Source organism: Eumetopias jubatus, unplaced genomic scaffold (assembly GCF_037043125.1).
Source record: "Eumetopias jubatus isolate StellerSeaLion01/CBP00866 unplaced genomic scaffold, mEumJub1_p1.0 scaffold_14, whole genome shotgun sequence".
Classification (NCBI taxonomy): domain Eukaryota; kingdom Metazoa; phylum Chordata; class Mammalia; order Carnivora; family Otariidae; genus Eumetopias; species Eumetopias jubatus.
Window position 1 is genome coordinate 93,431,236 of NW_028274820.1, and position 259,568 is coordinate 93,690,803.

General features: G+C 43.5%; 3 protein-coding genes across 5 annotated transcripts; all 3 read right to left on the reverse strand.

Moving 5' to 3' along the window:
* Positions 1–21,693: 21,693 nt before the first annotated feature.
* On the reverse strand, positions 21,694–164,166 carry KIAA1549 (KIAA1549 ortholog). The gene is made up of 24 exons (XM_028106217.2): positions 164,047–164,166; positions 163,201–163,277; positions 156,005–156,108; positions 152,995–153,824; positions 107,503–107,581; positions 98,993–101,701; positions 94,836–94,924; positions 93,632–93,809; positions 92,787–92,917; positions 91,041–91,224; positions 89,754–89,813; positions 88,173–88,321; positions 80,720–80,897; positions 77,338–77,522; positions 69,116–69,318; positions 67,338–67,453; positions 61,796–62,001; positions 59,950–60,173; positions 58,832–58,985; positions 53,042–53,359; positions 42,635–42,681; positions 36,736–36,893; positions 24,692–24,837; positions 21,694–22,724 (listed from the first exon to the last, which is right to left on the reverse strand). The coding sequence occupies exons 1-24, from the start codon at positions 164,164–164,166 to the stop codon at positions 22,470–22,472; spliced, it is 6,900 nt and encodes a 2,299-aa protein (XP_027962018.2). The 3' UTR covers positions 21,694–22,469.
* Positions 164,167–169,557: 5,391 nt separating this feature from the next.
* ZC3HAV1L (ZC3HAV1 like) lies at positions 169,558–181,222 on the reverse strand. Of its 2 annotated transcripts, none has more exons than XM_088018460.1 (4): positions 180,858–181,222; positions 179,736–179,871; positions 175,355–175,613; positions 169,558–173,334 (listed from the first exon to the last, which is right to left on the reverse strand). In XM_088018460.1, exons 1-4 carry the CDS (start codon positions 181,220–181,222, stop codon positions 173,207–173,209), a joined length of 888 nt encoding a protein of 295 aa, XP_087874586.1. In that variant the 3' UTR covers positions 169,558–173,206. The 2 variants fall into 2 exon arrangements, with proteins under 2 accessions (XP_087874586.1, XP_027962255.1); XM_028106454.2 differs by having other exon boundaries at positions 169,558–173,343.
* A 5,181-nt stretch (positions 181,223–186,403) lies between these two features.
* On the reverse strand, positions 186,404–243,044 carry ZC3HAV1 (zinc finger CCCH-type containing, antiviral 1). 2 transcript variants are annotated; one of them, XM_028106394.2, is made up of 14 exons: positions 242,859–243,044; positions 242,352–242,693; positions 223,932–224,067; positions 221,557–221,809; positions 216,726–217,847; positions 216,189–216,287; positions 213,598–213,721; positions 210,967–211,141; positions 205,526–205,646; positions 201,827–201,929; positions 199,945–200,026; positions 199,190–199,320; positions 198,675–198,808; positions 186,404–190,567 (listed from the first exon to the last, which is right to left on the reverse strand). In XM_028106394.2, exons 2-14 carry the CDS (start codon positions 242,657–242,659, stop codon positions 190,302–190,304), a joined length of 3,054 nt encoding a protein of 1,017 aa, XP_027962195.1. In that variant the 5' UTR covers positions 242,660–242,693; positions 242,859–243,044; the 3' UTR covers positions 186,404–190,301. The 2 variants fall into 2 exon arrangements, with proteins under 2 accessions (XP_027962195.1, XP_087874587.1); XM_088018461.1 differs by having other exon boundaries at positions 242,352–243,044.
* Positions 243,045–259,568: the final 16,524 nt, after the last annotated feature.

A 259,568-nucleotide genomic window follows, 5' to 3' on the forward strand; every position in this document is an offset into this window, starting at 1 on the left:
GGTTTCCACAATATGTGATAGTTGAACTCCTTAGAGATGGAAAGAGTCAGTAAGGACCCCCTGGGATTTAACATCTGCAAGCGTTTTTGAAATAAAACAGTGTGACATCCTGGTGAGAACACTACCTCCGAAAAGCAATAGAGAGAAGGGAAAAGAAGACTGATTGCTGGCCAATGTGAACGGAAACAAGTCACTTCACCTTGGGGAGTGTCAGTTTCCTAAGTACAGAATGTAGGAATTGGACACAGCCGTGGTTACAAACTGGGATGCCAAAGCCTGGAGGGCTAGCTGGGGTGCTGCATGGAAGGGGAAGGCATGAGGCCGGTCCTTGGAACCACAGCGCGTGGCTCTTACCTTCTATATGCCAGACCTCCACAGTAAGATTTCATTTGCTCCTTCATTATTATTATTTAGAGAGAGAGCGCGAGCAGGGTGGGGGAGGGGCAGAGGGCGAGAGAATCTCAAGTGGACTCCCCCTGAGCGTGGGGCCCAACGTGGGGCTCAATTTCACAATCCTGAGATCATGACCTGAGCTGAAATCAAGAGTCGGACGCTTAACCAACTGAGCCAACCAGGCGCCCCTCATTTGCTGCTTTAGAAGCAGAAAGCCAGAACATCCCCTCAGGTCTGGGCAACGTGAAGTTTCTTAGACTACATGGAAGTGAATAATGTGTAGTTACTACCACTGCCACATTCAAATTTAGGCGTGTTGTGAATCGTCTTCCTTTCCTCTGTACAAGAGGACGAACAGACCAAATCCAAATCGCTGCTCTTTTCTTTGAGACTAGACAGAAAGACAACTTACATAATTTGGTGGTTATACTTTCCAGATGCTTCATCTCAGATCTTCCCTCAGCACGGGATCTCTTTACTCTATCAAAGCAAAGATTTGTCAATAAATTAAAAAGGAAAACCTGAAGGGGAAAACCAAGTATCACCTTCCAGGGATCTAAGAACCCCCTGGTATAAAGCAGCAGGACCTAACAGTAGATGTGCTTTTCATTTAAGATGTTTGCTTTTATTCTTTTTTTTAAGATTTTATTTATTTATTTGACAGAGAGAGACACAGCAAGAGAGGGAACACAAGCAGGCGGAGTGGGGGAGGGAGAAGCAGGCTCCCCGCTGAGCAGGGAGCCCGATGCGGGGCTCAATCCCAGGACCCTGGGATCATGACCTGAGCCAAAGGCAGATGCCCAATGACTGAGCCACCCAGGTGCCCTAAGATTTTTGCTTTTAGTAGATGATGTTGCCCCCAGCACTGTCACAGGCTGTGTGACACAGAATCTACACTGCTTGGGACATCTCTGTACCAAAGTGTCCTGCATAAAAATAGAATATTAAACATTAAGGTTTGGCACAATTATCTGACTTTAAAATCTATTCCTTTTTATATACGCATGACACCCAAGGACAAATAAATCAAATATATAATTTTTTAGTAAAAATAAAATGTTAGGGGCGCCTGGGTGGCTCAGTGGGTTAAGCATCTGCTTTCAGCTCAGGTCACGATCCCAGGGTCCTGGGATCGAGCCCCGCATCGGGATCCTTGCTCTGCGGGGAACCTGCTTCTCCCTCTGCCCCTCCCCCTGCCTGTGCTCCCTCCCTCTCTCTCTGTCAAATAAATAAATAAAATCTTTAAAAAAAAATAAAATAAAATAAAATGTTATACCATGCAAGATTCATCAACAACAAGTCTTAGGCTAGCTTTTCCATAAAAATATATGTAAATACACTTTTAAACTTACAGAAATCATAATCTAGAAATGTTTTTGATGAAGAGCAACTCTCTCTGAACCCTGGCATCTATTTTAAGATCATATAAACATAATGTGGTGTGACTGCATTGGTCTTCTTTGGCATGTGGTAGGAGTGCCTTGTAGACAATCTCTATCTGGTGTCTCCTTCCAGCCTTACCTGGTCTAGCGCATCCTTCACCTTCCCTTCCAGAATAATCTTTCTAATACCTAAATAAGTGATCAAGGCACTCTCCTGCCTGAAATCCTCATGTGACTCCCCACAGCTGACAGAGTAAAATCCATACTCTTAGGATGACCCATCAGGTCTTCTGTGATTGGATCTCCAGATATTTCTCTAGCTTAACGTTTGCATATCCTTCATGCAAACCCAGTTCTGAATGATTTTAGTTCCCAAACATGCCAGGTCTTTTCTATCCTCCCTGTCTTTGTTCTTGCTGTTCACACGGCCTGGAACATATTCTTCCCAAGAGGCAGATTGCTCATGAGCCAAGGGCAGCTTACAGTTCAGGTCACCTTACTTGCAGGCTCCCCCACTGTAGGCCCATTACCTAATTTTGTATTTCTAATTCTATATATATTTCCTTAAGAGGGCCTTTTAATTGTATGCATGTGAGGTCCCACAAGCCTGAACCCTGCTCTTCTGCTCCCCCTTCCCTCTTCTGACTGGACTCATTTAGTTTACTGGGAGTGTTCTTTCCAGTCCAGCTGTCCCTTGTCCCTGGATGGACACGGACACACACACAGACACACACACAGACACACACAGACACACACACACACACACACACACACACACACACACACACACACACACACACCACCTCCAAGGCCTGTGTTCACCTTCAGGGCAGCACTGTGGCAAAGTGCTTGACCAAACTCTAGCCAGGCTCCTCTTGATCCCTCATCTCAACTAGGCCTCAACCCTGGCCTATAAAAACTACAGAATCTCAACACAAATGATTTTGTCTACCTTTCCCCCCACACATTCAAAGACTTAAACAAATACTATTATAGCTTCTAACAACTCAAGACCACATCCCTAGGATGACCCTATACCCCCCGCCACCCTCCTTAAAGTGCTTGTCTGAGAAAGTTCAAGGCTGACAAAAAAAATCGACTATTTGTTCTAACCAATGCCTGACAGTAGGCATCTGACCACCTTTTCTTAGAGCATTTACTCAAAGGGACTTATATATCTGTTTCTATACGTATCTAGCTATATATCTATCCATCTATATATCTGTTACAACCAGGATCTGAAAGCTATTCCTTTAAAATGTAATCACCAGGAAGGACAGGGCCTCTGTCTCCCAGTCTCTGGAAGGACAGGGTCTTAACTTTGATGACTGACAACTGCTGGACCCACCTGGCCTAATCATTAGCGTTTACACTGACCAACATTTTGCATTTCTCACTTCCCTGACACTACCGAGCTCCAGCTCACCCCACTCCTTACTCCCTCATTCCCCTGTCACACGCCCCCCAGTCACCTCTGTACAAATCGAAGTTGAGTTCACGCTAGACCCTCTGCCCTGCTGTAATAGTCCAGTACAATATTAAAACCTGTCCTTAACCACTTTGGTGTCCAGCTTTTTTTTTTTTAATCTTTGACAACTGAGCATGTTGGACTATAATATCTACCTGCTTGTCTTTCTCAGTAGTCTCTCTGAAGGCAGGGACTGTGTCTTTAACCTCGGATTCCTTCCACCTACCCAAGGCCTAGATGTGCAGCACAAACTCAGTAAACATTTGATGAATTCGTGATTCAGATGAGACCCAAGAACGTGGCCTGTGCAAACCACCACAACAAAGAGGTAGAGCTACGGAGACAGAGGAGGCGGCTCTTGAGAAAACCTGGCATCTCAAGATTGGGAAAAAATTTAATTATTGTTTCCATGAGTTTATAATAAACACATATTTAAGTCATTTGTGGAAATGAGTAATGGGCAGATCTACCCACCAAGTTAATTCTGTGATGAGAGACAACCGGACAAGGGCCAGGCCATATATAAAAATAGAACTTTGACCCACAATCTGCAGGCAACCAGTCCAAGAAGCCCACCCGCTACCTGTCTAGGAAGGTAGTCTAGGAAGTCAACTAGCCTAGGAAGTCCACTAGTACTCTAGGAAGTCAACTAGCCTAGGAAGTCCACCAGCACTCTAGGAAGTCAACTAGCCTAGGAAGTCCACTAGTACTCTTGGAAGTCAACTAGTCTAGGAAGTCCACTAGCACTCTAGGAAGTCAACTAGCCTAGGAAGTCCACTAGTACTCTTGGAAGTCAACTAGTCTAGGAAGTCCACTAGCACTCTAGGAAGTCAACTAGTCTAGAAAGTCAAACTACTACCTGTAGCACCCGTCAGGAAGGCAAACCACCTCCATAGCACCCAGCCAAGATTTGGTTAATAACAGACAGCTTCAGTTAATTAATTAATTCTCACCCCTGCTTCCAACTCCGGACCATCCAGGGAAAGGGAAATGTGTACCCTTAACCAATCACACAGGATGCCCCACTCCCAGTCTGCCCACCTACAGCTGGCCCATGCCAACAGCCTACAGTCGGCACACGGAAGATCTGGAGCCTTCCCCTTTTTCGCTATGAAACTCTCCCACTTCCTTGCCTGCCTCTTAGTGACTCCCAGGTGTAGGTGATGGTGCCTGACTCCCTTGCTAGAGCAGGCTCTGAATGAATAGCTTTGGCTTCTCATTTGGGTGGTCCTTGTTTATTCCCATGGTCACTATTTGTTGAACTCTTTGCTGAAACTCTTGTCCTGTTCTTTGTACCCTGAGGGAGATCTTTTTATCTGGGAAGTTCCTGTTACCCCATCAAATGAAGGAAACTACCAAGAGGGAGTATTATGGGCTGAACTCTATCCCCCGCAAATGCTTATCCCCCAGGACCTCAGAATGTGATCTTATTCAGAAGTAGGGTCGTTGCTGGGATAATTACTTAAGATGAGGTCACACTAGAATAGGGTGGGCCTCTAATCTAGTCTGTTTTTATATAAAGGGGATATTTGGACACAGACCTGCCCACAGGGAGAACAGCATGTGCTGAAGACAGAGATCAGGGTGACACATCTACAAGCCAAGGGATCCTAAAGATCACTAGCAGCCCACCAGACATGAGGGGAGAGGTCTCTCTCTTTTTTTTTAAGATTTTATTTATTTACTTGAGAGAGAGAGAATGAGAGAGAGAGAGCACGAGAGGGAAGAGGGTCAGAGGGAGAAGCAGACTCCCCGCCGAGCAGGGAGCCCGATGTGGGACTCGATCCCGGGACTCCAGGACCATGACCTGAGCCGAAGGCAGTCGCTTAACCAACTGAGCCACCCAGGCGCCCCCCATGAGGGGAGAGGTCTGGGATGGATTCTCCCCCTCAGCCCTCAGAAAGAGCCAGTCCTGCTGACATGTTGATCTCGGACTTCTAGCCTCTGAACAGTGAGACACTGTATCTCTATCCCTCTATCAGTCTTAGTCACCCAGCTTGTGGTACTTTGTTGCAGCAACCCTAGGTCTAACCCTAACTAATACAGAGCATGCCTGAGTTGTTGAAAAGAGCAGTTTCAACTGGAAACAATGTGCAGCCTTGTGTTCAAGTGCTTGCAATATATAGACCAGAGATATGTAAGCAACTAGATAAATAGGCAGGATGCAGGCGCTAGGGAGCTCCAAGCCATGGGAGTGTGCCGTGACTCACACTCTACCACAGGATGCCCAGGCAGCCTGTCTGCCCCTCCCTGCGCCCCACCATGGATCTCCTCTCCCGCACCACATACGACCTGCCCAAGAACAGGTCAAGAGGGTGGAGACTCTCCTTGGGAGATGCTACTTTAGGTGATGGATGCCGGCCTGGGGTCACACACCTCCTCTGCACCTGGCAAGGTCACGATTCCATCCAGATCTACCTATGTGAGAGCTGGGAGCAAGAGCGGGTGGGCCTTCTAGGGTAGCTCAGGTTGTTCATATGCACCCACTCAGTTTTTCTTGAGGGATGGGCACCTTTTATAATTTACGTAGAGAGTCCTAAGATCCACCAAAACTTAAGAGGGGGGGTAAATGACACATAAGATGTAACACTTGGCTTCAATTACAGACTTGTCTGGTACAAATTCCCCAAACTTTGTATTGTTATAAGTGATATATTAAGTACAGAGAATACTTAATTATACTTTGAAGATACTCGGATCAACTATTCTTTTGAAAACTGATTTACACGCTACCAAGCCACGAAAAGACATGGTGGAAACCTAAATGTATATGACTACGTGAAAGAATATTACTCCATGAAAGAAGCTCCATACCGTATGATTCCAACCATATGACATTCTGGAAAAGGCAAAACTATGGAGACAGTGAACAGACCAGTGGGGAGAAAAGGATGAATGGGAGGAATCTATTTTTTGAAAAACCAATATACAAGGATCTGGGAGAATCTCATTGCTCCAGAGAAAGGTGATAATTTATGCATCAAGTTAAATACACTTGCAAATCGTCAACATAAGACTACTAATGGACGGACGCCTTCTGTATCTTATGCACTAGCAACAAACTTTAATGCCTAAATTAGCTCACCAAGTCCATTCTTAGGATCACTGAATAGATTAAAATTCTAAGTACCCATTTATTCTTAAGAGAAGTGTACTAACTTATTTATGGATTTTGGGCAAATGTATGCTATATTCCCAGTGTTAGCCCCAGCCTTCCGCCACATGAAGTTTTATTCATTCATAGCCTATACCTTCCTCCACTTCTCTGCCTGTCTGTCAGGGGATGTAGTTCCTATTCTATCGTCACCAGCCACTGCAAGGTGCCATTCATTTTACTCTTCAGTCACTTTTATCCCCCCAGTGCTCTGTCTCCAGCTCCCGTTCCGTAAGGCAACCACACACGTCCCCCTCTGTGCTCTTATAAAACGTGAACAATTAGTTGTTTTGGTTTTACATAAACTGGATTTCATCTTGCCTCTTTGCTCACACAATAGTAATGTTTTTCAAATCTATTTACCTCAATGTCCCTATGTCCAGAGCCTCTAGCTACCACACAGGATTCTGTGTAAGCCGTCATGGTTCACTTCTCCCTTCACTGGGAGATGCACTCCTAGCTTGGCTCAAGCCCCATTTCCACATCGCACCACCATGAAAATCCTCACCTGCTCCCTTTATGGGCCCATGAATGTACTTCCTTGGGAAATCTTGCCAGCTGCAGTAATGCTAGGTCACAGGAGAAATCTATTCTTAATTTAAGTAGTATGGGAGAACTTGCTTTTTAAATTGGCATATAGATATTTCATTCAATTGTCCCAGAAATTGAAATTGACTTTTTATTATTTCTTTCTATCTGCCTGTTCAGGATAGACATCAATCATGCCCATGCCTTACCCAAAAATAACATGCACGGCATTCCCACTATTAGATACTGAATTCAATGTATTGAATTCAATTTTATTTTCAATCTGAAGACAGAATTGCTATTGATTTGTATTAGAGTTAGCATTTTTCTTTTTATGTGAGATTTTTAAAGGTTGGCTGTACACATAATTCTAAAAATAAAATTTGTGGTTCTGTTACCAGATTCCTGGCTCCATTGCAGCCTTTTCAGATATGCCAGGATCATGCCAGATTTGGGGAAATGGGAAGGAACTGTTTTGTTCAAAAGAGCAATTTGGCAATTGACTTTTTGGGAACTATGAGTGAGACCAGTGTGTTTTTGCCAGAAATGAAGGAAAATGTACATACTACTGGTCAGTTCTATAAGTCTGCCCTAGCAATGAGAACAAACAATAGAGCAGATCATGAGGCTGAATAATACTCAGGTTTTGTGCTAAGATGGTGAGAAAAACTTTCAGACATCATGACCTATGAGGCTTATACAGAGGATATTTTGGTCCACTGTTATTCTTTTTTTTAAAGATTTTTTTATTTATACACTTGAGAGAGAGAGCACGAGAGCACAAGCCGGGGTAGGGTCAGAGGGAGAGGGAGAAGCAGACTCCACACTGAGCAGGGAGCCAGACATGGGACTGATCCCAGGACCCCAGGATCATGACCTGAACTGAAGGCAGATGCTTAACCGACTGAGCCACCCAGGTGCCCTTATCCATTGTTATTCTATAAAATGCTAGAATGTCAATGCTGGGGAGCCAGGTGTTTTTGTAATTTAAAAAAAAATTACTTTTAGTATTTTTTTAAAAGATTTTATCTACTTATTTGACAGAGAGAGAGAGAGCACAAGCAGGCAGAGTGGCAGGCAGATGGAGAGGGAGAAACAGGCTCTCCGCTGAGCAGGGAGCTGGATGTGGGGCTCGATCCCAGGACCCCAGGATCATGACCTGAGCCGAAGGCAGCCGCTTAATGGATTGAGCCACCCAGGCGCCCCTACTTTTAGTATTTTAAAGTAATTTTCACAGTGCACCTGGCTGGCTCAGTCAAAAGAGCATGCGACTCTCAATCTCGGGGTCATGAGTTCGAGCCCTACATTGGGTGTAGAGATGACCTAAAATAAATAAACTTTAAAAAAATAAAATAATTTCCACAGACTTGATACACCATTGCAAGAGTTAAATTCTTCAGAAGACAATGAACCTCCCATAGTGTCTCAGTATCTCTAATTTGCTTTCAGAGATGGCAGCTTTCCAAGCCATCCTGGATAAAGCCACACGGAAGGCAGCCAGCTCAACAGGAGCAAACAAACCTCTCACCTCCAGCTTCCCAAAGGTAATTCCCTTTGAAGAACCCTACTAAGGTGGGGAGTGGGAGGGGCTGACAAGGAGCCAGGTAGACAAAATCTACCTGGAAGGAATTTGCATGTAAGGCAAATCAGATCTCCATGATGGTCTAAGGGTGACAACATTAATTTTTTTTTTTTTTTTTACCCAGAGATGTTTAACTTAGAATTTAATGTGACTTACATGAATTATCTTTATGTGCATCTCTGGGTTTCAATGAAACCCAAGGAGATAATGTAAGTTGGCCAAAGTCACGTCAGTCTAAGCAGCTCAGTGTGCATTAAAAAAAAAAAAAAAAAAAAAAAAAAATCCAATCCTCTCCAGGTCTAGAATTCTTTAAACCCTCATCACCAAGACTGCCTTGGATACTGGACGATACAGTGAGTCACAAAATCAGAGTTAGAAGGGACCTTAAAGGACAATGGTTTCCATTTCTCTCCTCCTCCCCTCTCCCTCCCTCCCTTTCTCCCTTCCTACCTCCTCTCTCTCCTCCCCCCCCACCTCTTTCACACACACTCACACTCAAACACACACACACACTTAACCACACTTTAAGAAGGATGTATTCTTGCTCAGTGACTTCCAGTAAATGATGTTCCTCACACTATAAGAGAAACCCTACTAAAATAAAAAAAAATTAAAAAATCCATATGTAATGAAAATGTTCATAATTTATGACCTATTGCCGATAATTTGCCTATTTAAAAAATAATTCAAAGGAAAACAAAGGTAGAAAATAGTCTGGAAAATAGTTGTTTCTAAGAATTTGCTATTCTAGATAACGTAACATATTAGAAAAAGACCACTAACAAAAAACAGGGCTAAGGTAAGATAATATTACTATGGGGTATTAGAGAGGTGTAAAATGATAACCATAAGAACTATGTGGAAACTTTTTTGTTGGTCAAATTATAAAACATTAAAAATATAAATATAGGGGCACCTGGGTGGCTCAGTCGGTTAGACATCTGCCTTCAGCTCAGGTCATGATCCCGGGATCCTGGGATCGAGCCTTGCATTGGGCTCCCTGCTTGGCATGGAGTCTGCTTCCCCCTCTCTCTCCTCCTGCTCATTCTCTCTCTCCCTGTCAAATAAATAAATAAAATCTTAAAAAATATATATATATATAGTTCTATCTTCTCAATGCTGGTAAGAGAACATGTATTCTCAAAGTGGACACTGGGGATATAAATTGGCCCAGGAATTCTGAAAAATAATATAGAAGTACCTTTAACTCTACTCAGACCATTCATCTCAGTAATTTCCCTTCTAGGAATTTATTCTAAGAAGTAATCTGAAAATCAGACCACTTATACACAAAGGTATTTAGCCCGCCATCATTTATAATAGCAAAACATTAGAAACAACTGAACATTAACATTAGGGAGATGGATAAATTATGGTAGATCCATAGAAGGAATATTATGCAGAAAAAATATCTAGCCCATTCCACCATGGGAGGATACAATGAGAAGTCTGCAACCTGGAAGACAGAGGTCCCTCACCCTACCAAGCTGACACCCTGATCTCCAACTTCCACCTCCAGAACTAATTATGTGCTTCATATTTAGCCAAGAATGAGGAATAAATCAGCAATTCCTTTGCTGAAATGTTAAAAGAAATGGAGGTGCCAACCACAAAATTTTTAAAAGAAACAAGTGTAATCAAGTTGCCAAAGGAAAAAATGTTTTTAGTAAAGAAATGAACTCGGATACATGGAAGCTATAAGATAGACAAATAATAAATTACACAAGAATCTGGAAAAAATATGTCTAAATAGACATAAAATGATGGACAAAAATGAATCTTTAATGACACAGGAGAATGTTTATGACCATGCTAAAGAAGGAAAACAGGATAGAACATTGTGTATATAATATGTCTCTCTACTAGGTACAAGAAAAGGCATAGGAAAAAGCCTGGAAGGAATTTCACTGAAATGTTGAGGGCTGTCTGAGTAAATTGCATAGTAAACTTAAACAACATGATGAGGGAATGTGTATGTCTGGGTGGCACATTTGTATATGTATTTAATTGTGAATTGGATATACCACGTCTTCCAAGTTTTAGTCCAACATGTAAAGAGCTTGGAACTCTGCTATAAGGTCCTTACACTACCTGTGAAGCAGTACAGTGTTATTTACAAATAGACTTGGATTAGTTCTAAATGTATATTGCTAAGTCTAAGGCAACTGCTTAAAAAAGTAAAAATTGATATGCCAAGAGAGGAGAGAAATGGAATGATATAAAATGCTAACAAAACTAGAGGAGGCAGAAAAAGAGTGGAAGATGAAAAAACAAAACAAAAACCAAAAACAAAGAACAAGGTCTATAGATGAAAATAGTTAAAAATAGACCAATAATCACTTTCAATGTGAATGGTCTAAATAGACCAAATAAAAGACAGAGACTATAAGAATGGATTAAAAAAAAAACAAGACCCACCTATATGTTGTCCACAAGAAACCCACTTTAAATATAAAGACAGATAAAAAGTAAAGGGATAGAGAAAGATATGCCATGCTAACATCAATCAAAAGAAAGCTGGAGTAGCTATATTAATTTCAGAGCAGACTTCAGAGCAAGAAAATTTATCAGAGATAAAGAGAAGCACTACAAAATGATAAAGGAGCAAATTTTCCAAGAAGACATAACAATCCTTAATGTGTACACTCTTAACAATAGAGCAACAAAATATGAGGCAAATACTGATAGAACCATAAGGAGAAACAGATGAATCCACTATTACAGTTGGAGACTTCAACACCCCTCTACCCATAACTGACAGACCCCAAAGGCAGAAAATCAGGATGGACACAGTACCATCAATCAACTGGATTTAATTGACATTTATAGACTACTCCATCCAACAACAGCAGACAACTCATTCCTCTCAAACCCACATGTAATATTCACCAAAATAGACCACATTCTGGACCATAAACACACCTTAAAAATTTTAACAGAATAAATACCACAATGTCACTCAGTCATTATGTTACCCTAAATAACAGACACTATTAATCTGAATGTATCTTATTAGCCATTGAAAATAAACCAGAGTTCATCTTTTTTTTTTTAAAGATTTTATTTATTTATTTGACAGAGAGAGGCACAGCGAGAGCAGGAACACAAGCAGGGGGAGTGGGAGAGGGAGAAGCAGGCCTCCCGCAGAGCAGGGAGCCCGATGTGGGGCTCGATCCCAGGAGCCCGGGATCATGACCTGAGCCAAAGGCAGACACTTAACGAATGAGCCACCCAGGCGCCCCGCCAGAGTTCATCTTTAAGCAAGCACAAAATTAGACAATTTATCATGAAATAAATTTTTTTTTGCCACCTACTAAAAAAAAAAAAAAAAATCCCTGAGCTTATATATCAAAACAGGGACACCTGGGTGGCTCGGTGTGTTAAGCATCTGCCTTAGGCTCAGGTCATGATCCCAGGGTCCTGGGACTGAGCCCTATGTCGGGCTCCCTGCTCAGAGGGGAATCTGCTTCTCCCTCTGCCCCTCTGCACCCCCTCCCCTCACTCATATTCTGTCTCTCACTCTCTCTCAAATAAATAAAATGTTAAAAAAAGTAAATCAAAAGAAATGATAACATACTTACTTGGATTTTTTTTTCAGAATCAAAAATTCAATGACCTAAATCTGTGCTATGCTCTGTTTTCCCTCCTTTACACAATGGAATAATATTCCTGCTCTTCTGAAGGCTAATTTCACCATTATGTTCTTAATCCCAGCACCTCTCACTTTCTCCTCTGTTTTCTGCATTATCAGTAACAATCTCCCCCACTCCATGGATCAACCCCATCAGCATACAACACATTCAGTGCTGGTCATTTTAAGGTTTCCAATTAGTAAATAAAAATACAGACACCTAGGTAAATCTGAATGTCAGATAAACAACAAATAATATTTTAGTAAAATAATATTTTAGTCCCATGCAATATTTAGGACATACCTAAACTAAAAAAAAAGTATTCCTTGTTTATCTGAAATTCAGCTTAATTGGTTTCCCTGCATTTTATTTGGCAACACTTTGTCATTTACCCTACATCCCTACCTTCCAGTTACCACCCCATTCCTCTTTGTCCCTTCTCGGCCAAGTATCTGAATTGTCTAAATTCACTGTTCTCTCCATTCCCATCTCCTAGTCCTCCTTGAGCCTCCTTCCAAGCTAGCTTCTTTCTCCAGCACTCCACAAAAACTGCTCCTGTCAAGGTCCCCAACACCCCCATGTTGTGCATCTGTTACCCCCCACTTGGAGCACGGGATTTGTCTATCTTATCCCCCCATGTATTACAAATTCCTGGTGCTTACAATAGTATCTAGCACAAAGCTGGCACTCAACAAATATTTGTGGATGCATTCATACATCAGTAGTATTACCATACAATCTAGTCAGTTTTCAGCGAATGTATTTGCTGTTCCATGAGATTCTCAACACTGGAATTAAGATTGTTTGCTCTTATGCACAAGTGATATACCATGTTCTAACCGTACACGCATACTTGTAAACCATTAAACGTTATTCATAGTTATTTTCCCAAGACATATTAAACAATATTCTACCCTGCACCCTACCTAATGAAGTTGGGGATGGAGTGTTTCTCCATTGTACTGATTCCGGGGAGAGCCTGAGCTGGTTTTGTTCAGTCCCATCCATAGCACCGTCTCTCCTCCAGGTGTCCAGATGCTCATCTTCCACCTTACCAGCTTTCATGAAAGTCTTAGAAAAGGACTGGGTGAGCTGGAAGACCTCAGGGCCCAGACATGCCCGCCCTTCTGCTGGAGGCCATGTGATGGACAAGCTCAGTGCCATGGGAGATAGGTTCTCACCAGAGGTCAATGGGAAGGACTTCCACAGAATGGCTTTTCTGTGTGGACCTACTAATTGTTAAGTTCTTGCTTTTAACTGGGCCAAGACCTACTTCCTACAAAATATTAGTTCTGTCTTCCAGAACACCATAAAGCAAGTCAATCCCTGTTCTCATGACACCACTTCTGATATTTGAAGACAGCTATGCTTCCTACAAAGCCTTCACTGTTCACGATAACACCTAATTTCTTCATTTATTCCTCAAACAACATGGATTCCAATCTTGCCATTCTGGCTCCTCTTCTCCCCGTCTTTCCATCCAATTCATAAGCATTCCTTTCAAAATATGGCACTTATATTCTTAAGTAACCAGTAAGGGAGATGGAAATTCTTATATCCCCTCACTGGAGCAATATATTTCTATTTATAGTGTCTAAGTCTGGATTGATCTTTCAAATATGCCCAGCACTCCTAACATGCCTGTTAACATCCTCAAATCTTTTCCTGTAAAGTGCTGTTAGACCATATTCCCTTTATGCTAGATGCATATTAAAGATTTTTTAATCCTAGAAGTAGGACTTTAAACTTAGTAGGAATAAATTAAATTTTGATTTTTTTTTGGCCTGTGTTATAGCCTGTTAATATCATTTTGACTTTAAAAAAAAGATTTATTTATTTTAGAGAGAGAGAGAGCTGATGTTTATGCCTAGTTAGCCAGCTAAGGAGAGCCCCACCGTCAAGGAAAAGACACTGAGGCATACACTTTTCACAAGGGTCCCTCAAAAGCAGTTTGTATACTGAAGCCTTGAAGTTACCTACTATTAAGGCCAAGGGCCAGAAACACAATATTACTCTCTGGACAGGAATAATGCTTTCTATATATCCATGAAGTCCTCTATCTCAGCTACAAACACCAGGGAGGACGCCCCTGCAAAATTCCACGGGATGGGTCAGGGGGTCTGTTGGGCAGCACCCCCCACTGGCGTGCAGACTTAGGCAGAAAAGGTTGAGCCTCTCAAGGTCATGGTGCCATTTTCCTCCAGCAGTTAGAAAACCCCCTGCTGAAGGTGCTCTCTCACATCTCCCCCTCCTTCTTTCCAGATGACCTCCAGCACCACCGCTAATCCTTCTGCCTTCTTCCCAGCCCTCCTTCTGCCCTTGTGTGTTTTGGAATCCAAATCAATAGCTTATTGTAAAATCAATTAGAAAGCAAAGCATTCTCATCAATCTCACCAAACAAGATTAAGTTGGCTGAGATTTTTTTTTAAGACCAAAATTCACTAAAATTTTGATGGCAGGATTTTTGATGGTGGAGTTGTTTTTATTTTCTTCTTTCTTGCAAATCTGCACTTTGACCAGGAAAGATAGAACAAAAAAATGTTAGGGTTAACGGGCTACATATAGTAACAGGATATTCTGATTTAAATTTGGTTAATTATGTCTTTTTTTACTTCTTTACTCCTAATTTGTGTATAAAATTTGTCTCACAAGGAATCCAGAAATAACAGTATTGGGGAAATCTAAGACAGCAATCTGAAAACATACTGGCTCTTGGCCTTCGAACCCAGGCAGTGAGCAACTCCCGTCCCTCACAGCTTTAGAAGGACCTAAGCGGGGGAAGAGTTACTTCGGGATTCTGCTAAAAGTAGGACGTCCTTGCTACTCTTCAAAAGGAGCCATGGTGCCCGACTACTGTTGGGAAAAAAGACCAACATTCATTTATACTGAAATGCAGCAACTCCATTTCAGCTTTTAAGCCACTCTCTCTCTCTCTCTCTCTCTTTTAACTCTCTGTACTGTTTCCTTTAGAACAATCTCAGAATTTTAAGATGCTGAATGAAAGAAACCACTGATCTCATCACATCACAGAATCAAAACCCAAGTACCTACACTAATGCATATTTCAAGTTCAAGACACTGATACAAACATCCATGACCCAGCCATTCTAAGACATTTACAGTAAGTTTTCCAGATATATTCTGTCTTACGCTTCTGTAATGCTATCCTTTGGTATGAGTACAACAAAAAATAGTTTAACGACACAAATGTGGGTTACCTGGACTTGTGGCTGTAATTTTGCAAGTCCTTAACACCAAAGAAATCAAGCATACACCAGTCTCATTTATTCCGCAGAGGGCTATAGCAAGGAATGTTCAGGAAATCCTTAAAGGAAAAAAGTTACTAAACACGTAGTGCATGGTCCAAGAACAATAAAAACATCTCATTAATTTGATTATCTATTCAGACACCCGACCAAAGGCTCTCTCTTTGTATTGTTACTATTTCCTCTTTTCTTTTTACCGTAAGCTGCACTTGGCAGATGCAATGTGGAAGGCGAGACAGAGGGAAAAGAAATGCCAATTATGGTTTAAATTCATATTCATGTCAACTCAGTGTTCAGGCTCCGGGCGTGGGACCAGCCTGACCTTTCTTCTGTGACAGCTACTTCCAGTAACTCCTTGTTCTTCTATGGTTTTGAACCTATTTACCTGCAGAACATAGAAAACCTCTTAGGGGAACAAGTTGTGGCAGTTAGTCTATTGTATTTTGCTTGTTCTTTTTCATCTAAAGCTATGTTTATTAAAACATGAGGACGTATTAATTAAAACTGCCAGCTATGTCGAAAATAATGGAGTATCTGGCCATTGTGTGTGCACAGGTTTTAAAATTCCTTTATTTTTCCTTCAAGGAGTAGTATTTGATTTTGTCATTTAAGACATACTTTCTTTAAGGTCTCTTTCATAGCGGTCTATTTTATTTTTCTGATTTTTAGGTCCAAACTCTCCTTTTGGTGGATCCTATGACTTCTTCATGGAAGTGTATTTTCTGCCAAGACTTGCCAGTTGTCTTAAGCTCTGAGAAGCATGGTAAGTGCCTGGGTGTTGGTTGCCCATAGCAGGCTCACATTAGCTTCTGCCCGGGGTCTGGCAGCCTCATCTGTGCCAAACTCATTTTGGAAATTTTTACATCATTTTAGATTTAGAGAAAAACTGTAAACGTAGAGTGTTTCTGCATGTCCCCTGAGAGAAGTCTTAGTAATCACAGTAAAGTTAGCAAAACCAATAAATTAACCTTTGCACAATATGGCTAACTACCCTATGAACTTTATTTGGGTTTCACCACTTTTTCCTCTAATGTCATCTGTTATTGTTCTTGTTGTTCCAGGATCTTATCCATGTTTCCACATTTCATGTCATTGTTATGCTCCACCGCACTTTGTTCCTTTTGCTTTTCTCAGTTTCAAGGCATTATGGTCTTGGGTTTCATAAACAACTCCAGGTTTACCCTATTACCTTTCAAGGTTGTACAGACTTTGATCTTTTCCTTTATCCTTCTAGACTGTAGAGTCCTAATCTTTTAATTCCAAGATGAATCTGCTCTTAGTGGGAGCATCAATCTGATCAGTGGGTAGCAGAAAAGCAAAACACGTGGGCAGAAGGGGGTGGCACCAGCCAAGGGAGGAGTGAACAGTTCTGCAAACTGCACAAGTGGACTAGACTTGTTTCAACTTAACTCCTTAGAAAATGAAGGTCCTAGGTGTTCTCACCAGGGACACAACCACCATTTCCTTCTACCATCACACTTCACAAATGAGAAAATCATATTACAAAGGAAATGAACAGAAAAGATCATCTGACACCAATTCATAGCATTTATTGACATTTCCATTTAAAATGCTAGGAAAGCAGTATAAATTGTAAACATGGAAACCAAACACTTGCATAAATTATTTCAAAAACTCTACAGCACATTAGAAAACAGGGCAGCTAATTGAAGGGTAGAAACATAACCGACAAATAGAAGGGAGAGTTCGATCACTAAATCATATACCCACGCTGAAATTCAAGTGCCCGTTTGAGACCAGCAAACCATGATTGTCAAGTTCAAGTTGCAGTATTGATGCCACGAGTGGCTTCAATTTACTCTGCATATTTTCGTACATTATCACTCACAGTCCAGGAATGAGAGTGCAGGAAGAGTCAGAAGAACATGGACCTTGACAAAGTAGGAGGAGACAAGTGGGCATCCCAGAGCAGCTCTGCTGAGCCACCTCTCCTGTGAGGGTAATGAGCCCAATCTCCATGCTCCCTCGAAGATGCTCTGGAGGAGGGCCAAGCTGAGTTTTTACCCCCTTTTCCGAAATGAGCCCTCTGGTGTTTAGAGCCAGTGCATTAATCAGTGGAGCCTCCTTCTTTCCCCACATGAACAAGCGGAACAGTACAGGGGGTCTGTCTTAAATTTGGCCCTGTACTATTCCTAACTTGCACACTTAGGGAGTCAAGTCATGAAACAGGGGCATGAGACCCTTCACAATGCTCCAGAATGTCCAGAAAGGTTTTGGTGGAATCAGGGACCGAGTGACTTAAATCACTTCAATTTTTATCTCTGTCCCTTCCACCATTCACTCTTTCATTAAATGTGAAGTGGCCCCACAGCAGAAAAACCTGGAAGAAGGAAAAGCAAGGATCCTGTATAACTACCCTGTGGGAAACTAATTTGGACTAGACCACTTCAGATTAAGACATTCATTCCTTCTCTCACTTGCTCGCTGGTTCCTAACTTTGTTTCATGTTTCCAAAGGCATTTAATATTCTTTTCCTAAATTTCAATGCTGCTGTGTGTTCTTAAGATAAATTCTCAAACGTAGTGTTAACACACACAAGCATGGAATTAGGATCGTACCGTGAGGTTTCAGTTTTCAAGTCTTTTTAATACTAAAGAGAGGAGTCCTAAACACTCAAAGTTACCTCCAAGAATATCAAAAGAAACCTAAAATATACACACTCCTTATTCATTAGGTAGTAAGTGTGAGCCTATTACATTTTATGAGTATGTTACAGCAGCTGCTCCTAGAAACCCCTCTCACCTGTTATAAGAATATCCATTAATACGTTGGATTAAATGTAAAAACAGAGTTCAAGTTACCATTCCATAAAAATGTGTTTTGTGATCAAATGGTCAGTGTGCAGGTCCAGAAGTGGACTCCCTTATGCTCCCATCAGGGACAAATGTGGATAAGCAGGCTCTGGAGACTGGCTTTGGAGGTAGAAATGGAATGGCTAAAGCTCACCTTGAGCTGATGTTAGTATGGTTGTTAAGACTGGAGGCCCCCTTCTCACCTGCCCAGAACCCTAACAAGTTTTCCTTTCAACTAGCAAATTCATTCATGTCTAAGAATCTAGTGTGAAAGGGAAAGAGAAGTTTATTTAATGATTAACATGTGAATTACTGCAAATGCAAATTGGTGTCCGAGTGACTGGTTCGGCCACTGGAGCACTAAGGGCAATGCAGTACACAATTAAATGGGAGGCTCATAAAGCACACAATTACCTGTTTCGGCCCAAAGCCTTCAGGTGCACCTTCACCTGTGCTTTGCATCACAGGCCTCATGCCCTGAAAAATCCGGTTGGCAAAACCTGCTTAGTCTGCTGCTCAAAAGCCATGTCCCACCCAAATCAAAACATATTCTGAAATTAAATTAAAAGTAGAACGTCCTTGCTACTCTTCAAAATTTGGAGAAAATTGTATAGGCAGCTATAAAGAACTGGAATATATTTACTTATAACCTACTATGCTCCACAAAGGATTTAATGTGTTTGAATGGCTGACCACTGAGAGCTGCCCTAAGCAGTAAACCTTGGTGGAATTCTTACAATATTTTCATACTTTACAGTTGGTCCTCCAGCAGTTCTTGGTACTCTTCTCTTCCCTCCTCCAAACTGGATCTCTTGCTGCACAGACCTTCTTCGCAGACCCAGCCATTTTCTTGCTGTATTGCAAACACATCCTCACAGCCCCATTTCCTCCTCTTGTTTTATTAAAACTCCCTAAATGGTGCAGTTAGGGATCCTAACCCCATATTGCAGCAGGTCAAGTTCATTTTCGAGGACAGCTTCGCCCACTTTCTCCGTCCTTCCCCAGGCCCACTCCCAGCTCTTCCCTTGCCATCTCACCAGCTCCCTCATCTTCATTTAAGTAGCTTCTGAGGTGGGCTTCTCCCCAGGATCCCATGGTTTCCAAATGTACAACTTCCTTTCTCCTGAGTACCCAATGTACTTGTGTATTTTCAGTGAATCTTACTGATGTTCACACCACATTATGTATCTGTATCTGTATCTTCCATCTTTTATACCCAGCTATGTTATCTGACTTAGATTCTAAGATCTAAAAGAACTCATGTTGACTTTTCTGGTGCTAGAAATGGCAAAAATTCAGGTGCAGAAAGCTGTTTGATACAAACGCTGTTTTAAAGTTAAGGATGAAGGATGTGAATTTCAAGCAAATTGGGAAAGAGGAAGAGGAGTCACATGGAGCCCTTGGTTTTGCTCTGGTTACCTCCATGTGAAGTCATCCACTGGTAGATAATAGCATGTCAGACTGTCCAATCCCAGTACAATCATACAGATAATGTTTTACACTTCACCAAGCTTTGTGCACCCTCCTCAAGTGTTTACGCACAAGATCATAGCTGAATCTTGAAACAAGAAATTCTGGGAGGTGGACAGAAGAGGTCTGTCGTCATTTGGCTGATGGGGAGAAAGAGGCTCAGGAAGGCACCTGACACAGCAAGCTGGTGACAACGTAGATTCTGAAAATGATCTCCAACCCTCTCTGAAATTCTGACTCAACTTTATGGCTTGCATTATTACCACCAGAACTTTTAAACTAGGAAAAGAGAATAGATACAAAATTTACCTTTTCATTTTAGAGTACTTCAGTTAATGGAACTTCAAAGCCACACAAGATCAACATGAGGACCTTTCTTTTCAGTAGATCATGTTAACTGAGTATCCAAAGACCCACCTGGGTGTGGTGCTCCCCACGACAGTTAGTCTGTCCTGAGTTTGGTGACAGGCAAAACTGCTGCAGGTGTTTAGAGAAAACAAGTGCAGAGTGTGCTTTACAATCAACACAAGAATGCTGGTGATCCCATGAGCCTGCCCCCACCACACCACACAACACCGGTTATCCTATGTTATCTTTGGTCATGACATCAGTTGAAAAGTCTATCAATTCTAAGCATAACAATACAGGTAGAATCCTTTTACGCTAGTCTGAAAGGCATCAAATTACAACAGCAGCCCTCTGGAAAACAGACACCCGTCTCTGGAATGTACAGAGGAGGTAACCATTCTTAGTACACTGTGTGCAAACATGACACTGAGCAGAATGGGAGGAGGGCGTCTATGTTTATTCCATTTGCTGTCACACGATCTGAATTCACTATAAGGTGTCTGTAATAAAATTCTGCTCGGATATCTCAAATTCTTAACATAGTCAGGAAACCTGGTATTTTTGAGTGACATGCAAAGATAATCCTCCATTCTGGGGAGAGTCTGGTATTAAACGAAGACTGAGAGGTAAAAAATCATGCCCAGAAAGGGGTCTTACCTCCCACACTCCTTGGAGCCCGTGAGGCCTGCCTGATAAGGGATTTCCATTCCTTTAACATCCACGAGAGACTTATTCCCCTGCACCCCTCCTCTTTCAGAGAGCACAGATGAAAAAAAAGGCTACATTCAACTTCCCAGAAGCAACATTTCCTGTATCATAAGACTGTCTGACAGGCTTCATTGAGGAAGTGCTAAAACATGATTCTGGCCCCCAGTGATTACACTTTGGAAACCTATTTTAGCTGTTTCAGGGTTCTTAAAATTTGATACAGATTTTGATTCATCAGAGCCCCAAATTTTCTCTGTTTATCCATTGTTAATTAAAAGTATTAGTGGATCTAATAAAAAAAGGATTCATAATGGAAATCCATTATCTGTTTTTCTTCTGAGCTTTACTCAGGTATCAGAAAACAGAATGGCCCTTGTTATTATATCCCTTAGTCTAATTTGGGAAGTAGGGAAATGTTTACTTCAGGAGTGAATCTTAAGACAGATGACACCCTCTGTCAGGTCCCAAGAACCTTGTAAGATGGTTTTAACAGTCACTCAGTGGTCATGCACAATAAAATCAGAAACCAGGAGCAACTCTCTCCTTTCCCTTGTGGTCCTCAAAGCTCTTTACATTTCTTGATTTATTACTGAGAGGCTGGAGTGAACTCCGTTTCATTTCCAGGTCTTGAACACAGAGAATGTGATTACTAGAAACGTACTTGTGAATAACAATTTGTTGGTCCTGGTAGTTTTTATAAATAATTTTTGATCATGTAAGATTTCTCATTCAAACATAATTTGTGAGCAACTCATCAGCCAAGTGCAAGGATTAGTTATGACCTCCTGAAAGCCTCCTTTTGTAGGTCTGACCTTAATGATGGCATGCACTGAAATGGGATGCTGTTGGTAGTTGCATGCGCCCAATTAATAAACAGCAAATACAATTAAGAATGTAAATCTAAACTTTGATATGTATTTTGAATAACCAAATAAATATTAAACTCCCCCCTCACCCCATTGGGGAGGTGTTTTTTTTTTCTTTATAGAACAAAATGAAATCTTCAACATATCCTTCCATTGAAAAAGCCAAAGTTGCATTTCACAGACATAAAGGTGAAGGGGCCCTCGGAGCTGTAGCACCAGAAGTAGAAGGAAAAATGCAGATGATGGCTTCTTTTGGAATCATCAGGCTCTACAATCTATCATTTGGTTTCTCACTAGTAGCTTTTTTTATTCCCAAACAGTCTTAGTATTTTTGTTGTTAATATGACTATTAAAATAAGTTCCTATGGAGAAAAAGAGGGAAATCAAGCTGTTAATAAAATGTCTTCAAATCTCTTTTCTCAGAAAACAAAGCAGCAAGTTCACCATACAAACCAGTCTGAATCATATCTTCCCACGGAAAAGCTGGATTCCGTTAATCCCTATACCATCTCTACATTTCCATCTTTTACCTTTAAAAAGGAGACTAATTTAGTGATTTGTTGTTGTTCTTGTTGTTAGCTTAGGTTTGTGGTTTGCCTTCATGAAGTGCTGCTGGCTTTTGGCCAAAAGTACGTAAATTTTGACTGAAACCCAAGTGGTCAAAAAATTGCCAACTTATTAAAAGCATCATGAGCTGTCATGTGACTTATGGCATCCTCTAAAATTGCAACTTGCTCCTTTACACGGGCACCTAGCCCAGGAGATGCACGTTCTCTCACAAACACCCATTTAGTTGATTTCCATTTAGTCTTGCTTCCACGGGAAGCAGATACTTGGCAAATCTGCAAGGCGAGGCCGATCAGCTGTGGAAGTTCTGCACGGCGGTCTGTTTCTGGGAGAGCCGGAGCAGCTCCTCGCGGATCGCTTTGATGAGTGAAGCTGAAGAGTGGCCGGGCTGGAGGTCTTCTGTGGAGCTGGTGGTGTAAGTCAGCCCCGCACCCTGCAGCCCCCTGTGAGGGAGGTTCCCGGGAGGAGCGGAGGGCTCCCTACCTGAAGTCCTTGGCACCTGGAACAGTGGTGAAGAAGAATATTCTTGATGTCCAAGCATGTGCGTCTGAAAAAACACAGCAAACGTTACTGTACTTCCCACGTAAGAACAGGAGGGAAAATCCAATTCAAACTGGTGGTGGGCACGCTCCCAGGACTTCTGCCCACCTCCCACCGAACATGGCCCTCCAAGAAGGCCCCCAGGATGGAATATAGAAACTGTGGAGAGGACTGCTGGAGGGAGAGCAATACAACAAAGAAACCCCTGAACTTAACAGGTGCCTGATATATATTTGCTTAAAGGCAGACAGAAAGAATGATGAGGTCAGCCAAGTCTCTGTGCCCCTGTGTGTGGAAGGAAGTGGCCCACTGGGAGAACAGGAAGGGACCTGGAGAGCTGGGGTGCCCTGTGGAGGTGAAAGGTCAAATGAAGGTCTCTGACAGCTGGAAGAGATGAGCAAGTACCTGCAGAGAGACTGACAAGAACTGCCTTTGCTCTGGGACTCGAGGCCTGGGAGGGTGTGCGTGCGACACAGAACATGAACAATGTCACAAAATCATTGTCCACTTTATTTATCTGTGTATCTATTGACTGTTCTGCAGAGCCTTTTCTTTAAAAAGTTATCTGCACTAGGACACACAACAGTTTTGCTTATATTTGCATAATATAAGTAAATTGGGCATTCATTTGACCAGAATTATTGTACTTTTCAGTGATATTTTTCAGTGAAAAAATCTCTCTTTCGATATATACAAGAGTACTAAATCTGTGGTTTCACTTATGCTAAAAAGTAAGCCTCACAGTAAACATGGCATTCAAGCCCTCGAATATTCCTACATGTCACGTTTCCAAATAGTGATAAAGAGGCAGTGTAAGTAAACACTGGATTTGATAGGAAAACCCGAAATACCTTATGAAAATAAGTTGGGCACAATGAAGTCAGAAAAAGGTCAGCAAATGTAAAGCAGATACCTGAAATTCTAAGTATAACAATGTATCTATTAGAGGAAAATTATATTCTAAAATTAATTTTCTTTCACTGAGTAATAGAAGCCTCCGGTCATGAAAATAATTCAGTGTATTTGCTGGAAAACATGCAAATGCATGTAAAATTCTTGAGAAAAACAAAGAAAAGCATTTGTGGGAATTACCTGTGCCCATATTGATTTCATTCCTATAAAGGAGTTATCAAAGTGATGAGAAGCCTCTAAGAGAAACTCTGTGCCTTGGAAACCTAAACTGTGAGCTTATGGCAGAAGCATCTCGTGGGGGGTCATAAGAGAAATGATGTGGATAAACCCACAACAAAGCATAAATGGTGAGCAAGTAGGTATGTAAGATCATGCATATTTACACAATGACGCCAAAGATCAGGTCCAGATTTTAGTCACCTACAGGTTCAAATTCATTACTTGAAAGTCAAAATCACTGAGCCAGAAAGTACAACTGTGGTTGCCTGGAGCTGGAGGGGAGGGCAAATGGCACTTAGTGTTTAATGAGCACAGACTTTCCATTTTACAAGATGAAAAATACTATCGGATGGATTGTGGGGATGGTTGCATAATGTCACGAATGTATTTAAAACCACTGAACTGGTTTGAACTAAATTTGCCATCTCAAAAATAGTTAAGATGGCAAATTTTATATTATGTGTGTTTTACCACAATATAAAAAAATTGGAAAAATTTTAAAGGTAGCTCTTACTTACAGGTCTCTGTCCAGATTTTCTGTAATGAGTATCGCTTTTATTATTTTGTAAAGGTTATTTTCAAAAATTCACTACTTTAAGCCTGAAATCTGCCTCAGGAAAAATTATATAGTTTCTACAAGTTCAGTGCAATTACTCTCCCACTCTGGGTGGGTGGGAATTTACTACCCAGAAACTGCAAGCAAAAATACACTCACAGAGAAAAGGGAGAGAGGTTAAAACTTTTACTTACATAGGTTTTAAAAAGGGATCCCCAAAGCAGAAGCAGTTAAATTAACTGATTATGTCTGAATTTTCAGTGATGACCCAAACACAAGATACTCACAGCCTCTCTTCGGCCACCTTCATCCTCCCCATATGAAGGCCAACCTGGTCCCCCATATTGGCTGCCTCTGCTTGGTGGGATTTCCACTGGCTGGGCTCCAATTCTGCTTGCGATTCCCACCTGCGTCAGGTGCTGAATCTGGGAGCCTGAAGGAACACAGTGGGGCAGCCTGGTCAACACTTGCAGGGAAGTGAGGCTGCCCAGCAAGACACTCTGGTTCTTTTTTTTTAAAGATTTATTTATTTGAGGGACACCTGGGTGGCTCAGTTTGTTAAGCGTCTGCCTTCAGCTCAGGTCTTGGGATCAAGTCCCGCATCAGGTTCCTTGCTCAGCAGGAAGCCTGCTTCTCCCTCTGCCTGCCGCTCCCCCTGCTTGTGCTTTCTCTCTCTCTCTCTGACAAATAAATAAAATCTTAAAAAAAAAAAAAAGATTTATTTGAGAGAGAAAGAGAGAGAGAGGAAAGGCAGAAGGAGAGGGAGAGAGAGAATCTCCAGCAGACTCCCCGCTAAGCTTGGAGCCCGACACAGGGCTCAATCTCATGACCCTGACATCAAGACCTGAGCCGAAACCAAGAGTTGAACACTTAAGAGACTGCACCACCCAGGCAACCAAGACACTTCGGTTCTGACCACAGCTTTCTCTTAGGGAAAAGGGATACAAGCACTGTTCAAACACAGCACCAATTCTATCTCCAGAGAATGACATTTCATACGGAAAACAGACCATGAGCTTCTTGGTTCATGGGCTTTTACTTCTGTTTAATACAGTGACTAACAGTGATGTTCTTATTTTCCTAGCTAGATATCAAAGGACAGTGTATAAAGGCTATAATAAAGGGCCCTTCTATTCATTTCTGTAGAGGTTACAAATAAGGATAATCTTCCTTACTCAGAGAAAAGGGAGTGAAAAGTTTTGGAGCCATAAAGAAGCTGAAACCTAGCTCCTTCTTGCTCGTGGCTTTGAGATTCACAAGGAGAGAAAATACAATATGTATATTTTCTTAAAAGGCAGGGTGCATATTTCTTTGATTTCAGAATGTTTAAGTACATTTATTTTCACCATACTTATATTTTCCCCATAACTTAGCTATGTCATAATTAAAATTTTAAAGCCAACCCCCCCCCCACCCAGCCTCCTCAGTGAGGTGTACTGATGGCTAAAGCCAGGAGACTCTCTAGAGCTCATGCTCCACACTTAGACACGCTACAGCCTCAGGTAGCTATGAAGGCCAGGCTGTAAACGACGTATTTTCTCCTCCATCAACTTTTGGTATATGGATATATCCCTATTTCATAGATTAAGGGAGAAAAAAAGTGGTCTTTAAGCACTGTGAAATAAAATACTTGTCTCCAAAAGCTCCTAGGATCATCAAATTCATCCGTGTTGTGCAGACTGGTCCTACAAGGTTCAGAGATTTCATGGAGGTGGGGGGGTGGCCCTCTCCATCTTCCAGTCCTCTCCTACTCAACTTGTCAAATTAACAGCCTCCATTAGCCAAATACATCAATAAAAGGGGGGGATGCCACAGTTTTATTTGGTTATCTAATAACTAAAGTTCAGAAAAAACCTGCCAGGCTCTTATCAGAGCAATGTACCCTACAGAAACTCTTGCCAGTTACTGAAGTTTTATAATAGTTATTAAAATTATTAGGCCTATCAGTACTGTTTGCCCAATACACACTGAGCAAATCCTGCAAAGAACAAAAAATGCAGTACACTGTTCCCCAGAATTTACCAAAGTGCAGAAAAGTGCATAGACAGAAAAGCATACCTTTGTGTTAAAACTACAGTGGTAGTTGAAATCATAATTCAGACAAAATTCTGTACCTTGCTTTGTTAACTTAATGATACAGCACAGGCTTTCCCCATGATTCAAGTGGGGCATCACATGCAGGAAAACTGTGTTTGCATTCCAGCCCTGCCACTGTGACCTTGGGCAGCTGGCTACCACTCCCACTGAGCCTGGATGCCTCAATTCTCAAATGGGGATAAAAAATCCACTTCATGATGTTATTTCAAGAATTGAAAGAGATAAAATAGGTCAAGTACCATAAAAGTAAGAGGCAATTGGGAAATCTTAAACCCTCTTTTTCTGACTCTTTCTGAGCTCTTCATTTTAAATAGCTACACAACTGGGGACTTCCAGGGAAGATGGTGAAGTAGAACCTTAAGCCACTTCATCCCACAGATACACCTAGAGAACACCCACATCAGTGTAAATCATCCAGAAAATGACCTGAAGACTGGCAGAACAGACTCTCCACAGCTAAACATAGAGAAGATGCCACATCAGAAAGGTAGGTAGGGCAGAGATGCGTTCAGAAACCAAACCCAACCCTCCAGACTGTCCTCAGGAAGGAGAGTCACTGCAAGCACAGAGAAGGGAGAGGAGAAGGCCCCACCTCAGGCACCCCAGGCACAGGGGGACTGCACTGGGAAGACAATCCCCGTATCATTTGACTTTGAAAACCAGAGGGGCTTAACTTCACGAATTCTTATAATCAGTGGGGTTTAACACCTAGAACGTTAAAAATGAATAGGCTCAACTCTGGAAGGCAGAGGGCAAGAGGAAACTGAGTCCCCACCTTTAAAGAGACAGAGCAAAAACAGCCCCACTTAGATACAACACAGAAGCAGCAGTTTGAAAAATGCTTGGGGTATAGAGATGCCACTTCCATGCCCAGCACCCCTGGCCTACATATATAAGTGACACCCTCAGGAACCAGCACAGCACAAATACTCTCCACCTGGCTCCCTAACAGTGCACCCTACCCCCACACACTTCTGTGGACCCACCCCCTCCAACCTGCCCTTAGCCCCTCTCCAAAGAAGCTCCAGGTTCCTCCTAGGGCAGAACTGAGAAGCTCTGCTAACACCAGGCACCCTGTTCCTGTATCCTCCTGCAGACACACCCCCTCCAACCCCGCCTTGGCAGGAATCCATACAAAGAGGTACCACAAGCGTGGCAGTATGCAAGCAGCCCTGACGGGGATCTGCACCACTCAAAAAGTGATTCCTGCCCTGGGGTGAGAGGATGATAACCACACACACTAGTCCAACTGGGACCCCAGCAGTGGGCTGGGGGCAGGCATCTGGTGTGACTGCAAGCCCCGTCAACCAAGGAAAGCTTCTCAGGGGACAACATGGGGAAAATGCCCTCCAGTTCAGTGCTACTGTATCTCTGGCAAACACCTGGTCTGACCCAAAACAAGCCCAATGTGGCCCCAGACTGGCCCACTAACAACAAGGGACCAAACCCTGCCCATAACAGCCAAAGAGCCATCACAGACAACTGGACTGAAGGCAAAAGTGGCACCGCCACAATTGTAGGGTGCACCCTCACATAGGAGGTGCTTAGGAGATACCCCTCAAGCACCAGGTTCTGATGAACAGAGGACATCACACTGCAGGGCACTACAGGACCTCTTCTTCATAAGACCACTACTTTCAAGAGCAGGAGATGTAGCTGACTTTCCTAACGCATAGAAATAGACACAGAGAGTTAGACAAAATGAGGAGACAGAGGAATATGTCCCAAATGAAAGAGAGGTAATAACAGGAAGAGAGCTAAATGAAACAGATAAGTAATATGCCAGATAAAGAATTTAAAGTAATAATCATAAAGATACTCACTGGACTTGAGAAATAAGTGGAAGATCCCAGTGAGACCGTCAACAAAGAGAAAACAAAGAACCAACCAGAGATGAAAAACTCAGTCACTAAAATTTCGGGAGGACAGAGTAATGGAAAGCAATCAAGCTGAACAGGGGAGAGAAAAAAAGAATAATAAAAAATGAGAATAGATTAAGGGAACTTAGCAACACCATCAAGTACAACAACATTTGCATTATAAGGATCCCAGAAGAAGACAGAGAAAAGGGGGCAGCAAAATTTATTTGAAGAAATAATAGCTGAAAACTTCCCAAATCTGGGGAAGGAAAAAGAAATCCAGATCTTGGAGGCACAGAAAGCCCCCAACAAAACCAACCCAAGGAGGTCCACAACAAAACACATAGTAATTAAAATGACAAAAAAAAAAAAAATAGTGATAAACAGAGAGCTTCAAAAAGAGCAAGAGAAAAGAAAACAGTTACATACAAGGGAAGCCTCATACAGCTATCAGTGGATTTTTCAGCAGAAACTTTGCAGGCCAGAAGGGTGTGGCATGATATATTCAAAGAGCTGAAAGAAAAAAACCTGTAACCAAGAATACTCTATCCATCAAGGCTATCATTCACAATACAAAGAGAGATAAAGAGTCTCCCAGACAAACAAAAGTTAAAGGAATTCATCACCACTAAACTAGCCCTACAAGAAATGGGGACTCTTTGAGTGGAAACAAGAGATCATAAGCAAGAATATGAAAAGGAGGAAGTAGGAAGCACAAAAGCAATACAAATTAAATGTATCTATAAAATCAGTCAAGGGATTCACAAAATAAAAGGATGTAAAGTATGACACCATTTACCTAAAACATGAGAGGGTGAGGAGCAAAAATGTAGTGCTTTTAGAATGGGTTCAAACTTAAGTTACCATCAATTTAAAACAGAATGCAAGGGGCGCCTGGGTGGCTCAGTCGTTAAGCGTCTGCCTTTGGCAGACAGGGTCCTGGGATCAAGTCCCGCATTGGGCTCCCTGCTCCATGGGAAGCCTGCTTCCCTTCTCCACTCCCCCTGCTTGTGTTCCCTCTCTCGCTGTGTCTCTCTCTGTCAAATAAATAAAGTCTTAAAAAATAAATAAAATAAAATAAAATAGACTGCAATATGCATAAGATGTTATATATAAACCTAGTGGTAATCACAAGAAAAAAACAGTAATAGATCTGAAAAAAATGAAGAGAAAGGAATTCAAGTATATCACTGAATTAAGCCAGCAAACCACGAGATAAGAGAGCAAGAGGGGGGAATAGAGAAGAACTACAAAAACAACCATAAAACAAGAGACAAAATGACAATAAGTACATACCTATCAATAATTATTTTGAATATAAATGGACTAAACACACCAATCAAAAGACACAGGGTAGATGACAGAATGTGGATAAAAAAAAAAAACAAGAATATGCTGCCTACAAGAGACTCATTTCAGACCTAAGACCCATGCAGATTCAAAGTGTAAAATGTGTAAAAATGAAAAAATATCACGCAAATGGAAGTGAAAAGAAAGCCGGGATAGCACTACTTGTATCAGACAAAATAGACTTTAAAACAAAGACTATAATAAAAGACAAAGAAGGACACTACACAGTCATAAGGGAAACAATCCAAAATGAAGATATGACAATTATAAATATTTATGCAACCAATATAAGAGCACCCAATACAGAAAGCAGCTATTAATAACAAATATACACAAAGTATCAAGAGCAATGCAATAATAGTAGGGAACTTAAACACCCCACTGACTTCAATGGATAGATCCAAACAGAACATCAACAAACACACAGTAGCTTTGAATGACACACTGAACCACTTGTATCTAACAGATTCAGAACATTCCATCCTAAAACAGAACACACATTCTTTTCAAGTGCACATGGAACATTCTCCAGAATAGATCATATGTTAGGCCACAAAACAAGTCTCAACAAATTAAAAAAGACTGAAGTCATACCATGCATCTTTTCTGACCACAACACTATGAAACTAGAAGTCAACCACAAGAAAAAAATATGGAAAGATCACAAATACATGGAGGTTAAATACCATGCTGCTAAACAATGAATGGGCTGACCAAGAAATCAAAGAGGGAATCAAAAAACACAGAGACAAATGAAACAAATAAAAACAATAGTCCAAATCTTTGGAATGCAGCAAAAGCTGATCTAAGAGGGAAGTTTATTGCAATACAGGCCTACCTCAAGAAGCAAGATAAATTTCACACAACTTAACCTTACACCTAAAGGAGCTAAACCAGGAAAAGGGTTCCTTTTTTCCTGGTTCACCTAAAACCAGTAAAAGGAAGAAAATAAAAAAGATTAGAGCACAAATAAATGAAGTAGAAACAAAAAAAACCAATATAACAGATCAATAGAAACTAGGAGCTGGTTTTTTGAAACAGTCAACAAAAGTGATAAACCTTTAGCCAGACTCATTAAAAAAAAAAAAAAGACCAAACAAAATCAGAAATGAAAGAGGAGAAATAACAACCAACACCACAGAAATGCAAAGGATTATAAGAGAATATTATGAAAAATTATATGCCAACAAATTGGACAATCTAGAAGAAATGGATAAATTCTTAGAAACATATAACCTCTCAAAAGTGAATCAGGAAGAAAAAGAAAATTTGAACAGACCAATCACCAATGATAAAATTGAATCAGTAATCAAAAAAGTCCCAACAAACAGAAATCCAGACCAGATGGCTTCACCATTTTTTTTTTTAAGATTTATTCATTTATTTGAGAGAGTTGGGTGGAGAGGAGGAAAGGCAGAGGGAGAATCTCAAGCAGACTTCCTGCTGAGCATGGAGCCCAAAATGGGGCTCAATCCCATGGCCCTGAGATCATGATCTGAGCCAAAATCAAGAGTCAGACACTTAACCGACTGAGCCACCCAGGCATCCCAAATTCTACCAAACATTTAAAAAGGAGTTAATACCTATTCTGCTCAAACTACTCCAAAAAACAGAAGAGGAAGGAAACCTTCCAAATTTATTATATGAGGCTAGCATTACTCTGATAAAGACATCACACACACACAAAAAAGAACCACAGGCCAATATCTCTAATGAACATAAATGCAAAAATCCTCAACAAAATACGAAAAAACCAAATCCAACAATACATTTAAAAAATCATTCACCACGATCAAGTGGATTTATTCCTAGGATGCAAGGATAATTCAATATTCCCAAATCAATCAAGGTGATACATCACATCAACAAGAGAAAAGAACAATACGATCATTTCAATAGAAGCAGAAAAAGCATTTGACAAAGTACAACATCTATTCATAAGAACCCTCAAAAAACTACGTTTAGAAGGAACATACTTCAACATAATAAAGGCCATATATGAAAAACCCACAGCTAACATCATACTCAACGGTGAAAAACAGAGATTTTCCCCTAAGATCAGGAGGAACAAGATAAGGAAGTCCAATCACCACTTTTATTCAACATAGTACTGGAAGTCCTAGCCACAGCAATTATACAACAAAAAGAAATAAAAGGCATTCAGATTGGTAAGGAAGAAGTAAAACTTTCACTATTTGCAGAGATATGATACTATATATAGAAAACCCAAAAGACTCCACCAAAAAACTACTAGAACTGATAAATGAATCAGTAAGGTCACAGGATACAAAATCAATATACAGAAACCTGCTGCATTTCTATATACTAATATTGAAGTATCAGAAAGAGAAATTAAGAAAACAATCCCATTTACAATTGCACCAAAAATAATAAAATACCTAGAAATAAACTTAACCAAAGAGGTCAATGTCCTGTATTCTGAAAACCATAAAAAACTGATGGAAGAAACTGAAGATGACACAAACAAATGAAAGATATTCCATGCTCATGGACTGGGAGAATATTGCTAAAATGTCCATACTACCCAAAGCATTCTATATATTTAATGCAATCCCTATCAAAACACCAACAGCATTTTTCACAGACTAGAACAAATAATCCTAAAATTTGTATGGAACCACAAAAGACCCTAAATAGCCAAAGCAATCTTGGAAAAGAAGAACAAAACTGGAGATATCACAATCCCAGATTTCAAGATTTACTACAGAACTGTAGCAATCAAAACAGTGTGGTACTGGCACAAAGAGACACATAGATCCCTGGTACAAAACAGAGAGCCAGGAAATAAATCCACAATTATATGGTCAACTAATCTTTAACAAAGGAAGCAAGGACATGCAATGAGAAAAAAAAGTCTCTTCGGCAAATGGTGTTGGGAAAACTGGACAGCAGCATGCAAAAGAATGAAAGTGGACCACTTTCTTATACCACACACAAAAATAAAACTGAGAATAGATTAAACACCTAAGCGTGAGATCTGAAACCATAAAAATCCTAGAAGAAAGCACAGGCAGTAACTTCTCTGACATCATTCATAACAGCATTTTTCTAGATATGTCTCCTGAGGCAAGGGCAACAAAAGCAAAAATAAACTACTGGGACTACATCAAAATAAGAAAGCTTTTGCACAGCAAAGGAGGGTGTTATATGCAACTAATGAATCACTGAACACTATATCAAAAACTAATGAGGTACTATATGCTGGCTAACTGAACTAAATAAATAAATAAATAAAACAAAAAAACCAAAACAAAAAGGCAACCTATGAAATGGGGAAAAATATTTGCAAGTGACATATCCAATAAATATATAAAGAACTGATACAACTCAATACCAAAAACAAAAAGAAAACACAAATAATCCATTTAAAAATGGGCAGAAGACGTGAATAGACACTTCTCCAAAGAAGATATCCAGATGGCCAACAGACACAAGCAAATATGCTCAACATCACTCATCATCAGAAAAATGCAAATCAAAACTACAATGAGATATCACCTCACACCTGTCAGAATGGCTAAAGTCAAAAAAACAAGAAGCGGGGCGCCTGGGTGGCTCAGTTGGTTAAGCAACTGCCTTCTGCTCAGGTCATGATCCCAGGGTCCTGGGATTGAGTCCCACATCGGGCTTCTTGCTCAGCGGGGAGCCTGCTTCTCCCTCTGCTTGTGCTCTCTCTCTGTCAAATAAATAAATAAAATCCTTAAAAAAAACAAGCAGCAACAGGTGTTGGCGAGGAGGCAGAGCAAAAAGGAACCCTCATGCACTATTGCTTGGAAAGCAAACTGCTGCAGCCACTCTGGAAAACAGTAGGGAGTTTCCTCGAAAAATTAAAAATAGAACTACCCTACAATCCAGTAATTTCACTAGTGGCATTTACTCAAAGAAATGAAAACACTAATGCAAAAAGATATATGCACCTCTATGTTTATAGCAGCATTATTTACAATAGCCAAATTATGAAAGCAACCCAAGTATCCATCCATAGATGAATGGATAAAGAAGAGGTGGTGTGTGTGTACAATGGAATATTACTCAGCCATAAAAAAGAGTGAAATCTTGCCATTTGCAATGACGTGGATAGAGCTAGAGGGTATAATGCTAAGTGAAATAAGTCAGTCAGAGGAAGACAAATATCATATAATTTAACTCATGTGGAATTTAAGAAACAAAACACATGAACAAAGAAAAAAAGAGACAAACAAAATAACCAATTCTTAACTACAGAGAACAAACAGATGGTTAGCAGAGAAGGGAGGTAGGGGGATGGGTGAAATAGGTGAAGGAGATTAAGAGTTACACTTATCATGATAAGCACTGAGTAATGTATAGAAATACTGCATCACTTTATTGTATGCCTGAAACTAATATAACACTATATATTAAGTATACTGGAATTAAAAAAAAAAACAAAATGAAATTAAGTAATTAATAATAAATAAACAGATGCATAATTTACTCACTGATTCCCTTATTACTAGGCGTTTAGAAGGCTCACAATTGTTCGCTATTATGAATAATGCTCTAATAAATATCTTTGCACTCGTAGGTTTTTCCCAGTATTTGGATTTCTTTGGGGAGGAGAATCCTAGATTCTCAAAAGTGGAATCCAAAAAATAAAAAAATAAAAATAAAAGTGGAATCCCAAATCCAAAGCTCAGTAAGTCATTCCCAACTGCTTTCCAAATGTTTAGTGATTTATGCCACCACTTAAAATATAATAATTGTAGCTGACGTTCATTGAAAGTTTACAACATGCCAGGCACTATTTTGAGCCCTTCACATTCTGTTATCTTCTGCAATCCTCAAAACAACCACAGGAGGTAAGTACTAACACATTATGCCCACAGTACAGAGCAAGAAACTGGATACTAATGTTGTCACGTGCTACATTACTATGAAAAGATATAAGACAGAAATGGTGTCTCGCCATGGTTTTAATGTACATTTCTTTAGTAGTTTTCAAAACTGGGCATTTTTCATATTTTTACTTTCATGTGATACACACCCCACACAAATATTCCTTCTGTGAATTCATTCTTCCTGTCCTTTGCCCATTCATGCTCTGAAGTCCGCCCACTTATCAATTTATATGAATCATCCTCTAATAAAAATACCTCATGGACATATCTATCTGCTGAATACTTCCCTAGATACTATTTTCCTTTTGCTTTTACTAATTTTTAGATATAGACATATTTGATCATTTTACAGAGAGGTAACTCTTCCAGTATATCTTAATATTTTCTATTACAAATTTTTACACAACTTAATCTCTTATTAGAAATTATTAGAAAATAACATCCTCTTCAAATGTTATATATGTATCATTTCTCTATTCTCCTAGATTAAGAATGAGTATGTCTGAATTTTGTTTGGGATATTTAATACACAACAACGTTCAAATAAGCAATAATTAGCAGGAGAAACAAAACTCGCTGTAAGCACAACATGTGTAAAATATATGAAATCCTGTAGGATATCCAGATATATTATTTGTTTTGTTGACTGACAACGCAACATACAAGAACTTCCAAAGAAACCATAATGGGTAATTATCCACCAATTATTACAAGTTTCGAATTGGCTTAAACTAGTTCCTTGATGACATTATATATTTTTAAAGATTTTATTTATTTATTTGAGAGAGAGAGAATGAGAGAGAGAGAGAAAGTATGAGAGGGGGAAGGGTCAGAGGGAGAGGCAGACTCCCTGCCAAGCAGGGAGTCTGATGCGGGACTCGATCCTGGGACCTCAGGATCATGACCTGAGCAGAAGGCAGTAGCTTAACCAACTGAGCCACCCAGGCACCATCTTGATGACATTAGAAAGGTAGGTATCATCCAAAATTTAGAAACTGTAAAAAAAAAAAAAATAAGCTATTTAACATGTAATGGCTCCTCTTACTAAAGCTTCCAACAGGAAGGTGAAGAAATGAAAATAAAAAAGGAAAATAAAAGAGTGACTTTGAGCCCTTGGAATAAACATAGTTAGGTGGGTATGATGAACTTTAAGGATTTTTCAGAGTATGCTGAGCTGTACAAAAAAAAAGAAAGCTTAAATCTTAAACTCCATAGATGCTTTAGGAACAATGAACAACATCCCCAAATACAGCGTTCATTGTATCAACTATTGATGAGATGGAGTTCCATGACACGAAACAGCAATTTTTAATTCTGGGGTTCAAGCCTGGATCTCAGGTAAACTGCTGGGGCAGACCAGCCAAGTGCCATGTAGGAATCTCAGCTCAGGCATGTTGGGCCCTGCTTGTCACCTATGAGCAGCATCCGTCGTCACAAGGGCCAAATGAAACAAAAATCTCCCTCAGGTCACTGGCCAGCAACGTCCAAAGTTGCTTATCACAAGCTGGAAAAATGCCTTCCTTAAAACAAACACTTGTTTTTGTTTTTGTTTTTTAAAGATTGAATATTGGGGGGTTTTTTTAAGATTTTTTTTTATTATTTATTTATTTGGCAGAGAGAGAGACACCGAGAGAGGGAACACAAGCAGGGGGAGTGGGAGAGGGAGAAGCAGGCCTCCCGCGGAGCAGGGAGCCCGATGTGGGGCTCGATCCCAGGACCCCGGGATCATGACCTGAGCCGAAGGCAGACACTTAACGACTGAGCCACCCAGGCGCCCCAAACACTTGTTTTTAATGCCATACCAAGTGCTCAGCAATAGCTCTTTCAGTTTACCGTAAGAATTCGGAAACGTCTTCCCTGGAAGAGTTGTGCTGTGAACTCCACGTGAAGGGACAGCTTCTGAGACAAAGACTCAGGAACAAATCAGAGGGCGACAGTCCTGGGATCTCAGCCACCCTCTCTTCCCACCTCCCCTGCCTACTACACCTCCACCAGGAACCAGGGGAACGCCACTCAGACCAGTTGTGCAGGTCACCGAATACTGGGACACCAAAGCGCTGGGAAGTCTGAAATGTCCTCTTCCAGAATGTAGCCAAAAGCAAGGGCTGTCTAGCTCAGAAATGCAAGCTAAACAGCCACGTGTACCTGTGGTGCCCCCGACAGGCCGTGGCCGGGCCACCGATGGCATGTCCTCCGAGTAGATCCCTCGGGCAGTGACCGGGGCTTCAGCCGATGCCTGTGGCTGCTGGAGCTCTGGGGGCACCAGCTCCGAAGCCTGCAGCAAACCGGGGCCAAAACCTGGTCTGAAGGCAAAGCAAGCCCAAGCATCAGGACCACACTTTTCCCTGGCTCTGGAATTTTATTAGTTCCACTTTCAGCCCTACAGAAAAATAAGACCTCTTTGTCTATTGGTCTATACATCTCCTCTCCTAGAACTCGAGCTCCCTAAGGGCAGAGGTGTTTTCTGTTTGCTCACTGGCATATCTCCAGCACTAAGAATGGTGCTTGGAGTATAGCTGATGCTTGATAAATCTCTGCCAGATGAGTTAAGAAGAAACGCCTTAGTTTACAGACTACATGAAGGTGCAGGTAGAATTCCAGGGCCTGTGCACCTCCAGCATCGGACTGAAGTGGTGGTTCCCAACCTCGGCTGCCGGTGAGCATCTTTTAAAAACCCCGATGTCCATGCTGCACCCCAGACCTATGAAAACAGGATCTCTAGAGGTGGGACCCAGATATGGCAGTTCAGAGTTCCACTGATGATCCTGATACTCATCAAGGCTGAAAATCAGTGCTCTAAAGCGAAGGTTCTCAAACCTTTTGGTCTCAGGACGCCTTTACACTCATAAATTACTGAGGACTCCTGAGAACTTCTGTGTATGTGGATTATATCTATAGATATTTCTTGCATGCAGAATTAAAACGAAAACATTTTTAAATACCTATGTTTAAAATTAATTTAAAAATAATATTAAGCATCTTACCTGTTAACATTTTCTCATGAAATCAACTATATTATCTAACCCCTCCCTCCCCAAAAAGTAGTGAGAAGAGTTTTACATTTTTTCAAATTTCCTTAATAGAAGACATCTGGATTCTCATATACCTTGTATTCAATCAGTTGCTGTTCAGTTATTTTAAGAAGAAAATCTGAACTCACATAAATGTATAGTTGGATAAGGAAGACTTTAATTGCCTTTTCAGATGATACTCAAATAATATTTCAGAAAAATATTCTTCTTTGTACATACACCAAAACTCAGCAAAGTTTCCTTAAGGGTTAGTGGCAATATGGAATCTGAAACAGTATCAATTAACTTTATATACTCTGTTACAGAAATCCCACTAGTTTATTTTATACTTTGAATGGACCCATGCATGATTTTATGACATAAGTCATTTGGAAAATATGAGTTTACTGAGTTTTGCAGACTTTTTAGATATTGATACATTTCATTTGGTAGTATCAAAAAAAATCACATTATTAATATCACCATTGAGCTCATCAGAAAAGTCTTTTAAGTACTAGGAAGTTGTGAAGCACCCAGTGGCAGACAAAATTCAAATTTTCACTTGAAAGCTCAGTTTTATCAGTGGCAAGAAATCCTGTCAGTTATTTTTCTGGAATCCTGTCAGTTATTTTTCTGGAAGTGACAGGCTCACTTCCTTTATTTTCAAGACAATGTCTGCCAAGGAATCCAAGTCTGAATAACGATGTCTGCCAATTGATCACTCAAAGAGAAAACATAGCAGCAGTACAGATCAGTTCTCAACACAAACAACTGAACAGGAGCTTTTTCTTCAAAATTCCATACTCCACAAAGCGCTTTATATGTACTTCCTCTTTTGTCCTACAGATGATTAAAGACTCAAGGGTTTACTTTTAATGAAATTAATAATTTGTACTACTTCACTGAGGACATGCTAACATAACTAACAAACTGGCATTTTTAAAAATCTGATTGCATCGTGGTGAAGAATATGAGGACTACCCAGGCCATCTGGTGCCTCTGCCTTGTTTCATGCTAAGGTTCCAGCAGTTTCATCCACCACTGCTTCTGCCCCTCAGTGTAGGCATCAGCCCCCCCAAAAAAAGTCAAATAATGCTTTAGTATTATTACGAAATAGTTTTGACTTCATAGACACCCCTCCCCAAAAGGGTCTCAAGGACCCTCTCTCTAGGGGTCTGAGAATTCCACCTTGAGAAACACTCTTCTAAAGAAACTCAAGAATAACAGTTCTTTGCAAATGACAACCAGGAATTAACAAATCAAATTAGTTTGACGAGAACATAGACTGACTTGCCCCTATTCTGTTGTCTTATTTCTGGAGCACAACTCGTAAATTGAAACCCAGGCTATTTATATTGCTCTCTTTAGATAATTGTTACTGTTTTAGATTGACCTCACAGAGAGATGTCTGATATCTCTGACCTTACAGATCTGAGAGCGTAACATAAGGCATGCTCCTCCTTCAACATCTGTATATTGGAGTTCACCTAATTAAATCATAATCTCTTGACCATCCACCCAACAACTAGCTCTTGCCCTTTACTTACTTCTACTTTTACCCAATTACCCTCCTCCTGGCTACATGTGTGTCCTTTTTATCCTCAATTTGTGTGTTCACAGTACAGTGTGATCCAAATCGCCCAGAATCCTTTAACTTGAGTAACCACAAAATTGGTCATCCAAACCAGAACACTTTTGAGAGTCAAAGTTATTAATAATTACACTAGAAAACAGGTGTGAACTGAACTGGGCAAACCAGATCAGATGCCCACCGCCCCCCCAATCATTAACTTCTGCCCCAGATCACCTAATCTTCACGCGCTCTCTTTACCTTTGTTGCTTTTGGACGATGAAGCAGTGCCTGGGTTGGAGGGAGGGGGGTTGGGGAAAAATAAAACAAGCCCCTCTGAAAATGAGGGCAAAGAGAAAAACAGAAAAAATGAGGAAGCAGATAACATTCCTACTTCTGTGTGACTTGTGGTCATTGAAAAGATAGTTGAGTATGATTTCTGAGATTAACTCTGGCAATTCCTTCTTTGTAATAAATCATTTGCTTATGGACTCTCTATTCTGTTCCTCTGGTCTATTTGTCTAGCTTTACAGTGATACCACACTGTCTTCATTACCTTACAGTAATTTACAACCTTTGGAATAGTCCTCACACACTATTCTTTTTCTCAAAGTGTCTTGAATATTGTTGGGCCTTTGCATTTCCATATAAGTTTTAAAATCAGCTTGTCAGTTTCCACATATTTTTTTAAAGACCACAAACTACCAGGATTTTGAAAGGGATCACAATGCATCTGTAGATCACTTACGGGAGGACCGATATTTTAAATATACTGAGTTGCCCAATCCATGAACACTTTCTTTAGAGGACTTGACTATCTAGTGAGATTAAATCTGAGACGCTTTACATTTTTAATGCTATTTTGTACAGTATATTTTGTCTGTTGTTCATAAACAGAAATAAAACAGATTTTTGTATGCTGATCTTATATCCAGCTATTTTGTAATTTATCTATCTTGCTAAATTCTCTTAGTTCTAACTTATGTGTTGACATTTGAGGATTTTCTACTTAAAAAATATATCATTTGAGAATAATAACAGTATTATTTCTTTCCTTGAATTCCTTAATATTTTTGTTTCTTTTTTTTTTTTTTTTTTTTTGCTTCACTACACCATCTAGACCCCCAGGACAATGCCGAATAGAGGTAATGGAAGCAGCTATCTTTGTCTTGTCTTGCTCCTATTCTCAAAAGGAGAGCTTTTAACATTTCAAAGTTAATTCATATTTGCTGAGATAACTGTTATCAGATTAGACAAGTTCACTTCTATTCTTTGTTTGCTAAGATCTTTACCATGAATGGATGTTGAATTTTATCAAATGCTGTATTTAGTGAAATGAGATTTCCCTCATTTATTCTCCTCAAAGTAGTGAATTGGATTGCTTGATTTTTCAAAATGTTAAATTACCCTTGTATTGTTGGAATAAACCCAGGTTGGCTGTGATATGATATCCTCTCGAATACAATGCTGGGTATGTTTGCTAATATTTAGTTTCAAGTTTCTGCATCTATGTTCATGAGTATAACGCATGAACCCTTAATGTTTTCTTTCCTGCAATTTCCCTGTCCTTGTCATTCTTGATATCAAGGATATGCAGTCTTGGGGCACCTGGATGACTCAGTCAGTTAAGTGTCTGCCTTTGGCTCAGGTCCTGATCCCAGCACCCTGGGATCAAGCCTTGCATCAGGCTCTCTGCTCAGCAGGAAGCCTGCTTCTTCCTCTGCCTCTGCCTGCCCCTCCCCCTGCTTGTGCTCTGTCTCTCTCTCTCTCTCTCTCTGTCTTTGTGAGAAAAAAAAAAAAGGTTATGCAGTCTCAAAGAATGAGGTGGGGAGCATTCTGTTTTTATATTCTTTAGATAAATTTGTAGAACACTGGCACGTTTTTTTCCTTTGGTGTTTTTGGCAGAATTCACCATTGAAGCCCAAAGTTTTCTTTGTGGGGAGAATTTTAAGAATGATTTCAATTTTTTTAATAGTTATATGACAATTCAGGTTTTCTCTTTCTAGGAATTCTTCCATCCATCTTATTTTAAAAAAAAAAAATCAATTTAATTTATTTCTTGATAAACTACCCCCAACATGGGGCTCAAATTCACAACCCCGAGATCAAGGGTCACATGCTCACTGACTGAGCCAGCCTGGTATCCCAGAATTTTTCCATTTAAATTTTTTTTTTAAGATTTTATTTATTTACTTGAGAGAGAGAGAGAACTCGAGAGAGAGCATGAGAGAGTGAGCACAAGCAGGGGGTAGGGGTAGAGGGAGAAACAGACTCCCTGACGAGGGACCCTGGGATCATGACCTGAGCCAAAGGCAGACGCTTAACTGAGCCACTTTCCATTTTAAATTTCACAAAAATGTGTTCATAAAATCTCCTTAGTATCTGTAAAATCTTTTAAAAATCAGCCTTTTAAAAATCTGTCAAAATCTTTTTTGTTTCTGAAAGATCTGGATTAATGTGTCCTTTTACATTCTTCTTATTGATAACGATACACAGCTTACTTGATCAAGCTCTCCAGGGATTGATCACTTTTATTAGCTTTTTTCAAAGAACCAACTTCTAGCTTTGTCAATCTTCTCTATTATGCTACTTGTTTTTCTATTTCATTACTTTCTTTTTATTTATTTTATTTCTTTTTAAGATTTTATCTATTTGAGAAAGAGTGAGCGAGCGAGAGAGAGAGAGAGAGAGAGAGAGAGCACAAACAGGGGTAGAGGGAGAGGGAGAAGCAGACTCCCCTGCTGAGCAGAGAGCCCAACACGAGGTTCCATCCCAGGACCCTGGGATCATGACCTGAGCCAAAGGCAGACACTGAACTGACTGAGCCACCCAGGTGCCCCTATTTCATTAATTTCTATTATTTTTATCATTTCCTTCCTTCTACTTCCCTTAGGTTTAATTAGATGTTTTTTTTTAAACATTGAGATGGATGCTTAGATCACTGGTTTTCAGCCATTTTTCTTTTCAAATATATTTTGATTCATCTAAGGCATCAAAGTCCTCCCTAAGCATGCCTTGAGGTGTTATCCCATAACTTTCACTATGTTGAATTTTCAAGACTCCGAGCTCCATGAGTCTGTCCAAAGTTTTGCTCAGCTTCTCAGTCACCTCCTCTGGAATTAGCAGGTGCCCCTGGGAGAAAGTTTGCCCAAGAGGCAGGGCTCATCTCTCTGGATTTCCTGGATCTTGGCCCCATACCACTTCACTGTCCTATTAGCTATCTGGGTTTGGTTTTGTTTTATTTTTACATCTTGTCTAGCTTTTCCAATTGCCCTCAGCAAATTATCTAGTCTGTCATTACTGGAAGCAGACCTTAAATTCCACCTTTTTTCTCCTCTTCAGATTAGCCCAAGACAACACACATCATCTGCTCTAAATATTAGCTCAAAGAAGTGAGTTTACAAAATTTTTAAAAACAGCCTAGGTGAGGAAGTTCTAATGCATTTTCTCTTGAAAACTTTACCTTGGCAATGGGCCTGATGGGGGAGTCATTCCATAGTCTTCATATCTCTGGAAGAAAACCAAAAGAAGATAAAGATTAACATTCCACATTTATTAGAAAGTGACAACAGCAAACTTACAAATTTAGGCTTGCAAGATTAACTTTAAAGAGAATTATTTTCTCATAAAACAGTTGGCATGCCATTTAAGCATTCTGCCATTCAATAATGCCAGAAGTTTCAGCTTGGGGAACTGGGCTACTGGGCTTTAAAAAAACAGACAACTCATTTCCAGACCTTTCTTTCTTTTATAAAAAATATGAGTGACAGACAATCTTCCAGCATCTGTTCTTCCCTACAGGCTCATTCTCTACAAATCTGTATCTTCTGCTAAAAAGGTAGGCCTTCGTGGCCACACTTAGTACAAATGACTCTACCAACATGGGCCAAGATGGTCACCAGAGCCACTGGGTTTCCAGCAGCAATTCAAATATACTCACAAAACTAAAGTATGTGAGCACTGTACTGTGTTAATAGAACATTGTGAAAAGAGAACCAGAAATTAGAGAGACACTTAAAGATGAAGTTAGCACATTCAGTTTCTGAAAGTTTTCTGGTTCTAAGGAGGCCCAGCCATACTCCTGCCCTTATGTTCCATCCAGTGCCCCACAGCTTTCAATCAACTCTTTTTACTTGAGCTAATCTCAGCTACCCACGTGTTCTTTGGCTAGAACAATATCAATATGGCATCAGATTTAAAGAAATGTGTATCTATGTTGTGTTCCTCATGAAATCAACACATCCCGACCCTAACATTCATGGGACTCCTACTTCAACACTTCTTTCAACAGCTGTGAATCGCTATTTGGGAGTCAGATACCTCAACAGAGTGGTTACTCTGGACAGAGTCCATCCAACTGCAGTCAGCTTGAACCAACTGGTTGTCCAGGATCCAGAGCTCCCAGTGAAGTTACTAAGTCAGCCTTGCTTCTGGACCTGCTCTCATATTAGACATTTTTAAGCTGTCATTTAATGAATTAGTATTTTGTGGTAAGCGCTATGAGCACTAACTCTGGCCCCAGTAACAGCAACAAAGGCCTCACTACTCTATTTTATAGATGAAATCAACTCACAAGGAAGTTAAGTAATTTCCTCCTAATAAGTCTTTCTGACTCAAAAGACCAGCTTTTAACCACCATTGCACTGCATTGCCCATGGTTCCCAAACCAGATTTCCCCCTTGAATGAATTTCTACTTTATGAAGAAAAGGAGAGGCTTTGGAATCAAACAGACTAACCAAGCTACTCAACTTCCCTGGGCCTATTTCCTGATGCCAAGAAGGATAGAATGAACCCTATACCTCATACAGTTTGAAGGGATTATTACATGTGAAACTGTACTCAAATTACTTTACCTTCTGGCCCTCTCTGCTTCCATCCCCTTGGCAGAGGGAGGGAGAGGAAAACCTTGTAGAGTTCCCCAGCTGAGGTCAAACAGCCAAAGGGGATTATGGAAGAAGGGAAGAACAGAAGGAAAAGGAGTTTCAATTCCTTTTCAAATAATTAAAGGGAAATCTGAGACCAGATAAAGATTATTCACAGTGGCCCCTGTGTTTTTCAGCAGTCTGAATTTTTTAAACATACTCATGTGCAAAATAAAACAAAACAAAAAAAGATCAAAGTTTACATAACAGGATTTCAGGAAGTCCAGTAAGTGATAAACTAATAGAAAAACAGTGAAAACCAGCTGTTCACTCTACCTGTTTTGTTATTGTGGTATAAGGCATTTTAACTCTGTTGTAATCAGAAAAAGGAAGTGATTTTTCCAGATAATGCATGCGCCAATGAAAAAGATTAAAAAAAATCATAGACATAATGACAGGTGTTTACTTTAAGTGGGTCACATCTATTAAAACTTTGGGCAACACAATAGAATTTTAAAGTTTCAACCAGCGATGTCAAATAAAAATCCCATTTTAATGCATCCCTTCCTTCTATTCAGTATAAAACAGGTCAACAGAGCAAGAAAGCCATGTTAAATGGTTGGTGGAGTCTGGGATGGGTCTGCTTGTAAAATGTCCTGGTTCAGACAATCACACTTGGTACTTAGAAGACTGCTCCAGGGAGGTTAACTTTACTCAGGAAAGCAGAAATACCACCTATCAAGTGGCCTTCTCACCAATGCATAACTAACATCCTTACACTGGCAAAAAAAAAAAAAAAAAAAAAAAGACTAAAAAATGTCATTAGTTGGTAAATAAAGGTTCATGTGGTAACTGAGGACATCCTGAAATCTACATTATTGTAGCTTTTACGGTAGTCAGAAGAAGGGAATAAAGGATGATCAGGTTCCTCCTGGCAACAAACAGTAATTTATGACCAATTTATAAACATGATAAAATTATACTAGATATGCACAGATATAGCCAGTGATTCTGGTTTTCCACTAGATTAAACTGCTATCATCATAAAAACATGTAAGGGTAACATCAAAGGTCCATGATGAGAAAATCACTCAGTTAAGAGTATTTATAAAAATCTTGCTATGGATTTGAATTCTTGGTTAAGATGCTGGATTTAAGGCATTATCATGGAATTGTTCATCTCCAAAGCCTATGAACAATGAACAAATAATCAGTCAAAAATTATTGCTAAAATTCACCAGCAGAAACCAAACAAGCAAAGAAAGGAACAGATTCATGCCATAAACTGAGAAAACTAGCAGCCAAGGAACAAAAAAAGGACTATGGTTACATAATGGTAAAGTAATAAGAATAGCAATTCCTTTTTTAAAGTTCAAAGATGAGACGATAAAAGAACAGAATGAATGGAAATGGGAGACCACAGAATTGAAATAATTTGGGACCTAATTATTGGTGGAAATGATTTGAGGACTGAAACAATGCCATTATGACTCTAAGAAATCAACTAGCAGGGAAAAGAACAGATATGGCTCCAAATCAAATCAATGCCATAGAGAAAAGGCCCATGATAATCATAAAGAAGGCAGAGAAACCAGGACAATGTAGCTAAAGCCATTAGAGAATAAAAGCATAGGTATAGGAAACAAAGATGAGCCAACCTGAAGATAATTGGTATCTTCGACTCCAATAAAGAGAATAGAGTAAGAAAATTATTTCAGATATAAAAGCAAGTTTCCCTTAAGTGAATGAAAGAGCTGAATCTGAAGATGAAATGGACACTGGCTATTCACGGGGGGAAATTATTCAGAAAAACTGGCTGAGCGCCCAGAATTAGTTACGCTTCCTAGCAGGTAGGGTACATACATCCCTTACCAGGAAAGGGGGAATTAAGATGGCCACAGATTTCTTCACAGAACAATTCAGAAAGCATTAGGAACAGAGAGAAGTGACATATAGATGCCAGCAGCGAACAAGGTCTTGTCAGAAAGTGACAGAACTCTTCCTTTGCAAAACTCAAGATTAAGTCAAGCAGCTCCTGTAGGGTTCCCTCTGGGTGCTGAGTCCACCTGTCCTCCATAGGATGTATCTACTGTGTCAGCCTCTCCGCTCCCCAGCCTGCTCAACACCAATAAATGGCATTTTACATGTCAGCCACCACCCTCATATCCTACATTTAAGACTGGAGGCAGAGGGACAATCAGGAAGCTCTTGCAATGGTGGCGAGATATGAGGGTGGCTCCAACCCACGTAATGCAGAGGATTTGAGAGGAAGAATCTACAAAGCTGCAGCATGCTGAATTGACCCCAACTCCCTGTCCTTGCCCTTCAGTGTAGTCTACCATTTCAACTGCACCCTCTAATCTGTACATTTCTTGCCCCTTGTCCTTTCATCACATTTGCCTGAGAAAGCCCTACTCCCGGATCAATCCAACTGCCCGTTTTCTCCTTGTCTCCACCTGGGTACCCAACTGCTGACCAACAAAACTACAGAACTTTAATTTGTGCCACTATAATTTTGCGACAGTCATTCTCATCAGGGGCTTCAATGCCACTAAGTAATTATTCTTATGTCCCTAAAGGGTTTTCTTTCATTCTCTACAATAAGTATGCACAATCTCTGCTCTCCCTCAAATCTCTTGCCCTGCCACTCTTCACTCATTCTCAATAAATGACTCTGCTTTCTCCACTGTGAAAAATAGAAGCCACAACGAGATGGAAGGCCTCTCAACTTCCTGGCACCCGCTACAAACATGATTGTATCTGTACCCAACTCCTCCCTCCTCCTGCTATTAAATTGGAAGAAATACATCCCCTCATTTCTAAAGATAATGGACCCCCCTTCCTGTATCATCGAACTCTCCCCCTAGACTGGCTCGGTGCCATCAGCAATTAAACACACTGAGGCCATGAAGATTTTTATTCTCTGAAATCCATTCACTGCATCATGCTAGTTGGGGCCACCAACATCACTCACCAAGATTACTATGACAACTTCCTAAATGTCTCCCCACTTCTGGTCTTGCACTCTAACAAACAATTCTCCAGTCTAAAACGAGAGCAATCTGTCAAAAAGGCACACTGAATTATGTCTTTAGACTGCTCAAAATTCTTCAGTGTCTGGCCATTACCGTCAGGATGAGGGCTAGGCTCTACCCCTATCAGCTTCCTGCCTTTTCTCTCCTGCCTCATGTCTCACCACTTTTACTTCTCACTCTGTATTAGTCGCCCAGAACTAATTTCACTGTTAAGAACATTTTGGAGCAAAAATTTTAACAGCCTTATTTCATTATAATTGACACACAATTAACTGCACATATTCAAATATACAAACTGTTAAGTTTTGGCAAATGTTGGTACCCACACACCACGCTCATAAACCAGACAATGAACATATCCATCACCACCCAAGTTTCCTGGTGCCCCTCTGTAATCCCTCTGTCCCATACCCTTTCCCAAATTCACCCCATCCCTTGGCAACCACTGATCTGCTTTCTGTCACTATAGATTAGTTTGCATTTTCTAGAATTACATACAAATGGAATCATACAATATGCACTTTTTTTTGGTTGGGGGGATGGCTTCTTTCCCTCAGCATAACTATTCTGAGACCCAACCATGTTGTCATATGTATAAATAATTCATTCCTTTTTATTACTGAGTAGTATCCCACTGTATAAATTCAGTACCATTTTTGTTTATCTATTTGCCTGTTGATGTGCATCTGGGTTGCTTCCAATCTGAATCTATTACAAATAAAGCTGTCATAATGTACAAGTCTTTGTCTGGACATATGCTTTCATTTCTCCTCAGTAAATATTTCAGAATAGAATGACTGGGTCATAAAGAAGGCATAGGTTTAATTTTTTATGATATTGTCAAACTGTTTTTCAATAGGTTGTGCTATTTTACATTCTTATCAACAGTTTATAAAAGTTCCAGTTGTTCATGTTCTAATAGGTATATAGGGGTATCTCATGATTTATTGCACTTCACTAAGGACTAATAATGAGATTGAAGATCTCTCCATCTGGTGATTCTTCATATTTGTCTGCTTATTATCTGTATTTCTTCTTTGGTGACATTTGTGTTCAAATTCTTTCTTTTTTTTTTTAATCAGAGAGAGAGAGAGAGCACAAGCAGAGGGGATGGCAGGCAGAGGGAGAAGCAGGCTCCCCGCTGAGCAAGGAGCCCGATGTAGGACTCCATCCCAGGACCTTAGGATCATGACCTGAGCTGAAGACAGCCACTTAACTGGCTGAACCACCCAGACATCCCCCTTTCCCATTTTTTATGGGATTGTTTGATAATACGAATCTTGTTCAATTTATTGAGATTAGCTTTATGGCCCAGAATATGATCTATCTTGATAAATATTCCATGTACTCTTTTTTAAAGCCAATTTTTAAGTTTTAATTCCAGTATGGTTAACATAAAGTGTTATATTAGTTTCAGGTGTACAGTATAGTGATTCAACAATTCTATACATTACTCAGTGCTCATAAGTGTACTCTTTAATCCCCATCACCCATGTACTCTTGAAAGAATGTACATTCTGCTCTTCTTGGATAAAGCACTTTATAAATGTCAATTAGTTCAAGCTGAAAATCAGTATTAATTCAAGACTTGTTCAAGTTTTCTCTACCTTAATGATTTTCTATATACTCATTCTTTCAATTATTGAAAGTGTTGAAGTCTCTGCCTATAACTGTGGCTTTGTTTATTTCTGCATGCAGTTCTATCAGTTTTTACTTCACATATTTTGATACTCTGTCATACACACATAAACATTTAGGATTTTATGTCTTCTTGATGACCTGACCAATATAGTATTATGAAATGATCCTCTGTGTAATATTCTTTACTATGAGATCATTTGGGCTAACATTAATAAAGCCACTCCAGTTTCTTGTGATTAGTGTTAACACGGTTTATCTATCTCCACACTTTTTTTTTCTTTCTCCATACTTTTAACCCATTTGTGGATTTATATTTAATGTAAGTGTCTTGTGGGCAACAGATAATTGGATCTTGAGTTTTATTCCACTGATAATCTCTGCCCTATAATAGGAATATTTAGACCATTCATATTTAATGTGATTATTGATAGGGCTGAATTTAAATCTACCATCTTGGTGTCTGTTTTCCATTTGTCCCATCTGTTCTTTGTTCCCCTTTTCCTCTTTTTCTGCCTTCTTTTGGACTGCATACTTTTTTTTAAGATTTTATTTATTTATTTATTTATTTATTTATTTATTGGTGGGGGAGAGACGGAGAGCAAGCACGCAAGCTGGGGGAGGGCCAGATGGAGAGTGAGGGAGACAATCTCAAGCAGACTCTGCACTGAGCACAGAGCCCAACACCAGACTCAATCTCACGACCCTGAGATCATGACCTAAGCCAAAATCTAGAGTCAGATGCTTAACTGACTGAGTCATCATCCATGGGCCCCAAGACTAAGTATTTTTTATAATTTCATTTTTACTCTTTTGTTGGCTATTAACTATTACTCTGGAAGTTTTTTCATGGTTGCTATAGTTTATATTCTATATTTTTCACTCATCACAATCTACCTTCAAGTGCTATTATTTCACTTCATGTATGGTATACGAACATCAAAAGAGTGTACTTCTATTTCTCCTCTCTTGCCCTTTGTGCTATTGTGTTTTCATACATTTTACTTCTATATATGTTATAAACCCCATAATACACTGTCATCTTTTTGCCTTAGTAGCCAATTATCTTTTTTTAAAAATTGAAATAAAGAAAAAGTTTTTTTAAACTTTTTAAACTATATTTACATTTCTAGTGTTTTTCACTCATTTATGTAGATCCAGATCTTTATCTGGCATCATTTTACTTCTCCCCAAAGAATTTCCCATAACATTTCTTGTAATGAAAGTCTGCCAGTGATACATTCTTTCAGCTGTTGTGTGTCTAAAAAGTTTTGAAAGTTATTTTCAGCAAATAGAGAATTGACAGTTTTTTCCTTCAGTTCTTTAAAGGATTGTTTCACTGTCTTCTGGACAATGAGAATTTTGCTGTCATCCTCACCTCTGTTCCACTGCATTACAATGTGTAATTGTAATTTTCTCTGGATGATTTCAAAATCTTTATCAATTATTTTGAGCCATTTGATTATTTTTTTTGGTATAATTGTCTTCATGTTTCTTGTGCATAGGGGGTCATCAAACCTTGTGGATCTGAAGATTTATAGTTTCCATCAAATTTGAAAAACTTTTGGCCATTATTTCTTTAATTATTTTTTCTAACTCTCCCTCCCTCCTTCTGGGAACTCCAATTACATGTATATTTAGTCCACTTGAGGTTGTCCCCAGCTCACTAATGCTCTATTCATTTTGTTAGTCTACTTACTCTCTTTGTTTCATGTTGGATAGTTTTTATTACTATGTATTCAAACTTACCAATCTTTTCTTCTTCAATATCTAATCTGTCACTAATCCCATAAGTATATATTTTATCTCAGACATTATAGTTTTCATCTCTACATTAATTTGTATCCTTTAACGTCCTCAATGCCTCTAATTAATACATTCAATCTTTTCTCTAGCTTCTTGAACATATGGAACTTCATTATAACTATTTTTTTTTTTAATCCTTGTCTACTAGTTCTGTGTCATTTTCCTGTCTCTGCTTATCCGGTTAGTTTTGGTTGGATTTCAGACATTATTAATTTTACTTTGTTGGATGCTATATATTTTTGTTTTTTTATAAATATTCTTGAGCTTTGTTCGGGTTCACATATTGTTTTTATGCTATTAGGTAGAGCTAGGGAAGCTTTAATCTGTGGCTCATTTTGCCCCACCAGTGAAGCAAATCAATGCTCCTTCTGAGTAATCTAACTGGTGCTCCATGAATTATGCAGCTTTCTACTCTGGAAGGAAATGAACTGTAATAATCAGCTTGGGCTGTCATAACAAAATACCACAGAGTGTGTGGCTTCAACAACAGAAATTTATTTTCTTGCAGTTCTGTAGGCCAGAAAGTCCAAGACCAAGGTTCCGGCAGGGTTTTGTTTATGGTGAGAGCTCTCTTTCTGCCTTCTAGACAGCCAAACTTCTTAGTGTATCCTCAGATGGCAGAGAAAGGGTGCCAGTTCTATCAGATCAGGATTCCAAACTTATGACCTCATTTAACCTTAGTCACCTCCTTAAAGACCCTAGCTCCAATATAGCCACACGGGGTTTAGACTTCAACATTTGGATTTGGGGGATACACAATTCATTCTACAGTAGGAACTTATTTCCACACCTGTGTGAGCTCTGAGGACTGTTCCCTCTAATCTTTTTAGGTGGTTCTTTCCCCAGTCTTAGGTAGTTTCCTCATACCCTTAAACTGGTCAGTACTCAGGTGAAGAGTCTCTGCAGATCTCTAGAATTCTCTGCTTTCTTGTACTCTCTGTTGTGAAATCTACCTATCTTTTGCCCTCCAGTCTCCAATTCTGTCTTTCTCAACTCAGAATACTGCGCTCTGCCTGAGGTCTTCCTCCCTGCACCACAGCTAGAAACTCTCTCAAGATAGTAAACTGGGACATGTAAAGAGCTCAACTCATTTCTCAATGATCCCTCTCCTTTGCTGCCTAATGCCCAGGATTGTGAAAACCCATATATTTGTATGTGTGTATGTATATATATATATATTTTTTCCCCCTTCTTGTTACTTTAGTTGTTTCTGGAAGGAAGGTAATCCAACCTTGTTCCTCCATCTTGTCCAGAAGAAGTTTGTACTGGGCACTTTTAATTCTGTCTCTGCCATGTTTTTCTACCGCAACCATTAATTAACCTTCAGACTTCCACCTAGATGCCATTTTATCTACAAAATCCTTCTAAACACCTCACAGCTCAGGTAGGTGCTCCCTAGCTGTACTTTCCCCCTGCCAAGGCACCCACCACACAGTTTTAAAATTACTGCTTCAATTGTCCACATACCCCCTTGCCATAATGCAGAAGTTGGAGTTGTGCAGTGCACACACAGCAGGTACTCCATAAATCTACCTGGATTAATAAACAAATGAAAGAAACTTAAAGTGAAGAGACAGCAGCTGAAGCCACATTCACTGTATCAAAGAATTTGTTGTATATCATCCATTTCCTTAAAGATTATAAACTACCAGTTATAAATATGAAGTATTTAATATTTATAGTTATAACATTAAAAACTGTTAGGTAGAGATGGATGGTATTTTCCCCACATGGTAGCAGTTATTAAAGGAAACAATCTATTACTAACCACATACTTTGAAAATTCAAACCAATTTCAGAGATAAAGATTCCTTTAACATGTGTTCACTACCACCCAATTTCACCTTAATGTGTGTAACAAAATCAGAGGACCCAGTATAAACACTCCTTGAGAAACCGGGTCTAATTAACTTCCCTCCAGCATCAAATGTTTTAGTCCAATCATCCAATCTGGAATTAGCAAAAAAATATTTAATGTTACATCCTTCAGTTTTACTTCTTCCCCCATATTTTGAGAAGGCACATTTGAAAGGACTGATGGAATATGAAAAAAATAAAGGATAATAAAGGAAGATGAAATCCTGAAATGTTAAGTCCTAAGATGGAAACTTGATATTTGAAATGGTTGTCCTTGCCTGCCTGTGGGCTAGCTGCCTATAATCCTGGAGCCTCGAGAACCGCTCCAGTCCCAGGTGGCCTTCTAAGCCCAATGATTTGGTACATTCTAAACTGTACCTTTTGTAAAGACATCAATGAGAATATGCTTTGACAGTTGCCCCACCTCCATTTCACGACACTGAAGGGAACCCAGGAAGAGACTCCCATAAAATACCAGAGTTGCATAAAAGGATGCTTCCAACATTAAGAATTAACTCAGGAGAAAATGATGAAAACTGAGGTCTCTCGGCCAAGCTTTAATTCTGATCAAATGAATTCAGTATTATTGTAGTGATTCTGAAATTGAGGAAGTCAGGCAACAAAATTCCAACATCTGGCCCATGAGAGAATTCTAGAAGGCCAGTACTTACGTTACACGGGTTGTTGGCCGTCTGAGCAGAGCTGTAGAAGGATCCCCATTGGGTCGCTCGCCTCTCATCCCGGGAAGGGGTGCTGTTCACAGGCAGGACGGCTGGGACCCCAGGGCCTGCGACCGCAGCACTGGCAGGCTGGCTGCTGGGGGCCACGAGAGCAAAAGCATCATCCAGGAGGGAGTGCATGGTCTGGCGCGCCTCCTCGATTGACGGTTGGGGTGGGATGTACTGGGAGGCTGGGAAGGGCAGGCCTGGATACCTCCCCAGCTCAGCAGAGGATGGGGTCTGCACATCGGCCGGGAGATCGGGATCGGACTACAGCAAGGCAAACAGCAAAGGGAACAAGGATCAGATGTGAGCTTCTATGGTGACTCGAAAACAAAACTACAGGGCCAAAATGCAGTTTAACAATTTTCACTGACATTGAGGAAAAAGTTTACCGTAAGAATTTTTTAAATAACAGCTATGGGATGGCAGTGGCAGAGGGAGCTTGAATTAGGATGAAAGAAAAATGTGAAAATAGTCAACAATCATTTGGCCAGCAAAACTCAACCAGTTATCTGAAATGCATTTCAATACCTGCAAGTATGTATTTTTATTAAATACCCCTAAGGAGCCAAAAACTGTCTCAGAGTCTTATATACTAAAATACCGAGTCAACTTTCCACAGATACCAAAAACTAAAGCAGTCTATTGACTCTAGGAAGAAAAAGTCACCCTACACACCCCCCAGAAGAGATCAAAGTCACCGCCACAGTGCACCTATGTGTATACAAACAACTTTAATACTTACTATAACAACTGATTATATTGGTAAATAGAGAGTGCTTATTCAGAAACCACGTCTTTCAAATGGCGCTACCTCTGAATAACATGAGTCACCCAGAAAGGTTTAAATTATATTCTATACCTACTGTCGAAGAGACAGGGATATAAGTAACAATTAAGGTTTCTTAAAAATCTTATTTCCTGATACTGCTTTATGAGCAAAATGCTGTCGTAATATACACAAGAGACAAAAGAGGAAACCGATGTAGGAGGAGGCCCTCCTGGTGTCAGTGGCGCCGGAAGCGCGTCATCACTGTTACTGCCAGTGACGCCCTGAAGAGAAGCGGCTCTGCACGAGGGGCTGGTGATCCTGTGCCCTCCATGAGGAAGGGTGGGCGCCTTGTATCCAGAATGCTTTGCTCGTCCAACTGGCCCAGTTTAGCTCAGCGGCTTGGATCACCCGACTTAAGGGGCCAAAGGAGACATTCCTGTCTGTATTGATGTTTGGATCAATGACTCTTTTACAAAGAAAAGTCTCTGTTCCACAGATACCTCCTTACTCTCAGACAACTGTCTAAAATGCTTCCGCATGGGGCGCCTGGGTGGCTCAGTCGGTTAAGCGGCTGCCTTCAGCTTGGGTCATGATCCCGGGGTCCTGGGATGGAGCCCCACATTGGGCTCCCTGCTTGGTGGGAAGGCTGCTTCTCCTTCTCCCTCTGTCTGCTGCTCCCCCTGCTTATGCTCTCTCTTTCTCTGTCAAATAAATAAAATCTTTAAAAAAAATAAAAAATAAAATAATACAGTGCTTCCTCATGATTAGGTCCTGTCCAACAGATGATCATTATTATTCACGCCAGCATTGAACACTGAAGGGCAGCAGCTGTTTAACCCCAGACAGACAGAAAACCACACTACGGCCTGGCATGCCGCACATGGCCCGCAGACCTGTTTCGCTTGGCCTGTGCAGTCTGAAAAGAGCCAGTATTTCTTAAAACCTGAAAATTTTATACTAAAGCTCAGATTTCTGGATTCTCTCGGCAGACTCTGAAGCTGTGGCATCACCAGGCCCTGACTCCTCCACAGAAACCACGGCCCTTGAGCCATGACCACCCTCCTGAGGTGGGGCTGGCGCCCTTCCCCTCCCAGCAGCAAGTGGGTGGCCTCGCTGCCACGGACAGGACACCCTGGTCCCGGAAGTCTCTTTCCTTAAAACTGGGCTATCGCAGGAAAGGTTCTACTAAATGACATCTGTCACCTAGGGATTCTAAGCAAGGATTTGGAGCCCCAAAGGGCTCTTGGATCTGTGACAGAGCCCTGGAAGAACTCTGTGGCCCTTTCCCTGTGAGGTGGATAAAAGGTCGGTGCACAGGCCCTTCTCCCGTTCTTGGGTTTTCCTGGGGAGTAGAGAGGGAAGACTGAAGCCAGGAGTGTGTCACCAACCTAACAGTCCACAGTAGAGCAAAAGGAAAAGTGTCTCTGTAAATACATCCCACTGGTAAGTGAAAGGGTCTCTCCAAAGACAGAAGCGATGCTCCTGGTGGTTCCAGTAAATGGCTAGGTAGCTGTTCTTCAAAAAAAAAAAAAACAAAAAAGAAAGCAAGAAAGCAACAACCGGCCCAAAATGGAGTCATTGCCCCCAGAGAGCAAAGCAAGACTTGACCGCACTTTCAGCCTCTCCCAAGAATGTGACCTTTAACCGGTCAATCTGGAAATTCCTGATCAGCACGAGTGAGGTAATCTGCACAACAGACCCCCTCCCCCCTTTCCCCAAAGAAAGGTGACCTTGCCTGAAACAATCCACTCTTTGTTAGAAAACTTCCTTTTCTGCCCCCCCTTCGGTCTATAAAAACTTTCCATTTTGTACCACCCCTCGGAGCTCCTTTCTACTTGCTGGGTGGGATGCTGCCTGATTCATGAACTCCTGAAGAAAGCCAATGAGATCTTTAAATTTACTCAGCTGAATTTTGTTTTAGAACACTGCACGGCAAGGAAGCGAGCGTGCGGCCACATAAAAAACTGCAGGCCCGAACTGAGATTCCAATGGTTTTAACTTTTACAGCAAGAAATACACTGTGAAGCTGTGAAGACGGGACTCATGAATCCTGCCAAGAAGGCAAAGAGCTACGGAGCCATGACATCATAGCTTCCAGTTCTTTCTACCTCTAACAGGCTCCTCGTTTGGGAGGCTCCACTACCAGCACCTTGCAGGCCAAGAAGAGGTCTTGTTCATTCTTCTATATCCCAACACCTGCACAGTGTTTCACAGATAGGTGGTACTGAATAATAAATGGGTAACAGTGGTCTATGGACGTTAAGATTTATCCAGAATCCCCGTTGGAATTTGAATTCCGCTCTCTTGAGTCTCAGTCTGATAGCTTCATTATTGGTCAATTTGTTTCCTTTGTAAAGATATGCATCCACCTATCATTCCTGAGAAATACATAGGAAGTTTTTGTTTTGTTTTTTTTACCTTCAGTCATCAGAGAGGATGTATGATCAGATACCCTGACTGGCCGAGGACAGTCTCAGCTTATGCCTGCTGTCCCAATATAATCATTAATAGAACCTTCTATCACGCTCCCAGGTGTCAGGTTTGGATGATAAATTAGATCAGGGGTATACAAACTTTTTCCGAAAAGGGCCAAATGGCAAATATCGTAGGCTCTGAGTCATACAGTCTCTGTTGCTCTGTTATGGAAGTCTACCACTCAGCGAGAACAGCCAGAGAGAACACGCAGATGAACGAGCATGACAGTGTTCCAATAAAACGTCACAGAAACTGGCCGCTAGCCGGATTTGGCCTGAGGGCCACAGTGTGCTGAGGCCTGAATTATAATGGTAACCCCTAGCTGCCAAGAAATACAGGAATATTTCTTTTGCCCTAGGAGAACAGAGCTCATAAGGAGAAAATATTTTGAGGGTGAAGTGTAAAATTCAAGAAAAAACATGTATGTGTAGTAAAATCTTCAAAATGAAATACTACCTAAGAAAAAGTGAGTTCCCCAAAAAGGCATTATCTTTGAGAGCATGTGTTTTAGAATTTTTATAGAAAGTAAAAAGTCCATCTGAGAAAAATTTCATTTTAGGGAATCTCTGAGAAATGAAGCCAGCTGACTGAGGTGGTGCTCTCCAGGGCAGGGTTTATTTCCACCAGCTTTCGGAGGAACCTCTGCACTTGCTGCTGAGAAAAAAAAGCAAGAAGCGAAAAGACGATCCAGGCCCCCCCTGAAGGCGGCCTGATTTTGGATTACTGATGAAGACAAATGGAGAGATCAAGGGGAAGACACAAGACCCAATGGCATCAGATGACAGAACTAAGGGGTTCTTCAGAAAAAAAAAAAGAGGGGACAGAATTGAAATAGCACTGGTGCAGATTTTCTTTGAGGGAATGAGCCCTGGCTGGCTAGGGAAGTAAGGGGGTTGGGGGGAAGGAATGCCCCCTTCTTCTAGTCATTGGTTTCACACATCAGGCCTGCAAGTCCCGGGAGGAGACAAAAGCCAAACAAGTGAACATCCTGGGGAGCTAAGGGGACAGTCCTCCCAGATGAAGCCAAACACCACAGACGCCCAGACAACCACCTGTCCAAAGCACAACAGCAGTACAAGAGCTCCATCTGCTGTAAGAACTGCCGGGACCAGCTCCCCTATCTTAGGAACTCAAGTCACAGCCTTCCAAAACAGCCCGAGTCAGGAGCAAAGCAGCTGAGTCTGTACAACCCTGCACCCCTCTGGGACTGCACCAATCCTCATAAACAGGCGCGGCCAGTCTTTAGGACACTAGAAATACAGGAAGTTGCCAAGGAAAAGTCTGGTTCTTTCAGATGACCACGATTCAATGATATTTAGCCCCAATGTCAGTGTGGTGTTTGGCAGATTTGTATAATCAGGTTTCACATCTTTCAGGGTTAGTTATTTGTGTAATTAGGAGACAATGGCTAAGGGTACACAAGCTCTATCCAAAGTGATCACGTACATCACAAACCCCTTCTCCAAGGATGTGGGTTTGTTTTGTTTTGTTTTGTTTTTCCTCTTGCTAATTTCTCTCTAAACAAGGATGCCTCTGGGCTCCCTGCTCAGCAGGGAGTGGGCTTCTCCCTCTGACCCTCCCCCCTCTCATGCTGTCTCTCTCTCATTCTCTCTCTCAAATAAATAAAATCTTAAAAAAAAAAAAATTTTAAACAAGAATGCCTCTGTGTATCTCTGGAAGGAGGAAGGGGTCTTGTGCCATGAGCCAGGCCTGCCCCAGCACAAGGCTACCGGTGTCCACTGTGTGTCTGGCACTGCTAGAGTCAGCCACATCTGGAGCTCCCTCTCTGTCTGGGGGTGTCTCGCAGACCCGTGGGGAGGCGGGCCCTTTCTTCCCTACTCAATGGGGTCTGTGTATGTGTGCCTTAAAGCCATCAATATCTGCCTTGAGCACTTCAAGCAGTTCAGAGTGGGCCCCTTTCCATTTGAAAACAAAAACACCCAATTCTGTATTTTTTAATTTCCATTAAGCTTTTTCTTCCATTAAAATTATACACGTACACACACACACACACACACACACACACACACACACACACAAAATACCTTCTTAGCACTCCAGGAACAGAAGGGAGAGACAAAACCCTAAATATCCTTCCTATTACCAAGAAACCCAAACAACTCTCTGACCAGGGGAAGACAAAAAAAAAAAAAAAAAGAAAAGAAAAAGAAAACAAACTTCTGTTTCCCAGTTAACCTCAAGGAGGACCCATCCCGAAGCATACGACAGCAGGACTTGCACACAGAAAGGACCGACACAAGAGTTACATTTCCAGGGGCTCACTCAGCAGCCTGCTGGTCTCTGTGACTTACGTCTCCCCTCAAAGGAGCAGCCCACCGGCCCCCTCCCCCCACGCCTCACGGCCCAGCTGGCCCTGGAGTGTCAGTCATCTGGCAACACGACAGCGCAGGGCCTTGGCCACCACTGTTCACTCTCCTTCCCCTAAGAGCCACCCCACCCTGACCCCAGAAGCGAGAAGCAGCATTACGTACTGGGCAACCAATGTAGGCGGAGTTGTGGACACCGGGGGGCCTTTTGTAAGTGCCATCGCTGTCTGTGGTGATGAGTCTGTCCTTCTCAGCATCTCCGGGGCAGCCATTGACCTGGTGTTTCCGGCGTGGTTTGGGAGATCGCTTTATCCTGGAGCTTCCGGGGTGGGGTGGGGGTGGGGTGGGAAGAGGTTATCTTCATAGGAAATAAACCTTCCTGCCAGTAGCTTATCAACTAAACACTAAGTATTTTCTGAGCATCTGGGATGTGCTGGCCACTGTGGTAAACACCCCACAGGATACAAACAATGTGTAAGACACAGACTCTGCTACAAGAAAGCCACAGTCTACCTGAGCATATTAAGTGCATGGAACAACAGGGAATCATGTAAGGTAATAAAATACCATGACTTTTTTTCAGACATTCAGAAAAGGGTAAGGTCAGTGTGACCTACTGATACCGTGGCTGGCTATAGGGCCTGAACTGGGTCTTAAAAAGCAAGTACGATCTGCAGAGGAGGAGGGATATGGGGAGAGGGTGTGAGGTGCAGGCACCAGCATCCTGAGGGCCAGAAACAGGAAGCAGACGAATGTGGGTGGGGGGCGGAATGAGGGGACCAGCTAACGGGGAGACACTGTCTACACTGCCGGGCGGTGGAAAGCAGACAGAATGGAGAGGCAGGGCCCCGCCTGTTACCGGAGCGCAGGTTCCACATGGCAGGTAACCAAAGCCATTACAGGTCTTGAACAGAGCAAGACACAAATGAGAGCAGTGATGAGAGAAAACGCATGCGCCTTAGGACAGGGGTCCGGAAGACCAAGAGACCAAGACTCTGAGGGCAGCTGTGGGAAAAGAAATGGACCTGCCCACCCAGAGGAGGGGAAGGTACTGGGAGTGAGAGTGGGAGGGGGGGAGACGGAGGAGGGAAACCAGGGGGGAACCATCTGAGAAAGAAAGGGCGACTGCCATTTTCAACTAGCTGAATTCGAGGAGGCAGAGTAAACCCAGGCATAAGGGGCAAGAGGAGAGGCAGGGTGGTGAATGAGAGCAGCCGGAGCAGGAGCACAGCCGTGGGCGCCCCCACAGGCAAACCTCGGGGAGCCCTGCTCGGGACGCGCACCTCTTCCTGGGCTCTATGAACACCGAGGGCACGCTGGCCGTGGGGTCCAGGATCTTGTCGATCTGCATCTGCGCCCTGCGGTACACACGGTGCCGCTCACGCGTGTCGCCCGAGGACAGGTCGTCCACCACCGGAAACTCGTAGTGCCCGCGGCGCTTGGCGCGGAGCCGGATCTTGTTCCGATGGTGCTCGATCTCGGACTTGTGCCGCAGCGCCGTCTGGATCTGCACGGCCGAGGGAAGACAAGGGAGATACATGGAATGTTCCCGAAGGGGCCCCCCCTGTGGAGAGAGCATCTTGGGAAGGCGTTTCCTTTCCCCCAGATGGCCCTCACAGGCTCCCGGGAGGCCCCAAAGGGGGAGACATGGACAGCCACACACACACACGGGGACAGAGAACCTGCCATCAGCTACGGGCGGGGTCCCGTAGCCCACGTATGCATCAAATACTACATTTTAAAAAGAGAGTAAAAGAAAAACAGAGATGTACGCTAGCAAGCTGTGGGGCCACAGGCCTGGTGAGCATACTCCCTTCTTTCCTTCCGGCACACGGAGAATCCACTTTAGGGTGCTTACGCATGGTAAGCACGGAGGCACATGCAACTCGAGATGCAGGAGACAGGTCTAGGTTAGGCCGGGGGCTGTGCAGGGCTGGCGCTCCCCAGCAAAGGTGAGCAGAGGCAGTGCACACCATCCTAAACCCACAGTGCACATTCTTAGCAAAAGAAGGAAAGACCGTTAAGAACTCTTGATAGGACTTCTGTAAGATGATCTACTTTAAGGATCACCTTTAAAGCGGGTAGGGGGTTGCAACTATACCAATTTCCTACTACTTCACCCTGGCAGAACTCACAACAGTAGCAGGTGTTTCTTAGAGGCAGGAAATGGACAGACATGGAGCTGCCTTATGTGCAATCCTAAATGGCCTTTGGGCCACTCATTGTCCGGCCCAGGTCAAATCTCTCAAGGTCAAGTTAACAGTGACTTGGACTGGCCTTCTAGTTACCAAAATCTCAGGAGAGAAGTGGATCTAACTCACTCTTCCAGGATTCACTGGAGTCAGATTTTACTAGGTGTTACTAGATCCTTAGGGCCAGAGTAGATCTATCAGGGATCACAAAGTCTACAGTGGTCCTAAGATCACCCCAGGTTCAAAGGTTCATTAGGAAAACTCATAGGACTCAGCAGTTAGTCCCATTTATTATAGCAAAAGGATGCAAATCAAAATAAGCAAAGAGAAATGGCATGTGGGGTGAAGTCCGGAGGAAACCAGGAGCAAGCTTACAGGAGGCCTTCCCCAGGGGAGCCACACAGAACAATGTTGCTTCCTTCCTCCAGCAATGAGTTGTGATGACACATGTGAAATGTCCACCAAGGAAGCCCATTGGAGATGCAATGCCCAGGATTCGTCCTGGGGGCTGGTAAAACAGGCTCCCTCTGCAGAGCATGTGCCAAAATTCCAGAGTGCCAGAAGGAAAAGAGATGTTCAGATAAGTCATACTGTTTGCATAAACAATCTGGGCACAGTGAGCCACTCTGTTCTGGGAATAATGGGAATGTTTCTGAAACGTAAGTTCCCAAACATCAGCCAAGGGCCATCGCAGGACTTCTGAAGGATAGGAGGCTCGGGTTTGCTATGTTAACTCTCTGCATGTCTGCCGTACACCTAACGGTGTCCTTGAACGGCACTGGATCTAAACAAAAACTCAGCTTGATATTTAAAATGACGAATACTTGTCAGCAGCTCCTACCTTTAGCAATTTCCACCTGTTTTTAAGCAGTGACCAAATCAGAATATGATTTTTTTTTTTTTTTAATAAATGGACTTCTTAAAAAAGAGCAAATACCTCCTTGTTAATTTTGTTGCTTTCTGCCACCCGGTCAGCCAGTACGGGGTGCTGAACCGGAGGGGCAGGGATGGGCTGCATGGCGATCAGCTGTATCTTACTGGGAACCCGCCTGCTGGCCTCCGAGGACCGGGACAGCCTGTCCACATGCTCAAAGATGGAGGCTGACGAGTGCTGCTCGTTCCCCGAACTGGGCGGCGGTGGCCCTGGAGCAGAAGGAGAAGCAAAAGCATAAATAAATAAAGCCATCCTGAAGAAACAGCAAATAATCAATCGTCATGCTACTTGGTGCCCAAACTTGCCCTGTTTTGTCTAAAGGCGTTTCAAAGTCTTCAGGAGGGGAAGGGAAAGCGCAAGCGCTGCGCAGTGAGTCACTAAGCGGCTTGCAGAATGTTTAAGTTAACACTGACAGCAGCTGGGAACTTCCGCTCTCATTTGGAGAGATATAAACGTAGTCACCGAGGCAGTTATACTGGGGAAAAGACAGAAGATGAGGGGAGTGTGGACATGCAGACACTGAACACGTCTGGCCTTTCAGTTCTGATGCACGAAGAAAACCAAGGTGAAGAGCCTCGAGGAGAAAAAGCTGCTGTCTGCGGGGCATTCATTCCAACTTGAAAAAAAGAAGAGTAGTACCCTTAAAAATGGCTGTGGGGGGGGGGGCTGGGTGGCTCAGTTGGTTAAGCATTTGCCTTCGGCTCGGGTCATGATCTCAGGTCCTGGGGTTGAGTCCCATGTTGGGCTCCTGCTCTCCCGCTCTCTCTCAAATAAATAAATAAAATCCTTTTTAAAAAATGGTCAAGAGGGGAAACTGTATGGCATGTATATTTTACTACCTGGAACATGTCAGAAAAGTAATCAGAACTTCAAAAAAGAAAACAGAGATTGGATCTTGGTGTAATGGGTGATTTTCTCCAATTTCCTGCATTTTCTCTAGTGAGGATGTTCTTTAACGAGTATGACTTTTACGGTAGAAATAATCCCAATAAACTTTACTTTTATAAAGGCAAAGAGCGAGAGATGCAGAAGGGCTAAAGAGATGGAAAGAGCTCAACAGAGCTACTGGGAAGCACTCCCTCTGATAAGCCACAGCCACTCTCTGAACCCTCCGGACGCTGCTTTTCTTTTTACTTTAAAGATTTTATTTATTTATTGGAGAGAGCAAGAGAGAGACAGAGAGAGCACAAGTAGGGGGGAGAGGGAGAAGCAGACTCTCCGCTGAGCAGGGAGCCCGATGCGGGGCTTGATCCCAGGACCCTGGGACCATGACCTGAGCCGAAGGCAGACGCTTAACCGAGCACCCTGGACACTGCTTTAAAATAAATGGCCAAGAGGCCATGAGAAGGAGTGAGAGCATGTGGAATCTGTTTTCAAACAAAAGCCTGAGGTTGATTCAAGCGCAAGTGAAAAATATAGAGGTTTCTCCTTGATGTAAAACAAGAGAGAGGGGCGCCTGGGTGGCTCAGTAGGTTAAGCGTCTGCCTTCTGATCAGGTCGCAATCCTGGGGTCCTGGGATCAAGCCCCGCATCGGGCTCCCTGTTCAGCGGGGAGCCTGCTTCCCCCTCTCCCACTCCCCCTGCTTGTGTTCCCTCTCTCGCTGTGTCTCTCTCTGTCAAATAAATAAATAAAATCTTTAAAAAAATAAATAAAATAAAATAGAATTGAGCAAAACAGTAAAAAATAGTAACAGCTATTTTACATAAGGAATGGATGCACACCAGTGGTATGGAAGTCTTTGTACTTCCTCTCAATGTGAATTATATTCATTCGTTACCCCACACGATTAGAAATGATTTATGGCACTGTGAATGAATGACGACTCCCTTAGTGAGGAGTTATAGTTGTCTCGATTCAGGCTATTCTGGGGCTTTCTTTCCCTGCCCTGGGCCCGGAGGGAGCCTATTTGTGCAACACAAGCACAGCCGGGCACCACCATTCATCCAGGGGCAGCTACTCAAATTACAGGCTCGATGCCTAAAAGGAGGTAATTAGCTTCTCCAGATAGGCTAGCCTGGCTAACCCAGACTTACCATGTAGCAGCAAATGTCACAAAGGGGGGCCCATTAAGCTACTGATACTTAAAGGTGAGACCGCTTTCCTCCAGGAGGGGTGAAAAGACCAGGACACACAGACGACAAAGGAAGAATGCAACCCCCGCCGCCCCGCAGTGCTATCTGCCTGCCTGGGTACCTGGGAGCTGCAGGCCTGTGCCTGGCTCCTGTCTGTGCCCCTTCCAGCCCCCAGCCATGGTCATGGCTCGTCCCTCTATAATTCACCCCTGCAACCAGAGACACACGAGAAGCCCAGAAAATCCTCGAGCTTCCACACTGCTCAGAACCCAGCCTTTCTAATATATACATATATATATTTTTTTATTAAAAATACATATTTTATAACTGGGTTATTTTTATTGTTTGCTATGTACTGCATAATTTATTTTTTTAAAAAAACAGCCTGGACAACAATAACCAATGGAAAGTACAACTTGATACATAGAGATTAATCTGTGTGAATCTGCCTTAAGGTAAATTAGAGACTTTGGATTAAAACCCATTTCTATTCAAATATTACAAAACCAAAAAAAAATTGTAATTATAGAAATTAGAGTACGGCATAACGTCCACAAAGCAGAATGACAGAGGGAAGGGCAATGTGCACTGCTAAAATGCTAAAGCAATGGAACACTTCTCAAGAAATACGAACTTCATTATCTATAGGTGAATACAGTCAAAGTGCATTATCCCTAAGGCCCGTGGCCCCCATTAATATCTGGTGAGGCAGGGATCCCATTTCTCTCTCCCTCTTCATCCTGTTCCAGCGCCTCCCCCACCACAGGCCCTGAGCACCCATTTGCTGAATGCAGGACTAAACAACCAGTCACCTCAGCTAAGTTCGTAAAATGTTACTTCAAAGAGGCCTCTGGGGATCTGCTGTAATACAAAGAATTCTAATTTATGACCTCAAATCATTTCATAAATAAGCACTCCACAATTATTTGAAAAACCCTGATGTGACAGGTAGTCAACACAGTTGCCCTGCAATCTCTGAAACTATTACTTTGCTTTGCCAACTTTTTTTTAAGATTTCTTTCTTTGATAGAGAGAGTGTGCAAGCAAGCAGGAGGAAGGGCAGAGGGAGAGGGTACTCAGGCAGACTCCCCACTGAGCACAGAGCCCTAGATAGTGCTTAATCCCAGGACCCTGAGATCCTGAGCTGAGCCAAAACCAGGAGTCGGACGCTCAGCGGACTGAGCCACCCAGGCGCCCCTTCTTTGCAAACTCTTCAGCACATGCCAAGCTAGATGTCAGCTTAGTTCCAACTAAGAATTCCATTCTAGAATTCGGAGTTTGTGGAATTCTCATTAATGAAGTTCCAACTACTTAAAAATCACACCCTTGCACAACGTGTTTCGCAGTCCTTACCTACTGGGGGGGGGGGGAATTCCTGATGACAGAAGGAAAGGGGACGCGACATTATGCAAGGACACCACAGTGGTGGCACAGGAACAGTCTGAAGGCCGCTGCCTTCACTCGAGGAAGGTGCGTCACCCCCCTATCTCGTCTCACTCTTGACAGCTCTGCTAAAGGGAACCCTTGGTAATGACACGACTTATTCTAAAACCGTGATAACCGTGAACACAGTGACATCTGAGTCAATAACCTCATAAGGGTCCGTCCATGGGCGGTCATATATGCATGATGCTCTAGCCGCCTTCCAAAAACAGTCAGCTGGGAAGGGAGTAAAGCACAACCTCTAATAGACCAAAACCAAAACAATGCTCTTTTCTCAGCTATATTGCCATGTGGGTCCTGGAAATGTCAGATGACCTGTGACATCCATCGAAAGCCTCGCCAAGGAGGCAGAGGGGACCCGGCGGCCATGCCACCTGCTGTGATGAGAGGCAACACTGGCCCCAGGGCAACACGGAGGAGGGGTTAGAAACTCACAGTCTTTTCTACAGGGTATTTAATTAAGTTCTATGCAAGCAATAAAATGCCTTCATGGAAGCTTTACAGAAATAAATAAAATCTTCCAAGTGAATTGATATTTATAGTGAGAAAATCATCTTTCTAAAACATGAAAATAATGTGCAGACTGTGGTGTCTCTCCAAATCATAATAGCAGCAGCTAAGCTTCTAGAACTCACAAAAACATCTAACGCACTTGCCTCCTTCCACAGGCAACTCAGTCCTACACCTCACATGCTCACTACCTGGATTTTGAATATACAATGATAGTGACTTTTGATTTGTGTTAGCCATGCAGAATATACTAAAACTGTCAGGAGTTAAATGTGGGAACTAAAAGCGAGATTTTCTCAGATAAGCAATTAACAGAAACAGAGAAACTCCAGAACTGATTTTTTTTTCCCCCCTCAAATACTTCCTTCCTGGAATCAAAATTAGATTTTAGTCCTGTCTATCTGAAACAGAGCACCTGTTACCATGGTGCTAAATAACTTCTAAGATTCTGTGAAACTGGATCCAAAGAAAAAACTCTTCCCTTATTCTAAGGGGGTTTTCTTTAACATCAAAAAGGAGCTGGAAGGAATTTCAGAAATGAGCTAGGTTAGTCCCACAGAAGCCCCAAAGGCTGAGGGACTCGCAAGATCACACGCATGACGGTGACAGATCAGGCCCTCTGGCTTCCAGCTAGAATCTGTACATTTACAGAATACGATTCACTCTGTACTGCATTTCAAACAAAGAAATTTGTGAAGACAAATGTTTAAGTATAAAAATTACTATTAAAAATAATATCCTGAGGTATCCCACTTTTCTTTGCATTACTGAAACAGTCCCGAGGTATAAATAACACTCCAGCAAATACAAGAGCTGCACTCGCACATTTATTTACGAAATTTGTTAAACTAAAACCAAACTACCTCGCCATCCCAGCAAAAAATGCTCCTAAGGCTAGTTAGACCTGTGGGCTTAGTTTGATAACAGAGCACGAGCTCCACGGTAAAGTCCTTCGAGATGGACATGAAGTTCATTTCAGACCTGGCCTAAAAACCCACAGACGATAGATATAAATGTGCTACCCCATTCGGCCTCACTGAACTCCCTGCGGGAAGAAGGATCTAAAAACAGAACCAAACAGAATGCGTTTGGACCCATGATAAATAAATGACTTCCTGGCAGTGACAGCTGGGAAAAATCCAGAATTGGATCCTAAGAAGGTCACTAAATTCTGGAGGTAGTTTTTGAGACTCTGGTTTTAGTTTGGGTTCTCCTGTTCTTCGGAGAGGAAAACCATTAGGACTCTAAACTAGAACAGAACATGGCTATTAACCTCCAAACATACTTGAGTGAACCCCTAACCTCCAGCACGGTCTCCCGCCTCAACAAAGACACTAGGACGACATTAGACAGTGACAGTCGATGCTGAGAAATTCACCATACGGAGGATGAGTATTCCACTGCAGTTTTTTTTTTTTTTTTTTTTTTAGTGTCTAGCATTTGAAGTAGCATAAAACCTTATCCTATTGGAATCTCATCATTACTACGTTGAACGTGGAGAATGAGAAGAGTCACAGACCGCTCTGTGGGGCTCTGTGGGACTGGCCATCATTCACTGCTCCCGGCGTCTTGTCTCCCACGTCCCTCTCACTGGACTCCTCACTTACGGTAGAGTCAGCATCCGAGGGAGAAACTCTGCAGTCACAGAACAAATGCAAACATTAGGAAAAAGAAAGAAAGGGCCTGGGGGGGGGGGTGGGAGGTGGGGAGAGGTCACATTAATTTAGATGTGGAAGTCAGGCTTCCAGGCAAAACAGATAGGAACGAGACAGTTTCCAAAAATCATCTTCAAGGAAAACGTTGCTAGCACATGGTCCCCTCTTGAAGACAGTATCACATGGCTTCTCTGGCTCAGCAGGCTGCATTCCAAGGAATGCCAGGAAGCTAAGGGCCAGACTGGAGGATGGTAACCCACAGTTACCAGGGCCCTGGATTGGTAGTCTGGGTCTGGCATAGATTGTATCAGAAGATCTGGGGTTCCGGCCTGGTTCCCGGTCAACAGGGACTGCAGAATCCCTGGGAACCCAGGGTGGTCCTATCGTCACCCCCACAGAACCCCAGAGCTCTGGGAGAAGCCTATACTTACAACACAAAAGCAACGATCACCCCTGAGCTGTGAATCTATCAAAAGCAAGGGTGACACAAAACCAGGTTGCAGGAGGCTAATGAAAGTCCTTAACCTGTTAGCACCCCTTCTCTTGGTGCCCCTGAGGGATGCTAAAGCCCTACATTAACCATGCAGACCACTGAAATGTTGCATCTAAATGTTTAGGATGAGACGACCAAGGGAAGAGGAAAAAAAAAAAAAACTTGGCAAAATTATACTAACATATTCAACAGTCTTTAATGTGATTTGATTTATTCTTAGCCTGCAAGATGATTAAGCAAATAACATCTCTCGACATAATTCATTTTCTTTTGTAGAGATCATGGTGTAACATCCATTAAATTGTTAAAACTAGGCCAGAACCCCCCGGGGTAGAAACTCTGACAGCGTTTCAAATGTTGGTATGATCACACATTTCTTCCCTCTTCACAGGAAATCAAGATTTGGAGTTCAAAGCTCAAAGGCAGGCTAATAATTTGAGGCTTCCATACCCTAGTGTGATTGTGCTGAGATCTAAAGGCAGCTGCATAAAACCTGATTCTGAACTTCCACCCAGCTACAGCCCTTCTCCTAGGATCAGAGGGTGAGGGGGAACTTCCAGGTGGCGTGTTAACACGAAGCCCTCAGCCCGCTTCCCTTTGATAGGAGGAATGGAAAGACACTGGGGATGGGGAGCTGGGCAGGGAGGAGGCAATGCCGAGTCCATGGAAACATGCTAATGAGGGTGACAGCACAGCCGGCCAGAGGGAAAGCAAGCCAAGAATAAAGGATGTGATGAAAGTCACCCGCAGACGAAGCAAGGAAGGCAAAGCCAGCCACTGGTAATAGCAGCAAAGGCAAAGGCAGTACAGGCTGAGTGTGTATTATGTGCCATGCACTTTTTAGACATTACTTCTGATATCATCTACAGAGGGCCCAGAACGATCACCCCAGAGTATACCCGCTCGAGCTAGGCAAGATCTAATCAGGTCTCGGGGGTGGGACCACCAAAGCATCTGGCCGCCTCTGGTGGTCCACTGGAGTGGATCGAGAGCCCTGTGGTTCGTGGACTTTGGCAAGCTGTTGCCAGTCTCCCAGGCTGCACACCCAGGGAATACTCACCACCAGCTCTTCTGATACTGGAAACTGACAAAACTGAGAAGGGAAACATGCTCCGTGATAGGGAACAATACAGAAAGCCTGATAAGAACCTTCCTCTGTGACGGAGGTTCTTGGAAGGGATCTTTGCCTTGGGGCTCGGCACATCTCCGTTTTCAGAGGGCGTGGTGTGGTCCTTCACCGGTCCAGGTCCCGGCAGTGGTGCTGGCTCATGAATAATCAAGATGTCGTCTTTATTGTGCTGACCCAGATGCTGCTTAGCAAAATCAAAGCCCTTCACACTAGGGATCTGCAACTAAAACACACACACACACACACACAAGCGGAGACAGTCAATCTGAAAGCTGAGGACAGTAAAAAGGGATTGTGAGAGCTGGCAAGATTGCTGAGTGCTGACTTTGACCCAAGATCATGCCTGCCATCCCATCATTCTAATTCAACAAGCATCTCTAAAATGTCGACTGTGTGCACAGTGCCATTCACACCTAGAGTCTGCAGAAAAGACAGATACTTGCGAAAGATTAAAGAAGAGTACGGGATCAAACAGCTAGACCTTAGTACAAAAGACATCACAAGACGATACCTGCCTGACCCACCATCACGGTAGCATGATCACGCGGTTCCAGAGACAGTGGCACGAGCGAGAGATTCTTTATAGAGAAATGAAGACTTGAGTCAGGATTCACGGGACAGGCAGAACTTGGAAATGAAAAGGGGCAGGTACACAGAGGATGTTCTAGATCAAGTCAGGCACCAGAGAGCAGTTGAGGGCTTGGAAGACACCCCATCAGCTGACCTAGAAGGGTCAGAATGTGGGGAGGGAGAGAAGGCTGGCCAACACCAAATGCCAGTTTCTAGAGCAGAAAACCACTAAATATTTCTGAAGAGGAAGATTTCTAAAATCCAAGCAGACAGGACACACAGGGCTGTCGGACACACATGCCAACAATACCCATGCAAAAAATGACAAAAGCCTGAGCCCTAAACCCTAGCAAAGGAATGAATAGTTCTAGAGACTGGGCTGAAGGATCTGGAAGCCAAAAATAGACACAAGAGGCAGAGGAGGGAAAGGGAAAGCAGCCAATGATGACTTGAATGACTTATAGGCCGGCATCCTGAACAGGGGAAGGGACATTTATCATGAAAGAATGGTAACCTGAGGAGATAAAAAGACAGGTTTCACTTTAGACATGCTTAGTTTGAGATGGCAGGAAAAGCTCCAAAGGAGAGTAGCCCCGTGTAGCTAGACACGGAGGACAATAGCTTGGGGGAAATTTCAGGCTGGAGACAGGACTTTGAGAGAATCTATACAGAAGATGACAGGTAGGGGACCTGAGATTTTTTTTCTCAGATTTTTCAAGATGAAAACAGAGTCTGTGGATAAAATGTTGGGGAACATCTAATAGTTTGGGGCTCAAAGGAGGAAAAGGAGGCAAGGAAAAAATAGATGACTTCAAAAAAAAGAATTTGTAAAGTTCAATGTAATAGAAGGCAAGGGGATACAGAATTTCTAGAAAGGAGTGGCCAAGAGAAGTACTGGGGGCACAAGGAGGAAGGAGAAAGGGGTCTTCAAAAAAGCCCACCTCTCACACTGGGGGACGCAGAAGTCCTACCTGAGATACACGGTAGCAACACCAAACCCACAACCCAGACCCCTGTCACCACGGAGTCCAGACCTCAACTTCTAGCTTCCTGTGCTAACACAGGAAATGTGCTCCAAGTACAGAGAACTGTAGGCAATAAAGGTGAGGCACCATTTGTGGGGACCCTAAAAGTGTAGGGGGGGTAATCATGAATCATTAATTTGAGCTTGCAGAGTATAGGAAACTAAACTGCATTTCAATAATTGTCCCAAGGGCCTCCTTGGCATGAAGGCCACATGCACAACCAAAGCCCTTATCCCCACTGTATTCCACCCCTAGAGAGAGTCCATCTGTCAAAGACAAAGGCCAAACCAACCTAAGGAGCTATTTTAGACAATGTGTTATGTAGAAGCAAAAGGTTTTGCCATATCTGTGTTAATTTTATGCCAAATGAGTGACAATACCAATGGTTTCCATTCGTGATCTCAAAGGTCTTTTTTAGCACTGCAAGTCTACAGTCAGTGAAGACAAGGGAAGGAGTCTGCAATAATGACTTCTGCCAGCAGAGGGGGACAAAACTTACTCTAAATGTAGTTTACAAAGATGTTGCTTGGAAACAAAAGATAAAGACCTGGTGGGCTGTATTTTCTAAATTAATGATGTCATGTGACAAGAGCAAGCTACTCCACAGAGTCCTTGGCTCAGGAACACTCCTTCACGAATATGAACCCAAACCTGCCCCTCTCTGGTTCCCCCGGCCCTCCAACCACTCAGGATACTCTTTATCTGCTCATCCACAAGACTGTGATCTTCAGCAGGGCTCCCTGAATCCCTGGGGGTGTACGTTTTCCCAGGGGCATGCAGCCATTTTAAGACCGTCTAAGTTCAGATGGATAAGCTCTGTGTATGCTCTTCACTACCAGTGATTTTCCTGAGAGTGTGCCTGTAGTCTGGCCATTGGGCTGGTTCCCATTTCCCGCCTCCCATTATAAGGGTCCCTCTCCTGCTTTACAGAAGAGAGGTGCCCCTCTTACCCACATAGGAGCTTTACCCAGCCGCACCTCATGGTAGCTCTTTAACAAGCTACCTCTAAATGAAAAAAATCACAGAGATAATCAATAGTCACTGAGTCAACACCATCAACACCATTTAATAAATCTTGGTAAAACCTTTTTTAGTGTATTTCCCAGCAAGAAACTAAATGCCTCCAACGACCAAGAGACAATCACTTTTGCAAAGCAGATGATCTGCTTTACCAAAATTGAAGGAAGAGCATAGATTGCCTCTTCCAAGTAGAGGTCTCCAAGTGAATAAGGGAAAAATACAAACAGCTCTACCTCTGTGGTGCATTCAGTGTACCCCCGGTCTAGGAGTTAATACTACTGGTCTACCCTGACAAACTCTCAGGTTCGTGCAAGAAACAAGCGTATGTATACGTCAAAATGCTTCATTATTATTGCTGTTGGATGATTAAACATCAAGCAGTTAATATAAATGCCTAAGCATTCTCAGCCATCAGATAAAAGCTATGAAGTTAGATATGAAATTTTATAATTCAGCAACAGGGTGTGACACATGGTAGACCGTCCGTAAATATTTGATGACTAAATCAATTTTAAAAAGTAAATTGAAGCTCCAAACTTGCTGGATCTTGTGGGGAGCCATGAAAAAGGGTATATGTCATCAATAAAATATAAGTCCATAAAAGCCCTGTGGGCTTACTGTTGATTCCTACTAACATTTTCAAATATCTCCATTAGATCCTTGCACTTCTCACTGGCAGGGTGAGTCACCACCTTCTACAACAATGGAAATTTGGCAACTACTCTGTGCTTCTGCACAAAACAAAAGCTATCTTAGAACACACACAGAAGGAAGAAATTAGAGGAAACCTTGCCCACTTATGGAATTAGCTCTTTTGTTTCATCCCTACTTTCGAGAATTTTTTTTCTAGTTTTTCCATTTCTTAAAAAAAAAAAAAATCTAAAGTTAAGTCTGGCTGTATTGTGTCTCCGGCTTCCACATGCAGAATAAGCTTCAATCAGTATTTTATAGAAGAAGAGCCACAATTAATTAGTGCCTTCAATATTTCCATTAGGACCCCTTATTTCTGAGGAGAGACAGCTCTTTTGTTCCTTCTCTCTTTAATATGTCACAGAGGGGACAGGCCCCATTGTCCGTGCCCCACTAGAATAACGTCGCCGACAAGTCAGAGCAGGCGGGTAAAGCAGGTCAGCCAAAGAACAGGAGAGATGCCTGATGAATTTTAAAACATATGAGCCGTAAATATAATACAACCCCGGGCAGAACAAGATGGAGTGAATCTCTAGAACTCCAGTTAGCCTAAACCCCTGGGAAGGAGCAGTTAAGATAAAAATAGAAATCAAAGAGCAAACCCCAAAGGTGCCTGGGTAAAAATCTGCCATCTCAAAGAGAGCAGATTGTCTACCCATTTCTTATTTGGTGCATGAGATCTATGAAAAGTCTCCGTAGTCGCCGTGCTGTTTCCATTCAGAAGATGAAGAAAAGGCAAAGTTCCTGCTGTGTCTGCTGCAGCCCTGGGGCCCCCGGTCACCCTGTGGTCTTGGAGATAGAAGAGCAGAACTCCAAGACTCTCCCGCCCCTGGGGGCCACAGCAGATCACGGGTGAACTGAACTCTCCACATATTAGGTGCCACGGGGTCCTTGCAGAGACTCAAAGAGCAACCACAGGGGACAAGATGAATTTGGCTGAGATGGGACAAACACCCATGGAGCCTCTCTCTCTCCGATCAGCTGTCCACACAGCCTCCCAAAGTGGTCATTCCAGAGATAAGTATGTTCAAGCTGCTGTCCCTGCTGAAAATCCTTCCATGGCTCCCCACTACCTACAGCACCATTGCCGACCCCTGATATGTCCTACAACTCCTCCCAGCCTGGCTCTTGCCTACTGTCACCTCACAGTTATTGCTGTGCCCTTCCAGACAACTTTTGCTCCATCATTCCTGACATACAGGTCATTCCCTCCACCTGGGCCCACCTCACCTGGCTTCATCTCCTCCACCTCTGAGCTTCAGCCCCAGCATCGCCTTTTTTTTTTTAAAGATTTGATTGATTTATTTATTTATTTATTTATTTATTTATTTATTTATTTGACAGAGAGAGAGAATGCACAAGCAGGGGAAGCAGCAGCAGAGGGAGAGGGAGAAGCAGGCTTCCAGCTGAGCGGGGAGCCCGATGTGGGGCTCGATCCCAGGACTCCAGGATCATGATCTGAGCTGAAGGCAGACGCCCAACAACTGAGGCACCCAGGAGCCCCCCAGCATCGCCTCTTTCCAGAAGGCAGACGCAGCCCACCACCCAACGGGGTGGCTGCCCCTTCTCCCTGCTTCCAGGACAGCCCAGACAGACTCAACACTGCTGTGTGTCAGTGTCGGGTCCCTAGTCCTTCTCCCTTACCGAATCCCTCGAAACAGGGACTGCATGCTATCTGGGCTTACAACCTGGCCTGGCCCTGCTTGGGCTCAGAGCAAACACTCAGTATTTGGTGAGTGGATAAGCAGTGACTAAGGCATCTCCATGTGGCTGCCCGCAGTACCCACCAGTCAGGAACCACAGTCCCACGCCAACCAACCACAGGGAGTGGACTGCCCCCATCGGAAGGAACAAGTTTTCACGGGACCAGCAGCATCTAGCCAATGCCATTCATCTCTTTACACAGAACCTCAACAGGGTGAGGTGGGTCCAAGCTGCGGTTTTTCTAATACCAGTAAACAGTGATGACTTTAAAGAGACTACAGATAAAGGAAAGATACGGGTTAGATCTGTTTTTTAATGATTGGAAATAAAAAGGACCCTCTCTCAAAATGTAGACAGAATGGCCTCTCCCTCTTATCATATGTCAAAACTAATCCACTCTCAGACAATCTGAAGAGGTTTCCTGCTCGTTACAAGGGGTAGGGGGTGTGGATTTTTTTTGGTGGGCACATGTATTGTTTCCAGATGTTTGTAGCTCTGGGATTACAGAGCTCAAGGATCTGGGAGAGTAGCAGCGAGGCAGCATCAGGGGGCAGAGCAAGCAGAACAGAGAGAGAGAGACAACAGAGAGTCACACAAGAAGGAAAAAGAACTTTCGCAGTCCCAGGGGAAACTAGCATCTTTTCAAATTGTCCCAAGGGATGGGCTAGATAGAGGCCCTTCACCACGGCCAGGTAAATCTTAGAAGAAACTCTTGTGAAGTAGAGATACTTGTTTCTAAACTAAACAGAGATCATCCTTTTTCTATTATAAACACATGACAAGATCTATACGGTAGGTTCCTGTGCCAGCAAACCAAAGACCACCCTTGTGAAATGTCACAGAGGTCAGTCCCCCCTACCCAGGTCAGAAGACGCCGACTCCCTCAGGGACTCCTCCACACAGAAGACCTTCCGACAGACATGTTGTAAAGATGAACGCACAAATCCTCCAGCACATGCAAAGCAAGAGCAACCCCAAGGGCTGGAAGTTCTGTTTGAAACTCTGTCCATCTGATTTACAGCAACATCTGGGGCACGAAGATATTTCAGAAGTAAAAGTGAGAGAAAGAGAAGACTTGGGGAGTATCCTGTTTTGTACTCAAGGGATGCTGTCCTCTGACAGTTGAATGAAGTAACAGATGACAGATGGGCTTCCACAGGGAGTATTTATGTTAGGGAACCTGGAACATGAAAGACCTGAATACATAACCATCTACACTGGGTAAATCTCTCTGCAACAATACTCTTTCACCAGAACAAAAACATTTCCAAACTTATTGTTGATCTTATTACAATGAAATTCACGCTATGAATGATTTAGTACCTCCAGCACTTTTTCCAGGGTTTTCCATGGCATTATCTAGTCTAACAACAAAACAATCTTAGCACACTCTGTAAATAATAAATGAAGATAGGTAATAAATATAATGTTAATGTATAAAATGCTTCCAATACTCTTGATAACCATCAGCTTGCAATTTAGTCATGATTTTGCATTTTTAGTTCATTCATAAGAAAAAGAATACTCTTCATTTACTTTTACGGAAGTACAATAAGTGAAGAATACCTACTTTTTCATTCAGCAGGTGTAGGTTTGTAATGCGCAGAACTTTTTAAACCCAGACAGAATAAATTTAAAAGGTTAACAGGCAACCCTTTATTTCTTATTCTTCTGCCTCATCCTTGCTTTTTCTTATCACAGTTCTAGAGTCAAGGGAATCCTCTAAATGTGTGAGACCCACAGAGGGTACACATTCACACACACAGTCAACAGATTACCGCTTTTCATCCCCTTGGTAACGGCTCACTGCCTGGGGTGCTAGATGTGTGCAGCCACTGCATTCTTCTTCAGTGCTTGGCATGTTTCTGCTCACACCAGATCAACCAAAACTCGATACTTACCAAGAGTCAATGTCTTTGCTCTGAAACTGGTATGTGACAATTAAGTATTGCAGAAATCATTGAAACATAAAAGTGAGAATTGCTATTATTATAAAAACTAAATGGGGGGGCGCCTGGGTGGCTCAGCTGGTTAAGTGTCTGCCTTCGGCTCAGGTCATGATCCCAGGGTCCTGGGATCGAGCCCCGCATCGGGTTCCCTGCTCAGGGGGAAGCCTGCTTCTCCCTCTCACACTCCCCCTGCTTGTGTTCCCTCTCTTGCGGTCTCTCTCTCTCTGTCAAATAAATAAAATCTTTAAAAACTAAATGGGATGCTTTGGTATGGCATGAAAAAGATGTTTAAAAACACACTGCTGTCAAGTTAGGTATAGGTGAATTAGCTCTGAAAGATTACAGAGTTGGGGAGGGTATCAAAAAAAAAAAACAAAAAAAACAAAAAACCCTAGAGCACTTTACACTCAGGTTGCTTGCTCTTCTCTAAAGAAACCCAAACTGGAAACTGCAGCTGATGCATTATAGGTGTTGTTTCTTTTTTAATTTTTTTAATCTTTATTTTTATTTTTGAGAGGGAGAGAGAGGATCACAAGCAGCCTCCATAGAGTGCCCGATGTGGGACTCAGTCTCATGGCCCTGAGATCATGACCTGAGCCTAAATCAAGTTGGACGCTTAACTGACTGAGCCACCCAGGTGCCCCTAGGTGTATTGTTTCTTACAAGAAACACCAAACAGAATCCTCTCAGTAAACCAACAGTCCAAAAAATAAAATATAAAAGAAAAAAGACTCAGGGTACATCAAAAGATTGGTGAATACAGACCCACTCATATATTTAAATTAAAATATTTAAGGCATCTAAGTATCATTTTTTTAATGATTAAATGATCTTGACCAAGGTGGACAGTGGGTTTCCCATATGGTGGATGGAAACTAAAGGAGCCGTCCAGTGCGACTGTGTATGAAAGAAACAGACACACAGATCTGAGAAAACCTCCCTTGGCTCCCATTCTTTGAAAATATCCAGGGTTAAAACAGATGAGAATTCATACAAAAATGGATATGATCTTTGAACTAATCATTTCATAAATAAAATCACAGTAGAACTCGGTGCTCATAACACTGCTAAGCCTTGATACAGCTTCATCTTCTTGGCGTATAATTAACACTACATAAGAATCATGGTTCCAGTAGCAAACGTGAGGCAAAGAGATACCACCATTAAAGCCAAAAAAAATGTCCCTATCAGCTTTCTGTCCCATCTTTCAGTATCAAGAGCCTGAACTCAGCCCACCCCAGCCATATGACTGCCCGTGTGAAGGCTGGGGGGTTACACCTTTACCTTCTGACGCTGCTGGATGTTGGCCACCGTGTCAGGTTGGAAGTCCAACTTGTCCGTGCGGCAGAGTTTCCAGTAGAGGATGATGACAATCACCATCACCACCAGCACTGGAATGACCACACCGACAATGACCCAGAGGTTGCTGCTCTGGGACTCGGGGGACGGCCTCTTCACTCTGTCCAAGGCTGCAGACAAAGAAGACAGGTCATTCACGAATTCCTCTGCACTCACTTACTTGACAGCCCTTCTGTGCAGAGAACGTGGCTTCTTCGATGAGAAACCTGGAAAGTCCTTGTCATTTCAGGTCAAGTCAAGCAGTTAAGACTCTGTGATCTCCTGATGGCCAGAAACGTGATGCAGTAAACAAACACAACACAGTATACCACATCCTCAATGCCCAAGGGACCATGGTGACATACTGACATGCCTAAAGGAACATGGCTCATCCAATGGCAGAGCTATGTTAATTCCAGGTCTCCTGACTTCCCGTGTATTCTACTAGTTCTACCCTAATCTCCCTGCCGAAACGCTTCCATACTAAAAATCAGAAATCCCAATAAACGGTCTACAAACACTGTCTTCATTTCTTCACCTGTGTCTCTCTCTAAACTCCTGAAACAAGATTTAAGGTACCAGATGTCAATTTTAAAATTACATGACATCCAACTTACTTGCTCAGAATCTGCCATTCCCCACCCTCCTGACCACCCAGACCACTGCTGCAGCCTCCCATCTTCCGTGACCTTGGATGAATATACTTCAAGCACTGTGCCTTCCTTTCCTTCACCAGCTCCTTTCCCTAACCTTCCCTCCTGGTCCTGAGCCCTCATCTTCTTCATTCTGTACTCATCCTCTCAAAGGACGCAGCTCCTCTTAAAGCTCAGGTTCCAATTACCAGGTGCCCCAGACCAAAATGTCCCCCTCCCCTCTGCCCAACCTTCTCATCTGTTATCATCACTTCATAAAAACTGCTAAGAAGGTGAGTTTCCTCCTTGTCTAAGTTCTTTTGTTCTGGGTGCCTTTGCCTTGCAAACGGTACCTTACCATTTTTTTTTTTAAGATTTTATTTATTTATTTGAGAGGGAGAGAGACAGCGAGAGAGGGAACACAGGCTTCCCGCTGAGCAGGGAGCCCGATGCGGGGCTCCATCCCAGGACCCTGGGATCCTGACCTGAGCCGAAGGCAGACGCTCAATGACTGAGCCACCCAGGCGCCCCGGTACCTTACTATTTTAAAAAGCATTTTGTAACATAAATGTGTCATCTTGATATACTGTGCTACTTTACTCATTAATATGGTCATGACTCTAAGTCTTATCTTTTCAAACACAGTTCCGTCTCCACGGGCAGAGGGCTAAGTTTTATGCTCTTTTCATATTCCATAATGGTTAGCACATGCAATGGGATCAAAATGTTTCTGCTCAAAGATGTAACAACAAAAAAGATTCTTGGTGCTAGTTTTAAGTGAGGGTTCAGGCCTCTGAGAGTGACAAGGGAGGGGAGCAAGCACTCTAAAGCATGAGCATTATGAAAGAAGCACAAATTACAGAGCAGAGACTATGGAGGAAATGGAAAAAGGGACAAAGTATTAATCTTTAAATTTGGCCTGAATAGAGTCTATATACGGAGCTCATTTTGCATAACAACTGACAATACAGGAGTGACAGAATCAAACCGAGGAGCTGGGACAACTGGATGCTCTTCTTAGTTCTAACCTAGTAACACCCTGGGAGAGGCACAGATGCATCAAATGAGGCCCGGCTGCCAGGGTCTAGAGCTGCCTGGGGCCTGAGCCTGATGCTGGCTGAGGCTTCCAATCCCACGATCCTTATCCTGTGGTTTTTAGCAGGAAGCTGAGGAAACAGGTGCAAAGAACAGAGGGAAGGAGCTTGAAAGGTTCCCATACTCTATAGCAACTAATATTTCAAAGGTGAAGTGCTTAGCTGGAGTGGGGCACCTCTCCTACAATCAGAAATGTCCTCGATGAAGATATATAAGTAAGTGCTTTGTTATTCTTTTTTTCCTCACTGCTTTGAAACAGAACGTACTAATATGCAATTGTATCTCAAATACATAAACCACCAATGGATTATTTGCTTAAACTCGCCCCATCATCATCTATGAATTAGACAAAGTGTGCCCATGAGCCCTGGTCCTGCTTAGTTTCCAGGGACAAGTACAGATGTCACAAAGAATCTTCTGTTACCGAGGATAACCGGGAAGCTGTCATTTTGTAAAGGTGCCTTTGCAGCCCATGTGTTCTCTATAAAGAACTTTTCAATATTCCCCGAGGCTCCATTCCTTCTAAACACTTACTTATCCATTTACTGTTGGGAGCAAATATCACCAAGCTCCTACAAGGATTGCTCTCTGGCTCATAAGCAAAAGCATCCACATTAAAATAGCAGTCTGATTCATAAAGGAAAACATTTAGAGGAAAACACTCTTCTGTGCCTCTCCTTTTTCTTAATTTTAAATACCCAAAATCTGGGAGTTGAAAAATCAGGCACTGGGAGCAACCGCTGCCGAGGGCAGGAGCCAAGTATCTTCCAACAATAATACAGAAATATCAAAATACCTCTTTTTAAATTGTGAAGTACTGCGAAGATGGGGAGGGAGAGAAACAGCACTGAAAAGGGTAAGGATCAAGGACTTCTTTGTGTTAAAAAACTCAGCAGGAAGCCAATAAATGCAGAGGGCACCTCCCAGCTTCCTGTGTGACTAACTGTCCCCACCAACGTTCAAAATATGACAGACAAGGCTTTGGAATAAATACAGAGAAAACAAGTTATTTTACCTAGACAAAATTTTTAAAACAAGAAATAGTACAGGAGTAGGGGAAAAAATATTACAGTTAACTTAAGCTACTAGAACTCAACACTGGGGATACAAAATGCTGGGTGGGAAAACAGTAGTGCGGGCTACAACTACAAGCCGCTGAAATAAAGGACTTGGCAAGTGAATTTTAACAACGGACATTTTGGGGCGCCTGGGTGACTGAGTCGATTAAGCGTCTGCCTTCGGCTCAGGTCATGATCTCAGGGTCCCGGGATGGAGTCCCGCGTTGGGCTTCCTGCTCGAGTGGGGAGCCTGCTTCTCCCTCTGCCTCCGCCCCTCCCCCCTGCTCCTGCTCTCTCGCTCGCTCTCTCTCAAATAAATAAATGAATAAAATCTTTTAAAAAACAAACAAAAAACAACTGATGTTTTATACGAGTGCCACGTAATAAATAATAAGGATTTAAGACATAAATCTACTCTGTGCCCATAAGAATGCTTTAAATTCAGATTTCATTGTCAAAAAAAGAAAAAAACAAAACAAAAAACTGGCTTTTGACCCCAGCACAGCACGGACAGTACTCAGGGTCTACGCCTCACACACTTACGTTGGGCAACAGCGCCTTGAATTCGGTAACCCAAGATAATGGCTGCTCTCTGGATATCTATCTTGTTAATCAGATCTGAAGACTTGACTGCACTGAGTCTTTCTCCATCTTGATCCTCCACAAAGTAGATGAGCTGCACAGGATTGTCATCTCCCTCTAGCCTTGACACGTTTACCATCTGAAAGATAACAGAAACCATTAGCATTTTCGAAGCTCCTATTTCCAAATGCCCTTGCTCAGGGCACTCTATCTTGACTGTTATTCAGGATTCATTCCGATCCTCATAATGAGTTCGTGACACGATTCTGGATGCCAGAATCCCCACGATGCTCTCTCAATGGTAAGAGGGACAATGAAAGTTACTCTTGTACGGAATAACAAATGTGCCTCATCTTGCTCCAAGTCTTCCCTGAGACAAATGGGCAAGTAGGATACAGAGAACACAGGGTTGCCAAGTCCAGGCAGTCTAGAATTGCGACCAACCAGCTCCAGCACATCACGGGAGAATGCTGCTGTCCTCCCAACATGAATCATTAATGTTAGGTAGATCCCTGGTCCTCAGAAACGATTGTAGGTTCTATCCAATCTCGTCTTGAATCTTATCAGCATTTCCTCTTTTTTTAGGGCACTAGTGCCATTTTGGTTCAATGGGGGACTAGCCCAAGTATTGCAGGATATTTAGCAGCATCACCATCCTCCACTCACTAGATGCCAGGACCAACAGCCATGTCCTCCCTCAGCAGTTGTGACAACCAAAAATGTCACCAGACATTGCCAAATGTACCCGGGTAGGGGAGGGAGGACACAAAATCAACACCACTTGAGAATCACTGCTCTCAGGATGACAAATCTCATAAATTCTTTAATACCCCACTCTCAACAATAGATAGATCACATAGACAGAGAATCAGTAAGGAAACAGCAGATTTGAGCAACACTATGGACTAACGGATCCTAACAGACATTTACAGAACATTCCATCCAGTATCAATAGAATACACATTCTTCCCAAGCACACGTGGAACATTTTCTAGGATACACCATATATTGGGCCACAAAACAGTCTCAACAAATTCAAGAAGACAGAAATTATATCAAGTATCTCTTCTGACCACAATGGTATGAAACTACAATCATAGGAGAAAAGCTGGAAATTTCACAAATACACGGAAATTAAACAGCACACTCCTGCAAACACCAATAAACCAAAGAAGAAACCAAAAGGGAAATTTAAAAAATATCAAGACAAATAAAAACAGAAAATAAATGCATACATCAAGAAAAAAGAAAGATCTTGGGGCGCCTGGGTGGCTCAGTCATTAAGTGTCTGCCTTAGGCTCGGGTCATGACCCCAGGGTCCTGGGATCCTGGGATGGAGCCCCACATCGGGCTCCCTGCTCAGTGGGAAGCCTGCTTCTCCCTCTCCCACTCCCCCTGCTTGTGTTCCCTCTCTCGCTATCTCTCTCTGTGTCAAATAAATAAATAAAATCTTAAAAAAAAAAAAAAAGAAAGATCTCAAATAAAAAACTTCGGCGTCTGGGTGACTCAGTCAGTTAAGCATCCAAATCTTGATTTCGGCTCAGGTCGTGATCTCAGGGTTATGGGATCAAGCCCCGCATCAGGCTCCACACTCAATAGTGAGTCTGCTTGAGATTCTCTCTCTCCCTCTCCCTCTGCCCCATCTCCTCTAGTGCGCTCACATGCTCTCTCTCTGAAATAAATAAATAAATCTTTTTTAAAAAACTAACTTTACAACCCAAGGAACTAGGAAAAAAAAAAGAAAAACCTAAGCCCAAAGTTAGCAGAAGGGAGAAAATAACAAAGATTAGAGCAGAAATAAATAAAATAGAGAATAGGAAAAATTAACAAAACTAAGAGTTGGTTCTTTGAAAAGATAAAAAAAATTGACAAATCGTCAGCTAGACTAACAAAGAAAAGAGGACTCAAATGAAAGTTATAAATGAAAGAGGAGACACCACAACAGATAATAAAAATACAAAGGATCATAAAAGAATACTGAATAATTATACCCCAACAAATTGGATAACCTAGAAGCAATGGATAAATTCCTGAAAACACACAACCTACTGAGACTGAATCATGAAGAAACAGAAAATGTGAACAGACCAATAAGAATTAATAAGATTGAATCAGTAATCAAAAACTTCCCAACAAAAAAAGCCCAGGACCAGATGGTTTCACTGATGAGTTCTACCAAACATTCAAAGAATTAATACTAATCCTTCTCAAAAATTTCCAAAACAGTAAAGAGAAGGGAACATTCCCAAACTCATTTTATGAGACCAACATAACCATGATACCAAAGTCCACTAAGGACACTACAAAAAAAAATAGTACAGGCCAATATCTCTGATGAATTAGATGCAAATATTCCCAAGAAAATACTAGCAAACCAAATGCAACAGTACATTAAAAAGATCATGGTACGTGATGTACATGTATGCAACATGGGGCTCCTGGGTGGCTCAGTTGGTTAAGCATCTGCTTTCAGCTCAGGTCATGATCCCAGGGTCCTGGGATCGAGCCCCACGTCGGCCTCCCTGCTCAGCAGTGAGTCTATTTCTCCCTCTCCCTCTGCCCCTCTGCCTGCTTGTGCTCTCTCTCTCTCGCTCGCTCTCAAATACATAAATAAAATCTTTTTTAAAAAGTCCATACTATCTAAAGCCACCTACAGATACCATCTATAGCCCTCTGTAGCCATCAAAATTCCAATGGCATTTTAAAAATAGAAAAAACAATCCTAATATTCATATGGAACCACAGAAGACCCTGGTAATGAAGGAGCCAAGAATACTCAATGGGGAAAAGATAGTCTCTTCAATAAATGGTGTTGGGAAAACTGTATATTCACAACCAAAAGAATGAAACTGGGTCCCTACCTTATATCACTCACAAAAAATAATTCCAATGGGAAGAGTTAAATGTAAGACCTGAAACCATAAAACTTCTAAAAGAAAACATAAGGGAGAGGCTCCTTGACATTGGTCTTGGCAATGATTTTCTGGATATAACACTCAAAGTACAAGCAACAAAGGAAAAATAAACAAGTGGACTATATCAAACTTAAAAGCTTCTGTGCAGCAACAGACTCAACAAAATGAAAGGGTAACCTATGGAATGAGAGAAAATAGGCACAAATCATATATCTGATAAGGAGTTAATATCCAAAATATATAAGGAACTCCTATAACTCAATACCAAAAAAAAAAAAAAAAACCAAACTCTGATTTAAAAATGAGCATGAGATCTGAATAGACATTTTTCCAAAAAGATACACAAATGGCCAACAGGTATATGAAAAGGTCAACATCACTAATCATCAGAGAAACGTAAATCAAAGCCACAATGAGGTATCACCTCACACCTGTTAGAATGGCCAGCATCAAAAGACAAGAGATGGGTGGGGGTAAGATGGAGAAATCGGGACCCTTGTGCATGGCTGGTGGGAATGTAAATTGGTGCAGGCATTGTGGAAAACAGGATGGACGTTCCTCAAAAAATTCAAAATGGAACTACCATGTGATCCAGGAATCCCACTTCTGGGTATATACCCAAAGGAAATGAAATCCACTATCTTGCAAAGATATCTGCATACCGCCCCCCCACCCTGTTCACTGCAGCACTATTTACAATAGCCAAGACATGGAAGCAACCTAAGTGTCCATCCATAGATGAATGGATAAAGAAGAAGATGTGATGTGATACAGACACACACACACACACACACACACACACACACACACTTCTAAAAAAGCCAAACTCATAAAAATAGAGTAGATGGTAGTTGCCAGGGACAGGAGGTGGGAGAAATGGGTGATGGTGGTCAAAGGGTATGAACTTCCAGCTGTAAGATGAGTAAGTTCCAGGGGTCTAATGTACAGCATAGTGACCGCAGTTAACAATACCGTGTTATATACTTGAGAGGAGCTGAGTGTAGATCTTAAAAATTCTCACCACATCCGAAAAAAAAAGAGTAACGGATGTGTTAACTAATGTTATTGTGGCGATCACTTTGCAATATATACACATATCAAATCATCACATTGTATACTTTAAACCTATATGGTGTCATATGTCAATTATCTTACAATCAAGCTAGAAAGTTGTGCATAAATTCACAATCACCTAGGTCAAATAGTACTTTGATTTGTCCCAGAATTGATCTCCCTCTGGTGTTCTAGGTAGCCCTTTCACGTTAGGACTTCAGAATCTGGTACACTTGCTGTATCACAGTTTTACATAAATACATGTTTCTATTTTGTTGCTGCTTCTCTAATAATATGCAACAATTTTACTGCCACTTGAGACTCCAGCAAAATGCAGGACTAATGTTTTGGGGCAATATCAACAATGAGTCCAAGCCCTCTATTTTGTACAAGCAATTTGAATTTTTGGTCTCTACATTTGCCATTGGCAAAATGCAGCTGCTAATTTTCTAGCCACGTGTACAGAATTGTAATCCTGCCCTGTGTTCCAGACACGGCTGAGGGACCCCTCCTTCATCACTGGAAACTTCTGGCAAATCAACAATTTCATGATTTCACTGTGAATGCCTTCTTCAAGATTATTTATAAAGATCTCTAACAAACAGGTCCAAACTCTCATCCCTGGAGAATCTGTTCTTTAAACCTCCCCATCCTGACAAGGGCTCATCTATCCTGCCCTTTGTTTGCTATTTCTAGGCTAATTCCCTGACCACTTCTATTCCCTAACCACCTACTCTCTCTCCAAACTGGGCTGTAATGATTAATTTTTTATTAGCCCTTAGAATGGAATACTATCAAAGGACTATGTGAATATTTATTACACTGAAAAGTTCTGATACATTTTAGAAATGGTTTTGCCTTGCAGAAACCAGGTTCCCATATATTTGGGTATATAATTAAAGATTATACAAACTTGTCCAATCTGAAAGCAACAGTCAGTGAAACCTAATTCTAGCATCCTTTCTAGATGACTTCTCATCAGATTCATAGCTGGAATCCATACAACCATAGTAGGATGGAGTCATCATTTTGAAATGGCAACATTTTCAATTTCATTTTTAAAATTATTTTCTGATTAAAATCACATGTTAACTGTACAAATTACATGCTCATTGGAGAAATTTTGAAACACACAAAATATACAAAAAATAAAATGAAAATCACCTGAAGTTCAATCAACCAAAGAAAATTATTATAAACATTTTGGCATATTTCCATTATTTTTTTCATAAGTTTCATATTAATATTTGGATGACAGTGCATACATTCTTTGGTAACCTCTGTTCACTATATCACTCACTCACTCCCTCATTTATTTGTTTGTTTGTTTATTGAGAGAGAGTGTGTGAGTGGGGGAGAGGGGCAAGGAAGGGCAGGGGGAGAGGGAGAGAGAATCTTAAGCAGGCTCCATACCTAGCACAGAGCCTAACCTCACAACCCTGAGATCATGACCTGAGCTAAAATCAAGAGTCGGATGCTTAACTGACTAAGCCACCCAGGTACTCCTCAATAATTTTTTTTATTATTATGTTATGTTAATCACCATACATTACATCATTAGTTTTTGATGTAGTGTTCCATGATTCATTGTTTGTGCATAACACCCAGTGCTCCATGCAGAATGTGCCCTCTTTAATACCCATCACCAGGCTAACCCATCCCCCCACCCCCCTCCCCTCTAGAACCCTCAGTTTGTTTCTCAGAGTCCATCGTCTCTCATGGTTCATCTCCCCCTCCGATTTCCCCCCCTTCATTCTTCCCCTCCTGCTATCTTCTTCTTTTTTTTTTTTCTTAACATATATTGCATTATTTGTTTCAGAGGTACAGATCTGTGATTCAACAGTCTTGCACAACTCACAGCGCTCACCATAGCACATAGCCTCCCCAATGTCTATCACCCAGCCAGCCCATCCCTCCCACTCCAGCAAATTTTTTTTAAAATGACAATGGCTACATAACACTCCAACATATAAAGATTCACTATAATGTATTTACTCATTCTCCAACTGCTGGACATTAGGTTGCTGTGATGCTTTCACTTTTACAGATTATATTTTGATGAAGAGTCCTGCACTGTTGCACATGAATCCTTGTCTACATCTCCACACTGGGTCACTCTAAGGGGGAAGAGATGTGGGGCGCGGTCCCTATGCAATCCATCAGATGGCAGCGCTGGCTGGGGCGGCTTCGTTCACGCCCACAGATCTCACATTCCTACCTGAGGGAGTTTGCACAACTAACGTAGCCCTTCATTAGGTAGTTTTATGGGGCTCTATAACTGTTTTACGTGCATAAATTAACCTCCACAAAAACCTTGAGCTCCACGAAGCCAGGACTGCTAAATAAGGCGAGGCTTTTACAAGTCATTTTAATTTCTTCCTTGTTTCATGCTTATTTAATGTTACTCTCAATTTTTTATTAGTTTTTTTAAAATTTCTCTATAGTCAACTGAAGCTGGCAAAGGAACTACTCTGGGAGAGGGAATCAAGAGCAATGCTTATGGGGAAAACTCGGTAAGAGGATCACAGGACAACGCCACCAGCTCAAGACAAACTCGCACCGCCCCCACCCGGGTCAGCTGTGCATCTTTCTCTCTGATGCCTCCAAACCACCCACCTCTCTGTCCCTGCACTTCCTTTCACCCCACTTTCCTGTCTCTGTGATGCCATAGCTCTAAATATCCCGTTTTCCTAGCTCTAGAAGTCAGCAGTCAATAAAGGAAAAAATCCAAAATAACAGAATTCACATCGAGATGGGAATAAATTACAGCCTGAACCTCCAACTCTCTGCGAGCATGTGCATTTTTAATGGATCACTTTTGGATTCAAATGAATCTGTCGTTTGTAACCTTCCTGCTAGTTTACAAAATGGACTGTAGGGTGACAGATGGTAACTAGACTTCTTGCGGTAGTCACTTTGAGGTGTATGCAAATATCAAATCATTACCTGAAACTAATACAATACATATCAATTTTACCTCAGTTAAAACAACAACAACAACAAAAGTGGAGACAATCAGGTAACACGATTGGGTTGGCAGGAGGCAGGGAGGATGAAGTGCTAGAAGGGAGGACACAAAATTCTTCCCTCTCCGATCCCTTACGGTCTATTCCACTAGATGATTTATAACTATGATGCTATTAATAATACTTACCGCTGCATAAAACTGACTACAGTTTTGGTAATTAAAAAACTACTCCAAAAAATAAGGTCATGTTGATGGCATGGCAACCCAGGAACACAATTCTCTTGCCATGCTCCCCAAAGGTCTATCCATCTAGACTCTAGTCGAACTGAAATGCTACCACGCTCATTTGCTACCTGATAGAGTCGTCAGTCCAAATTTAGAATTTTCTCATGGCATTTTCCATTTGCATGAAAATACCGTGTGTTTTTAGACAAATCTCTTCCCCTCCTCCCCTGCTCCCCCGGCCATCTTAGAGTACCTGCACCACGCTGTTCCCCGCAGCGATGGTGGCCCTTCTCCACATCCGCCTCCGGGTGGACACCTCACTGAGCAGCTGGGCCAGCTTGCGCTCCATCTCAGCCTGAAACACTTCATTCTGGAGCTGCTTCTCGACAACGCCCAGGAGAACTGCATTTACAAAATGAAACACACGCAGCCCCCAAAACAAGTTAGCAGTGGATAAAAAATGAGTGCGTGTAGAAGACAAAATCAATGTAGGATTCCTATAAAGTGCCCATCCCTAAGGAGGAGACATTAAGAGGAGGAAAAAGTGAACATGAATGGGGTCATGGGGAGCCAGGAAGTGCTGCTCAGGGGTCTTATTTACAGTTCCAAGCTCTGTTACACAGACTGGTGGCCGGAAGTCCCAGGAACTCAGCAGCATAGAAGCTTTGGAACTAAGAACTCCCACACAAGAGCAAATATTTTATCCATCCTTATTTTAAAACTTCTGGAAATGCTCTGAGTTCTTATCTTATCTAGACTCAAGACTTAGATGCATAAACTGACCGGAGATAAGGGTGCCTTTTTTTTTTTTTTTAAGATTTTATTTATTCATTTGACAGAGAGAGAGAGCGAGAGCAGGAACACAAGCAGGGGGAGTGGGAGAGGGAGAAGCAGGCTTCCCACTGAGCAGGGAGCCCGATGTAGGGCTCGATCCCAGGACCCTGGCATCATGATCTGAACCAAAGGCAGACGCTTAACAACGGAGCCACCCAGGCGCCCCAAGACTGCCTGTCTTAAAACATCTGTGGTAAACAAGATTATCAAACAGGTAATGGGCTTGTTAGCATATCCTCAGAGAAAAACCCCTGAGCTTTTCAGCCAGAACTGGCCCAAATCTGCTGAGACAGGACCATGGACAAGTCTCTGAAGTGCTATGAAAATGATCTGGAAAATGGGGCCACTATACCATGCAAAGAGGTGGAGCCTTTACACGGGGTAGTGTATGTGAAGCAAGGAGAACCTGCAGGGTCTGAGAAGCCACAAATGGTGATCATCACCACGGCACACATCCTCCCCACGACCACTTACTTACCCAGCCACTCACACGCTGGGCACACAGTGGGTGTGTCACTATCTCTTATTCTTTGAGTACCCAGTTAGAAAGCCTTTATCTGCAATGCCATAGCTATAAATATCTGACCCAGGCCCACAAGACTTTTTTTAAAAAACCTTATTTGCTCACCGAGCTACCTTATTCATCCTCATAAAACCAAACAAATAAGGCTTTTTAGAAAACAAAAGAGAGAGAGAGAGATCCTTGCTTTGGAACTCCATCCTGTTCTGGATCAGAAGACTGTCAATTCTTCTCAGACCTTCCCCTGGACTTGATGCATGAATTTTAAAGAAAGCCAATCCTTTTTGTGCCATAACGCAGTGGGACACATTCCCACAGCTGAATCTAAATTCCCTTCTCATTCATTCTTTGCCAAGAATTTAAGGGACATGATGCCCTGAATTTAGGACTCAGAAACAAGAAAGTCAGCATCATGCTCGATACACCTGCACAGACTTTTTATTCCTACAGTTCCCAAAACATTATGTAAGTCAGACATACCTGTTCTCACCCAGGAGGACTTCAGCAGCTGAGATAAGTTCAGCTGCGGGTACTGGAAGGCTATAAAAAAGGAAAGGAGGGAAATCCGTAAAAACACGTTCGCACCCATCAGGAAGGTAAAGTCTAGGGAGTACCCGTTAAGTCACAGCACTTTGCCTTTCCTATACCTTTAGCACAAAATGTGTTAGAACAAAATGCCAGACTGGCGTGAAGGCGCGGACACTGCGCAGCTTCTGAGCACAAGAGTCTCCCCGAGAAAGGCAGAAAAAAAGAAGTAAAAGCCTGGCTCGAGTGACATGAGTGACACAGGGGGACACTGCGTCACATAGAGCCCGGCTGCCCACCCGCCTGCAAGTTCCCCCTTGAAATCTCATTGTTCCAGAGCAATGAGATTTCACACTGTGCTCCCTGGGGCCCTAGGGTTTCCCAGCAATGACTCCGGGTAAAGTGATCCTATGTCCTGGCTTGCCTGGGACAGTCCCGGGGTACCCCTGCTTCCAGCATACTTACTATTCTACCCATGCCCGCACTGCACAGAAAGAACAGGTGCTATGTGTAAAGAACAATTTTTACCCCTGCCTACTTTGATATCTGACAAGTTATCCTTTTTCATCTAATTAACCGCACACTAAAACACATAAAAGTCATTAGACCATTTGGCTGTTCCATTTTTGAAAAAGAATTTGATGTTTTTTTGGCCTGATTTCAACCCTGGGATCTACTGTTTTTTGAAGTAAATGTTTTCCCCACCCCCACCCCGCTCCGTTTGCACCGTGATTCTAATTGCTTCAGCCGGGAAGAAAGGTTTTGTTTGTTTTCATTTATTATCCTTTTTTTTAGTTTTATGCGTACATGCAGTAAAATTTACTCTTTCTGGTGTACAGCTTTATGGCTTTTGACAAATGCACAAAGTTGCATAACCACCACCACATTAAAGATACAGAACAGGTTCATCAGCCCCCAGAAATTGCCTTCTGCTACTCTTCTGCAGTCTAGCCTTCCTCCCACCCATCTCCCCGGCAACCACAGGCCTGTTCTCTGTGCCTCTGGTTTTACCTTTTCCAGAACTGGGGTAGGCTTTACCAGTGCCCTTTACTCTCACAGGACAATAATAAAACAAGGCCAGTGGGTGAGGAGGGCTCTGGAGGCCCACCCTGAATTGACTCTGAGATGCTCTGATTTTATCTGATTTATACTCCGGACTTCAGCCAAATATTTCAAAAGAGGCCCAAGCAATGAAAATACTTGCGGCCACTTTCCCAGCCTTTGCGAGAGAGCCGTACTCACGTTCGGCGATCTGGAGCACGGGGTACCCCAGGTAGAAACTGAACTCCACCACACTCAAGTTCCTGAGCAGCTGGCTCACTTCTGTCCCATTCAAAAACCCCTGCACGCCTCTGACCGCAAAGACGATATTCACCGGGCCCCGCCGAGGAGCGGGCCTTGAAGCACCCATGGTGATATTCAAGATCTAAAAACAAGGAAGGTGGGATAAGCTTCCAAAATAAAGCAAAATACCGAGCTAAAAGCTGACGATTTCCCTCTCACAATTTCTCTCACTGATTTTTTTTTTTTTTTTGCCAAAAGGAGGTAACGTTTTTCAAAGGAACGAACTAGCTCCACAACCTGGTTCCCGTTTGCAATACTTAAAATTCTCAGTTTACTGAAAATGTTTTTCCCATGAAGTGATGAACCGAACACATGCATTTATAGTCCCTCCGTGCCCCTCCCACCCCAAATCCCACTGAAATAACAATAAGCTGAACAAAGGGGAGTAAATCTACAACAGCTCTGAGAATGGAAGAAAATCAGAGATTCTGTCAAATTCCTGGAAGATGGAGAGAGGATGGGATCATAATGATATAAACCAGAACTGAGGGAACTGAGACCCCAATCATACACAGGCCCAGAGCGCAGGGGCAGTGAGCCGGTTCCCCCAGGGCCCCAGGAGAACTCTGCAGGAATGGACACCAGAGGAGGCCGTGAACAGCAATCAGTACAATTAATCAAAGCCTGTATACCAAAGAGCTGAGCTGATTCTCCCTCTTCTTCCCTTCTAACTGCCACAGGCAGGCCAACACAGAAGTGCTGGCGCAGCCACATCTGCACCCTGACCCGCCCAAAGAACTGCTCCCTAAGGAAAAGGAGCTCCCCGTCAGAGCAGGCTAACAGACTGTGTGGGTTTGGCCCCTAAGGAGGATAGAGACTTCTACCCACCAGAGCACACAAGAGACAGAGAAGGAAAGAAAACGAAAGAAAGGGCAGATCTGCTGTGAAAAGTACACTGAAGCACTCCATCCCCAGAAATGCTCATCCTACACTGGGGCAGGGGTCCCAGGCTGTCCCGCCATCCTCAACCTCTGCCTGGGACCCAGTGCTCCAGGGAATCGTCCCATCGGGAGACAGGGCGGATGTAGACACAGACACCACAGCTGAATGGGCAAGCTGCCAAAATTAACAACCTGCTTCTTCACTCCTAACAGCATGGTATTATAAGAAAACATAAGAATTATGAAACGTGGCTCCAAGTGTACAAAAACTTAATATAAATTCTAGAAAGAGAGAACAAAGGATACAGAGAAAAAATATCAAATAAATATAATAACATCGGAGGTTTCCATACAATACACACAAAGCCTGTTCATTCCTGAGTGGCTAGATTCTGTTTTTAGAGTCAAGCACTGCATTTCATGATACCTCATGACATGAAACACCCGTGTACTGAGGCACTCCCCCACTGGGTATTTAGGTTGACACCGTTCCTTCTTAGAACATTCTTGTGTTTCCGGCATACGCTCATCTCTGTCCAGCTCCCCACATCTGAGCTCCGTGCTCATACTACTGCTCCAGAATCTTCAAATACGCCTAGCCTATTCACACTACGTGAACTCGGTGCCCCGGAAAGAGATCGACCTCGATTCATGTGAACTGAACTTCTTCCATGAGAGTTAATTGTGGCCTCAACAAAACATGTGAAACGAGTTCCTCTTTAAAGGACAAAGCACCTTGTTCTGCATTCAGTGCTATTCTCACCTGCACGGTGAAGTTATGCGTCCCCTGGTGGTGTTTTCTCACTTCAGAAAGAGCTATCATCAGGCCTTTCTCAATGCGCTGGGTGAAGTTACAGAAACTGGTATCCACGCTCTGAGGCACGAACTGAAGAACTAGAAAGACAGCAATCACAGGCCCATGAACCAGCACTGGTTTAGGACTGAGGAGTGAGGAGGCGAAAAATACTATTTAACTCAAAAAAAGCCTCCATAGCATGGGATTAGGTACTGAGAGGTAGTATTTAGCGGTCTCCTAGCAGGGAAACGGAGAAAGCCAACGCTGCCCCAAATGAATACATACAACGTGAAGGTGACTTGTATCATTTTAAAAAATGGAAAAAGATAACAATGAGAGCATCAAAAGATGCAAGTGACTGAAACATTTCAAGTATGAAACGTGAAAACACTCTCAACTCCTCAAAAAACACTGTGGGGGACAGATGGAACAATGGGAAAATGTCAACAATTTTTCAACTGTGGATATGTGTGTGGGAGTGTATTCAATAATCTTCATCTCTTAGAGGTATGAGCTGAAATACTTATGGGTGATGTGACATGATGCTTTATCAAAATAATGTGGGAGGAGGGCATGCAGGTGTCACAAGACAGACTAGGAGGTGAAAACTGTGAAGCCATACGATGAGTACACGGGGGCTCATTCAACTATTCTGTGCCCTCTTGTATATGCTGGAAGTCTTCTGTAATTCTAAAGGCTTTTTTAAATTTAAATGATTGTTTAAAATCCTCCCCCAATTTTTTAACAACACAAAAAATAAAATGAAATTTTATTTACAAATCAATCAAAACAACTATGCTCAGTTTTCTCACCCGTGTGAACTTGGAACCTGGACTCCGGCACAAGGAAGGAAGGTTTCACAGCCAGGATTAAAGGAGTTTGGTCACGTACAAGTTTACTGTTTATAAGTACATTAATGACTGATATTGCTGTGTAAACGAAAGGCCCCGATGTTACCAGGAAAGTGAAGTCAGCGAATAGTTCGTAAACCTATGAAAATTTAAAAAAAACACAAAAGACGGTAATTATCAAATTTGAGAGGACTGTAACTCAAAATTAAAGGAAGCTGCATGAGGTAGAAAAACAGCAGAGCAAGTGAGGTAAAAAATAAACAGGTAGCTTTAAATGAAGGGGGAGGGCTGCATAGACAATCAAAATTTTATTTTAGTTATCCCTTTTACAGATCTGCCAACCGTCTCAAAAACAGCATAAAATTACAAGAGCAAAAGCAGCGAGAAAGAACAGCCGATAACACGAACTGAATAATGAGTTACGGAGAATTCAAAGTCGTCGTATTTAATCCACATGTGAAGGAACACTTATTCTGTTGAGCAGGGCTGTCCAAAAGAAGTTCATGAGCCACATAGGCAGTTTTAAAATTTCTAGTAGCCACATTAAAAAAAGTAAAAAGAAACAGGTGAAATTAATTTTATTTAACCCAATACATCTGAAATATATCATTTCAACATGTGGTCAATGTAAAAAATTACTAGTGAGATAGTTTACATTTCTTTTTTCACTCGGCCTTTGAAATCCTGTGTCAGTTTTGCACTTACAGCACGTCTCAATTCAGACAAGCCCCGTTTCACATGCTCAGTAGCCACATGTGGCTCTGTTCAGGATGGTGCAGGTATAAAGCGTAGCTTTCTGACCTCATCAGGGGAGAGGAGGTAGGAGCACAGGGTCCACTGTGTATGGAAATCTATCTCTATCCCACTGAGCGTACAGAAATATGCATATGCGCTCACTCTAAAATCTAATTAAAATTCTAATCCAAGTCCTTTTACGTAAATCAAGGGAATCATCATGTCATCATCCCCAACTCTGGTCTTAGAGCCTTTTTGTTCCAATTCTGCCAACACATCCCTCCAGTGGACTACACCTGGCCTCAGGTGGGATCAGGGCTTCCCTGACGAAGCAGGTGTTCGCCAAGAGGAGGAGGGAGGAGAGGAGAGAGAGAGCGTTCTAGAACCATGACATGCCTTCAGCCTGAGCTCCCACGCCACGGGGACCCACCTTGAGCTCCACCGCCCGGTTGAAGTGAATCCTCAACACCTCTTTGATGGACGTGATGATGTACTCCTGCACGGCTCTTCTGGCCAGCACTACAAACCAAAGCCAACCACCAAACGCAGTTTAGTTTCATTATGAATAATGTGGGCATCACATTTCTGGTCCCCAAGGCAGAACCTGTGCTCTGCCAAACTGTGACAGCCGCTGCCAAAATCATTTTGTAAAAATCAGGCCCAGACTACGAAAGAACAGGGGAACGGCAGTGGATCTGGACATTCCTAGGTGTTCTGTCTCTTGCCTATGCCCCTAATGGTAAAACACGAAGTTTTAAAACTCTCAGCAGTAATATTTTAGAAGACCTTAAGATGTTACTCAGCAAAACGAGATGACATCTTCCCCTGTAAAATGAGGTCTCCTACCTCAATTTTTCAATGCAGTGAGGGAAGGGTTTTCACCACTAATAACGGGGCGGAAAAGATTTTCACGATCCCCATGTATTAAAATTTTATGTAGGAAGTAAAATATTTCTTATAACAAAGTCTAGCTATATTTAACTCTCCTTCCACATCTAAGAAATTCTATTTTAAAATGTGTACTAAGAGAGCCTCTTTCTCAGTATTTAGTAAACATGTCCTGCTGCTCCCCTTTCTTTTCCCTATTATTTTTTCTTTCCTCTTCCATTAACTTCTCATAATGCAGAATCTAAATACGTTTCAATTATTCGGTTTTCTGCTTCCTATTCTTAATTTTTAAAACTGGAGACAGGGAACACCGGGGTGGCCCAGTGGGTTAAGCATCTGCCTTCGGCTCAGGTCATGATCCCTGGGTCCTGGGATCGAGTCCCGCATCGGGCTCCCTGCTCAGCGGAGAGTCTGCTTCTCCCTCTGCCTGCTGCGCCCCCTGCTTGTGTGCGCTCGCACTCTCCCCACCCCCGACAAATAAATAAAACCTTGTAAAAATAAAAATAAAAAAAAATTAGAGACAGAATCGCTCTGTATCTTTCATTCTTTTTTAAAAAGACAAATGTTTAAGTTACATTCAGTTGTTTTCTCTACTGATCGGTGACCTTTACTATCGTACACATGGGAAAGGGCTTTTTCAGTTCATAAGACCATTAGAACAAATGCAGACACCCTGACGGTGTCTGCTGACACACCAATGGCCAACTTGGCCTGGACTACAACCGACTCCAAGAGGACCAGACTATAGCATGGGTTTTAAAGGGAAGGACAAAAATGAGTGGGAAGGAAAAGGGAAAAGGAGGAAGGAACAGAGGGACAGAGAAATAGAGGGAGGGAGAGAGGAAAGACCGGAGGGAGGGAAGGAAAGATCTCAAAAGCTAAACTTGGGGAATGGAGAGACAGAACGGAAAATCAGAGACAGAAAAACCCAAAAGACCAAAGGAAGAAGTACACGTCGTAAGGAGCCCCATCTAAAGGATGAGCCATCCAAGTATTACTCTGAATAGTCTGCACGACCCGCCATGAAAACCGACACCTTCTCTAGTTAATCTGAGCAAGATCTAAACTATAATGTCAGGATATGAGCACAAGGGTCTTTGGGGAAAAAGGATCACTGACAACAAATATCTGTTTCTCCAAATATCTAGTTTGGGCCAAGAGAGGCGAAAGAGCCCTGCTGAGAAGGCCGGGGTCAGGCAGGTCCTGGGTAGGAAGCACAGCCTCACTCCCTAGAGGACACACATGGTGAAGTGTTCTCCCAAGAGTCCACCACAGATCAATGGCGGGCTCTCACTTCTATGACACAGCTCCATAAGAAGAATCCTTTCAGAGGACAAGTAATCACCCCAACCCTCTCTCTCTGATAATGACTAAGACTAAAAGAAACCAAGGCCAAATCCAAATGAAGATTCTAAATGAGGTGATCCTTCCTAGGGCTCAAAGATTACCACTGAGAGCAAAAGACAGCATTCCTGTCCACTTAAAAATACAATGTAACAATAGGGATACTTATGCACAACTCCCCATACTTACTACAACTGCTGAAGTGTACATTTACAGTGAGTGAATTCTACCCCAAAAGCTACTGCAAATACTCGGATCCCTAAGAAAGAACACCAAATTCCTTAAATGTATATCCTCTATGACAGTTAATCCAGGCTATATATATCTGATATTCTTAGAGATCTTCTAAAATGGTTTCTAATTATTTGTAGAAAAGTTTGAAACGACACATTACCCCTACAAGTATCATAAATGTCACGAAATCCAAGAAATAAAGAAGCTTTCAGTAGTTCTTTTATTTTTTAAAGTTTTTTTTTAATTTATTTATTTGACAGAGAGAGAGAGAGAGAGTGAGAGCAGGAACACAAGCAGGGGGAGTGGGAGAGGGAGAAGCAGGCTTCCCGCCGAGCAGGGAGCCTGATGCGGGGCTCGATCCCAGGACCCTGGGATCATGACCTGAGCGGAAGGCAGAGGCTTAACAACTGAGCCACCCAGGCACCCCTCAGTAGTTCTTTTAATAAGCTTCTTGTAACTGACCACTTTGTGGTTACTATGTAGTAATGGTGTAGAAAAGGAAGAAAAGTATCATGTCTACAAGAAACTCTTCTCTCTCCTCTGGACTACTGTTTTCCCACAGATGAAAGTTCACCACTAGTCCCAACCTCATCTCCTAGCATAATTACCTCCTCCTCCCATTAGTCTAATTACCAGCCGAGCTGAATGTTGTTGGGCTGTCTGACCTCTCCACCTGTGTTCACACCTTCCACCAGAAGGACACTTCCCTTCATCTCTGACGACAGCCCTCTTGAGTGCGCACCTCCAATTCACATCCTTCCAAACCCATTCCTCATCATCCCAAAAGTCACTCTTGTAGAACTCTGCTTCAACCATTCTTATCACAACTTCCAAGAAAACACGGCTTGTGTCTACCCTACTAGAATCTAAGCTCCTTGAAGATCCATGGTCAGATCCATGGTCAGATCCATGCCATTCATGTAGATAACCCTCAAATCTTCTAAAGGCATAATTATTTGTCAAATGAATTAATAAATGGTTCCTTATTTAGGGGAGGGAGGGAGTTAAGACAGCAAAGGCTTCAGCTTCTCCCCACCACCTCAGAGGGTGGTGGCACCACCGTGACAAGCAGAGGATGCATGGCCTATGTCACAGCATGATCTCCTTCTCCTTCCTCACCTTACAGTTTCCCTGTTCTTCTTCCTTCTCCACTCCACTCCATTCCTCCTCTACCTCTATCAACTTCTTTCCCCTTTCTTCATTTCTATCCTCCATTCCCACCAAAATCAACAACACACAGAGCCAGGCTGCACATCAATATTATATTGTATTTAAGTATATTAACAGGTCGCAAGACTTAACACGCAGCCTGTCATTCCTGATGAAGAACAAGCTGGAGAACGCAACCAAGCAGGCCATAGTCACTGGACATGTACAGACATGATGTCAAATGTGCTCTGATTTCATGAGACTAAAGCAGCTGGGCAGATACAAGGGAAGCTGCTGCTTGTCAGCCAGTCACTCGGGCTGTGGTCCAGGGTGGAGATCAAAGTTTATAACTGAGATCAGACATTTAGCTGCTCCCTGTCTCTTTCTCGGATTCTCAGGATCTAAGTGACATTTACAGGAACATGTAGGAGCAAAGTGCTCCCTCCTTTCAAGGAAAAGAATAAGAAATTGTAGCGGTTGCCCTTACACATTTGTGCAACTATCTGCTGGAGCTAAACACAAAGGTTTTTGTTTTAATCGTGCCATCTACACATCCACCAGGTTATGAGTTCCAAAGGCAAAGATCCTAGCAAACGCTCCTAAGCCTCCATCTAAATCTTTTATTTCTCTTAGTGCTACTACTAACGTGTAGCATTTTGTGGGTGTTTCTTATGTGCCAAGCACTGGGTTAAGTACTTTATGTGCAATGATGCATTTAAATCTTTACAATAACCCAACAACGTAGGTGCCACAGTTATCCTTGTTTGACAATTGAGGAAACCGAGAGGTAAAGAGACTAACTGTCCAGAGAACTCACAGGAGAAAGGTGAAGGAGTGAGGGTTACCACCCAGGGGCTCCCTGGGACCCAAGCCCCTGCTCTTTCCCAAGATGCTGTATGTCACAGAGGCATTTCATACAAGCACCTTAGAAAGATCACCCCAACCAAGAGGTGACTTGAAGTGGGGCCTTACCGGTTGTGATCAAATAGGCATCCGGAACCGTAATATCACACACATATGGCGGCTTGGTGGTGACCAGTGCCGGAGTATCAACGGTTGCTTCAGAAGTGGAGGTGGGCACGGGATGAAGGGATGGCGGGGGTCGCCCCGAACTGCTCTCAGGGGGATTCTGACTCACAGTTCTGCTGCTCGGGGTGCCGTCAACAGTATGATCGGGGGCAGCACTGGTGTTGGGTGAGTTGGGTTCCATGGAGGTGTTCATTGGTAAATCTGTGGGTGTGAATGATGGGCCCACAAATATTGGCTCTGTAGGAAGAGGTGAGGGGACCACCTCAGAAACAAATGAGGATGCTGACGACAGGTACGCATCAGTGACCAGCAGTGTGGTGCTGGCAATGACTTTGGAGAAAGAGGGTAAGACAGGTGAGTGGTCATCCGTAGCACTGACTTCGTCACTGGAAGGTGTTGGAGTTGGAGTGGGAAAGAGAGAAGATTCTGCTAAAATGGGTGTCGTATGAAAAGCAGTCAAAGGTGACGGGAAGTGAGTCCCAAGAGTCAAAATGTCAAGGGTGGGCTCAGACCTGGAGGGCACCAGGGTGGTGACCGCAGATTCATGGGCAATGAGTGACAACTCAAAATAGGAGGTAGTTTCAGTGAGGGCTGAGGTAAAATGAGCTTCGGGACCTGTCGGGGAAACTGTTGCTGCTTCAGAGAACTTGACAGAATCAGAAGGGAGGCTTGAGAGGCGCGACATTTCAGAGTAGCCAGGAAGAAACGTGAACGTCCTTAAAAGAAGGTCTGAACTCGGCTGGGGCTGAGAAAATTCAGAGTTTGTGGAAGCAGGAACGGAAAGCGGGGCGGACGGCGCACGGAGAGAGTCCGACAACGCGAGGGTCTCGACCACGGCAGAGGACGCCGGAGAAACGAAAGCGGCCGCGGCACTCGCCATCCCCAAAGTCGGAGAGGCAAGTCCTTCTGAAGATGAAGGGACCAGGCTGCTGAACTCCAGCGGTGGAGTTGGGAGAAAACCGGCTGCGGACTCCAAAGCCCGTCCAGTTTCATGCGCCGAAAAGCCGCCAGGCTCCGGGTCAGGGACCGGCGCAGGCTCCCCGGACGGGCCCGGGGCGGAAGCCGGAGAAGGCCGTGGGTCCCCGCGCGCGGGCGCGGGGCGGCTCTGGTCCGCTGTGCGCGGGACAGACGAGTCGGGGAGCACGCTGCTGATGACCCAGGGGAACCCCGCTGTCCCGCCGCCGGCGGGCGGTCCCGGCGTTTCGGGGACAGAGGAGGAGCCCAAAGGAGCAGCATCGGGCGACACGGGCGCAGAGAGATGGCCGCGGGAAGGAGGCACCGGGGTGGTCCCGACACTGCTCGCACCCGCCTCGGCTGAAACCCCACCGCTCGTTCCTGAGCCGCGCACGGAGGGAGAAGAGAGTGGAACCACCGGCCGGGAGGGGAAACGTGTATTGAATTCCTGCGGCTCTTCTTCGAATTCTGGGAAGTCCGCCACTCTGCGGCTGGACGGAGAGACGCCGCGGGCTTCCGGTGTGGTCACCGACAGGGTCTCGGCGCCGTCCCCCGAGCCCACGTCCTCCCTCCCCGGGAGGCTGGCTGACGCGACGAGCCGAGGCGACGCCACGCGGCAGGACACGCACCCCGTGTAGGGTCTGAGTGACGACAGCGGGCTCAGGACGCGAGCGTCGTCCTCGAGGTCTGGGACGACCCCTGCGTCGCCCGGCAGCTCCGACGTCTCACCGGAGCTGCCGGGAAGAAAGGGGTTAGAAGAAACATCAGCTGATGGAGGAGAAAAGGACAAGGAGGCAGAAGAAGATGAGAACAAAGCCGAATTTGGGCTGCCGCGGCTACAAGCAAAGACTATCTGCGCCAGAGCTGCGGCAGGCTCCGTTCTAGAAAGGATGGTTCCTTCTAGACTGCGACTCACAGCCGTGGTCTCCTCTGGATATCTGTCCGTGGCCGTGGCCGTGACCGTGGCCAGAACATCCTCTGGAGGCGGTGGGACCTCTGCCCAGGAGGGAAAAGGCTGCTGAGTCAGGCCACTGCCTACGAGTGGAGGCTCTGCAGACAGAGAGCTGGAGAGAAGGGTTTCTGCTTCCTCCGTGCCTGAAGCCACGATCTCCGGCAAAGTCCTGCTCGCCGAGTGCCCGTAAGCGTCCGTAGGATAAAGCACCAAGTTCCTACTAGGTGTTGGAAGCATGCCCTCGGATGTGGGAAAAGCTGACCGAAAAGCACTGAAATGACTGGGGGATTCGGTATACGTTGTTGGTTGTTGCATTGTGTTCTGCCAGGCTGATGTCATCTGTTGGTCTTGAAAAGAAATCATGGGTGAGGATGGAGTCAGCGCCGGCGGGCTGACCGGGAGATACCGAATCGGAGAAACCGGGCGGGAAGTTGTCCAGGGAGCTTCTGGCAAAAAGTTATCCATTTCATCGTCCTCTCTGACCACCGCATTGCTCATCATCGACACATAATTTGCCACCAAGATGCTGTGATCTGCTATACTTTGGGTCATTGTTCCTTGGTTAAAAAAGATTGTATCAAAAATAGTGGCGGATGGAGATGATATGACGTGGAGAGAACTGCTTTGCTGGGACCCTGGGGCAGTTTCTGTTAAGGCCACATGTGCAGTGCTGTGCACGGTGCTTTTCTTCATCATGAGCTCCACGGAGGATAAAGAGAGGTTTTGCTGTTCCAGAAAGAGCTCATCTACAAGGGAAGTAAAAGCTGGGTTAGTTGCAAGGCAATGAAAGTCATATTGCCGACACTTCGTTTCAGAATCTCCACTCACTGTGAATATGCACAACACAAAACACACAGAATTAAACAGCTAATTGGGAGCCAGCAATTGCCAGAATTACATTCAGCAAATATTCATAACTGTGAGCTCTACCTCAATTTAATTAAGCTTGTGTGTAAGCAGACATTGACATTTTTTTTCTCTGACTTGCAAATGACACCACAGAATACTGGAAATGGAGGAGGTCCTAGGAGGTTGTCTAGTCCATTCTGTCTCATTTATCACACAAGAAAGAGAGTTCAGAGAAGGTAACTACATCAATTACATGATCACCCAGACAGAGGTGAAGCTGGAATCTCAATATCAGCCTGTCTTGATTCCCAAGCCCACGTTCCTTCTCTTCCACAAGAGCCAGCTCTCAAGAGGAATGAACATGACAAGTCTGACAGCATCACTCACTACCCAGGTAAGAGTTCAAAAGATCCTAATTTAGGCTGCCCACACTGAGGCCCCTGACTACCTCCAGGCTCAGTTCTCATCATTCCCTGCTCCACTCTCACGGCTTCCTAACTACCTGCAGTTCCCAAATCCAAATTCCCTCTGGCTTAGCACCTCTGCACATTCTTCTCCCTCTGCCTGGGATGCCCTTCCCTGGCTCTCCACTTGAATCACTCCTGCTGGTCCTGCAGATTCCACATAGACACCACCTCCCTCCTCAGTACTCTAAAGTTGAGTCCGTGCCTCTCCTGAGGCTTCTACCTGTCGTATCCCTTATCATGCCTCACTGAAGTGAACTGTCCACTCATCACACTGTGACCCTCTTGAGGACAAGGACTGTTGATCTGTTTTCCCAGTGCCTAGTCCAGTGAATGACACATAGTGAGAGCTCAATGAGTATCTGTTAAATGAATGAATAAATAAAGGAGTGAATGGTGAGGACCGAGTTCTGATATGTGCCAAAAGCATCCTATCATCCTCTCAAAACTTTCCTATTCTTTATCCTTGTCACAGCCGTCATTATCATGGAAGTGGCTGAGGTATCTCCACCTATCATTCAAATACAGTGTATACAGAGGCAGGATATGTAATGGCCTAAACCCCTAATGAAGACCCAGAGCACAGGGTACTGTCCACTGCAGCAGAGGCTGGGGACTGAGCAACTATTATGACCCATAATAATACCCTCCTCTTGCTTATCCAAACAGTCCATCAGAACATGAGTGTGTGAAATACTATAGAGATCAACTTGAATTCACTCTTTTTGCTTTTTTTTAAAGTAAATTATTTCTGTTCTATTCCTGGCAACATGACAGACTGGAGATCTTGAAGTCTTCCCACATCATAACACTTAATTATGCTTAATAACTGTTCAAAAACATCCTTTTACATGACTGGGTGAGCCTGCAAGACAAAAAGGGACATGTGCTGAACACAGGAGCAAAGAAGGAGATGGACTAGGAAGGTCATCAAGCACTACAGTCATTGGATAGAGGGACATTGGACCAGATAGCCTAATGGTTAGGCCACAGGGGAATAAGGGACAAGTGTTGGGTCTGAACAGGTAAAGAACCAACTGAAGACCATCTCCAAAAAAAATGTGGACCTGAGAAGGGCCATAGTCTCAGGGAAAGAGTAAATCAGGAAGAAAAATACCCATCTCTCAGAGAACAGTGAGAAAAAGTGTCTGTCTCAACTTTGACTTTGTGCAGATATTTTATAAAAAGCGTTCCCAACTTTGGAATCTATACTACTTGTGTGGTCCTAAAAACTGTATGTTTAGAATCATAATTTAAAGTGGACCAGGTCTCCAGTGTCTATCAGAGGTTAACATAAATCTTCTCCAGAAGAACACACTCGAAAACCAGGCATCAAAGTAGTCCTGCAGCGAGAGGTCCAATAAATATGAGTGCAAAATTAAAAATTACAAAACACACAAGGAAGTAAGGTACTATGAAAAAAGTCAAGAGAAGCCCACACAAATAGTATCAGATTTGTAAAGACTTTAAGATTTTATTTATTAATTTGAGAGAGAGAGCATGAGTGGGGGGCAGGGAGAGGGAGAAGCAGACTCCCCTGCTGAGCAGGGAGCCTGATGCAGGACTCGATCCCAGCACCCTGAGACCATGACCTGAGCCAAAGGCAGACACTTAACCGACTGAGCCACCCAGGCACCCCAAGACTTTAGATATTGGAATGTGAGCTACATTTTTTAAAGTGTGTTTAATCCACTTAAAATAATAAAGAGGAGACTGAAAACATGAGTAAGGAGCAAGAGACTATACAAAAATGGCCAGAAAGACTTGAAAAAGAATTAAAAGAATATTTAGAAATGAAAAAATAAAAGGGTGCCTAGTGGCTCAGTTGGAGAAGCATGCAACTCTTAATCTCAGGGTCGTGAGTTTGAGTCCCACATTGGGTGTAGAGATTACTTAAAGTTTAAAACTTATATTATTTTTTAAAGATTTTATTTATTTGACAGAGAAAGTGAAAAAGCACAAGCAGGGGGAGCAGCAGAGGGAGAAGCAGGCTCCCAGCTGAGCAGGGAGCCCGATTCGGGGCTCAATCCCAGGACACTGGGATCATGACCTGAGCCGAAGGCAGACACTTAACCGACTGAGCCATCCAGGTGCCCCTAAATTCAAAAACTTTAAAAATATATATGAGTTAAAATTTTGAAACTCAATATGCAATACATAGTACAATAAATAGCAATTTAGACATAGCTAAAGAGAGATTTAGTGAACTGGAAGATAGATCTGAAAATTACACAGAATGGAATACAGAGAAACAGAAAGATGAAAAATATTAAAAAGAGAAGTTAAGAAGTATAGAAGATACAGGGTGCCTGGGTGACTTGGTCAGTTAAGTATCCAACCCTTGATCTCAGCTCAGGTCTTGATCTCAGGATCATGAGTTCAAGCCCCGCACTGGGCTCTGCACTGGGCATGGAGCCTACTTAAAAAAACAAGGCGGGGAGGGCGCCTGAGTGGCTCAGTCGGTTAAGCGGCTGCCTTCAGCTCAGGTCATGATCCCAGGGTCCTGGGATCAAGCCCCACATCAGGCTCCTTGCTCAGCAGGGAGCCTGCTTCTCCCTCTGCCTGCCTGCCGCTCCCCCTGCTCGTGCTCTCTCTCTCTCTCTGTCAAATAAATTTTTTAAAAAAAAGTATGGAAGATAGAATGAGATAGTCCAACATACATTTGATACAAGTTTTTAAAAGAAATAATAGAGGGAGCTGGGTAAGACAATATTCAAAGAAAGAGTGCTAAAAATTATCCAAAATTAGTAAGAGACATAAATCCTTCAATTCAGGAAGACAAAGAAATCGCAAGCCACATCCAGGGTCACCTGGATGGCTCAGTCAGTTAAGTGTCCGACTCTTGATTTCAGCTCAGGTCATGATCTTAGGATTGTGAGATCGAGCCCTGTGTTGGGCTCCACAGTGGGTGTGGAGCCTGCTTGGGATTCTCTCTCCCTCTCCCTGTGCCCCTCCCCTAAATAAATACATACATACATACATACATACATACTCATATCTACACACATGATGATACTACAGAACACCAAAGACAGAGAGAAACTGTAAATGAGTCAGAGGAAAGGACTGGCAATTAATCACTATTACATAACTACTTCCCAGAACTAGGAGCCAAGTGACAGTGAAATAAAATTTTCAAAGTACTAAGAGAAAATATCTGACATCTTAGATTTGAAAAACCAACAATACTCTCTATCTGTTAAAATAGGGACATCTTCTGATAAACAGAAAGTGATTATACCAACAGAAGACCTTCAGTAGAGGGGCCTCTCTAAGCAAGGATATACTTCAAAAGGAAAAGTAATTATCCCAGAAGGAAGATCTGAGAAGAAAGAACAGAAGATAAATAAATGATAAAGATATGGCTAAGTCTAAACAATACTGATGGTATAAATGAACAATACTACTACTACGTAATTTGTGAGGTTAAAAAACATACTACAGAATTACTATAGCTTACGACGATCCCACAGAAGCTGAAAGAGGGCATCCAGAGGTATTTGTGACTCATTAGCAGAAATGGAAACCAAGATTAAGACAAAATTCTGTGAATAGGTTTTGTGTGTATACACTAAAATTAGTACATGATATTTAGTCATATATTTATTTAGACAAAAGATTTCTAACTGGTTCCATTAGCATTTGAAAATCATAAACTTACACCAGCTATAATCTGCTTCACACTCCTTTTTATGTAATGTGACTTTTTTAAAAATTAATAAATAAAGGGCGCCTGGGTGGCTCCGATGGTTAAGCGTCTGCCTTCAGCTCAGGTCATGATCCCAGGGTCCTGGGATCGAGTCCCACATCAGGCTCCCTGCTCAGTGGGGAGCCTGCTTCTCCCTCTGCTTCTTTCTCTCTCTCTCTGTCTCTCATGAATAAATAAATAAAATCTTTTAAAAATAAAATAAAAATGAATAAATAAAAGAAGGAAAGCTTTTCTTAGAGATTTCAGTATTATTAGGCATTTGTTGTCTTCCTTACAACCTCGCTCTAAGGTTTCTTGTCTATATACTTTTACTATTTACCTATCATATTCCAAGCATGGGCCAAAAAGTAATCACGATGTTTCTCACAACCATGGTAAAGTAAGTTGTAGCTGTTCTTTTCCACAGTAAAGGGTAAACGGTTATAAATCTATTTATAGTAATAAAAGTAATAAAATCAACATTCTGTCCACCTATGTAACATACAGATTTGAAAGTTTTTCTAAGGACAAATCATTTTATGTGTGCTTTAAAACTCTGCTATGATCTAATTTATTTTGAAATATAAGATCTGAATAGAGAGCATAATCCCTTTTAAAACGAATCAGAAACATATTTGAAAATGCACTGGAAGACTACAAGAGATAAAACAGCAAAGAAAAGCAACATTTTTGGGCTAATATATAAGCCCAAGTATCTGATGCAAGTTAGAATTCAATCCACCCTGTTTACAAAGGACATGGAACAGAGAAGGCAAAGTGGTCAAAAAGATTAAAAATTCTCTGCACAGTAAAAAAGAGGAACAAACACTTCCCACTAAGAAATGTGAGGTATGCCTAGCTGTGATGTGGTTTGTTGTTTGTTGTTTTTTGTTTTTTCCTCCTTTTTTTGGCCAAGCCCCAGGAGGGAGAAACCAGCTCTGAAGAGACAGCAGCTGGGATGCCACGGGAATTACTTCTGTAGTTAATTCAGGAAGAGGTTAGAAAACCCAAGTGAGTCTCTCCCAGCAGAAAACCTTCATAGACTCTAATTTCAAGCCCCGGAGATCAATTTTCAAATTCTAAAGTGTTAGTTCTCCCAAGTGAAAGGCTGTCTCTGTGCCGACAGAGAGAAAGGCAAGGAGCTGGGGAGATAGCCATGCTCCTCAGACTCCGTGCACGGGAATGAGATGGGAGTCTTGTTAAAAGGCAGGCGCTGGGGGCGCCTGGGTGGCTCAGATGGTTGAGTGTCTGCCATCCGCTCGGGTCATGATCCCGGGGTCCTGGGATCGAGCCCCACATCAGGCTCCCTGCTCGGCGGGAAGCCTGCTTCTCCCTCTCCCTCTCCCTTTGCTTGTCCTCTGTCTCTCTCTCTCTCTCAAATGAATAAATAAAATCTTCAAAAAAAAAAAAAAAGGCAGGGCTGGGGTGGGCACTAAATTTCTGTGTCCCTCTCAGGCAGTGCCACGTCTGCAGCCACACTGAACAGCCCAAGTTGAGGCACTTTCCCCCATGGAGACTGCACAACACAGATTTATTGGGTGCCTACCTTGTACCTCCTCCACCTGGGCTCCGATCTTGCCACGATGTATGTAACAGAGCAGGGACTGTCCTACTGCTGTATGGATTCATGGGGCTTAAAAATTCACAAGGCAAACCCACAGAACATTCAACAGCAAGAATGAACCCTAAGGTATTAACTATGGACTCTGGGTGACAAATGATTTGACAACGTGGATTCACAGTTTGTAACAAACATGCCACTCACTGGCGGATGTTGATGGTGGGGGAGGCTATGCATGTGTGGGGGTAGAGGACAAATAGGAAATTACACCTTCCGCTCAATTTCACTGTTCAGTGAACCTAAAACTGCTCTTTGAAAAAACAAAAGCTTTTTAAAATCTCTAATAAAGCTTTTAAAGAGGTTTTTAGAAATCCACGAGGGAGATGCCTAACTGTCTCTAGGAACTTGTTGGTCTTACCCAAGCAAGATAATTTTTTTGTTGTTGTTTTCTTCTTTTTAGTCATATTTTTCTAACTGGAAATCATCCCCAAATACAGTAGTCGATCATGGAATCTTGGACTTTCCGACCTGAATGGATCCTTTAAGACCTTAGTCGATCCCATCACGTTGCAAAGGAGGCTCAAGCAGTTTAAGCTGACTTGCTTAAAATAGCACCCAGGCCCTAGGCAGCCTTAGGAAGGCAGGTTCATAAATTCTCGGTGACTGAAGGCTCCTCACACACCACAGCACACTTAGTCAAATCAGTCCATTTAATTACAATTGCTAGTGAAGAAGTTACTTTGGAAAACATGCCAAGTTATATTACATTGCAAAGGAGCTGAAAGCATATACTATTATTTTGTGCTACTGAAGCCCATGCACAGGCCTGCCTTCAGAGCCGTGAGGCCTCACAATCCCCCTGGAGACAGCTCACATGCGCAGGCCTGGGTGCTAGGAAAACAACACATCCTCGGAGGGCTGGCCTGGGAAACCAGCAGCAAAAACCTCTGAAGAGCTTTAATCCAAATAGAACCATTACTTTTGCTTCTTTGTTAAATTGTGGAATTTTCAAAACATAATGAGTCATCTCAACTCTGTGTGGATATTAAGCCTACTACCAAACAAGAGCCCTCTAGAATTTCTAAGACTTAAAAAAGAAAAGCAGATAGTTAAACTACTGCCCAATTTGGTCAATGTTTAGCGACTTCTATTCTTTTTACAGTTCTCGGGTTATCCTGAAGACGATTTTAGTGCCATCATTAAAATCATCCTCGGGGTTGCCTGGGTGGCTCAGTGGGTTGGGCCTCTGACTCTTGATTTTGGCTCAGGTCATGATTTCCGGGTCAGGGGGGGATCAAGCCCCAAATCCAGCTCTGCGCTCAGTAGGGGTGTCGGCTTGCGATTCTCTTCCTTTCCCTCTGCCCCTCCCCCTGCTCAGACTCTTTCTCTCTGTCTCTCTAGGATAAATAAATAAATCTGTAAAACAAAAGCATCCTCCCCATTTCCCATTTTTCTCCCTAGTTTAGAAAACAGTATCTTCCTTCCCTTTCTTTTTCCAAACCCAACTGTATACTAATACCTTCTACTAGATCACTCTCTCTTCCAACTGGTACTGGTTTTATTATCAAATAATCAAGAAGATAAGAAATGCTATTTATAAAAACATATTTGCCAGGTATATAGATAATAATACAAAGAACACCTGAGTTCCCATCACCCAGTTTAAGAAAAAAGATTGCCCTTTCCTCTGGCAGCCCCTGGGGACCCCTCCCGGCCCTTCCCTTGCACTGAGACAATCACTCTTGAACTATGCCTTTCTCACAGTCTTCCTTTTCCTTCTAGTCTTACCACATGTGTGTATCCCTAAAAAGTACATACTCTCCAGCTTGGTGTGTTTTCAAACTTTATCAAAATGGAATTATATTGCATGTATTCTGCTGCAACTTATTTTTCACTCCATATTTTTTTAGATTCATCCAAGTATGTTTTTTGCAGGTAATTGTTCTCACTTCAACATGAATTCTATGGTACGAATATTATAAAATTTATTTATCTATCTATTGTTGATGAACAGTTGGACTACCGTCACTGTTGCTTTTACAAATATTTCCTTTTCTTAAGATTTCATTTTTATTTATTTGAGAGAGAGAGAGCATGAGCAGGGGGGAGGGGCAAAGGGAGAGTGAGAAGGAGAAGGAGACTCCCCGCTGAGCAGGGAGCCTGATATGGGACTCAGTCCCAGGACACGGGGATCACGACCTGAGCCGAAGGCAGATGCCTAACCAACTGAGCCACCCAGGTGCCCCTCTTTTTTTCTTTTTTTTAAGTAGGCTGCATGCCCAGTGTGTGAAGCTCAACACGGGGCTTAAAATCACCACCCTAAGACCTGAGCTGAGACCAAGAGTCAGACGCTTAACTGACTGAGTCACCCAGGTGCCCCAAACATTTCTGGTATGAACTTTCTTACTCATCTTTTGGTACACAAATGTACATATAAAATATAAATGTGTGAGTATGCATGTGCACATGTATGTATTTGTATATGTTTGTGTGTGTGTGCACCTGTGTTTTAAGAATGTATGTGCATGTGTGCATGTGTGTGTGCGCGCATGCACGAGAACAGAACTGTTGGGTTAAGAGGCGCCTGGGTGGCTCGGTTGGTTATAATAGACAGAGCACCTTCTCCGTATCTGTTAGCCATTCATGTTGCCTCTTCTGATATCTTTTCAATTCTACTGCCCATTTTGCTATTGGGTTGTCTTTTTCTTTCTGATTTAAAGGCATTCTTGATATATTCTGGATACTAATCCAATGTCAGTTATAGCTTCTCCCAGTTTTGTAGCTTGTTGTCTGATTCTCTTTATGTGGCCTTTGGATGAACAGTAGTTCTCAGTTTTAATATGGTCAAATTCATCAACCTTTTCTGTGGTTGTCTGAGGTTCACATGCATTGGTCTTAACACAGAGATTTAAGAAATCCTTCCCTACATCAAAAGGCGTAACGATGGTCTTATATTGTCTTCTAAAAGTTTTAAGGTTTTGCCTTTCTCATTTAAAGCTACATGTGCCTGGCGGTGTAAAGTCTGTGTGCACATGTGTGTGTACATGTGCACGTTTGTAGTATGTAGTATGAACATGGACAAGAGTATCCCAGACCAATGTTATTCAAAGTGTTTGCACTTTTCATTCCTGGCCTGCAGTGAGAAAAGGTGCTTGAGCCAGCATGTAACTCAATGCATGGCTTCTTCAGAGAGCAGGTCGTGATACAAAAATCTAACTGTCAGCTGAACCAGAAAGCATGCTCCGCAAGGGGTCAATTCGTGCTCTGGTCTAAGTTCCTTATCTCATCTTGGATGGAAGACAAGACTTTGCAGGCCAGCTCGCTGCATGGTATCATCTGGCCAGAGGATGTGGGATCTGTACAAGGTCCAGTGGGTGGGACAGATGGAGGAAGAACCTAGGAATGCAGCCCAGTGAAGAACCCAGAGAAGACCAGTGTGTCTGGGAAAGAAGGAAGGAAAGATAAAAGTGCCCCCAAGACGGAGTCAGAGGGAAGTAGGGCATCAGAACACACAAGGCTTGGAAGCCATGATGTTGAGGATAACGATTTCATAAACACAATGGGAAGCCATCAAAGGCATTTAGAAACATGAGAATGACATGACCAGAAGAATGGTTTTAAAACTCCCTCCTGCTGCAGTGTACAGAGCAGGTTACCAGGGGGCAAGAGGAGATGTGGAGAGACTGGTAATGTGCTCACAGTAGTCGAAGCTTGAGATGATGGTGGCTTACATTAGAGTGGTCTTTCCTTCCAGAACTCTGCTACTCAGTGTGGGCTGTAGACCATCAGCATCACCACGGATGTTTCAGAAATGCAACCTCTTTGGCCCATCAAGACATTAGTGGGTCAGAAACTGCTTTCAACAAGATTCCAGGTGATTCATGTGCCCATTAAAGTTTGAGAGCACTAGCCTGAGATTTTTTTTTTTTTTTTTTAGAGAAATCCACATGGAGATATCAAGTTTGCAAACAGATATATGAGCCTGGAGATAAACCTACAAAAGTAAGGAGAAATCTGAGAAGCAGGGGGAACCAGGAATGTGAGATGACAAGCAGACAGAGGACTGCAGGGTTGATGAGGCAATGTGGCATGGGATTTAGGCATGGCCATGGGCAATTCTAATGCAAGTACAGGGACCTTCCTTTGAAAGGTACTGGACTAGAGTGACGCCAATGGAACAATCCAGAAAAGAGGAAGAGATGGAAGATGCAGTGGATAAGTGAGGAACCCCAGTGGCTGAGAAGGAAGAAGAAATGGCATCCAGAGGGGAAGTGGCCTTTGATCCTCAATTAGATGACAGACTGAGAAGGGGAGAACAGAGACCGGTCAGTTGTACAGACATGCTGGTGAGAACATAAGGGAATTCTGGTCAGAGTTGGCATAGGGCAGAGAGCACTGAGACAGTGAAGAATGCATGAAACGGACATGGAGTGGGGAGCAGGGCTGCCTACAGACGTGAACAACACCGCCAGGCTCTCCCATGGAGCTACAGTCCAGCACCAGAAAGCAGGTTTCATGTCCCATGGGAGGAAAAGCTGCTGTTCCCAAATCAGCATTTTGGGCTACAGTTGGACATGGGGACTTACCCAAAGAACAATCACTTATGAGCTCTCAGGGTGAACGTTAAGTACCTGACTGCACAGTCCCGATACTTGAAGATCTCAACACTATGCACGACTTCTTTTAGAGATTCTCCTTTGGGGGCGTGTGAGTGGCTCTGTTGGTTAAGCGTCTGCCTCTTGATTTTGGCTCAAGGTTATGATCTCAGGGTCATGAGATGGAGCCCCACGTTGGGCTCTGTGCTGAGTGTGGAGCCTGCTTAAGATTCTCTCTCTCCCTTTCCCACTGCACCCCAACCCACTCTCTCTCCCTCTCTAAAAAGAAAAAAAAGAAATCTTCCTTTGACATCTTTTGTTGCTCAGCTTTTATTAAGTCACAGACAACATTAAAATGTCCATATTTCTAGGGGCGCCTGGGTGACTCAGAAGGTTGAGCATCTGCCTTCAGCTCAGGTCATAATCTTGGGGTCCTGGGATCGAGCCCCGCGTCAGGCTGCCACCTCAGCGGGGAGTCTGTTTCTCCCTCTCCCTCTGCCTCTCCCTCTGCTTGTGTGCTCTCTCTCTCTCAAATAAATAAATAAAATCTTGTAAAAATGTCCATATTTCTATATTTCACATCTGGTAGGGGCTGAATTGTGACCCCCTCAAAAGAAAATTCATATGTTGAAGATCTAACCCCCAGTAAGGCTGTATTTGGAGATGGGCCTTTGCAGAGGTGGATGTGGTTAAATGAGATCATAGGGGTGCCGTCCTGATCCAGCAGAACCGGTGTCCTTCTGAGAAGAGGGAGAGACACCATAGCTCACTCTCGGCACACTGGCATGGAGAAAAGGCCACATAAGAACACAGCAAGAAGGCACCATCTGTAAGCAGACCGAGGCCTCCCCAGAAACCAACACTGCTAGCACCTTGATCTTGAACTTCCGGCCTGCAGAACTATGAGAAAATAAACGTCTGATGTTTAAGCCACGCAGTCTGTGACATTCTGTTACAACAGCCCAAGAGGCTAGGAGACATCTTTCATTCCTGATTCAAACAAGAGGCACCGGGATGGGGCAGAGATTACCAGAAACAAGAGCCTGTGGGCCTTGGGCCTTACCCTGGTCTACCACAGTTAATTCACTGCCAAGTTTGAGTAGCTCAGGTCACATTCCTGGGTCTCAGTTCCCTCTTAGGGTTCCTGAAAAGCACTACCTGAAAAATGAGCATTCCTGTGTTGACTTTCTATGTACAGGCCTGAAATAGGACCCTCTGCTTATGCTGTAGGTTTTCTCAGCGTTCTCTGTTGTTTGCGGTGGCAACAGCTCTGACCACGTAAGCAGGAGGGGAATTCAATGGGAGGTTACCAGAGGGTCCGCAGAATGGACAAGGCAGGTCAGTTTCAGAACACAGACAAGAGCCAGGTGCGACTGGGCAGCAGAGAAGCCCACTGCCGAGAGTGTCCACTGATGACACCAAGTCAGGTCTCCCCTGGCCCAGCTGCCAATGGACCCACCATTCCTCTGCTTTGTGGCAAAACATCCTCAAAACTCAAAATCCAGCGGGGAGGACCCCAGTGGCCCTGCCTAAATCCCATGCCACATTGCCTCATCAATGCTGCAGTCCTCTGACCCTTACACGAGGAAAGGTTTCTCGGAAAGGGAAAGGGGGGCCTCCCAAAATGACAAATGGCCACTACGTCAGTAGAGGAGGGTGTTTCAGTTTTAGCTAATAAAAAGCACAGTTCTTCAGCACCAGTAGAATACAATCCCAGTCAGAAAGGGAGACAACAGGGCCAAAAGCTCCAGAACATTCCGTAGGGAAATGGGCCCTGTTCTGCAGTCCAGAAGCAAATGATCCTTCTTCTGACGTAAGCTCAGAAAGTCAACAGAGACTTAATGTGACATCACAATGCCTACGTCATTCACCTCACTTCACCTTGTCACGCAGGCATTTCATCATCTCCCATCAACACAAGAAGGCTGAGTACCGTACAAAATAAGATATCTTGAGATAGAGTAGATTCGTGTAACTTTTATTACAGTATATTGTTACAACTGTTCTATTACCAATTATTGTTGTTAATCTCTTACTATTGCTCATTTTTAAATTAAACTTTACCACAGGTATGTATGCATAGTGTATATAGGGTTCAGTACTATCCACATTTTCAGGCATCCATGGAAACGGGCCTTGGAATGTATACCTCATGGGTAAGGGGCTGGGGGGCTACTATATCGGCTTCGTGCACGATTTTCTCATTTGAGCAGATAGAGATATTGAAATGCTGGCTTAATTCAAAGCATGGTGCAGAGTATTTACCAGAAGATGTTGGTTTGCTTTGCTCTCCTCTTTCCTAAATAAAACGCAATCCTCTTTTACCAACCTGCGAGGCAAGGCTGTCAGCACTGCAAGCAACCAAAACCAGCCAAACTAAACTCCCAACTCACTAAGAACAAAGGCAAAAAAATTCTCAGTCAGCCATCTGTTTCTAAAATAATTTAGTTCAAAACACAGCCCCATAACAACAGGGAAAAGGACACCATCAGCTTCAAGATAATCTTCCGTCTCTGGTTACACTCAGGGCCGGACTGGCACATGACATCCCATGACTCAGCATGAAGAGGCACTTTCCCTCCCAAACACAGGACCCAGCCACCATTCGTGTCCACATAAATGCACAAGCCCATAACTAAGTGACCGGGAGACATCACTGCCTCGCTGGGTGGGTCTAATTCCAACAAACAGTAAAGAGCTTATGCTACAGGCTCAATTCCTTAATTCAGCTCTGAATTAAGCTTTCATATTTTATCAGGGGGGCAGGAGGCTTAAAAGACAGAGAGGAGCCATTCCAGCTAGAAGCAGTCGCATAGACAAAGGCTCCATGTCTGGACAATGTGGGATGTGTTTGCGTAACAAACAGTAGTGGCTCCAACCAGCTGCAGAGAATACTAGAAAAGGTGGCTGAGGAACGTGAGAAAGTCCGTAGACAATGGGGATCCGTTGGGTATTTCAAGCAAAGGGGCCTTTTTAGCAGCTACGCTGCAGAAAGAGCAACTTGACAGAAGCAGGAAACAGTGATCCATCCCACGCTCAGGTACACGGCTGACGGGGCAAGCAGTAACAGAGCATGATCACACAGGAAAGGAAAAGAAGCCACAAGTCAGAGAGATGCACAAAAGTAAAACCTGCAAAACTCAGCAGCTGGTGGGATGGACGGGGCAAGAGAGAAGAAGTCCAAGATGATTCTGGGTCACAGATTCAACTGCCCACTACAGAGAACTCCACCTGAGTATCTGCCCCTAAGAAGCCCCTGACCAGCAGGCCATGCCAGCTCACGCTCATTCTCACGTCAGGGTCTTTCCGAGAACTCTCAGATCCCTTCATCCGCATCACCACTACTTAAGAGTTTAAGTAAGTCCTTATCACTCCTGCTCAGAACTCTACCAAGCCAGAAAGGTCCCCTGCTTGCTCAGGGACTTCACAGTGGAGGAGAGGAGACAGGAGTTACAAACTCAGAAGGCTGCTAAGGAAACAAGGAAGAAGCTGGAGACCCAGAATGATGGGCAAAGATCAGGAAGATCAACCCTGAGGAGGTTGTGTCTGAGCCAACACCTAGAAGATGAGAAGCCAGGAGAAAAAGAGAGTGGAAGATTGCTCCAGGCAGAGGAGATGGTGCGCGCAAAAGCCTGAGGCAGGAAAGATGTCTAGAGATGTGAATATAGCTGGTGTGCGGGGCACAGAGCCAAGGCAGCCTGGCTGGGGGCGAGGCTGGTGCAGAAGGCAGGAAGCCAACCCCAGGTTGGTAGAAATGTGATTCTAGCGCTCAAAAGAGCCACTGGGGCTAGGGAGACAGATTTGGTGATTCTCTGAGGAAAGATGATGATTGAAGTCAAATGACCCCATCAAGGGAGAGAGAGAGAAAAAAAGTTCAACTCCTGTAACTCTAGTTCATTTAAGAGGAGGCAAGAGAACCCAGTTTTCTGCAGCAATCAGAAGGGGCGACCTTCAGTAATCATACCAGACAGAGTGCTATTTACATACCCTTCTACAATCCAATTCAGTCAAGCACACAAATTATTCTCATCCTTCCTTATTTCCATTCACCGACAATCTTTCCCAAACCCCCTCTTCTGCCTGCTTATTGGTATGAAGAGCCTACTGATTAGCAATTATCCATAGCATTAACTCTCTAAGTATCTATAATTATGACTTCTCTTAGTTTGAGGGCTCCGTGGGACTCCAGGATGAGGAATAACATGAAGTTAATGTAAATACTAATTTGCCAAGAAACTAACCAGACCAAATATGTAGATAAGCCAAAAGGCAATTTTCCAGAATTGAGGCTTTACCAGTGTACAGAGTTCTATATTTGTTTTTGCTATTTTAAAGTGTCTAAATGCCACCCCTAAACCAATTTCAGCATTTTAAACTTTTTATTATGAAATTTTCAGACATACACAAAAACAGAAAGACTAGAACCCGTTACCAAGCTTCCACACCAACTCTTGGCCATGTTCACTTCCTCTACCCCCCACTCTTTCTTGTTTTTTAACAAGAGTAAAGCAAATCCCACGGACTATTCATTTCACCAATAAAATACTCTGATAAACACTTTAAAAAACCATAACCACAATCATGATCACAGCCAACAAAATTAAAAATAATTCCTAATATCATCTAATTACACGTTCCATACTCAGTTCTCTTTGATGGCCCCCAAATATTTTTGTACAATTGCCTTTTGCAAATTAGGATCCAAATCAAGAACACACACTGCTTTGGGTGATGTGTCTCCTACGTCTCTCTTACTCTACAAGGGTTTCCTCCTCCTTTTTTCTTTTTTTAAGCTCTCACAATTTACTTGTTAAAGAAAAAGCTCATTTGTCCCCATAGCCAGACCATATTCCATATTTGGCTAACTATATTCTCATGGTGTCATTTAACATGTTCTTCTAACCCCCAAATTTTCTATAAACTGGTCATTACCATCGAGAGCCTTCATTAGACTCAGGATTAATATTTTTAGCAAGAATATTTTCTAGATGGTCTTTTGTACTTCCCATGGCAACATTTCAGGAGGTGACTGATGCGTGGCTATCCCACGTTGAGTGACACTAAACTTGATCAGGGGCTTTAGGTGGTGACAGTCTGCTTTACCCATTATAAGACTCTTCATCAACTTTTCACCTAATGATTAAACAGTCAAGATGATTATTGCTTACATCCATTATTTCATTAGGGAGGTTGGAAGTTATTTAAGCCTGTGTTAATTAAAAGATAGTCCTAACATTTCTGAGAAATACTCACAGAAACAATAATTATTATTTGGTGTCTGAAACAATAACATGCTTACATAATAACATATTTGTGTGTGTTTGAGAACATTTCTTAAGTCACCTGATTAATTCAATACAAAGATGTTCATTTCTGTACTGTTCTTTAGGAAGATTACTGATAAATTACTAATTCTGCGCATAATAGAATAAAGCCTTATGTCTGTCTGACTCTCTCTTAAATTCAAAGTTCCTAAAAGATAGTAAATAAAAAATAAAGGAAATCTTGAAAATTACGAGAAATATGAAGGAGGAAGGGAGGAGGAAATAAAATGTCAGAATATCTCCCAAGCAGTACATTTATTTTAACCCCTTCCCAAAGGAGAGATGAATGAAGTACTAAAATAACTTTAAAACATGATGGTCAATTTCACCTTTTCCCAAACCCCTTAACCGGAGTTTGTTTCGAGAAAATCGCAAAAAAGAACCTGAATCCTTTTCTTCCCTGTCCCATACTCAGAGAAGTTAATAAACAGTATAATGCTTCTGAGAACAAAAGAATCCTCCCCCCTCCTCCAAAACTGGAGACTAGTTAATACCTTCTGCCCAATCATTTAATGATCCTGAGAAAGCCTCTATTAATAGCCAAGCCTCCCAGGCCAGCCTGCATTTCCCCCTGGGGCAGGGAGCCTGCAGCTCACAGAACAAGCCTGCCTGCCCCAAGTAGTAAGGGAGGGAGGTGGGGAGCCCCGCCATCAGGTGTGACCTCCAGGGATGATGAGGAGGGAAGCTGAACTCCATGAGTAAGGAAATGTTTAAAATGTTGCAATGAATGCCACTGAGCAGTATACTTAAAAATTATTAAGATGGTAAATTGTATGTTCTGTGTATCTTACCACAATAAAGAAAAAACGTTGCAATGGCCAACTGGTCAACTGAGCCTACAGGATTCTGTCCCCGATAACCACCCCTCTGTGCCAGGTGATCCCTCTGCTGCCAAAACCCCTTGCTCTCTCCACAGCACCACACCACCTCTCTGGGGTGATGGATCTTAAATTGCACCCAAGAGTTTTCAAGGGGCATTTCCAGATTATCATTCTTGAATAGCTATGCACAAAAGTCTTTATAATTACACAACAAACAAGAATTCTAGGCTTCCCACCTTGAAAACTATGCCCATGGCATCCCAACACAGGCCTATCAACTAGGGGTGCATTACACAATATGTAAAAGAACACAGTAAGGATAACGTCTCAGACCCTATAACCATAGGGGCGTGAAAAACGCTTCTAGGGTCAGCTCGCATCAGGACCGCATAGGAGTAATGCCACGGGAAGACTCTGTACTTGGTGAAGGATGCTGAGGCCCATGGGGAGGCCCCAAGAGGGGATCTGTGAAAGGGTTGGGAACTTTCCCAAGGGTGAGCTTTCCTGGGCAGTGTGCCCATAATACATTCGCTGCCTTACCTGCAAGGGGAAACAGAAGGTGGGGACTGAAGCAGGAAAACGCAAGCAGGTATACAAAGGACCCAAAGGACCCAGCAACTCAGAAATGGCTCCCCGGGGCCTCACACAGTGGACGAGCAACTAAAATGTGTCCCTCCGGGCGGTCTCTCTTCAATCACTGAGGACTGCTGTTAGACCCATAAGAAAGAAGCAGGGATATAAGAAGAGATCTCCTCATCTGTGAAAACGATGATGACCAAGAGCTCCCTCTGCTCCTAGACGCTTCACACATACCCCTGCGCTCTCACCGAGCCCTGCCAGGAAGGTAGGGAGGGTCCCCTCAGTGCTTCAGCGACAGGAAGGCAGGCACAAAGAGTTCTAGCTTGCCCCGAGCCCAGCAAGAGAGTCAGGTCTAGGACCCGGGTCTGTCTGCATCTTCGGTCACAACATACAAAAGGACTACCCTGCATGATGCAAACAACACCCACCCGAATACATTTGAACTTAAAAGCAATACAATTGCCAACAAGCACAGGAAACGATGTTCAACGTCATCAGTCATTAGAGAAACCACCATGAGATACCAATTCACACCCATCAGGAGAGTCCTATTTAAAAAAAAAAAAAAAAAGTTTTGCAGGTGCTCAACAAGTTAAACACAAAATTACCATAGGACCCAGTAATTCCACTCCTCGGAATATACCCAAAAGAACTGGAGACAGGTGTTCAAACAAAAACTTGTACAGGAATGCTCACAGCAGCGCTATTAACAACAGTCAATAGGTGCAAACGACCCAAATATCCATCAACTAATGCAGAGACAAAACGTGGTACACTCATACAATGCAATATTATTCAGCCATAAAAACGAATGAAGGACTCATACATTCTCCGACACAGATGAACCTTGAAAACATTACGCTAAGTGAAAGCAGCCAGACACACACACACACAAAACACATATTGTATGATTCCATTTGCATGAAATAACTAGAATCAGCAAACCCAGAGAAACAGAAAGCAGATTAGTGGCTGCCGGGGGTGGGGGCGGGAGTGATGGTTGCACAGCATTGTGAATATTCCTAACGCCACCGAATTGCACACTTTAATTAAAACGGCAATTTTCGGTTATGCGTATTTTACGATAATTTTAAAGCAATCAATTCAAGGGCTTAAATACAAAGAGCTCCTGGGTACAAGTGAAACAGCCTTATGCCAATTTAACTGGTAAGCTCGCTATCCTGAAGCCGACTTTCCTATCCTGAAGCCGACTTTCCTATCACCGCAGTGTTGCTCCGCGTGGTCGTGCTCTCAGAATCTCCTGAAGATCTTTTTAAAAAGTATGGGTTTCCAGGGGCGCCTGGGTGGCTCAGTCGTTAAGCGTCTGCCTTCGGCTCAGGTCATGATCCCGGGGTCCTGGGATCGAGCCCCGCATCGGGCTCCCTGCTCCGTGGGGAGCCTGTTTCTCCCTCTCCCTTGCCTCCCACTCACTCTGCTTATGCGCTCTCTCTCTCTCTGTTACATACATACATACATACATACATACATACATACATAAGGATTTCCAGGCCTTTCGCCAGGCTTTCTAAGAGGATGGGACCCAGGAACCCAGTGTGTTAGCACCACCTTTAAGACTCCAATCCTTGTCCTTCCGGCCAGTTCCCAGAGCTTCTCAAAAGAAAGGTGTTAATCACCTCCTTACTATATGCTGACAGCCGCTGTCTGGGTGCTCCCCCTGAGCTGTTAGCATCTGCTGCGTTAGCGCTCAGTTGCATTTGCTCAGTCAAGCCCCTCCACCAGGCAGAAGCTGACCTTGGCCCTGCTGACTATTTGCTGCCCTGTGCCACTTCTGGTCCACAGAGTGGTTATCTTGCTTTCGAGACTGATGAGACTTTTTGGTTTTCTACGTTTGTACTTCATCTGTTAATTTTAGGTATTTAAAGTACAGTTCATATTTAAAGCCTGAGCTCACACGCGCCATCTGGCCCAAAGACTGTGATTGATTTCTGACCATCTCCACTTTAAAGCCAGACTACTAACACAGTTTCTTCTAGACATACTAAAAGCATCCTTTAAGATGAACCAATTTTTAGGGGCGCCTGGGTGGCTCAGTTGGTTAAGCAACTGCCTTCGGCTCAGGTCATGATCCCAGGGTCCTGGAATTGAGCCCCGCATCGGGCTCCCTGCTCAGGGGGAAGTCCGCTTCTCCCTCTCCTTCTACCTGCTGCTTCCCCTGCTTGTGCTCTCTCTCTCTTTCTGTCAAATAAAAAAAAAAAAAAAAGAACCAATTTTTAAATAGATTATAAATTTTTATGAGTGGCAATTTTGAAATGTACCTACAGTCTGGATCAACAGCAATCTTGGCAAAGAACACTCTGTAAGCTAGTTCCCCCATCTCTTATTAACCTCCCTCCCCCTTGTCACTCCCCCATCTCTCCCCATCCTTCACCAGCTTCTCCGCAGCGCTGGTGTGCTCATCTGCCTCTTGTCTTCTCCCTTTCCTCCACTGGTTTAGCACAAGAATATGAAACCAAATAACATATTCTATTCATTGCTACATCTACTGAGTGGGGCTTTTTATTCTCTGCTTTTAAACACTGGTAATAATTTGTTCTTTAAAAAAAAATTTTTTTTCTGCTGGTACGTAAGCCTTGGTTGATTTCTCTAGAGGCATCAGTGGCCTCTAAGAGAAAAAGAGTCTTGATTACTGACACCATTTAAAAAAGGAACACGGGGCATCCCTCAGTGAGAATTTTAAACTACTTTACTGTCATGATACAATGACTCCTTCTTTTGCTGGGCTATAGGGACAGGAAGAAAAGTCTCTCACAGACCAAAGGTATTCTAAAACAGAACTTTAGCTTATAAATAAATAAATATAGGCCTTATAGCAATCCTACACAGGGACATGTAGAGGTCCCCAGCTGTTTGGAGTAATCCCTGACCCCATCGGCTGTCTGTAATGTGCCCCCTGTTCTGACAGTGACAACAAAAAATGCCCCTGCAGGTGACCCTACCCAGCTGAGAACCACTGACGTGCCTGCAGCTTTACTGGGGCAGCCTGGGGAGAGCGGCAGAAAAGGACATGTGAACAACCCCAAGTCACCCTCGGCAGCCCCACTCCCAACTGGTCCCGGAAAAGCACAGTAGGACGTTCACTTGGGTGTATCGACATGCTCACACCAAGCGGGAAGGACTAAAAGTAAACTCTCTCACTCCCTTTTACACGATCTCACTGTTTTTAAGGCTGTTAGTATAGAATCACAATTTATCCTGCTGTGTTCCTTGTGTGATCTGTGGCCCCTGTGCTGATCAATTTCCCTGAGATGAAATGAAAAGCGACAAAAACCCATTTATTAACATCGGTGATGGCTAATATTTCCTGACTGTCTCCTGTCAGCCAAGTTTTGTGCTAAGCACATTTCGGGGATTAGAGCACTTAATTTTCCCAACAACCCATTCTGCAAATTAAGAAACTAAAGCTAGAGAGGTTAAGGAATCCATGAGGGCCATCCAATAGTAGGACACAGAACGGGAATCTACACACGGGTTTGCCAGCCTCCAGCCCAGGTGGTGGTCTCCAAACTGACAGGTCACACACTCCATTAAAAAAATTCCCAAGCAGGGGTGCCTGGGTGGCTCAGTCGTTAAGCATCTGCCTTCGGCTCAGGTCATGTTCCAAGGATCCTGGGATCGAGCCCCACATCGGGCTCCCTGCTCAGCGGGAAGCCTGCTTCTCCCTCTCCCACTCCCCCCGCTTGTGTTCCCTCTCTCACTGTGTCTCTCTCTGTCAAATAAATAAAATCTTAAAAAAAAAAAAATTCCCAAGCACACCTCTACTCACATGCTTTTTAAAACCCCACACAAAGCCTACTGTTTTAATATTATGAATCTTACAAATCATACACAAAACCACATTTTTTTTTAAGTAGGCTCCACGCCCAGCATGGAGCCCAACACAGGACTTGAACTCACGACCCTGAGATCAAGACCTGAGCTGAGTTCATGAGTGGGATGTTTAACCAACTGAGCCACCCAGGCACCCCACACATAAGCACATTCTAAAAGAATGATGTAAACATGTGATAAATGACATTATTCAGTATCAATATTCAGGGGCCAATTTCTTACTACATCACATAAAATACTCTTATGGGTGGAACTGCGTCCCCCCCCCCAAAAAAATATGTTCAAGTTCTTACCCCCAGGACCTCCAGACACGACCTTCTTTGGAAACAGTTTCTACAGTGAGCCAGTACATTTCCGTGGCTTTCAGCCAGCTTGGGGTACTTTGTGTGGGCAGCCCTGGGAGACCATAGAGATTCTGTCACTGTCTGCCGGGCGGGTGACCAGGCTGAAGAGCTCAGCAGGGAACAGGAGCAGCGTGGGCTCAGCATTCCTGCTCACCTGTTTGCACTGTTAAACTACATTCTGTAAGTCTCCACGCCCTTGAAAAAACCAGTTTAAGCCACTGGTCTACTAGAGAAAATTTCTTTATATATAATTTGAAAATCCACTTACCAGAGTATTCCCACACCTCCGTCCACCCCAAGCTTCTGGAAGACAGCAAAGAGAACGGACCCACTGCCATTGATCCATCCCCAGTGTTCCTATACTTCATGCTCCATATGTGACGCGAAGCCCTCTGTCATACCCATCAAATGAGGGCATCAGGGTCAACCCATACATGACTGATTATAAAACATAATCTCGATTTTTATATACAAAATAGATATTTTTAAAAATAAGTTAAACTTCTCCTATTTTTCTCCTGCCCCACTCTGGAGACCATAAGCATGTACTGCTGTCTCATCATACAATAAAGAGACAAACCTGCAGGACTCCTCTGACGTCTTCACTACCATTCAAAAGGCCCACCAGCTCCGAGTTAATAAAGGTCAAATCATCTAGTCTCATTGGGTCAATGCTTATTTACTGAGTATCTACCAGGTACCAAGTAAATTCCTAGGCGCCATAGAAACATTAAAAAAAAAATAGCCACAAAGAACTTGAAAATTCTTGGGGTGGCAAGACAATTAAGTGTGACTGCAAGAGCAACAGAATTTCCAAAAATACCATGAGATACACTTCGGGAAGGCCTTCATAGCACCAGCAGGACTTAGGTCAGGACTGCAGAACGGCTGGACTTGCAGAGCAAACGCCTATATGCCTTTAGGACCCATCAGGGAGCACCCATCACCACAAAGCAGCACAGGCGGAGGCTATGGGGAATGGTAGGGCTTCGGGGGACCTAGAAAGTGCACCCCTGACCTCAAATCCCCAGATTCAAATTAGTCTAAACTTCTTCCAGAAGTGCAATATGTGCAACAGAATATGAGGAGGCTCCTTAAGTATTAATCTAATCTCTAAGATAGGTTCTTGAATGAAAACGGAAAGAACAGTGAACATGGAAAGTCGTCTGTGTGAAGGGATGCACGCAACACGCACACACACACACACATTTTGTTTGCATTTGCATTAATCTCTGGAAGGATACAGAAGACATTGACACACTTCAAGGAGGGAAATTAGGTGGCCAGGCAACAGGGTGGGAGGGGCACTTTGCTATTTGTAATTTGTGCCTTTTAAATGTATTTGAGGAAGTTTATCTGATCAAAGTACACATGTAGCCACTACCTAAAGCAAGCTACAGAACATTTCCATCAGCCCAGAAAGTTCTCTCATGCACATTCTAGTCAATCCCACATCCCCAATTCCTAACCCCCAGGCAATCACTTTCACACTCTTACCAACATTTGCACATAGTTTTTAAAATTTAATGCCTAGGGGCGCCTGGGTGGCTCAGTTGGTTAAGCGGCTGCCTTTGGCTCAAGTCATAGGGATCGAGTCCCGAATCCAGCTCCCTGTTCGGCAGGGAGCCTGCTTCTCCCTCACCCCCCCTTGCTCCTGCTCTCTCTCGCTCTCTCTCTCTCTCTCTCAAATAAATAAATAAAATCTTTTAAAAAATAAAATAAAATAAAATTGTAATGCCTAAAAGGGCCTTTCTCCACAGGTCCCACTGTCCCCTACTGTCCTTTGATCACTGTGCCACCAGCCTGCTTCGTTTATTTATTCTCTGCCTGGCTCCTCCCTGCAGGCATCGGAGTTTGTGACTTCTACCTTTTAAACTCTGAACCATGTGAAAGTATAACCTATTCAATAAAAGTTAGATTAATAAAAATTTTAAAGTAACAAAATACCATACCACGTCTGCTGATTCTGGCTGGAAGCTTGTGATCCATGATTTGGATACATATTTGCTGAAAAATAGTTAAGCTGCTCAATACTGAGAACACTCTAAAACAAACTTAACAAAAAGTTGTAACATTTCTTTTTTTTTTTTTTTACAGATTTTATTTATTTATTTGAGAGAGAGAGAAAGAGAGAGAGAGAGCACAAGAGGGAAGAGGGTCAGAGGGAGAAGCAGACTCCCCGCCAAGCAGGGAGCCCAATGTGGGACTCGATCCCGGGACTCCAGGATCATGACCTGAGCCGAAGGCAGTCGCTTAACCAACTGAGCCACCCAGGTGCCCAAAAAATTGTAACATTTCTTGAACTCCTCACTTTGCAACCTCAGAAGGCTTATTAAACACACATGCCTAGAGAAGCCGGGGAGAAAAGAGGACCAGGGGTGAATCTCTATAAAATAAGGGGCGTGAGGTCAAGCAAAGGGGGCTGCCAAGAAGCAACCTCAGCATGGGCCACGGTTCATAAAAGTGGGCTTGGTGAGGCTGCCTATTCTGTTACCTCAAGATAAGACTGGAATCCACATTTTGTTGTGAAATCTCTCAGTTTTTAAATGTTGGTGAGTCTTTCAACATTTAAAAATAAATAAGTCTGCAGGCCAACAAGCCTACTTCTTCAGGCTCAAAACTCAAAACAGGAGCACCAGGAAATGTTTGCCCTAAGACTGAAGAGTTCCTCCCTCCTGCACTGTTGGTAGGAAGGCAAACCGGTGCAGCCACTGGGAAAACAGTCTGGAGACTCCTCAAAACATTAAAAATAGAATTACCATATGATCCAGTAATTCCACTACTGGATATTTACCTGAGGAATATGAAAACACTAATTTGAAAAGATACATGGACCCCTGTGTTTATTGCTGCATTATTCCACAACAGCCCAATTACGGAAGCAGCCCAAGTGTCCACCAAGAGAGGAAGGGATAAAGAAGTGATACACACACACACACACACACACACACACACACACACACACACACACACACACACACAGGAATTACTACTCAGCCATAAAAAAGAAAGAAGTCTTGCCATTTGCAACAACACGGACAGATCTAGAGGGTATAATGGTAAGTGAAATAAGTCAGGCAGAGAAAGACAACTACCGCATGATTTCACTCATATGTGGAATTTAAGAAACAAACAAATGAACAAAGAAAAAAAGAAAGAGAAACCAAAAAAACAGACTCAACTTACAGAGAACAAACTGATGGTTACCAGAGGGGAGGTGGGGGGAGGGGTGAAACAGGTGATGGGGATTAGGAGTACACTTATCATGGTGAGCAGTGCATAATGTATAGAATTGGTGAATCACTATATTGTACACCTGAAACTAATACAACACTGTACATTATACTAGAATTAAATTTTTTTAATTTAAAGCATAAAAAAATAATAAAAAGATTAAGAGTTCCTAAAGTAACCTAACAATCACTTGTGTTCCCTGGAATGAATGCAGAGGCCCAGGGGCACCAAGGATCTGAGACAAACCCCAGAACTGCCTGTAGCACACCAGGCTCCCAGAGACCCATGGATGTGTCACACACACTGAGCAAACACATCTGAGCCAGACCCTACGAGCCAGCACAGGAACCGAGGGCAGCTTATGCAAGGTCAAGAGAGCAGGGAGCAGATCTGAAGTCACCAGACTGTGCCAAGCCACAATCCTCCTAATGCATGCCACATTTTCAAGAAGACGGCTAAAGCCATCTTATTGTAAGATCTGCACAAAAACAAAGTTACCCCAGCCACATAAGCTAACACTCTGGTGGTCCCCGACGCATTCAAATTTGTGTCTGACATGATTGCACACACTAATTTAGTACTTCGGCTGTTAGAGGTCAAGGATTGCCTTGCTGGGAGGAGTTTGAGACTGGAAGGAGAAGGGGTGGAGGGGGTGAGGAGCATTTCTGAAGGGCAGGTAATGCTCTGGTTCTTGATCTCAGTATTGTTATATAACTGTGTGCAGTCTGGGCAAATCCATCGAGCTATGTACTTAAGAGTACATATATATATGTACATAACATATATATTAACATAATATTATATAATACCTCAAGATACAAGTAAAAGGTATAGAGATATACAAAATTTTAAAAACTATACTTCTATCAAATTTGCAAAACCCTTAAAAGACTTCTAACAGACCCACCAAACACTCCCAACTAAGCTGGTCAGTTAGTTAAGCCACTCAGCTAAGCTGTTCCAAAAGGGAAAGGTTGCCTATAATCTTCCTTCCAACCTTACTAGTCTTCCAGAAAAGAGAATATGCTTTGTGAGCCTTAATGCTTTGATGAGATGAATTCTTAAAAAACCTGTGTGGAAACCACCTCTGGAATCTGAATTATAATGAAATGCCTTAGGGGCCTCTTATCATCTAAAGACTGTTTAGCACAAGAATAATCACTTCCAAATTACCTTCAGTGCTGTGCCTCCCCGTGCCTTATTGCACTGCTGAGGGCAGAGTCGACCCGCCCGTCAGCTCCCCGATCCCCTTCCTCCCTAGGGCTGCTTGTCCTCCTGCTCTGGCTGGGGCTGAAGCCAGCCCCTCTCACCAGATCATCTCTCCCGCTTTGTTAAATTATCAGCACCATCTCCCATGATGTCCCCACTACCTTCACCCTCACCTTGGCCCACTTGTGTACCCAGTTACCTCCCTATCACTCCTTCATCATCCCCAAGGTCAGGTGCACCTCTCCGCTACCCACCTACTTACACATCTTCCTCTCTGAAGCCAAACATGGCATCACAGAATGCGGGCTCATGGGACCTTCCCTCCACCCCCAGCTTCGTCTCTCTTCCTCCGTCAAACATCAGAGGCCTTCTGTCCCTAGAACATTCTGTCCTTAACCCTGTTGCTGCCCCCAGCCCCTACTTCTCTTTTTTTTTTTTCCTTGCCCTTTTCCTTCCCTGGGCATTTCCTGGAATGCACGATTAGCATCTCTTCTCTGCATTTCCTCTCTGGTGGGTTTACACTCACAAGGCTGGCCCTCGGGACTGTTTATGTCCGTCCCTGGGAGCCACTCGAAAGAACAACTATCACCAGCTCACTCTATAAACCCACTTGTTGGATGATAACACTGCTCTCTCCACCAAATAACTGATTTAAGTACTACAAACGGAACAAGTCATTCCTCCAGGATCATTCAGGACAATCTGAGTTAATAAAATGCCAGTTTGGTGAATACTCCTGAACCAGTGGAAATTTAATACATCCTGAAGAGCCCATTATAAGAGAAAAGAACACAATATACGCCTGTACAAAGGCCAGGACTATGAAACTATTCATGAAGTGATAGTAAAGAGTTACCTTTATAAATACTGCAGAACATAATTGCTTTGTTTTAATGAGACAATCTGGTGCCAACACATAACTAATTCGTATGGAAAGAACTGTCTCTGGAATCCGACAGACTGGGTTTGCGTCTCCACTCATGCTGGGTGACTCAATCCCATCCTCAGTGTTTCTGTCTATAAAATAAGGAAAAGAATATATGCCTCACAGCGTCATCAGACAGATTAAATGAGATAATGCATGGCTGTGATATGATGCCCGGGTTCTACTCTGGGATTCTAACTTCTTATGTCTGGGTATGGGCTGGAAGTTTAAACTTTCCCAGGTGATTTAAGGTGCCCAAGGTCAGGAGCCATTGAACAAAAACGAGGTGAGCTTTCAAAACACATGCCAGCTATTTGTACAATTATTAATAATATGGCCTAGAAAAATAAGCATTCAGGGTCTTGGGTGTAAACAAGATTAGGCCCATAAAAGAAATCAAGCTAAGGCAAGTGAGTAAATAATCAAGAAGCTTAAGCAGAAATAGGTTTGAGGGCACATAAAAACAAACATGCTTTCTTGTTCCTGCTCTTCTCAGCAGTATAATTAAAAAAAAAAAAAATGTACTTCCCAGGAATAAATTAAGGACACTATAGATCAAGTGGTGTTCATGAAGGCTACCCATAGTTAAGCAGCAGGAACTGTAAATTGTTGATGTGAATTCCCAGGACCTGAAGATCCAACCAGCTACTAATATAATCATCATCTAATGGGCCACTTTAGCAAAATATTCATACTCTAGTCTAAAAATGCATTTTTCAGCCACTGAAATTTGCACTTGACATTAAAGACATTAACACTTGCTCTTATCACTTCTGTCACTTTGTGATAATTGTGAGACTCTTTTGGACCCTGAAAAAAATACTCAAGAAGGTTCTAGGAGGCCTTTAAAACAAGGGTCACCCTCCCTATAGGAAACTCTGACAAAAAAGACCCAGAATGAATAAGCTGAAAAATCTGTAGTAAAAAACAAAAATATGAAAGGAACACAAGTGAAACAAAATGAGGACAGCCACCTTAAGAAAGAACAGAACGCTAAATTCAAAGGGAACATTATGTGATTTACATTCTCAAGAAGAGAATCAATGGAAATTTAATTAGGAATTTTCATGAAATAAAATCTTAAAACCATTGCCTCTAATATTTATAAATCTTTTCATCCGTCTTTCACATGATACAGATATACACACAAAGAAACAAAACATGAAACAAGCACTTATTTCTCACTGTGATTCATCCATTCAAAAACACATTTTTTTTCACATTCTGAGATACGTGAAATGAAGGTGCATTTAGAACCAGTGGTGTGTCATGGTTTAAATGGCAGTGTTTTTTGATTCATGACATTGCTTTCTCAGAGGTACAGAAAATTAATGGTCCATTAGCTTCAATGAACTATTATATCAGTAATCAGCAGTAACATTACTATGTGCAAGGCTTTATGCTGCCCAGGAGTAAATCATCTAAGCAGGAAAACAAGATGTATACATAAAAACTCAGATTGATAAGAATAAAAATTAGTTCCTAGTAAGAGCAAATGAATGAAGTAGACAGAAATGGCTAAAAGAAGAGAAAGCAGGGACGGGTGGGTGGTGGCTCAGTCGGTTAAGCGTCTGCCTTTGACTCAGGTCATGATCCCAGGGTCCTGGGATCAAGTCCTGCTTTGGGCTCCTTGCGTAGTGGGGAGTCTCCCTCTCCCTCTTCCTGCCATTCGCCCCGCTTGTGCTCTCTCTCTCACACACACACACACAAATAAATAAATAAAATCTTAAAAAAAAAAAAGCATAAGCAGAGGGCACCTGTGCAGTCTAATTCTAGGACAGCCGAGTCAGGGGGCCACGGGAGAGGGGGACACTGCCACACACAGCAACAGGGAAGACCCCAAACGTACAGCCAGGCCCTTGGGGGCGGGGGGGGGGGGGCGGCTCTGCCCTCTCTTATATCAACCCTGACAGACTCCTACTCTGTGCCACAGACAGCCCCAGATTTCTGAGATCCTGAGACACAGTCCCTGACCCTGAGCTGCTCAGAATTAAAAAATAAGTCACTGTAAGAGTTTCAGTAAGAGATGATTAACTTCTGGAGATGGCTGCACAACAGTGTGAATGCACTTCATACCCCTGCACTGTGCACTTAAAAATGGTTAGGTGGGAAATCTTGTGTCGTGTATATTTACCCCAATAATCAATCGATCGATCAATCACTAGTACGACAGGCAGTACAAAGACAATGGAAACAGTCGCTGCACAAAGGAGGGTCAACGCTGGGTGATGGCAGATGGGACGCCCCAGAAAAGGGCCTAGTTCTCCAGCTCCTCTCCTCTCACCTCTAGATCACACCATCAGGCCCCAGGAAACAACACCCCCACATCCCCAGGGTGGCCGAGATTCCCAAAGCCAAACACCTTCTGGCTCTGGGGCTCTGGATCTTTAAAGGTGCGCATAGGGTGGTGACCTCCTTCTGGGGAAACACCTGCTCACAGTGAGAGATGAAACAGTACACGACCAGACAACAGGGCTGGGAAAAACAAGTCCTGGCCAGATACTCTTCTTTCTGGAAAACAGCTCAACTATACAAACCATAAATCTATTTTGAAAATCCCAAAAGAGAGGGCATATTTTGTAATAGTTATTCTGGAATGCATTCTAGTTTACATACACACACACACACACACAAGATTTTTTCTTTTATTTTTTTTTTTAAGATTTTATTTATTTATTTGACGGAGAGAGAGATAGCGAGAGAGGGAACACAAGCAGGGGGAGCGGGAGAGGGAGAAGCAGGCTTCCCGCCGAGCAGGGAGCCCGGTGCGGGGCTCGATCCCAGGACCCTGGGATCATGACCGGAGCCGAAGGCAGACGCTTAACGACTGAGCCACCCAGGCGCCCCAGGATTTTTTCTTTTAAAGCCTATCCTTTTTGACCCAGCTATTCTCCTTCTATAAACCCATCCTAAAGGATATAACCAGAAGTTCAAACATCGGGGCACTTGGGTGGCTCAGTCAGTTAAGCGTCTGCCGTGGGTTCAGGTCATGATCCCAGGGTCCTGGGATTGAGCCCCATATTGGGCTCCCTGCTCAGTGGGGAATCTGCTTCTCTCTCTGCTTCTGCCCCCTCCACCCTGCTCATGTGTGCTCTCTCTTTCTCTCAAATAAATAAATAAAATCGTTAAAAGAAAAAAAATGTTCAAACATCTATGTACAAAGTGGTTCATCATAACATCGTATATAATAGCCACAATAAGTACCAATAAAGATACCAAACAATTAAAGAATGACTTGAAAAATTCTGCTCTACAAAGGAATACCATGCATTCCTCAAAAAACATTTTACAGAATATGTGATAGCACTGGAAACGGCTGTCAGGAAGTGAAATTTACAAGATGCAAAATTACATAGATAGTATGATCCCATCTTATGAAAAAAGTCAAATCTATTATATATACATGTATGCACATTTCCTAGAAGACTAGAAAAACATATATCAAACATTTTGCAAAATAGGTGATAGAAATAAAGATCCTTATTTTCTTCTCAATGTATTTCCATATTTTACAAAGTATATGTAAATGAGTATTATTCTGTCATCAGAGACAAATAAACCTTTCTTACCCCAACAAAGAAGGAATGGGCATGCCAGGAAAACTCAGACTCAGATACTACTGAGTTTTAAATGACAATCATCTCCAGGGGTTTAAGTTAAGATGTAGTTTTGAGGTTTAACCACATGATTAAGATCTTCAAGTAAGAAGAGGGGGTATGCAAAGCAGCTCTGAATTATGATTCAAGAGGAGAACACAGGTAAGAGGCAGCGAAAAATAAAAGGAAGCCCAGCTTTATGAAGTTCAGGTTACCAAAGTCACCAAGTCATTAGTTATTCTAGTTCATTTGCTCATCTATACAATCATTCATTCATTCATTCATAGAATCATTCTTTCAATCATCCATTTAACAATTCAACAAATGTTTATTGAGGACCAGGTACAGTGCTAGATGGTGAGGCTACAAATACACATCTCTACCCTCCAGAAGCTTCCGATCTAGTTAAAAACAATTATAGCACAGAGTAGTCAGTGCTATAATAGGGATACACATGGTGGGATGGTGTCTAAACCATTCTGGGATTTCTGGAAGGCTTCCTGGAGGAGGCGACATCAGGCCTGCGATTTCTGAGATAAGAGTAGAATCAGGCAAATGAGAAGAAAGAGCATTCCAAGCAGAAGGAACAGTATAGGAACAGCATGTGCAAAGGCACAGAGGCATAAAAGAACCCAACATGGTTCCCCTTTTGGGGAACGGCCACACAGCCAGGACGGTGTCGCGGGAGCAGAGGCAGAAAATGAGGCAGGAAAGGGGGAAGAGGCGTTCCATCAATACAAACAGACCAAGGAAAATGAAGACTCCACAAGCAGACTGCCGTCTGTGGCATCACATTGCCCTTCTGATCAGATGAACTTAGTGAGTACACTAACAAGGGCCAGAGCCAAGAGGCCTAGGAAGAAATCCAAAGTCAGAAATCCAAAGTCAATTTATAAATCTTGCAGAAAGCCAAAGTCAATTGATAAATCTTGACCAACTACTTGGTGAAAGCAAGTAACTCTGTTGCCCTCTACTCTCTCTCCTTTATCCGCCTTCTACTGTTCAGTCTCCCTTCCTCTGCTCATTTTCTCTCCAAGCACCCACGCACTTTGCCATGGGCATGGGTCTGTATTTATGCATGTATTTCCACGTATATATCTACAGGTGCATCTCTGTACATACCGCTACTGACCTATACGCTTGAACACACAATGCTTCTTTATATACTCACGTATCTTTGCCTATTTTGTATTTGTGAAAATGTCTCTTAATGCATATTTCTGACTCCTCTCATCTCTGCATGACTGTCTTCCTCTGGATATCCAGGCATGTTTATCTCTGATTATGGGTTTGCACATTTGCACCTGCATGACTCACACATGCCAGCCATGGGAATGGACATTGGTTTCAGACTCCCCCAGTCTTGCTTTGGGGATGCTCCCTCCACCATGGTGCATGATCTAAGTACATCTGTCACCCAAAGGGCCCATTCTCTCCTGCCCAAGGAAGGGGTACCAATCCTAAGCCGCAGCCTCTCTCCCCAAAATTTGAATCTTGACAGAATAATAAAAAAGCTGAAATTCATCCTGTTGGGTGTACCCTAAAGGAACAGTCTCCAACTCCTACAGTCCGGATCCTGAAGGTGCTGGCCCTGGGGCATCTTGTCAAGGCCACAGAAGTACAAATTGACATATGTGTGTGTGTGCGTGTGTGTGTGTGTGTGTGTGTGTGATTATTTATATAACTCCCCAGCTGAAAAGTTCTGTGAGTCAGGAACTATTTTACAATCTGTCACATGCTTCCCATGATGACAACTTTGCCTGGGACTGTCACTTAAAATGGCATCTCTCTCATCCCAGTTCACTTTATTGCTGCTCTGTTATCCCACATCAGCCACTCTTCCTCTCCCGGGTCCGGAGAGGACCAGCTTCTGCCCAGCAACCCCTAACCAGCGTGGACGGCAGACACTGCTGGATCTCTCAGCAATGATCCAATACGATCCAAACAATATGGTATGGTTCAGAAGCTGCTCCTGTCCAGGTAAGTGTACAAACTACACTATTAAGGAAATGCAGATTTGCTTTTGTACTATTGATAAAAGTTCTAATGCATAATTTTTGAACCCAACAACCCTAATAGTATTACAAAAACCTGGCGTGTATTAATTCACTCCCTCTCAGCAACTAGCCAACCATCAAAACTAAAAGTCAACCACAAATCATGACCATGAACAACTAGAAAAAGTGCCATTCACCCATTCACTCACTCATTCGTCTACTTGTACAAGACACTGAGGTGGGCATCATGGATTAAAAAGATGATTCAAACAGGGTTCCCACTATGAGAAAAAGGAAGTGGGGATTCATGATGCAGAGGCCCAAACCGCACAGGGCAAAAGATCTATTTATTTCCCATAAAAAGCCTGCAGTTCAAACCCAGATTTTATAAATGGAGAAAATATAATCATTGTTATGATCATTTTTAACCCTGATGTTGGTTATCAGTTATTTCAGCATGAAGCAGGTCTTGAAAGTTTGGTTGCAAAATAAGATTTAAATTTATGGTAAGGGGCGCCTGGGTGGCTCAGTCGGTTAAGCGTCTGCCTTCGGCTCAGGTCATGATCTCAGGGTCCTGGGATCAAGCCCCACATCGGGCTCCCTGCTCAGCGAGGAGCCTGCTTCTCCCTCCCCTCTCCCCCTGCTGGTATGTGCTCTCTTTCTCTCACAAAAATAAATAAAATCTTTAAAAAAAAATAAATTTATGTTAAGTTAGAGACAGTAATTTTTCTTGATTAGAGGATCCATTAACAAATGTCTTTATACAGTTATGTAAATTTTACTGTCAAAGAGTCATAAGTTGGTTAAATTCCTAAGAGCTGACTTGCTGTGTCAAAGGAGATAAGCCAACCCCACTTGTAAGGATCACAGAGCAACTGCAGGGGACCGTGCCTCTGAATTAGATATGACCCTTCTTTAAACACCAGTCTCAAGGACTAACCATTTTCAACTCCAAATGTCATGGCCTCATGGTTTCGGGTCAGTTCTCCAGACTACAGGGCAGAGATCGAGAAGACTGCTGGTCCCCTGACATGGATAAGATCTGGTCTGGTTAGAGGCTTCAGCTTATACCACAGAACTTAATCTGAGATAGGTGAATCAAAGCAGGAATTAGAGTGATATCCCCACTCCAACTGGCCGAAGGCTTCTTGGGCCACTGAGGTCCAGGAGAAACAGAATTTGTCCCCTGGAGCCCTGCGGCTTAGGAGATAGTATGATGTGCCAAAAAATACAGACTAAAATGTTTCTAACAGCAGCAAGGGGCTGAACCTCCCAGACACCCCAGGCTGGAATTCAAGCTACAGTGGTGGGCACCTCACAGGAGTTTATCTGGAACCTTCTGGGGTAAGGCTGTTCCTTCCATAGTAAGTGTGCTTTTCTCAAGAAATGCTTTCTAAAGCACTGTAGGACTAGAAAGACATGTGGAGGTACCTTCCGGATTTTCCGAAAAGATCAAACTATTATGAAGATAGACTCTTATGATTCAAAGTCTCCAAGAATGTAAGTGGTAAGCACGGGAAACTGCAGCAACACTGCAGATCCCACACGGTATGGGCAAATAAAAAGGGTGGATGGTCCACAAGGTGCAGTCTCTTCCTCAACCCCCTCATAACCCCTCCCTGTGCAGTCCTGTGGAAAGACAGGCCCCTTGCAGGCCATCCCAATGGCCTGAAGAGTAGGAGCCATCTGCTCCTCACTCTGAGCTGGGTGACAATCAATGCCCACGTCCTTCACCCCACCAAAAAGAGGGGAGTCTCTTCCGGGAGCACGAAGATAGATAAAATCCCATTCTAAGCAGGACCCTAAGGCTAGGAGCAGTCTCAAGATTTGACATTTGGCCCTTGGTACCTTGAACAGGTACCCAATGCAAGGCCAAGGAACATTTGTAGGATCAACACAGGAGTCACTTGGCACTCTTCTTTTCAAATCTATGATGGAAATGCTGCTGAGAGCCACTGGGGAAATCTTGTGAGACCAGGCGGTCACAGCAGCTGGGGAGAACACAGATCCATGAGACTTTTATCATGGGTTCAAAGAGCCACTCTGGGATCAGCGCCATGCTATACCTTCTCTACCTGACAAACCCAGCCGCAGAAACCCCCACAGGGCCAAGGGAGGGTGCTGCTGCTGAGCAAAGGGTCCTCACCTGCGTGGCCCTCGACCACTCGACAATCCCTTTAAAACTTCCTGCTCTGGGGCGCCTGGGTGGCTCAGTTGGTTAAGCAACTGCCTTCAGCTCAAGTCATGATCCTGGAGTCCCAGGATCGAGTCCCACATCGGGCTTCCTGCTCAGCAGGGAGTCTGCTTCTCCCTCTGACCCTCTTCCCTCTCGTGCTCTCTATCTCTCATTCTCTCTCTCTCAAATAAAATCTTTAAAAAAAAATAAAAAATAAAAAAAAAAATAAAACTTCCTGCTCTGCTCCTTCTGCTGTCATGCACAGACACTACAATCATAAACAACTTTTTTCATGGAGCCAAAACTGCTCCTACCCCATCGCACTTAAGTGATGACCACGGCACCATCAAAAAGAAAAAAGAGACAGTTGGACAGACATTGGCTTCCTCAACAGCATGACCCTCCCACCCTCACCTGCACCCACCACTCCTTCCTTCCCACCTGTCTCCATGGAAGAGGCGCCATCCTTCCTGGCCAAGGAGTCGGAATCCCTCCTCTCCCAGTCACTAGCTCTGTGACCCAAAGCGAGTTACTTCATCGCCTTGTGTATTAACTTCTTCATCTGTGAAAGGGAGTTCATAATTGTACCTGACAGGGTGGTCGTCAGGATTAAATAAATATACAATGAATACATGTTGAGTGCCTAGAAGTATGCCCGGTATATGGGCATAATAAGTATTATGTTAGCTGTTATAATGCCTGTTACTAGCATTTATTCCTGTCCACTCTGAGAACTTGCTCCAGTAATTGTTCCTTTCCAGTTCCTCTCCATTTGAGACCATTTTGTGCTTGTGGTAGATAATCTCCAAGGATGACCGCCATCAATTCATAAGTGTAGGCTATTCCATCCATCAGTGGGGAGCTCCTGTTCCCTCCCTACCCTTGAGTCTGGGCTGGCTTTGTGACTTGCTCTGATCAACAATATGCACAAGAGGCAACATTCTGCTTGCTTCTTTGGGTAACTCTGGAGCCCAGGATCTTAAGAGAACTGGGCAGCTTCTACTTCATCCCTCTTGGAAGCTTGCTGCCAAATATGAAATCCTCCTACCCTGAGACCACTATGCTTTGAGAAAGCCCAAGACAGTCACATGAGAAGAGAGAGAGGGAGGGCATAGGGAGGAACACCAAGAAACTGGACACATGAGTGAAACCCTCTTAAACCTTCCAGCCCAATCCCAGTACCAACCACAAGCAGCCAAGTGAGTTACCTCAGTAGCAGCTACATGGAGAAGAATCGCCCATCTGAGCCTTGTCCAAACTCCTGACCCAAAGAATCGTGAGAAATAATATATCATTATTGTTTTGTATCATTCAGTTTTGGGGTGATTTGTTATGCAGCCATAGACAATTGAACAATGCTCCCTTCAGCACTAAAAGAATGCTCCAATCTTACATCCCATCTTAAAACAAAATATCCCACACAGTTCCTTGATCCTACATCTACCACCAGTTCTTGCCTTCTTTGTATCATCACTATAGTTCTCTAATAGAGCACTGACCACACGGTTGTAGAGTTACTTATGTAGAGGACTATGTCTCCTCCTTGACTGAGTTCCTTGAGGGCCATGACTGACTGCCATATTTATCTTCGTATCCCAGCATCTAGCACATGGTGGTGAGTGCTCAAAAAATTTTAGCTGAAGGGGCACATGGGTGGCAAAGTTGACTAAGCATCCAAATCTTGGTTTTGGTTCAGGCTGTGATCTCAGGGTTGTGAGCTCTGCATCAGGCTCCACACTCAGCATGGAGTCTGCTTAGGACTCTCTCTCCCTCTGCCCCCCCAAATAAATAAGTAAATTTTTTTTAATACATAAATAAAATGTTAGCCGAAAAACGCGCACATGCATGAATGAATGGGGCCTCCTGGTCTAACTGGTCTACCTTCAGGCACACATTCGGGCACTGGAAACCCCAAGACAAAGATGGAAAAACAAAATTCCCAGAACTACACAAAGTCCAAAAGGTACAGGAAAGAGACAAAGCGAAATATCAGCACGGTGGAGTCTGAAGTCACAAGCTGAAACCCACTGAGATTGCAGGTTGTTTCTGCCACACAACTTAGTCAATCCTGATTGACAGAATACAGATTCTACATGTGGCCTTCCTCTCGGGGGGGAACTGAAAGAGGGAGAAGAGAAACTTGAAGGTTGTCAATGAGTAAAGTCAATATAAACTGTGATGAAAAAAATATAACAGTTCCAGGTCTAAGATTTCTGGAAATTATTCAGAATGTTAAACTTTAACACCAGATCCAGGCAAGAACTCAAGGCATTAATACACTGTGTTTTATGAAGAACTGAAAAGGCTCAAGGAGCATATAAAACAATGGAAGCAGGACAGCGAGGTGCACCGGTTGAGTTTTGAGCAGGGTATTTATTTTATGGCATCGACTTCCTCCCACTAAAATTTCAAAGTTAATGAGAAATTGATTTTAAACCAATAATACACACCGATTTATTAACAAAGAGAATGTTATCACAACCACACGCTTTGCAGTCAGAAACAAACCACAGAAAGACAGTGTAGTTGAAATAAAGAAGAAATATTATCAAACCCACAAGGATATGGTCCAGCACATAAAAGAGGAAATGCAGTACAAAAATGTCACTTGGTATTATGAAAAATGTTATTCCCCGTGCTGGAGGATAGGGAATACAGGCTCATAAGATTAATTTTTACTTTCTGAATTTTTTTATTTTTAAAACTTTTAATTTTTAATCTGCTGGGATCAAACAAAATGACACCTCCACACAATACTGTAGTTTTCAAAAGCCTGCTTCTTTCATTTCTCTTAGCCAACATGGTGAGCACCTTCTACGTGAGACAGGGACCACGGGAACAAGCCCTGAGTGACAACCATTATGCACATGGGGCGCTGCCATTATCACACGTACTTCTCCAACACAGCCGACCCAGAACGCCACCTCACACACACAAGTTGGCCTTAAAATAGAAGCCGCGGCTCCAAGAAGCACCAATGAGCTGCCTCAGTTGCCTGCTAATATCAACCAGTCAGGACAAGGCCCTTCCAACCAATCAGAAGGGAACTGTCTCTATACAAGCAGGGTCTCCTCGTCTGTTCTGGGAGGCCAGCCTAACTGCTCTCTGTTAATGGCCGTGTGCCCTCTTCAGCTCTAGATGTAGCCCCAATAAAGCCTGGTCTGTGCCTTTGACTTTGGGGTCCAGCCTCCTTTCTATCATTGTGTGGGGCCCTAGGCAAGCCTTCACAGCCAGGGCTTCTGACACACGCAGGGGCCACAGATGACCCTGACTACACGGCTCTACCCAAAGAGTTTACTCTACCAAGCAAACAAAACCTGTGAGTGGGCATTTTAATGGTAGAGATTAAGAAGTCATTCTTCATAGCATGTACCCAGAGCAAAAGAGACCCTGGCTGGGGTGCACACCCCCACCTCGGGGGTAGGAAGACTTCTTACTAGTTGTGTGACCTTGAGCAAGTTAGTGAACCTCTCTGATCTTTGTCTTTCTCATCTGTAAAATGGGGATAATAATAGCACCTACCTCCTGCAGTTACTGTATAGATTTAAAAAGATACACTGTGCCTCCCACAATGTTTGGCACCTGGCCAGCTAGCACTGTAATTATTGGGTATTATTACTCCCAGGTCAGCCCTGAGATTTCTGCAGGAGAGAACCATAGAAGGGGAGCAAAGGGGACCTCCATGACAGACCCAAATGAATGCCAATTAATAGTCAAAGAAATGCAAATTTAAAGGAGGTATTTTTTTTTTACCTGTGAGTTTGGCAAAGATAATAAAGATTGGTAACAGTCAGTAAGATGGAGGGAAGAAGCAAAACGGCACTCTGATTCATTGCTAGAGAGAATGCAGATTGCTTCAGCCTTTCTAGAGAGCAATTTGGCAATATGTATCAAAATCTAATATATGAATACTGCTTAGTCCAGCGATTCTATTTCTGGGAATTTATCCTAAGGAAATAATTAGAAAAGTATGGAAAGACAGATATACAAAGATACTCAGAGCAGTGTTTTTTATCACAGTAAAAGCTGAAAGCAATAAAATTACCCATGAACAGAGAGCTGGTTAAATAAAGTATAGAACATCCACAGCATCGTACCAAATCATAATGTGGATCTATATTTCCTGACAACGTAAAGATTCAACGATAAAGTGTGAAGTGCAGAAAATCAAGTTAGCAAACAACATGGCGAGTATGATACCATTACATTGTGTATATGTGTATGCGCTTGTATGTGTGAACAAGAAGTCTGAAAAGAGAAACACCAAAATGTCATAATGGTTATCTCTGAGTGGTAGGATTTGGGGTGATTTTCACTTTCTAACTTACATCTTTTTGTACCATCTGAATTCATTTAATGTGCAATAAATTTTACACTGTAAGCTTCATCATATCACTCCTCTGCTCAAGACCCTCCAAATGCTTCCCACCTCACCTCGAATAAAGCCAAAGTCCTCAAGAGGGTCTCTGATGCTCCACCCCAGCACCTACTTCCCCTACCCCCAGCACCCACCTGAGCACCTGCTGACCCTCACCCCTACCCACTCTGCTTTGGGCACACTGGCCTCCCCCCCATCCCCCAAGACCAGGCGCAATCCCACATTTATGCTGGCTACTTCATCTGCTGGGAACACTGTTTCCCCAAACACCTGCTCGGCTCACCCCCTTACCTCCTTCAAATATTAGATTAAATGTCATCGTTATGGGTAAGCCATGCCCCCCCCACCAAATTCATATGTTGAAGTCTTAATCCCCAGTACCTCAGAATATGACCTTATGTAGAAACAGGGTCACTGTAAATGTAATTAGTTAAGATGAGGTCATACTGGAGTAAGATCGCCCCAATCCAACATGACTGTGCTTATAAAAGGGGGAAATTTGAACAAAGACGCGCACACAGGGAGAAGGCCACGTAAAGATCAGAGTTGTGCTGCACAAGCCTAAGGAACTACCAGAAGCTAGGAGAGATGCCTGGAATAGACCCTTCCTTAATGCTTTCAGAGGAGTACTGCCCTGCTGACCTTGATCTGGGATTTCTGGCCTTCAGAACCATGTGACAATAAATGCCACTCAGTTTGTGGCGTTTCATTAAGGCGGCCCTAGCGTACGAAGACACTCACCTTCTCAATGAGGCCTCCCTAACCACTCAGATTAAAACTTCACCCAAACCTTTTCTCTGCCCCATTCCTTCCTGGCGCTTAGGGCCTAGGAACACAGCATACAACTAACCTTGTTCACTGATGGATCCCAAGGGCCCGCCACAGTGCCTGCACAGAGCAGTCACTCAAGAAAAAGGTGAAGAATAAATGAGCAAACAGCACAGAAGAAAATAGTCTGCCCTGAAGAAGCTTACCGTCCAGTGGATGCAGACGGGGAGTAAATGGACATATATAAGATGGTGCTGAGCACCATGGAGGAAAATAATGCAGAGTCTGGAACAAGGAATTATGAAGGAGGTTACTGTATTTTTTTCCCCAAGATTTTATTTAAATTCAAGTTACTTAACATATAGTATATTATTAGTTTCAGGGATAGAATTTACTGATTCATCAGTTGCAGATAACACCCAGTGCTCATTGCATCAAGTGCCCTCCTTTTTTTTTTTTTTAAAGATTTTATTTATTTATTTGACAGAGAGAGACACAGCGAGAGAGGGAACACAAGCAGGGGGAGTGGGAGAGGGAGAAGCAGGCCAGGGAGCCCGATGCGGGGCTCGATCTCAGGACCCCGCGATCATGACCTGAGCCAAAGGCAGATGCTTAACGACTGAGCCACCCAGGTGCCCCCATCAAATGCCCTCCTTAATGCCCATTACCCATTTACCCCATCCACCCAAACACCATTCCTTCAGCAGCCCTCAATTTGTTCCCTAGAGTTAAGTCTCTTATTGTTTGCCTCCCTCTGTTTTTATCTTATTTTTCCTTCCTTTTCACTATGTTCATCTGTTTTGTTTCTTAAATTCCACATGAGTGAAATCATATGATATTTGTCTTTGTCTGACTGGCTTATTTCACTCAGCATAATACCCTCTAGTTCCATCCAAGAAAGAAAGATTTTTCTTTTTGATGGCTGAGTAATGTGAATAAATACATACATATTTATAGGTATTATAAGTCATATATAAATATAAAAATAAATATATAAATATATATAAATAATATATAAAGTAAATTTTTATATGAATATAAAAATAAATCTATATATGAATATAAATATAAATTATATATTTATATAAAAATAAATACATATAATATATAATATAAATACCCAAAAATACAAATATAATTTAAATATATTTACTTATATATACTTATAAGTATTTATATTATATATTTTATTTTATATACTTATATATTTATTTATAGTTATATATATTTATATATCATATATAAATATAAATTGTATATTCATGTAATTTATATTAAAAATATATATATCTCACCTCTTCTTTATCCTTTCATCAGCCAATGGACATCTGAGCTATTTCCATATTGGGCTATTGTGGATAGTGCTGCTGTAAACACTGGGGGGCATATGTGCCTTAGAATCGGTATTTTTCTATCCTTTGGATAAATACCTAGTAGTGCAATTGCTGTAGGGAAGTTCTATTTTTAACTTTTTGAGGAACCTCCATACTGTTTTCCAGAGTGGCTGCACCAGCTTGCCTTCCCACCAACAGTGTAGGAGGGTTCCCCTTTCTCCGCATCCCCGCCAACATCTGTCGTTTCCTGTGTTGCTAATTTTAGCCATTCTGACAGGTGTGAGGTAGTAAGTATCTCATTGCAGTTTTAATTTGTATTTCCCTATTGATGAGTGGTGATGAGCATTTTTTTCCACATTTTTTTATTATGTTATGTCACTCACCATACATTACATCATTAGTTTTTGATGTAGTGTTCCATGATTCATTGTTTGTGTATAACACCTCATGCTCCACGCAGTACATGCCCTCTTTAATACCCATCACCAGGCTAACCCATCCCCCCACCCCCTCCCCTCTAGAACCCTCAGTTTGTTTTTCAGAGTCCATCGTCTTTCATGGTTCGTCTCCCCCTCCGATTTCCCCCCCCTTCATTCTTCCCCTCTTGCTATCTTTTTTTTTTTTTTAACATATAATGTATTATTTGTTTCAGAGGTACAGGTCTGTGATTCAACAATCTTACACAATTCACAGCGCTCACCATAGCACATACCCTCCCCAATGTCTATCACCCAGCCACCCCATCCCTCCCACCCCCCACCACTCCAGCAACTCTCAGTTTGTTTCCTGAGATTAAGAATTCCTCTTATCAGTGAAGTCATATGATACACGTCTTTCTCTGATTGACTTATTTCGCTCAGCATAACACCCTCCAGTTCCATCCACGTCGTTGCAAATGGCAGGATTTCATTCCTTTTGATGGCTGCATAATATTCCATTGTATATATCTACCACATCTTCTTTATCCATTCATCTGTCGATGGACATCTTGGCTCTTTCCACAGTTTGGCTATTGTGGACACTGCTGCTATAAACATCGGGGTGCACGTACCCCTTCGGATCCCTACATTTGTATCTTTGGGGTAAATACCCAGTAGTGCAACTGCTGGGTCATATGGTAGCTCTATTTTCAACTTTTTGAGGAACCTCCATACTGTTTTCCAGAGTGGTTGCACCAGCTTGCATTCCCACCAATAGGAGGTTACTGCATTTTTAAAACTTAGTTAGAGAAAGCCTCCTGACTGCATGAGATCTGAGCACACCTGAAGAAATGGAGTAGTAAACCATATAGATAATATCGGAGATAAGACTGTTCCAGGCAGAGGGAACAGTACCTACACATCATTGCAATGAACACATATTATTTTTATAATCAGGAAAAGAATCAATAAAGCTATTGTCATTGTGAAAATGCACAAAAAATATTTAAGAGCCCCACTCCAAGGGCTTGGAAGAAGAATCTGATTTTATAAATTCCTAAGACTCTATTCAGCCTCTATTTAGGCCTGGGTTGAAAACTCCACCCCTTCCCCAGCCCAGTCCCCAGCCCAGTCCCCATCCTCCATCAAACAGCTGTCCAAGAGAAAAACATTCAATTACATGAAGATGGTGAGGTGAGGTGAAAGATAAAAGGTGAGGGCGCCTGGGTGGCTCAGTCGTTAAGCGTCTGCCTTCGGCTCAGGTCATGATCCCCACGTCCTGGCATCGAGCCCCGCATCGGGCTCCCTGCTCAGCGGGAGGCCTGCTTCTCCCTCTCCCACTCCCCCTGCTGGTGTTCCTGCTCTTGCTATAACTCTCTGTCAAATAAATAAAATATATCTTTAAAAAAAAAGGTAAAAGGTGAGATGAAAGGTGAGGTGAGAGGTGATGGGTGAGGCGAAGAGTGAGGTGATGGGTGAGGTGAGAGGTGAAGAGTGAGATGAGAGGTGATGGGTGAGGTGAGAGGTGATGGGTGAGGTGAGAGGTGAAGAGTGAGGTGAGAGGTGATGGGTGAGGTGAGAGGTGATGGGTGAGGCGAAGAGTGAGGTGATGGGTGAGGTGAGAGGTGAAGAGTGAGATGAGAGGTGATGGGTGAGGTGAGAGGTGATGGGTGAAGTGAGAGGTGAAGAGTGAGGTGAGAGGTGATGGGTGAGGTGAGAGGTGATGGGTGAGGCGAAGAGTGAGGTGATGGGTGAGGTGAAGAGTGAGGTGATGGGTGAGGTGAGAGGTGATGGGTGAGGTGAGAGGTGATGGGTGAGGTGAGAGGTGATGGGTGAGGTGAGAGGTGATGGGTGAGGTGAGGCATGAGAGGAGAAGTGAGGTGAGGTAAGAGGGGAGGGGGTGAGGTGAGGAGTGTGAGATGAGAGTTAAGGGTGAGGTGAGGGGGGAGGTGGGTGAGGGAAGGGGTTGGGGTGAGATCAAGCAGTCCTGAGGCAGGGAGGCCTGGAGATCCTAGTTGGTGCCACAAGCCAGGTGCAGGGGCTGTGACTCCTCTCCTGGCCACCAGGCACTGACCTGCCCCCTCCCCGTCCCCATTCAGATCTGGCCTCTGAGGGTCTGCAGAAGCCCTTGCATCCCGCCTGTCACCTGGGCCCACCTGTCCCCGCTGAACACCTAGTGTGTTCTCCTGCCCTGTCGCCAGACCACTGTGGCTCCCAGGTCTCACAAGCGTTCGCTTCTGCTACCCAACCAGCTAGTCCCCACCCAGCTTCACTTTGGTTTTTGGGTTGGTTTGTTTTTTTTTTTTTATAATAGTGGTTAAAAAAAAAAAGAAACATAACTTAAAATTCACCCTATTGACCTCCCACTTCTACGTGTACAGTTCAATAACGTTAAGTATATTCACATCAGTTGTGCAACCAACCAATCTCCAGAACACTTTTCGTCTTGTGGAACTGAAACTCTGTCCCCATTAAGCACTAACCCTGCATTCCCTCCTCCCCTCAGCCCCTGGAAAGCACCATTCTACTCTCTGTCTCCGTGATTCTGACAACTCTAGGTACCTCATATAAGAGGAATCAGACAGTTTTTGTCTTTTTGTGACTGGCTTAGTTCACTTAGCAGAATGTCAAGGTCCAACCATGCTGCAGCTTGTGTCTGAATTTCCATCTTTTTTAAGAAGGAATAATTCCATTGTATGTATAAGCCACATTTTGTTAATCCATTCATCGCCTGACAGACACCTGGGTCCCTTCCACCGCTACCTCAGCTTTGACACCTGTTTGCTTCAACAATCTCCACGTGCTTCTGTAATCCTCCTCAGCCAGCCGCCCTGACTCCTGCTATCAGGGCAGAGAAATTAAGGACCAGAAAAAAGGCTTCCAAACCCGCTCAGGCCCTGTTGGGGGGGGGGGGTTCATGGGTAGAGACAGAGCGAAACCCGTGCTCTGACTTGCACGCCCAGCCCGACACCAGCTCAGCTCTGAACCTTCTACTGCTCCCTCAGTTTGCCCAATCAACTTAAAATCTGGGCTGGATTTTTACCAGGTAGAGACTCCTCAATAATTAGGTAACAACCAAAAATCTTTGAAACGCACCCAACCTCAAGGAGACACAGCCTAGGCCAGAGCTTCTCGAACCTTGGAGTGCATACAAAGCCCGGGCGAGGTGCTGGTAAGAGGTAGATTCAGTAGAGGTGGGGTGGGACCAGACACTCTGCCTTTCTAACAAGCTCCCAGGGGCTGCTGATGCTGCTCATCTGTGGACCACACCTGGAGCAGCAGAGGCCTAGCGACTTGGCCACCAGTCCACACCTGTCTCCCGGGCTTTGCCCAAGCTTCCCCCAAAGCTGGCTTCAGAAGATGGTTTGTTTTGTATGTTTGAGGCTTTCCCCTTTGAAAGCTCCCCAGCAGTATTTACCCAGCGTCTTAAAGCAGCCCTTCAGGCTGTCTGGCTCCAAAGCTAATCCTAGCACCCAAAACGAGAGTGATGAAGGGTCGCTTCCACAGGCCCCAACAAGAGACGGGAGAACAAAGAAAGAAGCAAGGAGGGTTTTCTGAATGACTCCACAGGGCTGGGCACTACCCACCCATCACCAGGCGCGGGAGCCTCCCAAGCCCGACCTCGCACCAAGACTTACCAGGCCATCACCCAGGAGCACTGTTGCCCGCTCACTTCCCACCAAGGCTCCGGGCCACCCAGGGCTGCTGGAGGGGCAAGCAGACAGCACCCGCCTGGCAACTGGTGCATTCACCTCTTCTCAGTTGCCCCTGGAAACCAGCTGTCTTTTCTCATGCCCCCAGTTCCGCCCCTGCTTGCCGTCCTCCCAAAAGATCATCTTGTCTACCTCTCTCCACAAAGCTACCCTCTCCTCAATGCCTCGGTCTCCAGATTAGCCCCCCATTTCTCCCTCCTGCCCCCTTTCCACCACCTCCTTGAGCCCCACCTGGTGTTGCCGCGCTCCCATTTCCTCAACTGCACAGGTGGCCCCTACCTTTCCACCCCCTCTTTTAGCATTCCCTAACGTTCTGCCCTCTTTCACTCCTTGAACAAAAACAGCACCCCCGCCCCGGACAAAGCGGAAGGTGGCCCTCTGTCAGCTGCTGGTCTGTCACCAGGAAGCACACCCTGGGGTTGAAAAACTTGCGTGGGCTGACCCTCCATCTGAGGTGGGTACAACTCAGTCTTCAAATCTTGAGTGCCTGAGGGAGGGCAGGGAGGCCCCAGGCACTTGGGGGCTTGGGGATGCTCAGCACTGCAGCGATTTACCAACTGGTATGGCAGGGTTTCAGTATTTCACAACCAGCCAAGTGTCCATAATGAACGAATGGGTTATAAATCAGGGCAGCTCTAGAGAATTATTTTGTTCTGAAGTTGCCTGGTCAAATGCAATAGGGCTCTTGCACACTGTTCACACAGACTCAGTCCCTAAGGCGGGTGCATCTCAAGGTCCCTGAAGATCTGGAATGGCTCCAGAGTAGTGCGGCTGACTCAGGCCCTGGTGATCCAACACCACTTATTCCCAGATGTTTGGAACAGGAGGTACCATTTCTTAGCCCAGTGCTTCCCAAACTGAAGTGCATGTTCGAAATCACCTGAGGAGCTTGTGAAAATGCAGATCGGACTCAGAAGATTTGGGGTAGGACCTGAGATTCTGCATTTCTAACAAGCTGTGGCCACACTTTCACAGTAAGTAACAAGGTTAACTTTCATTAATGAGGAGAAGCAATGCCTGAAGCCATGAGCCACAGCATTATCAACAAAGAGGGGTAAAAGAAAGAGACAGAAAGAATATGAGAAAGCAAAGTATGTGTCCCAGGAGTGGGGAAGCACCAGGGAAGAGTAGAGGAAGATTTGTTTTTTAAACAAGAAGAACTGAGGGGCGCCTGGGTGGGTCAGTCAGTAAGCGTCTGCCTTTGGCTGCTTGATCCCAGGGTCCTGGGATCGAGCCCCGCATCGGGCTCCCTGCTCAGCGGGAAGCCTGCTTCTCCCTCTCCCGCTCCCCCTGCTTGTGTTCCCTCTCTCGCTGTCTCTCTCTCTCTCTCTGTCAAATAAATAAATAAAATCTTTTTAAAAATTAAAAAAAAAAAGAATTGAATGAACTGCCTTCAGCAAGTCACTGGGCTAGAACATCTACAGGACAGGCAGACAGTGCTACAAACATTCAACAGAAACAGGACTGTCGCTGTCTATAACAAGTGCATTCCAAGGTATCCAACATGTGGATATAACCTGAAATAGAAGAGCTAAAAGGGAATTCAGAGATAATCTCAGGGACCCCTTCTGACACCGATGAAGAAACCCAGAGCAAGGTAACTTGTCCACAGTCACAAAGCAAGTGATCAGCGGAGAAGAGCTCACTCGGGTCTGCTAGCTCACAGTTCGATGAGCCTTCCAACAAATCATGCTGCTTAAGCACAAGAAAGAGATCACGTCACTGTGAGCTGCAGATGAAAGGGGTGGGTGGTCACAACGTGGAAACAAATTAGATCAGTTACAGCAGCATCTTCCATCTGAATCAATAGCTGCCTCTAGCACCCAGGGCACACTGATAGAAAATCTGTGGCTCCCGGGTCCCTGGTGAATTTTAACAATTCCCTGGCTGGGTTCTGTTTTCAGGATTAAGTGAGGCATTTCGTGACAAAGATGGCAGCCGCTGTTCCCCAGTGGCCAGGACTGAGAATTTAAAATGACGTCCTCTATGCCCTTTAACTCCCAACCCAAAGAAAACCAAGCCAGCAAGATAGGGAAAAAAAAAGAAAAAGAAAAAACAATTGCAACATCATAATTTTAAATCAATTGTTCTCATCATGAAAAGACAATTGCAAGATATTAAGCGGTGTGTCCCCAAAATGCTATTAATTTTCAATTACTGGGTGTATAGTCTCTGGATCAGTGGATCCAAAGTTTAAAGTGCCTAACAATCAACTGTGAGCTTGTTAGAAATGAAGATTCCCAGGCACCACCACCGAAGATTCTAATATAGGTCAAGGGTGAGTCCCAGAAATCTAAATTCTTAACAAGCACCTGCCCCATCCCTTAGTGATACTGATGCAGAAGGGCTGGGGATCACACTTTTGAAACATTGAAAGTCTTTGTTTATAGGATACTAAACCACTCAAAAAGTACAACAAATGTTCACCTCAAAATGGCTAATAATAAAATAAGGACATTAAGATAAAAATTTAACATGCCGTGAGAATAAATGCAATGAAAAAAGTTACAAAAAGAAGAACAGCAGATTTTGCTAATCAAAATAATCAAAACTTCTGAATTTCTAAATTATATAAAATTGAAAAGAAAATCCATTGGAAGGGGGAAAAGGCAACCAATAGGAGAGAAACGGTTGCTATCCTTAACATATAAAGATTTAAATACATACCCACAACATATACGTGAGCAAAAACACAGAGAGAATTCACAGAATACAAATACAAGATAAACCAAAAATAGCCAACCCAAAATAAAAAAACTTAAGCAGTGGATTACAAATTTATTCTACAAGAGTTTTAAAAATAATATCCAATGCTGCTGCTGATGAAGTGAAACAGGCCACTGCATAAATTGCTAAGGTTTATTTCAGCACTACAGCTTTACAGAAAAAGTCAATTCATTCAACAACCACTTACAGAGCACCTCGTAGGCACCCAGCGCACTGAATATGCAAAGATTCAGCCTGGTGGGTCTTAGATTTAAACTGCATTCTAATTCCCCTTTTAGAAATGTATGCTAAACACACACACACACACACACACACACACACACACACACATAAATACAAAGCCTTATCTACATAGTTATTCATCATAGCATTATTTTAACAGCCAAAAAAGCTGGAAATAATAAAAGAATAATTAAGGAAATTATTAGGATGGAACACTGTGTTTTCAAACAATATTTAATGAATAGGAAAATGCTTAAGTTAAATATCAAGTGAAAAAAGTAACAAATGCAATTGTGCATATAATTCAGTGTTCACTTTTTTAATGTTAACAAAGAAAAAGCTATTTACAGTGCTATCTATGGGTTGTGGGATTATGGGTATCTGTTGTCTGTACCTTCTAGTAATTTCCAAAATCTCTGCAAAGTTATCAATTTCATAATAGCTATTATTTTTAAGAAAGACTTATCCATGAAGAAATGGAGCACAATTCTTTCTTTTTATATTGTGGATGTAGGATCGTCTAAAAAATACAATCAAAAGCAAGTCCAAAGTACTACAAGTTGTTTCCACAACAGTGAACAGTCAAGACCAAACTTATAAATGTTTAAACAAACAAAAAAAGGCACATTCAAGATTCTGAATGAAACAGAAAGAGACAAGAAATCAATAAAACACAGAAATTTAAATGAAGACTGAAATAAGGGGACCCACTGAAAGGTGGACACATTTAACAAAAGTTAACAAGGAAAGAGAAGGCTGCTGAAGGAGATCACTTTCAGCCAGCCTCGAAAGGGACTGCTGCCTAACCCAGGAAATCCCACACAGGATTAAGACATGCCATTTTTTGAATCAGGCTCTTCAGAAACAGAACCACCAAGGCAGGGTTCAGCAAAGCCTCCCCCATCCCCACTCCCATGGCGAAAAAATAAAACACTCAGGACTGGGAGCCAGAGGGTCCTAGTGGCACAGAGAGAACACGTGGGCCAAATGAAATGCAACCTCTTCCCAGGATCAACCAGCACTCACCAGCCCAGGTCTCCTACATCAGGAAGCTACCCTCCACCACTATGACTCCTCACAACCTTCAAGAAATGGGTCAGGGGCCACCTTTAAGATGTTTTTCTCTAAGGAACAGTCCATGCAAGGATCTGCACCGGCTTTGGGTTTCCAACTGGATCCTTGAGGACAGACCCAGTGCCCTCCACTTCTTCAGTTGCTATTCTATTACTTGGCCTAGAAGTAATTGTACAAACCAGAGGAGCCCAATACACAAATCAACTAAAGGATGAAGTCTCCACTTCTGTGATGTCAGCTCTAGTGCAGAAATATACTGAATTTCATGTGTCCAGAGTGAATATTTGTACTGGGGGCTGATGGGAAACAGGAACAACTTCTAAAGACAAGAAACTTACAGAGGGACAGTGCAAACAGCTCCACTGTATACTTTAAATTTATCAAAAGAATTACTTATTCTCTCCACAACATCGGCAGTATATCCAGTTGGCCACATTCACATGGAGAAGCCGTGCAGACGTTAAATGCATAGAGTTTGGAATCAAATTAACCGAAACTCCTGAAGTCTTAGTTTCCTCATCTGTAAAATGGGGCTAATCGTGCCCAACTCATAACAGGACTGGATCGCGTCTATAAAATGCAGCCTCTGGCACAGAGGAAGCACTCAGTAAATGGAAACGATTAGTGTGCCGGGTCCCCTCGCAGATGAGTCCATTACTATCAGACGGGCTTTCTTTGCAGATGAAAGCCAAGGGCACTCTTCAGGATTATCTCTTCTCACACAAAGCCCTGAGTCCCGTCTCCTCTCCTCTGGACACGCAGGGCTGGAACACGCAGAGGGCGGGACTGGGACCTGAGGCGCTAGGTTAGGCAAAGTTGTTGGCACTCTCCATACACTGCCCGCAAGAGATCTGTTTTGTCACCCCCAGCTCTGGGGGGGGGCTCCCTGAGCCAGGGTTCCACCCAGCTAAGGGAAATCTTTGTGGAGGCCTCAGGTGTGTATAAGCCCTAGGTCATGGGGCAGTAGGGGCTAATGGAAAAGTGATGAGTCTGCACCAACTAGCCAGTGACCTTGACCAAGCCAATTCCCTATCAGTCTCCTCTGGAGTAAGAGGAGTGGTTCCACTCTAAGATCCCCGACATCCTTTCCTGTGTTTCTATTGTACCACCCCCTATGTGGCACCGGTTAGAATTCCCACAGTCATGTCCAAGGGACACCTTCAAATGTGTTCCATTTCCTTCCAAACCCACTTGGCAGTCCTTTGGCCCTGCTCCCAGGAAGGGAGGGTTTGGAGGAGCTTCCATGGCTCTGTTTGTGTTCACCGTGCGGCAGCTATCCACCTAGCGCGGCTCATCCCACCTCTCCTTCTCTGCCCCCAAAGCGGTCGAGGGTGTGTGCTGGGGCAATCACTGGTTTCCAGCGTGTCAGCTCAGAGATGGTTTCCAGACCATCCTGTGGGTATGCTCAGGGTGGACAAATAAACATTTCTGAGAAGCAGTATGAATTAAATCATTTCAGCAACAAAACCCGCCCACATGCGCCTTCATAAATGATGCCTCTTAATTCCATGCAGACGAATAGTCAGTAAACTGCATCTATTATAAAACAACCCTTACTCCTTTCATGCCCTGACACTGAAGAATCATAATATTTTCCCACTCTATTGTACTGATGCCTTTGCAGAAGTAAAAGCAGTAGCTATTTCCCTGGAAAGATCCATGGCCAGGACGCTTTCCAAGAGATTTTCTTTGAATGTTCTTTGTGTCCTGGTGCACTGGGGGACACCGCCAGCCTGCCTGCATCGGGGGGACGCCGAGCTACTCAGAGTAATGCAACACTGTTTTTAAAGCCCACACACCGAATGTACCCCTTCGCCCCTACAATGAAGTATTCCCAAACATTTGATATACCACACTGATAACAGCCATGCACAAATACAATTCCAGTGCCTGAATTTTGCAGAGAAAATAAAGGCACATTTGGAGAAGCCACAGACCCGCCTCGGGCTCCGTGAATAACAGGAGAGCTTCGCAGACCCTGAGCAAGACTGGCCAGAATCCGTTCGCTTTTTCGTTTTATTTTCGCCGTGCCTTTTATTTGCTGGGCCCAAGAAGAATGGAAAATCATCTCAAGAAAGGAGGGCTAGGGAGCGGTGGAGAATAAAAGAGGGTGGGCGGGGAAAGCAGGATTTTTGAAAATAACAGCAATAAAAAAAGGCAGGGTCGCGGCCCGAGGGTCTCGGCAGTGCTTACCTGGGGCGCACGAGGCCGGCCGGGCCAGCAGCAGCAGCCAGAGGCCGGGGAGCAGCGGCCCCGGGCGGCGGCGGAGGCGGCGGGCGCGGCGGGCGGAAGGCCCGCGGCCGCTCGGCCCCGGGACCAGCGCGACCCCGGCGTGGGTCTTCCCTTCCATGGCCGCGCCTCGGCGTCGGCGCCGCGCCCCCGGCAGTCCCGGCCGGCGCCCCGGCCCGGCCTCGCGGCTCGGCTGCTCTCGGGCCCGGGAGGGGCGGCCGCTGTGGCTGCGGCTGGGACGGGGCGCCGCGCACGGGCGCGGAGGGAGGCCGGCGAGGCGGGGGCGGGCCGGGGGCCGGAACCGCGGACAGGGGCCGCCAGCCGCACGCCCGCCTCGCCGCTCCGCCCCCTTCGGAGCCTCCGAGCCGCTGCTCGGCAACGCGCGGGCCCCGGGCGCGGGGAGGCGAGCACCACCTCCCGGCCGGCCGGGCGCCTGCCTGCGGGGCGGCCAGGCGGCGAGCGCGGGGCTCGGGCGCGCCGAGGCTGCGCCGCGCGGGGCCGGTGCCCGGTCAGCCCCAGGACCCGCCTCCCGGGAGGGGGCGCCGGAGGCCTGGGGCGCCCCGCCCCGCACGGAACACCGGGGCCCGCCGCCCGGGTGGCCCCGCGCGTTCCGCTCCCGGGGGCGCCCGGAGGGAGGGAGGCCGGCGAGGAGGGGTCAGAGCCGGAAAACCTGGCAAGCCCGGAGAGCCGCGGGCCTTTCGCTCCTCCTCTGGCGCCTGGCTTCGCTCTGCTCCATTCTGCGCGGGGCAGCAGGTGTGAGTGGGGCGCCTGCGTTCGGAGGACAGCCTTCGGGGCTGCGGAGGGGACAAAGCAAAGGAAAGGTCGGGCTCCCTTCGACGTGCAGTCGAGGAGGTGGGAAAAGCGCGCACACAGCTCTGCCCATCCTTTCTCCCTCTAGAGGTTCTGCCTCCTGTCTGGGTCGTTAAGGAAGGATAGGACCCTGGACCTGGGAGGCCCGCAAACCCCACACGTAGTAGGCCTTTAGTAGGTGCCTGCTGATTGAATTGAATTCGGTTGAACTGCAGCAGAGCTGGAAAGAACCACGCACTTCCAGGTCCTTTTAGGGAAAGCAGCTCTCTTGGGCAATAGAGAGAAGGTCAGAGGATAAGCGTTTGGGGAGTCAGAGTTTGGGAATGGAGGGGAAACGAGGAAAGCCAAGAAGGGAGTTAACATTTGTCAAGTAACTGCTACGTGCCAGGCATCTAACTCTGAAGACACCTGGTGTAAGGGTCTTGGAACAAGAATTGGCAATTTTGGGTTTTTGCGTCCTCTTAGAAGGCTTGCACCACGCAGGGGACTAAAGATACGAGTTGGGGACACTACCTTATTGCCTGGGAAGCTATAGTGGTTAGTGGGAAATGTGAATCATCTTCGTTGGTAAAAGGGTCCCTGGTTGCTCTCCAGTCCCGTTCCCCTGCTAGGCCCAGGCAACTTACCCTCTGGTGAAATTATTGGAGAATCAGTAATAGCCCTTCCTCTGAAGAAGGCTGAGGCACCCTCCTAGAAGTACCTACCTGTTAGTTTCAAGGAAGATAATTGAGAATAAAGGTTAAAGATAGCCTTGTTGATGTTCCTAATTTGCTTTGTACTTTATTATGCCTCCCCATCATAAACAGTCCCATGTTCTTAACAGTTGATTCCCCACCAGCTTCCAGAGGATTTTGCAAACCTTGCCTTCAGCCCATAATCTCCAGGTGCGTTCCCCTGTGAAAACACTGCCTATTCAGGTATGTCTGGCCTGGGATACCTTGGCCCGAGATCTGGGACCTCTTGTTCACGCCTTTCTTCATCCTCTGAACTCATTGTGTAAACATGTCATTTGACTACAAACCACTGCCTTGGGGTGATTCTTAAATTGTCCTGTCTTGTTGTATTATTTTATCTTTTATGAATTTATGTTTTGCCTCTCTGACCAAATTAATATGAAGTTCGAAGATGGTGTCATCCTGCTTAGGGATTCCCATAGCACCAGTAAACCCTCATTGTATATTTGTTGACTTGAACCAGAGTATCCACCTGCCCAGTGAAGTGGTTCAACCTTTCAGATTTGGCCCAGCCTCCAGGAATCTCCCACCTACACTAGTATCCGGGGTATCAGAGGAAGAAGGCTCCCTTTCCATTCTCAGCCAACTCAAAGAAGATAAAATGTTGGCCAATCCATTAAGAAGGGATTGACATCAATGGGAAATAACAATTGCAACTTTGAGATATTAGAAATGGCTCAAGGTCACCAACTCTCTATAGAAAGACCCCTAGGGTCTCCTAGTTTCCAAGCTCTGAAGACATAAAACTGAATGTTACTTCTGTCAGGATTTAATGCATTCTGCCTGAGTGTCTAAGAAAATGTCTTCTGGGCCTCGAACCATCCAGCTAGGGGGTTGTGTGACTTAGAAGTCCAAGACAGACTGAGTGGTACAAGGTAGGGGCACATACATATGTAAACACGTGCATCCATACAAAATTGTGTCTGAGAAGAGATTAAGACAAGGTCTTAGGGTACTCATACCAAATGATGCAAAAAATAAATCCAGCAAACACTTCTGAGCACATACTATGACCTGTTAGTGCTGGGGGCGGGGGGGGATATAAAAGAAGATTAAAATAGTGATTTTGGAGATTATCTCATATAATTTTCATTGTATAGAGAACGAAACAAACCAGGGAAGTGAGTTTATTTACCTAGGGCTGAGCCTCAGCTAGAATTCCCATCTCCTGTTTTCCAGTAAAATACAATCTCTGGGGGAGGGGGGAGAATTAGCCTGGGTCCTCCAAAGGTTTGCTGTCTGATTTGGGGAGGGAGTTAGGATCAGTGCCACCCTTAGACCTAAGCACAATGGGGCCCAGTTTACCGGAGGCCCCCCCCAGAGTGGGCCTCCTCCAACTGCACCTCTCCCCACAGGACAAGGAGTCTGAGAAGCCAAAGGAACACCCCACCAGGAGCCCACTCAGTACCCAGGAGCCCAGAATTCCCTACCAGTTGGCCCCACGCTCACTTTCAGGGCCTCTGTGGCCTCTTCCTCCCAAAGGGTGGGTGGGCCGAGGTGTGTCTGATCCCAAGGAGCAGCCGTGGGTAGTTGTCTGCAGGGGAGTAAGGGAACTCAGACATGCAGGTAGGGTGAGATGAGCCCATGAAGCCCAAGGGAATGAAGCCAAGAACCAGGAGTGGGGAGAGAGGGTGAAACAAGCTCCATATTCATATTCATATGACTTGGCTGCCATACTACTGCTCAGACTTTCAAGGAGTCTGGGAATTCTGTTTTTGGTTTGTTGTTTTTCTTTTTAAAGATTTTATTTATTTACTTGAGAGAGAGAGAGAGAGAGCACAGAGGCAGAGGGAGAAGCAGACTCCCGGCTGAGCAGGGAGCCCAACGCAGGACCCAGTCCCAGGACCCTGAGATCACGACCTGAGCCAAAGGCAGCCGCTTAACCGACTGAGGCCTCCAGGTGCCCCTCTGCTTTTGAACCTAGCCTACCAGGTCATTTTGAAGGTGTGTCAGTCAGGGAAGGAGGAGAGTAATATTTAATAGGTTGCTTGTGTGGCATGTAACTTTCTGATATTTCAGCAAATGCTATGGAAGCCTCCAGTTGTATTTTTGACCTGGGCCCCTTCACTCTGAGGAGTAGAACAGAAACGGGAAGGACAGACTGACCACCTGAAAGTTGGAGATGGCTGGAAGGCAGAAGGGGGTAAAACGGAGAGCCCCAGACTGGAAATCAGAATAGCTAAGTTCTGAGCTCTGCTCTCTCACATAGAAGTTTGTCATCTTGGGGAAAAGGTTACTCTCAAACCTCAGTCTTTCTCCTCTGATGACAGCCTTGATTATGCCTACCTTATCTAAAATATACGTGTATCAAATCATCACATTGTATACCTTAAACTTGCACAATGTGATGTATCAACTGTACCCCCAAAAAGCTGGAAAGAAAAGGGAGTAAGAACCATTGAACTAGAGGTTTGAGTCAACATTTTCTGCTAAAAATGAGAAGAGTGTCATAGAGAAGAGAGAAAGCAGGGGCTGGGGTAGAACAAGGACTCAAATATCTGGCTGAGGGGTCTGGACAGAATTTTGTAGGCAGTAGGGTATCGTTAATAATTTTCATGAGATATTATTAGAACCAGGCACAAGAAGGATTACTCTATTAACAATATATAAGATGATTTGGAGAGAAAAAAGACTGCAAGTAGAGAGAGACCAATTAGGATAAGAGCTTAACTGTGCATGCCTGAAGTGTCAGGGTCATAACATTTTTCACCATCAAATAGACAGAACTTTTAAAAAATTGATTATATCCATTTGTGCCATAGCATGGGGAAACAGGCACTCTCAGATTCTACTGGTGAAGGTATAAATTGGTATAGCCATTTTGGAGGACAATTTGGCCTTATCTATCAAAATTTAAAATCAGCAGCTCACCATCTGGTATAGAAAATTCTATATATAGATATGCTTTTGCTAATCTTTCTTTTTCTTTCTTTCTTTCTTTCTTTCTTTCTTTCTTTCTTTCTTTCTTTCTTTCTTTCTTTCTTTCTTTCCTTTCTCTCTTTGCTGGATTTATTATTTTCCTTGGTGTTTTGTTTTGGGTTTTGTTGTTGTTGTTTTTTAGTTAGGCTTACTTCAAACAGGTAAATTCGGTCCAGTAATTCAATCAGATCAAATTCACCTTTTTTAAAGTTTACACTTTCATGAGTTTTGGAAAGTGTATGAACTCCTATAGCCACCACCATATTCAAGATATATAACCTTTGCATGGTTCTCAAAAGTTCCTTTATGCCAGCTAGCACTTTATCCCCTGCCTCTACCCCAATTCCTAATAACCATTGATTTAATTTGTTTCCATAGCTTTGCATTTCCCAGAATGTCACATAAATGGAATGATACAGTATGCAGCCTTTTGTGTCCAGTTTTTCTACTTATCCTGTCTCTGAGATTCATCCACCTTGTTACATGTATCAGTAATGTGTTCCTTTCTACTGCTAACTAGTATTCCATTTAATGGATGTACCACAATTTGTTTATCCATTTTGGACATTTTGGCTGTTTTCAGTTTATTGTTTTGGGAGGTTGTTTTGCATGTTTTTTGGCCATTATGAACTCAGCTTCTATAAACATTTGCTTCTAGAGCTTGATGTGAACAATATGTTTTCATTTTTCTAAATGAAATTTAATTCCTAAATATCTAGGAATTAAACTCCTAAGTTATGTAATAATTGTATATTTGACTTTATAAGAAACTGCCCAATTGTCTTCCAAAGTGGTTGTAATATTTTACCTTCTCACCAGCAATGTATAAGAGTTCTAGTTGCTCCACATCCTTGTGAGCACTTGCTTTTGTCAGTTTATTTGAACAATCTAGTAGGTGTGTAGTGCTATATCCTTGTGGTCTTAATTTGCATTTTCCTAATGACTAATAACATTGAGCATCTTTTCATGTGCTTACTTGCCATTGCTATGTCTTTTTTGGTGAAGTGTCTCTTCAAATCTTTTATTCATTTTATAATTGGATCATTTGTCTTCTTATTATCAAGTTGTAAATATCATTATAAATCCCGCATACAAATCCTTTTGCAGATAAGTATTTCGAAAATATTTTCTCCTATTCCGTAACTTGTCTTTTCATTCTCTTAACAGTATCTTCCAAAAAACAGAAGTTTTTAAATTGATGAAGCCCAATTTTTATTTTTTCCTTCTTTATTTTTTTGGCTCATGCTTTTTGTGTCCTACATAAGAAATTTTTACCCAACCCAAGGTCACAAATATTTTCTTCTATGTTTCCCTCTAGAAATGTAATTTTTAGCTCTTATGTTTAGCACTATGATCCATCTGAGTCAACTTTTATATTTTTGTGAGATAAGGGTTGCAGTTAATTTTTTTTGCATATGTCAATTGTTACATCACCATTGATTGAAAAGACTCTCCTTTCTCCATTGAATTGACTTTATACTTTCTCAAAATTAATTGTTACATTTGTATGGGTCTATTTCTGGACTTCCTATTCTGTTCCATGGAAAATCTATACATTACATGTGGGCAGGGAGAAAGCAAGACATTGTATTGTGTAATGCCATTAATGAGAAAAAAATGTGATCATAAATCCACTGTTTTAAAAAAGTGAAGTGTATCACAGAATTTGGAGAGGGGTTGGGGAGTAAATATATGAAAGGGGATGTTCACTTTTATGAAGAGAAACATTTGCTTTTTACTCTCTATATTAATGCATCTGATTATAATATTACATCGTTTGCATTTTTAACACCAGCATGTGCTACTTCTGTATTTAAATTTTTTGAGAGAGAGAAAGCACAGGCAAGTGGGGCAAAGGGAGATGGACAAAGGAAGAGGGAGAGAGAGAATCTTAAGCAGGCTCCATGCTCAGTGCAGAGCCCCACGCTGGGCTCGATCTCATGACCCTGAGGTCATGACCTGAGCCAAAACCAAGAGTCAGTCGCTGAACCGACTGAGCCACCCGGGCACCCCACCTATTTAAATTTTTTCTAAATAAAGACTTCGTGGGTTTGAATGGAAACTAGAAAATAGATGAGACATTTTCTGGATCTTAAATTAACTGATAAATATGAGGAGAAAAAAGAATAAACAGTGGACGATTTAGAGGCTCTGAAGCCATCGCTTCTCGGCCTTTTGGCTAAGATCAAGGGCAGAGGGTCTGAAGCCATACATGTTAGGATAGATAAACAGAAATCAGTTGGAGAGTCTGGGTTAGGCAGAAGGATCCCCAAGGGCAGAGTGGCTGGCTGTGGGAGTTCAGCCAGCACCCAGGGAGCAACATTAACATAAGCAGTAGGTGGTGAGGGTGAGCATTAGGTTTGGAAGATAAGGCAGGTAGGGCTCAAAATACAGATACGGAAATCATTTGCACAGAGTTGTTAGCTGCAGATGTGAGGGTGAATGACTGTGCCTGGGAAGACAGGAGAAAAGAAAAGAAGAGGGCTGAGGACAGGCCCTTGTGAAAATAATTTCATCATGGAAAAGCTGAAAGGGAGTGGAAAAAGGCAGAAGGACTCTGAGGGAAAGCTGAGGAGAACAAGGGAAGTGTGGTGTCACCAAAGGCCCGAAGGGAAGCTTCAGAAGGGAATGATCAGTGTCAGGGATGACAAGGACTAAGAAAATCTCTTTGGACTTGATGACGTGGTCATTAAAAAGAGACTTTCCAGGGGCGCCTGGGTGGCTCAGTCTTAGGCGTCTGCCTTCGGCTCGGGTCATGATCCCAGGGTCCTGGGATCGAGCCCCGTATCGGGCTCCCTGCTCCACGGGAGGCCTGCTTCTCCCTCTCCCACTCCCCCTGCTTGTGTTCCCCCTCTCGCTGTCTCTCTCTCTGTCAAATAAATAAATAAAATCTTAAAAAAAGAGAAAGAGAGACTTTCCATTGAAGTGGCGAGGATAAAGGGGAAACAAGGGGAAAAGAAAGAGCTGCTTGGGAAATGGCGGCCAAAGAGAATGGTTCACAGCAGGGTTGAGACGTATTTTAGGACAGAAAAGACTGAGCTCCCTGGTGACAGAGGAAAAGGTGCCTGAAGACAGAGAATAGTGAGCAAGGGAGGAATCATTGAGCCCATTCTCAGAGATTAGAGGAGATGGACTCAAGAGCGACATGTATGTCATTTGAAAAGGCAGAGCCAGTGACCCCATGTCCATTATCAGGAAAGTGGCTTTGATAGAATCATATTACAGTAGGAGGGAAGGCATGCTTCTGTTACAATAACTGTAAAGACATGTAGGGCATGTTTGGGTTATAACGTTAAATGGGACAAAAACTAAATATAAAATGGTTTGTGAGTTATAAAACAATATGTGTGACTAGAAAGGAATTGTGCAACACTTAAGATTGTTGTAGTAAGGTAAGGGGTTATGAGCATTTTATCCTTTGACGTTGTTGAGATTTGTCTTTTTGATAAAAAAATGTTTGGAATGTCTTCCTCCAAGAGAAGATGATAATGGGTCAAGGTGAAGGTTTTACGTGGTCTCCAGAGTGATTTCTCACTCTTCAACACCATAAGTTTCAGTGTTAGATGACAGGATTTGGACTTAAAGTGTGAAAACCCAAAAAAGGAAAAGATCAGCATGCACTACAGTAGGTAGGGAAGGTTTCACAGACTGCATGAGGCTTAAGCTGGGTCTTGAACAATGGGAACAATGGGTAACATTTGTTAAAAAGAAGAGAGAGAAGGAGAAGAGGGTATTGCAGAGGAAAGAAAAGTAGAAAGGCAAGACAAGAGGGTAGAAATGAACAGAATGTGGGCAGAAGAAAAGCTATTTAGAAGGAATTTGAGGACAAAAGAGGAAACACATAGGATATGGTGAGATTGTAGCTAGCGAAGAGTTCAGGTCTGCCATGATATAAACTAAATAAGGTTTCCCCCACTATTCAAAAGTAGGCAAGCTATGAAACCTTTCCTCAATGGAAATGGCATGAAATGGAGAGTATATTCCACTTTCACAAAGTTGGAAAGACGTACATTAGTACAGTAACAACTATTTTCATAAAAGTGAAAATCCTCTTTGGATTTCTTTCCATTAGCAAAAACAGGTACTAATGTAACTTTTTGGTAAAAACCAAGTGGCCTAACATGAACCTTCAGAAAGTGTAGGATATCTGTCATTACCTTAATTTACCTACAGAGGAACTCCTGCCTATCAAAGGGGAAGCCACTGGGGGGTGGGGGGGGCGAGTGACATTGTTAAGCACTGACCACCACAAGTACAATGTGTTTTTATTATTTTTTTGAGAGAGGGAGGGGGCTGGGGGAGGGGCAGAGGGAGAGGAAGAGAGAATCTCAAGCAGACTCCCTGCTGAGCGCAGAGCCTAATATGGGGCTTGACGCAGGGCTCAATCTCATGACCTGAGATTGTGACATGAGCCGAAATCAAGAGCTGGGCACTTAACCAACTGAGCCACCCAGGCACCCCCACCAATACAATGTCTAAAACCAGGATCTTGTCCTGGACGAAATGGGCTGGAAATGTCTGTCCTTCTTGCACAATTTAATGTGTGAGAATTAGTGAGAATGCTCCTAAGGCACAATCCCAGACTTGCCTCTCTGTCTGTTGTAGTTTGCCCCACCTCCTTTCCCCCAACTCCTTCCCCCCAACACACAAGCTGCCACAGATCAACTGGCTCAGTCCTCTGCCCACACTCTCCATGGTCATTTCCCACTATAGCCCCAAACCCGGCAGCTCTCCTGAGGCATGCCAAAAATCCACATTAGAATCACGGCAACAGTTGGTGAAAGCTCTTTTTAGAATCACCCTCATTCTCTGGCATTCTACTAACTCCAACTCACATATGACTGTGTTCTAAAACTCATCGACTCTGGCTCAAATTCAGAATGAGAATAATGATCATAGTCTAGCTCAGATTCTTCCATCTTGCCATGAGTTCAGATCAGTTACATGAATAAATAAAGGCAAACCTACACTAACTAGGTATCTGTTCTGATCACCCTGATTCTCTAGAAAACTCCTTCTCCACTCAAAACCCTCATTGGACACCCTTCCTGGGAGAGATCTCTGCTTCTGAGCCTCTTACAATCGTGGGCAGAGCATCACTCCTTCAGGAAACCTTCCATGATCTGCTAGAGGTGATCTGCCCTTCCTCTGTGCCCTAAGTCCCTGTGATGCCTCTGTCATGCCACTGACCACGCAGAATAAAACTTCACATGTCTCTAAGTTCTTCAAGAGCAGAGACCTTCTTGTTTTCGTCTCTATTCCCCAGTGTCTAGTGCAGTGCTTGGCAGATTATAGGGCTCAAGTAAATGCTTGTTGAGGGCGCCTGAGTGGCTCAGATGGTTGGGCGTCTGCCTTCGGCTCAGGTCATGATCCCAGGGTCCTGGGATCGAGTCCCGCGTCGGGCTCCCTGCTCGGCGGGGAGCCTGCTTCTCCCTCTGTTTCTCTCTCTCTCTCTCCGTCTCTCATGAATAAATAAATAAAATCTTTAAAAAAAAAAAAAAAAGTAAATGCTTGTTGAATGAGTAGAAATACAAAAAATAAGCTCCCAGCCAGCCTCCTCCCTCACCCCATCCCTCCCTTCTCCCCGAGGAACAATTAACCTAATTAACTAATTAGGTTAACTTAGCAACTTAACCTTGGGGGAGCATAAGTTTGTCCACAGTTCTTTGGTGCCAGGCCCAGAAGGAATGTGCTGTGTGGCATCTACTTCTCCACCCTCACGCTGACAGAGAACTTCTCAAACTTCAAAGTCTGTCCAGAAATGCCAGATTCCTCCACTATCCACTAGGAAACACCAATGGAGAGTGCATGGAAAATAGAAAAGGTCACTTCCGATATGACATTACCTTGGTCTTACACAGAGTTCGTGAGCTACAGTAATTGGCACCAGCAAACATTTATTAAATTTAGTGAACTAAGACTCTTCCCAGACGTAGAGGAAAAACACAATCTCTGCCCTTTAGGAAATGACAATCTCCAAACAATAAAATATGCTCACAAAATTTGAATTTCATAGGCTCTGGATGAAAATTGTGAGAAGCTGGATAAAATTATCTGCCCACATACAACTCTGTGTGGAACTCCTCTGCCATTTAAAAGGGCAAGTTAAGAAGTTTCTGGACCAGCGCTGTCCAGAAGATGGAACTTTCTGAGACAGTGGAACTGTTCCATACATCTGTGCTATCCACTGCAGTAGCCACTAGCCACAAAAGGCTATTGGGCACTTCAAGTGTGGCTAGTGCAACGGAGAAACTGAGTTTTTAATGTTTTTTTTTTTTATTTTAATCCACTTAAATGTCCACCTGTGGCTAGGGGCCACCATCCTGGGCAGCACAGCTCTAGGCCATGGGGAAGAAAGTGTGATGGCTGCCAGGTGGTAAACTAAATGTAGAAACTGCCAATTTGTAGCACGGTATGCAGATCTGATCACAAATCCTGGATGTGACACGGATAACTGTGACAAACACCATTTTCTATACCAGAGTTTCCTCATCTGTAAAATGGGCATCATCCTAAGTACCTCATATCACCACCCACACTCTGTCCCTCTAACCTTCTGAGCATCAACTTGAACTTCAAGGTTTGGGTGTGACGGGCTGTCTATCTGACACTCAAACCAGAATCGAATGCAGCCACCATCACCCTTGACCACAGGTGTCTGAGGGACTCCCATGTGCCGTGCAGAGTAGCCACCAGGTAAGTAAGACATGAGACGTCTGCAGATAAAGCATCTCTAGGGAAGACAAACACTCCATAAATATAAAAGCAAAACTTTGAAAGCTCCCTCATCATGCTTCAAATAAAACCCATTGCTCAGCACGCCGTGCAAAGGTTCTCAGACTCCTGCAGGTAAGTCGAGCCACTGGGACCATCCTTCCCAGTGGCTGCCCCCAGAGCCTCTGCACCTGCTTCTCTCCAGCAGCCCCTCGTCCTTCACCCGTCTGTGATCTGCAGGGCTCCTCCCCATGCCAGCCCTCCCTGACTGCTCCACTCCCATCTAGGAAGTCACTTCCGTTAGTCTCTAATTCCTTGGCACTTACTACTTGAAACTGCATATTTCATTCTGCATTTGGTTTCATGCCTATTTTGCCACTAAACCAGAATCTCCACGAGGACAGACACTATTCTGGTTTAGAGAGGAGTTTTTACATGATGGTTGGTCGCTCAGACTCTTGGGCCAGGACTACCTGGATTTGTGTTACAGCTCCACACTTATCAGCTATGACATACTAGCCCCTTTGTGCCTCAGTGTCCTCATCTATAAAATGGAACGATCATAGTAACTACCTCATGAAGTTGTATGAAGATTAAATGATTTGGTATACATAAAACACTTAGAAAAAGAGCCTAGCACATAGCAAGCTTTCCATCAGTGTTAGCTATCAGGATCCTTTGCCACTCTTTGGTCAATACCTGGTTACAGTGCCTGGTTACAGTAAATATTTACTGAATGAATGATTGAATTTCCATCAGGCGACTATAGTAAGGTTTTGTTTTGTTTTTTAAAGATTTTATTTATTTATTTGACAGAGAGAGACACAGCGAGAGAGGGAACACAAGCAGCAGTAGAGGGAGAGGGAGAAGCAGGCTTCCCGCGGAGCAGGGAGCCCGATGCAGGGCTTGATCCCAGGACCCTGGGATCATGACCTGAGCCGAAGGCAGACGCTTAACGACTGATCCACCCAGGCGCCCCGACTACAGTAAGGTTTTGATCTTTTTCTTCCCAACCACTTTTTGCCATCTTGAAGCAATGACAATAATCTCTAAAAGCATGCTAAATAATGAAAATAGTGAGAATTTATAGTTAATGTGGTTTTTCTTGTTTTTAAAGACATAGAACACCAAGTTAATGAAGTATCTACCTGCTTCTAGCTTCTGAGAGTCTTTTAAATATTATACAATGACTTTACAATATCTAGAAAGTAATTTTCTGATGTTCGTTATTCATTCTGTTGACATGATGAATATATTCGGAGTCCTGTGATCTGCCAGTCTTGTATTTTTGGAGATAAGTTCTATTTAGCTATGGTGTAGTTTGGAACACTGGGTTTAGATGAAGACAGACCTGACTTTTTTTTTTTTTTTCAGACCTGACTGTAAATACTGGTTTACCCTTTAATAACCTTGTAACTTTGGCCGTGACTTCTCTGAGCTTTGGTTTCCTCACCTAAAAATGGAAATGTTAGTAGAATACCTACTTCATAGTGTTGTATGAAAATAAGTTAAGGAATTAGATAAGTCACTCAGTTGTGTAATTGGCACTAAGAATATACCATGATAATTTTTATTGTTCAATTCTTTGCTGGAATGTTATTTAAGAATTTTGTAACTCTATTCAAAACTGAAATTGGCTTCTAATGGAATTTTTAAGGAATTTTCCTTGTCAGTGTTAAGAATAGCACCTACTTAACTCACAGAATTAATGTGGGATCGTGCCATCATTCTCATTTTTCTAAAAAGAACTTTAATTTTTTATTATGCATTGTAGAAAAGGTAGGATATACAGAGAATCAAAGTTATAAATATTAAAATTATCTATAATCTCACTTCTCCAAAAGAGGCATTAACATTAGACTATATGCTCTTCCAGGCATTTTTTTAAAAGATTTTATTTATTTATTTGTCAGAAAGAGAGAGTACAAATGGGGGGGAACGGCAGGCAGAGGGAGAAACAGGCTCTCCGCTGAGCAAGGAGCCCGATGAGGAGCCCAATCCCAGGACCCTGGGACCATGACCCGACTTGAAGGCAGGCACTTAACTGACTGAGCCACCCAGGTGCCCCTCTTCTAGACATTTTTAAATGCATAAATGCGTGCACACATATACCCACATATAATGCTGATAAAAAGTTGGGATCAGACTGCACATAAAATGTTGTTGCATTCAACAATATATTATGAACACCTTTTCACCTTAATAAATAATACTCCCAAAACATCATTTTTAATGGTAGCATTGTATTCCAAGATCTAAACCTATTCATAAGTTGTTCAGCTAATTGCCTGTTGGACAATTAGGTGATTTCCTTTATAAGTAATGCTGCATCAGACATTGTGCTAGGTATATTTTTTAGCCTGCTGTTCATCCTCTACCCTTCTCCACCATGCCCTTTGCTTCGAGAAGCTGACCTTTGCAAGGTTGCCTCATCGGGCTCCTTCCCTCTCTGGTTTCCAGTGCATTTGGCCAATATGGGAGGGGGGTCGTGGGGAACACCAGCAAGAAATCTGATAATGGAAAAAAGGAAGGCAAGGGTATGTATTCCCCCCCAGCTCCCACCCTGAAAAGACCACAAGTTGCCTGTGTCCTCGAACATAAGACCTTGAATGCATCTGGTGGGAGGTTCTCTCGTATGGTTACTTTCCCTGGGTCCCTGTAATCCCTCTACCTTATACCTTCATGCTTAGGGTGGTATGGTGTCCCCATCACTGCTAGCCTGGGTTACGCCCCCAACCTTTGTTGGTTTCCCTTAACCCTGCCCACCTCTTCAGAGATAGTCCTTCATTAAATTCCCTCTGTTTATCCCGTTTAAGTGTACATCTGTTTCCTGCCAGGACCTAGCAAATATACACAGTTTTGTAAGTAAATTTCTCTCTACCTCTTTTATTATTATATGATAAATTTCTCAAACTGGAAGTATTTGATCAAGGAGCATGCGTATTTTTCAGACCTTCTACAATATTGCCAACCTGTCTTCCAATATAGCATTCCTCCAGCAGGGCATGAGAGCATCCGCCCTCAGGCCCCTGGTCCAACTGGATATTGTAACTTCATGTCATCTTGTGCCGTGTTCATAAACAGTGCTATACTATAGAAATCATCTCATCTCAGAAATTCTGTGTTGGGAGATTACCTACTAATCGTTGCAGTCTATTTGTTTTAGTTGTTCTCGCATAACTTTTCTTCTGCTATTAACTTTTACAAATTGACATGTTAACCCATATTTGGCCTTTAAGAAGTCTTAAAATTATACCTGACTTCATCCCACCCATTTGTAAGGGGGCCATGTCTCCCCCACGCTCTGTCAAAGCATGCCTGTGTCACATCTCTCTGTACAGAACCTTGTCACTCTTTGGATTTCAGCGAACTGGACTTAGGACCAGTCTCTTATAGGCTCAAGAAAAGTTACAATTTTATAGGTTAGCTGGCTATTCTTGTGATTTTCTACATCCTGAGCTGAATCTAACTCATTTAATTTTTTGAAAATGTAATTAAATCAAGAATATTTTTGTACAAGGCATAAAACCATACGTCCAATACCACATTCGATGTGCACATACTTGCTAATGGAAGGAATTGAATTCTGCCTCTCATATGGTACATGTAAACTGCTTATATATAAATACTGAAGAGTAGTATGAATTGTTTAATAGTGCAAAAATGTCCCCCCACTGCCATGTGTACTTGCAGCAAATACTATACAATTTGCAGGTACCCCCAGAGCTACTGCTTAGAAGACAAAGAGGAGGGAAAACGGACACTGGAAACCACTGGGGAAGATGTTTCATTTTGTAAGAATCTATTGTGTCCACACTCTCTGAAAGACAGGCCTTGACAAGTTAATTTGTTTTTGCTCACCCACATGTTTCCACCACAGAAGCCCTCCACAAAGTCCAAAACTGTATGTTTCCGATGATGACAGTGGTTCAACCCACAGACCTGCACAAGGTTCAGAAGCAATCACGTTTTGCATTGAGGGTGTAGGATAAGAGATGCGGAGAAGCATCTCCCTGGGGTCTGACTGGTGTAAAGCATGAGCAGAGAAAACCTTTTAAAGCAGAGGCCCCCGGCAGGGTCCCCTCTTGCGTAGGTCAGGGCAGTACTGATTTAACTCACCTCTGTTTTGATGACTGAACAAGGTAGTACGTCTAAAGAACTCAGAACAGTACTACACAATGGTATTATGGGGAATTACTACTACTTCTGAATACATTCCTGTATTCTCCCAAATTTCCACAATGATATGTTATTGTATTTTCCAAAAACATATTTTCGAAAAATATTCCTAAATAAGAATAGAGAAATTCAAGGATATAGTAATATGTTATTTTTTTTAAGATTTTATCTATTTATTTGAGAGAGAGAGAGCACAAGCGGGGGTAGGAGCAGAGGGAGAGGGAGAAGCAGGTTCTCCGCTGAGCAGGGAGCCCGACGTGGGGCTCGATCCCAGGTCCCTGAGATCATGACCTGAGCCGAAAGCAGACGCTTAACCAACGGAGCCACCCAGGCACTCTGCGTAATACATTACTTTAAAAATAAAAATGAGGGACGCCTGGGTGGCTCTGTTGGTTAAGAAGCTGCCTTCGGCTCAGGTCATGATCCCAGGACCCTGGCGTCAAGCCCCACGCTGGGTTCCCTGCTCAGCAGGGAGCCTGCTTCTCCCTCTCCCTCTGCCCTGCCCCCTGCTTGTGCTCTCTATCTCACTGTCAAATAAAGAAATAAAATCTTGAGAAAATAAAAAAATAAAAATGAATGTGAGGTGATGGATGTGCTAACTAAACTTATTGTGATAATCATTTCACACGATATACATGTATCAAATCATCACCTTATAGGCCTTACACTTATACAATGTTATATGTCAAATAATACCTCAATAAAGCTAGAAAACAATTTAAAATAATAATGACATTATAAATCAATTTGCAAAACTCAGAACAGGACTTAGAATAAAATGTATACTTTGAGCATATAGCAATACAAATAAAAAGGAAATTATATACACATATAAAATATAAATGAATTTTATTTATGAATGTATAGATGTATATAATTATAAAAATGACCAAAAAAGGGAAAAGCAATACATTGAAAGAGCATATGGCATAATCAAGTAGAGTTACTCAGAATTTAAGAATGTTTTAATAGAGTAAAACCAGTAATATAATCATATTAAGTGATTTAAGTGATAAAAATTACATGATTATACAAAAGAAACCAATTCTTACTAAAAGCTTCTAACAAACAATAAATGTAATTTCCCTTATTAAATAGAGAACATTTGTTTAAAACCAACAATTAACTTCCTATTTAATGGAGAAATATAAAAAATATCTTTTCACCACAATTTTATTTAACACAAAACAAAATAGAAATACATAAGAAAAGGCAAATCTTTTTGCAGCTATGATTTTATATTTAGAAGAAACAAAGAGACCTTCTAACACTGTTAGGACAAAGGTAATTCAACAAAAGACAAATATTTTAAAAATCAATAGCATTCTAAAGATGGAGATTCCCATACGGATAGCAATACAGATGTGTGTAGCCAAGAAAAAAAAAAATCAATGTAATAAGGGATATATAAGGCTAGACAAAAATAAGAACAGATTATAAGGAAAGAAATCAAGGAACCCATCAGCAATGAAAAGACTTAATTCCTTGATGGAAAGATCAGTATCATGAGCATAAGTCTTAAACAGTTAATTTCAGACCTAGATGATTCAAACTGAAGCACCAAAAAGATGTTTACCTTAAATAACACACTCTTTAAGGGAAAAAGACTTTTTGAAAATGAAAAATATATATGGAGAGAAAAAAGAACAGTAAAGACCAATATGATACTGATTCCATGGATTCAAACACAGAGTTTGATTCGTTATATGACAAAAAATTCTTCTTTTTTGGAGACTTGTCCAAAAAGAAGAAATAATGGTTTTGTTTTTGCTCAAAGTTAGGGAATAAAAGCAGAAAGCATGGCAAATTAAGTGCTATGCAAGAACTTTGAGAACACTAAGAGAACTGCCCTTCTTGGGGTCAGAAAAGATTAGCCTAGCATTTTAAAGAATCTGATTTTGCCAGGTTTTGAGGCAGGAAGAGGGAAGGCGTAGCATTTAATGGGAACATCATGTAGCACAGAGAATCATAAAATAAAATGGCACATTCCAAGGATTGCAAATAGGTCAGTACACACAATATTGGTCTGCATTTTTAAAACTCAGTCAAAAAGCCAGTATTTAAAAATCTGAAATTTTATCATAAAATCTGGATCTGGCTTCTTTCGACTAACTGGAGAACACGACAAAATGGGCCCACATCCCTACGTGGGCACAAAAGGCAGGTGCCCCACTCAGATGGGACAACTTTCTATGACACTTCCTTTTTCCTCCCGTTTCTCCTACATCCAGCTCACATCATCCACTCAGCTCCCCTATCTCATCCAAGAAGGCACCTGAGTTTATGAGTCCTACCTTGCATTATGGGTACCAATGAAGGTTACAGCAGACCAAAGCAATGTGATTAGGTCTGCATTTCAAAAGATCAGCCAGACACAGGACGGAAGGCAGGGGGGTACAGGGTGGTTAAGGAGATCAGTGAAATCCATCAAAAGCGCACTTTACAAAAAATTTAAAACGGGCCTGCCATCACTGAAGGAGGGCAGGGGGCCACCCAGACCCTCCTATAAAAAATACTCTCACGAGACAGGACTGGAAAACCAGTGAATCCCCCATCTGTGCAATTCACGCAAGAGGTGAGGAGGATTAGAAAGAAGGCAGTGTGTCCGGGATGGAAAGAAAGGGGCAGGGAAGGATACAAATTTGAGATTTCCGAAGGGAAACTAATGGCCAACACTAGGTAATGAGTTTGGCACCAGGAACCAGGAAAAAGAAGAGGATGGGGCAATTTGCAGGGTTTCGTTTTAAGTCAGTAGGAGGTGACACTCCAAAATAAAGAAACCAAAGGAGGAACAAGTCTATAGGAAAGTTCATCATTTCACTGAGGGTATGTTGGGTTTGTGGAGCCTACAGATGTGCAGCGTCCCCTGAAAGCCTTGATAAATGACCAAAGAAAACTCACCTCCAGTTCTAATCATGAGATGAAAATGAGGGTCAAGTAGGAGTATATAAAATATCTTTACAGAATGGATACTAACAGAGCTAAGCTTTAAATGGAATATTATAGAATGGAATAAAATATTGCAACAAAGATTACAGAGGGTCATTTTGATGCATATAAAAGCATACTTAGAAGATATATGAAAATAACACAATTCTGTAAAAGTCTACCAAGTCTCTTAATGTCCAGGATATACGTGTGCACCCTACACTGTTCCCATTAAGAATGTAAGATGGCCTACAGTAAAAATACACATAGGAAAGGGATAAAATGTAAATAATAATACAATGTAAAAATAATTTTTTTTTTTTTAATTAGCACCAGGAGAAATCAGAACTAGGAAAAAGGAAACAAGGTATGCCGAACAGAAGGGCCTTCAGAAATACTGTTGTGGACAACCAAAGTGAAAAGATTCACAGAAGTAGCATGACTCTTCCTGTCCATTAGGAGAAAACACAGCAATTTCTCCCTTTGAAAAGGATATTTTGGCACACCTCCCCCCCATAGAGAAGACAGCATTTCAGGATAAAACATGGTTCTACACGAAATTAATTCAGCTTTATGAAAAACTCATTCCCTTGTCCCTATTTCTCAAATACTATGTTATTGCAGGGAAGTTAAAATTTAAAAAAAACACAACAACGCTTTAGACATCAACATCTGGGGATATCAGAAAAGCAAACACGGAAAAAGATGTCATAACGCAGCTTCTCTGTGGTACCCTCTGATGAAAACAAAAAACCAAACATCTAAGTGTAACTGGATGGTGGTGCGGACAGGAGAAGGGAGGAAAGTCAACACAAAACAGACGAGGTATATAGGTTTCTGATGGTCCCTCCAGATCCACAGAAAGAATGGATACAACTTTGAGGAACGGATGAACGACCCTATAGCAATGGGGGCTTTGGCGAAAAATTTAATAAGAAATGCAGAGTAGACACAGTGAGGTAGAAATCTTTGGTGAGCACTCAACAGTTATAAACTCTGTGGTACCGGCTGAGGATGGATCCATGAGAGTTGGATATCATATGAGCATGGTACGATTGATACCCTTTTAGGAAAATTAAGTAACCTAATTAAAGGCCATCCCACATCAGCACGGAGGAGGGCCCCAGGAGGGCAGGCACAAAATGCACACACACACACAAACATACAGAAAGCACACACACAGAAAAATATTCACTTGCATATATTTAAAGAAATGCAAATCAAAAAAACAGTATCATTTAGCACCGACAAGCTGAGCAAAAGAAGAAATTTAAAAATTCAATATTGTGAGGATTTTAAGAAAAGGGTTCTATTCAAAATTTGTTAGAAAGAACCGAAATATCCAGAATAAGGGAAGTCGTTAAGTAAATGATTATATGTTAGCGTATCTGTGCATAAAAATGATTATACCTGATAAAATGTGAACAGGAAAGGATGCTTTTGAAACATGAAGAAAAAACAAGAGTACAAAGTGTCCATAGTCTCTAACGACCACGACGTAAACCGTGTAGAAAAACACTGGCTGGGTCACAGAGCAAGTCAGCCCAAACCTGCCCCTCTCGGAGCTCTCATCAGCCTGGGGGAGAGGTCAGGACTACAGGCAGAACCTGCCATCTTCAGAGTTTGCCCCGGACTGACCCAAACCACACTCACGCTCTCCCCTCTCTGCCTGCTCAATGTCCCACCACATCCCCAACCACCCATCCTCAATGTTATCCTCCCAACCCGATGTTCTCCCCTTCTCCGTCTTCTTTAATTTTTACATGTGAGGTAGGTATTACCATGACCATTACTGATAAGTGATTACATGAAGGAACTTACAAATAAAGCTCAACAGAAGCTTTGTTTTCGGACCTTCCAACTGGACAAGCATCTTATTTCACGGACGTCCTTTACGGTTTAGCTGCGTGTGGCTTCTTGACTGACTGAGCAGGCACGGAAGCCACAGGACTGACCTCTGCAGCACCAGCCACGTGTACTCCTGCTTTCTCGGGGCCCTGGGAACACTCAGCAGAAGAAGCTGCATTATCTAAAAAGAAAGAGGAGAGAGATGAGCTTTCCTGAGACACCCCTTTTGTTGCTCTCAATTTCATTTTATGTCAGGAGCATCAGCCCCGCAAATCAGATCTCAGACAAACGTCCCAGCACTATGGATTTGGAGAGTGTGTGTCTTCTGGATTTATTTTACACACACACACACACACACACACACACACACACACACACACACACACACAGCAGAATTTCCCTATTTCAGTGACTTCAGTTAAGAGAGACTTCAGTTAGGAGAGACCGACTAAACAAGACCAGATGAAGGTAATGACAGGCTCTGTACTAGTATAGAAGATCCCTGCCACCATCCAGGGTCCTGCAGACAGCCTCTGGTACTACCTCCAAACCACCCGTGCAGGAAGTCAGCCTCTACCATCCCAACATAAGAAAACTCTGTATCAAGGGGCGCCTAAGTGGCTTAGTTGCTTAAGCGTCTGCCTTCAGCTCAGGTCATAATCCCAGGGTCCTGGGATTGAGCCCCGCGACATGCTCCCCGCTCAGCAGGAAGCCTGCTTCTCCCTCTCCCTCTGTCTGCCGCTCCCCCTGCTTGTGCGCACGCTCTCTCTCTCTCTCTCTCTCTCTCTCTCTCTGTCAAATAAATAAATAACATCTTTAAAAAAAAAAAAAGCAAAAGAAAACTCTGTATTGAAAGCTTGGAGACTCTGGTTTTGCTGATCTGGTTTTCCCATCAACAATTTTTCTGAGCCTAACTCCCACTGATTTTCAGCTATAAGCAAATCTAATAGGGTAAGTAATCTGAATGCACTATAATTAAAAGTACACCAGACCACACTTTGCAGACCTTAAAAAATGAGAGACTATGCAGCAATATGGGAAGATGTTTATGATGTTGTATAAAGTGAAAATTTAAGATACTAATGCATGCTATGACCACAACTGGTATTTGTAGAGTAATAGCAGGGAAGGGCCTGCAGTTAAATGGTACTAATGATTATGGATAGAATGAGTGGAATCATATGCAATTTATATCTCTCCTATTTTACACGGTTAAAATTTCTTAACAACTGAAAAAGAAAATACTTTCTTTTTTTTAAAGATTTATTTATTTATTTCAGAGAGAGAGTGAGCATGAGCAGGAGGGGAGAGGGAGAGAGAATCCCAAGCAGACCCTCTGCTGAGTGCGGAGCCTCATGAAGGCTGGATCCCATGACCCTGAGATCATGACCTGAGCCAAAACCAGACGATTAACCAACTGCACCGCCCCGGTGCCCCAAAAGAAAATACTTTTTTAAAAGCTATTACAAGGGGCACCTGGGTGGCTCAGTTGTTAAGCGTCTGCCTTTAGCTCAGGACATGATCCCAGGGTCCTGGGATTGAGCCCCACATCGGGCTCCTTGCTCAGCGGGAAGCGTGCTTCTCCCTCTCCCACTCCCCCTGCTTGTGTTCCCGCTCTCGCTGTGTCTCTCTCTGTCAAATAAATAAATAAAATCTTTAAAAAAAATAAGTTATTACAAGAAAAACTTTGTAACTATGTATGATGACAGATGTTAGCTCGACTTACTATGATCATTTTGCAGTATACACAAATACTAAATCATGCTGTCCATCTGAAACTTACATAATGCTGGATGTTAATTACCTCAAGAAAAATAAGAAAACACTTTAATTCAAATTTAATAAAAGAAAGCCATTCCTATGTTTTCCTTCCCTTTCTTGCTCACTGGCCCACCTCCCTCCTCTTTCTTCCTAACAAAGCTGTGAGGACGGTTGTACCTAGTTCCTGGCCCCCAGCTTAGCAAGGAGGGACACTGTTCAAACCCCTGGGCAGATGCTGTTGGCTGACAGCGCTGAAAATAAACTCTATCCCTTCCCTCCTTTGGTTAGAACCACAGTTTTACGTCATAAAATGTTGGCGGTTCTAAGTTTCCCCCAAAACAGAGCAAAACTTACCATATGAGGTGCTCTCCCCCAGACTTCCTGGCCAAAAGTACACATAATAGTGCCCCGTCTCCCGCTGATGTTCTCACCTTGATTTTCGAGCATCTTGTGCAGCTTCATGTGCTTGTAGGTAGAGATGATCTGAAAATTAACGACACTTGGAATATTCAGTCCCTGGTCCTGCAGCAGCTTCAGGGCTGTAGCATGAATGAGCTGATGGGACCGTTTGCATTTCTGAAGCCTGCATTCCCCTCTGACAAAGGATTTGCACACATGAAACTTGTTGCATTTATCCTTGAGGTTGCAGTAGCCGTACGGTGCTTCACCTTTGTTGTACAGCAAACAGACCTGGTCCGGAAATGAAGCAGCGCTTAACACATTTGTTTTCACTATATTTTTTAAAGCAATTGATTGAAGAAAAAAAAATAAGCTTTTAAGTAATCTTTACACCCAACGTGGGGCTCAAACTCACAACCCCAAGGCTAAGAGTCGCGTGCTCCACCCACTGAGCCAACCAGGCACCCCAAAAAATAATTTTTGAAAAAGAAGTGTAATGGGCACAGAGACTTATACCATCGTATGTTAAAATATGAACTACTTTAATTAAACAGTATGATACAGGTTTAAGAATGCATAGGAGATCAAGAAAAAGAGATCCTAGACCTAGTCCCCAAATCGAAATTATCTGTTCCTTAAAGATTTGATCAAGCTCAACAATAAAACTATATGAGCCTAATGTTTTCTAGTAGAAGACTTTTTAACTAATACTCTAGTTTTATGGTGTTTTAAAATTTTCATCTTAATGCTTTTGTCATTCAAAATCTTTAAAGACTATTCTGGCTTTCTACTTTTTCTTGAATCAGTTTGGTTTTGTTTTTGTTTTTTTAAGATTTTATTTATTTATTTGTCTGTGTGTGAGAGAGAGAGAGAGAGGGCACACAAGCAGGGGGAGCAGCAGAGGGAGAGGGAGAAACAGGCTCCCCACTGAGCAAGGAGCCCAATGTGGGACTCGATCCTGGGATCATGACCTGAGCCGAAGGCAGACGCTTTACCCCCCGAGCCACTCAGGCGTCCCTTGAATCAGTTTTGATGAGCTATATTTTTTCTAGAAATGTGTCCATTTCTTTGAAGTTTTCATTTTTCTTTCTTTTTTTTTTTTAAGATTTTATTTATTTATTCATGAGAGAGAGGGGCAGAGGCAGAGGCAGAAGCAGGCTCCCTGCAGAACAGGGAGCCTGACACGGGAGTCGGTCCCAGGACCCGAGGATTGTGACTTGAGCCGAAGGCAGATGCTTAACCGACTGAGCCACCCAGGTGCCCTTCACTGAAGTTTTCAAATGTATCAGCATCACATTGTACATATTTCCAAGGTGTGTTTCTTTCAACACCTCCAAGTAATTCTCAGCGGACAACGACCAGGTGTCCCACAAATTTTAACTCAATCCTAATACTGTCTACCGGGAGGTAACATCAGATCCCACAGGTTAAGGGCTCAGGCTCACCAGGCGGCCCCCACTTCAGATGCCCATAACGGGTCCATGCTGGCTGAACTGCTATGAAGGTTCTTACCACCTCCTCCTCGGGCTAGATTAATGTGCTAGAACAGCTCACAGAACTCAGAGAAACAGTTGACTTACTAGATGACCAGTTTATTATAAAAGGATAGAACTCAGGAACATGCAGATGGAGGAGATACACAGAGGAAGGTATGGGGCGGGGGGACCGTGTGGGGCTTCCATGCCCTCTCCTGAGGTCCCACTCTCCCAGCACCTCCACACGCTCCCCAACCTAGAAGCTCTCTGAAAGTCTGTCCTTTGGGTTTTTATGGAGGCTTCTTAACGTAGGCATGATTGGTTAAACCACACTGGCCACTGGTGAATGAACTCAATCCCCAGCCCCTCTACACTCCCAGGAGGTGGGAGAGTGGGGGGCAGAGGGCTAAAAGTTACAACTGTCTAATCACAAGACTGGTTCTCCTGACAACTAGCTCTCATCCTTGGGTTACCTAGGGGCTTTCCAAAAATCACCATTAACAACAGAAACCTTTATAGCTCTCATCATTTAGGAAATTCCAAGGGTTTGAGGAGCTCTTTCAGGAATGGGGATGAAGACCAAATCTATTTCTCATTATAAATCACAAGATCACAATGTTTGTCCCTATTGTCTTTTTCTTAAGTGGTATATCTGTATTATGTACTGTGTCTTTTGGAGAGTGATGGAAAAGGGTCATGAGGCATTTTCCTACAAGAGATGTGAGGCACCATTCCTGCCTCATTCACTGTGCTTTGTCTATGGTCCCTGCTACCTAAGTGGCCACACTGTGTGCCACATGATACACACCTCCAGTCCTGAGTGACAGGACCAGGGGTGGGACCCTGTCGTAAGTGCAGCCAACCCACTGGCTGCTCACAAAACTGCAGTAGTCTGACATGACAAGATGAGGCTGGACCCAGGACAGTAGGGAGAAGCCATAAAGAAAAGGGTTCAATAAGTTAAACAATGTAATGATGTCAAACTTCCGTAAGTCAAACGATACCATAAAAACTAAAAGGTAAGTACTAGAAGTGTCACTGCCCCTTCTCTCTGAGAGAGGAAGCACTGGACCCAGCTGCTGCCTTTCTCCTCTCCCTTCCTGCCAAGAACCTGCTCCAGGTGCTGCTTGGAGTCCTTTCGGCAACATGGTTGGAATGTATCTGGCTTATTATAACCATGACAGACCAAGTCTGGCTTCAAAGCCTGAAGAAATGAGAAAAGAGATGGATGTCAAGAATAAACCTCTTGGCTCTTCAGCCTGACTCCAGTGCCGCCTTCTGCATACAGATTCTGCTGCCTTGAGGGCAGCCTCTGCCCTCTGAACCAAAGGCTCTAGCTCATTCCTCCAGCCTTGTGACTCCCTTCCCTTCCAGGGCCTGAAATGCCCTAGCATTAATAGGGGACCACAGTCACAAACTACCCTCGATTTTCCCAACCTCCTCCCTTCTTCCCACGCCTCTTCTGGCAACTCGATGTCTATGATAGCATCATTGTGCTAGAGTAGAAAATTCTACTTTCAACCTGTGGGCTCTCGTACTATTTTCTTTTGGGATTCCAACTATTATTTTTTAGGATTTTTTTTTATGAACATACAATGTATTATTTGTTTCAGGGGTACAGGTCTGTAATTCATCAGTCTTACACAACTATTTTGTTTTTAAAAATTCTTCATCTGGGGCGCCTGGGTGGCTCAGTCGGTTGAGCATCTGACTCTTGGTTTTGGCTCAAGTCCTGATCTCAGTGTCGTGAGATCGAGCCCCGTGTTGGGCTTTGGGCTCAGTGCAGAGTCTGCTTGAGATTCTCTCTCCCTCCCCATCTGCCCATCCCCTTGCTCTCTCTCTCTAAAATAAATAAACAGGGCGCCTGGGTGGCTCAGATGGTTAAGCGCCTGCCTTCGGCTCAGGTCATGATCCCAGGGTCCCGGGATCGAGTCCTGCATCGGGCTCCCTGCTCAGCGGGAGGCCTGCTTCTCCCTCTCCCACTCCCCCTGCTTGTGTTCCTTCTCTCACTGTGTCTCTCTCTGTCAAATAAATAAATAAAATCTTAAAAAAAAAAACAACAATTAGCTTTAAAAAAAATTAAAAAAATAAATAAACAAATCTTAAAAAAAAAATTCTTCTTGTATAGCTAAACAGATACAAACATGCTAATTTCACCAGGATAACAATTCTAATAGGCACCTGTTAAGCATCTGGAACTAGGGCGCCTGGGTGGCTCAGCTGGTTAAGCGACTGCCTTCGGCTCAGGTCATGATCCTGGAGTCCCAGGATCGAGTCCCACATCGGGCTCCCTGCTCAGGAGGGAGTCTGCTTCTCCCTCTGACCCTCTTCCCTCTCATTCTCTCTCTCTCTCAAATAAATAAATAAAATCTTTAAAAAAAAAAAAAGCATCTGGAGCTAAATCATTTCAAAACCAATTAAAGTTAATGTCTAAAGCCCAAAAAAAGTAAATGGGGGGAAATACTTACAACAAATGTGACCACAAAAGGGACTGGTATCATTAAAGATATCTTATAAATTAATAGAAAAAGACAAATGCCTCAACATAGGCAAAAGCATAAACAGGCAATTCACAAAACACAGTCCTCACAGACAGAACCTAAATTCAAATCTGCCATGGACTATGTGACCTTGGGCAAGTTAAGGTATCTGAGCCTCAGTTTCCTCACCTGTAAAATGGGGTTATTAATGAGCTAAGGTGTATGAATGGCTCAGCATTCAGTAAACAATCAAAAAACTAAAAGCTATTACCATCATTTCCTCACCACACATGTCCATCACTCCCTGTGTATCAAAGCCTGGTAAAATCACAGAGATCCCATAGAGGTCAGCCCTGCACTATTACCTCCACCTAAATACCTGCTGCCCTCTGTAAGCAGACTTCTTGATATCGTCCCCACCGTGCAGACAATATGACGGTGAACTCTTGGTAACTCACCTCTGGTAAAAGGCACGGGTCATTCTGTAAAAGCAGGATCCGAAGCTGGGCCTCATTGAGGCCAAAAAGCCCATGGTTTTTCAGTACTTGGATGTTGACAGGCGTGTGGATGTCATGGGAAAGGGTGCAGGTAGACCTAGGAGAACACAGAGCTCTGGATCAGAGGTCCAGATGAGGAAGGGGCCCGACCGCCAAATTCCTTGCTTCCGGTGGCTTTCAACTCACATGTGAAGTTAAACAAGTTTCCATGAACCCATAGATACGACAGCCTAAGAAGTAAGCACTGATGATAAGACAGCTGAGTTGAATCTACTCTTCTCCCAAGGTCATTTTCATTTTAAAATCGGGATGTTTTAAAGCCAAAGGTACCCCCTCCCCGCCCCCCCCCCGTCACCCGCCTTGCCGAGGATGCCATCTGTTGTTCCGAAGGTGAGTTGGTTTGCCTTCTCCACCCCAAACAGCTGCCCACTCCCACAGTCCACCAAGGTTAGGAGGAAAGTGTGCCCCCACTCCCGCTTTGGGGAGCTTGAGTAAACCAAGGAAGACAGAGACAGGAAGCGGCCTTAAAACACCTCGCCCAAATCATCCCACCCTCAGTTTCCTGGGGGATCCTTCTAGATCAGGCTTTCTAACCCCGGAGCGCACCGACTCACTTCGGTAAAACTTTGAGGTTACGTGGAAAGAGAGGGCACTCTCAATAAAGGGTCCACGGACCTCGAGGGTCCGTAATAAGCCCCCCGTAGGACCGCTGGAGTAAATGAACTCCCAAGTTCCAGTCCTGATTTCCCCCGGCTGTGTTGTGGAGGACCCTGCGGGCAGGGGCTGAAATTCGAGGGCGAGCAGTAGTTAAGAAATCCAGATTGCGACAGACGACTTTGGGCCTCATTCCGCACCGGAGCCGGGAGCTCAGGGGAGGCCTCGCCGGGAGGACCCCCGGGGCCCCTTCGCGAGGCTTCCCTGCCGCCCTCGGTGGGGGGGAGGGGGGGAAGAGGGGGAGGGTGCAGTCCCGGACAAACGATCCCTTTTCTCATTTCTCCGGGGTCCCGCTCCCCGCCGGACGCGTCAGGCCCGCGGCCCCTCGCGCGGTGAGCGCCCCGCCGCCGCCCCCGCCGCCCGCCTCACCAGCAGTCGCGGTTCGGACACTTGCCCAGCATGTGGCGGCGGCAGAGGTGCAGCTGGTCGCAGGCCTGGCACTCGCCGCGCTGGTAGCGGGCGCAGAGGCGCGCGGAGGACACGGCCACCACCCGCCAGGCGCAGGGGCCGCCGCCGCCGCCCGCGCCGGCCGCCACCTCGGCCTCGGCGTCCCAGAGGCCCTCCCTCGGCTCCACCTCCTGCAGCAGGAAGCGGTCGGGCCCGGCCTGGCGCAGCACGTCCCGGAGCCGGGCCTCCGACAGCTCCACGTTGCCGCGCAGGTCCTGCAGGAACATGCGGCCGCCGTTGGCGCACAGCACCTTGGTGAGGAAGGAGCACACCGTGGGCTCCGCCATGGCCGCGGCCGAGCACGGAAACCTGAGGCGGGCCGACTCCTCCCAGTCACGTCCACGACTCCGGCCCCGAGCTCCCGGGCCTGGCTGGGCCGGGGGCGGGGGGTGGGGGGGGTGGGGCAGGGCGCGCGGCGGCGGCGGCGGCGCCGGAGGGGGGCCCGGGGGCCTGCGGGGCAGCCCCGGGCGCGGCCCGGGCGAGGATCGTATTCACCGAGCGCCTGCTCTGTGCGGTCCGCGGGTCAAGGGGGTGGGGGGTGGGGGAGGGCGTTGCCGGCCGAGCCTTGGATAGTGGGGGAGTCGTGACCCGCCAGCAAATGAGAGAATCCGGGGTGCCCGGAAGGACTGCAAAGATGAAACAGGTTAACGAGGTAGAAGGGGCGCGGCTGGGCGGCCCTAGCATAGGTCCACGAGCCGCATGTGGCTGTCGAGGCCTTGGAATGTTGACCAGTTCGACCTGAGATGCGATGTAAGTGTGAGATACACACCCTGGATTTCGAAGATTTAGAATGCCAACGATCTCATGAATAACTTCGTTAATCATGCTCGATTGATATTTAAATAAAATGTCCTTACAATTTCATCAGTTTCTTTTACTTTCCTAACGTAGCTATGAGAAAATGTTAAATGACCTATGGGGCTCACTTCATTTCTGTTGGACCACACCAGTCTAGACCTGTTTACTAAGCAGCCATCCTTTCTGCCCAACACCTTGCTCATTTCGTGGACAGCTTTTGAGCCCCTGCCAATGCAGCGACAGAGTACAAAGAGGCACGTAAGACCCAATGGAGGAACTCAAGCAGCTGTCTTACAGGGTGGTTGAGGATGAAGTGAGTTGATGTCATGTAACATAAAGAAGCTCAAGAGGAAGGCGACTGACTGGCCAGGTGCCAAATCTCCCCCACGCTTAGAAATTTGAGCTTACTGTGCTGAAGACGTTGGGAAGCCATTGAAGGAGTTTCAGCTGGGGGTCAGGATCCCTCTGCCCAGAATGTTTCCCCCTGCTCTAGATATCTCCCTTCTTTCATCTCTGAGCTTAAATGTCTTCTCTTCAGCAAGACCTCTCTGGACCTCCCAATGAAAGTAGTTTGCCAGTCTCTACATGGAACTTGCCACTGATAGTTTTCCTTCTTCTTTATTTATGTATTTGTAGAATTCAAGCAGTAAAAGCAGGACCCTGGTTTGTCTTGTTCATTGCTCTGTCCCCAGATTTAAAAAACAGTGCCTGGCCATACTTAGCAGAGGTGTTTTAGAAAGATCCCTGGCAGCTATGAGATGAATGGATCTCTAGAAAAGCAAGACAAGATAAGGAAAAATAGAAGAGGATTTGAGGGACTATAACCTGTTTTTATTGTGTCGAGTCTGCAGTGGACAATTCAAGGTAAGATGCTCAGTAGGACAATTCAAGGTAAGATGTATATATAGGTGTAGGGCCAACAAAAGATGAGGGGAATAGGGATGAGTGACATCAGATTATTAGGTAACTGAAGCTGTGAGAGTTGATAAGAGCACCCAGCAAAGTGGAGAGTGCGTCAAGCAAATGTGAGAGAACGGAACCTTGAGGAATAGCAATGTTGAAGAGGCAAGGGGAGGAAGAGAAAAATCAGAAGGAAACCGGAAGTAGCTCGTAATGCCTTGCCTATGTCTTGTGACGCTCAGCATTTGCACCTGGATTCTCTGCATTAAGGTCTTTCTCCCCACTGAAGGAGCAAGCTTGCCAGCATTTAAGGGAGGCTGGAATTTCCAAGGCATTAACACTCCAGGAAGAGTCCTTGACTAGTGATGTGGCAGCCCACTCAGACCCCCAGAGTTGGTATGAAGATTATTTTAAACTAAAGACATTTGAGATTCAACAGATGTAGAAAGAAGCCCTCTTGGAGCTTCCCTTATCTCATGAAAAGCAGAAAGTTCTGGAGGTGAGGCTGCCATAGATCCTCTCTCTGGGGAAGTTTTATGGTCATGAAGAAAAAAATGAAATGGAGGTCACTGGAACCTGCATAAATGAACATTATCACAAACTTCCGTATCTCGTTTGTTCCTCCAGAAACCCGTTTGTTCTTCCCACAGGAAGCCTTTTCTCCCCCATTAATTTAAGTATGTAAACCCCCATCTTTAACCAATTAGGGAGTCACTTCGTTTCCAGATGCATGTGACGAATTTAGAGGTTTCTTTCTCCTGTTAATCTGTCTGTTGTCAGTTAAATTTGCACTGGGAAGAGTTTTTCCTCCCAGATAGTGGATAAATAGCCCAGGGCATTATTTCTCAGGTGGAACAACTTCAAGGTTGTTCCATAGTCTCCCAGAGGCCCGTCAGTGGCATTGAGCCCCAGTTGCCCAGTTAAAACCCGCCCATTAACATGCCCTCTATTGCCTTCCTTTCCCTTTCTTACCTCCCCACTTCTCCACCAGTGTTCCTTGGGATCACCTCCCAAATAAGCTGCTTGCATTCAATCCTTTTCCGTTTGCTTCTGAGGGAAGCCAGTCTAAGACATAAACCGATAAAGAGCGGGTAGAGAAAAATGAGAGTCATTTGTGGACACACAGAGGAGAAAGTTTCAAGAAGATGGTCAGTGTTATAAAATGCTGCAGGAAATGGCCCTACAAGGGTGTTGATGAACTAGGCAAGTTTATTTCGGAGGTGTAATGAGAAAAGGCAGGTTTCTGTAGGCTAAGAGAAAAACAAGAATGGGGAAGTCCAGCTTTTCAAAATAAGTTATTTGAAAAGGTAAGGTAGTGATAAAATGATTAGAGGAAGACATAAGATTGAGAGTGGTGTTTTATTGTAGGAGAGACAAGCACAGTTATATGCCAAGTGAACAGAGCCAGTAAGAGGGCAAAGTTGAAAATTTGGCTGAGAAGAATGATAATTCAGTGGGTGATTTTCTTAAGGCAGTGGGAGAGACGGGACACTGGAAGAATAAACCTCAGACGGGAGAAATACCTCTTCCATTTAGACAAGAGAAAAAGAAGCAAGGATGAGTACATAAAAAGACAAGTTTGTAGGCTTAAGATGAGGTAGAAAAGATGCAATAGCCATTTGTGTTGTTAACGGAGAATAGGTGGGGAATCACGGGAGGAGGCTGGTGGAGGTTTAACACGGCTGTCCTGTGCAGACGGGGGAATGTGGACAGAGGACAGGTGAGCGGGCAGAGGGCTTTGCCAAATCTGAATACCAGGCATGCCTAGTGGTATTAATCCAAACTGCTCTGCTAATTCTAAAAGTACTCAATGTTAAAAAAATAAATTAACAAAAATGAAAGTACTCGTTTATAGAGACTGATTTTGATGAATCCTCTGCTAGGTTTGCCAAACAGATGGGATGTCAGGACATAGGCTGTGGATGATGGAAAGTATTAACTGAAAGAGCAGTCAGGTGCTGAACGGGCTCGGGGGTCGGTAAGGAAGGAAGTGAAGGTCAGAAGGGGCTGCATGTGTGTAGAGAAAGCAGATGTAGGAAATGTGAGTGCAAGAGAGCTAAAGCGCTCAGCAGAGGAAGGATATATATTAGTTTACAATTTCAGAAAGAGCAGTTCTACAGCAATTCTCACAGCAGTAGGGCAATGGATGTGGGTGCCTGGAAGTGAAGATGTTGAAGACAAAGAGGTTACGGAGACCTCAGGCCAGGAGTGTTGGGTGGGCTGTCCACAGTAAATCTTTGAAGGAAGATGGCGGACTTGAGTGGGGAGGTAGAACTGCAGGCTACAAGTCTCCGAGAGGTGTGGAGGTGGGATCAGGAGTATGTGCAGGAGCTAATGGGGGAAGGGGGGGGAAGTCAGAGGGAAGGAGTGGGGACCGCTCCCTTAGAGAGGAAGCCTATCAGTGTGGTTAATACGTGGGTTCTGGAGCTAGACTCCAGGGGTTCGGAATGCTGGTTCTGTTACTCATTAGCCACGAAACTTTGGGTAAGTTATTTGACCCCTCAGCAGAGGTACAGATTCTGGAAGCAGAAGTGTGATAACTAAAGTATGGGAATAAATGAGCTTCATGGAGAAGCACGTTAAGGGAGGAAAATAAAGTCCCCAGAGCAGACTAGAGGGGAATGTAGTTTCAGGTGGCACAGGGAGACATCAGGGAATGGGTGAAGAGGGTGAGAAGATCCACAAGAGAATGGAAAAGAGAAACACAGAAGGCTGAGATTGGAGTGGTATTTTAGGAGCTGAGCTTTTAGGATTCAGGCAGTTCCTTGTGAGTTCTGATGTCCTCCAACTCAGATTCTGAAGCTAGCTCTCCAACAAACTGCTGACTGCTCCAGGCATGCTTATCTCTTTTGAACAAGTCACTCCGAAGACCTGCAGTTAGTATCCCACTTATAACCTAAATGGAACCTGTTCTCCCCTGCTCTTTCCCAGCTGCGTCCTTCAACATGGCCCCGGTGGCTCTAACTACGCGTTTAGCCCCAAGCATACATTGCCCTTTACGAGCAGTAAAGTAGCTATCTCTACGGTGGCAAAGGTAGGACTCTGAAACCATTGCTCCCTAGCTCTCCTTCCACCACAGAAACCAGCGAATGGCCACTCTTCCCAAGCGTAGAACAAAAAATTAAGACTAAATAGAATCTTCTCAAACAAACATTTCTGGAAAGTGGGGAGCCTTTGATGACAAAGCAATAAACAAACAAAAAATAACTAGTTGGGGAAAAATCAAATCTGCCCACGCTTGGGTTTGCTAGCATTTTTGTGTATTTGAACGTGGGTGCTTCGAGAGCAACGCATTGGCTGTACGTTATTTACATTGAGATTCAAATCCAATGGGTTTTACCTTCACTTGAATCAAATTTATGCTGCCCTCTAGGGATTTTCTTCCTCTTTCTTTCCATCCAAAGCTTTGTGATTCAAAAAGAATGAGTGGAGAAGGGCTTTTGAAGGAGAGACTGATAGGATATTTTTAACCTTTTGTGCTTCAGCCAGGCCCTGTACCCACCCCTGGGACCAAAGGAGAAAAGGTATATTCACAGCTTTCAGCCTCTCCTTCTTTAAGCCCTGAGACAAAAGATGTGCCGACCAACCGTGGGCTATGCCATCACCACCACCCTGCCTCTTACTGAAGCTCTTTGGTCATCAAGTCCTGGAATGAAAAAGCCAGAAGGGGCAAACACATCCTCTAGCCCCCACTGAATAAGTTAGTGTCTGCCGCTGATTACCTTTTTGGAGATACCTAGAAATAAATACAGTCGATTCAGACAGCAGGGCAAAATTAATATTTCTCTTTATTGGATAGTCTCAAATTATGCTTGAAGAAGAAGAAATACAACTCAACGGCTGGACTGTAAACAGCCGAGCTTACTTTATTCAACACAATGTGTCCAAGGTATCTACGTATCAAACACTCAGCGAAGTAACAGGTATGGTACAGTGAACAAGACGGGTTGACTCAGCCCTCGAGGAGCTTACATTCTAATGCAGAAAGCAGACAACCACAAGTTGGAGAGATGCTAAACATGAACAAAGGAGGACACACGGTTTTTTAACAACCTGGGGTTTGGGGAAGCAAGCATCTCATCTACTCCATAGAAGGACTCCTTATGGAGGTAAAAGTAAGTGAATCTGAGGATGCTAGACATTAACTAAGTCAGTGGTTCTCACTGTGGTACTTTGGAAGTGGATGGGTTGTTGGTTTCATAATCGGTGAGAACTATTACTGGCACTGAGTGGAGGCAGCCAGGGAGAACGGATGTCCTGCAGTGGATGGGTTAGGCCCACACAACGAAGAATTATTCTGTACCCTATTCGCCTCTTTAATGTCCTGCTGGACATTTATGTAGGACCTACAGCTCGCTGGAGAGAATATCATTCATTTTTCCCTCTTAGACAATCTTTTTTTTTTTTTTAAGATTTTATTTATTTGTTTGACAGAGAGAAACACAGCGAGAGAGGGAACACAAGCAGGGGGAGTGTGAGAGGGAGAAGCAGGCTTCCCGCGGAGCAGGGAGCCCGACGTGGGACTCGATACCGGGACCCTGGGATCATGACCTGAGCCAAAGGCAGACGCCCAACGACTGAGCCACCCAGGTGCCCCTCCCTCTTAGACAATCTGTTATCCTTATACCAGTTGCACTCTTTCCCTTACCACATACAGAGAAGGTATGTGGTCTGTTATGACTCACTCTAACATTGATTTTCATCCTCGAGTCACCCATACCTCTCATCTTTCATTTTCCTGTACTTCTTTATCAGAAGTAGCCTCGGAACGACTCTGAAATTCAAACCTATTCACTCTAAGTAGGAGTAAATATCTACTTCATGATGTCGGATAGATAGCACAGTCATGCCTGAGCATTTACATACTGAAAATCCTTTTAGTTTCATTACCGATTTCTTTCTTTCTGTTTTTCCATTTTAACAGAGTTGGGGTGTTAAATGGGTTTTTAAAGAAATTCTTGTATGTAAGTAGATTGTATCACCTCGGAGTGCTCTCAGGCCAACAAATGGGATGTGACAAAATGTGACTGCTTTGGAAAGGGTGAGTAGATCTGATAGGGTTTATGGTCGCCCTATAGCTTGGGGGAGGAGAGGGTGCTATTGGCACTTAGTATTATGAGAGCCAAGTATGCCAAACATCTTGCAACATACTGGACAGTTCCTCACAATAAGAAACTATTCTGCACCCTACACGAATTTTGAATGTCTCACTAGACATTCCTGTATGACCTACAGCTCGTCTGCAAAAAATAGAATATTTCCTCATTTTCTCCATGTCGACAGTCTGTAGATTTTCTTGCATAGTATCTTTATTTCAATTAAGGCTATTTCGATATTTCTCTTGTAAGTACTATCATATTCAAAAAAGTTATGCATCACCAGTTTTTATTCTAAGGTCCACTCCTATCCCTGCTTTTTCATTTTCCCATACTTTGTATAAAGGCAATTTTGATCATCTACCTTCTTGTAAATTTGCCCATTATAAGTAGGTGTAAACATCTGATTACTTAAGTCTTCTAATATAGTCATGCCCAAGTAATGTAACTTTTATTTTCCTTTTATGCTAATGTTAATTTTAATTAATTTTAAATTTATTTCTGAAATCATGTGTAGGTAGAGTATATTACTATTGGATTGCACTTTAAGGATAATAAAGCAGATGTTACAATGTATTTGTCCAAAAAAAAAAAAAAAAAGGCAGGCATGCTCATTGAGAACCACTGAGCTAGGGGAAAAGGTGTACCAAAGAACTAAAAGTAAGCCAGAGTGGCTTGGGTAGAAGAAAATAAATGATAGAGGGCAGGGAAGGGAGAAATCATGTAGGGCCATAATAATGATTTTGACCTTTATTCTAAAGGCATGATCAGATTTGTGTTTTTAAAGATTATTACGTAAAAAAAAATGTTAAAATATGACCATTCTTACTGCTAAGTAAAGAACAACTCAGAAGGGGCCAAAGAAATATTTAAGAAGGAAAACTAACTTGGGAACAGCTTGGAAGAAGGACAGCAAGAAGTCAAGGATGACTTCTGGACACAGAATACTCGGGGAGAAGGTGATTCGTTTGAAGGAGGCAGATTGAGAATTCCACTGGGGACATGTTGCTTTAGAGGTGTCTGTGAAATGTCCAAGTAGAGATGCCTAATGGGCAATCAGATTTGGACAAACTGCATCTCTGAAAATGTGAGAACCAAGATCAGGAAACGAAAGCTCCAAAACATACCACCATAAAAAAAAAAAAAGCGAGTAACTATTTGTGACAAGCCTACCAGAAAATAACCCTGCCCTAAAAAAATCTCTATACATTTGTTACTGGTGGAGTCCTTTAAGCCAAGGGGTTGTGGAGATGTTTGTACTGATCTACAATCTGACTAACATAAAATCAACTCTAGTGCTAATTAACTTTTATAATATGTCTGCTGGCAGGAGTTATAACAGGAAACTGGTGAATGGTACAGAATGCTGAAAATTAAAACTGGAAGGAAAAATCTGATTCGTGATAAGGAAAGAAATCTTGGTCCAGGAACCTCATCTGCTTTAAAAGCTGATTGTACTTCAATTCCATACAGTCCGTTATATTTAGAAAAAAAAAAAAAAAAAAAAGAAGCCCCTTGCAGGTGTAAGACCCGTTTGAGGCATTGTTCTCTTTGTTCTGGTTCCGTGTTCACCAAGAAACAAATCTCGCCTCCTTAAGGGGCCTATCCTTCAGTAGGGATGGCCTTGCTCCTAATTCCTCGGTGATCCTCATCTGTTACAGCGAACAACTACACTAGCACAGGTTTATCAGTCATGCTTCTGTGAGTCTGGTTACTACAACTCAGACCCCCCACAATACAGACACTTCCTGAAAGTCCAACCTGAAAACCTTCTCTATAATCATATATTGGAATATAAATGTCTACTCTGCCATAATTATATAAAGAACCCAAATGGGCAGTTAACTCCAGTTGGCTGCTTCTCTCTGAGCCCCAGTTTGTGGCTCTTTTCATTGCATTCCAGAGAACGAGCCTGGATGGGGTCCCCTAAATAAACGTTAGATATAAAGAAATGTGTGCCCCAACTCAGTTTTACCACGAAGGTACGGTACAGTTACATCTGTAATGGCATTTAAATTACCTTTTCTCTCCTCCCCACCGCCACCGCATTTTCCTAACCGCCCCCCACAACCTTCCATAATCTTCTATCCAAGGCGGTACGGTCTTATGTCCTTACTTCCATAGGCATTTTTAGATTTCTCTCAAATTGCCCAAATTAATTTTCTTTCAATTTAACCAAGATTTAACCATGTCATACAGTAAACGAAGAGTAGCTGGGCGAGAAACTTGTTGGCAGTTACAGATGTTTTAGAAATCCGTCTTTCTCAGTTATATCTAAGACAGTGGTTCCCAAACTCCATGACACATTTGAATCCTTGGGATTTAAAAAAAGTACCACTGCCCAGCTCTCACACCAGAAACAGTGATTTAGTTGGCACGGGGTGCGATCTGAACATTGGACTTGTTAAAAAGCTTCCCAGACGATTCAGATGTGTAGCAAAGTTTGGGAACCACTGATCTAAGGCATTTGATAACTAGATGAGAAATGTAAAAATGTATTATCTGGGGCAATCTGGCTCAGTAAGTGAAGAGAAGGGTGATGGCCTCCTTTATGACTCTGTATTCATCACTCCTAACTGATCACGCAGGGTTTGTCTAGTTCAGTATATTCAATCACATATTCTGGGTAAATCTGATTTTTCTCGAAGATGACAAAAACGGAGGGATTCAACCTTATATCCACATAGCTGTCATATGGTGGTGGGGGAGGGCTGGTGCTTCCCATCTCTCCTTGCGTAAAATTTCCAACCAGGACTCGAGCTACAAACATAACGATGTTTTTGGTATCACCCTGGCAATTTTTATGGGAATTGATGGCATCTTTTGTGAAGTAAATTCCTAGAAATCATCAGAAAAAGAGAAAGGGTAAAGAATTATTATGAAAGAAGGCACGTAGTTTGTAAGATTATTTACATACCATCAGATGATAAGCATCCCCTAAGCATGTGTCATCAACACCTTACTGATACTGATAAACTTTCCTTTGCACTGAAAAAAATGTTTCTTGGAATCCAGTATATAACCCTACTGAACTAACAGAAACACTTGCTACTGTGCAGTGGCCCCCAGGGATGGTGTGAGCCACCCAGGACAGTAACCAAGTGGTGATATCACAGCAGCCCAACTCATGCAAATCCTGCAGGGTGAGCTGAATTGTAACTTGATGAACCAACGATACTCCAGCAGAGGCCTTTTTCTAATGTGTACATTTTAAGGAACAAAGGTCATTTACTACAGATGGAAAGGTCCTAGAAAATGTGAAAGAGAGGGGCATAGCACAGGCAAGCAACTGACCCTGGTAGACCTTTCCAAAACAGTTCATCTATCGTCCTCCTCAACCATAAAGCAACTTCTGCATCACTCAGGTCTCTTTTTTTTTACACTTTATTTGAGAGAGAGAGAGAGAGAGAGAGAGAGAGAGAGCGCGCCCATGCGTGTGTGCGGCAGGGGAGGGGCAGAGGGAGGGAAAGAATCCCAAGCAGGACTCCACTCTCAGTGCGGAGCCTGAGGCAGGGCTTCATCTCACAATCCCAAGATCATGACCTGAGCTTAAATCAAGAGACCGAGGCTTCACCAACTGAGCCATCCAGGCACCCCTGCATCACTGAGGTTTCTATACACAGCAGATCAACAGTGATCTCCTGACAAATTAAAATTTCCTATTTTAATTTTTGTCATTGCCAAATACTTTTCTCTTTTCTCTCTTTTTTTAAGATTTTATTTATTTGAGAGAGACAGCATGGGGTCAGGGCGTGTATGCAGAGGGAAAGGGAGAAGCAGACTCCCGCTGAATGGGGAGCCTGACACGAGGCTCTATCCCCAGACCCTGAGATCATGACCCGAGTGGAAGTTAGCTGCTTAACTGACTGAGCAGCCCAGTGCCCCAGTTTTCTCTGTCTTTTTAAAAGAAATGTGGGGGTGCCTGGGTGGCTCAGTCAGTTAAGCATCTGACTCTTGATCAGGCTCATGATCTCAAGATCATGGGACTGAGCCCCATGTCGGGCTCAGTGCTCAGTGGGGAGTCCGGTTGAGATTCTTTCTCCCTCTCCCTTTGCCCCTCCCCCACTGCTCACACTAAATAAAATTTTTTTAAAAATTAAAAAATAAATGTGTATATATATTTGAAAATTCTGATTTTGTATGCAGAAGTTAATTAGTAAAATGAATTCATTTTATTTATGGTAACAAGTGCTTAATATTTTTTCATTTATCGTATTTATTTTTTATTACTTATTTTTTTTTATAATTTAGGTGTTTGAATTCCAGAAATACTACTCATCCTGAATAGGTCAGATAATGGATATTCTGAGTAAATGATGTTCAACTATATTTAGAATAAGAAATGAAAGTCCACCTATACTGACCTACCATTTCCCAACCCACCGTCCCTCCCAAACACAGTCACTGACTTGATGGGGACTTTCTCACCTATTTCTAGGCATTTACATACATATATAACACATTTACTCTGGTACAGTTTGATGTTCTTCTATTTGTTCATTAAGAAGATTACACTGAATGAACTGTTCTGCATTTTTTTACACTCCAGTCCTAGGAATTTTGCTGTCACCCCATTTAACCCCACCTCATTCTTTGTAGTGGCTGCACAGGATTCCATTGTATGGATGTATCATAATTTAACTACTCTCGTATTGATTAAGATGTAGGTGGCTTTTATTTTTTTTCTATTACCAAGAACACGTCTAAATAAATACTTTTAAAACATCCGAGTAAATATACCTTTGAGAGCCTGTGTAAGTATTTCTATAGAACAGATTGCAAAACTATAATGGCTGAGTCAAAGGACATGAGCATATTACATTTTGACAGATAATACAAACTGCCCTCCAGAAGCAGTCTAAAGATTTTACCAGCAATGGAGAAAGTCCCATTTCTCCAAACCTTGCCAACATTGGATATCAACTATCCTTTTAATTTTTGTCAATATAAAGTGCAAAAAAAAATCTGATTTTATTTTTTTTTTTTTTTTTTTTAAAGATTTTATTTATTTGACAGAGAGAGACACAGCGAGAGAGGGAACACAAGCAGGGGGAGTGGGAGAGGGAGAAGCAGGCTTCCCGCGGAGCAGGGAGCCCGATGCGGGGCTCGATCCCAGGACCCTGGGATCACGACCTGAGCCGAAGGCAGACGCTTAACGACTGAGCCACCCAGGCGCCCCCAAAAATCTGATTTTAATATCCATTTCTTTTAATACTAGCGGCATTAAGCATCTTCCCATATGCTTATTGGCATATTTTGTATGCTCTTTCTTGGAACTGCTTTTCCATATCTTTTTTTCCTGTTGTATTTGTGTCTTTCTTTTTTTACTGATGTGTGACCAAAACAAGCTTATATTTAAAAGACAGTATCCAGGCCGCCTGGGTGGCTCAGTTGGTTAAGCGACTGCCTTCGGCTCAGGTCATGATCCTGGAGTCCCAGAATCGAATCCTGCATCGGGCTCCCTGCTCAGCAGGGAGTCTGCTTCTCCCTCTGACCCTCCCCCCTCTTATGTGCTCTCTCTCTCATTCTCTCTCAAATAAATAAAATCTTTAAAAAAAAATAAAAAATAAGAGACAGTATCCAGGGGCGCCTGGGTGGCTCAGTCGGTTAGGCGTCTGCCTTCGGCTCAGGTCATGATCCCAGGGTCCTGGGATGGAGCCCCGTACCGGGCTCCCCACTTAGCTGGGAGTCTGCTTCTCGCTCTCCCTCTGTGTGCTCGCCCTCGCTCTCTCTCTCTCTCTCAAATAAACAAATAAATCTTAAAAAAAATTTTTTAAGTGTCCATACGGATCTTTTTATAATCTAATAAAGTAGGCCAGTAGATAATTGGAAAATGGCCAAGGACACAAATGACAATCATCATCCCACCACAATCCTATTGGGCCACCCACTCCACCTCCATCATTGCCAACGACCCTCCTCCCTAGCCTGTTCTAGCTCCTCAGTTTTACCAGATGACCAACTACAGATGCATTCTATACTACTCTGCTATCCCAAGTATAGAGGCTGTGCCTTCTTTATTTTACTTTAAAGATTTTATTTATTTATTTATTTATTTATTTATTAAAGAGCGAGAGCATGCACAAGTTGGGAGGGGCAGACGGAGACGGAGAGGGAGAGGGAGAAGCCGACTTCCCACCGTGCAGGGAGCCTGACTCAGGGCTCGATCCCAGAACCTCGAGATCATGACCCGAGCTGAAGTCAGACGCTTCACCGATGGAATCACCCAGGCACCTCTGTGCCTTCTTTATTTTTATTATCTCTCTTTTGATGGTCACCCTCTACAAACTATCACACAAACTCTGTATCACACTACCCATCTCTGCGCATCCTAGGACAGTCATAAGTCATTTTTAAGTGTCTGCAAAGAGCCATTTCTCATACGTCAATTTCTGGAACTTCTAAACAATTTAAGCTATTTTGTAAGGAAATCTTTCTAAGACATATACATTTCTCTGATTTAAAAAATAGAACAAGTCATTCTGCCCTTTCTTTTCCGATGCATCAGATGTAGTTATTAATTCTGGTATATGGTGTTACAACACAGGGACGCCCTCTTGAGTTACTAAGGGGGACAGAGCCATTTACTCCTATACTAATGGTCTATACACAGCATGAAAGAAAAATGTTAAGTTGTGTTTGTGTCTTACAGATCATTTCCTCTCTCATTCTCCACCTAAAACTGCTAATTTTCTTCTTGCTGCCCACCCCTAGCGTCTCTTTACTCCCACTCCACACTTGCTGGGCTGAGGAAAAAAAAAAACAACCACTGTTTTGAAATAAGACTAAATGATTCTGAGAAGCTCCCAAGAAAAAACATACACAATCTTCAGTACAAGAATTTTATGACAACAACTTAGGCTACTCATAACACAGTTGTTCACTCTTTCCAATTCCAAGTTATCTTTCAGAAAGCGAATCTTTCCAGATATGTGAACTGCAGTTATGCATGTAAAAGGTGTCAAATAAATAGTATGGAGTTACTGGTAAAAATATATTTGACTTAAAGCAAATGGAATAAAATCAATAGACAAAAATTTCATCCGTATTTTTCTTGAGTGTGCATTTTTATTGCTTGATAAAGCCATAAAACCTATTTGCAACATTCATAGATAGTTGTGCATATTTTAATGGCACTGAGTTACTTTTATATTTGTTATTTTTTTCTATTTTGTAATAAAGTCTCAGTACTGATTTGATTATTCAGCTACTTTTTAAAAGATTTATTTATGGGGGCGCCTGGGTGGCTCAGTCAGTTAAGCGGCTGCCTTTGGCTCAGGTCATGATCCCAGGGTCCTGGGATCGAGCCCCACATCGGGCTCCATGCTCGGCAGAAGCCTGCTTCTCCCTCTCCCACTCCCCCTACTCACTCTCTCTCGCTGTCTCTCTCTCTCTGTCAAATAAATAAATAAAATCTTTAAAAAAAAGATTTATTTATGGGGCGCCTGGGTTGCTCAGTTGGTTAAGCGTCTGCCTTTGACTCAGGTCATGATCTCAGGGTCTTGGGATTGAGCCCCACATCGGGCTCCTGCTCAGCGGGGAGCCTGCTTCTCCCTTTGCCTGCCACTCCCCCTGCTTGTGTTCTCTCTCTAATAAATAAATAAAAATTTATTTATTTATTAGAGAGAGAGGAAAGAGAGCGAGCACAAGCAGGGGGTGGGGGGGAGAGGGAGAGAGGGAGAGAGAGAGAGGCTTGCAGATGTTTCAGGATCGGACACTGACCTCCAGCTCCAGCTTTATCCTTTGTCATTCCCACCAGACCTTAAATGTCCTGTGCTGTCTACAGCCTCCCTGGCCTTTGTCAGTCTCTGGTCTTCATAAACACTCCTCTCCCAACTGTTTTGTTTTGTCTTGTTTTTTTGCCTAGCTAGCTTATGTTTGCCCTAGAGGTCATATTTAGACTTCACAATATGTTGTCTTGTAATCTACTTATTCATTTTTTTCATTTATCTAGTATAATTGACATAATGGGATAATATTGTGCTTTTCTTTTCTTTTTGTAATTCTTGAAATGTAACATCTTTTATTTTAGCCAGACATATTCTTTGCCTCAGAAAGAGTAAGAATCACTGGAAGGAATCTTTAAGGAGAAAGAATCATGGTCAGCTTTTGTTACCAAAATAGGATCTAGATATGCATTGCAAAAAAATAGGCTTTGTTATCTAGAAAGAACTCTGAATAAGACCAGGGAAAGGGACCTTCCTCTAGGTTGGGAGTCCACGAGGGTCAAGCTGGCTCTGACTGGGTTCTTCAGGCATCCTGGGCCCCACCATGCTGGGCCGTCAGGGATGACGGACGGGAGTCTGTGGCACAAGAACACGTTTCCCACTTCCTGGGCAGAATACCACCATTCCCATTCTCCATAGATTCTTTTGGGTTTTCTACATAGACACTCATATAATCAAAAATAACACTTTTGTTTCTTTCTTTCCAACCACTGGGCGGTCCCTGGGTTGCAGAATCTTGGGAGATTTTATAGATGTCGATGCCTGCAGCACCCTGGATCCCAAATATGTTCCCTGGCCTTCCGTGCCTCCCATCAGGCCTCTTGAATCCAGTTGGTAACCAGGACCGGTCCTTCTTTGTGAAGCTCCGCCCCCAAACATGTGCTTCTTTTTCTAATTTCACCTTGCTTCCACTTTTTATCCAAATCGGAGTTTTCATCATCTCCTCTGACTGTGAAGTTGAGTGGCTTTTACCTAACTGTTGTTCTCATCCTTAGTGCAGACTGCTCAGTGGCAGAGGAGGGCGCCTGTGGGCTCAGTCGGTTAAGCGGTTGCCTTTGGCTCCTGCTTCCAGGCCCTTATCAACTCTCCAACTACCCTGTCTTCCCCTCTGATCTTCAATCTCCCATCAGATGCTCTCTTCCCACTTCCAATTTATCAAAAGGTAGCCCAGAGCCCTCCTATCTTTCCAGGCACATCTTACTCCCCTGATAGTCTGCTTAACACAGTCACATGCAAAAGCATGCAGATAACAGCCTGACGGGAGAGGTTCCACGTGTGTGAAAGGGGGGGCTTTGTTTTCCCTCAGAGAGGAGCAGTATCTCTGAGGTCCACCACTTGGCCTTTTAGAACTGCCTGAACTTTTTAAGATTATGGGCGCAACGGTTCATACCCTGGTCTATCTAGCCAGGACTGATACCATCACAGGTGATGCAAGGGGAAAGTTGGGATGAAAAATAAATACAAACAACACAAAAATACCTCCTAACTCCCGGTAATAGGAGGCAGGCTGGGTAGAAGGATCACCACCCTCTCAAGGGAAGGTGACATGGGAAAAAGGGGCACAGTTCCTGAACAGACACCTTGCCCATCTGTGAGAACTGCAGACTCCATCTTTGTCTCTTTGTTCCACACCACTCACAGAGGGTTTTCTTGGCTATTAGGAACTCTCTTCTTTTATCAAGTTAAAGGAAAAGTGATAGTGAGTAACACTATCAAACTATCGGGATATATTTCAGAGGGTTTCAGTGCCCTTTCATGTATAGGAAAAACAGACTACATGCCCATGCCTGTCACTATCAGAGCCAATCAGGGCCAAAACCTAAGAACACGTATGTACCGTATTTCCATTTTCTACAATAAATATTCCTTTGAGCTCTAACATAAGAGAGACAAGGTGGTCACCCGGCTTTCTCCAAACATTTCTAGGTAAGTTTTAGTGAGGCTTTTTTTTTTTTACATTATTTATTTACTTAAGTAATCTCTACACCAACATGGGACTTGAACTCACGACCCTGAGATCAAGAGTCGCATGCTCTTCCAACTGAGCCAGCCGGGCGCCCCTTTACTGATGCATTTAAACTTAATACACATGAAATTCTCATCAAGTCATTTCCCAGCTTAAACTCCTTCATTAGCTTCCCATACCCCCAGGGTAAAGTCTCAGCTCCTTCCTGTGGTACCGTATCTTACTCCACTTGTCACTCACTCTCCACAGGGACTCTGTGATGTAGATGGTCCCTCCTGTGCCTTCCCCTGGGAACAACTCTCCAGCCAGGTTAGATGTCCATAGGACCTGTTCACTCACTCCACAGTAGTTACACAGTTGCAATCATTTCATTAATTACATGAAGTAATTTTGGTGGGGGCCATGTCTACTCTGCTCACAGCTATGTCTCCCAGTACGGGAGTGTGTGTAGAAGGCACTCAAAAATATTTTTTGGCTGACTGACGGGTTTCTTGCTTTCTGCAGCGTGTGTGAATTTAATCTTCGTTGTAGGAGTTGAGCCCACTTTGAAACTTGATATACTATTAGTCGTTCTCTTAAAACGAGTGATTTGTTGCGTTTGCTTGTTTTAAGAATTACATAGAAGGTACAACCCAACACCAAAAAATAATCTTATTAAAAAATGAACAGAGGAAGGCACCTGGGTGGCTCAGTCAGTCATTAAGCATCTGCCTTCGGCTCAGGTCATGATCCCAGGGCCCTGGGATCGAGCCCCGCATTGGGCTCCTTGCTCAGCGGGGAGCCTGCTTCTCCCTCTGCCTTCCCCCCTCCGCCCACTCCTGCTCTCTCTCTTGCTCTCTCTCAAATAAATAGAATCTTTAAAAAAAAGAGAAAAAAGAACCCATCAGTGGTAATGGCAGGCCACTTGCAGTAGCTTCGCAGGGCTGGACTTAAGTCGGGAAGAGCCATAGGTAGAAGTGAATAGTAATGCTAGACAATGTAACCAACAGGTAAAAGAGGTTGCAAACATGTATGAGACCCCTCCATCCTTCCACCTCCCAAAAAACCCAAGATGGGAGCAGGGCTATGATACAGCAATCAAGTCCCAAATCAATGTACCACTCTAATTTGGGCAGTTAAGGTTAACATGAGCTTAATTCTCCATGCATGCAAAAGCCCACACATGCTGGTTAGTACCAAATCATGGCTTCTACCTCGTAACAGAGCCTGACTTATGATTCTACTATTCACGCTTCTCTATTCCAGCACAAACCTTTTCCATGTTTGGTTTCACCAGTTCCATGTAAGATCCAGTCAAAATTATTCTTACAGATAGATTCCACATGGATGCGGCTTGTTGCATAAAACAGAATTTTTTCCACTCTGTTGTTCATCTTCATTTTTTTCCTAATAGAGAAAATGTGAGACTTAACACCCAAAGCATTCCTCTCCCACTATGGTTAATGACATTAATCCCAATAAAGTCTAATCATCTTAAAATTGGATTCCACCCATTTTCAGAATGGAGCTTCTAACATGAATGCACCAGACACAGAAAAGTGAATTTGTGAGAACTTTTAAATGATAGACACATTAAATCAGAGTCGTAAAACTGAAGCTGAAAGAAGTTCCAGTTTACAAAATGAAAAAAACAACCAGACACTGAAGAAACTCTTGACTATAAAATAAACCAGTGAATAGGTTGTAAAGTATAGCCCTTAACTAACCCTTTCAAACTTTACATTAAAAACAAAACAAAACAAAAAACCTGAGAACATGGCCACCAACCTTTCAAAAGTATTCAAGAGCTTTGTGTTCTTGATCTTCTTTATCTTTTCAATCTTGAAATTTTTCATGGAAGTTTTAAAATAGTCACTTATCATGGCATATTCCGGACACCGATTATCGATCTCTAACAACTAAAAAATTTGAAAAATACATATAATGTGAAGCAGGAGACATTTAAAGCATGATATGTCCACACGCACGGCCCCCTATGCCACGGAGTATCCTTGACAGGCCTCTGGTAGCAGGTTGCATAAGCTGGCTTAGGGTTTCCACATCTGGAGGTTCATTTTAGTAAAGAACTAGTTGGCACTGGGTCCATCTGTGCAGGCTGACTTAGGGCTAGCATTATGCTTAAAGGCAAAGGGACGCCCCCAGAGGTGTCGGATTTACTCTAATGACCTGCTGAGTTCCTTTGCCTAAAGCTAGAGCAAGGCACCCAAGCAGAGAGGGCTGCCCCCAAAGCTGGAGCATGATGTGGAAGCTAAGTGATCTAGAAAGAGTCTTGCCCCATCTAAGTTAAGTGAGGAGGTGAGGCAGTGTGCGTGTGCGTGGCTGGATGATGAGGTGCCCTGTGGAGAGCAGCTGCTCTCTGGGAAGCTAAGCTAACACAGTTACCATTTGGATGCCACTGAATCTTGACCCAAGAGTTTTACGGAAACCATTCATCCTTTCATCCAAACAAATACACACATTTACAGCTAAGTACTTCCCCTCCCTTTAAACAATTTACACACCAAAAAGTGAAAACCAAGTACCTCATATTCACTCGAGCCAAAGTCCCACTGAGGAAGCAATGTCGAGGATAGAGGGTCTGATGGGGTCTGCGCCGGCTGATAACTACAGAGAAGAGAAAGACTTCACTTCATTCCCTGTTCCATATGCCCAAGTTCTGACCTGAAATTCCAGCCACCAAGCCAAGGTTTCCCAGAGAATTTTTTCTTTGTATTTTATTTTGGATTATATTCCTGCATAGTCCTGGTATAGATGTACTAGGAATCATGCTTTAAAAAAAATGCAGTCATTATTCATAATTTGGTAAATTAACGTGATTTTCCCATTGATTTAAAATGCAAAAGCAGGGGCACCTGGGTGGCTCAGTTGTTAAGCATTTGCCTTCGGCTCAGGTCATGATCCCAGGGTCCTGGGATCGAGCCCCGCATCGGGCTCCCTGCTCAGCGGGGAGCCTGCTTCTCCCTCTCCCACCACCCCCCTGCTTGTGTTCTCTCACTGTCTCTCTGTCAAATAAATAAATAAAATCTTTAAAAATAAATAAAATGCAAAAGCATTCATTCTTTTTTAGATTCCTGCTCAACCTTCAGAGGATCTAATACGTGAGCATTAAGATATCTTACGGCATCTTTGTGAAACAATGAACACTGAGGCACGGGGGAAGAATTCTGCTGTCTTTCCTGTAGGAACTGTATTTCAGGGTATAGTTCCCCCAGGAAGAAAAAGTCTTCTTTATAGACAATTCACAGCTATTAATTGCAGAATTGACAGAATTAGAAAACCACCATTTTCTAACCCCTAATAAAATAATGGATTGAAACAATGACCCCCAATAGCTACAATAACTATCCAGTGAAAGATCAGATGTTGGAACAGAGGGGTCAGACTGGACCGAGCAGCACCCCCGGCTCATCTTCATCACTAAGAATAGGACAACTAGACGTTATGTACCTCTTACTATGATGTGGCAGGAAGCACAAAGTACCACTTCTATAGTTTTCTTGACCAAAAATGGAACCCGAATCTAATCAAGCCTCTAAATCGAACCATCAACTCGCAGAAATTACTTATCAGATGCCCCCATGGGCATACAATTTGATACATTTTGAATCTGGGAAATTCTATAAGGAGGAATCACCTAATTTCTTAAAAAAAAAAAAAGTAGAGAAGGGGAAATGTAATAGATTAAGAGGCTTAAGAGACAAATCTACCAAATACAATGTATATACCTTGTTTGGATAAAAATTTATATAAATCAACTAGAAAAATGTCATGCTTGGTTTTACACCCACCTTGAAATCTGTTTTATGTAACCTCATTACCATCTGGAGGGGGGAAAACCCATCTCCACAACCGTTCATGAACAAGGTAGATTTAGTGAGTTTTCATGAGCAGACAGAGGACAGTGACACTGAATCCCCCACAGCAAAATTTCCTTTAAACAATCCCCTTTTATCAACTGTATCATTGTCCAAATCTCCTCCCTCAGGCAGTTAACACATCCCTCTCTTCTTCCATTTCTTTCTCAGCAGCCTCCCTTCTTTAAATCCACTCAGCAAAACTAAAGACACACAGAAGAACCCACAGCAAAACAAAACCCCTTTAACCGTGCACTTGATTATTTCCAAGGCTCGGCCCATCAGTCCGGCCATTTCACAGTGAAGCCGCTGAGGCCCAGGTATGGGAGGCTTGCCTGAAGTCCCCTGGGAGTCAGAGGGAAATGGATTTCCTGCTCCTCTACCCCTTCGGGCACACTGTACTGCTTCATGAGCACAGATGATGCGAAAGGAAACCACCGTGTAATGAAAGCAGGAAGATTTTAAGAACACAGATTCATGAGTAAATTGGTGAGATCAATGGGTGACCATCTTAAACAACTGCCGATAGGCAGTGTTTCCAAACACTTACTTGAGCCCATTTTTAATCTGCTGCACAGCCTTGTAAGACATAAATGTTGGCCTTCTGACAACATCCTTTTGGGTCTTGGAAGCTACATTTGTTTGAATCATGCCTTTAGAGAGAAAAAGGAAAACAAACAAGAACCAAGAATTAGTCCTAGAAAATGATGTCCTGTTATTTTTTGTAGGCTAGTCACACAGCAAATATTCACGACTGAACTGTTACATGTATGAATACAGAAAATCCTTTCGGATGGGAATTGCTCATGATTAAAAACCTGTATCCTTCACTGCCCTTATGATAAGACCCAGAAAACAAAGAGGCAACGAGATGAGCAGTCAGTGATTAATTGAATCTGTAAATCAAAGTCAGATAGTAAAGGGAAGGACTAGGGCAGCCAGATAACAAGACATCATCCAGGTAAGCTGCCCTAAACCAGGCAACGATGACTATGGGTTGGAATGTGGTAGCTATATCTTGAAGGATTTTTCTGTATCAAGTGTGAAATGTCATTTTCAATTCATGCATCTTGTAGAGTCAGGTCCAAGTTGCAGCCAGAGGGAGCTCTTTATTAAAAAGTAAATCATCTGGGGCGCCTGGGTAGCTCAGGCAGTTGAGCGTCTGACTCTTGGTTTTGGCTCAGATTGTGATCCCAGGGTGGTGGGATCAGGCTCTGCATCAGGCTCTACACTCAGCGGGGAGTCTGCTTGGGATTCTCTCTCCCTCCTCCTCTGCTTGTCCCCTCACGCATGCACTGGTGCTCTCTCTCAGTCTCTCAAATAAATAAATAAAATCTTAAAAAAAAAAAAAGTAAATCATCTTACCTTGCTAGTGAAAGTATCAAATAGCACGGCCACTTTGGCAGTTTCTTATAAAGTTAAATATATAGTACCTACATGATCCAGCAATCCCACTCTTTTATACTTACCCAAGAGAAAAGAAAACTTACATCCAAACAAAGACTTTCACTTACATGATCCTAGTAGCATTATTCTAATAACCAAAAGTGAAAACAACCAAAATACTAAGTGTGAATGGATAAAAACAAACCATGGTATAGCCTTACAATGAAGTATTACTCAGCATTGAAAAGGGAAGAACTCCTGTACATGCAACAACATAGATGGGTCTAAAAAACACTCTGGGGGCGCCTGGGTGGCTCAGTTGGTTAAGCAACTGCCTTCAGCTCAGATCATGATCCCGGAGTCCCGGGATCGAGTCCCACATCGGGCTCCCTGCTCAGCGGGGAGTCCGCTTCTCCCTCTGACCCTCCCCCCTCTCATGCTCTCTCTCTCTCTCTCATTCTCTCTCTCAAACAAATAAATAAAATCTTTAAAAATAAATAAATAAAAAATAAAAAATAAAAAACACTCTGAGTGAAAGAAGTCAGCCACATGCAGAGTATATACCACAAGATGCTCTTTATATGATGTTCTAGAACAGATACAACTAATCTATAGTGACAGAGCAAATGGGGGTGGGAAGAGACCAATTGCAAAGGGGCATGAGGAAACTTTTTGAACTGATGGGCATGTTCTAGATCTTGATCAGGATAGCAGTTGCATGCATATGTCAGCGCTCATCCAACTGCACACTTAAAATGGATGCATTTGGGGGCACCTGGGTGGCTCAGTTGGTTAAGCATCTGCCTTCAGCTCAGGTCATGATCCCAGGGTCCTGGGATGAGCCCCACGCTGGGCTTCTGCTCAGCGGAGTCGGCTTCATCAGTCTGCTCCCTCTGCCCCTCCCCCTGGCTGTGCTCTCTCTCTCTCTCTCTCTCAAATAAATAAAATCTTAAAAAAAAAAAGGATGCATTTTATTGAAGCCATTATGCTTCAGTATAGTTGTTGCAAAGTGAAACAAACATAAACAGTAAAAAGATAACATGAGATGGTGTGGGGGTCCCGGGTGGCTCAGTCGGTTAAGTGTAGGACTCTTCATTTTGGCTCAGGTCATGATCTCAGGGTCATGAGATCAAGCCCCAGTCTGGCTCCAGGCTCAGCGGAGTCTGCTCTACTCCCTCTCCCTCTGCTTGAGACCCTCTCTGCCCTTCCCCCACTCATGCGTGTGCACACCCCCCAAAATAAATAAATATATCTCAAAAAAAAAAATGAGATGGTGCCACAACTCTGCTCCAAACCTTCTTGCAGCTCTCATCTCTTACAGACCTTCTCACCGTTCTTTGAAACCTCCAGCTTGTCTGCAGTTCACACTCTTGTCACCAGCCCCTCCCTCTCTTGGGGGCCCTCCTTCCCATGTGCATGGGCTGCTCCCTTCCTTCCAAAGGTTCCTTCCAGGACAAAACTAGATGCTCCCCTAGGGACTCCTCCAACTCTCTGGCTTCTTCATCACACTGCTTCATTGTCCCCAGAGCTGTTCGCACTTCTGCCTGATGCCCGCACCTAGAACAGTGCCTAGCAACACAGCCTGCACTCCAGCGCCAGTTTAACGGTGTCAGAATATAAGAAATAGGAAAAAATCGCCTAGAATACCACAAACTGCTCTGGACTAGTTTCTATGAACCAAGTGAACAAAATTGCTGGGCAAATTTCTCCAGATTCAGGAACAAGGTACCTTATCAGTTTTCCTCTCTCCACCACCTTTTTAAATTGCCGAAACAAGAGAATAATACCCAAAGGAAAAAAATCTTTAAGACATTCTTCATTTCACCATCCAACAAAAGAGATTTCTGTTTCTACCTATTCTCTTCTGGTCTTGGTCCACATCCACACATCGTTGCATTTACCAAGCATATTAAATTTTTTTAAAAAACTTTTCATTTGGGGAAAAAGAAACTTTCAATTTGAAATACAACACCTAAAGAGAAAGGCACAAAAGCATCTATTTGAGGGTTTGTCTTTTTCATTTAACGATACTAAATTTTGCTTTTACTGTGCAGTTTTCATAATAATTTTTTAAAGATTTTATTTATTTATAAATAAATAAAGAGAGATAACAAGAGCAGGAACACAAGCAGGGGGAGTGGGAGAGGGAGAAGCAGGCTTCCCGCCGAGCAGGGAGCCCCATGCGGGGCTCGATCCCAGGACCCTGGGATCCTGACCTGAGCTGAAGGCAGACGCTTAACGACTGAGCCACCCAGGCGCCCCAAAGCTATATTATTTAATACACAGTAATTGGTACAGGGCCCAAATCTCAGGTACCTCCTGGAAGGTCAAGGACCTGAGAAAGTCTTTATCTCTTTCAAAGCACCCACAGGGCTGGTCCCAAAAGGGCAACCATCTGACCATATGCAAGGAAGTGTCCCAGGGGTGCAACTGATGTGACAGTACATTCAAAGGGAGGGCAGTTCCTGCCCTGATTTCTTACTAAGCACAACAGATTGCTAGAAGCTAAGCTGAAGGCCTTTCCACGGTGACTCAAATAAACATGGTGGAAGGCAAAGTCTTTAGAAAAGGTGGTGGATAAAACCAACCACCTAGATGATGAAGCCGAAAAGGAACAGCAAGGTTCTACAAGTCTGAAGGCACCAGTGGGCCCAAAGTCTCTACTGTTGTCAGAGCCAAGGCTCTGGGGCACACGCCTCCTGACAGCCGCAGGCTCCCACCCCAGTGTACCATGGGCCTTGCTGAAGAGCACCCTGATGCTCGGTACGGCATGCACATGCACCTCCGCTCTGCTCCCACCCCCATGGAGACACTGCATGCCAGATCCAAACAACGGGCACCACTGCCAAACACAAAGTCTTACCCGCAAAACTCAGCTCGTAGCTCTGTGAACCCGCCTGAAATGGCACAACGCCCGCTGGATAGCATAGAAAGAAGGACTCCAGGTAGGAAGAGTCGATGGTTGAAGCTTGCTGATTGCCAGTCTGATTAAAAAAAAAAAAAAAAAAAAAAAAGGTAAAGACACTTCAGGGTAGGCTTTTAAGAAACCTCTACCATTGTATCTTATACAACTGTATTTTAGCCATGGGATTTCAACAGGAACGCATCTTGCCTCCCAAACCAGACTGTAAAGGCTGCCGGGTTGGGGCCGTATCACACTGTCTTGTGGCGTCCCCATCACGGGGCTAGAGGAAAACAGTCTACCTTGCAGAAACGGACTATACGCTTGGTGGATGCCCGAAAAATGGAGCTCTTTGCGATGTCCTTTTTACACCTTCTGTAAAATAAGTCTCAAGCGTACAGAACCACTTATACCCACGGTACAGAAATCACGTCTGCCCTCCCTAACAGAATCCAACACTCGGGCATGAAGTACAACAGCGTAGCTGTTTTTAGCCCATCACGTGTGAGAAAGCAGTTTCGAGCTGTTGTTAAAAGGCAGGGAAGCTCCAATGGGCGTATTGTGGTCCAAATGTAAATGACCTCCCCCTTCTCCTCTGCCCTGAACCACGTAAGCAAATAAAATGGACTCCCCCCCCGCCCGCCGCCCCACCCCAAGTCTGAAAAAGCGCTTGGATTTGCCACTCACTGGGGCTGTAATGAAAGAGGCAAGGAACACCTCCCCAAAAATGTAAAGATAGAATCTCTGGTCTCAAGGCCTGTATGAAGGGTCTGAACCTCAGAACGGGTGGGTAAAGAGAAGTGTGTTGATTCTGGCAAGGAGACAAGCTAGGCCACCATTCCGCTGTCTATACCCTATGCAGGGGGGGCAGACCAGGGCAGGCCGGATGTAAGCCCTAATAGCAGGGGTTCCCAGTACTTAATGGTGAAGAGACACTTGTTCCTTATGATCTAGAATGGAGGAGCTAATACCGCAAATTCCCAGCCGGTGGCAGGGAGGGGCTCCCTGTCCCTTTAAAGACACCGCAGGCTCTGCCGCTTTCAGCTACGCCCACCCCCTCGCCCCTCCCCGTGAATATGCCTGCTGGATGTAAGGGGAGGGGGCCACAGTGAAAGCCTCCAAGGAAAATGTCCTGGACGGAGAAGGGCCTGAACTAGGTCTCTTTAGCCTGGAGATGACTATGGTGAGGACAGATACCTGCACACGGTGCAAAGCGGGAATAAACCAGAATGAGGTTCAGAAGACAGCACCAGGACAAACGGCTGGAAGTGACAAGGAGGCTACCTTTAGCAGAGCTTCCGAAACTACAGCATCCAACAATTAAGTTACACCTCGAAGAGGTTTGTTGCAACAGCTGCTGGGGCATTATCCACCAGGATAATTGTAAATGAGATTGCCATGATTAGATGATGTGGGGGTGAGTCACATGCCTTCCTGGGACCCGGAAGAGCAGCTGATGTAGGCAAACGCCTACGAACACAGAACACAGGGGGCGGCAAGGCACATCTGTCACCTGTGGGGACGCTCACCTGCCAGCTCGAATCTCTGTCCTAACCTCCCCTTCTGACAGCTCAAGTCCCACATCCTTCAACTGCCAGCTCAGCTCGGCAGGACCCTGTTCCCGGCTGGAAGCAATCTGCCAAGTGCTAGGCCAGGGACTTTCACACTTTAATTTGTGTGTTAAAATGTAGATTGCGATTCCGGGAAAGGGTTTTTAATTCTGCGTGTCAAAGAGCTCCCATGATGCCAGTGTCACTGGTCTGCAGACCAGAATTTGACTAGCAAGGCTTTCAGGTCTAGATCAGTGTTGTCCGCTGGAACTTTCTGGAACATTTCACTGGAAATGTTCTCTGTTTTCCTGTATGATGGCCACTACCTACATGTAGCTGTCGAGCACTTAAATGTGACTAGTGTGACTGTGGAACTGAACTGTTCATTTTATTCAAACGTAATGAATTAAAATGAAATAGCCACCACAAGTGGCTGGTGGTTGTCATACTGGACAGAGCGAGGCAATTTCAGTGTCTGAGCGTTTGGACAGCCCAGCGTGCCTCCCACTTGGTCCCTCCTCAGGCCCTTCCCTCACACTGTACTTCAGTTCTGAATAAGTGAAGGAGTGAATGAGTGATAGCGCCTTCGATGATTTATTCTCCCAAAAGACTTGAACGTGTATCTCCATTTCAGTAACCAGGTCTTGGCTTTTGTGCTGTGCCCACATGCCACCTTGATCTTGGTTTCTAGAGCAATGGCGAGCCTTTGCCTTGGGCGATTCTCTCAGGCCAGGGACTCCCGCCCCTCGACACCACAGCTACTAAGCTCAGCTCCCAGCTAGTTAACTTCTCTGCGGGGCTGGATCTGCAAGTACTGCCGGATGCAAACCCCATGGCGACCAGGCCCTGCCCTCCAGTCACTCCTGCTGTCACTCCATCCTGCACCACTGCTGCCCACCTGACTGGCTATTCAACCATCACTCCTCCCAGTGCCACATCCACTCCCTGTCTACCATCTCTATCGGAACAAGTCCCGGCTCAGCACCTGAAATTCCATAAAAGGATATCAAGTCTACATTCCAAAGAGTTCACAGTCAAAGCATATGCACTTACCCATGGTTGGCAAAAGCTCTTCTCCCAGTTTCTACTAGGGAGGCTACTAACCCAGAAATCTCAGTTGCCCCAACTCTTATTAAAAATTCAATTGCAAGAAATAAAACCTGCAGGACTCTCCCTATCTGAAGGCTATACAGTCCACTCTTTTCTCCAAATATTCTAACCTCTACGCTGAATCAAACCAGGCCATCAAAGAGCTGCAGACTTGACCCATACACACTGAACTCTGAAAGAAACCAGGCTGCTCATCATGTTGTGGTTCAAATCTCCTGGGAACACCAATTTTTATTTCACTTGGACAGACAGCAAGGAAAACAGCAAATCTAGGGCCTTTTTTTTTTCTTTAGTAACAGAAGAGCCAATTCAATGTATATAACAATGGGTCTAATTAATATGAGAGAGTAATAATTTATTCACCTCACCAAGAACATGTGCCACAGATTAAAGGAATCCGGGCGCCTGGGTGGCTCAGTCGGTTAAGCGACTGCCTTCGGCTCAGGTCATGATCCTGGAGTCTCGGGATCGAGTCCCACATCGGGCTCCCTGCTCAGCAGGGAGTCTGCTTCTCCCTCTGACCTTTCCCCCTCTCATGTGCACGCTCTCTCTCTCTCTCATTCTCGCTCTCTCAAATAAATAAATAAAATCTTAAAAAAAAAGATTAAAGGAATCCGACAACATCCTACGTTCGCATAAAGTTCCAGGTTACATTCTAGAACTTTGCATTTAACACAGATTGAATGTCCCAGGGAGAACTTGATATATCAAGAAGTTCTATCAGACAGGACTCCAGGGTGGCTCAGTTGGTTAAGCGTCTGCCTTTGGCTCAGGTCATGATTCCAGGGTCCTGGGATCAAGTCCCGCATCAGGCTCCCTGCTCAGCGAGGAGCCTGCTTCTCTCTCTGTCCCCTCCACCCGCCCCCCATGTTTGCTCTCTTGATCTCTGTCTCGCAAAAATAAACAAAAATACTTAAAAAAAAAACCTGAGGCCTATACTTTGTTTTTATTTTAACCAAGGCTAATTAATTTGAGTTTGTGATATCTATTTCCACAGTCAACTCACAGAATCACCTTTACAGAACTGCACTTTGACATCATCTTTGGCTTGACCGTGGAGAGAACCCGGACAGATCTCGACATCACGAGGGTTTTCATGCCATACTGTTCCACAAGCCACCACAGGAGAGAGAAGAGCAAAGGGGATGGTGACCAAGACACTGGGCTCTGAGCCCCTCTCCTGTTTCCACAGGGCAGCTCTGCTCTACTCTTGCTTGTTCATTTGGGTTCTGTGAGCGACGGTTTGCTGACACAGGTCTGCTGCTAAGACAGCAGGAAACCACCATACTAGGCAGAGTCGGAAGGGCTCCTGGGGAGGACCTCGCTGGCAGCAGCACACATGCTCCCCTCTCTGTGGCCCCAAAGGAGAGGTTTTCCTCAGGTTCCACTGACAAAAAAAAGCAGCGCTTCTCCTGACTAACTGGTGTGTGCTCCCGTAGAGGCACAGGTGGTCTTGTGATGAGGGTGTTTCTCCATGTGCTTTGGATGCGAGGCAGCTCACAGCCAAACTCATGGCCCGTCGACTTCTACGTGGAATAAAACCTTTGGCTGGCAATTCATTGTCCCTTACTTTGGCTCTGGCTTCATTTTTTCATATTTGTGTTTCTTTCTTTCTCTTTTTTAAGATTTTATTTATTTAGGGCACCTGGGTAGCTCAGATGGTTAAGCGTCTGCTTTCGGCTCAGGTCATGATCCCGGGGTCCTGGGATCAAGTCCCGCATCGGGCTCCCTGCTCCTTGGGAGCCTGCTTCTCCCTCTGCCTCTCTCTCTCTCTCTCTCTGTCTCTCATGAATAAATAAATTTAAAAAATCTTTAAAAAAAGATTTTATTTATTTATTTGACAGAGAGAGACAGAGAGGGAACACAAGCAGGGGGAGTAGGAGAGGTTGAAGCAGACTCCCCGCTGAGCAGGGAGCCCGATGCGGGGCTCAATCCCTGGACCCTGAGACCATGACCTCAGCCAGAGGCAGATGGTTAACCGATTGAGTCACCCAAGTGCCCTATTTATTTATTTTTAAGGAAGTACCACACCCATCGAGCCCAACACGAGGCTTGAACTCATGACCCTGAGATCAAGACCTGAACTGAGATCAAGAGCTAGAAGCTTCACCAACGGAGCCACCCAGGCGCCACCTGGCTTTGGCTTCATTTTAATCTCTCGCTTTCCTTTTTTCTTTCTTGTCACTCTGATTTCATTGCCTTCTCTCTCTCTCAATTTAATCCTGTGAATCAAAGACAGGAAGGACCACTAGAAAGAAGCCCCGCTGATCTTAACTTCTGTCTGTTTCCATGTGCCTGTGTGGGTAAGCTGCCATCTTTCACTTCCGGCCCTTCAAATCCATCTGAATCCAGACCCTGCCTGAACCCTGGTGACCATCTACCAGTCTTCTGATTTCTCACCCGCCTTGTCCCCTGGCTGGAAGCAGCTACAAACTCACACATAGGAAGCTTGCTCAAGGTTCCACCCCCGTTCCTGATCGTGAGGAAAGAAGGGTATGTGGCTAACTCAGGTCTCAAGGGTTTCCTTGTAAATAATTCATAGATTCTGCTGCTTATGACAGCAGAGTATATGCTTGCTAAGAAAAATGCAAATACAGCTGCGTAGAGTGTGAAAAAGCACTATTCCCACTACCCCAACCGCTCTCCATGGGTAACCATGTAGGCATCAAACGTTTTACTAGCAGTTTTTTCTGAAGGTGTCAAGTTTAAACAAGAGCCTCCAAGAGGAGGGAAGGTACTCACCTCCTCTCCGTATTCAACCCATTCGTCCGATTCATTCTTCCAGTACCAAATCCATTTCGTGGCAAAGACAAAATTGGTCAGCGCTGTGACAGATGAAGGTGTGGAGATGCGTCGGATAGGATTAAAATTACAAGTCATTTTCTGGAAATCGATGTCTTTATTTCCAATAGAAAAGCTGAAAGGGAGAGGTTTAAAGTTAACAGAATACTTCAGTAACCTCGATGGCCTACAGTCTGGTCTTCCCTAACAAAAACACAGAATTAAGATCTTAGAGCTGACGGGGATCTTCAAATTTTCTTTATAAAGCTCCAGGTCTTACACACAGAAGAAGAAAAAACTGAAATGCAGAGAGGGTAGGTAAGTTACCTTCTGCATATAGTTAATGATGTCACAAAATATATTCTCTCCTCAACAAATATGCTAGAATAAAATGGGCCCACAAAACAAATGATTGGCTCAATGTTAGAAACTCACGGTAGGCCAGGTTTTTCAAGTATTATTTAAATAGCTACACAGTGTGGTCTGAGATCTTTGCAGAAAGCCGGGAAGGTCAAAGTTATTTTCATAATAATATTAAGACATTATTTGCCTTTTTTTACTTTCATACTCTCATAGGTGCACAGTGGAGTTTTCCAGAGGCTACATGATGTGTGATTCTACAACAGATTAAAGAGATTTGTCAAAATATAAAACCATGTCATTCTTCTGAATGAATTTTTTGTCTCATTTTGGAAAACAGGTATTATTTATACATACATATATAGTTATTACATATAACTATTTATAATTATATAAGCATAGTTATATAAAAATATGGTATTTGTTACCATAAATGAGTTTATTATCGTTATTTTTCAATGAATCCATAAATATTGAATTCTTCTCAGTCTCGATATTTATTTTTTATTTATTATTATTATTTTTTAGAGATTTTTATTTATTTATTTGAGAGAGACAGCCCAAGAGGGGGTAGGGTTAACCAACTGAGCCACCCAGGCGCCCCGAGGGGGTAGGGTTAGAGGGAGAAGCAGACTCCCTGTTGAGCAGGAAGCCCGATGTGGGACTTGATCCCAGGACTCCAGGATCATGACCTGAGCCAAAGGCAGTCGCTTAACCAACTGAGCCACCCAGGTGGCCCTCAGTTTTGATTTTTAATATGGTAAATATTGACAGCTATAATTCACATAAACAGAAGTTTTTTGGGATCCTCAATATATCTGAAGGCTGTAGAGGGTTCCTGAGACCAACAAGTTTGAAAATTATTGCTCTAAGAAACACCTCCTAAATCCATGGTTCTCAATGAGGAAGTTTTGTCCCCCAGGGAATGGTTAGCAATGTTGAAAGATATTTTTGGTTATCACAACAGGAATCTAGTGGATAAAGGCCAAGAATGCTCCTAAACAGCCCCCCCAAGACAAATAATTATCTAGCCCCAAAAGTCAAGAGCGCTAAGGTTGAGAAACCAGCTTCAGATACGGAGGGGGTGGAGGGGAAGAAACACACCTCCGAACAAGAAAGTAGCTGATGCTACCCTCTAGTGGCAAAACGCAGTAACACAGAATCTCCACCAAAAATTCACTATAAAAGGATGGCATGTAAGCAATTGCCCCGCCCCACCCCACCCCCGCGAAGAATTTCCTTGTAACAGAAAGAGGAGGAGGAAGAAACAGAATCATAAATACAGAAAGCAAACTGGTGTTGCCAGAGGGGAGGGGGTTGGGGGATGGGCAAAATATGTGAAGGGGAGTAAAAGGCACAAACTTCCAGTTATAAAATAAGTCACAGGAATGAAAAGTACAGCACAGGAAATAAGAAAAAAAAAGAATTTCCTTTATAAAACTAGGATGCACTTTCTTTTTTTTTTTTAAAGATTTATTTATTTATTTGACAGAGAGATGCACAGCGAGAGAGGGAACACAAGCAGGGGGAGAGGGAGAGGGAGAAGTAGGCTCCCCACCGAGCAGGGAGCCCAATGCAGGGCTCCATCCCAGGACCCTGGGATCAGGACCCGAGCCGAAGGCAGACACTTAACGACTGAGCCACCCAGGCGCCCCTAGGATGCACTTTCTAAATATGAATATGGTCGTGAGTGGTATCACCCAGTTCACCCCTGGCAGAAACAGAAACGTAAGGCGTCCTCTTAGATACCCCCAGAAGAGAGAAATTAGCAAACATAAAGGAAGATATAAAAATGCTCAAGCAGACAACAGAATTCTGCACTAGAACTATTTGAAATTAGTCAAGCCGTGTTCTACAGCTATCAGATTAAGCCACAGGCTCTTTTGCACTACACTCATCATACTTGTGTTAATGCTACTGAGTTCCCAGTACTACAAACCGACCCCTGCAGGACACAGTGATGATAACTGGATCACTGTTTATATCACATGAGTTAGGAAACAGTCCCAGAACCCCTAGTATTAGCCAGGCTCTTCGTGACTTCAATTCTAGCTCATGTTTTTCTTCATGAACTCAGCAGGCATCTGCCATTTTTTTTATCTCAAGAGGTACGTGAAACTTGAATGGGATTCTGAAGGAAAATGGTTTTTTCTTCTCGCCGTAAGCCTAGCACTATGCTTTCTTTTGATGATGCTGTGGACCTCACAAGCCAGAGTCTGGTCACCAACTTACGTGCGGATTTGGGGGTCACAATAGGCCTTCTCAATATTCTCCATGGGCTGGAGGTCCATCCAGGTGTTTGCAAGCCGCATCTGCCACCGGTAAGGGAGGTGGAAGTGAACTTTGTTGCAGTTTTCTACAAAGACAGAGAGGAGGTCTGAGGGTCTGTTCAATGGGGGTTCTTACCAATTCAACCAAGTTCACTGCTGACTTTCCCCAGTAAGGCCTGCTTTTCCTGTCCTGCCAGACCTGCATGGAAGCCCATTTCCAGTCTACGCCTTTGCCCATGCTGGTTCCTGCCCACACTGCCCCACATCCGTATCTTCAGCTCCCCTTGTCACCAATAGAGACTCGTCAGAAAACAAAAATTCCCCACTTCCCAAAGAGTCACTTTATCTGCATGGAAATCTAACATCATTCTAGCATCCACAACTGTATGCATTTCCTTGGCGCCTTGGCCTAAGATTCGGCTCTTCCAGAAAGATTCACCCTCACTCATTTCACTCTGTTCTGATCTGACTTGTATTTTGTATGCTCTCTCTCAAATAAATAAATAAAGCTTTAAAAATAAAATAAAATAAAACCACAAGAGGCAGGTTCAGACATCCCGGGGAAAATCATAGAGCCGCACTGCCCGCGGTCTGGTGGATTGAAAATTATACAACCATTCGTGACAGTCCATATCTCACGCCCATTAGAATGGCCGCTCTAAAACCAAACCAACACAAAACAGAAGCAAGTGTTGGCAAGGAGATGGAGAAACTTGAACCCTTGTGCATTGCTACAGAAAACGTAAAACGGTGCAGCTGCTATAGAAAATGGTGTGGCAGCTTCTTGAAACATTAAACGTAGAATTATCAAAACACATTTTTTTTATTTTTTATTTTATTTATTTGTTGGAGAGAGAGCGTGCGTGTGCAATCAGGGTGAGAGGCAGGCAGAGGGAGAAGCAGACGCCCCGCTGAGTGGGGAACCAGATGTGGGGCTCGATCCTGGGACTCCGGGATCACGACCTGAGCTGAAGGCAGATGCTTAACCGACCGAGCCACCCAGGCGCCTTCCAAAACAAATTTTTTAGATAAACACCGAATTACCATAATATCCGGCAATTCCACTTCTGGGTGTATATCCCAAAAGAAGTGAAAGCAAGGTCCTGAGCAGATCTCACACATCCAGGCTGATGGCAGCATTATTCACAACAGCCAAAAGGTAGAAGCAACTCAAATATCCATTCACAGACGATCGGATAAACAAAATGTGGCATGTATGCACAATAAAATATGATTTGGCCTTAAAAAGGAAAAGGAAATTCTCATACAGGAAATCCTCTTTCACAAGGATGAAACCTGAGGACGTGACACAAAGTGAAATCGGCCACTATCACAAAGAGACAAATACCGTGGGATTCTACTCCTGAGGGACCTCCAGTCGTCCTCCTCAGAGAAACAAAAACTAGAACCGTGGCTGCCAGGGACTGGAGACGGGGTGGTGGGTAAAGAGCTGCTGTTCCAAGGGCAGCAGGGTTTTAGTTTTGTCAGACAACAAAGAGTTCTGGAGATTGGTTGAACAATAATGTGACTCTAACCTTACTGACCTATACACTTAAAAATGACTAGGAGAGGGGCGCCTGGGTGGCTCGGTCAGTTAGGCGTCTGCCTTCGGCTCAGGTCATGACCCCGGGGTCCTGGGATCGAGCCCCCCCTTCTGGCTCCCCGCTCAGTGGGAAGCCTGCTTCCCCCTCTCCCGCTCCCCCTGCTCGTGTGCACGTCACTCTCTCTCTCTCAAATAAATAAATAAAATCTTTTAAAAAAATGATTAGGATAGTAAAATCTATGCTAGGTGTATTTTACCACAATTAAAAAGAAAAAAAAAAAACATTTAAGTTAAAGACTTAGGATTTCAAGAACACAGGGCAGAATCTTCCTTTTGAGTCTAAGACCACTAAGGGGTCAAACAGAGGAATCCAGTGTGATGCCTGGGCCCGGGGCAGCCACGTGAAAGTGAGCAGGTGGTGTCACGCTGGGAGGACAGCCGTCTGTCCCGGACACAGTTCCACGGGACACAGCTCTGTAGGAAGCTGGAGGGAGGGGACAGTGAAGGGTGTGGCTCCTCGCCTGGAAGGACACACAGTCTGTGGAGTGAAGGACTCTCAGTACACGCGTGAGGAACAACTGCAAAAAGCCCATGGCCCAGAAGAGACACGATGCCCAAAGGACAGGACATGAACTGCGCGAGTGTGTCGGCGGGGATACTTTTAGCTTTTGGATTTGTTTTTTGCTTGTTTGCTTTTAGTATATGAAAAGAGGGCCCCTGACAAAGTATAATATTTCACTTAAAAGTGAACACGAAAGGAGAAAGTATAATATCATGCAGTGGTCAAGAACCTAGGCTGGCTGGGCAATTTAGAGTCAAAACCCAAGTTGGCTACTCTGACCTCTTAGTACCTCTGGTTTCCACATCTATAAAATGGGTTAACAACAGAACCTGCTTCTAGGGTTGACGTGAAGTTTAAAGACGATGCACATAAGTTTCTTGGCAATGCATCTAATATACGGCAAACGCTCAGTAAATGTTGGCTTCTAGAAAGTCCCTAAGTTACCCACCAACTTGACAATCCCCACACAGATGGTCAAGACAAATTTCCTTCGAGCCACTATCATCCATCCTGGAAGAGCCGGTACTCTCAACGTCCGATGCAGAATCTATAAAACAAAAGAAGATGCGCGTATGCTGATCTTAGTGTTTAGACCAAAAATCAAGATACCTGATCTCACAACGGGAAAAAGTGTCTGTAACTAGCACCATGTTCGAGAAAATTCGTGTGTTGCTCATGAAAGCCCAGACAGCCCCTCCATCAAAGCAAACATGGATGTTCGGGTCATGTGAGAGGTATGTCTATTGCTTAAACCATGACCAAACTACTCCTGTTCTCAGTAAATGTGGCAGCTTACTCCACATGGCTCAAGTGTCAGTACTTGAATCTTCCCATCAGCCTCCTCACCGGTACCACCCCTTAACCAAACCCTCCAACTCTATGCCCTTTAGTAACTACTGGGGAACATCCACAAAGAGGCCACCAGCCACAACAGTTCTGCTGTCGACACAAGACATGGGGCCCCCTTTGTCCTTCGGTGACTTACACAGAGCACATCTTGGGGTCCTTGCAAGCTCACTGGCAGAGTTCTGACCATGGCTTGCATAGGCTGCAGCTCTGTTGCTTGAGGAGGGTGTGGAAGGTGGCATCTTGGACTGAGTACGGACTTGTGAGGTGGGGACAGTGGTCTCCCGAGGTGTCGGCAGGACCTGGGTTTTCAGACTCTGACTTCCAAAGCACATCGCATTTTTATCCCCTCTGAATGTCCGTGTGAAGTCAAAACCGGTGGCACCAGCTGTATTGACTTTGATGGTTTCATCCGCCACTTGACTAGAGCCATTTAGTGCACCGTGGACAGATTTATTAGCCCAAATTGTCTTCTCTCCGTATTGACTGTTAACAGATGCCACTGTCGGATCATCGCCATCTGTGATTTTGCCAGTGGTTTGGAGATTACTGTGCGTGGTTCCGGTGTCCCGATTCCTAGGCAACGGTTTTTCCCTCTGTCTACTGGTTGCGGTTTTGTGATTGAAAGGTCTTGTGGAACTTATATCTGTGGCCATTCCATCAACATTATTATTAAAAAGTGGGACATACTGGACATTTTGTTTCCCACCTCTGCCCTCGGTGTTCACGCCGTCCGAGGAGAGCATGCCCACGCTCTTTCTGTCGGTTATGGCATCAGGTGTTTGTGGAGAACCTAGAGGACAGCCAGGGGCAGCTTGACTCTGAGGAAACAAATTCTCTCTACCAGTGCCTTTGCCATTCAGCCAGGTTGCAGGGCCCTTCTGGTTGGAAGCAGGCACTGAATCAGAAGGGAAGTAAATGCTACCTTGATTCCCATAACAGAGATCTTCTGGGCTGCCATTCTCTGAAAAATGCAGGCTTCCTCCCACTTGATCTCTTCCTCTGAGATTATCAGCCTGAGGCGGGACCGGGGAGGGCTGAGGGCCATCCTGACTTCCCAAACGCACGAACCTGTGGGCCAGGTCCTCTACGGGCACGTCATCCAGGGGAGGCTTGTGGCCGATTTGATTTGGAGCAGGTGTGCAGGACTTTGGAGTAGGAGCTGAAGCCGATGGAAGAAATTCTGTACTTCCCTGAAATGATCGGTCTCTGCTCTTGCTTCTACCTCTGTAGGCCGGGTCTCTACGATAGGCCGGAGGAGCTGGGAAAAGAAAAACGAAACCAGGAAAATGAGCGCTAACAGGTTTGGGTTCTCACCGCAGTTCTTCCTCAGCTTTTCCAAGTTCACCATCTGAGTTCTGTCAAATTACGCGTCCCAATCTGGTGTGTAAAAATCTTGAGAAGGGTGTTAAAGATGATGAAGGAATCTGCTTTTCTGCTGGAGGAGCAGGAAACACCACCCCCATGGCCTAAGGATGAGAGTCAGAGTGACCCTGGCTCTTCTCGACTTCTCTCCCAGGTCTCCGATGAAACCCCCAAGCCCCAAACTCTCAGGTGGGGCTTGTCCACTATGCTCTGGTTCAAAGTCAACATTCATCGCTATGGCGAACAGAGATGCACAGGAGTGCGAGTCAGGGAGGATTTTCAAGTCATTTAGATTTTGCCCATATTGTGATGAAGGTCCCCAAGCAAATTCAGGATCCATAAATAAATAAATAAATAAATAAATAAATAAATAAATAAAACCATAGTGTAAAGGTCTGATTCCATTTAAACTAGAAGTTCTTCCACAGTCCTTCATCTAGTCCCCAAATGCCCAAGCTTAAGTGAGAAATGTCAAAAAGAATTAGCCTCTCTCAAGAAATCTGATGAGTCACACTCCCTGGGAAGAGGGAATGAGTGAGCATGCGTGTTTGTGAGTGCGTGTGGGGTAGGCGTGTGTGTGGTGTGTATTGTGCTGGGTGTGGGTGCATACATGAGGGGTATATGTGTATAAGACGTGTCTGTGTGGTGTACGTGCATGAGGGGTGTGCGTATGTGAAAGAGAGAGATGTAGTTGGCGTGTGCGATGTGTCTGTCAGTAAGATGTGCATGTGTTATGTGTGGTGTGAGGTATGTGTGTATGGTGTGAATGCATGTGTGTGTGTGTGCCGTGTACAAGTGTGTGGTCCAAGCATATATGTGTGGTACGTGTGTTGTGTGTACGTGTGTGTGGCATATGAGCCGTGCTACTGTGTGTGGAGAAGGGGAGAGAGAGAGCCTTCCTCTTCCAAACTCAGAGAGCAGCAGTAATAGAGTAAAAGCAAACATCCTTCTCCTGCCAACAAAATAATTAAGTAAATTAACCAGAAGGGATAATAAATAAAGATCTCTCTCACGTACAATGAATTTATATTGGGAAACTATGCCAGAAAACAACCCTCGAGAGGTTCCCCTCCTCTGTTCAGACAGCATTGTGATGTGGGAGAAAAAACACCAGAGGAGGGACCAGAACACATTAGTTCTGCTGCTACCTAGTGCTGTGAGGCCTTGGAAACATCCTTTTTATTTATTTATAATAAAAATGATTTAAGACTGCTTGCAATAAAAGTCATTTAAAATTTCTGAGCCTCGGGGCGCCTGGATGGCATATAGTCAGTTAAGCATCCAATTCTTGATTTTGGCTCAGGTCATGATCTCAGGGTCCCGGGTTCAAGCCCTGCATTGGGCTCCACGCTCAGCATAGAGTCTGCTTGAGATTCTCTCTCTCTCTCTCTCTCTCTCTCTCTCGCTGTCCCTCCCACTCATGCTGTCTCTCTTTAAAATAAATAAATAAAATCCTAAAAAATAAATATAAATAAATAAAATTTCTGAGCCTCCGTCTCCTTATCAATTAAATAAGGCTAATAATACACCTCTCTTTCTTCATAGCTTTGCTGTCAGGAACAATGATGAGATATTTTTGGTGAAAAATCCCTGCTTAATTATAAAGCATTTCTCAAATATAAGGAGGTGTAATTATTTATTATGTAATACAGAATCTTCGAATTATGTATTCTATTTGCTTTATAAAATTCACCCCTCTCACATCCATTTCACAAAGGCTCAAAAAATTGCAAGGGTTAATATCATTAAACAATGTGAAAATGATTCAGGAATAGACCCGATCACTTCACACCCATCAGGGTGGCTGTTCACCTAAAAACCGAAAATAACACGTATTGATGAGGAAGTGGAGAAACTAGAAGGAACCCTTGTGCACTGATGGTGGGAATACAAAATGGCGGAGCTGCTGTGAAAATGGGATGACAGTTTCTCAAAAAATTAAACCTAGAATGACCATGTGATCCAGCAACTCCACTTCCAGGTGCATAACCAAAAAAAACTGAAAGCAAGGCCTCAAGCAGATATTTGTATACCCATGTTCATAGCAGTATTACTCACAATAGCTAAAGGTAGAAGCAACTCAAGTACCCAACCAGGAATGAACGGATAAGCAAAACGTGGCATACACATATAGTGGAATGTTATGCAAAGCGAAATAAGCCAGTGTTACCAAAAGGCAAATAACCTACAATTCTATCTATATTTGGCACCTAGAGTAGTCATATTTGTGGAAACAGAAAGTCAAACGGTGGTTGCCAGGGGTTGGGCGGAGGAGGGAAGGAGGTATTTCATAGGTATAGAGTTTCAGTTCTGCAGGATGAAGTGAATTTTAGAGATTGGCTGCAAAACAGTGTGAGTGCACTTAATGCCAATGAACACTCAAAAATGGCTCAGATGTGGGGCACCTGGGTGGCTCAGTCGTTGGGCGTCTGCCTTTGGCTCAGGTCATGATCCCAGGGTCCTGGGATCAAGTCCCGCATCGGGCTCCTTGCTCAGCGGGAAGCCTGCTTCTCCCTCTCCCACTCCCCCTGCTTGTGTTCCCTCTCTCGCTGTGTCACTGTTTGTCAAATAAATAAATAAAATCTTAAAAAAAAAAAAGGCTAGATGGCAAATTTTGTTAGGTATATTTTTACCGCAATTTTTAAATTATATATAATATTGTTTAGAGAGTCTTTTTTTTTTTCCAAAGGAAGGACATGCTGTAACATGGGTTGGATGAACCTTGAAGACACTATGGAAGTGAAATAAGCTCATCACAAAAGTATAAATCCTATATAACTCCCCTTCTGTGAGGATGCTGCAGAGGTCAAATTCACAGAGACAGAAAACAGAATGGCAAGTTGCCAGGGGTGGGCACAGGAAGGAATGGGGTTATTGTTTACTGGGTATGGAGTTTTAGTTTGGGAAGATGGGAAAAGTTCTGGGGATGGATGGTGGTGATGGCCGACAACAGTGTGAACTGTTGTAACTACACTTAAAAAATGGTTAAAAGGATCAATTTTATGTTATCTCTTACCAGAACACAAAAGGTAAAAATAAAATACATTTTTAAAGAAACAGTACTGAGGACTGTGAATTAAATTGTGTAGAGTTTTGCATTAATGCTGGGTTTCCTGTATTAATTGTATTGTGGTTATGGAAGAGAGTGGCCCTGTTTTAAGGAAGTGCATGCTTATATACACAGGTGTGGGGGCTCCTGATGACCGCATACCTCAAACGGTCTCCCCAAAAAATGGTATATGTGTGCGTGTCAGTGTTGATATGTGCACAAAGATCGAGAGAAAGTGACAAAACAATGGCAACAAAATGTTACTGGGATAAAATGTTAACAGCTAGTGGAAAAAAAAAAGATTAGCTTTTAGAAAAATGATAAACATTTTAACAAATTGGGGGGTTGGATAGTACTTAGCATGAAAATCAAATTGCAAAATTGCATATATACTATGATTATAATGAAGTAAAAATTATGCATACATATAGACAATGTCTGAAAGCAACAATAGTCTCACGTGGTGAGACAGAATGATTATAGGTGAAGTTACACTTCCCTTGTGATTTTGTTTATTTCTGTTTCTTCTGTTAAAGAAAACATTGAAAGCAGTTACCTCTGTGCCCAGAGTGTTTCTTTGGGCTGTGCTTGCTGTTGCAGATGTCCTGGATGTTTTGAACCACGCTGGAGCTGAGCCCATGCTCCCTCATGATGGCCAGCACCCTTCTGTCCATCAGATTATGGGACCTGAGGCAGTTGGTATAACCACAGTTCCCTCGGGTGAAGTGCTCACAGATGTGGAGCCTTTCACACTGTGGATACTTATCACAAACCACTCTTCGACCCTCTCCCTTATAATTTTTGCATATCTGCAGAAGAGAGAAACAAACAATAGCCAGACACCATACACCTTCCCACATCAGCCACACAGTCATTAAGGAAAGTCTAAGTCAACAAAAATGTTGACAGTAAGGAGAGATATACCAAAGGAAAAAAAAATACATGTGTCTTCCACAGTCTACAATGAGTTGTATTCAGCTGATGATTTATTGGGGGTAGAAGAGGCCTGCAAACTAACTAAATGAGGCATGAATTTAATAACCTTTTGGAAGAATCAAAATAAGATGGCCATGGCCAGCTACAGGTAGGACCAAACAGGACCCAAAGGGAGCCCTACATTACAAAGGAACCCCAAAGAGGAAGGCTACCAAGTCATTCTGTAATTAAAAGGAAGTGTGGGGGGCACCTGGCCGGCTCAGATGGTGGAGCATGTGACTCTTGATCTCAGGATTATGTTCAAGGCCCACACTGGGTGTAGAGATTACTTAAAAAGAAAATCTTCAAAACAAAAAAGGACATGCGGGTCTTACTTGGCAGCTGTTGTCTCTGCTAGGCAGAACGTGACAAGGCTTCTCAAAAGGTCAACTAAAGAAGGTAATTTTTCTATTTCTTTGTAAATAGCTCTGCAGACGCATAGTTCTTACTGAAAAGAGGGCATACGTATTTTTTACTCAAGTACTGTCACGGGGGCCAGACAGTCTGATGCAGGACTGGAAGAAACAGATTTCAAAGTCCCCAGCCACAGCCCTAGAACCGTCTACGTGACCTCCCCTGAATTACCTACTCCCCTGTCTCTGTTTCCTTTGCTGTGAAGGAGGAAAACATTTGCTCTGTCCCCCTAATCCAAGTTATTGAGCAGATTAAATAATAAAATATGTAAACGTGTTGTGCAAAATATAAAATGAGCTGCGAAATGTTTGATTCATTACATAAAAGAATCCCAAAGATCAAAACATTTATAAGTTGTTTCAATAGACTAAGCAAACCAGATCAGCGTGGTTTACTGCAATCTAGGGCTTGAAGTGTGGTCCCCAGAACAGCAACATCAGCGCCACCTGGAGACTTATCAGAAATGCAAAACCTCAGACCCCGCCCCGTATCTACAGTCAGAGTCACCAGAGGTGGGGCTCAGCACTCTGGTTTAGCAAACCCTCCAGGGGATTCCGAGGCTCACTAAAGTTTGAGAGCCAGTGTCCTCCAGAAAAAGAACAACTAGCAACTTCACAAATGATACTTCGGTTAACAATCCTAGGACTGTTCTAATGCGTAGATAAGAATGCTCCTGGCCTTGACTGGGGCGGGACAAATAACAGCATTTCTACCTTTAATAAGCACCTTTAAATTTTACAGACTTATAAACCAGGAAGTCAGGTGTGCCTGATGCTTGTATGTTCTCACAGGGCAAGGCAAAGTGAGACAGTGTGAGCACTCTGAGGTTTTTAGGGCAGGAGTGTGTCTTGTCCACTGCTGCCTCCAAGATTTAACTCAGTGCCTACCACTTGCAGGCACTCCTAAATGTTAGTCGAATGAATGCACAACAGCAAATGAAGTGAGACCCAGAAGGATTACCTGCTTTGTGCAAGATCACACAAGTAGTCGGTGGCAGAGTCAGGACTGTGAAACTACTCAGCTTACTCTTATGTTAAGAAAGCAGGAATGGACAATATGCAAATGAATGAGTGTGGCTGGGTTCCAACAAAACCTTATTTGTAAAACCAGGTGGCAGGCCGGATTTGGCCCCTAGGCCATAGTTTGATGACCTTGGATCTAGACTGTCAAGTGACAAGAAATAAAATTATATTTTCTTTGAATCACTATATTCTGGGGTGTCTTTGGTGCAACAGCTTTGCCTATCCCCTCAACCAATATACCCTATCATCTTCCAAAACCTCAATCCAAAGACCATCTCCTTCCAAGAAGCTGCCTAGATGGACAGCATCCACTAGTCCTACCACTGTATCTTCAGATCACCTCAAATAGGAAGGAAATTGCTGGAATCTTTAGGTCACTTGGCAACAGCCAGCTGTTGATGGCTATCTGCAGAGTCTGGTGGTAACTTTGAGTCTTTTGTGCTCCTCTCCCAACACATCCATGACACAACGCTGCCAATCATACTCTCTTTGCTGCTCAAACTAAGGAATCATAACTTACCTCAGGCATAAAAAAAGGGTCACTTTGGACGAGGAGCACTGCTAATTCCTCTTTGTTCAGTCCAGAGAGCTCATGGTTTTTCAAGATCTTGAAGTTCTCTTCTGAGAGAACGTTGTGAGAATATTTGCACAAATTCCTGGAATAAAACAACAATTGTCAGTGTTTCCACTTCACAGAAGTGAAGAGAAACAAATCATCCAGGGAACTTTTCAGTTATCAATTCCCACATCCTCTGGTAACTAATCCTGCTTAGAGAACACACTTTAAAAATATAAATTGATGAAACACCTAAATGGGGGTACAGGGGATGTATTTTTTCAAAGATTTGTTTATTTATTTATTTATTTATTTATTTATTTGAGAGAGAGAGAGAGAGAGCACATGCGCACTCTGGGGTAGAAGCAGAGGGAGAGGGACAAGCAGACTTCCCATGGAGCGCAGAGCCAGAAGTGGGGGCTCGATCCCACAACCCCGAGATCACGACCTGAACAGAAACCAAGTCGGACGCTCAACTGAATGAGCCACCCAGGAGATGTATTTTTTTCACAAATCATACACATCTATATTTTAAATTGTCACAATACTTCTTTAAACAGTATCTCCTCTAGTATACATTACTAGGGGAAAAAGTTGACAAAGAACCTAAGATTAATTTACTGGAAATGATTGCCCACTGAGGGACAAATAATAATTAGGATAATACATCTATGGACTTGGGGCACCTGGCTGGTTCAGTCCATAGAGCATGTGACACCTGATCTCAGGGCTGCGAGTTTGAGCCCCACGTCGGCTGCAGAGATTACTTAAAAATAAAATCTTTAAAAGAAATATGTGTATGGACTGACAGTAAAAGTCAATGAGAAAAGAGATTCCATTTATCAAAATGTTTTAAAGATTTTATTTATTTATTAGAGAGAGAGAGAGAGCATGAGTCGGGAGGGTGGACAGAGGGAGAGGGAGAGGCAGACTCCCCTACTGAGCAGGGAGCCCAATGCAGGGCACGATCGCAGGACCCTGGGATCATGACCTGAGCTGAAGGCAGACCCTTAACCAACTGAGCCACCCAGGTGTCCCTATTTATCAAATGTGGAACAAGCTCTTAGTTGTATGTTTCAAACAACTCTACAGAAAAAGAGATAGAAATCCCTGCACTTTAAGACATTGATGACCTAGGTCCACATTGTCTTAAGAGAACACGCTCTATGATGATGGAATTGTTCTATAATCTGAGCTTTCCAAATAAGGCTACCAAGTACTTGAAACGTAGCTAGTAAGACTTTGGATCTAAATTCTCGATTTTACTTTATTTTAATTTATTTAAATTTGAATAGCCACCTGGGCCTAGTGGCTACCATCCAGATGGCAGAGATCTAGGTCTTCGGTGTTCAAAATGTAGTGGGAGAACCAGTAGTTCACCATCGCCTGGGAGCTTGTCAGAAATTCGGAGTTTCAGGCCCCACCCCAGTTATACTGAATCAAAATCTGCCTTTCAACAACATCCCTAAATGACTTAATGACATTAAGGTCCAAGAAGCACTGATTTAGATCTTCGAGAAACCCTGATAGCAATGTTGTTTTCATTAGACAAAAGTAATTTGTCAGTTATCAGCGTCCACATAACAAACTCATTCCTCTTTTTAACTTACATATGCTACCTACAATTATAGCCAAAGTCCTCAGATTTATGGTTTTAATAGTTATTAATATGATGGGATATTAATATTTTCTAGTTTGTACGACAATCATCAAATTGTCAGGTGGTTAGGTAATGGCCGATTTTCACTATATAAATAGCATGGCTACAATTACCATTGTACAAATAACCTTCCATCTTCTATAATATTTTCCTGGGATTTATTCCCTTGGGACTATTGCCTCAAAGGACACAGTAATTTTCTTGGCAACTTGTTTCATTTTGATCTACTGCTCTCCAGGAAACACACCAGCAATCTGTGAGTGTGTCTATTTCCCTACAAGCACACTAACAAGAAGTTTTCTCACTTCTGCTACTTCAGTAGGTATGAAATAGACTTATGCTTTTAATTTGCACTTTCTTTATTAACAAGACTGAAGTATTCCCAAATGTTGGCTTGATGCTTTTATTTCCTTACTTAGTCCTTACTTTCCTTACTTCCTATTTGTTTGTATTTGTTAACTGTTTATCTATAGTAGAGAATGGTTACTGACCTACAGATTTATAACTGTTCTTTATACTTTTAAAAATCAATCATTACCAGCCTTGTTTATTTCAAATAGTTTTGCATTTCCCCCCTTTTTACCAAGAACTTTAATTAAGGTTGCCACTGCTAAATTTTTATATGATCAGACCCTTCCAATTTGCCTTTCATAATTTTAGTACTTGAGAAATTAACTCCTCCACCATAGTGAGATAACTATAATATACCATTTTGTTTCACTTGTAAAAGAGGTATCTTCAACTATAATTCTTTAAAACATCTGGAGCTTATTATGACAAATAAGGTCAGAAAGGGACAGAAATGCTTTACATCAACTCTTCTAAATAATAATCCTATTCTTTTTTTAAGACAGTGAGGGAGGAGGAAAGGGACAGAGGGAGGGGGAGAGGGAGAGGGAGAATCTTAAGCAGGTTCCGTACCCAGTGCAGAGCCCCATTAGGGGCTCGATCTCACAACACTAAGATCATGACCTGAACCGAAATCAAGAATCAGACACTTAGGTGTCTGGGTGGCTCAGTCGTTAAGCGTCTGCCTTCGGCTCAGGTCATGATCCAAGGGTCCTGGGATCGAGCCCCACATCGGGCTCCCCGCTCAGCGGGAAACCTGCTTCTCCCTCTGCCACTCTCCCAACCTGGGTCCCCTCTCTCGCTGTGCCTCCCTCTGTCAAATAAAAAAATAAAATCTTCAAAAAAAAAAAAAGGAATCAGACACTTAACCAACTGAGCCATCCAGGCACCCTCAATAATAATCCTATTAAATAGGATTCCTTTCTTATTATTCTGTAATTCTGGACTATTGTGTGTTAATCTTGTAACTAACTTAGAACTGTTGTAATCTCTATTGGGATTTTATCAATCTACTGTTCTGCTTTAAATCTAATACAACTTAAATCTCCTTTGCGCCAGATTTTAAATATTAATGGAATAATTTATCACATCATTGGCTTACTCCTTTTCCAAAAACTCTTTAGTGTGCTTACCTATTATTTTCTCTATAGAAATTTTATTATGGTTTTGTCAATTTCCATAAAAACATCATATTGAGAATCTAATTTGTGTTAACTCCATAAATTAGACCAGATATTATGTCATCTTAACTACATTAATCTTCTGATTCTGAAACAGAAACTGTCTCTCCATTTATTCAAGTTCTATTTTTCTTAGGGAGAATTAAAATCTTTCTTTTAATAGTTTTCTTCCATTTCCCAAATATTAAACATTTATCTGTTGCCACTATGTTTTAGTTGTCACTAATGAGCAGAAATGCAAACAACTTTGCAAAATTATCTTACCGAAGCTGATAATTTTTTAATATAAATATCTAGATAAAAGTTATTCTCTAAGAATTAATCTTTACAAGTCACTTATTCGGGGCGCCTGGGTGGCTCAGTCATTAAGCATCTGCCTTCGGCTCAGGTCAGGATCCCAGGATCCTGGGATCGAGCCCCACATCGGGCTCCCTGTTTGGCGGGAAGCCTGCTTCTCCCTCTGCCACTCCCCCTGCTTGTGTTCCCTCTCTCACTGTCTGTCTCTCCGTCAAATAAATAAATAAAAATCTTTAAATAAACAAACAAACAAATAAATAAATAGAAGTCACTTATTCTGGGGCGCCTGGCTGGCTCAGTCAGTAGAGCACGTGAATCTTGATCTCAGGGTCATAAGTTTGAGCCCCATGTTGAGTGTAGAGATTACTAAAAAAAAAAAAAAAAAAAGTCACTATTCAAATGCTGCTGTCTATGTGTAAGGCATTTCTGAAACCTTCTGGAATTGCCTTCAGATCTAGCTGTGAAACCTCCGTAAAAACAAACAAACAAACAAACAAACACAGAATCAATGACTGTGTGTGCTACCATCTGAGCCCTTAAAACCCAACCAGCCCTCCCATGCACTTTGCTTCATAGAGAAGTCGAGGGCAGCTGATCAGGCTCTGGGAACAGCCTCTACCCTAGCCATTTCCCCAGGCGGGCGTCTGTGTCTCTGGCACTCTTTGATAAAGCTGATTTCAGCTCTCTCAGCTTGCTTCGGGGTTCTGTGGTTTCAGATATGGCTGCTCCCAGCAATCCCCACTACCCAAGGCCCTCAGCAGCTGGGCTAAGACTCCACCTGATCACTCCTCCCACCCCCCAAGGGAAGGGGGAATCTGGAGAAAATCTACAGTCGTTGGGTGGGGGGGGGCTGTCCTCAGCCTCCAGCCCAGGCAGAAAACCCCTCCATCCCCAGATGAATGGGAGACTCTATAAGGCCCCTCACTCCACCGGCCAGTGCCATTAATGATCCCCCCACTGAACTCTACCTCTGAAACTAATAATATACTATATGTTAATTAATTGAATTTAAATTAAAACAAATGATCCCCTTGCTATGGAGCTGAAAATGACCTTCTGTCTCAGAGATACCTGACAACTGTTACTGGAAAGGAATTTAGTAATCTTTGCTTTCTCTTCAGCCTTCAATGCAGACATCCCGCCCCCGGTGCCATGACTATGGCCCCTCTCTTATGGCGAAATTAGGATCATAGAAGAGGACCCAGCCACTCTCCAGGTCACAGCTAGATGCAGCAATGGTCCTACCTGTCCTGGCTGAGGAGGAGTAGGGCACTTCCAAGGTCTCTGAAGTCAACATTTCCTTTAAATAACTAGAGGCCACCAGGCAGCCTAATGGTTCTGTCTGGAACCCTGAGTCTCTAGGCTTTTCCATGCTCACCCAAGACACTCATGCCTGGCACTGCACTGGCTGGGTCCTTGCGGCAGCCTGTCTGAAGGCTCAGTTTCACTTGTCATTTCTCACATTCACCCTCAGGCAAACTGCTCATTCCTCTAGATCCGGGACACTCACCCTGCACCCAGCTTCAGTCTGCAACATCTACGTCTAGCCTTGGTCTCTGACTGGCAGCCTCCTCCCTGGGAGGCCCTATTCCATTTTCCCACATTCCCTAGACTGCTCCCCACTTCTCAGAGGATTTTGCTTTACCCTAATTTCAGCATACTGGTCAGCCACAAGGGTGGGGCAGTTTGTGCTCACCTCTTTGGGAGTAAGCCCCGGAGGACAAAAACCCAGGTTTATTACATGTTTACTAAGTGACAGGAACTCTGCATCTGTTATTTAATAAGTAACATGGTATGCCTATGAGGAAGCAGTTTATTTTTTACTTTGGTAAACTGAGGCTGATAAAATGAGATATCAAAAAAATAAAATGGAGAAATCCAAGGTAACTCAAATAAGAGGAAGATCTGATAAATGAACCCCAATCTCAAAGAAAACAAAACCAAAAGAAAACAAAAAACGAAACCTAATCTGGAAAAACAAAAGCAGATCAAAATTTTTCCAAACCAAAAGGCTGGGGCAGGGAGAAGAAAAAAAAAGCCCTTCTGGATTAAAGAACTGTTCCCCAGCACTCAACGGAAAATGGAGAGCAGAGTACAAGGAGAGCAAATCTACGTGACTCTGGTCAAGGTGGGGGCAGGCACACAGCAAATGACAGAAACTACTTCTTAGGACTGGCATTGGGCAGACAAGTTCAGCAGAACCAGTCACTGTTAGCACTTGACGGAAGTCATATTTTAGGTTTAAGGTGGCAGAAGCTTCCTTCCCACATTCTGCTGATCACTCTGCCCCAGCTCCAGGTCCCTAATATCCACCAGGAGGCTTCAGCCTGGAAACAGCGGGAAAAGTCTGCCATGGCTTCTTCGGGTTTCCTAAATCAGTTTCTCAAAGTGAGGTTCCCCAGACTAGCATCCCTGGGAGGATGTCAGAAATGCAAATTCTCAGTCCCCTCCCAGACCTACTGGTTGGGTCTCAAGGTCTAGGCATGCGTCAGAATCGTCTAGAAGGTTTGCTAGAACACAGACTGCTGGGCTCCACCCCCAGAGTTTCTGATCAGTAGGTCTGAGGTGGGGACTGAGGATTTGCATTTCTAACAAGGGCCCAGGTGATGCTGTTGTCGGCCGGGACCAGGACTCCACTTGGGAGGATGGAGACTCAAGCTGTCTTCTCCAACGAAGGACAATGGGACCGGCAGAAGGCGGGCGCACAGCCACAGGGACTCCCCACCTACCAGCCCAGAGAAGAGCTCTCCTACAAACCATTATGAACCGCCCAGGGGAAAGCAAGTGTTTGCAGAATTCTGCCTGCACTTGGAGCAGATAAACTTCAAACAGTGTGAGCTAGGAAAGGAGACGATAATTTTTTTTAAAAAAAAAGAGCAAAGATGGCCTTGAAAGAACATAATTGTCTCAGTTTTGGGAATCTCTGGCCAAAGCCTAAAAACAAATGACCTTTTCACTTTTCTCTTCCAGCCACAGAACAAAATGTTATTTTAACCCTGGCAATAAATCCTCCCCCGCACCTCAGATGAGGTCTGGGCAATAGAGTGGCTCTCATCCCTGGCTACACACAATAATCAACTGCGGAGTGTTTAGAAATACCTAAGCCTAACCCTCGGAGACTGATTTAATTTGACAGGGGGTGGCAGGTGATTCTACCGTGCAGCTGGAGCTGAGAATTGCTAGTTGGGCTCGTCAGATCAGAGTCTAAGCTAGGTTCCTGAACTAGATGGGTCACCTCGGAGCTCTTGTGCTTCCCAAGCTGGTAAACGCAGAGCCAGCTCCGGGCTCCACAACCAGACCCACGGGGAAAAGATAACAACCTGAGTGAGAGTTTTGTTTTTTTGACAGTAATTTGTCTCAAAATACCCCTCCCCTTCTCTACTCACCCCTTCTGCTCCCCAACACCTTGTGGGCAGGGATTGATAAAAAACAGAGTTGATTTGTACAGAAAACAGGAAATAGCTCACTACACTATAAACCAGGTGAAAAAGGAACCAGGACATGTGAAAGATAAAATCTAGAGAACGCTGGTCTAAAGAGGAAAATGTCACTGATCAAAAAACAACCGTAATGAAGTATTATTTCAAAGCCATGAGACTCCCATTCCCTATGTTTGTATTGCTGATGTTCAAGGTTAAACTGCCAGGCTACTAGAGGTAGGGGTGGCTCGGCGAATCTGGGAGCTGTGATAGGATGGGAAAAATCAGAGTGGGCCAATAGAGAGCACGAGAGCAGGACAAGGAACCATCTGCGGAAAGAGGAGCTGAAGAAAGGAGCTGGTTCGAACCACAACTGTACTACCTGGAACCTACAAGGTGCAAAGAAGAGCAGGCCAGCCAACTGAGGCCACAGGGCAAGCTCCAGGCGCACCTGCTACAGGCCGTGGCCCTGGGGACGGAATGCGCCCAGTTGACTGCAAGACTCTGGGCAGCAGAGGGCAATAGGAGAGGAACAGTCCTGTGGAGGATGGGAGGGGTGGGGGCTCCAAGGACCTGTGTGTAGTCTATTGTACCAAGAGTGGGGCACCCAGAAATCGTCTCTTTGTTACTGCAGACAATGCCTCCCGTCTCCAGCGCTCCCAGTTAGTGTTGCCCGTTAGAATCACCTAGGGACTTCTAAAAAAATCTCGGTGCCCAAGCCATACGCCAGATCCATTAAAACAGAATCTGTAGGGGGAGGAGCCGGGCTTCAGGATTCTTTTAAAGACTCCTCAAGTGATTCCAATGGGGAGCAAAGTTTGGGAACGGTCACCCCAAGTCCACATCAGGACTGAGAAAAAGCATAAGAAGTGAAGAGTAAAGCATTCAGGGGTGGTGGTGGTTTTGCCAGAATCTTGACAATTAGAAAAAGGGAGCCCCCAAGATCCTCCTTCCCTTCTGCCCCTGCCATACTCCCCAACATCAATCCCTCTGGAAGTGAAGAGGAAGATTCATATAAACTAGAGAGAAAGATTAATAAACTGTTTAATGGTGGTTTGAAGATTACTTTAGTGGGAAAGAAAGGGGCAGAAGCCTCTAGAACAGCCTGTTTGCCATCGAAAGCATATGCTCGATAAATATTTGTTGATGGAGTGGCAAGAATGCCCCATGTTTCCTGTATGTCTTGTGGTTCTATCATAGAAAAGTAACAGGTCACCCTAACCTTGGAGAAAGCAATACTTTTTTTCAACTTCTGTTCACTCTGCACTAAAGAATCCATCCCATTTCTCTTTTATGCACTCAAAGTTTGAAGCCACATAAAACCCTGCTTTTGCAATCTGCCAGGAAGCACACCCTTGCAAAAGAATGTGTAGGGCGAGGGTGAAAATGCAGATCCCCAGGCCCAATCCACTCCCCCCAAACCGGAATCTCTGATATGGGACATAGAAATCTGCATCGTAGTAAGCTCTCCCCAAGTGATTCAGATATATATCAAAGTTTGAGAAGTAGTGCTCCAAAGCTGGCTACCTACTATACCCCAGGGGCTACCCAAAACTGATACCTCAGAGCACAGGAAAAAAATTGTTACAGCTCTTTATATACATATTTTTACTTAAAAAAGTAAAAAATTATTGCCTGGGCTATAAGAGTCGGAGAAGTAGAGAGGATCAACTAGTTAAATCAGAAGGTGCACAAGATAACCTTTAGAACTAATAGAAATTTTCTTTTTTCTTTTTCTAATAGAAATTTTCTATATCTTGGTCATGGTGATGGTTACATGGGTGTATATCCATTTATCAAGACTTTTCAACCTGAATAGCTTAAATGGGTACATTTTACTGTATGTAAATCAGAGAAAGTTGATTTTAGAGTTTTTTAAAAGATAAAAAAAATGAGTCAACATTTAACATCCAAATTAAGAGTTATATGTTAGTTACGTGATTTTTAAATAAATATACACATAATAGGAATATATGCTTAAAATGTTCTCTGAGAGGGGTGAAGAATGAAAATGTTTGGAAACTACCCCCTTAGGTGACCTGATGCTCTGAGTTGGTCTGAAACGGATGAAAGTCTTTCTCAGTGTGGAGGAACGAAAAGGATGTCGAAACAGGGCTCCACTCTCTCCTCAAAACCTTTGTCCAGCTCCTCTGTTCCGACTTGTTTAAACTGACTCCTCACTGGGCCTGAAATCCTAGGTACTCCTGGATTCTTTTACTCCTTTTCCACCCCCATCCTGGGGCCTTGCCAATTCCAGAGTAGCCTGTAGGTAAAGATCAAAGATACCTGTTTGGAAGTAAATATGGTCAGGAGCAGTAAGCAAATTAGAACCCTTTTACAGAAAGAAAACAACCCTGTATTTGTTTTCTCTGTTCACTTCTGCCATCTCTCTATTATGTGAAAAGTAGAAAATATTTTGTTGCTTCAGATGCTTTTTTGTCCCTTACTCAACATTTTATCAAGATTCACAAGATCACTTACGACGTTATTATATCTCTTAGCTTAATTTCTGCAGAAAGCGGCACGAATTGAAAGTCAGACTCGGCCACGTGAAAATAAACATGAAGCAAATCTAAAAAGAGAATAAAAATTCCCAAATGATTCTTTCGGGGCACACGCCCCTCTGGGCCCTGATGTCGCAGAAAACCCAACAGCTAGATTCCACGGACAGAGCACTCAGTAACTGAAAGAACTTCCAGGAAGACTCCTCTTTGGCAAATACACCACACGGATGACATGTAACATGCGAAAGTAAAAAGCAAACCTTTAAAACATTAAGCTAAGTAAAGGAAGCCACACAACGGGACAAATACTGCATGATTCCACGTGTAAGAAACCTCCAGAATAAGGCAAATCTATGGAGACGACAAGTAAATTAGAGGTTGCAGTGGGGGGAAGGCAGAGGGGAGAACAGGATGACTGCTGATTGGTGTAGGGTTTCTGTTTGGGCTGAGGAGAATGTTCTGGAACCAGAGAGTGGTAATGATTGCACAACATCATGAATGTACTTATTGCCATTGAACTGTACACTTTTTTTTTTCCAGTTTGGAGGTCATTCCTCTTTTTTGTTTGTTTTTAATTCTAATTCCAGCATAGTTAATACACAGGGTTATATTAGTTTCAGGTGTCTGTTCTAGTGATGCAACAATTCTATCCATTACTCAGTGCTCATCAAGATAAGTGTGAACTTTGCACTTGCAAATGGTAAAAAAATAAAATAAAATAAAGATCATCCCAAGCAAAAATAAATAGAGCAGTGACGACAAAAAAAGGCAAAAATGGAAATAAGAGGCAACTGCTAAGAGTTAGATGCCAAGTAAGACAAACTTAAAAATATGAGCATTAGGTCTTAAAATGGCTAGAGATCCAGAAATATATAAAGAATTAAAACCACAGTGAGGTATGATTTTGCATTGCTTGTGTTGGCACAAATTTTAAAGGGCTGATGATGTCCCCTCCGGGTGGGCTTGCAGCTGTTTGCTGCAGCCTCCTTTGCCCAGCAAAGCAATAAAGCTATTGTACCTCTTCCCACCCATCCTCACCTGCACCCCTGCCCCCCAAAAAAGGCCGATGTTGTCAAATGGCGAGGATATGAAGCAAGTGAATGCTCGTATTCTTCCGATGGGAGTAAAACCTGGTATACACGCTTGGAAAACAATTTGGTATTAAAAACCTAAAGATAAATCTACTAGTAGATACCTAGTCTTGCACGTGTACACAAGGAGAGATATACCATAATATTCAATACATTATGGTTTCTAATACCAAAAAATTAAAAACACTCTAAATTTTTATAAGAAAAATTAATATATAAATTGTACACATTCATACAAAAGAAAGCTATACATTTGAAAGAACTAAAGCAGTCCCTCTCCTAAAAAGTGTGGGACTCAGGGCAAGATAAAATGGAAGTCCATGCACCAAGCACCTAAACATTTAAAAGTACAAAATCAAGCTATGAAATGGTTCAATAAAATATGTTCTGTCTTTCCATCTTGGGACGCCTGGGTGGCTCAGTCAGTTAAGTGTCTGCCTTTGGCTCAGGTCATGATCCTGGGGTCCTGGGATCGAGCCCTGCATCGGACTTCTTGCTCAGTGGGGAGCCTGCTTCTCCCTCCGCCTGCTGCTCCCCCTGCTTGTGCTCTCTCCATCAAATAAATAAAATAAAATCTTAAGAAAAAAACATGTGTTCTGTCTTCCTATCTTGACAAACATACTTGCAAAATGACCAGGAAATCCACGTGTGAATTCTTCTCAGACTCCTCCGAGTTCTCTGATAAAACACGTGAGAATGAAGCAAGTCGGCCCTGGCTTCCAACTCTGACCCACCCCTTCTCCCTTCCCACCCCAGGCTGTGTCCCACACTGCTACAGCCATCATCACAGGCAATGATCTTGCCAGCCACATGCAGGAAGACCTGGGGAAGAAGCCCATCCAGGCCTGCAAGTGGGCCTGAGAATTCCAGGGTCCCTGGAACCCAGAACACGGTCTAGAACGAAAGTGGGCATTGCAGGTGCTAGATGGGCATGATTCCTTGGCCCCATGGACTCCTCAAAGAATGAGTAGGGATATTAACCAAAAGACGGCCAGAGGGGCTCCTGGGTGGCTCAGTCGGTGAAGCGTCTGCCTTCAGCTCAAGTCATGATCCCAGGGTCCTGGGACTGAGTCCCGCATCATCATCGTCATCATCATCATCATCATCATCATCAGGATCCCTGCTCAGTGGGGAGCCTGCTTCTCCCATTCCCTCTGCCTGCCACTCACCCTGCTTGTGCTCTCTGGCTCTCCATCAAATAAATAAAATCTTAATAATAAATAAATAAATAAATAAATAAATAAATAAATAAATAAAAAATGCGGCCAGAACTAGGACTGTAAAGCAGAGGGCCCAGGGCAGAAGTCCAACTTGTCCAGGTCTCAAGATGGTACAGAAACACAAACAAGTGAGTGTCAGAATCATCATGCTGTGCACACAAAAGCAAATAAATCAAGTATTTGCACACCTAGTATCGATATCATTTATAGGTGTGAGAACAGGCAAAACGATACTAAATATTGCTTAGAAATACATGCATATAGTAAAAAAAATAATAAACGTATGGGAAAAACAAAAACCAAATGCAGAGTAGCATCAGTAGGATTGTAAATTGGTACACCACTATGGAAAACGGTAGAGATTCCTCAAAAAATTAAAAATAGAACTACCGTATAATCAGCAATCCCACTTCTAGATATATATCCAAAAGAAATGACATCATTTTCTCAAAGAGGTATCTGCACTCCCATGTTCAATGCAGCATTATTCACAACAGCCAAGACATGGAAACAACCTAAACGTCCACCAATAAATGAATGGATAAAGAAAATGTGGGATACAGACACAGACGTAGATAATAAAGATAATAAAGTGTTCATCCTTAGTTCTTTTTTTTTTAAGATTTTATTTATTTAGGGGCTCCTGGGTGGCTCAGTCGGTTAAGTGTCTGCCTTCAGCTCAGGTCGTGATCCCAGGATCCTGGGATCGAGCCCCCCATCAGGCTCCTTGCTCAGCAGGGAGCCTGCTTCTCCCTCTGCCCACTCCCCCTGCTTGTGTTCCCTCTCTCTGACAAATAAATAAATAAAATATTAAAGAAAAAAGGAATATGTATAATTCAGCCATAAAAAGAAAGAAATCCTGCCATTTGCAACAACATGGATAAAGCTAAAAGACATACTAAGTGACATAAGCCAGATAGACAAATATTGTATGATCTCTCTTGTATGTGGAATCTAAAAAGTCAAGTTCACAGAAAGTAGAATGGTGGCTGCCAGGGACTAGAGTGGGAGGTGGGAGTAATACAGGATATTGGTCAAAGGATGCAAATTTTCAGTTATAAGATGAATAAATTCTGGAGATCTAAGGGACATCATGGTGGCTATAGATGATAATAATGTATACTTGAAATTTGCTAAGAAAGTTGATCATAAGTGTTTCCACCATCAAAAAAAAAAAGGAGCAAATAGATGAGGAGATAGGTTAATTAGCTTGACTGAGGAAATTATTTCACAGTGTATACATATATCAAAATATCACAGGGGTGCCAGGCTGGCTCAGTCCTGGAGCATGAGGCTCTTGATCTCAAGATCTGGAGTTTGAGCCCCACTTTGGGGGTACAGATTACTTAAAAAAAAGAAAAACAAAATATCACATTGTATACCTTAAGTATATACAATGTTTCTTAGTCAATGACATCTTATTAAAGCTTAAGAGAAAAAAAGAACAGTATTTATCTCTATCACCTTTAAGATGGGGGAGATGATCAAGAAAGGGAATTCAGGGGCGCCTGGGTGGCTTAGTCGGTTAGGCGTTCGACCCTTGATATCAGCGTGGTGAGTTCAAGCCCCATGGTGGGCTCCACGCTGGGCATGGAGCCTACTTTAAAAAAAGAGAGAGAATTTGGGGGGAGGGTTAAATGAGTAATATTGTATTTCTGAAGCTGATTCATGAGTACACAGATAACTCATTGGATGCTTTATATATTTTTATAAGACTTAAATATCACATAATAAAAACTTTAAAGAGAAAATTCTTTTAAAATGAAAACAATAAGATATCATTTTATGCCCTTGGAATTGGCATAAATTAAAAAAAGTCTGGTAATACCAAGTGCCAGCCAGCCATAAGACGGGGAAACTGGGACTCTCAAACATGAAAATACTTCTCAGAATCTGGAAAAGTTGAAGCTGTGCAACCATTCAGCCCAGCAATTCCATTTCCTAATGATCTATCTACTCTGGAGAAGCATCAACAGACATGCATATTCTTGGCAGCATGGTTTACTATAGCAAAAACCTGGAAATATCCCAAATGACCATTCCTGGAGCAACGGGTACTGAACTGTGCCATAAAACACAGGATGAAATACTATATAGCTGTTAAGATGAATAAATTAGGTCCTTATGTATCAACAGGAATAGATCCCCAAAACATAACATTGAATAAAAATTCTCAAATATATAAAACAAAACTACATTTTGTACATGGATCCAAACATGTATGTGAGGAAATTACAGAATCATGGAAGGGCAGAACACACACCACAATCCTGATAGAGGTTGCTCCTGGGGAGAGAAGGGAACGAGACTAGGAAATAGAAAATAATTTTCAGCCTGTTAGGGTTTTTATTTTATTTTAAAAGATAAGCAAAAATGAAAGGCATAAATATTTCTTTATTCTGGGAGGTGAGTTGTAAGCTTATTTATCTTGTATTTTCTTTTATATAACTTTTGTTATATTACATATTCAGAATACATATAAATACTCTGATGCTTTTTAAATTATTCCCTGTGGGGCACCTGGGTGGCTCAGTCAGTTAAGTGTCTGCCTTTGGCTCAGCTCATGGTCTCAGGGTCCTGGGATCGAGCCCCACATCTGGCTCCCACCTCAGCAGGGAGACTTCTTCTCCGTCTCCCTCTGCCATTCCCCCCACTTGTGCTCGCTGGCTCTATCTCTTTGTCAAATAAATAAAGTATTTTTTTGAAGATTTTATTTATTTATTTGAGAGAGAGAGAGAATCAGAGAGAAAGCACATGAGATGGGGGGAGGGTCAGAGGGAGAAGCAGACTCCCCACCGAGCAGGGAGCCCGATGAGGGACTCGATCCAGGGACTCCAGGATCATGACCTGAGCCGAAGGCAGTCACTCAACCAACTGAGCCACCCAGGCGCCCTAAATAAAATATTTTTTTAGAAAAAAGAATATTATTCTTTGCAATTTGGACTTTCCCCCCCAATTTATTAAATAGTCAATTAAACCTCTCCCCCATCTACCCACCCCACCTAAAGTTACAATTAACCAAACAGGAAAGGCATACAAACAGGAAAGAGCCCCTAGGAAACACCCACATTGGCAAAAACCGCAACTAGTTGAAAACACTAGACAGCCAGCTTCACACAGTTAAACAGTCATGCTTGCAAACACACACACACACACACACACACACACACACACACACACACACACACAGCAAAAGACAAAAAAACCCCACTCAACTTGAATTAATGAAAGGTCCTACCTTCACACAGCTACTTCACCACACAGGCAGCTAGTTAAGAAATCGTGCAGATGGATCTGGGTTCAACAACTCTGCCAGCTATCTGCTCTGTGGTGGGTACAGTTCTAAACAGCTCTGGGTCTGAGCTGCTTTATATTAAGATGGGATTTATAATATCTACCTCAGGAGCCACGGTAAAGATTATCTTGGATACCATCTCTAAAGTTCTTACCATAGTGCTTGATACATAGTTATTTGTTCACTAAATGGTAGTCATTGTTTGCATCAGAACTGGGATTAGAACTCCATGTGTGGGCATACGTTTCGGCAAAGCAAACTGAAACATCCAAACTGATGTACCAAAACAAGCCAATACCCAACACTGAAGCAAGCACTGTTGACAAACGTATAGCTAAAAGCAATGTAAGAGGGGCACCTGGGTGGCTCAGGTCATGATCCCAGGATCCTGGAATCAAGCTCCACCCCCCCACCCCCCCAATCCCCCCCACCCCCCCCCCACTGCATTGGGCTCCCTGCTGAGCAGGGAGCCTGCTTCTCCCTGCCACTCCCCTTGCTTGTGCTCTCTCTCTCTGTCAAATGAGTAAATAAAACCTTTAAAAAAATTTTTTTTAATGAAAGCAACGTAAGAAAGACCAGAACTGCAGGATAGAGAGAAGTCCTATTTATGAATATAAAGGAATTTTTATATAAAGCAATATAAAGGAAATTTTGTAAGTCCAGCAAAATGCAAATTGTCCTCAGGCAATTGATATGAGTATCAATCAATTGGTCAACAGATTCCATTAACCTGTAATCCACAAAGAAAGTCCTTAGACTCCTGCATGTCAAGTTTTAGAAGATTTTATACATTTCTAAGAAGTAGGGAATATTTTTAAAACATACTTGAGGAAAAAACATATTTTCTAGGTTTTGAGTCAAAAAAAAATTCTCCCAAGGGCCCTATTTGAGGACACAATACACTTTAATGGATTAAAAATTTGTAATTCTCCAATTCAAAAGTGATGAAAAAGGAAAGAAAAAATACAAGACCAATAAATGTAAGAAGTAAGAATTTATCACTTCACTAAAAGAAAAAAAAAGACTTTAATGAATTCCCCAGAGGATTCATCCAAATTTGAATAGACCAAATTATCCCTGTATTATTTCTCCCCTTTTTAAAATACATAAAAGTGCTGGTTAATAACCCAATTTAGGAGTTTAAAATGGTTCTCATGTTTCAAACCACACACACAAAAATACCATAATAATATTCATAAAACAAAAAAAATCGTTTCTAAAAAAACAAAAACTAAAACTAAAGTGTCTAAACATATTGCATATAAGAAATTGAAAGTTTCTAAATATATTGGATATGTAACATATTTAAACAATTATGGATTATGTCTCTGCAGGTTTCTTCCTGAAAATGCAAGTCCTATTATGAGACAATCAAGGAAATTTGAATGCCAACCGTATATTAGGATTATATTAAAATTCTAATTGTAAAAAATTGTGATTGTTGTACTGCGTCCTTACCCTTTAGAGATACTAAAGAATTTATGGAACACATAATCTCTGGGACTTGGTTTAAGATAACACGTTAGGAGTTGGGGACAGGGGATGGGGAGAGGGAAATAAATGAAACAAGACTGGCCATATTTTGAAAACTGTTAAATTGAAATGATGGGTACATAGCAGTTCATCATTCTCTTTTCTCTACTTTAGTATATTTTGAAAATATCTAGAGTAAAAAATTAAAATATAACAGATACATGTATTTAAAACTAAAAGCCAACACCAGTTGAAGAATTTTTAATAACAACAGAAAAGCACCAAAAAAAAAAAAAGATAAATCCTTCCAACTCTCTTGTTAGTCAATATAGTACTAAAATATTCCTTCCCTTTTTCTCCTCCACCCCCTGCCCTCCTTTCCTCCTCCCAGATTTCCTGGGTTGCTGCGACTTAGAGGATTCCCTCTATACTCATTCGTAATTTACCAAAACTTAGACTTTCAAATTGGTGCCTCACAACATATTCAATAAATATTTTTTTAAATAATGGAGCACATTCAGCACTTTTTAAAAATTCTACCATTTTGTCCTTTAAAAAATGTCTTAAATATTATCTCCTCTACTTCATCCATTTAAAACACCGGTCTTTTGTACGCTTTACTACACATATACTGGGGGTGAGTAATCCAAAGCTTTTTGCTAACAAGCACAAGATCAAAAGATTGATGGCCACCATTTTGGACACCAACTTAAAGTTTTTAAGGAGGGGCCAAGTGTGAAAAGTAGTATATCAAGAAAAATAATTGAGCAAAAGTGCACAGGGACAGAAAAGACGGGGAGAAAGACTATGGTCAGAGAGAATCATTCCCTAATTGAACAAGCACTCAATCAGAAGTGCGATGGGATGGGGGAACCCAGCAGGAAGTGGGTAGGAGCCCTCAAGAAAAAGGCTTGGTGATGAAAGTATTGTGAAGGGTGAAGAAGGGCTTGGGCCAGTGCCAGAGACCCTGACCTAGAGGAAAGAAGATGAGTGTGATTGACGGGCAGCATATTCAGGTATAGATGTTGCTCCGACAGTGGAAGAGGAAGAACCCAGATGTAGCAGGAAGGCGGAGGCAGCCGATAGACACATGGAAGCCATCTTTGTAGATGTGACAGCTGAACCCAAGGGAGTAAGCTCTCTTCGGGAGAGACTGGGAAGACAGGTCAAAAGGCTTAACCCAAACCTCGGGGCACACTATATTTAGGAGGCAGAAAATGAACAAGTGGAAACCCAGAAGCGGCTGCCTGAGACATACGGCGCACTCTTTCAAAGTGGTCCCAAGAGCGGGCAGTCACCCGCTCGGGCCACCGCGGAGACCTTGGGGCAGGAGCGCTGGGAGTGGACACTACTTCATCGGCAACCCTGAAGAGGATCATTCTGGTCAGGGGTGCGGACTAGCTTCAGAGATCAGAAAAGTGATAAGGAGGGGCACGGGGGCGGCTAGGAGTGGAGGGCCAAGCGCAGGGCCAGCTCGCTGCGGTACAGATAATCCAGGTGCGGAGGGCGCAACGCGCCTTGGGACGACGGTAGCAGAGCGAGAAGGACTCAAGATTCCACACAGTGGAGGCATTTTCCTTCGTTCCCAAAGCTGCCTCTAAGTGCTCTAGACCCAGGCTGACCCAAAAGTGCTGCATTCCTCTGGGGGTGGGGAGTTAAGCACGGTCTTCCCCGGGGCGATATGGAGTTAGCCAAATTCGAGGACGGGTCTGGAGGCGCTGGACGGAAATAACAGCCAAGAGCAGAAGCGCGGGCGGAGCAGGGGAAGCAGAGAGGCGCGAGACTGGAGGGACGAGGTCCCCACGAGGGCGCCCCCCTCGCGGGACAGCAGTCCTGACACCGCTCGTAGACCGGGGCCCTGGGAAGCCGCCACCCCTCCCCTCGCCGTGCACTCACCGCTCCGACTGCGAATAGTTGCACCGACCCAGCAGGTTGAGCTTGCAGAGGTGCAGGTCTTCGCAGGGTCTCTGGCAGAACTTGCGACGGCAGACCCGGGCTCGGGTGGTGGCCACCACGGACCGGGTGACCCCTTCCTTGTCGCCGGTCTCCAACACCACGAAGCGGTCGGGCCCAGCCTCCTCCAGCACCTCGCGGAGCTGCCCCTCGGAGAGCCTTATCTCTTTGAGCAGCGCGTCCAGGGCCATGCGGCCCCCGTGGGCGCACAGGATTTTGGTGATGAAGCAGCACACCTCCGGGTCCGCCATGGCGCGCTGCGCTCGCCGGCCGCGGCGCGGGACTCTGCTCCGGGGAGAATCGAAACTTATAGAGGAGTCCGGGGGCGGGCGCGGGCGGTGCTCCGCCAGGCGCGCCCCGGGCCAGCGAGCGCGCGCTCCTCGCCGCCGTTAGCTGAACCCAGCGGTTTCGCTTTCCCGCTCGGCCCTGGGTCGAGAGGCCAGAACTCACCAGCCCGATCCCGGTGTCAGACTGCAAGCCAACCGCGACGGCAGCCGAATGGAAAGAAAGCGAACGGCGCGCGCAGTTCTGCGGGCCACCGCCGCAACCACCCGACCCCTCGCTTGCTTCTGCGCTCCGCGAGGGTGACGTTCCCCAGCTGGGCACCGCGAGGCTTCTTCCGAAAGAAGAGAAACTAAAACTGATCTGGGGCTCTGGTGGAGCTTTTATAAGCCAGCCCAAGCAGCGAATGACGCGAGTCTTGGGAGCCCCCTTGAGGAGGTTTCTGTTCTCCACCCCACCCATTCCGGGAAAGCACCGACCCTAGCGAGCGCTCGCGCGGAGCTGGGCGCCCTACCTCTGCTGTAAGCGAATCTTCTCAACGACTCCAAGGCTTAGATACTATTATCCTCAGTCTGTACTTGAGGAAATAACTTGAGCAAACAGAGCCATCAAGGTGGAACCTGGATGCTACCCAAGATTCCCCATATCTGGCCCCCACGCCCCAGATCGTGGTCCGCCCGGCCAGGACCGATGTGCACTTTCTCCCCCAGCACCATGCCCTCTTAAAGAACAGCGATGATTGCGCTCGCTCTCTCTCTCTCTCTCTCTCTCTCTCTTTTTTTTCCTTTTTAAGAGCTTTTAGAAGAAACGCTTCTTGACACTTTCTTGCCTGCCTTCGATCGGTAACAGGGGTGCCGCAGGTACCACTTAATTCCCAATAGCAAATGGTCACAGGCATGCTTACACGTATGCCAAGATCTCAGGTAGGTTCCTCTCTTTAGATATTTGGACAAGGCCTTATCCCTTGTGGAGACCCTCTTGGACTCCCAGGGTCGGTATAAAGATTATTTTAAAGTGAAAACATTTGAGCTACACAAGTTGCATAAAGAAATTTTATCTGAAATTCTCTTAATCTCAAAGCAGAGCCTCCTGAAGATTCAGCTACTATTAACCCCCTTCAAAGGGAGCTTCCTGCTAATTCAGCTGCCCAGTAGAGACACACTGCCCACTCCATTAACATCAGAAAGCCCAGTAGAACCTTCTATACTGTCCCATTGAAACCCTAAAATAAACTCTTCTGTTAAATTGAGATATATAAACTTTGGTTATTCCAGGCCTTTTCCATTACTGGGAGCTCCCCCCACCTCCCAAAGTGAAAATAAATCTTGTCTTTTCTCCTGTTAATCTGTCTTTTGTCAGTTAATTTGCAGATCCCCAACCGCTGTATCCAGGTTGGAAGGGGAAAAAGGTTTTCCTCCCAACACTCTCCCAAGTAAAAGAAGGGTCATTGATCAGACAGGGTTTTTTTTTGTAATGATACAATTCAGTTGTCAACTTAGAAATTCTTCAAAATGGGAGTGCCTGGCTGGCTCAGTTGGAAGAGCATGCGGCTCTTTTTTTTTTTTTTTTAAGATTTTACTTATTTATTTGAGAAAGAGAGAGCACGCAAGAGGGGAGGAAGGTCAGAGGGAAAGGGAGAAGCGGACTCCTCGCTGAACAGGGAGCCTGATGCGGGGCTCCATCCGGTCCTGGGATCACGACCTGAGCTGAAGGCAGACACAACCAACTGAGCCACCCGGGTGCCCCAAGCATGCAACTGTTGATCTCAGGTGGTGAGTTTGATCCCAACGATGGGTGTAAAGATTACATAAATAAATAAAATTTTTTAAGAAAGAAATTACTGAAAATGATCAACAGAAATTCTGTTTGGTATTTCATGGTAGATGAACTGTGTCTGTCAAGAATAGAAAACTTTGGCATGAAAGCCAGCCAAATGTGGGGCCCACACAGGATCATCTGACTTTTTGTTCCCTCTAGCCATAACTTCCATAATTGCCTTTAATCCACTTGGCCTTATTTGTGTTCTAATAGGTTCCCAGGACTGGGCTTTCATTATCAAATAAAGTCAACATAGCATTTTCCATGTAGCCCTTACATTAGTTAGTCGCTCTGAACATGCAGAAGTTTAAAAAAATAGTTCCTGCCCCCAAAAACATGTCAAAGACATGAAAAAAAAAGTTAAACATGAGGGAATCAGTGGTTAAATGCTGCAGTGGGTATATAGGAGAATGGAGAAGGAAGAGTTTGGAAGAGTGGAGAAGGAAGGATTGGCTAGAAAGGTTGGGAAGAGAGGTCTAAAATTCTCAATTTGAATCCATGAAAAACAATATGAGGGATTGTGGGAAGGGAAAAGGCAGACATTTGGAGAAATTTTAAAATGTGTGCTGTCACAATTTGGTTTCCAAGAAGCAAGATACTGATAAGGAATTAAGAGTACAGATGATCCCTGGGATGTAACACCAGAGAAAGTCAAGGAAAAAAGCAGAAATGGTTCCAGGGAGCTGTCAGACAAGGAAGGATACAGACCTGACAAAGTCGGCCAGCCCACCCGGGAGCAGGAGTCTAGCACTGGGCAGAGAAGCCTAAGCCCTTGTACCACTGTCCTGCTCAGTCAAAGCCTGGGGCCACTGGAGAAGAGTGTGACTTGAGCAGATCCTGAAGGAGTTAAAACTGGAGGCTCTCAGCTAAACACATCTTCTTGCAGTTGGGCAGCAAGCCCTGACTTGACGGAGGCATCTGAGGGACACACATGTCTACTCTAGTCCGCCCTGAGCACCGCATGGATCTATTTCTCCATCCATATTCAGGGAACAGCTCCTTCAGGGCTCTCAGGGCCCACTCTCCCTGAAAGGAAACTTTCATCCCTCAGCTCCCACCTTAGCTTCCCTGGGTGAGTACCCCGAGTCCCAGAGCCTAAGGGATCCGAGCACCTTCTCAGGCCAAGGTTATAGTTCTTGCCTTTTTTCACAGTCACATTTGGGCAAAAGAGTGCCAACTGACACCCAGAAAACTCACCAGAGTCCATACATAGTCCTCCCTGTTCCCACTGTCTAATAGCTGCCCTAGCTCTTCCCACTTATGGGGTCAATGACCTCTGATAAAGCAGGGATTCTTTGTCTTACCTGCTAGTCTCTGACCATTAGGAGGTCAAAGTGCTTGGTAGCAACCATAACTTGTAGTCCATTGGGAACTTTGCTGTGCCCCAGGTAAGAACATGCCCGTTTTGGGGACCAAGACCTCTAACTCTGCAGAGCCCAGAGTTGTAGGGACAAAGAAGCCCACTGGGTCATTGGAATGATGCTAACTAGGGCCACTCATGGATTCCACTTATTGTTTCCCAACCCATGGATTCTTTCTGTCAGGGACACAGCATAGTAAGTTGATTGAAGGCATACACCATGATGTCCTGGGAGAAACATCATCATTGCAGTGTATTGCCTCCAAGCTGGAGCTTCAACTACATCTTTAATTGGTCATTCCAATACTTTATCTATCCAGCAGCTTCTGGATTGGTGAGGTATGTAATATGACCAGTGGGCCCACTTCCCGACCTCCTGTGCCATGAAGAGTGTCTTCTGGTCAGATGCGACACATGTGAGATTCCATGTGTGTAGATCAGGTGGTATTTAAGCCCCCAGAGAATGGTGCTCCTGAGTCCCTGCAGCCAGGAAAGGCAACTGCATACCTGGAATGAATGTCTATCGCTGTGAGAGCTGGCCCTTCCAGGAGAAAGGGGACCCAATGTAGTCAGCCGGTCACCCAGCATCCTCTTGGTCTCCTTAAGGAATACAGCTTTGCATTGGTCTTTATGGTTGGCAGATTAGACATTCAGTGGTAGCAGCGGCTATATTTTGGTAAATGACCATCCATTCTGTTAGGTTTTTGTATCACCTCCATCTCTGCTACCATAGTTTCTTTGTTCAGGTACCCATATGCAGCAGTGAGGGTAGAGGGGGCCTCTAACAAAGGTTGCCTAGGTTAATTGGCCAAGTTATTTTGCCTAGTTGGCACATCTTTTATAATATATACTTACTTGTGGGCCTTAACATGTGATACAAAAAACTTCCCATTGGTGTCCACTCCTATATGTTCATCCACTCCTATATTTTCTTGTCTCTGATTTTCCAATGTCTTTCATTCTGATGCTTCACCCACCAGCCAGGTCACTGCTCATGAGCACACATATGTTCTAACTTTGGGCCATTCTTCCACCACACAAAGTGGATGCCTAGGTGCACATCTCAAAGCTCCTCTTACTGGGGAGATTTTCCTTCACCACTGTTTTTCAAGAACTCCTCCAAGTGAGACTATACCACAGCCACCATTTTCAGCTTATACTGCATCCTGAGATGATTCATTCATACCCCAGCTTGGGCTTTTTCCTTCCTCATTTAGCTCATAACGACCACAGGTGTAAGCTAGGGGTGGGGTGCCAGGACAAGCACAGTGAGTGACATGAACATGTGGGCTATGAGGGCTATGGACTCATGCAGCTTGCCTGTGCCCTCTGGTCCTGCTTGTGCTCAGTCCCAGAGATACTGGTTTTACCTTATGATGGCTTTAATGCTAGGCCTGCCTGACTTTGTGACTCTACGTGTCCAATAGGACCTAGCTAGTGATGATGGATTCTGAACCCATGGTCATTTGTTATCTCTTCCAGGGCCCAGTACCAAGCTAGGAGCTGCTTTTCTGAAGGAGTGTAATTCTTCATCACAGTTGGTATGAGCTTGTTCCATAACCCAAGCTGTCTACATTGCGATTCTTCTCCTGGGACCTGCCTTAAATGCCACACTTATTCCATACTGACCCCTCCAACACTATAGGCTCTGCTAGATGATTCAGTCCAAATAGAAAGGCTGTTTGTACCACAGCTTGGGCCTACTGTGGAGTTTCTTTCTGCTCTGGGTCCACTCCAAGCCAACAGCTTTCCATGGAACCCAGCGTTTGGGCAGCAGGAGTGTTCTTAGGTGTGGAATGTGTTTCCTCAAGAATCCAAAGATTGCTAACAGGCTTTGGGCTTCCTTCCTTCCAGTAAGGGATAGGAGATGCAGCAACTTGTCTTTTACTTAGAAGGAAATGTCCAAGCATGCTGCTGACCATCAGGCTTCTAGAATCTTTGGTGAAGTGGCAGGTCACCAAATCTTTGTAGGATCATCCTGCCCGAGCAGCATGGTATCATCCATGTACTGGGTCGACGTGATGTTACGTAGGGAGTCCAAATGCTCTAGTTCTCTTCCAACTATATCACAACAGCAGACTGAAGAGTGGACATAGCCCTGTGGCAAACTGTAAATGCTTGTTATCTATTCTGTGGTAATATGAACTATTTCTTTAAAAAAAGATTTTATTTATTTATTTGAGTGAGAGAGAGAGAGAGCACATGCAAGTGGGGGTGGGGGCAGAAGGAGAGAGAGAATCCTCAAGCAGACTCCATGCAGAGTGCAGAGCCCCACACAGGGCTCAATCTCAGAACCCTGAGATCACAACCTGGGCCAAAACCAGGAGTTGGAAGCTTAACTGACCGAGCCAGCCAGGTGTCCTGGGAATATGAGCTACTTCTGATCTTCTTTCCTCAATGGGATGGGAAGAATGCATTTGCCAAATCAATGGCCACAAACCATGTACCGGAGGCTGCAGAGCTCTGCTCCAGTTAAGACACCACATCTGGCACAGCTGGTATTGACCGGGATTACTTCCTCTCAGTAGGCTTCGGTCGTTCTCTAAGGTCCATCCAGTAGCTGCAGGGTCAACGATGGCCAGTTAAACAGAGATATGATAGCAACATTTCTTCATCTTTTCAATATTTAAGAGTGGCACTAATCTTTGCCACCCCCCACTCCTGGAATGCAATGCTCTTTTGTGGATCCTTTATTGGCCTGGGGTTGGGGGGTGGGCAAGCTGTGGTGTCAGCTCTTCCACTTGGCCTTCCCTACTGTGATAACTCTTACGCTACAGGACAAGGAAGTAATGTGAGGGTTAGTCCAACTTCCAGGAATGTCAATACCAACTACACATTTAGGGATGAGGGAAATGACAACAAGTGAGTCTGTGGACCCAGAGGACTCACCAGGAGTTGGTTCTTTTCAGGAATCCATTTGCTCCCATTCTTTTTATTTTTTTTTAAGATTTTATTTATTTATTTGAGATAGAGCGAGAGTGAGAGAGAGAGAGCACAAGCAGGGGGAGCAGCAGGCAGAGGGAGAAGCAGGCTCCCCATTGAGCTGGGAGCCCGACGTGAGGCTCGATCTCAGGATTCCAGGATCATGACCTGAGCTGAAGGCAGACACCCAACCAACTGAGCCACTCAGGCGCCCCTGCTCCCATTCTAACAGGGGGGCCTTCAGGTCTCAGGGTATCAGTTGACCTCTGACCTTCTGCACAAAGTCATCCAAATGTCTGGTATGGCCAGAGTGACTCTATCCTTGGCCTGCCATCTTAACTATGCCAGCTCAATGGCCACTCCAGCACCACTTGTTCCTGGCCCCCTAAAGAATGATGTACATTTCTGTGATCACATCCTGCAGGGAGAGCACTGAGAGATCTGTCATGGTCTCCAACTCACTAATAGAGATACAAACACTGATAACATAATTTCCCCCTCCTGAAGCACAGAAGATGCCAGGAGGATAATTGCTACTCGTAATTAATCATGTTAATGTATACACTTTGATCTTACTGCTATGCTCTCCCTCACATCTCCTGCCTTTATAAAAGCTGTGAATTAAATCTCAACTTTGCAGAGAATAGCTGCTCAGCCTCAGATCATCAGCAGCCCGACCCCCCTGTCCATAAGTTAGCCTGAATAAAACTCTGTGTGAACCATATGGAGTTGCCTGCTTCGTGTTTTGGTCTCAAAGCGCCTTCCCAGTTTGGAGGATACTTTACTATGGTTCCTCCACTCTCTCACATTCCCTTTCCCCAGTGCTCTGTCATCCACATAAATGTTGAGATCTCTTTGGGGAAGGATTGGAGCAACAATTACAAACTTATTCTTGCCATAGTGTTTAGGTCCTTCTCCCTGGGGACCTGGCCACGTCTTTGGTCGCTGGCTTCTATGTCTGAATACTGGTTCAGGTACGGAAACTGGGCAAGGAATTGTGAACTTTTATTGGGGTGACTGTCTTCCTCGCTGCCCTGCTTATTAATCCTTGTACTTTTTGGATTATACATGGGAAGCAGTATTTCACTGGCTACCCATCTACTTTCCTCCCAGGGAAATTCTATTCTGTTCAAACTCTGAAGCTCTCCACCGGTCGGGGTCGCTGGCGGCCACTCTGAATTTACAAACCCTTGGCTTCTGCCATTAAGGGCCCTCATGTGAGGTATACTACATCAGGGTCCTATCATCCCCGTTACTATCAGCGAGCCAAGTCCTAAGACAGCCCCTCCTTCCATCAGTTATGTCCCATGGGGAAAGCACCGCTGAGCTTCTTAGTGACGTTAGCGTCCCTCTCACCAGTGCATTCCTGAAAGCCCTGATAAATGGGATTCCTCTGCGCTGTTCTCTGGGCCCAATCCTCTAGTGGATCTTCTGCTGGACTAACATAACGGATCTATTCTGGCATGTCTAGTTTCCTGAAATTTTTTTAAAGATTTTATTTTTAAGTAATCGTTATACCCAACGTGGGACTCTAACTCACAGCCCTGAGATCGAGAGTTGTATGCTCCACCAACTGAGCCAGCCAGCTGTCCCACTTTCCTGACTCTTTTAATCCTTTCATCTGCTGTATGCCACAAAAATTTAGGCATCTCAACCTCACTCTTCACAGACTATCACTTTCCTACCCCCGAGCTCGCAAGCACACACTCTGTCTCCAAAAAAAAAAAAAAAAGAGAGAGAGAGAGCGAGAGCTCATTTTATTAGTTTTTTCGAGATCTATTTATTTGTCTACTACCCTGAAAGTGCCCGATCTCATCTGATCTCGGAAGCTAAGCAGGGTCGGGCCTGGTTAGTACTTGGATGGGAGATTGATTGATTGATTGATTGATTGATTTAGAGTGCGAGTGGGTGGAGGGGCAGGGGGAAAGGGAGAGAGAATCTCCAGCAGATCACGCTGAGCGCAGAGCCTGATCCCAGGAACCTGAGCAGAAACCAAGAGTTGAACACTCTACCAACTGAGCCACCCAGGCGCCCCTAGATAGCTCAGTTTAGAGGATTGACAGGAAAGAAGAAGAGAGAAGTGGGGAGGAGACAGGGGGTAAGGGTTGAGAAATCATTGAGGTAGCCAGAGAGAGAGAGATTTTTTGTTGTTGTTTACTTGTTTATTGCTGTTGTTTTACTGGAAGATCTGGGCAAATGTGAACATTTCAAAGAAAGAAATCTGGGGAGAGTGCAAAGCTGCAGTTGCTGGGGCATATTAGAGTCATATCAGGCTACATGAATCAGTTGAACCACCAATCAGAGAGCGAAGCAAAACATGCACCAGGCAGCGATGAGTCAGCTGTGCTAAGTCATAGAAATTAAAAGTACATAAACATCGGAGGGTTGAGTCAGATGGAATGTCCAAAGTCCATGGCAAACAGATGTTCTCTAGGAGACGCTGTTAGTCAAGGGAGGCATTAGTCAGCCAGACAGGGGAGGGCAAAGGTATGGAGCAAGCAGAGGGGATTTCCCTGAACTGGGAAGGGATGGGGCTGTAGGTACAGGTGGACAGGTCAACCTGAGCGTGAGAGGGACCATTTTCCTCCGTGAGGATGAATTTACAGAATTTACAGACTTTGTTTTGGTGGTATTCAAATGAGGAACTTCAGGCTGCACTGAGCCACAACTGGCTGGCTCAGTTGGTGCTAGTGTGAAAGCAGAGGCAATAGGCAGTAGTAATCCAGAGGTGGAGCTGATTTGGTGACAAGGGCCTGATGTGGTAGGCTGACTCCCAGTGAGTCTGGCCTCCTGCATTTGCACCTGTATGTAGCCCCCTCTGACTTCCAAGGGTACATCATAAAAAACATTGTGACTTCTTCCTTGTTCATGCTTCCATCACTCCCTCTGGGGAAGCCAGTCATGATGTTGTATGGACAATCAAGCACCCCTATGGAAAGGTCCATGTGGCAGCTAAAAAAGGCCTCCCACCAACAACCAGGCAGGTGGATGAGCCACTTGTAATGGGATCCCTCAGCTCCAGTCAAGATGTCAGGTGACTACAGTCCCAGCTGATAGTTTGACTTCAACCTCAGGAAAAACTCTGAGCCAGAACCACCCAGCTGAGCTGCTCAGCAGAAATCACTTGAGATAAGAATATTGATTATAGGAGCGCCTGGGTGGCTCAGTCCATTGAGCGCCTGACTCTTGGTTTCGGCTCAGGTCATGGTCTCAGGGTCGTGAGATGGAGCCCCACATCAGGCTCTGCACTCAGTGGGGAGTCTGCCTCTCTCCCTCTTTCTCTCCCTCTGCCCCTCCCCCTGCTCACTCTCTCTCTCTAAATAAAGAAACCTTAAAAATAAAGAATATTGGGGCGCCTGGGTGGCTCAGTCAAGCGTCTGCCTTCGGCTCAGGTCATGATCCCGGGGTCCTGGGATCGAGCCCCGCATCGGGCTCCTGCTTGGCGGGAAGCCTACTGCTCCCTCTCCCACTTCCCCTGCTTGTGTTCCCTCTCTCGCTGTGTCTCTCTCTGTCAAATAAAGAAATAAAATCTTTAAAAAACAAAAAAAGAATATTGATTGTAAAGCTGTTCAGTTTGGGAGTAAGTTGTTATGCAGCAATGGATAATATAATATACCCAAACCCATGCAGTAACAAAGGTCCAAAACACAAAGTGATGTGGACTGGTTAAGGAAATCAGGTCCAGAGGAGGACTGAAACAATGGATTAAGTGAAGAGAGCAGATGAGAGGGACTGAGAACTAGAGCAGCTTACCAGGTTGTGTGTGGCTGGACAGACAGAACAGGGAACTTGAGGTTTCTGAGACCTGTGTACGGAAGGTCCAGGCGGGACTACGCATGGCAGGCAAAGAGAGGCCCAGCACCAGGCTGCATCCGGGTGGCCTTTCATGACCTGGGCTTCTTCCCTGAGTACTGTTCCATCTGGAATGGAACACGATTGAGGCTGTGCCCTGAGCCCCAAGGCTCTGGGTGACAAGACCACTGGGTTCTAAGCATTTACTATGTGTTATGTGCTTGAAATAATATGAGGGCTTAAACAAATGTGGCATGTCTATTCAAAGGAATATTATTCAGCCGTCAGAAGGAATGAAATACTAGTACATGTTATAACATGGATGAGCCTTGAAAACCTGCCACGTGAAAAGGGCGCCTGGCTGGTTCAGTAGGTATAGCATGCGGCTCTTAATCTGGGGATCGTGAGTTCAAGCCCCATGTTGGGTGCAGATTTTAATTTAAAAATAAAAGTAAAAATAAAAACAGATTAAAAAAAACGTGATAAGTGAAAGAAGCCAAACATAAAGGACTACATGCTTCATGATTCCATTTATATGAAATGTCTAGAAAAGGCAAATCCATACAGACAGGAGATAGATTAATGGTTGCCAGGGGCTAGGGGGGAAAAGGGGAATGGGGAGTGACTGCTAATGGGTACAAGTTTCTTTTTGGGGTGATGAAAATGTTCTAAAATTAGATAATGGTGATGCACAATTTTGTGAATATACTAAAAAACCACTAAATTGTATACTTTAAAATAGTGAATTTCATGGCATGCAAATTATATCTCAATAAAAAAAAAGCAATATGAAGACTGAAGCACATATAACAGCACTGACAGTGCACCAAGCACTACTCTTTTTGGCGGGGGGGAGAGAAAGAATCCCAAGCAGTTTCCACACTGGCACACCCAGAGCGGAGCCCGATGCAGGGCTCAATCCCACAACCCTGAGATCATAACCTGAGCCAAAATCAAGAGTCGGATACTTTAACGGAGCCACCCAGGTGCCCCCACCCAGCACTATTCTAAATGCTTTCTGTATATAATTCATTTAACTTTCACAACCAGTGCTCGCTTCGGCAGCACATATACTAACTTTCACAACCAATGAACCTAGGAGGTAGGTACTACTATTATCATTTTTCTTTTTACAGGTGAGAAGCTGAAGCCCAAAGAGGTTAAGGTACCTGCCGGGGTTGATAGAGCCAAGAACAGAACCCAGGCAGTCTGCTTCCTGAGGCTACACACTTATCCACTATGTTACACTGCCTTTTGCTTATAAATGACCTCAGGTGAGTCTTAAGCAAATCTCTAAGATGGATTTTATTTCCTTTATTTACAGAGGAATAAACCTAAAACACATAGAGGTTAAGTAACCTGCTCAAGGTCACACAGGTAGGAAGCAGGGGAGGCAGAGTTTAAATCCAGGTTCTGCTGGTTCAAAAGCGCACAATCCAAAAAAAAGGAAAAAAAGAAAGAAAGAAAGAAAAGAAAAGAAAGCACACAATCCTATGTTACCTTAAGCTCTTGGTTTTGGCTGCCTGCGGCACTAGGGGATGAACTGAAAGTGACCTTCCCAGGATCCTGCACCTAAGCAATGGGCTGACACAGGGAGTCCCTTCTCTCAGGGCTTACTGGGTTGCAACCCCTGGTATTTTTCCTGTTTACATTTTATTGTGTTTATATTGCTTTCTAATTTACCAATTATCTCTCCACCAAATAAATAATTACATTAGCAATCAGAGGTTGAAAATTATTTTTCTCAGTATTCTCACAGACAACAGCACTTAGTTTTAGTGGGTATAAATGCACGTTACCTTGTATGTTGAAATAAATATTGACTCCCATGTCTTTAACTCATACCAGTTAAAATTTTGGCCACACAGAAGAATTTGGGAGTTTTCAAATAGATTTCTCTTTTAAAATTTAGATTATGGGGGCACCTGGGTGGCTCAGTCTTGATTTTAGCTCAGGTCGTGATCTCAGGGTCATGGGATAGAGCCCCACACTGGGCTCTACACTCAGCACAGTCTGGTTTGTCCTTCTCCCTCTGCCTCTCCCCTCCCCACTCTCTCTTTCTCTCTCAAATAAATAAATAAAATCTTTAAAAAAATAAAAAAGTGAATAAAATTTAGATTATGGAAATTTTCTATATAAAAATAGAATGGTAAATAAACACACACACATCACCTAATTTCAACAATTATTACCCACAGATTTCCTATTATCTAGTTATCCAATTTATTAGTAGTTCAGCCATGACTATATTACCTGTTAGTACTGGTTAAATCACTTTTTCTTTTTTTTTTTCTTTTTTTTGGAAGTAGGCTCTATGCTCAACGTGGGTCTTAAACTCATGATCCCAAAATCAAGACTCTCACACTCCACCAACTGAGCTAACCAGGCATCCCTAAATCACTTTTTAAAAAGCAAAATGTTAAAAGGTGTCATTTCTTGGTTATAAATGTATAGATAATTTATTTTCATTTTAATTCTCAATATGTTCCAAAATTTCCATGGTGAGTAAGGAGTACGTTTGTAATAAGAAAAAATAAGTTATTTTAAAATACTTGAAAAAATATTTCTTTAAAGAGTATGTTTTCCAATGCATAATCCCAGAGTCATTTTGCTCTTGCTTAGAACAGTCAAAAAAGATCCTTTCCCCATGAGCCCATATAACCTAGTGGAGGGAGTGGAATAAAATTTGGGTTTCTTTTTTTTAAGATTTTATTTGCAAGTCATCTCTACACCCAACATGGGGCTCAAACTCATAACCCCGAGATCAAGAGTCAGCATGCTCCACTGACTGAGCCAGCCAGGTGACCCTAAAATTTGGTTTTTTAAATATTCTTTTTGATGGTAAGGTAGACTATTTGTGAAACTAGTGAACAAAAGAACAACAAAACTAATAGCACTCAGTAGAGCTAATGAATATTCGTAGTCTCTGTGGTTCTGTAACAGAAATGCTGAGGGTTCTTTTTTACCATTTGATTTTTAATGATTTATCTCTCCAAGTTTTTATTTTTTATTATTTATTTATTTTTTTAAAAGTAGGCTCCATGCCCAGTGTGGAGCCCAATGCAGGGCTGGAACTCAAGACCCTGAGATCAAGACCTGAGCCAAAACCAAGAGGTAGACACTTAACTGACTGAGTCACCCGGGCACCCCTCTCTCCAATTTTTATATGAAAAATTTCCATATTTACAAAAAGTTGTAATATTAGTACAATGAAATCCAACATATTATTCATCTAGATGCACTAATTGTTAAGATCTGAGGGTTTTTCTTTTCATGAGACTTTTTCCTTAAGGAAAACCCACCCTAGCAAGAAATGACAAAACTTGCAGTCTTTCACATTCCCTCAGGACTCATGGCCTTGGTGAATGACAGGTAAGTGACAGACAGGTGGTTTCCAAGGACTGGCAGTCAGTAGCATGATGCTAAATTGGAGTAATAGACTCTGGAACATCATTCTGAACTAAGGTCTGGATTACTTTAAAAAACAAAAGAAAAACAAAAAACACAGATCTAGGGGCACCTGGGTGGTTCAGTCGGTTAAGCATCTGATTCTTGATTTCAGCTCAGGTCATGATCTCAGGGTCTTGAGTTGAGCCCCAAGTCAGGCTGCATGCTCAGCGGGGAGTCTGCTTGAGATTCTCTCTCCCCCTCTCCCTCTGCCCCTCCGTCCACCCCCCCCAAAATAAATAAATAAATCCTTTTTAAAAACCCATAGATCTAGCAAGGTGCAATTTACATGTCATAAAATTCACCTGTTTTAAGTGTACGATTCATTGTTTTTTAGTAAATTTACAGTCATACAACCATCATCATAGTCCAGATTATTTTTTTACAGTCTCTCAGAAACTGCTGTTCTATTGCAACTGTAATAAAATTGCCAGTTCCAACTTTGCCTCTTACCCATGCAACCAGCTTTTGTGTGTCTATCTTATCATAGGTTTCATAACACCTTAGATTCAGCTATCATTGGGAATAATAGCTTCTTCTCAAGTACACTCAATATGCCATATTCTGCCCTTCATAACTACAGCTACAGTTGAAACAGCCTCTACAGGGATTTGGAGGCTTAAAGAAGTATTCCAAACTACTGGAAATCAGAAATCATTTCAATAGATTTAGCAATATCTACAGGGTTGTTTATATCATTACTGGCAATACTGCCCTTAGACCCTGGTGAGAGAAGCCCTGCTCTGAGCTATGCGTTCTGACTGGAGCTACATCAAAGGTAAAGAGGTCATGGAGCCAAGGTGTTCTTGCAGCTGAGGACTGGGGCTGGCTCTCTCCACACTGCCATCTCCAGAAACAGAATTCTGGGAAGTCTGAGAATTCTAAATTGCAACCTGACTTTCTTCATGATGGTGTATTTTTCAAGATAGGAGGATAAAAACATTTTACCTAACAGTTTGCTAGACTGATTTAAAATTTTTCAGTATTTCAAAATATGGTATGCGGAAATCTGTATGACTTCATTTACATGAAATGTTCAGAAGAGGCAAATTCATTGAGACAGAAAATAGATTAGCAGTTGCCCGAGGCTAAAGGGAGGAGGGGAATGATGAATGACTGCTGATGGACGTGGGGTTTCTTTTTGGGATGATGAATGTGTTCCTGAATTCCATAGTGGTGATGGATACACAACTCTGTGAATACAGGTTCCCCTACTATCTGAAAGTAGAGTGTTCCTATGAAACCTTTCCTAAGCTAAAATGTCCTAAAGCAAAGAAGCAATTACTATTGGGGTGCCTGCGTGGTTCAGTCCGTTGAGTGACCGACTCTTGATTTTGGCTTAGGTCGTGATCTCAGGGTCATGGGATTGAGCCCTGCAACAAGCTCCGAGCTCAGCATGGAATCTGCTTGAGTTTCCCTCCCTCTGCCCTGCCCCCCGCCACTTGTCCACTCTCTCTCCACCCCCACCTAAAATAAATAAATAAATCTTTAAAAAAAAAAAAAAGAAATTACTATTAATTTGTATGGGAAAATTGAGTTCTCCGAGATCCGAATATCACCTTTCTTGGGCTTTTCTGATACCTTAGGATACATCTTGCTAACAGATGCATAGAATAAATCTAGATAAAGCACAGAGGCTCACAGACACAAATCAAAAGCTCAGGTGGCTTGTTGCTGGGATGCTGAGTGTGGTTCCCAGTAAAGGAGCTCAGCAGCACCACTCTCGCTGCTCAGGTGCGAGTTGCCTCTCTTGATGCAAAACGAATGCTACATGCTATTTTCCCTTTTCTTTGTAAAAGTGAAAACACTCTTCAGATTCCTTTTAGTTAGCAAAAGCAACTGCTAATGCAGGTTTTCCATAAAAGCGAAGTGGCCAAACTTGAACTTTCAAAAAACAGGGGATACTTGTACTAAAAGTCAGTGAATTATATGCTTTAAAAGGATGAGTTTAAAAAAAAAAGATGAGCTTAGTATTTGAGTGATATTGGAATAAAGCAATTACAAAAATATGTAGACTTCTGTAAAGAAGAACTAAAAAATAATTTTGCTTTAAATTCAACCAAAAGTGGAGATATTTCTAATGTTTGGAGCCAAAAGAAACGTAAGTATAGTGCTGGTGAATTTGTGTGTTTCTTAAGCCTGTGCATGTTCCTATCTCTGACTATAAGGACATTTGCACCTATACAAAAGTGTATATATGAGTGAATTAAGGTATGTAGTCATTTACTTATTCTCCAAGTGATGGGTGGTTGGAGGCAAGGGCTGGAGCATGAGGAGGATGCAAAAAAAAAAAAAAAATCTAGAAAACCATATGTAGCCTTTATGAGCTTATGGTATACATGAGTCTATATAGGGCTAGTTGTATAGAGTGGTATGTAATGTAATTCTACTATGCCACAACTACCTATACACTTGGGAGAATACTCCAGATGTTAGTTCCTTAGTCTGCTAATTCTCAGGGTGAAACTCGGGATGCAAGCGCCGAGAGACCCCACAGGTTAGACATATTGCTCCCAGCTGCCTCTGACCAGAGTCACGTAGTCCGTCCTTACTGTTAAAGAAACCTGTAAAAATGCCTCAGGAAATAATATCAAGTTGCCTCCCAGAAAGTCTGTGGGATGCTGTTCTGCCTGAGATAACAAACATAATGTGCCATGTATGCAAGAAAAAAAAAGTAATTTGCAGCTTAGCCATAGTTACAGGATGTAGAACTTTTGCCTTTGTACTCTAGAGATGACATCACCAGTGCAATCTGCTCAGAATGTTTTGCAGTTACAAGCCCCTAAAGCAGAACGACCAGGCCCCTGAAGCCAAACGACCACCTCGCTACAACCACACCAAAACCAGATTGGGAGACGCCAGAAGGGATAAGATGATCAAAAAAGGAAATATTATAGCTGACCTAATCCGTAATCAGTCAGCATGACCCAAGGCCCTGAGACCCTTACCCTGAATTCTCACCCTTTAAAAACCCCTGCTTGTAAGCCACTGTGGAGTTTGAGACTTTTGAGCATTAATTCCCTCCTTCTTCTGGGTGGCGCCACATCAATAAATAGCCTTTCTTCACCTCAAAACCTCCCTCTCTCAGTTGTTACTGGCTTGCTGCTCATCGGGTGGACGAACCCTCTTTGGGTTCCGTTACAAAGGTTGGACTGCACGTTAACTTTAAGATTCCTTCCAGCTCTAACCTTCCACAACGCCGTGATTTCATCCTCCTCCTGCAGCCGTATTAACTCGGTTCAGGAGTGAAGTAGATAATTAAGTCGTCCAATCAACATATATTTATTACAGTTCCTTATTATGTTTATCTATGTAGATAAGAAACTGTATTTTGGTGAACTCCCGCCTATAAATGCCAACTACTCGGTTCAGCAACTCTTTCTAAGCTTCCGTGAGACCGGAGGCCCAAGATCACGTGGCAGTCATCGCCAGGGGTTGCTATGGAGCCCAACACGGTCCAAATCCGTGTGTGTGTGTGTGTGTGTGTGTGTGTGTGTGTGTGTGTGTGTGTGTGTGTGTGTGTGTGTGTGTGTGTGTGT

Bases quoted from the DNA above. Each gene is read 5' to 3' on its own strand.
- KIAA1549 (XM_028106217.2), bottom strand. From the start codon at position 164,166: ATGGGAGTCCCTCAGACACCTGTGGTCAAGGGTGATGGTGGCTGCATT. The intron at 62,002-67,337 runs GTCTGTGACTCT...CTTCTGCTCCAG, and splicing joins CCACAGAGCCCCACAGAGCG to GGCCACCGCCGCCCAGTTCG. The intron at 36,894-42,634 runs GTAAAGTTTTCA...CTTTGCCTTCAG, and splicing joins CCATCAGGCCCATTGCCAAG to ACCAGGTTTTGGCCCCGGTT.
- ZC3HAV1L (XM_028106454.2), bottom strand. From the start codon at position 181,222: ATGGCGGAGCCCACGGTGTGCTCCTTCCTCACCAAGGTGCTGTGCGCC. The intron at 179,872-180,857 runs GTGAGGCGGGCG...GTGTTCTCCTAG, and splicing joins TGTCCGAACCGCGACTGCTG to GTCTACCTGCACCCTTTCCC. The intron at 173,344-175,354 runs GTGAGAACATCA...CTTTCTTTTTAG, and splicing joins CAAGATGCTCGAAAATCAAG to ATAATGCAGCTTCTTCTGCT.
- ZC3HAV1 (XM_028106394.2), bottom strand. From the start codon at position 242,659: ATGGCGGACCCGGAGGTGTGCTGCTTCATCACCAAAATCCTGTGCGCC. The intron at 216,288-216,725 runs GTAAGTCACCGA...TTTGTTTTATAG, and splicing joins GACCCCAAGATGTGCTCTGT to ATTCTGCATCGGACGTTGAG. The intron at 200,027-201,826 runs GTAAGTGTTTGG...TCTTCTCTGTAG, and splicing joins CAGATTAAAAATGGGCTCAA to TTATCAGCCGGCGCAGACCC.